We start from the raw sequence: 288,358 nt of genomic DNA on the forward strand, positions 1-288,358 counted from the left end.
CGAAAAGTTTTGTGGATAGTTTATATTTAGCGTACTAGCCATAGGTGTGTATTGACTAGAGCTATTCATGTCAGTGTTTATACTATTGCGTTTACTAGTACTCAAATCAAATCAAATCAAATATTTTATTATTCCAATCAGGGTCCCACAGGGGGCATTTACAATTAACAATTATGATAATATAAGCAACAAACATGAAACATTGTACACTATATAACGTTACAGATATTATAATAGACAAATGAAAATAGCATTAATAAAAATATATCAAAAGTACTCTTGAGTATTTTTTTTCTATGTCCAGCAGTGCACCTCGTGTCCACATCAGCACAAATATCGTTTAAGATTTATAAAATTAAGATATATAGTTTGTTCATCTGCTGGAGACACCAAGGGACTATGCTTATGGGTATACTGTTGTATACAATAGCTGCAACAGCAATCTTCCTCGTGTCAAAAGCAGATGAACAATAAAAAAAAAATAATAATAAAGTTTGAACATACTTAAATTATTATCTATAAAGATGGAAATTTGTTCATCTGCAGGAGACACCAAGGGGACTAATACTTGAATTGTGTTCACTATTATTTAAATGTACCTTGTCTCTTGCTTGTGTACAAAACCTTTTATCACTAAAACTGCGTTGATCCGACGATGAAGAATCACTAAAATACTTCTGAACTCTGTTTGAACGTTTATTTTTTCGCCGTGGCATCACTGAAAACCGTTCTTATAATCCAAAAAAACACAATAAATTTTAGCCTGAAAAGTTCCCAATCAAATGGCAAAATCAAAAGTTCAAACACATCAAACGAATGGATAACAACTGTCACATTCCTGACTTGGTACAGGCATTTTCTTATGTAGAAAATGGTGGATTGAACCTGGTTTTATAGCTAGCTAAACCTCTCACTTGTATGACAGTCGCATCAAATTCCATTATATTGACAACGATGCGTGAACAAAACAAACAGACACAATATGTAAAAATGTCAAAAATAGGGGTACAGCAGTCAACATTGTGTTATCATCTTAATCACTATAAAAACAAACAAATGTAACGAAGAAGCACAAAAAGGCATACATTAAATTTAACATCTTCATTTTGCTTATATTATACGATTTTATTTATCTATGTAAAATCCACCCATAAAGGATGGAAGGTTTTAAGTACTGGCGTAAAATCGCGCGTTTGGAATTCGCACAGGTAGACATAAAATAATTTTGTCGTTCAAAGTATGACGGGATACATAAATACAGAGTCACGTAAAATGGATATCACAAAAAACAAACTATTTAAAAGCAATAGTATTATAGATTTTGGAAAAAAGGCATATATATTAATGATAGTCAAGAGTTTTTGCGTCATTGATGTTACTCTTTGGATGTTAATTAGACTGAGATTTATGATACGTGCTTTTGTTGATGCTTCGATGGCCCTCTTGATTGATAGTTATGACTTTCGACTCTACGTACATGCACTATTTTTCCACACAATCTAATGAACTTGATAGAAGTTTTCATGTTTTATCAAATGGTTCTTTGAAAAATCGGCATGATTGCAACTCGTACATAAAGCCTGTGACTATATATTATCAGTAATATTAGTATAATAGTCCCAGACAAGTTGCTTTCTTTAAAAAAAGAAATGCAATCGTGAACCTAAATGCCTGTTTGGCGGCATGAACGATCAGATAATTGGTACATAAAGAAGCATAATTTTACCCTTTTTAATATAAAATGTAGAAAAACTGATATGGGTTCTTAATGAAGCTGCTTTTCTCTATCTTAACTCGCGCATGTTATAGACCAATTCATTACCTATTACGCAGGTGGCCATAGAAAAGAACAGATGTATTCCGAAAAGACAGTTGGCATTTCCGGTATTCCGAAAGATGATGATGATGATGATGATACAACAAATGGAAGTTTTTAACGACCTTGACTGCCTTTACAGCCCTTGCACGGTCGGGTGATGATGATGATGATGATGATGATGATGATGATGATGATAGATGATGATAGATGATGATGGACGGCTGCTAAGCGTTCAGGACGAGAACATGTTAATATAATATGAATATTAACCCTGCTTTGTACTTGACTGACACGCTGAGCCGGACTTTTTACGTGCTAGTTCACAAGGTAACAATCCGCAGGACGACATATCACCTTACCCGGACACATTATTCTGACTCCGAGCTGACCAGTCTTTGCTCTTGCTCCCGCAGTCGAGGCGAACACTCTACCACGAGACCACTGAGGCGGTTTGTTCTGTGATAAAAGGGTTAATATGCACAGACACTTGTCTCTGAAAAAAATCCCCTATATAAATATATATATTTGCCTTCTGGTTTATATGATCCGTTCATCCTATTTCGACTTTTCAAAATTCAAGAGTCTATCCTAAATTGAGGTAATATATATGGCCTTCCAAATACCGTCTCGACTCCTAACATTACTGAAGAGACATTATTTGTCGAAATCCGGATATGGTGTACAAATTTTTGCACCTCATGTTTGCGGTATACCATCTTTTCTGCAAGTTTATTGTTTTCTGTTAGGTATTAAATTAATAATAAAGATCCATTTTGTTAGCAATCGCCAATGGCAGTCAGCAGGGTTTAAGAACATCCGTTTTTCGACCTGTTAGTCAAATGCGTTTTGTTTAAATATACTTTTTCACTTTTTTTGGTCTATTGGAAAATATTGTTTGTGCTGTATTTAGACCCCTCTACCAAGAAATTTGTTTTGCATGCACACGTATAAAAAATGCGGTTTTTATCCAACGCAATCATAGGTTTGAACGTTGTTTTCAATTTAGACTTATATATACATAATTACTCTAAATATCAGCACAAAAATGTTAAATCTGCAATTTTTTTTCTTCCCTCGCCATCATTCGAACTCATGCTATTGGGATATCGAGACAACACCGCCTGCACTGTGCCCAGCGCTCTAGACCACTCGGCCACCTAGACTGAACTAAAAATTCAGCTTTCGGTTGTCTAGTGTTACCTTTCCTCGTCAGTAGAATCTAGAGTTGTATCACAGTACATGATATATAAGGCATGAAGATGGAATTGATTGCAGATTAGCTCAGTCAATTATCTATCGTAAAGGATCGTAAGATGCAGTCACAGTACGTCTAAACAAGTGACAACTGTACGACAGATCCATCCATTGGATCACCAGTGAACAGAGTGATACACGGCTGAAAACACATATTATATTCATAATTACTCTAAATATCAGCACAACAATGTTAAATCTGCAAATTTTTGTTCTTCAATCGCCGGGATCGCCGGGATTCGAATCCCGGCGAGGGAAGAACAAAAATTTGCTTCCGCAAATTTGCAGATATATATACATATATATATATATATATAAATATATATACAAGTCTAAATTGAAACAACGTTCAAACCTAGGATTGCGTTGGATAAAAACCGCATTTTTATACGTGTGCATGCAAAACAAATATCTTGGTAGAGGGGTCTAAATACAGCACAAAAAACATTTTCCAAAAGACCAAAAAAAGTGAAAAAGTATATTAAAACAAAACGCATTTGACTAGCAGGTCGAACAACGGATGTTCTTAAACCCTGCTGACTGCCATTGGCGATTGCCAAATAAACGGACAACCAGATATAACAAAATGAATCTTTACTATTAAATTAATACCAAACAGAAAACAGTAAACTTGCGGATAGGATGGTATACCGCAAACAAAAGGTGCAAAAATTAGTACACCATATCCGGATTTCGACAATTAGTCTCTCTTTAGTGATGTTAGGAATCGAAACGGCATTTGCATTAATGCAATATAATTTACCTCAATTTAGGATAGGCTCTTGAATTTTGAAGAGTCGAAATAGGATGAACGGGTCATATAAACCCGAAGGCAAATATAACACTATCCCAAACGATATAATATGAACAAGTCTAAATTGAAAACAACGTTCAAACCTATGATTGCGTTGGATAAAAACTGCAATTTTTATACGTGTGCATGCAAAACAATTTTCTTGGTAGAGGAGTCAAAATACAACACAAACAACATTTTCCAAAAGACCAAAAAAGTGAAAAAGGATATTTTAACAAAACGCATTTGATTAACAGGTCGAACAACGGATGTTCTTAAACCCTTCTGACTGCCATGGCGATTGCCAAATAAACGGATTACCAGATGTAACAAAATGGATCTTAATTATTAATTTAACACCAAACAGAAAACAATAAACTTGCGGAAAAGATGGTATACCGCAAACATGAGGTGCAAAAATTTGTACATCATATCCGGATTTCGACAATTAATGTCTCTTCAATGATGTTAGGAATCGAAACGGTATTTCAACGGGAAGGCAATATAATTTACCTCAATTTAGGATAGACTCTTGAATTTTGTAGAGTCGAAATAGGATGAACGGGTCATATAAACCCGAAGGCAAATATAACACAAGCCCAAACGAAATAATATGAACAATTCTAAATTGAAAGCAACGTTCAAACCTATGATTGCGTTGGATAAAAACCGCAATTTTTATACGTGTGCATGCAAAACAAATTTCTTGGTAGAGGAGTCAAAATACAACACAAACAACATTTTCCAAAAGACCAAAAAAGTGAAAAAGGATATTTTAACAAAACGCATTTGAATAACAGGTCGATGTTCTTATAAACCCTGCTGACTGCCATTGGCGATTGCCAAATAAACGGATTACCAGATGTAACAAAATGGATCTTAATTATTAATTTAACACCAAACAGAAAACAATAAACTTGCGGAAAAGATGGTATACCGCAAACATGAGGTGCAAAAATTTGTACACCATATCTGGATTTCGACAATTAATGTCTCTTCAGTGATGTTAGGAATCGAAACGGTATTTGGAAGGTCATATAATTTACCTCAATTTAGGATTGACTCTTGAATTTTGAAGAGTCGAAATAGGATAAGCGGATTATATAAACCCGAAGGCAAATATATTACAAGCCCAAACGAAAACGAAAAAATATAAACAAGTCTAAATTGAAAGCAACGCGGGGTCATCGGACACATTTTTTTTAAAACAAGATACCCAAATGATGATTTTTGCCAAGTTTGGTTAAATTTGCCCAAGTGGTTTCAGAGGAGAAGATTTTTGTAAAAGTTAACGAACAACGACGGCGGACGACGACGGTCGCTAAGTGATGAGAAAAGCTCACGTGGCCTTTCGGCCTGGTGAGCTGAAAATCAACCAACAAAACGACAAAAAGATGAAATTTCCTGTCAGACGTTACTGCAATATGGTCTAGTATGATTTAGTATTTTAAAAATGAGATGCGTTATGATTGTCAATAAGACAACTATCTATCAGAGTCCAAATGAACTGTAGGTCGCACACGCAAAGCATAGAGTACTCATCAATGTCATTATGAGTTTAACTACTATATCAAAGAAGAAGAATTAAAAAGGTCACTGTACGGCCTTTAACAATAAACAAGGCCCGTACCTTATCTTCAGCCGCTATAAAAGGCACCGACATGACAAAAATGTTTAACAATTCAAACATACAAACAAACAACGTCCTCATTTATAACAAAACATTGTTAAACGAAAAACAAATATAACTCATGCAGCAACCAACAAAATATCTAAATTAAATGCTCACGATCATGACTTTGGACAGGCCTATTTTGTTGTACAGAATATTCAATTTCATCCTGTCTTGGGATAAGTTATTTATATTCAGTTGTAGACAAAATATACATTTCCATAATCCTCCTCCGCCAAACTGAAAAAAATAAAGAGAAATTCCAATTATGCCCCCCCCCCTAGTAATAGTATTAGGGACTGGTCATTTGCTTCATTGGGGGTGCTGGGGGGGCATTGGAATTTCTCTTTATTTTTTTCAAGACCCGCCTCGAAGAAAAAAATAGATACAAGGCCCCCCACCCAAAGTCATAAAAATCTCCGCCTAAAAAAATAATTTCCCAATACTTTTGTTCGTAACTAATAGCAAACTGAAATATATGCATACAATCAAATTCTATTTATATTATTGTTATTATTCAATGAAATATTGCATCAGTAGTGGATCCAGAGCTTCAATTGGTTAGTGGTGTGTGACTCTTCAGGGAACCGTTTATTTGGTTTACTGATTTAGTGTATACAGCATCAAAGTAGAGCTTCTATAATTTTTCATGTTTGAAATACACAATTACTCAAATCTTGTTTAAAAAAAATCGATTACCCCCCCCCCCCCCCCCCCCATTTGATTTTATTAAAAAATTGCATACCCCCTTTCCACTCCCAAAATTTTCTTCAAGTCCCCTCTTTAATGCTACAAATGACAAGTCCCGAAGTACTTTCCCATATCAAATAGTCCTCCCCTGATAAAATCAAAATATGAAAACGTTTTGTTTATGTTCGATTGCAGAAACAAAACTTGACCTTAATATTAATTTGTGTAGTTGCCATATTTGGTAAATTATCTTTTTTTTTTTTTTGTTAAAATTATTTTTAGAAGGGGTTTCCCGAAATTAGTGATGCTACGTCATTTTCGTGATGAGGTCACCTCATTCGGAAAAATAGACTCGTTCTGGAATTAGACAATATGGCGGCCACCGAAAAGGGAAGGAAATGATATACAAATCTGATTAATTTGACTATTACATCCCTTATATAATTATCAATAATGTTTCCTGAGTATACAAAGGCATGACATAACAGCACAAATAATGTAGCTTAGCCTTTGTAGTGCCATGAGCGGTGTAGGGGGCTAATATACACCCTTTATTTTGTTCAAATGAAGAATGGGCGCTCAACAAGGAAAAGAAGGAAAAAGTAGTAGCTCAAGTAAACCTAAGAGTAAAACAAAAGATCAGTCTCGACCATCACCCGGAAATCCTTCTATATTTACAGATCCGACTGGTAAGTTTCTGAACCCTTTGTAGGACATGACTCATAATCTCTCCACTCGAGATTTACATGAAGATTTACTTTATCTCGTGAAATAATTTACAAAAAAACTTGAGACAGGCAATCGAACCTCATGTTCATTTTATTATAGAGATAGTGTTCTTAAAATGCTTGGCATTTGTTAAAATTTATGATTGAAAATAAAACCTTTTGAAGGCAGTAAAAATTTGTAACCTGGTCATGCATGAAGGAGTATTGTTATGTTAGGAAATTTGAGGGATTTAGTTGTCATAAATTGGTATAAAGATCAAAACCTAAACACTAACCCAGCTTTTTTTCATGATGCCATATACTTGTCACACCAGCTGAAGAAATATTAAAACAATTGAAAAACCCACCGAAAAACCCTTTAAAAGATGTTAATAGTGTATACATTGTAAATGTATATGGAATTATCGCTATACACCTTATTGCTGTTTGTCCACAATTACTGTTCATCACATACATTCCAATAAGATTTAAGGTTACAAAGAATATGGCTGATGCCACATTTCAAAAGTTGGTTTTTGTACATGTATGACATCAATATTATACACCAATCTCCAGTTGTTTATATATGAATGAGTTACATTGGTCAATCAGCATAAACCACATCATCCAACAATCTATTCTTACTGAGATGTATCATTAGCATTGTGACAAAGGAAATTTATGGGAAAGTGCAATTATTTGAAAGTAGTCTATAGACGGGTTTTGATTGTGAACCGATGCTAAGCAGCAATTAATTATGATTTTTTTAGGGTTAATACTCTGCCCTTGCACCCTCTTTATTTAATATACAGATGTGTTTTGATGTTTGACAGAATGTGATGTTGATTGAAGATTGGGTGGTTCTGACAATATTAAAATTCCAGGTTTAGAGAAGAGTGAGAATGTGAAATCTTTGTCTTATTAATGAGGGTAGTAATGCCCTTTACCGTCAGGTGTCAAACAGTCATTTTCGGCTACAGTTAGCATCAAATTGGTTAAAATTTTACCTTAATTCATCAAAATATCCTCATCGTGATTCGTCAGAGCAATGATTTGTATACTATACAAATCCTTGGTCAGAGGTCTCAAATAATTATCTTTACCGTTATTTTTGGAAAACATTTTATGTGATTCGTCAAAATCAGTCGATTTTTTTACCGTCTAAAAGAAAGTGTACATTTTATCGTCATGCACCAAAAATTACTGTTAGCGTCGTTTGGCAAGATTTTTTGTCATTGTTCTGTCTACGTATATATATTTGTTCTGCCTAACAGAAGTTCCACTGGAAACTTTGTTATAAACAATGTCATACATGTAATATCTGTTCCTGTTGGAACAAATATTCTATACCATTCATTCCGTTAGGATCATATACTGTAATATTTATTCCAGTGGAAATAATATTCCAGAACACTTTTTGCATTTGGAACTTCTATTCCGTGGCAATTCATCATGAAGGTACCCCAATTACGACCCTCATTAATCTACTGGTCAAATAAATTGCAGATGTAAATATGACATGATTTTTTTCTCTTTTCTTGTATAAATTGTTATGGGACCAGCTAGAGAAATAAAAAAGAATAAAAGTAGACATGGTGCTGGGGCAGATTCATTTATAAATGAATATGAATCATACACCATGTCTGCCTACTGGGGAAAGCTTCTCAAGTTTCATCTTTTTGTTCCACATTGTCTGTCCACTTGCCATCATAAACTTAAAAGTATTAACAGCCGTTTATGTTGCGTCCTGAGCACAATTCTGTACAACATTCGTAAGAGCATGTTTTACAACAAAAGCTGGATTGATTTTAGCAGTAAATTTTAACTTATTTTACTATAAAATTGTTAGTCAATTTACCGACAGATACAGTCTGTCCAACCTGAAATGACTCTGACTTTTGGTCCAAAGAGGCACAGGTACAAGACGAGATTTTGTTAATATATGTATATATACTGAATACACTATTCGTTATATATACAAATATTTAAAAAACCTCGCTTATACCTGTTCAAAGAAGTTGAGCAAAGTGCGTCAACTTCGTATTTTTTTCGTCTATAGGTCCATCATGATGTTCTTCAAAAAGATTCATCATATTGTTATTATCCGGAATCAATGTCATTATATTTTGCGTCCATGTGATCACATTTCGCATATTTGACAGTTAATACGCTACACGGTTTTCGAAAAGCCATGCTTGTTTATTTAAAATCTTGGTCCTTGAAACGCTTTACTTATCCAGTGTTCCAGCTTGAATCTCAGGGCAGAAGGGTGCTAGTTGTCTGAAAGGGCACTTTAGCGTTATAACCCAGATTTTAAGGGCACGTTGGACAGTGTATAAATTACCTTGAATATTGCTAGGCTCATGCAGCTGGAGAACATTAGTTGTATTTAAACCATATTCAGAAATTAATGTGTTCTTGATGTTGTTTCCAGTAAGATTTTTTTTTCTATCAAATTATCATACCATGAAGCAAAGCATATCATTTTGATGTTAATCTAAACAAACTTGTACATTTGGTAAGGAAAATAATCATCAGAAATTTCAATGTTTTATAACTTATACCAGTCTATAAAAATAAACAAGTAGTTTTGAAAGATGGAGTTATACATGCAAAATTGAATGTTTAATGTAATTAGATTATCTACATTTAAATAACTTGCTCAAACATATAGTATATATGTTATTGAGAGTTATTTATTATCATTTGAATTGTTACAAAAAAGTATTTTTAAGTGCACACCAAAGTGCTCCTCAGTAAGGAGTTTTATAAATATAACAGGTGAGAATGTAGATGATCATATTATATTAATGCAATAATATATTGCAGAAGGTATAAACAGAACTTTACTTTTTTCTCCATCTTTGTTAAAAATAAATTTGTTGAGTGCTCCTATGTCAGGAGGATTATAAAATACAAGAAGTAAAACAGGAAGTGAACCTTGTTATGTTCCAAAGTACAAATATCTTTTGATTCTTCTTTAAATTTCATACTCATGGTTATGAAACAAAACAATTTTTACCAATTAAGTCAAAACTATGCCTTTGAAATTGTTATGATTTTATTTTTTATGTTATGTTTACTGAAATAAATTTTTTCAGGTGTACATGCTGTACATAAACATTACAAATGGATAACATGTGGACATTTCATTCTGTATTAAATATCTAGTATTTGTTCAATTATCTTAAATCCACTAATTAGCAGGAAACAATCATTAACAAAGGTGATAAAACTGCCAAAGCATTAGGTATTTAACTTAATCCCATTGTCAGTAAATTATGTTACACAATCAGGTAACAATTTTACCACGCCGGTAGGCATGAAATTTGGAAATTTTATTTTTTTGAAAAGGCAGAGGGGTGCATTCCTTTACTTTGGAGGGCAGAAGGGCGGGCCGCCCCTCTATTTAGGGCAGGCGAGGACACTGTTATCCATATTGGTCGTTATTATCAAACGCTTTGAAGATCTATAGTATTCCAAATGTATAATCGGATCCGGATTTTGAATTTTTATTTTTATTTTTGTCAATAAAATGTTTAGGGTCGGCGTCGGAAACGGAGGTAGGGTCGGGAAACCGGAAACACACCATTTATTTATTTTGGCCTCATCCGATGTTCAGTACTTTTATTATTTCTTTTAGCCTTGCTTGATTCATCGTTATACAATCTAGTAAGGATCTCTTTATATCACACTTGTTTGTACTGCATTTTTCAATTTGGTTCGTCAAATAAGAAAATCAACTATTTATCCCTCTGAAATGGCAGCCAAGGGAATTAACTCAAACTCAAATAATGTCCTAACACCTATCTATAAAACAAGTGTTGCAAATTCCAAAATAACCATATTTATAAAAGTCTATTTGCATTGATATTAATTCTGCAAAACTTGACCTGAGAATATGCCACACTTTCACTATTGATGTCATACATTTTGTACAACAATCACTTTTGCTGTGTGGTGTCGGACATTTTCACTTGTGCATCATAGCATTTTTTTGGAATGTCTGTGAAATCCACGACCGCAGATAAATGATAAGGTCCATTTTTAACCAATTATATTTATCACAAACACATGAATTTTCATCATAAAACATTATCCATAAGCATTTGGGCCATTTTCCCCTTAAAGTTTTCTTTACCCTAGCTTATCAGTTTGACTTTTAGCATTATTATACCTTATATAAGAAAACCAGATTTTGATTGGTTGATAGCCAGTGTATTTTTCGCATATTCTAATATTTTTTCCTCATTTCAAACGATTTTGCCTCAAATACCATGGTATCTGCCATTTTGGATATTCCTTTTTTACCCTCTTGAGCATTTTCCCGCCAACATTTTTTGGATATGACGTTACATAAAAAAGCGAGCTAACACGTACTAGTACATGTATAATTCCTGCTGTTCTATGATAATATCCTCTTATTCTCAAAATAATGCATAAACATGTTAATGAATTAGTTTCAATCCAAATCTATTCGGTGTAATTAAACAGATATATCATGTTATGGATGGGTATTTGCGAAATATACCAGTCTTGGGACAGAATTTCCCTCGCCTAGCGGTTTGGGAAATTTTACAGTCCCTTGACAGGTATTTTTCACAAATACCCCTCCATAACATGATATATCTGTTCAAAACAGCATGTTATTTTGAATTTGAACTGACACCAAACCACTGAAACCAGGGATGGATATAACTACTAAAAGAATGAATAATATCCATATTAGACCTGAACATATAAAATCTAAAAGCAAAGAATTAGCTTTAATAGCAAGTTAAAAAATACAGATGTTTAAATCAGTAATACAAACAAGACAATTTGGTGTTAGTTGACAGCAAAGCTTTAGCAACACAAAGGGATCACTTCTATCATCATCCACATTACAAAAAAGTATGCAAATGTATTGGCATTTGCAAGTTTCATTTCCATGGAGATTATATAACCCCACCCCCTAATTATGGTTCATTGACTGAAACTTTTACATAGTTTACAAGTTTATGTTTGTGTTTAGGTTTGTTTTAAGGGAACGACTTATTAAAAATCAATGGTATTTGGTTTGCAGTTGTATTAGCATTGGCATATCTCATTTCCATGGAGAATGTTTAGCCCTGTACCTTCAGACATGGTTCAATGACTTTGAATATTTGCATAACTTACATGTTAAAGTATTGCTATTTTAATTTCAACATTTGCATTATCAAAATAACAAATAGGCGAGACATATCTCTGTGTTAACAATTTATTACCAATATTTTGCATTATTGTCTGATATCTCGAAAACTGTAATAGGTAGATAGAAACTTTTAACAATAAAAATGATCAGCAAGACAAGATCTACAAATAAGATAAATGGCCAAATTCTTCACTGGACTCGTTATTAGAATTATTGCTCTTTTAATAATAAATTTTTACCAACTTTTAGTGTTTTAGCCTATTAAATTGTATCTTGAAAGCTGTAATAGATAGCTATATGCAATGTATACACACTAAAAATAGCAAAAATGATCAGCAAGACAAGATCTACAAATAAGTCATGGTCGAAGATCAACAACAAAGAGAATTTTGTCATGAATTCTATTCAAGTCTACAATGTCAGAAAGTGTTCATTGTTGAAGAGCACATAGACCTAGGTTAGCAACATAGGCTCTTTAGAACCTCTAGTTAGTATTGTGACATAAACACTTTGTGAATGCAAAGTTCTCCTCTTAGACCATTTGATAGAAACCTCACATATTTGGTACTACAATGTTTGCCATCATGTGGTGTTGACCACTTTATATGGTCATATTGATTCAAACATTTTTATGCCCCAGCCGTAGCAGAGGGGGGATTAAGTTTTACCCTTGTCCGTCTGTACATCCTTAGGTATTTTTTATACGCCCGTTTATGGACGCACTATGGTTGATCTTCTGTCTGTCCGTCCGTCCGTCGTCAACATGTCGGACATTAATGCAAAAATGCTTTAACCAATATGCATGAAACTTTGGTGAATTGTTTCTATCTATTGACGTGAGCTCCTTTTCATTTTTTATAAATTTCAGATTTCCCATTTCCGGGTTTTGGGGTTTTATTCATTAAAAAAGGGGGGATTTTCCAGTTTTCAGACAATAACTCAAAAACAATTTCACCAATTTGCATGAAACTTTTGTGAATTGTTTATAGCTATTGATGTGAGCTCCCTTTTGTTTTTTGTAAATTTAGGATTGACCGTTTCCGAGTTTTGGGGTTTTATTCATTAAAAAAGGGGGTATTTTCCAGTTTTTGGACAATAACTCAAAAAAAATTTCACCAATTTGCATGAAACTTTTGTGAATTGTTCATATCTATTGACATGAGCTCCCTTTCTTTTTTATAAATTTCGGATTTACCTTTTCTGAGTTTTGGGGTTTTATTCATTAAAAAAGGGGTGATTTTCCAGTTTTCAGACAATAACTCCAAAAAAAATTTCACCAATTTGCAAGAAACTTTGGTGAATTGTTTATTTCTATCGACATGAGCTCCCTTTTGATTTTTATAAATTTCAGACTATACGTTTCCGATTTATTGGGTTTTATTCATTACAAAAAGGGGGATTTTCCAGTTTTCGGACAATAACTCAAATATGCTTTCAGCATTTTTTATGAAACTTGGGTAAATTGTTTATATCTATTTTTGTAAGCTCCCTTTTGATTTTCATAAATTTTAGATTTTATGTTTCCGAGTTATAAGATTTTATTTGTTTATAATCTGACAACAGATTTACTAAGTATTACGCACCAGCACAGTGTCAGGCACAACAGCAAGAAATCTTTCATATAACCAATTTCAAGTTCATTGACTACATTTATTCAGAAACCTATAATATATCAAATATTAAATTACAATCCAAATTCAGACCTGTATCAAGCTTGAATATTGTGTCCATTTTTGCCCCAACTGTTCAGGGTTGGACCTCTGCTGGCGTATCCAGCTGCGCTCAGCGAAGCAGTTTATTATAGTTGGTTTCTGTTCTCTAACTTTAGTTTGCCTCAACCAAATGTTATGAAACTTATACACAATGCTTATTACCACAAATCACAGATCAAGTTTGAATTTTGGTGGTGTCACTTTTACTGTTCTAGATTTATGCCCCTTTACAAATGGAAAAAAATGCAAAAATTTTCGTTTCTGTTCTCTGACTTATGTTTGCCTCAACCAAATGTTATGAAACTTATACACAATACTTATTACCACAAAACTCAGATCAAGTACAAATTTGGGTAGTGTCACTTTTACCGTTCTTCAGTTATGTCCCTTTATAACTTTATAAGATATACAAGCAGGGGCATCATCTGTGTCCGCTGGACACATTCCCCATTTATCTTTAAAATGTGAGACTGTGTCTCAAAACAACTATTTTGTATATTTATGATAAATTTATAGGAAGGCAAATTCCCTATGTAGACTGTATGTTACATGTAGAAGGTGTGCTTGATTGGGGATTGCACAAGTTTTGGCTGGAATGACAGTTTAAAACGCTGTACAAGTTCAAATACAGAAGACAATTCCAGGCAAAAAAGCTTCTATATATCCTGAAGTCTATCAACAATATTATTTTATTAATTTTATTGATATATAATTTATAGGGGTCTTTAAATTTGTTAAGACTGAATAAATCATCGAAATACTGTGCATTTGTCATGTAGAAAAAAAAATCGATAAGCAATGCAAACATGAAGGTACACTCATTTTTGTCTTTTCGTTGTTTTTTAATGTGGTGCAGATCTGAGTTATACTCAAAACAAGAATTTATAGGGGGTCAGTAAATTCGTTGACTGATGAGAATCCGGACCTTTTACAGCCCCTTAGACATACATATCATCCGAGTTAAAATAGTTTTATAGTTTTTAAATCGTAGAGCAGAAAATACAATAACCCTTTACTCTATGATCTCTCTGTCATGCTTCAATGCAATAACCAGAGATATTTTCAAATAGGTTGGTTACATGGAATTATGTTCTTTTATTGGACATCTCTAATTAGTGGTTCTAGACCTATACGCAGTATACGGTACTTGCAAAGGCGTTTGATCAGTTTTTTAATGATGAAAATTTGGTGACAGTGATTGTACAGACGGGAACAATTTTTACAATTACAATAATGCATGTTTATTTATTGAAATATTAGTAATTGGTATTTGCATTTGACACATTTTGATGTGTGACCAAGTATGATATAACAGGATTGTGTATTGATTTTATTATTATGTTGCAACACAACATGGTAAACCTGCTGAGATTATTAAAAATTCCTGTTAAATTCATACCGTATTGTTGATAGAAAAGTCTTTGATTCGAAAACCATTCATCAAACATCTGAGTCATGTTTCCTCAATTCTTTTTTAAGCAGACAGCTTCCAGGCTTTGTTTCTACAAGCTTAATTAGGCATATATGATAAAACTTTAAAGTTTAAGGCAATTCTGTCTTAAATATTAAGTAATGTATGTTCAGGTGTTGACATATGGTGCAGTTGTATAACATATTTTTTGGTTATAAGTAATTGAATTTTGTCTATTTTCTACTATGCATTTATGGTAATTTGGAAAAAAAGCTCTGCTTTTTGAGGTTTTACCTGTACAAGTTGAGGAATTGTCTTACATTTAATATCGATTGATTAACAATGATTGTTTGAAATTGAAAGTTAGTTTTTTCTTTTGGCTAAGTAAAACAGAATTTTGACAGATAAAATTAACTACCTGTAAGAGCACTACAAATTGATTCGTATATCTTCAGATTGTCTCGCTTCAAAATTTTGGAAAACTGAAAAAATTACTGCCATTCTCAGAAGACTTCAATTCAAATAAAATCAATAATTCTATTTTTGTCCCCCCGCGCAACGCATTGTTGGGGACATAGAAATACTGGGCGTCCTTTCAGTCTTGAGCACTCTCACATGTACAATTCTTGCCAGCTATTTATGAAACTCATGTCATAGGTTTATATCAGCAATGTCTTGGACAAGTTAAAAAAATCAGTGCCGATCAATTATTTTTAAAAGAGTTATGTCCCTTGGATACATTAATTATAGGGCAAATTGCATCGTTAGCACTCTCATTTGTTCAATTCTTGCCAAATTTTTATGAAACTTATATTATATATTATATCATCAATGTCTTTGACCAGTTAAAAAATGTGTGCTGATCAAGTATCTTTAAAAGAGTTATGCCCCTTGGAAATATTGATTATATGGAAAATTGCATTGTTAGCGCTCTCATATGTTCAATTCTTGCCAGATTTTGATGAAACTTATATCATAGGTTTATATCAGCAATGTTCCTTGAAAATAAGTTCTGATCAAAAATTTTTAACAAGTTATGCCCCTTGGAAATATTAATTACATTAATGGAAATCACATTGCATTTGCTCTGAAGCCTTCATTTCTCTAAGATATTGATAAAAAGTTTTAAAGAACAAAAAAAAAGTGCTTTTTTTAGTTATTGCCCTTGTACCTTGGATAGATAAAATATTTGCAATGCGGAGGATATTGGAACTCTGTTCTTTTATTAGAATTGAATTGCTTGCCCCACAGTTCACAAAAAAATAATTTGTTATAATGTTAAAAAATTATTTCCCGTTGCTGATGTTTCGTTGATTTAAATTTAAAATATAACTTCTAACCAAAATTCAGGTTCTCTTGCTAAACAGTAACCACTTCAGGAAAAAAAGAAAAACAAAAATTACCCATACTCCCTCCAATTTTTGTACACAAAAGTCTGAAGAACATGTATTCTATTTGGAATGGCCTAAATTATACTTGTAAGAAATGTTTATTCTGATCATGCATCTGTATACAATAGATACTTGAATTTGATGACTTGCATCGAAATGCAAAGGCACTAGATGACATAACATAGACTGTAAAATACTTAGTAAATTGATACATAATTGTAGCAGGCATTAGATAATTTGCAGGGAATGTAATGACTACATCTGTATGTGTGACTCATAGAGTTACTTAAACTTGTATTTAAGTGTTCTTTAGTGTCATTTTCGGTACTTTTTTATCATCAATAAACAGCTGTAAGTTGTCTCTGTTTGCATTCATTAGAATATATTTCTCCCCTGTCTATTGACAGTTAATAGAGTCTCAGACATAACTTTGTTATCACTAGAAGGTCGCCTCGTAGCAGAGTTTTTAGCTGATAAAATTTTCAACTTTGACTGTAACAAACACAAGGAAATTAGGCACAAACATGTGGGATTACAATGTATTGTCATATCTATTATAGAGGGGCTTGTGAAAATTTTTACTACAGTGCATGTACAAAATGTACATTATTGGGTTGAAATTTCTGTTCAAACTCACTGAGTTTCTCTTTACTTTAAATTTATGAAAGGTGTAGGTTCGATAGGGCCCTTTTTAGCTCACCTGGCCCGAAGGGCCAAGTGAGCTTTTCTCATCACTTGGCGTCCGTCGTCCGTCGTCCGGCGTCGTCCGTCGTCGTCCGTCGTCGGCGTTAACTTTTTACATTTTGAACTTCTTCTAGAGAACCACTGAATGGAATGAAACCAAACATGGCATGAATGTTCCTTATGAGGTGCTGACCAAGTGTTGTTACTTTGTAGCCGATCCATCATCCAAGATGGCCGCCAGCGGGGGACTTAGTTTAACATAGGACCCTATGGGAAATGCATACAAATGACTTCTTTTAGAGAACCACTGAATGGAATGAAACCAAACATGGCATGAATGTTCCTTATGAGGTGCTCACCAAGTGTTGTTACTTTGTAGCCGATCCATCATCCAAGATGGCCGCCAGCGGGGGACTTAGTTTAACATAGGACCCTATGGGAAATACATACAAATGTCTTCTTTTAGAGAACCACTGAATGGAATGGAACCAAACATGGCATGAATGTTCCTTATGAGATGCTGACCAAGTGTTGTTACTTTGCAGTCGGTCCATCATCCAAGATGGCCGCCAGCGGGGGACTTAGTTTAACATAGGACCCTATGGGAAATACATACAAATGTCTTCTTTTAGAGAACCACTGAATGGAATGAAACCAAACATGGCAAGAATGTTCCTTATGAGGTGCTCACCAAGTGTTGTTACTTTGTAGCCGATCCATCATCCAAGATGGCCGCCAGCGGGGGACTTAGTTTAACATAGGACCCTATGGGAAATACATACAAATGTCTTCTTTTAGAGAACCACTGAATGGAATGGAACCAAACATGGCATGAATGTTTCTTATGAGATGCTGACCAAGTGTTGTTACTTTGCAGTCGGTCCATTATCCAAGATGGCTGCCAGCGGGGGACTTAGTCTAACATAGGACCCTATGGGAAATACATACAAATGTCTTCTTTTAGAGAACCACTGAATGGAATGAAACCAAACATGGCATGAATGTTCCTTATGAGGTGCTAACCAAGTGTTGTCACTTTGTAGCCGATCCATCATCCAAGATGGCCACCAGCCGGGGACTTAGTTTAACATAGGACCCTATGGGAAATGCATACAAATGACTTCTTTTAGAGAACCACTGAATGGAATGAAACCAAACATGGCATGAATGTTCCTTATGAGGTGCTGACCAAGTGTTGTCACTTTGTAGCCGATCCATCATCCAAGATGGCCGCCAGCGGGGGACTTAGTTTAACATAGGACCCTATGGGAAATACATAAAAATGTCTTCTTTTAGAGAACCACTGAATGGAATGGAACCAAACTTGGCATGAATGTTCCTTATGAGATGCTGACCAAGTGTTGTTACTTTGCAGTCGGTCCATCATCCAAGATGGCCGCCAGCGGGGGACTTAGTTTAACATAGGACCCTATGGGAAATACATACAAATGTCTTCTTTTAGAGAACCACTGAATGGAATGAAACCAAACATGGCATGAATGTTCCTTATGAGGTGCTCACCAAGTGTTGTTACTTTGTAGCCGATCCATCATCCAAGATGGCCGCCAGCTGGAGACTTAGTTTAACATAGGACCCTATGGGAAATGCATACAAATGACTTCTTTTAGAGAACCACTGAATGGAATGAAACCAAACATGGCATGAATGTTCCTTATGAGGTGCTGACCAAGTGTTGTTACTTTGTAGCCGATCCATCATCCAAGATGGCCGCCAGCGGGGGACTTAGTTTAACATAGGACCCTATGGGAAATACATAAAAATGTCTTCTTTTTGAGAACCACTGAATGGAATGGAACCAAACATGGCATGAATGTTCCTTATGAGATGCTGACCAAGTGTTGTTACTTTGCAGGCGGTCCATCATCCAAGATGGCCGCCAGCGGGGGACTTAGTTTAACATAGGACCCTATGGGAAATACATACAAATGTCTTCTTTTAGAGAACCACTGAATGGAATGAAACCAAACATGGCATGAATGTTCCTTATGAGGTTCTGACCAAGTGTTGTTACTTTGTAGCCGATCCATCATCCAAGATGGCCGCCAGCGGGGGACTTAGTTTAACATAGGACCCTATGGGAAATACATACAAATGTCTTCTTTTAGAGAACCACTGAATGGAATGAAACCAAACATGGCATGAATGTTCCTTATGAGGTGCTGACCAAGTGTTGTTACTTTGCAGTCGGTCCATCATCCAAGATGGCCGACAGCAGGGGACTTAGTTTAACAAAGGACCTATGGGAAATACATACAAATGTCTTCTTTTAGAGAACCACTGAATGGAATGAAACCAAACATGGCATGAATCTTCCTTATGAGATGCTGACCAAGTGTTGTTACTTTGTAGCCGATCCATCATCCAAGATGGCCGCCAACGGGGGGCTTAGTTTAACATAGGACCCTATGGGAAATACATACAAATGTCTTCTTTTAGAGTACCACTGAATGGAATGAAACCAAACATGGCATGAATGTTCCTTATGAAGTGCTGACCAAGTGTTGCTACTTTGTTGCCGATTTACTGTTCAAGATGGCCACCAGGATATTTTATTAAATAACGGGACCAATATTAATCAAAATTTGGCCTCAATCATTATTTGGGTATCTGTTATGATTTTTATCTATCTTTACATGATTTCTAAAACCAAAGTAGAGTCAGGTGAGCGACACAGGCTCTCGAGAGCCTCTAGTTTCTTGTAAAAATTACAAATAAGGATAAATCATTGCTAAAAGATTGATTAGATAGGAAATTAGACTCTTTTCTGGATATTTACAAATAAATGTTCTTTTCGTGACATCACAAATAGCACAACTTTTGAAAACATTGAAAACGGATGAATTTCACTTGGTTTTTAGGACCGAAAATATTCAGCTCATAGGTTGACAAAAAAGTTCTTTTGCGATTATGTTTATTAAATCAAATTACATATCTGACTTGAATATTTAGGGCGTCGAACCCTCCATTATGTTTACTAAACCGGTATGAGGTTGAAATCAAGACGATTTTGTCAACTTTCACCAAAATCTCTATGATTGGCCTATTTGGGTTGTAAATGTCATGATCAATGCTTATAAGAAAAGCTTCACAAAAATAAATATCTTTCAATTTCTTTCATGTCTTTCCATCAACTTGAAACTCTTTTTTTTCTTGAAAGAATGCATTTAATATTGGGGGCCAAATAGGGCACTTACATAACATGCTCCTTTTGACATCTTTTTGTTATTGAATAAAATGTAAAGGGATAACCTTACGTTTTGAATTTTAGGCAATATTTTCTGAAATCATAATAAATGTATATTTTGTCTATTGTTTAACAACCACATTTAAATTTAGTGTATCTTTATATAATCATTTAAAATTGTATCGATATCCCTGCTGTCAGCATCAGTTTTAAAGAGTCAAGCTGTAAGATACATGCTAACAGTACATAAGCAAAATATCCGTTTTAATATTCAATAGTAAGTTACATATGTATTACTTTTAATTCAGAAATTTTTGCAATGTTTTAATCAATTTTAAATGTACACATTAATTTCTAAAGTCCTTCAATTATGGAAATGTTTTTCTGTAAATTTTCTCCCTGGTTTTCTGTAATTTTCTGTAAAATCCACCCTGCATCCTGCTCAGACATAAAAACATCAATTCAAATATCCTTTGGGGTATAATTGCATTCGAATAAGATCAAATAAAAATGACACTGTTATACACATGTGTTTTCCTTTAATTGACGTGTACTAACACAGAAAATATTTGTAAAAAGGCCAAATGGCTTAGAGGTCAGTTTGTTGATTTTTTTAGGTAGATGAAAAAATTGAATCAATTATATCCGAAATTAAGGAATTGAAACAAGAAAAATTCAGACCAGTCATGAACCTACGCCATGTAGTGTGTACTAAACGTCCCTAAGGCAATTTAGCCTTGATTTCAGCAGAAATGTATGTCTCTAATGCCTTATAAAATGTAGTTTACACTCATTCTATCAATTCTACAACCAATTGCATTTTAAATTTTTTTATACCAGGATGCTATTTGAAAGCAAGTATTTATGGAGAAGGTTGACATAGACACTAAGACAGTATTTTTATATACATAAAGGTGTAACCCATTAAAATGTTGTCTGTTAGAGGATGACCAGTCCAGTTAATGATCATGTTGTAATTATCTCAGTCAATTCCTGTTAATGATTGATAAATAATTGTGTACTTCTATAGTTCTAATAAACAAATGGTCATTGACTATTCAGAATTGATTTAATAAACAAATGGTCATTGACTATTCAGAATTGATTCTGAAGAGAGAACTGGACACGTTATTAACCAGACTTGTACTAGTCATAAATTATTGATCTATTTATTGTTTAGATCCAAATGGCCTAATTGTATACATGTACATGTAGTAAAATGCAGTCAAGTATGTAACTAATTTTGACATTTAGATTCCAGTTTAAAATTAAAATGGCATGGAATGAATGCACATGTGCATTTTATTGTATTTTTGAAAAGTGCATTCTTCACATGTTGCACACAAAAATGTATTTTAAATTCCACTGTAAAAAAAAAGGTAAAGGAAAATGCTACTTGTACACGTAAATTTCCACATAAAATAAATTTGTAAAAAATAATTTCATTTTTACAGAAACATGATATATAATGTTTAAAATTTTTTATTTGGCAGATTCCTTGCTGCAGACACGCCCACTACCTGATGCCCCCTTAGGTCTGCTAGATACAAAATGGATGTCTAAAGAAAATCTGTTGGCCAACCAGGGTGAAGATGACCCAAACCTGTTTGTTGCTTTGTATGATTTCCAGCAAGGTGGTGAAAACCAACTAAGTATATTTAAAGGTTCGTACTATCTGAGAATGTGCATAAAAGAATAGAAAACACAGTTCCATAATGATATGTTAGAAGAGGAGATTATCAAATTTACTTATTTCGATATTCCTACAGATTGTAAAAAACAATTTATTTCCCTTATAGACGACAGTAGTTGCCGTTTTTGAGATACAAACTTTAAAAAAGTTGATTTTTAGAACAAAACCTTGCTAGAATTAAAGAAAAAATATAAGGGCAGTATTTTTTAGTCCAAAACTGTAGGTTCCTGTTGCTTTTTGTCGAGCCATCGACTTTTGTCGAAAAAGCGAGACATAGCGATCCTACATTCCATCGGCGGCGGCGGCGTCCACAATTATTCACTCTGTGGTTAAAGTTTTTAAAATTTTAATAGCTTTCTTAAACTATCCTGGATTTCTACAAAACTTGGACAGAAGCTTGTTTATGATCATAAAATAATATTCAAAAGTAAATTTTGTAAAAAAAAAAGTCCATTTTTTCCTTATTTTACTTATAAATGGACTTAGTCTTTGCCAAGAAACATTACATTCACTCTGTGGTTAAAGTTTTTGAAATTTTAATTTCTTTCTTAAACTATCCTGGATTTCTACCAAACTTGGACAGAAGCTTGTTTATGATCATAAGATAGTACCCAGAAGTAAATTTTGTAAAAAAAAAATTCCATTTTTTCCGTATTTTACTTATAAATGGACTTAGTTTTTCTGCCAGTTAACATTACATTCACTCTGTGGTTAAAGTTTTTAAGATATTAACAACTTTTTTAAACTATCCTGGATTTGTACCAAACTTGGACAGAAGCTACTTACAATCAAAAGATAGTATAGAGAGGAATATTTTTATTATTTTTTTTCCTCATTTTTGTTGAGCCTGCAATTAACAGCAAAAGTAGGCGAGACACTGGGTTCCGAAGAACCCTTACGAATTTTCTTAACACAATTTGTACATATCTCCCTTGCCTATCAATTCTGCATTTAAAAATATGTCTCATCACAGCTTAGAAAATACTTCTTAGTTCCCTTAGGGCTAAGAAAAATATATAAACTAGTGCACAAAGTGTCTAGTAATAAAAAATGTTGGTGGCACAGTGCGGCCTTTTACATGGAGCAAAACAACTCTCACCTCAGTGCAAGTTTTAGATTGCCCCTAGAACTGGTTTGAGTGGAATTCTTAAAGGTCTTCTTGCTGCTGTATGAGTTAGACACGGAATTCTTAAAGGTCTTCTTGCTGCTGTATGAGTTAAGACACAGAATTCTTAAAGGTCTTCTTGCTGATGTATGAGTTAGACACGGAATTCTTAAAGGTCTTCTTGCTGCTGTATGAGTTAGACCTTTGTTATATACATGTAATATTTGACACCTTGCTATTGAAATGTAATGATTTAACAATAGAAGTGCAATTCCTGATAACTTGATTTTTGTCGAGCCTGCAACTTTTGTCGCAAAAGCGAGACATAGCGATCCTACATTCCGTTGTCCACAAATACTCACTCTGTGGTTAAAGTTTTTGAAATTTTAATAACTTTCTTAAACTATCCTGGATTTCTACCAAACTTTTGTAAATTTTGTAAAAAAAAAATCCTATGTATCCGTATTTTACTTATAAATTGACTTAAGTTTTTCTGCCAGTTAACATTACATTATCTCTGTGGTTAGAATTTTTAAAATTTTAATAACTTTCTTAAACTATCCTGGATTTCTACCAAACTTGGGCAGAAGCTTGTTTATGATCAGAAGCTAGTATCTAGATGAAATTTTGTAAAAACTAATTTCCTGTTTTTCTGTATATTACTTATAAGTGGACTAAGTGTTTCTTCCAGTTAACATTACATACAGTCTGCAGTTAAAGTTTTTAAAACATTTATTAGATTCATAAACTATCCTGAATTTCTACCAAACTTGGACAGAAGCTTCTTACAATGAAAAGATAGTATCTATAGGAAATTTTTTAATAATTTTTTCCCCATTTTTGTTGAGCCTGTGACTAACAGCAAAATTAGGCGAGACACTGGGTTCCACGGAACACTTATGAATTTTTAGAATGTGATTTTCATACCCCTTTCCTACTTCAGAATAAAGATCCTACTTCAGAATAAAGAATGGCTTTGCCTGGAGTATTTTCAAATATGCTCTTTGGGAGAGGAATGCATATTCTTATGTTAATTTTTTTTTTAAATAATATGATTTCATTCATAAATTTAAAAACAAGAAGGAAGGATTTGGTGACATATTAACTTATTGTTTACTCTTAGGTTGAGTTGTATTTGATAAAGCTTCCTGTGTATTGTTCTGCATTCTTTTAAAGTTATAGTAGTAAGATATAAGATGAACATTCCCTCTCATTTTGTATCATGTTGCTATATGATAAATGTCATTAGACAGTATTTTTGTTTCTTTCAAGGTGAACAAATAACTATCCTTGGTTACAACAAAGGAGGGGAATGGTGTGAGGTCAAAAACAAGGCCAATGACCTTGGCTGGGTGCCTAGTAACTACATTGCTCCTGTCAACAGTCTGGATAAATTCTCCTGGTACCATGGACAGATATCGCGAAATGCATCAGAATACCTTCTTAGTAGTGGAATAAATGGAAGCTTCCTTGTTAGAGAAAGTGAAAGTAGCCCAGGCCAGAGGTCAATTTCTGTCAGATTTGAAGGTCGTGTATACCACTACAGAATAAGTGAAGATTCTGATGGCAAGGTAAGTCAGTTTGTAGAATTTTGGTTTTTCACAGCAGATGTTATTGTTTAAAAAAAGTTTAATTGCTCTAGCAAAGAGTTGATAAGGTTATTGGTCATCTTTGGTCATACTAGATGCTTTGCCCATTTTCCCCTGTATAATCCTTACAATTCTTTTTTTTATTTCCCAGCCTTTTGGACACACATACATGTTAGCCTTCCCCTGTAGATTAATCTTAACTAATTTGTCTTGAAGACAAGATACATGTGCAATGTATGATAGATCTGAATTCAATATTATGGACTTTTTATATGACCGCGTCGTATAATGCTACGATGTCGTCGTCATCGTCGTCCGAAGACACATTTGGTTTCCTGACAATAACTTAAGTTTAAATGAATGGATCTCTGAATTTTTTACCAGAAGGTTCAATACCACAAAAGGAAGGTTGGGATTGATTTTGGGGGTGATGGTACCAACAGTTTAGGAATTAGGGACCACAAAGGGGTCAAAAACAAGCATTTTTGTAGTTTCTGGACAATAATTTGTGTGTAAGTGTATGGATCTCTGAAATTGTACCACAAGGTTCCATATCACAAAGGAAAGGCTGGGATTGAGTTTGGGGTTAATTGCCCCAAATGTTCAGGAATTAGGGGCAAAAAAGGGTAAAAAACAAGCATTTTTCTAGTTTCCAGAAAATAACTTGTATTTAAGGGTATGGATCTCTCAAAAATTGTACTACAAGGTTCCATACCCTAAAGGGAAGGCTGGGATTGAGTTTGGGGTTAATTACTCCAAAAGGGGGGGGGGGGGGGGATAGGCTGTTCAAAAAGTTGGGGGGGATTTTTTTTCCAATTTGGGGGGGTGGGGGTGGGGGTGGGGGTGGGTGGGTGGTGGGTTGGGTTGGTTGGTCAAAAGGGTCCAAAATTAAACTTTGTTTGATTTCATCAAAAACTGAATTATTGCGGCTGTATGATTTGCTGAAGCTTATTGTGGGAATAAAGATTTTTATTTTGGGCCCTGTTTTCAAATTAGTTCATATTTAGGTTTGAAGGGTCCAAAATTAAACTTTGTTTGATTTCAACTAAAATTAAATTATTGGTGTTTTTTTATATGCTGAATCTAACCATGTTGTTAGATTTTGGATATCAGACCATTCTAGGTAAATTAAATGTCCCATTTCGAATTTTTAAGATCTTTGACCACATTTATTTTGTGTCAGAAACCTATATTATGTCAAAAATTTGATCACAATCAAATTCAGACAGTATCAAGCTTGAATATTGTGTCCAAACTTGCCCCAACTGTTCAGGGTTCGACCTCTGCGATCATATCAGGTTGCACTTAGGGAAGCATTTTATTATATCATTAACAAAAATACAAAAATCACAATGATAAGTCAAGACTCAGTTAAAATTTTCTTGAACTTTTCAACAAGAAAAATTTGTTACATTTTAGTGTTATTTCTTAAACAAAATTTTCTTTCCTAGGTGTATGTTACAGCAGAACATCGATTCAACACCTTAGCTGAACTTGTACACCATCACTCAATACATTCAGATGGACTGGTAACCACTTTACTATATCCTGCTCCTAAACGCCAGAAACCAACAGTATTTGGTCTTAGTCCGGAACCAGATAGATGGGAAATAGAAAGAACAGAAATAGCAATGAAACATAGATTAGGTAATAAGATATGGTATATCTATCAGCAGGACCATTTAGACTGTTAGCATGAGTCACAATGTTTGTTATATCTAACAACAGGACCATTTAGACTGTTAGCATGAGTCACAATGTTTGTTATATCTGACAACAGGACCATTTAGACTGTTGGCATGAGTCACAATGTTTGTTATATCTAACAACAGGACCATTTAGACTGTTGGCATGAGTCACAATGTTTTTGACTCATATGCAATACTGGTTATATAATCCACCTTTTTATGATTTATTTTGTAATTCTCCAATCTGAAGTTAAAGCATTTGGACTATCAAAAAAGTCAAAGGTATAAGTAATAGTGCTTGTTTGTTAGTATGTTTTCATACAACCTTCTATGCGATCATACAGTTTTCCAGAGTTCCTTTTTTAACCTTTTTATATTTTTTTTAGTAACTGACAAACCTGTTGGTTGTTGTCTGTCATATTTATTTTTGAGTAACTGACAAACCTATTGGTTGTTGTCTGTCATATTTATTTGTTTTGAGTAACTGACAGACATATTGGTTGTTGTCTGTCATATTTATTTTTGAGTAACTGACAAACCTATTGGTTGTTGTTTGTCATATTTATTTTGTTTTGACAGACATATTGGTTGTTGTCTGTCATATTTATTTGTTTTGACAGACATATTGGTTGTTGTTTGTCATATTTATTTGTTTTGAGTAACTGACAGACATATTGGTTGTTGTCTGTCATATTTATTTGCTTTGAATAACTGACAGACATATTGGTTGTTGTCTGTCATATTTATTTGTTTTGAGTAACTGACAGACATATTGGTTGTTGTTTGTCATATTTATTTGTTTTGAGTAACTGATGGACATATTGGTTGTTGTCTGTCATATTTATTTGCTTTGAGTAACTGACAGACATATTGGTTGTTGTCTGTCATATTTATTTGTTTTGAGTAACTGACAGACATATTGGTTGTTGTCTGTCATATTTATTTGTTTTGAGTAACTGACAGACATATTGGTTGTTGTCTCATATTTATTTGCTTTGAGTAACTGACAGACATATTGGTTGTGTACTGTCATATTTATTTGTTTTGAGTAACTGACAGACATATTGGTTGTTGTCTGTCATATTTATTTGTTTTGAGTAACTGACAGACATATTGGTTGTCTGTCATATTTATTTGTTTTGAGTAACTGACAGACATATTGGTTGTTGTTTGTCATATTTATTTTTGAGTAACTGACAAACATATTGGTTGTTGTTTGTCATATATATTTGTTTTGAGTAACTGACAGACCTATTAGTTGTTGTTTGTCATATATATTTGTTTTGAGTAACTGACAAACATATTGGTTGTTGTTTGTCATATATATTTGTTTTGAGTAACTGACAAACCTATTTGTTGTTGTTTGTCATATTTATTTGTTTTGAGTATCTGACAGACATATTGGGTGTTGTCTGTCATATTTATTTTTCTTATATTGTTATAAGTATAAATCAGGCTGTTGGTTTTCTCGTTGAATTGTGTCATATTTGTTTATTCTGGGCCTTTTATAGCTTACTATACACTATATGTTTTGCTCATTGTTGAAGGTCATACAGTGATCTTTAGTTGCTAACACCCACATTTTTATTTTTTCAAGAGTTTTCTTTTTGCTTTATTTACAGATAAAGTTAACATGTATTGAAATTTTTCTTGTATTATAGGTGGTGGCCAGTATGGAGATGTATATGAAGCTATATGGAAGAGATACAACAAGACTGTAGCAGTCAAAACTCTTAAGGTTTGATAAGTCTGCTTCATTACTTTACTTTGTATCAATTTATCCATTGAATACTGTAAATACAGAAAATTTGGCATAGTACATTATGCTTAGAATATAAAATGAGATGATTGGTAAACATCAATGACAAAGAAACTTCAGAAGACAAATAAAACAACAACATACATCTACAGCTCTACAAACAACAACATACATCTACAGCTCTACTAACAACAACATACATCTACAGCTCTACTAACAACAAAATACATCTACAGCTCTACAAACAACAACATACATCTACAGCTCTACTAACAACAACATACATCTACAGCTCTACTAACAACAACATACATCTACAGTTCTACAAACAACAAAAGACGGGTGACTAAAGCATATTTCAGGCACTAAACCATGTGTCAAGCATTACACCATATTTGAAGGACTAAACCATTTGTCAAGCACTAAACCATATTTGAAGGACTAAACCATATTTCAAGCACAAGCCATATTTCAAGCACTAAACCATACTGTCAAGTTCTAAACCATATGTCAAGCACTAAACCATACATCAAGGACTAAACCATATTTCAAGCACAAGCCATATTTCAAGCACTATACAATACTATCAAGCACTAAACCATATGTCAAGCACTAAACCATATGTCAAGCACTAAACCATATGTCAAGGACTAAACCATATTTCAAGCATTAAACCATAATGTCAAGCACTATACAATACTGTCAAGCACTAAACCATACTGTCAAGCACTAAACCATATGTCAAGTACTTACCCATATATCAAACACTAAGCCATACTGTCAAGTGCTTCACCATTTTCAAGCATTAAACCATATTTCAAGCACTAAATCATATTTATTCTGTGTTAAGTTAAGCATCCTCATCAAAACTGGGTTCTACTCTGAGCATTTAAGTAACATGGTGCTATCTGAATAGTTTTTATAATAACATTAAAACAAAAATGGTACCCAGGGATGGCACTTTGAAAAAAGGGTGACCACCTATAGAAGCAACTTTCAGAATTTTCTTACTCTTTCACTGTACAAACACATCCAACCAGAGATGAATTTAGAAGTCTCTTCTCTGGGTCCTCTATGATTTTAATGGAACAGCCCTTATAAAATGTTAGAAATTTAGTAAAACAGTGCTTTATCAAATCCCATGATGTTATTAAAAAATAATGGGGAGAACACTGAAGCTTCAAAACATGGCCATTCTTTGCCATTAAATTTTGCTTTTAATGCATTAAAGTAATAAGCTTTTCGTAATCCCCATTACTGTAAATTCTAATACTTATATCTGTATGCAGATTTTCCTGAAATTGCAATAATTATAATCTCTCATTTAGTCCATTCTTCAAAAATTGCAATAATAGATGCAATAATTTCTGAATTTACAGTACATAGAGAATATCATATGGCTTTTTCAATATCACATCTGTATCAACCCGAGACACCAATATAATCCCAAGAGCTCTGCTTGAGGGATTATATTGGTTGAGGGTTGATACAGTGTGTGATATATAGATTATAACATGGCATTTTTCATATCAGACCCCTTATCAGCCCTAGGTCATGTTATCAGCCCGAGCGCCGACAGGGCTGATAAGGGGTCTGATATGAAAAACGACATGTTATGTTCTTTTTATCATATACTTCAGCAGAAGACATACAGACAAAACTATTTTTAAAACTTTGAAACAATGCATTTGTTGTAATATTTGTTTTGTATTTTTTAATAATATATTTTCCTGATTATTAATATTTCTTTTTCTCCAACTTTGTTATGTTTTACTAAAAAAAAAACGTACCATTTAGGTACATTTTCCGGAATTTGCCGAATGATGTCGAACTGTCAGGCGATAACGTTACCGAAAAGCATGCGATAATAACCGGAAGCAGTTGATATGAAACGGAAGCAGTTGATATAAACCGCAGTTGATAACAAAAGTCATATCACACGGCTAAGGCAATTCTTCAAATTTAATGAATAAATATATGTACAAATAAGTTTTATCATGGGGTACAATTATACCATTATTTTGAAAAAGCCATATCATATACACATTATTATATACATATACCTCACGTAGATGTTTTTTATGTGACATGATGTCATACAGATAAGGAGGTTTGAAATGACGTCATAAAGATTATAGGTTTGACATGACGTTATACAGATTAGGGGTTTGATAAAGCCTTTTTGCAACAGTGACTGCAATCGATGACGTGACATCATACAGATTTAAGGTGTGATAAAGCCTTTGCAACCGTGCTGATATCGATTTCATCACGAGTGGCTGATACAGCATCCTTGCCAATGATTGTATTACATATACAATTTATCTGTATTTACTACTAAGTATATAATAAATGAAGTTATTTTTATAAATACAGGAAGATACCATGGCATTAAAAGATTTTCTCGAAGAGGCAGCCATTATGAAAGAAATGAAGCATCCTAATCTAGTCCAGTTACTTGGTAAGATTTTAACACAACTATTTAAACACACCGGAAAGCAGATGATATCCAGGTGTTTCATACTGTGGATTCATTATTAATCGTGGATTCATTATTAATCGGGAGAGACCAATTTTCATGGATCTCTTGAGTAAAGGTGAACCAGGAATTTAAATATTCAATAAAGTACACATTTTCTTTAGGGTTGCATATATTTTGGCAAGACCACGAAATCATATCCATGAAAATATATTTTTTCCTAAATCCTCGAAAATTTAAATCATAAAAATAAATGAATCCATAGTGTTTAACCTGCGTTTGATGTGATTTTCTTTATCTATCCATGCTGTTTTCAGCCAACCCATGTACATATGAGTTTTAATGTCCAAATTAATAAAGATATAAATGCAAATGCTTATCTACATGTATCTGTGCATTGGAAAGAGACTGTATGTACTCTCACTACAACTTTTTATTGTCTTGAAAATGCACGTATTATTTGTAGCTGAACAGTAAGGAAATTTACTTGCTTTCTTGAATATTCGTGGAAAATCAAAATGTGTACTATTTGTGACATCATAAAAAGAATCCTAATATGTAAACTTTCCACAAAAAGTTATATTTCCTACCTAGTCAATGTTCTAACTATGATTCATTGTAATATTGGTCAAAAGCTAAAAATGGGGGCCATTTTAGGTCCTTGTAGAATCTACTCATTTCATAATCAATACTGGTGATTGAGGGGGATATTTCAGAGTAGTGCCTGTGTGTTGTCATCCAAGTTTTCCACAATCACAAGTTTCATTGATATTCACTCAACCCAGGCGAAAGTGATTTATAGCTATATGAGTACTGTAAATTCAGAAATTATTGCAAAAAATGCGACAGGGTTGTAATTGAAATAATTTAAACTCACATTTTGGATTTTTTTATACGAATGCAGCAGATTTTCTCAGTATCGGAAAAATAATAAATGCATTTTGGTCTAAAATGACAAAATCACAATAATTTCTGAATTTACAGTATTCAATACAGCATGACAATGTACTGTTTACAAAGTTTCATACTCTTGTCATACATGAACACTTGCTGATTACTATATATTTTATATGTATATTTGTAGGTGTTTGTACCAGGGAACCACCATTTTACATTGTAACAGAGTTCATGCCGAATGGAAACCTCCTTGATTTTATGCGTAGTGCTAACAAGGAAGATATAGGACCCACAATTCTAATGTACATGGCAACACAGATAGCTTCAGGAATGGCCTATCTAGAGGCTAGGTCATTTATACATAGGTAGTAATTGTTATACATACAGCTTCTGATATTACGAAAACATAGCACAGATACTAGTTGCATAAAACATAAAAAAAAAAATTTTACTCAAAAAGATGGAATAGGAGATTTGATTTGTTACTGGATAAATTAAATAAATACTCTTTGATTAGATTTTATAAAAGTGCTTGAATTCTTGAAAAATCTAGTCCCAAAATCAATGAATATTTTTGTCCAATTTACATGTAGGAATCTACTGTCAAAAAAATATCAAGAAATATTTCAAGTTTTTCTTTTAAAACATTTGAAAATTTTAGTTAAATCTCTGTAGTCAAATTTGAGAAATGTTATTGATCAACATAGCATCAAGACTGGCATATCTTGACAGTAAAAAATAACTGTTGTAAATCTGAAATAATTTTTTGCGGTGTAAAAGGACATGAGATTTCAAATTTTTGCTTTCAGACATTAAGCATTACAGATCAATTAAAAACATGCATTTTAGTTGAGTACTAAAATTTGTAGTTTGATTAACCTGAAAATTTATGGAATTAAGTACTCCATAAATTAAGTATTACCTACTTAAGTGATTTTTACTCTTTCTTAGTACCTGCAAAAGCTTAAAAAATTGGTAACCTCGTAAAACAGTGTACCAATCGAAAACATATAATATTGTGACTAACAAAAGCATCAAATTTGTGTTAGGTAAAGATATTGACCACAGAGTTGACTAAACAATATTGTATGTAAGTTGTATTTCCATGAATTACTATTCCTGGATAACAAATTTTTAGTGGAATTTGTGGATATAGGTGGACCACAAATTTAAAAGTTCAACAAAGTACAAATTTTCTATAGTCTTTTATGTGTAATCTTTGTTAAAGCCACAATATCAAAAATTCATGTTTACACATATTTTCCTAGACCCACAAAAATAAAAGAATCCCCAGTGCAGCATTTATACATTTGAGTGTGTTCAAAGAACAAGAATATATTAGAAGGATATACTGTCTAGCTGCTAGATGATATCTCCTGGTTAGTTAAGCAGATATTTAAAAGCATTTTTGATATATTGTAGAGATTTGGCAGCTAGAAACTGTCTGGTAGGTGATAGCCATATACTGAAAGTAGCAGATTTTGGTTTGGCCAGATTAATGAAAGACGATACATACACAGCCCATGCTGGAGCTAAGTTTCCTATCAAATGGACAGCACCTGAAGGGTTGGCATTTAACAGATTCTCAACGAGATCTGACGTCTGGGGTATGTATAGAAAAAGAAGAAGAAGAAGATAATTATAGAATAACTAATTGAGGAATCAAATGTAGAAAAATATTCAAAGAGTGACTGAACATAAATTCATGAATGTGCGCATGAGTTAATTATCAGTGTTGTTTGGTCACAAGTAGAATATTTTTCTATATTTTGATTCTTCGGTTAGTTATTCTTCTTATTACATTGATTGTGAGCTTTTAATGAAAATAAAGTATAAAATACTATATCTTTTTCTACACATTTCCATTTAGTTTTGCAATGTCATTGACAATGTCTTGAGAACACCCATTATTGTATGACATTAATAGACGATTGAAATTACTGGATTTATTTCACATGTGAAATTAAAGGGTTTTTGGGAAAGATGGCTTCAAGCCGTCAATTCCCTATGTGGCTGGCCAGACTTCCAAGCCCCTCACAGAAATCATTTTATTTTTATAGTTGGGGAAAACACCTCAAAATTTCATACTGAATACACCTTATCGCTATTTGTCCGCCATTACTGGACATCACACAAGTTCCCGTCAAATTTTGACGTCATAATAGAAAATATCTGACGCCACAATGGAAAAGTGATTGTTTTATGACGTCAAAAGTTCGAGCTGGACAGATTCTCGGGTCAAGCGGGAATAGCGATAAGGTGTATTGACGAGAAGGAGACACACAAATGAACAGATTGACTTTAAACACTTTTTAACACATTTGACTTCTGTATCTCGTGAAATTATCGTATCTTGAGCTCTCCTTAACATTATTTACGTTTCTTTTACAATCCGGAAAAATCAGTATTACGAAATATTCTAAATATATCCAACCTAGTGACGTCATGGTTGGAGTTCCACACTAGGTAGAAGCAGGGATATCCTTTCCTCATTATTAAAATCATTCACAGAAATCGGTATTTGTTTATTTAAAAACATAATTATGTTTTCTGTAGATGATTCAAACATGCAATGCTTTGATTTGTAGGTCAACTTTCACGGTAAACAATGGGGATACATGGGATTGGGGAGAGAAACGTCAGTTTTCATTCTTTTCTGTAACTGTATTGAGAATCTCTCCTCCAATACAGGAGCACCTCAAATTGATGAGTAATTATCCACCTAAAGAAAAGTTTGTGTGTCTAAACACTTAAAATGTGATATTTATTATATGATAAGTAGTTTTCCATTAAAACAAAATTTTATGTACCTACATAATCATTGTAATGGTAAAAAAAATATATAAAATTTTCAAATGGCTTTTTGTAGTTTAAACATATTTAAATGGAAATTTAAAACTGAATAGACTTTTCAGTCCTCACTTTATCGAGAAAAAAATTAAAATCTTAGAGCCCTGTCACAAAAAATGGAGAAATGCCCTAGCTTGCAGTTCAGTGGTATACAATAAAAAAATATATATATTGTTGTAGTTATTAAAGGATAGAATTCAATTGAATTTTAGATAATTAACTTTCAACTTTAATGAAATGTTTTGAATTAGAAGGTGCCAATCTCTTTATTGGTCCAAATTAATTCTATGATGAATTCTTGGCTAAGGAAATGAAATTACATTATTAACCAACAATTAATTTCAATATTATCAATCTTTCTACATGTTTTTGCTCATTCTTTGTATGAAGACTATCAAAAGATACAAAAAAAAAATAGAAACATTTGCCGTCTTTTCCCTCAGAGCTTTTAAGCTCTTTGATTTAAAATTGGAAATCATGCTATTTCATTGCAAACAATGTACTAATAGATTTTTATTTGGACATTATTTTAATTATATCACATGTGACTGTTGAAGTCGTTAGCTGGATTAATTAGTTTGGATTGAAATTTCTAGTACCATCAAGGTTCATATAAAAAACCTTTTTCAAAATATTTGTTTTAACATAGCAGCCTTTTAAAAATATAGGAGAGAAATTTATGTCTAATTGGATCCACTAAATACTTATTTTGATATGTGATAAATTTCAGTAGAGAAAATTTTTTGCACTTTTACATTTGTTGTTCTTTTTATAAAAGAACATGATATGGGAAAGGTGTTCATGTAGAGCACCTTGAAAAATACAATTGGAAAATTCTTCGTGGTAAAACAAGTAGCATAAAAATGATTCATCTTTCTCAAGTCATTACAAGGCCTTTACTTTAAAGATATGAAAAAAATCTTTTTAGATACTTAACATGAAAACAAACATCAAGAAAAAAGTATACAAATCAGTAGATAAAAATGAACATTCAGCTATATTATGTATAGTTTGATTAAATAGATATAAGAAGATGTGGTATGAGTGCCAATGAGACAACTCTCCATCCAAGTCAAAATTTATAAAAGTAAACCATTATAGGTCAAAGTACAGTCTTCAACACGGAGCCTTGGCTCACACCGAACAGTAAGCTATAAAGGGCCCCAAAAATTACTAGTGTAAAACCATTCAAACTGGAAAACCAACGGTCTAATCTATATAAACAACGAAAACGAGAAACACTTATGAACCACATCAACAAACGACAACTACTGAACATCAGATTCCTGACTTAGGACAGGTGCAAACAAAAGCAGCGGGTTTTAAACCTTTTAATGGTACCAAACCTTCACCCTTTTTCTGAAACAATAGTGTAACATCACAACATAGAAAGACAGCATGTTTATAAACTAAAACCTGAAAATAATGCGCAATAACTTGAACATCTTACACAGTGTTAGATTATTTTCTAGCATTTGGTGTATTACTGTGGGAGTTGGCTACTTTTGGGATGTCTCCCTATCCAGGAGTGGAATTGACCGAGGTGTACCATTTATTAGAGAGGGGTTACAGGATGGACAGACCTGCTGGATGTCCTGCCAGTGTATATGAACTGATGATGAGATGTAAGAGTTTATTTCTTCCTTTAGTACTTACTTTCCTTACATGTGATTACCCATTTATTGTACATTTAAACATATAATAAACATGAGACATATGAAACTAACCAAGCAAATAATGACGGATGTTGTGTTTGTATTTATGCTGTCATCCTGAAGATTTGTACATTGAAAGCTGCAGATTCAAAGGTCTTCCATTTCATCTTTACATAGTTATGTGGAACAGCTGTAAATATTATAAATGAAAAAAAAGACCTTCAGACTGTTGCTTCATTATGTAAAAAAATGTATATATATTCCTTTATGTAAGTACAGATCATATTTTCTTTAAATGGGAAAAGTAGGTTGACCTTGATAAAACCAGTATTTTTGCAAAAACTGATTATATGATAGTTGCAATTTTTTAATTCAGATGACAAAATATGATAATTTATTTTAATATTTTTTTAGATGAAATAGTATCTTAACAATTAAAAAATCTTTTAAGGAAGGGAGAAATAAAAGAGTAATTAAATAATTATTTGGTAATCATTTTCTTTATATCAATAACATGTGTTTTATTTGAAAAATTGTTTCAAATTTTAAACTAAAAATTAATATATAAATAATCTAAATGGAAACTTTTTTTGTAGGTTGGCAGTGGGATCCTAAAGACAGACCTACCTTCAAAGAAATTCACAATGTATTAGAACATATGTTCGAAAAATCCAGTATTAATGAAGGTATTCTTTTAACTCACAAAAAGATGGTTGTGCTTTTGCATAGGTACTGTCAGGTATTGTAACAGTCCGAACATAATTTACTATACACTAGTTTCAGAATGAACAAAAGAAACTATGATTTTACCTAGAATCTTAATTATATAGAATGCACTGTGAAACAATCAATAACGGATTGGTACACTCAAAATTTCAACCAATTGAATACCATACAAAAATATTTTGAAAACTAGAAATTGAGAAATATGATACCTATCATTTCTGTATTCTAAAGAGAAAGATTGAAGTCCAGACTTAATTCTGTAATTAAATATTGGCAACCATATTTGGCATTATTTTTTACATAGAATATCAATTTGAGATACTGTAATTACCTAGTAAGGAAAAAAAAAAGATTTAGTGTTTGCCAACAAGGATTAAAAAAAAAGTACAACAATCAATATTTGTGGAGATTTTGTACACTGCATATTAAAAGCAAATATGGATTTGCATCACCAGGTGTCATATATTCATTCTTGAGATAACTTTTTATACAAAATAAACATAAACTGTATTGTAAATGTATTTACTTCAGCTCACTTATCTGTAGAAATAGATAAAAAAAAAAACTGAAATTTTTAGGCTTTTAAATAAGAATTTATTAACATTTTTGCGTTGTATGATTTCAATGAAAATGCATGTAATGTTAAAGATAAATATTGCGTTTTATTCTTTCAGAGATTGAGAAAGAATTGGACAAAGATCCTAAGAAATTTCAAGGTTTACTTCCACCCAAGAAGAATCGTTCAGGTGCTAACTTAGCAGGACTGGATAGTCCTGATCTTGGGGAGGGCAGGATCAGTGCAGGTATAAAACAAGTTTATCAAAGAGACTGAAGTTAAGGACATTTCAGTTTCAAAAAAGCAGATCTTTAGTCTCATGGATTCTGGTAAAAGCTTTGATTTGTAGAAGTTACAATTTCTTTTTTCAGACACTCAGGGACTTGAGTACAGTTAGTTATAAGTGTTATTCCATATAAGTATAATTTTAGTAGGTTTTTCTATAAAAATTAGATTTTAAATCAAAGCTTTTACCAGAAACTATGTGAAATAAATATCTGCTAAACGTCACATACTTTTACATTATGTTAAAATGTTTGATGTACAATTGGTTTTGATGAATAACTGTCATTTAATACTTTTTTCTTGGAATATATGGGATTAAACAATTACTGTCCTTTAATTCTGTAAATATGTGGTACAATTGAATTGAAAAAAAAAATCACTCACTTCAGCTGCTGGCCTTAGTGAATGTGAGTTTTTCAAGTCAATAAAACTTATTTACCTCATCAAAAGAATTTTGTCAAGGGAGACAACAAATTTACAGAACTGGCAGTTGAAAATCACTACAGTAAATTAAACTTTGTTTTTGGAAGGCCTAGGAGTGTTCTGTTTTTATCGTTACTGTAGATAATTTCTTCAATAAAACTGTTGATTCATTATTATTCGTTGACTACATATTTTTGTGGATTTTGTTGGTATATGTAAACCATGAATTTAAATGTTCAACAAAGTACACATTTTCTATAGGCTTGCATGCAGATTTCGGAGAAACCCCGACATAAAATATCCACAAAAATTGGTACCCATGAAAATAAATGAATCAACAGTGGTTGTTGCTGGAGCGTTGGCATATCAGGTTAACCTTTTAATCCACATTATTTGGTCTGTGGTGGAAATCATACCACATGTTATTTAATACAGTCCATTGGGATTTGCAATATAAGAAATAGACCTGTGATATCAGTTTCATCATTTTGCCAGGTGATCCCTCTTTTTGAAATCCTTATATATATATCTGTTTTACAGTTTTTCTTACCAACCTATGCTGCAGGAAATATTTAAATATTTGGTCATCTCCTGTTACGTTAATTAACTCTCTTTCTAATTGGACATGTCTTGTTTGTCTTTCAGCTGTTTAAAGCATACATTATATGTTATAAACAGCTGATGCAAACTTTTATTTATGCCCCAACTACGACAGTAGAGGGGCATTATGTTTTACGGTCTGTGCGACCATTCATTCGTTCGATTGTTCGTTCTTCCATCCGTCCGTCCGTCTGTCCCGCTTCAGGTTAAAGTTTTTGGTCAAGGTAGTTTTTGATGAAGTTGAAGTCCAATCAAATTGAAACTTAGTACACATGTTCCCTATGATATGATCTTTCTAATTTTAATGTCAAATTAGAGTTTTGACCCCAATTTCACGGTCAACTGAACATAGAAAATGATAGTGCGAGTGGGGCATCCGTGTACTATGGACACATTCTTGTTTAATGAAGTCTTGTGGAATGATGACAAAAAAGCAAAACAATCTTATTGCATTGGACTATTTACATAAGTTGAGATCTGTAAAATCATTTGGGTAAACAACATTTCCCAATCAGCTGCTATTGTCTATTTTATTTTATTTTTTTATCCTTGTAACACGAACATACAGTGGTGGATCTGGGGATTGGGGTTCCGGGGGTTGGAACCCCCCCCCTTTTTTTTTGGCCGATCAATGCATTTGAATGGGAACATATGGTTGGAACCCCCCCTTTAAAAAATGGCTGGAAACGCCCCTGACATAGAAGTTGATATGTAATCAGAGATTTATAAAATTATGGTATTATATGCCTCTGGGTTAATCATTTCAATTTGCATATAAAATAACACATACTTTCAAGGTAGAGATAAATTATAGTTATAATTAAGGAATGATAATTTTTGTGTACAGTCAGAAGGAATTAAAAAGCATGAAACTTCAATTTTTTTTCCTCCCTAAAAATAAAACAAATCTGGTAGACAGATCTTTGAACCAACAAATTATAAAAAAACTAGCCCCAAATCTGTCATTTCAAAGACCTAGTAAATTTTTAATTAGTTCCATTTTATAGCAGCTAAAAAATTTCAGCATGACAACCTGTAAGAATTTAGCTAAAATCTGATTTCTTTATATTGTATTGCATAACGCAATTTAATTACCTCTTTCATTATTCTCTTAAGGTCCTACTCCACCAGCATCTAGACGAGTGCTGCCACAGAAGGAGGATAATGTTGATGTATTGTTACGTCAAGTCTCCAAAGCAGTTGTCGCCAAGGCTGCTGCTAAGAAAAAGGGTGGACCTGCTCCTGCTCCTCCAAGACGAACTACATCATGTAAGGATCCAACAGATAGCCAAAAGGATATGGAAAATGAACTGAAGGCAAAAATGAAACTTCAAAAAGCTAAAATTGAAAGCTCAGTTCTCATAGAAAATTATGATGATGATGAATATCATGAAACTGGAAGTGATGTAGGTTTGACTATTACACTGCAGCCTTCTAAACGACTAGAATTAGGCTCTCCTAAAAGTTATCAACGAGAGGGAAAGGACGTGAAAATGGAGGATAGCGGAATATCACAAAGTAGTACCGAAAGTTTAAAACGTGCTCAAATTGACAAATCTAAATATTTGATCAATACTGATAGTGCTGTGAAATCTTCTGCTTTTGAACATTCTAAAGAGAGGAGTAGTGGGCGGAGTTTTAATTTGCCTTACCAACGACAATATAGTATTGAAAGTGGTGATAGTAGTCACCGTGTTTCTAAAGAGACTAGTACTGAAGAAACAAAAGACATGGTGTCTAATTATAAAGGAAAGTTTTATCCTAAAAAAGCATTACCATTACCACAACAAGCTCTTATAAGGCGACAGTCATCAGGCAGAACTAATAAGACTCGAGATGCAGAAAGTAGTGTTACAATAGGACGTTTAGACGTAAATAATGTTACAAAAGCAATCAGTAGGTATGGAACTATTCCCAAAGGCCGTCGGATAGAGGCCTATTTAGCTTCAATGGAATCGGAAGTAGAAAGAAATCAAATTCCTGACCTGCCTGTAGTGGACGATCAGGATTCAGGCACTGACACTGCTAGTGTTGCATCATGTCCTAATTTAATGCCGGAAGCAGGACAAGATGCAGAAAAACTAGTTTCGCATGGTCAACGAGAAAACAGTGATCCTGGTATAAAGCCAGAACCTAATGTGAAGCCAAGTAGTTTTGTAAAATCTCAGTCACAATATGGTATAGTTGATAATCAAAACCTTCCTAACACTGGGTTACAGAGACAAAAGTCTGACGTGACGCATAGTAATAATGAGTTGGCTAGAAACTTTCCTGATCAAAAACCCAAACCTAGTCCAAGGTTATCACGTATGTTTGAACCTCGTAGTGAGATGGATCATACCCAGCATGTTATTCAACCAATACATAAACCTTTAGTTGGTATTGATCATAGTCCAGCTAGCACAGACTCAACATTAATCGGAAGTCCAGATTCAGTTCTCGATTCACGTAAACATTCGGAGTATAAATCGCCTCGACCCACCTTTTCTCATAAAATGAGATCTGCTTCGACAGGAGACTATCCTTTGCAAGGGGAATCTCCTGCAGCTGAAAATATAAATGTTACAAACTCGTGGAGTGGGAATAATTCAGAATCTATTACTGAGGAACAAACAGAAGCATATTCTGTTTTGTCAAAAGTTGCAATGTTTCAATCACAAAAACCAGGCAGTTCTGATTATGGACCTTTTAAACCTTTTACTAGGAATGAAAATGGTCGAGAATCATTTTCTGAGAGACATGAAGGTGTGCGACCACTATCAGATCTGAATTATAAATCTCATGTTAGTAAAGATGACAATATTTATAAACCTGTTTTGCCGAAAAATATTCAATCTGGACTACAATCATCACTTATGTCCAAGTCCATGATAGATACTTTGGAAACAGTGCCTGAAAAATATTCTGGACCTAATTCTGATTCAGATTCTCCCAACGTGACACAAGAAAGTGTTTTAAAATCTGCTAATGAATTAAATAGTTGTATAGAGTCACTGACAGCTGCTGGGAACAAAACCAGCACAAATTTTATGCTTCTGTCGGAGCAAATTTTAACTTTTCATGAACTTTGTTCCCATTTTATTGATAATTTACAAGTACATGCCAAGTTTCATGCTAAAGAATTATTATCACAATTGCAGGCTCATAGTGAACAGTTAAAGATATACAACAGTTCAAACCCAGCCAGTGGAATCAAGTTGACCAATGATGTTAAAACAACCATGCAAGAAATACTTAGTCTTATACAACGGTGATTTAAGTAAACTGGTCATAGAAAAATTAGGGAGTAGTCATTTTGTCCAACAGATTGCAGGCCAAGCAAATTTTTTTATTTTTTAAAAACTGTCCATATACACATCTATATCAGAATAGTTTGCTTGAAAAACAATTGATGTCTTTGCATGGCCTTACATTGTTATTCATAATCAAGAACTTGGATTTAATGATAATTATATTATGATAGTACATTATACAAGAGAACAAAGAGATCTAAATGTAAAAAGGCACAAATAAATATCATTTTTTTATATAAATAATTCCAAGCTCACATTCATTTGTATATAAAATCACCAGAATAACTGACTTTATGAAGAAAATTTTTGAGACCCGATTCCAATCAACATCAATCTTTTCTTGAAATATTTTACATTATTCATTGTTATTTGTATAGGATTCAACCCCCCTCTTTTCAACAAATATAAGCACAAAAGCATAATACAGTGTATATTTTAGGTTTACCTGCCAAAGACTGGTCAATAATATATAAATTATGTATATATTAACATGAACTTCTTTTACTTACCAGCAAAAAAAAATGAGATATGAATTGTTAATGTGTGTTTTAACAATTACTAAGTAGTACAATGTAGTATAAACATTTGTGTCAAGGCAGAAGGCTTACTTTCAAGGTTGTCACAGATTATTATTTTTATTTGCCTTAATTTAACTCAACTAGTTTGTAATGTTTAAAATTTTTAAAAGAAAAAAAGATCTTAAGGGTTGTCAGTTTATCAGTTTTATTTCCCATTTGAATAGATATCTGGCTATCCAATGAAGCCATGAAGACAAGTATATACTTTATTGCACATGTATTTATTTTCCCCCGGCAGGTCCAATATTGTTATTGTATGTCCAGCAATTACAGATTGTCATCATAACTGTAATACTATCTATGCAGTGAAAGATATAGGTTAAATATTGATAAAACTAATTATTTAAGAATAAATTAATGAAAATTAGAACCCTATTAATAATATTGCAGCAACAGCATTACAATACTGTGTAACAGCATTCGAGTCATTCTTGAGCAACTTGATTCTTTATTTTGTTCAGACTAATTTCTCAGGAACTCTTGATATTATTTAAGTATTACATTGATTTTACAATTCTCTTCTTCTACCACAGGTTGACATGATGTACATTTCATAAGAAATCCTATTACTTACTCCTTATTTCTCGAGGGAGGAAACCCTGAACACATACCTTTTTGTTTGGCCTAAGTTTACTTTAGAAAAAGTTGTAAAAGACATATTGTTTTGGTTTTCTCATTACTGTGACCTCTAATTGCAAACATTTTCGTCATTTAGTCTCTGGTGGAGAGTTGTCTCATTGGCAATCGTATCACATCTTATTTTTATACGCCAGTTTACCAGATGTATTATGGTATACCGTCCGTCCGTCGTCAACATGTCATACAATAACTCAAAAACCCTTTAACCAATTTGCATGAAACTGAATTGTTTATATTTATTGACTCGAGCTCCCTTTCCATTTTTATAAATTTTAGATTTTACGTTTTTGAGTTATGAGGTTTTATTCATTAAAAAAGGGGGATTTTCCAGTTTTCGGACAATAACTCAAAAATGCTTTGAGCAGTTTTCATGAAACTTTGGTGAATTGTTTATATCTATTAAAATAACTTCCCTTTATTTTTTTTTTTAAATTCCTGGTATGACATTGAGGAGTTATGGAACTTTATTCTTTGAAAAAGCGATGGGCGTATCATGCTCTCAGGGCACAGCTTTTTATCATATTTGTAATGAACAAATTGCGACTTGTTGCATATGTCAATTTTATGAATGGAAATAAAATTCCTACATCTTTCACTGCCTAGGATATTGTTGCCGTAGTTACATTATACCCATGTAAAATAGACCTGACGTCTGCATAATTTAAAATGGAAGATTCCAACTAAACAGCTTGAAGTGTGATATCAGACCAAAATGTCATCTTTCAGAAGAAGAAAATGTGATAAATTTTTTTTGCAATGAGATTTTTTGGTGCTACGTGGTTAATAAGATGTTTATAAATGAGGTTATATGTATTAAATACACATAAATGTACATGTGTATTAAATACACGTAAATGTACATGTGAATGGTTAGATATTTGAAGTCTTCTGATCATGATTTTGGACCAAAATTTTTAAATCCATGTTTGTAATTGGACCAGTACTTTTTATATTGATTGTTAATGTATGAATCATAACTATAGAAATATTAAGGCATATTTAAGACATGACATATGAAAATAAATTAAGGGCTGTTCCAAAATTTATCAGGTGGGGGGATGGGAGGCCATCAAATTGATTTAATATAGGTGGTTGCATTTTCTTTAGAATTTTGATAGAATTATAAGTGAAATGAAAACTTTTTTTTATGTGTTGGCGTGGTCTTAAAAAGTGCCTCCTATGCCCCCATGCGTTAAATTCTAGAAAAGCCCTAAGCATTCTTTTGGTTGCTTGAACTTGTCTTTTCTGGTGTAAAAATACCACCAACATGAAGCCATTAACAATTGTTCTTAAAAAGAATTTTTTGCTTTGAATTTTTTTTGTCATTAGGTTATTCCCATCTCATAATTTCAGAAAAAAGTAGTACAAAATTATCTCAAATTTTGGTGCTGTAATTATCATGTTAGAAACATGCAAGTTTATAGTTATCTTTGAAAGAGTAAGTAGTTAATAAGAAAAAGTAATACATTTGACTTGTGCTGACCATATAATTACTATTGTACGTCAATGTGAACTAGTTTTCAGACTTGAGATAATTTGTAACTGGACTAAACCTTATAGTTTCTGAAATAAAGATTTCTGATGTTGGTAAATCAAAGGCAAAGTTTAATACCAATAGATAAAATAGTTCACACAAGAAATTTTGATGAAAAAAACGTTTCAGATATGATCTAAATATAAAAGACCTGTTGTCAGAAAGTTCGTTTTCAGATCAAAGTTTTGTTTATTATAAGTCTGTAAGTAAATTTGATTGAAATTATCAGAAGGTCATTGACATCACAAGTCTGTGAGTTATATAAAATATATTCTTAATGTGTAGATTTTTGGATTGTCAGTAAATTGATTTTTAGAAATTCTATTGGACATGTGCATTAGGCTTAAGGTCAGTTGATTCAAACGGTTGAATGGTGATATCCTTTTTTTGAAGCTGTTATATAAGTACTAGTACTGCAAGGACTTATATTTCTTGAGTACTGGAAAAGTACACATAGTTGTGACAAATGATAGTTTTTATAATATATATATGAAATATTGGATTTTTATGACATTTTACAGCAAGAAATTGAAAAGTCCTGCAAGAAAGTTGTGATTTATAACTTGAGGCAGAGTTGTGATTTTTTTCAGTAGAAAATGATAAAATTTACATGATTCTTATGACTAGATTAAACATGCATAAATTCACATCTGTTTTAATATTTAGATATTTTAAGTTATATAGGGTCTAAAAAAGCCCAATAGGAATTAGGAACTAGTCCTGTAGTGTATAGTTTATCAGAATATTAAGCATTGAATATTCAGGGTTGTCACATGATAAATGTAAGCGCATTTCAAGTATATCCATTTTAGGTTTCCATAATAACCAAATAAATTCATGAAGAACGATAAAATCCAATATCTTATTAAATCTACACCTTTATATCTTGAATTTCTTTAGTCTTGTGATGGGTCAAATTGAAATATATATAAAAAAAATTGTGCTTAAAAATTAAAATACTCTAGTTAGTTATGTAATAAGAAGTCATGACTTTGTGCAAAAAATAAATGTGATGAATATGCAAATGTTTTGTTAAGGAGTTCCTTCCCTTTTACTAAAGTTGGAAGAAAAACAACTTATATTGATTATTTGATGTGCCTTTATTTAGTTTAAATGATATTTCCCTGTTAACTTACTTTTGATGGGAAAAATAATTTATGCTTAAGATTTTTTCTTTCTATCTAATATTTCTTATTTATAAATGAAGCCACCATGGTTTTAGAAATAAGATTGAACTAGTATCTAAAGAATAGAAGTGTTTTTGTAACCATGGTAACACATAGATAATATTCTCTTGTCTGATATGATATGTAATAATAAATTAAAAGTGTACTTGGAAAAGATTATATTTTATTGAAAATGAGTGAAATCTTTGCTTTTTCTTTCTTCTGTCGTTCTTTATAATACTCTATGTAAATAGTACATATTTAATAACTAAATGTAATAAACAAATATCAGCATTTTTGTAATTTATTGAGTTGTATTGGTGAAAACTAATGCATTTGCATAATTTTGAGAGACTTGTAAGATAATTGAATATTTTACTAGAATGTCCGAACATGTCCATGTGGTGTTTGATGATTTGTGTCCATGTTTAGGTTACTTAGTATTCGAAGGGCATTTTTAGAAAAAAATCTTGGGTAAATGTTCAATAGTGCTTTGCATAAAGAAATTTTCAACATAATGACAATCATATTATTTCAATTGTCTAAAATAAAAAATATAAATTTGCTTCAAATATTTTGGATTCCTTCATAGCAAAATATCACTAAGATATTTTAATTTTGGATTAATTTGAGATACTGTAATTTCAGAAATTTATACTTTTGTTTAATGTAGTATTGTCAAATATCCAGTGTCTGGTGAAATTACAAATTTATTTAATGTGACGGCTGGAATGTTTATTAAATATAAATGTTTCTTGTAATTTTGAAGATACTGTTATTTAAATTTGAAACTGAATATGCACGAAATATTTACAACTGGACTTTAAGGAAACAGTCAATAAATAAATATGAAAGTCAAGACTTTTTCCACTTTTCATGTGAAACAATTGTTTGTAATGAAGTTTATTAATACCTGAACATGGACATGACCTGTTTGATAGAATGCTGCTAAGTTATAGCAATCAACTGTTTGTGTTTCCTTTGTAAAATGTCTTTATACTTTCTGCTTAAAAAGCAGTTCACATGCAAGAAAATACAAGCTGCATGGGATCAAAATTGAGCTTTGAATCATATCACTGAAATTGAGTACTGTTAATAAGTATTACTGTGGATTCATGATTTTTCGTTGGATACCAATTTTCGTGGGTTTCATGGGTACAAGTAAACTATGAATTCAAATGTTCAACGAATTACAAATTTTCCGTAGGCTTTGTATGCAGAGATTGGTAAAATCATGAAATCAAATATCCATGAAAATGCAAGTTTTCCTCAATCCACGAAAATATATGAATCCACAGTATGTTAATAAAGCTTTTAAGTTCTCATTTGTGATGTGGGCTTTGTTGCTAGATAATGGCTATTTATACAAGTCACCGCTGCCTTTCATTGGATAAACTGTTGTTTTTTTTCATATCGACCAGCAGTTAAGAGAAGAAAGTGGGAAAACCATTGAGAATACAAATGTCTATTTTAATAAGTACATAGAAACAAAAATAGAAGGTTTTTTGATGAGTTTGTTTATCTTGCTGGTAAAGATTTTAGTAGAGTTTTGGTAATTTACAACAGTTTAAAGAAAAATTTAGTGTTAAAAAATACATTGATTATGATGTACCAGTTGATATAGGTCAATATTTATCCATTGAAGCTTGTGTTTCATCCACACATGAAAATTGTTCATTTATCTCATATTATGCTTTATAAGATCAAGGTGCTTCTTCAAAAATAATTTCTAATTAAGACATCTGAAGAAGTCATTATCTTTTGAATAATAAGAATATGGAAACTGATAACTGTGGATTGTATTATTTTTGTTGGAGAGAATTCTCATGAATTAAGGAAAGAATAAATTTTCATGGATATTTGATTTTCTTGATTTTTGTACTTCTTGTTCATTAAAATCTGTGTATTTCCAATATCTATGAAAACAACAAAAATTGGTACTCCACAAGAATAATGAATCTCAGTATATAAAGTATCCAGATAGCATTTTACATTGGATAACTCATTAACTGTGCATGTAAATATGCTTCTGAGTAAGTGAGTATAAAAATGTGAGGAAGATCCAAGTTAATCATGTGGTCTTGGTATTTTTTTTAAAAGATCATGTGATGGTCATGTGACCAAATTTTAAATAATCATGTGATACTTGTATAAAAGGTGTATTTCTAAGTGCTCTTTATGAAAAAGTTTTATACAACAATTACAACAATTTTAACAATATTTGCTTTGCTTTAATGTCAGAATGTTTTATAAATAATGTATATTTAAACTGAAACTTGTGCTTTAAACTTGAGGAATGTATGAGAGAGTATAATACAGTGTATATCAATGTACATTTCATGTCAATTAAAAAATCAGATCATTTTGTCAATACTTTTCTCATTAGAGCCTATTCTTATCAACAATTGTTGTTTGTCTGAAAGGAAAGACATATGAATTAGAAAAAAGATATTAAATATGTACAAGCAATGTAAGTAATTCTATAAAAGAGGGACGAAAGATACCAGAGGGACAGTCAAACTCATAGATGGAAAACAAACTGACAACGCCATGGCCAAAAATGAAAAGACAAACACAAAGGTGGTGGATCATATTAGACTAAAGCAATCTTGAAAAGAGTTTATTGGCTTGTTTTAAAATCACAGTTGAGGTTGCTGATGAAAACAATATTTAATAAATTTCGCTTCTCTGGATTTACCTTCAGTAGGTATGCTCAAACCCAAAAATATGAGTCATGGATGTAATAAGAAGAGCTATATGACCAAAAGGGAGGTAAATAGAACAGCCAAATTCAATTCTTGGTAAAATTGTCTATTTTTTGTGTTGCCTCAACGAAGGCGAAGACTTAGGCGTGCTCTAATGGCATCGGGGTCAACAATGTATAAGTTTGTGATTAGTTCAATTTATGGGGAATCATGAGTGGTAGGTCAATGACATTTGGTATGCAGTTGTATTAGCATTAGCACATCTCATTTCCATGGAGATTGTTTTGTACCACCCCTCAGTCTTTGCTATATACTTTGAAAATTTTGCTTAGTTTACATGTATTAGTTTGTAATTCATTCAGTTTAAGGGGACCAACTTTAAGTGGCAAGTCAATGATATTTTGTATGCAGATGTTTTAACACAAGCACATCTCATTTCCATCGCATTTTTTTGGCTCCCCCTCAGTCATGGTCTATTGACTGAATGTGAAGCTTAGTTTACAGATTAAAGTTTGTGATTATATCAGTTTAAGATTAACCACTAATTTCAAGTCAATGATATATGGTATGCAGTTGTTTTAGCACTTGCAAGTCTCATTTCCATGGAGATTTTATGGCCCTGCACCCTCTTCATGGTTCATTGACTTTGAAACTTAGCATACTGTAAATTCATAAATTAGTGTGTGCATTTATTATTGGTATTGTGGAAGAAAGGACAAAAATGTGAGATTAATTATTACGATTTTAGGAAAGTCTGCATACAGTTATATGTATCTGGTATCAGAAAGCTAGTTCTTAATATTGCAATAGTTACCTAGTCACATTATTAGCATTAATAAAAACCTTGCCATAATTTCTGAATTTACATTAGTTTTATATGATTGTCAATATTAGGAAATTATATGCGACTGTCATACAAGTGAGAGATTTAGCTAGCTATAAAACCAGGTTTAATCCACCATTTTCTACATAAGGAAATGCCTGTACAAAGTCCAGAATATGACAGTTGTTTTCCATTAGTTTTATGTGTTTTGAATTTTTGATTTTGCCATTTCATAAAGGACTTTCTGTTTTGAATTTTCCTTGGAGTTTTGGTATTTTTGTTATTTTACTTTTTACAAGTTAAAGTTTCTGTTTACGTGGCAGAGTTATACATGTTTGCAGGCTCACAACCTACCCCTAACCGGGTGTAACAGCACAACATAACAAAGTCATTTGAAAAGTGTAACTCATCAGATCAAAACACAGCATAAAAACAACAGGCAAAAACCTTAAAGAGACAAAGTGCAGATCCGAGAGTACTCACAGTAACGGAAAGCTAGTTCAAAGCCAATATCAACTGATAAAAAAATCGTGTATCTAAGACTCAAATATCAATCTGTACACATCCAACATCCAATGGATTTAGTGTAAAGATCTCATTACCTGTCAAATTCATGTCCTGACCTAAATTCTTATTGTGATTTATAACATACTAAAACTTATATTCAAATTACAAAAAGTTCAAAAGAAACAATTAACAATGCATGGACTTGTCATAATGTATCAGCATTTCGTGCATACTTTAGACACAATGCCATCTAATTAATTATCGAGATGACCGACAATCATATAACCCAATATGAACATAAAAGTTAAAACCGATATAAATTGTGGACATCACTTATACCAGTATCAAAATTACATATCTTCTTTTTAAATCTCAATTACAATTTAGAAAAATCGAATTTAAAAGGGTTGCTTTAGCAATTTTTGTAAAACATGTAGCTTTCTTAATAATGTTTTTAAATTAAAAATATCACACAATTCTCTTATCATTGCACTCTTTATCACAATTAAGCCTGTCATACTTAAACAATAAAATTGTCATATTTAGATATAATTTTGTCAACAGTGTTGGAACATCATAAATCACCTTTCATTAGAGCAAATTGTAAATAAGCCTACTAGAGGTGACCGGATACTCGACCTCCTACTCACGAATACACCAAGCATAGTTAACAAGACCGAAACCATGCCCCCTATTGGGAATGCGGACCACGACATTGTCTATTCTGAATGCAATGTATCTTTAAAAAGAAACAAAAAACAACCAATTAAAGTACTCCAATATATCAAAGCTGACTGGAGTAAAATAAGAACAGATTTAGGAACACTCTTATGCAAAATTAAAGAGCAATTTGAAGAATCAACCTCAAATATTCTATGGAATACATTCACAGAAGCTCTAACACAATCAATAGAAGCAAATATCCCAAACAAAATAGTTACCAACAAGAAAAAATTACCATGGGTTAATAACAAGCTTAAAATTGACATCAACAAAGCTAAACGACTTCATAAAAAGAGCAGAAAAAATGAACAACTGAAGAAAAAGTACAAGCATCTCAAAAAATCAATTCAAACAGATATGAGAAGATCTTACTGGAATTACATCGAGAACATGATATTTGATCTCCCAGTAAACGAACCAGATAACAACATAATCAAAAGACAACCTAAAAACTTGTACAGTTACATCAAAAACATGAAAAATGACAGTTCAGGCATTGCAGCATTAAGAAAAGATGGCATACTTACTGATAACACCGAAGAAAAAGCCAATATACTAAACAGCCAATTTCAGAAGTCATTATCAGCAGAAACATCCAGTGAAACAATACCTGACAAGGCAATTTCTATTAACCATCCAAAAATGAACAACATACAAATTTCAGAGAGAGGCATACTGAAACTCTTACAAAAGATTAACCCACACAAGGCCACAGGGCCAGATGGCATATATGGGTGTGTGCTTAAAGAACTTAGTACTGACATCGCACCCATAATAACATTTATAATCTTCGAAAAATCCCTGAACACCGGAAAAATACCTACTGACTGGAAGCATGCCAACGTCTGCCCAGTATTTAAAAAGGGAGATAAACATAATCCTATCCACTACAGGCCTATATCCCTAACATGCATCCTATGTAAAGATCATGGAGCACATATTAGCAAGTAACATCATGGCACATCTAGAAAATAACAACATTCAATACGATCTACAGCATGGGTTTCGCTCCTCAAGATCTTGCGAAACCCAGTTGGTATCATTCATAAAAGAACTGGCAAAATATAGCAATGATAACATTCAAACTGACGTAATTGTGATGGACTTTGCCAAAGCATTTGAGAAGAAGAAGACTTTGCCAAAGAAGACCTAACAGCAGCAGCAAAGTGGGAAGAGACTGGCGCATGTCCTTCCATCCCGACAAGTGTTCAGTCCTCCAAGTAACAACAATGAAAACCCCTCTCCCATATGATTACATCTTACATGGGCACACTTTACAACAAGAAACATCTACTGAATATCTTACAATACAAACTGATTTAAAATTTAACAAACGCATAAGTAACATCGCAGCAAATGCAACTAAACACTTTAATTTTATCAAAAGAAACCTTAAAGTCAGCTCACAGTCAGTTAAATAAAAGGCCTATATCTCACTTGTGAGACCAAAGGTAGAGTACGGTAGCTGCATCTGGGACCCACATACAAAATCCCAAAAATCACAAATAGAAATGGTCCAAAGACGAGCAGCCAGGTATACATGCAATCGATACCATAACACCAGCTCTGTGACAAACATGCTTAACCATCTCAACTGGCCAACGCTTGAACTTAGAAGAATAAGAACAAGGCTTATATTTTTCTTCAAAATTATACACCACCAAGTAGCAATATACCCTACGAACTTGTAAATACCACCAGACAGTCGAACAAGACAATACACTCACAGTCACTCATTCAGGCACATACAGGCAAAAAAAAGACTCATATAAATTCTCATTCTATCCAAGGACAATCATCCTATGGGACCTTTTACCAGTTACTGCTGTCCAGTGCACCACAGTTGAAGCCTTCAGAGAACAGATTCCTACATCTGTTCTCAACCAATACTACACCATGTAATTGTAACACCTTGTAAATAGTTTTATCTTATATGTACAGTGAAAATCAAAAACAAGTTATTATTTCTTTATTTATTTTTTTATGTAAATATATATTTGTAAATTTTACCCACACATGCACGTCACATAGTCATCAATATTATGACAAGTACTAAATCTCATAGAAAGCACAAACCCAGATATCATCTTTGGAACCGAAACATGGGTAGACAATAAGATCACTGACAGTCAAATATTCCCTCCTGGATATAACATCTTCCGGAAAGACAGAAACTGTAGCGGAGGGGGCGTATTAGTAGCTATTAAAGATACATATATAACAACAGCCGTACCTGAACTACAAACTGACTGTGAAATTGTCTGGTGCAAACTTGAACTCATTGGACACAAAGCCATATACTTGAGCTCATACTACAACCCCAAAACATCCAACGAGAATGGGTACTTAGAATTTGAGAAGAGCCTTACCAGAGCGAACAACATAAAAAATGCTTTAATCATCATGGCTGGTGATTTCAACCTACCAGGCTGGGACTGGAAAACCAAATCACTGAAGCCTAATACACAACATACCAACATACACCATAAGTTCACTGACATCCTGGACGATCATGGCTTACAACAAATGGTAGAGGAACCAACAAGAGAATCAAACACACTGGATCTCATAATCACAAACTACCCAAACTGCTTCAACAGAGTCGAAACAATACCTGGCATATCAGACCATGACATTGTCTTTGCAGAGTTAAATACCATACCATCTAAACAAACTCAAAAGCCAAGAAAAATATCCTTATATAAAAAAGCAAAGTGGGAAAACATCAGAGAAGATCTCAACTTGATAAATACTGAAATTACCAAGATGAACCATCATGAATGTAGTACACAAGAAATGTGGGACTATTTTCAAGGCAAACTTGAAAATACTATAAATGCCAACATACCGCAAAAAACAGCTAGAACAAAAGACGGTAACCCTTGGATCACGGCAGACATCAAACGCCTAATAAGGAAAAGAGACAAACATTACAAGAAAAAGAAAAAATCAGCTGATGCTAAGCATAACACCAAATATAAAGAACTGAAAAGACTGGTACAGAGAGAAATAAGACGAGCATATTGGAAATATATTGAGGACATAATAACACCTGATCCCAAAGTAGACAAGCCAAACTGCATGAAACGTTTCTGGACATTCATCAAGCACAAAAGATCAGACGGAAACCAAATACCACCATTAAGGAACAATGGACTACTCCATCCTGACTCAGTTGAAAAGGCTAACATACTAAATAAGCAGTTCCAATCAGCTTTTTCTGAAAAAACCAACTTCACAGAAATAGAATTCAAAAACCGTTGTGACATGACCAACAACAACTACCCTACACTTCAAGACCTGAACATAACAGAAAACTATTATCCAACCTAAACCCATTTAAAGCTGCGGGTCCAGACACCATTACATCAAGGGTGCTGAAGGAATTAGCCATAGACATCGCACCAATCCTAACAACCATCTTCAGGCGATCCTATGAAACAGGTGATTTACCGGACATATGGAAAAAGGCTAACGTAAGCCCAATATTCAAGAAGGGAAAACGGTTTGATGCAGTTAATTACCGCCCAGTCTCGCTTACCTGCATTTGCTGCAAAATCATGGAGCACATCGTAACAAGCCACATAATGACCCATGCTGACAAACACAACATACTGTATCCACTACAACACGGATTCAGGAGAGGCCTGTCCTGCGAAACACAATTAATTGAGTTTATTAATGACATCACCATAAACATGGACGCAGGAAAACAAACTGACTGCCTTATAATGGATTTTTCTAAGGCCTTTGATAAAGTAAGTCATAGCCTACTTACACACAAACTGGATCAATATGGCATAAGAGGGAAAACCAATAGGTGGATCAAAAACTTCCTCGCCGACAGGAAACAAGTTGTAGTTGTAGAAGGGGAAAAATCTGATACAATCAACGTCGATTCAGGCGTCCCACAAGGATCAGTTCTTGGACCGAGTTTGTTCCTTTTCTACATAAATGACATGCCAGAGGGAATCCGATCAAGGGTAAGACTCTTTGCTGATGATACAATCATATATCTCACAATATCATCGGACACAGACAGCGACCACCTTCAGGAAGATCTGAATTAATTGGCAATTTGGGAAAACAAATGGAAAATGGCATTTCACCCAGATAAATGTAATGTTCTTACCATAACAAGAAAACGTAAGCCTATCATAAAAGAATATGTACTGCATGGCCACACCCTTGAATCTCTAAAATCTGCAAAGTACCTTGGCTGTACCATCAGCTCCGACTTAAAATGGAATGAACACATTAAAAACATATGTGTCAAGGCAAACAAGACCATAGGCTTCCTCAAACGTAACTTGAACATCAATAACAACACAATAAAAGAAACTGCATACAAGTCACTTGTAAGACCGACTCTAGAATATGCATGTACAGTCTGGGATCCTTATCAACAAAACAACAAAAACCGACTGGAAATGGTACAGAGGAGAGCAGCCAGATATGTCACTAACAGATATCATAACACATCATCTGTTAGTGACATGCTTAACAAACTAGAATGGAAAACCCTAGAAGACCGTAGGAGAACATCAAGGCTTACAATGATGTATAAACTTGCCAACGGGATGGTGAAAGTTGACACCAGTAATACTCTCATTCCACCAGATAGGCTATCCAGAAACATCAACACAAATGGATATCAAGTACCATCTTGTAGGACCGAAGTGCGGAAGGAATCTTTTTACCCAAGGACGATACGAGACTGGAATGCCCTACCACAAACTGCCACCAATACAGGTAGTCTTGAATGCTTCAAGACTTACCTGCATGAGATGAACTAGACCAAGCCAAGATGTTTTTAAATTCACTGTATATATGATGTATAGCACAAATTCAAATCAATTCAATACTTATTTTTTTTTTGTCTAAATTTTTAAATGCGCATCCAAAAAGTGGCAAAATAATCAACTTATTGATGGTGGACGCGTATTGGTAGAAGTAGAAGTAGAAGGAGTGCGGAAACTGAAAGAAGAAGAAAAGGTGTGGGGGTGGCAAAAACATAGTTTTACCCCCTCCCACCCCGGACTTCCTTCCACAAACTTTTTGAAAGTTAGAATTATTCCCTTGCAACCAATTTCAAACGCAGGACTTCTTGAAAGTTCGGAGAGCCGACAACCTTGCTTCGGAAGTTGTTGGGAAAGTTGTTTGTCTTTTTTTAAATATTGAAAATGATAACATGTTGACAGTTCCTTTCCCCTATCTCTTTTTGTCCCTCTGTTGCTGCGGGTTTTTTTTTTTTTTTTAAACACAGTTTGCAAAGGGTAATTCAAGGAGCTCGAGACCAGGAGGTTTAAATATGTTGACCTCTTAGGTTTAAAGTAGCCACTGACAATATTTTATCAGTCGGTTTGATTCAATTGTGAATTTAGTCAGAACTTCCTAAACATTAAATTGCTCCCGAAAAAATCGGGAAATAGCTGATACAGATATATGTGACATAATGTCTCTAGCTGATATAATCAGAAATTATAGCAAAAGTTTATTGGCAATCCAGTTCGCTAAAATTTATAACGTGAGGTTGAGGTTACCTACCCAAATTGCACCTATATTGACAGCTTTTTCATCTTTGCTTATTTAGAAGAAAAAAGTAAAATAACAGAAATAACAAACTCCAAGGAAAATTTAAAACAGAAAGTCCCTTATCAGATGGGAAAGTCCCTTAACAGATGGCAAAATCAACAGCTCAAACACATCAAGCAGACAGAAGTGTCCTGTATTATTTTTATTAAATTTTTTATTTTATTAGTTTCATAAAAAAAGCATTGAAAATGATTTTTGTAAGGATTTCTGTCAACGATATTTTTAAAAAAGAATTGTTCATTCTTTATTTAAAACCTACATTTTTTAAATCTAAATATATAAATTTAAAGAAAAAGTCTTTAGTCTTTAGAAGTGTCAACTTGACACTATAATCTCTCTGTATTTTCGATCACTCTGGTAATTTTATGTCACTATTGTATAAAACTCATTTATAAGTACATTTGTATTTATGATGTGGCACTGCAGAGAAAAATAAATAAATAAATACATAATTAAATAATTAATTAAAAAAAAAAAAAAAATAATAATAATTAACCCTTATAAAACCTTAACTATCTATTTTGTGAACCTTCCAGTATCTTTAATAAAGACCCCTAACAAATGTTGAATATCTTCTATGTGATGTTTGTAATTTTCATTTTCTGTTGTTGCTAATAATACTTCTGATTCAAGTGTTAGTTTTGATGTTATGAAGTAGAGTGCAGAGCAGAGTTTCTCTCTAGCCTCCTCATAATTTTCACAATACAGTAGATAATGGTCAACTGTTTCTATTTGTCCACAGCTGCATTTGTCGATGTCAGTGCTGGGCATATCATTGATTTGTAAGAGTTTAAATTACAATATCCTGTTCTTAAACTAGTAGTTATCTGATATATTTCAGTTGACGGTTTGTCTTTTGGAATTGTATTTTTTACATTTTGTTGAAAGGAATAATATCTTCTTCCTTTATCACTGGTGTCCCATCGGTTTTGCCATTTTAATAGTACACTGTCTTTTGCTCCTTTTTGTATATCTTGTTTTGTAAATATTGGAATGCTTTGTATTTTTTCTGCCTCCTGTGCTGCTTTTTTAGCTAGTTGGTCTGCTAGTTCATTACCTTGTATATTAGCGTGTCCAGGGGTCCATTCAATGGAAACAATGATTCCTTCAGATTTTAGTGCCAATATACCGATTTTAATATGAATAATTTTGCCGTAATTATCTGATTTCAAATTTAAAGTTAAAATTCCAATTGCTGATTGGCTGTCTGAGAAAATTTTGATGGATTCAGTGTTTTTTCTGTTGTTTGGAATTATAAGAAAATCTATTACCAGCTTGATAGCTACTAATTCCCCTAATAAAATAGATCCTCTATTGGAAACTGGCTGTGCTAACTCCACATGTTCTGTGCTGTTTGATATTAAAATAGCTGCCCCAGCCCCGCATGGACCTGGGTTTCCTTTGCAGGAGCCATCAGTGAAAGCTAATGTTGTATTCTTTTTTAGTTGATGTATTTTTTCGAAAATAATAGTCTTTCCCTGAACTGCTTGTTCCTCTGATCTAGACTTTGAACTTCCGAGATTTTTCCAATACTCTGGTGGTAATTTTGAGGCTGCTAACCCTCATAATTCAAATTGAGACTCTATACAATCAGAATCAATCTCTGTTGACCTCTTCATGTCTTCAGACTGTAATACCATTCTTCCAATTGGTGAGATTATTTTTTCAGGTTCATATGCGCATTTATATTTTTCCAATCTTCAAAGATAGGTTTCGATTGACACAATTTGAGCAAGAGTTACTTCCCTTTTACATTTATCCATGTTGGAGGTCTGTGTGCAAATTCCTTCATAAATTAAACATATTCAACTTGTTTTACCGACCGTGCGTTTGCTGTATAGCCAGTCAAGGTCGTTAAAAACTTCCATCATCGTTATACTGACTGCTAGATTAAGAAAAATGGGTTTTCCTGAACCATTTTCTTTCTTTAAGCCTAGTTCAATTCATCACTTTGATCTAGTAAGGATCTCTCATCAGACTTGTTTGTACCACTTGTTTCGATTTGGTTAGTCAAATAAGAAAATCAACCATTTACCCCTCCAAAATGGGGGCCAAGGGAAATAACTCAAACTCATATTATGTCATGCAAAATCTTTTACCATATTCTTTTAAAAAATCAATGAAATAGGGAATAAACATATGTATTTGTTTTATTTCATTTTTATTGATAATTAACTAGTAAGAATTATGTAATTTTGCTTATTGATTCAATTAAATCAGTGATTATTGTGACACAATTATTGATTTATTATAGATTTATAGCACTGATTTTAAAGTATAATTGACCCCAACTTGTATCCTTTATACAGATTCTATATTTTATCTTTTCATTGAATTTTTGTACATCTCTTTAATCCATAATAATTCATCTTTGAGACATAGTTTACATGTACATAACAGTTTTATGTAGTGTAGAGGCAAAAACAAATATATGCTTGTTTCCTGCCTCCAAGTTGAAAAAAAATAGGGTAGGTAGGTAGGGAATTTATTTTATTTTTATGCCCCCGCTGTAACAGAGTTAGCATTAAGGTTTACACTTGTCCGTCCGTCCATCCCAAATTTGTTTCCGTTTCCCATGGACACATTCTCAATTTATTTATCTTAATTTATTTTACCTGAGATCCAGGTAAATTTTAGAATAGGGGATATTCAAAACCAAAAGCAAATGTGTGTAACTATAGATTTTAGGAGAAAAGAAAGCTACATGTTAACACATCATTTTGATTTGGTAATTGCCTAATTCAGAGTGATTGACATTTAGCCAACATCTCCAAATGTGTTTCAATATTGCTAAGACACCTGCACATGTCAATTTAGGTTGAATAATTATAATATTTATTTTCCATTTTGTACTATATTTCATATAGCTAACTTGTATAAACAGAATGAAAACAAAAATGAACTTTATTCTGGTAGCTGAATAAGAAGAACTGTTGAATATAAACATGTCAGAGTTACCTGGTAAATCAAATTTTTGAGATGTACTTTATTCTTACTTTTTGACGGATTCAGACATCTTTTCGGCAAATTTCTGCAAATGCACAAAAAATATAAGGGTCTAAGGGTCTGAGACAGGGTGGTCAGGAGGCAGGAAACAAGCATATATTTTGTTTGGCCAGATCAAAAGTTAATACAAGCAATAAGTATCTTAGGGACACTGAAAAATCAATTTATTGTTGATAACTACTAGTAGTTTCAAGTCACTTCATGTATTAAGTCCCAGCTCCACACAATCAAAGATACTGTAATGAGGGAGCCTAAATTGACACATGCTTTGTTTTATTACTCTACATTTTAAGAATAATTCACCAATAGTCCATGCTTATTATCCTTTTTCTTAGAAATGGATGCCTGTGACATATTTTAATTGTTTATTTTTAAAAGTCGTTTTTTTGTGGACATCACATTCAGCATTTCCATAAATTGAACTTTTTTCGCAGGAGTCTTCATCTGTTGATATACAATGTACAAATAAGAAGATGTGGTATGATATTGCCAATGAGACAACTCTACACCAGAGTCCTGTTTATCCACACCACATTCTGTATGTGCTTGTCCCAAATCAGGAGCCTGTAATTCAGTGGTTGTCATTTGTTGCTGTATATCATATTTGTTTTTCATTTATTGTTTTGTACATAAATCAGGCCGTTAGTATGCTTGTTTGAATTGTTTTGCATTTGTTATTTCAGGGCCTTTTATAGCTTGCTTTTTGGTATGGAATTTGCTCATTGTTGAAGGCTGTCATTTGCGTCCGAAGACATTTGGTTTTCGCACTATAACTTTAGTATAAGTTAATAGAAATCTATGAAATTTAAACACAAGGTTTATGACCACAAAAGGAAGGTTGGGATTAATTTTGAGAGTTTTGGTCACAACAGTTTAGGAATTAGGGGCCAAAAGGGTCCAAAATTAAACTTTGTATGATTTCATCAAAAATTGAACTATTGGGGTTCTTTGATATGCCGAATCTAACCATGTATTTAGATTCTTGATTTTTGGTCCCGTTTTCAAATTGGTCTACATTAAGGTCCAAAGGGTCCAAAATTAAATTTAGTTTGATTTTAACAAAAATTGAATTCTTGGGGTTATTTGATATGCTGAATCTAATCATGTACTTAGTTTTTTGATTATGGGCCCAGTTTTCAAGTTGGTCCAAATCGGGGTCCAAAATTAAACTTTGTTTGATTTCAACAAAAATTAAATATATGGGGTTCTTCGATATGCTGAATCTAACCATGTATTTAGATTTTTGATATTTGGGCCTGGTTATCAAATTGGTCCACATTGAGGTTTAAAGGGTCCAAAATTGAACTTTATTTGATTTCATCAAAAATTGAATTCTTGGGGTTCTTTGATATGCTGAATCTAACCATATATTTAGATTTTGGATATTGGAATACCACAAAGGGATGGTAAGAATTGTCTTTGGGAGTTATGGCTCAAACCGTTAAGGAATAAGGTGCAAAAAAGGGGGGAAAAGGGTTTCCAGGTTAATGGACAATTACTTAAGTACAAAACATAATTTAAAAGGCAGTGTAAGGTTGGTAATTGAAACTCATTTGAATATCTCACCTAAACTGCTTTTAAATTATGTATATTGGAAATTTGCCAAAAACTTTATTATTAATAAATTCCATTGGAAATTTGCCAATAGCTTTAGTTTAATGAACTTCATTGGAAATTTGCCAATATAAAATGTTGCTGATGAAGCTTTTTTGTTTATCTCACCTAAACTGCTTTTAAAATATTATTATGTATATTGGAAATTTGCCAAAAACTTTATTATTTATAAATTCCTTTGGAAATTTGCCAATAACTTCAGTTTAATAAAATTCATTGGAAATTTGCCAATATAAAATGTTGCTGATGAAGCTTTTTTGTTAATTTTTAGCCATGATTATTATGTCATTTTCTATTTTGATAGGGTCCAAAATTAAAATTAGTTTGATTCTAATACAAAATTGAACTCTTGAGGTTCTTTGATATGCTGAATCTAAACATGTATTTAGATTTTTGATTATGGGCCCAGTATTAAGTTCGTACAAATCAGGGTCCAAAATCACTCTTTGTTTGATTTCAACAAAAATTTAATATATGGGGTTCTTTGATATCCTGAATCTAACTGTGTATTTAGATTTTTGGATTTTGGGCCTTGTTTTTAAATTTATCCACATTGAGGTCCTTAACGTCCAAAATGAAACTTTGTTTGATTTCATTAAAAATTGAATTATGGGGGTTCTTTGATACGCTGAGAGTTATGGTCCTAACAGTTTAGGAATAAGGGGTCAAAAAAGGGCCCAAATAAGAATTTTTCTAGTTTTCAGACAATAAATTGTGGAATGGTGTATGGATCTCTGAAATTATACCACAAAGGGATGGTAAGAATTGTCTTTGGGAGTTATGGCTCAAACTGTTAAGGAATAAGGTGCAAAAAAGGGGGGAAAAGGGTTTCCAGGTTAATGAACAATTACTTAAGTACAAAACATAATTTAAAAGGCAGTGTAAGGTTGGTAATTGAAACTCATTTGAATATCTCACCTAAACTGCTTTTAAATTATGTATATTGGAAATTTGCCAAAAACTTTATTATTAATAAATTCCATTGGAAATTTGCCAATAACTTTAGTTTAATGAACTTCATTGGAAATTTGCCAATATAAAATGTTACTGATGAAGCTTTTTTGTTTATCTCACCTAAACTGCTTTTAAATTATGTATATTGGAAATTTGCCAGCCATGACTATGATGTCCTTTTCGATTTTAATACTTATATTAAGTATTGTGCAATAGCAAGAAATTTTCAATTGCACAGTATTGCGCAATAGCAAGAAATCTTCAATTGCACAGTATTGCGCAATAGCAAGAAATCTTCAATTGCACAGTATTGCGCAATAGCAAGAAATCTTCAATTGCACAGTATTGCGCAATAGCAAGAAATATCCAATAGCAAGAAATCTTCAATTTCACAGTATTGCGCAATAGCAAGAAATATTGAGTTGCACAGTATTGCGCAATTGCAAGAAATCTTCTTTTGCACAGTATTGCGCAATAGCAAGAAATCTTCAATTGAAATTTAATACAAATTTTTTAACCCATTTAACATTTTTAGATAATTCACCACATTTATTTTGTGTCAGAAACCTATATTATGTCAAAAATTTGATCACAATCCAAATTCAGACAGTATCAAGCTTGAATATTGTGTTCAAACTTGCACCAACTGTTCAGGGTTCGACCTCTGTGGTCGTATCAGGCTGCGCTCAGCGAAGCATTTTATTCTTAATAGAATAACAAAGGATATGGGGTATCCATCCATGACAGAAAATCAGTACAGTGCACAGCAAAAAACACACAAAAGCAAAGGAACAGCGCTTTTATTACTGTTCTTCATCTCAAAGTCACAGCGAGGCCTTCAACAAGGAGCAGTAAGAACTCTCACTGCAAGTTTAAGTCTGCCCCTAGCACCGGCTCCAGTGGCTTAGCATCTATGAAGAAGAGCTTCTTGAAATTTGGTATGAAGGTTCATGTGAGTATGTTGTACCATTTGATGGATTATTGCATCCATAGCTTATATATCAACTTCTTGTTTATTTAATAATTATAGCTGGGGTATCATTAGAGAGCAATAGCTCACAGTCTAACTTGTTATATCTCATTTATTTTTATAGTCCATCCACGGATTTTCTGTACTTTGTATTGTACATGCACTTTAAAAATTTGATGCCACCTCTTTGTCATAAAGTAGCATTTCATTTGTAGTTGTGTGTCAAAATTTACTTGTTTATAGTACATTGTAATTTTAAGAAATTGGTCAGCCTCCTTTTACATGTATAGGGTAATGTATATGATATATAAAAATATAGTTCTACAAAAATATGTTCATATATATATGGCTTTTCTTTTGTAGAAAGGGTCGATATGAAACCATTGATTTTAATACAAAGCCTTTATGTCTTGTTATTTTATTTGATATTTATGTAAAGAAAGTTATACAGATTGCTATTCAATGTATTATTATAATCAAGCAAAAGTTCAACAACCTTCACACTTGTTTTGTGACATTTGGCCTCTATGTGAAATTAGCTGAAAAATCTATTTATGTTCAAACTATTTAAAAACTACTCAACAATAAAGTACAGTCAAAGTGTAATTTTATCTAAGTTATCAAGGCAAGAATGCTTCTTCTAAAACTGACAAAAGATATTTTTATGATAAGTAGGATCATAGAATAAAAATTGAGAATGGAAATGGGGAATGTGTCGAAGAGACAACAACCCTACCAAAGAGCAGAAAACAGCCCAAGGCCGCCAATGGGTCTTCAACACAGTGAGAAAATCCTGCACCTGGAGGTGGGCTTCAGTTGGCCCCTAAACAAAAAGACTGGGACATGTAAGAAATAAAGTTTTAAGCATGCCTGCTCAATTGCAAGTCTGACTATTCTTATCAAAAATATCGTCAGTCTAGAACTTTTTTACAAATTTATTCTAAATTGAGAAAAATCAGGTCATGAAGGAATAGATTTGGTTATTTATACTTGACTTCCTCTGTAACACTGTACAATACATTATCTCCCTTTTAAGCTCATCTGGCCTAAAAGGCCATATGAGCTATTTGCCATCACTTGGCATCCTTCTGCTGTTGTAAATTTAAGAAAAAACTCTTCTTCTCTGAAACTATTGGGCTAAATGACATCAAACTTTGCCTGAATGTTCTTTAGGGAATCTAGTTTGAATATTGTATACTGGGATTTGATCCATCAACAATCATAGCCACTGTTACTAAAAATAGAACATAGGGATGAAATGCAGTTTTTGATTTATATTTAAAAAACTAAAGCAGTATAGAGCAAAACTGGCGCAGGTCAAATTGATCAGCAGGTCTATATCCTATGCAATATTCCGAAAATTTGGACAATCCATTTTGGAGTTATTGCCCCTGAATTGTCATTCTTAGAAAATTTACAGTTTTTGGTTATTATCATGAAAACCATTATAGATTTGAAAGTTTGAACCTGACTTTCAAATCCTCAACAAATTATCGAAATTGCTTGACAAAAATCTGGACCTTGGTAGCATAACTAATAGATATGCATGAAGCAATCTAATACACCTTATCGCTATTCCCACTTGACCAGAGAATCTGTCCCGCTTGAACTTTTGACGTCATACAACAATCACTTTTCCATTGTGGCGTCAGATATTTTCTATTATGACGTCAAAATTTTACGGGAACTTTTGTGATGTCAAGTAATGGCGGACAAATAGCGATAAGGTGTATTGTGACCTCACATCTTGTAAGGGTATATGTCATAAAGTCACATTTTGAAGGTATTTTAGGGTGAGCGTTATGAATTTCATAATACTTTCCAAATTTTTCACACAGCAGCTCTGATTCACACAGGAAAACAGAAAATATCAGTGTGTAAATTTGTGAACTTTTGCAATATGATTTATAGTTTTGGTCGAAAAGGTTTTTTCTACAATTGTGTACTTCACCCTTTTTCTATGCTACAGGTTTGACCGATGGCTCATTTTAATAGATAACATCTTGATCCTTAATTTACCCTATAATTGAAAACACAATATCTCAGGAGCATAAGGTTGCTACAGAGTCACTGATTACCATTTCTATTATCTGAATCTTATGCAATGTTAATTTGCATAATAGAAATTCAGGAATTATTGCAATATTTTTATTAATGGGAAAAAATTCAAAAGTATCAGGTTCGCAATACGGTAATAAAAACTTGTATTCATAATTTCAGTATTGATTTTCCCTCATAAAATTTTGCAATGGCAGTTATTAGATTTCGCAGTTTTTCCAGTGGTCAAGCATTAGCAATAATAAATACACACTTTCACTTCTGAATTTGCAGCAATATTTTGTTAGTAATATTGAAGATATTCATATCCTTACAAAAATGATAATCAAATTAGAGTGCACTGGACTTTAAGCAAACAACAATCAATCAATCAACCTATTAGAGTGTTGCATTTCTTTGTATGTTCAGTATATTTGGTAGGATTTCTACATGATCTCATTTGATACCCATTGGGCTTGATAATATTTATGAATTTTGCCTCATTTCAGATACAGGCTATATATTACATTTCCATAATGCATAGTAGTCATGCACTAAAATTCAATGCATTTATCACATTTTGCAGCATCCCAAAGATTACACAAAGCTTAAACATACAGAACGAATGCCTAATCCTCCAGGGCAAGAACTCAGATCAATAATTGGTGATCCCACTGACTCGAGAACAGAGGTTAGTCTGTCATATATATTTGTGGAGACCTTGTTGATAAGAAGATCCCTGAGCCCATCAGCTGGTCTCTATTTTTAAGACAAGATAAGACCAAATTGGTCCCTATATAATCTTGGAATCTTCTGATTTGTGAGTCACAGTATATTTACCTAGAATGACCTTGAAATAAACTTTTATCAATATTGACAATTCAATAAATGGCAACATCTGGCTAAATATGTTTGTAATACATAATAAAAAGGTCCAGTGGAGGGCATTCCTTAAACGATAGAATGTTAAAAAAAATGGCAAAGTTTCAAAGAAAGTTAATAAGTATTCAAAAGATGATAAATTATTTTCTGAGAGAACATTTAAGATTAAGAAGGTCATTATCTACTTCTTATGAACAAATTTTAAGCAATCCTGTTGGTTACCTTAATTTTCTGTAGGAAATGTCCTTGTCTGGCTTTTTAACTTACCCAGTATTTGATTTCAACAAGATCCTTGTTCACATTTCCCCGATGGTGCCTCTATTACATGGATAATATTTCGAATAGGATTTTACTAAGCCTAATGTAAGTTTTGTTTTGCAGACAGTTGCTTTTTATTTGTTTTCTAAACTTTTTTAACTTAAATGTTTGCCTCAATTTGCATATTTGTTTTTTACAATGCATTTATAATGGATAACAATAAACTATGAATGGTTGCCTATAATTGCTTATATACATTTACTTCATTTGAACTTTAGTGGACAGTTGTCTCATTGGCAATCATTTTTATATTATTTTTTAAGTCACCCTGTATAAAAGGCAATTCTCTCCCTCTTTCATGTTATGTGCTTCACACTTAGGTGTTATTTATGCAAGGAAGCATATTTTTTCAATACCAAAAAAACTCCAGCACTTGAAAGGCTTTCAAGTAAAACTCTGCTAGTTTATTCAACAAAATTACCCTGCAGTTTGCACATTATTAGGTAATTCAAAGTATTTTTAGATATTAATTTAAACAAAATAACACGAGAAAAGAGTAGAGAGTTGATTTAAATCTTTATTTCTAACAATAATTGAACAAACATTGCTGAATTTCAAAAGAAAGTTAAAGTTGTTAAGTAAGCCTGAACAAAGTAGAAGACCTCACAGTTGTGTCAATTTATTTAAATGGAACTAGCATTATGCAACTTGAAATGGAGATTGGTAGACATTTATTTTCATATTACAAAGAGTGGTCTGGTCACCTCGTTCCAATTTTAAATTGCATAAACTTTGTATGAATTAAGCCTAAAGAGGGTTGTTATGACACCACATTGTAATGGTGGAATAACAAATTGTTTGGATATATATTTAATAAGGGATATGTGCATATGTCAATGCAACTTACCTGTCATTTCATTGCGAACTAATTTTTATACCTCCGCTGTAGCTGAGGGGGCATTAAGTTTTACCCTTGTCCCTCTGTACGTTTGTCCGTCAGTCCCTCTGTATACCCCGAAATTGGTTTTCGTACTTTAACGTTAGTTTGCCTTAACCAAATGTTATGAAACTTATACAAAATGCTTATTACCACAGATCAATTTAAATTACGGTGGCTCCACTTTTACCTTTCTAAAGTAATGCCCCTTTACAAATGGTAAAATTGCTGAATTTTTTGTTTCCATTCTCTAACTTAAGTTTGCCTCAACCAGATGTTATTAAACTTATACACAATGCTTAATACCACTAAACTCAGATCAAGTACAAATTTGGGTAGCGTCACTTTTACGGTTCTTGAGCTATGTCCCTTTATAATGTTAAATGCAAGAGGGGGCATCATCTGTGTCCCATGGACACATTCCTCGTTTATGTTAAAAGTTTTGGTCTTCTGTGGTTTGCGTTATTCAATTTTCAATCTTTCTTTGTAATGTTTTATTGACTAGTATCTCTTTACTTATTAGTCCCCCCTCCCCCCCCCCCCCCCCCCCCTCCTCCATGTTGTTGTCTGTGTTTCTATGACAGATGATTTATACCTAGTAAAAGTAGGTCACCTATACTGTAGGTGTTACACTCTTCTGCCTTATTATTGCCGCCCTTCAAGGATGCGGGAGCCCTATAGTTTTCACTGTCTGTCTGTCGGTCTGTCCATCAACAATTTTGTAAGTGCAAAAACTTCAAGAGTATAGGTTGGAGGCCAATGTAATTTTGCACTGTTGTTGTGCATAATATGTAGATGTGCATAATATATTTTGGTGAAATTTGGCTCAATAATTTTGAAAAAAGACCCTATGTTTTTTTTTAAAAAGTCACAAATTTTGAGAAATGTCTTTCGTAAACACAAAAACTCCTAAAGTATATAGGTAGGAGGCCAATGAAATTTTAAACAGTTGTTGTCTATGGTATGTAGATGTGCATAATTTTTTAGTGAAATTTTGCTCATTAATTTAAAACAAAAACAAATTTGGAGAAATGTCTTTTGTAAACGCAAAAGCTTCAAAAGTTATAAGTAGGAGGTCAATGAAATTTTGTACAACTGTTGTGCTTAACATGTAGATGTGCACAGTATATTTTGGTGAAATTTGACTCAATAATTGAGGAAAAAACTTTGTTCTTGTCTCACCTGTTTGTCGCAGAATGCGAGACATGGGGATTACAAAACGGTGGTGGCTTTTTGTACACTATTTGTATAAAGCTTTACATTTCAAAAGGTAGAAGACCTGAATGCTTCATGGTTCTTCTGACCGTGACCTCATTTTAATAGAACAATTGATAGTGTTAAGTTTATGTGATACTTGAAGTAAAATCTTCATATTACAGACTTTCAACATGAATTCAATGATAAGTAAGGCAGGCAAGACAATTCAGTGAGTGCACCCTTGTTTTTTTTATATATATATAAACAGTAATAAAATGAGATTATTACAAAGCATTTAACATCAGAAATAGGAATGAATTTACAATAGGGGGGGGGGGGGGGGGGGGGGGTCGGACCTTTATCGGGACTCCGGGATTGGGTGTTTTTAAGCTTGGGATTTCGGGATTGATCCTTTTGGGAACCGGGAATTCTTTTTTCGAATTTCGGGATGTCGGGATTTAAATTTCTTTAAATTCGGGACCTCAGGATTTCATGTTTTTAAGCCTCAGATTTTGGGATCAGGACCCCTCCAACCCCCCCTCACAATAGATTAAGCCTAGAGTACACAAAGCTTTATTTATGATATTTTATAAATTTGTAAAGTTAAATAAGCTTTTGCTTTCTCTTTTGATGCATCAATGATTTATTCTTAAAAGATTGGGTCTGGTGTAAATATATTTTGGTATGTTAATTTTAAAAAAAAATGGATATTCTAAGATAAAGTGAAAGTCGTCTCCAATTTCATTCACAATTTGTCTAAACAAACCAGATTATGATGCTTTAAAGCTTGACAAATGGTATAGATATTTGTCTATTGTTAAAGATACTTAGTATGTTGGAAGCTAAAAGTAATTTTGTTGTGTTGTTAGTTAACTGTCTCATAACCATATACTACTTATCTCTTTTTATTGATATAATTGATAGAGTAATCAAATTGTCTGTAGAAGGCTCTTTTTGAAGCACTCACTTGCTGTAAATGAAAAAATAAAATAAGAAATAAGACGTTTGAAAAGATATAAATAGGTATAAATTCTTTTCTTGCAAGAACAATTTTTCATCAAGAGGAGAGTGAGACATTATTGGAAGAAAGTTATTGTTTTAGCTGCCTTAAAAGTTAAAGTTTCAACAAAATTGGGAAGGACTTTATACATTGATAGCCAAGATCTAGGTAGCATAAGATCAATGAGAGGTTGGGGTACGTCCTGTTAATTCATATGAAACGTAGAAAAGATACCATGCACTAAACAACCTGTTCATGGAACTTCACTTGAAGAAAAGGTACACCACTTGAACAGGTTTGAATCAACTTGATGCAAACTTCCTTAAATATTTTATAAACTACTTTGTCACAAAAAGGGTTTGCAAACTGGGAACAAGCTTGTAATCTTTTAACTCAGTTTTCTATAAATAATCAGTAAAAAATTAATAGATTTCAAGAAGTTTTTAATCAGAAACGTGAGGTACATGACAAACAGACCTTCAAAATCATTTAAACCAACAGATTAGGTCTATCTTCACTACCTGTTCAGGTAAAAACTTTTACTTACGTTTTTTTTATGGATACTTTTATTATTTTAATTGAAACTTGGCTTTCATTAGCATTGATAAGAAGTTACATTCACTTGACAGAGTATCGGTGTAAAATGATATATCTGTTATTAACTTTATGTTAAAAGTGAAATTTTAAAAATATGCTTTCTTTAGTGAATTTTGTTATTCGGCTCAAGGGCAACTAATGGACTTTTATTCAGCCTTTGAAATAATATAGGTGAATTCATTCATGTTCTAACGTTATGAAGAGTAGGTTGTTTAGGATTAAAAGTTTATATGGTTGAAAGTGAGTAAAATATAATTAAATTTTATTTTATTTTAACATTGCAGGTAATTGATTTAATATAAATGTAATAATTTCAAATTTAGATTTTTTTTTTAGTTGTTTTAACCCTGGAGACCTTCTCAAGTTTTGAATTAGAACTAAAAACAAGGAATTATTTGAATCTGGAATAATTTTGAATTCTGGAAAATTGATTAGAAATGTATGATGAAAACTAACCCAACTAAATAGGGTTAGCCATGCGTGCATGGCTAAGGTTAATTTTACTTTCACTTTCAATTCAGTATGAACTAACTAACCCACCTTAGCCATGCACGCATGGCTAACCCTATTTAGTTGGGTTAGTTTTCATCATATATTTCTCATCAATTTTCCAGAATTCAAAATTATTCCAGATTCAAATAATTCCTTGTTTAAAAGAAAAAGTCACTACAACATCAATTTTTGTTGCTAAATTTGATCTTGCTTGCATTACATTTTTTTTCTGCATAAGCAGAAGTCTTTAACAAGCATTAACTTACATTACTTTTGGTTTCGTTGACCACTGTTACACTGAGATGATGTTGTGATATGTCATATTAAACATTTTAGTCTTCTATTTAATTAATCTGATTTCACTTAAATTTTAACATTCTGTAATGCTAAATGAAATACTTTTCCAACCTTCAACCAAAAAAAGGTTTGCATATGTTTGTTATATAGACTGTATCATAATTTTATTGTCTAATAGTTAGAAAATGCTTTGATTTGTGCCTCACTGTTTTTTTTTTGTGTTTTTTTTTTGGCAGCTTTTGTTTATTTTTCATTTTAACAAATGATGACATCACAAAAGCCTTACTGTTGTAAGAGAAACCCAAATATTTTCTCAAAAAAGATGTTATGTATTTATAATATCTCCATTTTGAATTCTTCTCCAAGCTTAACATTTTTAAATTACTTTATAAGTTAGCACAACAAAAGAGCTCCTATAGCCTTTAACTTTAAAACGGATATTTAATTTAATAGATAATACAAGCACAAAATTTATTTAGGAAAACTATATTGTATTTCAAATATTAATGTTAAATACTAGAACTTCTTAAAAAAGTGTCCTGTATCATGCACTGTCTATTCCTTCTTATTTCAATTTTTCTTGAAACAATACATATCTGTACATATATGTATTTATAAAGCATGTTCCCCTGATCAAAAAGTACAAAGCGACAGACCTTTAAATGTCGGGTTCATGGCTAAAATTATACATAAAAACTGTTATACAATAACAGATAATACAACATAATACTGTCATTTACCGGGGCTATTTAAAACATTTATTTTATTTGTACAGTCGGATATATAATTATATATACATATGTTGTGATTTTATCGGTACTTGTCCTCTTTTGGTCTAAAATGTTTATACAAGTTATGTCAAAATTAGGAAAACAGAAAATTATAAGGGGGATCAAGACAATGTTTTGAAGGATGAAGGATGTTGTGTTGGAAGTATAACATAAAAGGGGGGATTTCCATTTAGATATAAATGCATTATTGCATTTTTATTGGATTTTTATAAGAAAACCACATGAAAGGATACTCCTGTCTCTCTTTCTCTCTTTACCTATCTGAACCAGACAATTTGTTGTGTATTTTAGATATATACATAGTTTTTAACGAGCCTGTGACTTTTGTCGCAGAAAGCTCGACATAGGGATAGTGATCCGGCGGCGGCTACGGCGGCGGCGGCGTTATCTAACTTCTTAAAAGCTTAATATTTTAGAAGGTAGAAGATCTGGATGCTTCATACTTTGTATATGGATGCCTCATGTTACGAAGTTTCCATCAGTCACATGTCCAATGTCCTTGACCTCATTTTCATGGTTCAGTGACTACTTGAAAAAAAAGTTAAGATTTTTTGTAATGTTAAATTCTCTCTTATTATAAGTAATAGGATTAACTATATTTGGTATGTGCTTACCTTGCAAGGTCCTCATGCCCATCAGACAGTTTTCACTTGACCTCGACCTCATTTCATGGATCAGTGAACAAGGTTAAGTTTTGGTGGTCAAGTCCATATCTCAGATACTATAAGCAATAGGTCTAGTATATTCGGTGTATGGAAGGACTTTAAGGTGTACATGTCCAACTGGCAGGTGTCATCTGACCTTGACCTCATTTTCATGGTTCAGTGGTTATAGTTAAGTTTTTGTGTTTTGGTCTGTTTTTCTTATACTGTATGCAATAGGTCTACTATATTTGGTGTATGGAATGATTGTAAGGTGTACATGTCCAACTGGCACGTGTCATCTGACCTTGACCTCATATTCATGGTTCAGTGGTTATAGTTAAGTTTTTGTGTTTTGGTCTGTTTTTCTTATACTGTATGCAATAGGTCTACTATATTTGGTGTATGGAATGATTGTAAGGTGTACATGTCTAGCTGGCAGGTGTCATCTGACCTTGACCTCATTTTCATGGTTCAGTGGTCAAAGTTAAGTTTTTGAGTTTTGGTCTGTTTTTCTAATACTATATATGCAATAGTTCAACTATATTTGGTGTATGGAAATATTTTATGATCTATATGTCAGTCACGCAGGTTTTATTTGACCTTGACCTCATTTTCAAGGTTCATTGCTCAGTGTTAAGTTTTTGTGTTTTGGTCTGTTTTTCTTAAACTATAAGCAATAGGTCAACTATATTTGTTGTATGGAAGATTTGTTAGCTGTACATGCCTGCCTTGCATGGTTTATCTGACCTTGACCTCATTTTCATGGTTCATTGGTCAATGTTTAGTTTACTTGGTTAATGTTAAGTTTATGTGGCAGTTGTAATAAAGCTTTCTATTTAGGACTATCAACATAATATCAATGATTAGTAAAGAAGGCGAGACATTTCAGCGTGTGCACTCTTGTTTAATTTTCAATTATTATTTTATTTTTTTTTGTGGGTTGGGGGGTAGAAAATGATGTAGTTCTTAGAAAATTTGTTAATATTGTAATATATATAAGGGTACAACTGTTCATATACCATTGGTATGTATGTGCAGTATAGGAAGTCCTGCTTTTTTAACTTTTTTTATGAAGAAGTATGAATATTAGACTATTGATATTTGTCATGCTGTTTCAAAAGTAACCCTGTATTTTTTTTTTGCCATTGTTTTGCTTTCCTTTAAGTTGTGTTTTTGAAGAGTATTTATAAGTAACAATAAATCAATGTTTGGTACGCTGTTGCATATGTCATTTTAATCAAGAAAGTATTAACAGTTTTATTTTACTTCTTTATTTCCTTATCGTGCTTATTTTTTTATATTTTTTTTTAATTTAAAAGAATTACCATGAAGATTATTACTTTTAACTTTTTGAAGAATATTTATGATGGAAGGTCCTGCATACAATCTTCATTTTGTTCCATTCAGGTGAAATGATGGCCTCCAGAAGCATTTCTGATTTTGACTTGTAAATTTTCAAATTTCTTCTACTATCAAACTTTGTACGAATAGTTAGTGGGAGAACCTTTACAATAAATCATGTTGATAATGTGATATAGGTAGTTGGTACCTAATTTGTGTAATCAATTCCTCCGACAGTTTTCAACCCAGATCCCTGAACTTTCAAAGAAAGATTGCACACATGTTGAGGTTGTGCACTTGCTATTGAGGAATTTTTATACGACCGCAAAAGAAATATTTTTTTGCGGTCGTATATTGGTATGACGTTGGCGTCGTCGTCGTCGTCTGAAGACACATTGGTTTTCACACTCTAACTTTAGTTTAAGTGAATGGATCTCTATGAAATTTTACCATAAGGTTAAATACCACAAAAGGAAGGTGGGGATTGATTTTGGGGGTTATGGTACCAACAGTTAAGGAATTAGGGGCCAAAAAGGGGCCAAAAATAAGCATTTTTGTAACTTCCAGACATAACTTGTGTGTTAGTGTACGGATCTCTCTGACATTGTACCACAAGGTTCCATATCACAAAGGGAATGCTGGGATTGATTTTGGGGGTAATTGCTTCCAAATTTTAAGAATTAGGGGCCAAAAAGGGGCAAAAAACAAGCATTTTTTAGTTTCATGACAATAACTTGTGTGTAAGGGTATGGATCTCTCTGACATTGTACCACAAGGTTCCATATCACAAAGGGAATGCTAGGATTGATTTTGGGGGTAATTGCCACCAAATTTTAGGAATTAGGGGCAAAAAAGGGGCAAAAAACAAGCATTTTTTAGTTTCATGACAATAACTTGTGTTCAAGTGTATGGATCTTTATGAAATTGTACTACAAGGTTCCATATCACAAAGGGAAAGCTGGAATTGAGTTTGGGGGTAATTGCCCTAAACGTTTAGGAATTTGGGGCCAAAAAGCGGCCAAAAAACAAGCATTTTTCTAGTTTCCAGACAATAACTTGTGTTCAAGTGTATGGATCTCTCTGAAATTGTTCTGCAAGGTACCATACCTCAAAGGGAAGGCTGGGATTAAGTTTGGGGGTGATGAATCATAAGGGGGTTCAAAAAATTTTGGGGGGGGGGGATTTTTTTTTCCTTTTTTTTCTTTAAAATTTTCCATTTTAAATTGGTTATTTCTGATTTATATATTATAAAAGCAAATAATAATGATATGGTTTGAATAGGAAAATTAAAAATTTTAAGTTCTTAGACCACATTCATTCTGTGTCAGAAACCTATGCTGTGTCAAATATTTAATTACAATCAAAATTCAGTGCTGTATCAAGCTTGAATGTTGTGTCCATACTTGCCCCTACTGTTCAGGGTTCGTCCTCTGCGGTCGTATCAAGCTGCGCCCCAGCGGAGCATTTTATTTGAAGATATTTTCCCTCCATTTTTCTGAACTTGGGAACTTTATCATTTTTCAGCAAAATGTATGAAAGACTAAACAAATTTTATGCAACCTACTCCTTTTATGTTTTCAATCCAGATCCATGAAACTTTACAGAATGATTTTAAATCCATAGTAGCAGTGACTCAGTATGTCGGTCATAGCAGGGTTAAGATCATGTTCCTGTCCTGAATATGCATTTAATTTGCCACTGGACATTGAGCAGCCATCCATCAATCCATCAATTCATCCATCAAATTGAATATCTGCTGAACTGCAGACCTCTGCTTTTTTAAAGGTTGTCCTTTATTTTGTAGACATCCAAAGTTCAGAACCTTTCACCTCCAAATATTATTTTGAACCCCTGTTAAATCGGTTATTTGGTTCATATTGTAAAAGCACATCTGTGAGAACTGAACATGATGTTAACAGTTAAGTAACTACACTTGTACTTATGTTAGTTTGTTTAGATAAGATTTCTATTATATTTGTACATTAAAGACTTTTCATCTGATTATTTAGAGATGATGGTATCATCTACTTTAAGATATAAATTGAAAAGATGTGCAGTAGATATACATGAGACAAGGTCTTGCTCAAACATAATTAACATTTACAGGTTATATTACTTTAAGATTATAGATGTATGTTTTGAAAGGTTGGGAACAATTTGCATATAAGGTGAAAATATACCTTTTTTATAGTTGTTTTTGTGTGTTTTGTCACAATTTTATTCATTGTTATTTTTATGTAATTATTTATTGCTGTAAACCAACTTAATTTTGTTGACACATTTTTTTCCTTCTTGATGTGTTTGCATTGAGTTATTTTGGCATTTTATTTCTTTTATGTATTGATATAAAAGAAGATCCAAGTTTGACATATTATCAAGGATTTATATTTTCACATCATTTTAATTAGAACTATTTTTCTTCCAGTGAAAATAGTGTAAACAAATTGCCAACAAAAATTAGCTGGTTTACAGTATCAAAGCATTCATGTGCATTGAAAAAAGTATATTGAGTAGACGTTGGTGATAATTCTTGACTAGGAATTTACAGAAATGGCCATATTTAAAAACCATTGCTTTGTAAATGCTCACTGTTATCCCTGGAATTACGGAGAGGCTTCACCAAGTATTAATATAATACGTACACATACTCAATCTGTTTATCCTGTAACAAATTCCAAAAAAAACATTTTCAGAGGTTATCATTGAACATCAAAAGATTCCACATAAGTTGACTCTAGTAAGTGTCTTGAATTTGCCCTGTTTCTTTCATGTAAGATGACTTTAGCGGATGTTTTGTTTTGGCTGTGACCCACTCAGGTGACTATTGATGGCATCTTGATTTTTTCCTTAAATTTTGAGTTGTTTAGCAATGTTAGCATGTGTAAAGATGAAGGAAGAGGAACCATTACTTTTATTGGTTACACTCGTAAGTGAGGTAGTACAAAGTTGTCTATTTATTCAAACATGCTCACACTATTGTCTCTGATTAGCTGTTACCTGTGTTTTAAAAAATGCAGCCTTTTATTTCAGTGGTTGCATAGTCCAGAAATTTTTTCACTCATTTTTTTTTTAAAGTGTTTTGAAATTCAGTTTAATTTTACCATGTCATGATAGTTTTCTGAATAATCTAGATATTTATAAACATTGGTAATTGATTGATAGATAAAAACCTAGAAACTATGCAACTTTGTCAAAGCACCTAAATAAACCAGTTGGTAACAGTTAACCACTGTTTTAATTTTGAACAACCAGGTCTAGATTGCAGTTTAATTAAAAAAAATGTACTTTTTATTACAAGAATATTTTTTTTCGTAAAATGGTTGTGGTTTAAGTACAAATTTTAAGATTTTTAGGCCACTGGCCTTCAACAATTTTGTAAAAAAAAAAAACCATTTTCAAATATTTTGGTCACTATTCTTCTTAGTAAAAGATCATTTCTTATTGTATTGCATTCAATCTAATCTATCTGCTGTTTTAACATTCAGTTTGTGTGTGTAGGAAGTTACTGCACCCTAGACAAATACATAACATAAAATACCAACTTTGCCGCGTACAATGCACATTTCTTTGTTTAACTTCTCGGGTATGCTCAAGTCAAGTTTCATGAAACGACAAAAAAGATGAATTAATTCAAAACAAATATGTCAAATATAACCTTTGAATGTTTATATATTATACAATATTTGAGAAAACATTTCAATTTGAATATATCTTACAAAAATAAGGGGATGTGGTATGATTGTCATAGGAACAACTATCCGTCAGGAGACCGAGGATGTAAGAAACTTTCTTCAGGTGTATTATTGTTGCCAGTAGTGAACATGCAGCAAATATAAATAGTATTTAGAAAATTTAGAAACTATTTTAAAAAACTGAATCACTTTTCTATGTAATTCTAGTATTTTTAGAAATTTGTCTTCTATAAACTTATGTTTGATATTAATCTTCAAACCCATATTTCATTGACTATGATGTAGCTTAACTGATAAAAAAAACCAACAAATAACAGGGAAAGGCTGTTTTTGGTAAATTTACATATCCCTAGTTTAAAATCTGATGATGTGCTGGTTATAAATATAATGATAGTTATACAGATGTATGAAATGAATACTAAAATATGTTTATGCAGTTTATAGATCCAGATAAAATTCTTTGTACCTAATTATATCATTAAAATATAATATTATATGTCTGTTTTTATAAATACTAAAAATAATACAGATATTTTACTATCTATTTCAGGGTTGACAGAATGTAATACCACCATCATGTAGTCAGTGGTAAGATATTTTTACCCAACAAAGTTAATAGCACTCTAACATTTTTAACCCCACTACATTCTTTATGTGCCTGTCCCAACTCAGGAGCCTTTAATTCAGTGGTTGTTGTTAGATGCTGTATATCTTATTCGTTTTTCTTTTATAGTTTTGTACTTAAATCAGACAGTCAGTTTTACATTTGTCATTTCAGGGCCTTTTATAGCTTGCTATGCGGTATGGGTTTTGCTCATTGTTGAAGGCGGTATGGTGACCTATAATTGCTTTCTTCTAGGTCATTTGGTATCTGGTGGAGAGTTGTCTCATTGGCAATCATACCACATCTTATTTATAAACCTGCTAATACAGCTATACATGACATTAATGCACCAACACGCAAATAAGGTGCACTTGATTCCTAGTAAATGTACTAAGCTACTGAAGGTCAAGCCTCCACTCTATGAGTGGGGCTATATTGTCTTCACCCTGTCTGTCCATTCATCTGTTTGTCAGACAAATATTTCTGTTGCACTTTTCACAGGTACTACTAAACAAAATGACTTCATTTTTGGTCAGCAGCTCAGTGGCGGATCCAGGTGGGGGAGGGGGGTTCCACGGGTTGGAACCCCCCCCCTTTTTTTTTGGACAATCAATGCATTTGAATGGGGACATATGGTTGGAACCCCCCTTTATCCTGGGTTGGGAACCCCCCCTTTTAAAAATGGCTGGATCCGCCCCTGTCCTGCAGCTTGACAGTGATGAGTTGTAACATGTGAGCACTTTTTGATCTGTCAGACACCTACTTACTGTTTGCCAATCCTTTGAATTTTCCATGTTATATGAAATTGAAATTTATAGTCACACTTCTCCAGTTCTATGAACAAAAAGATTTCATATTTGGTCAGCAGCTTTACAGTGATGACTTATGTTATGTGGGAGCACTTTTGAGATTTGTCAGACACCCACTTCCAGGGTTTAAGCTAGTATTCTGGGGCTTCAGTCACTTTTGCATTTTATGAAACTGACCTTTTTTTTTGGTAACAGCATAAGTGTAACAGCAGGGCCACTTCCTGTTTGCCAATATTCTTTGAATGAGAGTGTGTGTGTGTATGTGGGAGGGGGGGAAACATGGTAGCATGTCACATTCTTATTATGGTTGACATCTATTGAAGTGAGCTCTGCCAACATTAGGTGACAAAGGCAATTTTAGCTAATGACACAGCTTTGCATCCTAATTTCTCCCTAAATGGTCTGTAGTTATTTGTTGACATTTGTATCTTATATGAAATGAATGAGACAGGCTAAACATATTTGGCAGGAATACCCAGTAATATAAAAAAAATCCTTTTTAATCTTCAATTTATGTTGACAGCATGACAGATGTTATTATAATCGGTAATGCTTGATTCTGCTTAAACTGTAATGTGAAATAAAAAGATTGATGACTCGGAGAGTTTTAGAATGATTCTTTATTTGTTATTTATTGGACTTAGCCAGTGCAGTGGCTACAAAGGCAACTTGGATTTTTTATACATCACATATTACCCCGGTATGGATTATTTAAAGTGTGATGACTATGAGATTCTAAGCTGAAAGTTTAGCAGCTCTGGTTTTCATAAATTATGGCACTTATATTCCTGATGTACCTTATGAAAATAGATTTGATGGCATTGGTAATCATAGAACTTCTCACAGAATGAGCTGCTTGAGCTGGAACATGTAGCTCTTGTGAAAGGCTCTTTATGTGTTTTTGGTTATAATTATTACTTTGACCTTTCTGCTTCTAAAAATAGTTTTAAATGCCAAAAGGAAAAGTTCACAAAATAAGCTGATTGTATCATATGTACTTAACCAATTGGGATTTATGTCCTTTAGTCTAAAAATTAAGAAAACATAGATCAAATATAAGATTAGACCAACAAAATGTCATGTTATCAAGCTTAATCCACCATACCTTACACAGTATACATTAAAGTTGTCATCCCACATATCAGAGAAATCTAGACAAAATTTAATTTGTTGACCAGATTTGATAGAAATCGTTGATGAAAAAGTTACAAGTTAATGGTTTCATAGCTACAGTTGAAAACTTTCATAATAATCAAAGTATCTGTCAACAGGTCTAACGTATTGCTTTTCTAGGTACAACTGTATTAGTTTATATCTAGCTCATGTTTTCTAACAAGATTTCGGTTTTTATCTGCTGTGGACATATTTATATTCGTGTGTACCAATTTCAGTGCATTGAGGAATATATTTTCATGGAAACTTGATTTTGTTTGTTTTAACAAATCCTGCATACAATTAAATGTGTTGTTCAGCTTTTTTTGCAAAATCCTCAACAATAAGTATTCTACTAATAATAATAACTTTACATTAATTTAATATTGTAATTAAGATATTATTCAAATTTTTATTTTTTGTATAAATCTTTTAATAAAATACCAGCAGTACAAATATTTATAAAGCTTATTACACAGTTCTTTTAAAGACCAAACAGCCTATTGTTTATGCGCATTAGCTAACGCAACTTGATTGTGACATGAAAGCTTTATGACGTTGTGTTCAGCTCGGTAAAATACGGCAGATGAGAACGTCACATTTCGCGTATTTCACGGATTCCAATATGATGTACGCGTTAAAATAGTTTTGTCAAGAAAAATGATATATAGCAGCCACAAAATTTTAGCGTCAACATACGTTTTGTCAACAAACAAAAAAATAGCAGCCACAAAAAATTAGTAAAATTCAAACAAAAAAGAATACAAAATTTTAACGCTTAGAATTTTGAACTTTTGTGATTTGCACAATTAAACTACCAACAAAAATAGTTCTACTAGTTTCGATCTTCTGACACCAATTTTGACTTAAAGCGATTCCCGTAAAATGTTGTTCGAGCTTGTAAAGAAGTTCAATTTTATTGATTATGATACTGCATGAAATTAAACTAAAAAAAAATTGATTTCTAAAATAAGTTGATCAAACAATTTAATACGAGACAAAATCAATTATTTTTCATTATATTAATTCTCCATAAAAAAGAAAAACAGCTTTTTTTGTATTTATATATTTTGTTCTTTATTTTATTGTTTTCATATTCGTACATGTTGTATTTACGTTTGTCTGATTTTTCCTCCTTAATTCATATTCAGACGTCGTTGACTTTGTGAATGTCTTAAATCTGTTATTCATAGTTTTGTTAATTTCATTGTTGTTGTTTTTTTTTTTTTTTTGGGGGGGGGGGGGGATAGATTTTTAATAATTAGAAATTACGAATCTACAAATTAGATGGAAATGTTTTTAAATGCCCGACTGAGTTGGAAAGTTGTATCATCGGGTAAACAATAGTCCGGCCGTGCTTCTGTCCGTCCGTCAACACCCTAATGTCTAAAATAATAATACGAAGATGTGGTATAATTGTAAATGAGACAACTATCCACCAGTGACAAAATGACGTAGAATTTTATCGTAGGGCCTTCATCAAGTAGCAAAACGAATACTAATAAAACTAATAATTTAGAAGGTAGTCAGTGTCATATTTCATTTCATTTTTTTTTTAATTTCCAATAATTCTGGCAAAGAGAGAGAGGGGAAAAACAAACTTTCTTTTTTCAAAGCGGAGCAGAAGGAGATTTCGATCAATATTACATTTCACGGGCGGTGTTTCTGAAATCTTATTTCAAAGCTGAGATTCTCGTTTAGTGGGGCAATAGAATGAGATCTGACAAATACTGGTGCTTAAATGTGACCTCTTGTATTATAGATAATAAAGAAGGTGCATATTGTTGCTATTATTGTAAATTCTAATGTGTGTTTCAAACGTCCAATTTGCAATATTTGCCAAAATTACGGGAAACTTGTACTATGACGTCAGGTTCAGTGTTCTATAGAAAGACAACTCTTTTCTTGAAAACAAATGAAAAAAAAAACATGAAAATTACTCATTACTTTTTTGAAAGGTCGGTGACATATAGTTTTTTGGGCTTTATTTGAAAGATAACACAACGTTCTTTCTTTCTTGAAATTTTTAAGAAGAAATCACTGGTAGAATTTTTTTAATACTGGAAACTTTTTTCATTCTTATGTGTTAATATTGGCGGGAACGAAATAAATCATACTTTTTAAAATCAAAACACCAAGAATCTTTAACTCTACAATCTTAAATTAATAGATATAAATATACTGTTTAATGTGAAAAAAAGAATTATGCTCCTAGGTTCGGTATTGTTGGATTATTTGAAATTTTAGATAACAACCGAATAATGTCCATATTTCGGAAACACACAAAACTGAGGTTGCTATAGTGACGAAACGAAGTCGGTGACCCCCAATTTTTTTCATCTTATTTTATTCCTAAAGTCATGAAATACCTTCACTCAAAATTTTAAGAAAAAATCACTGGTAAAAATGAATAGGCTGTTTGGTCTTTAACTTTGTTTCCTTTATGAGAACCTGTTTTGTACTTTGTTTTTATTTGAGCCTTTAGGTTTATAGGTGTTTAAGGGATAAGGGATATTCACTCTTATGATAAAACATAGAACACTCTGTATTGGTGAGGTGGAGGAAAAATCTTTAGATTTCTAGACTATGTTCAGGGGTTAAGCCCGGGTTGAAGAAAAGGGAGGATTCAACTCTGATTGTCCCTAATAGTAAAAAAATATGACTTTAAAAAAAAAAGATACTTTTTTCTAATTAAAAGAGGGTGGGGGTGTAGGCCCTCTATGGTCCCACATGAATCTGCCCCTGATGTTTGTCTTTTTGTCTTTTCATTTGCATTGGCTATGGTGTTTTCTTTTTTTTATTCATCTGACCTTATTGTGTGTGCTTGATCCCTTGGTACTTTCTCACTGTTTTGTACTTATGAATATATATATATGCATTGAATAATTTTCAGGAATATGATTTTTTTTTTATCATTTTCAGTGAATTTGATGAAGAGAATTAAGGAATACACCATGTTTTTAAGGCTTTTTCTAAACAACACTAAGTGAGCTATGAATGAAGCCAAATATGGAATAGATTTCAATAAAACACCAAAATCCTAATAACAGTTTTAGATTGAATATGTGGAAGTCAGGTCTTTTTGTGTAATTTTAGTGAAATAAATACATTTTGTAATGTGAACTAATTGTTACTGCTTACATTATCTAACATTTACCTAAGTCTAATTTATGTAAAATTGAGCATCACCCAGTACACCAAGGATAGATTATTAAATATGAACTTAAAAGCATTAATAAATTTCTGCTCCAAGTCTTACTTAAAATTAATTTTTTGAAGTATATAATTTGATAAATTTATACAATACATCAATAATGAGTGTATATGAATCAGCCGGTAGCTATTGAACCACGGTTGCCGTCACAGATGTTCTCTATTTTAATAACCCTGGTTGAGTCAGGATATTTCTTCGTGATATTTTAAAGAATTTATTTAAAATTTTCTTTAATTTGAGATGCATCATTTATGTACTTTGTGTGAAAAAAACATTGATGACTTAACTGAAGTTTAATTTCCCCTGAAGAAAGAACGAGCTTGAAGGACTCATATGTTTTTGCTTACTTGACAAAATGGAAAAACAGCTGATGTGATTTATAATCGGTCAGTTATATAATACCAGTGTTGAATTTACTCATTTGGAATAATCCAATAGTGGACAGAGAAACAATTGTTTTTGCAAGAGTTTAAATTGTTTTGATACTAATTACAACTAACTTTATGCAGATAAACTTTTTAAGTTTGAATTGGATTGCCTTTACAGTCTGAAGTATTGATCAAATTAAGCTGTTACATAAATTTAACTTATTGCATAATTAATTTATTTTGCCTTTAATTGGATGTGTGTTTGTATGTATATTTTAATTCGGAGGATTTTGGAGATTTAAGTTTTAATGCAAGTTATTTCTTATCGTCAACAGATGTGAAGGACAGTCATTATTGTGAACTATATAGGATGACCTCATCTCCATCAACTTTTTTCATTCCCATCAAATCTCTATACAGTCATCATAAGGATTAGCACAGATGAGTACAGAATGTCTGGTTGGAATAGCCTTTCGGGATACCTCCATTTTCGACCTGGAGGAGGTGGTAAGTTGACATTATGACCTTGACATTGAAAAACATGTAAAGTATCAATTAGTTGAAAATTAAGGGCCACATTCATTGATTTATGTATTATTATTTCCAAGGTAGATTATATTCTGAGGAACATAGTTTAACTACTTTTTACCTCTACGTTGATCAGTGGCAGCATGTTGATTCTAAATTCTAAAAACATTTGCTTTAACTCGTAACATATTGTCAAAGTTCCTTTTGCAGAAGAAAAAGCATAAAATTACTTCATGATTAGAACCAATATTTAGTCAATGAAATTGAAGTACTAGTATATTTTCTTCAGTACTGTAAATTCATTTATTATTGTGATGTTTTTATTAATGCAAAAATTGCGACAATATCTGGTTCGCAAAAATAATGCAATCCGTAATTTCAGTAGTGATTTTACTTGATAAATTTTGCAATAGAATTAAATAGATTTTGCATTTTTGCCAATTGTCAAGGATTCGCAATAATAAATGCATGCATTAATTTATGAATTTACAGTACTTTCTAACTGGATAAAGTAATTTTATTGACAAATAGATAAAATACTAGTGCAGAAAAGTTTTTTTAGTTTTGTTGTAACTATTACCCAATAAACATGTCACAATTGACATATATGACCTAACTAGCAATGATACGTGTAGTTCTTAGGTATGGGTTTTGCCAGGATTATATATATACTGTTCCCAGGTTTTGCTCATATTAAAATGTTGATTTAGTAAATACTTAGTTTTTGGTAAAAAAATTCAAGAAACATCTTTTTATGCCCCCGCCGCTAGGCATGAGTTAATTATCAGTGTTGTTGGGTCACAAGTTGAATATTTTTCGATATTTGAATTCTTCAATTAGTTTTTCTTTCTATTACATTGATTGTAAGCTTTTAATGGAAATAAAGTATAAAATACAAGGAACTTTATCTTTTCCTACGCATTGCCAATTCGTTTTGATGTAACATCATCAATAATGCCTTGACAACACCCATTATTGTATGATGCAGAGGAGTGAAATTATCAGATTTAATTCACATGTGAAATTGTCAGTTTTTATCTAACTGGGAAATCACGGTTTTTCTTTGCAACCAATGTAATTAATAGGTACAAATGTATTATATGCTATTCCTAATTGATAGTCCATGTAAAATATGGAGTAAAAACTTTGTAAAACATCTGTTGTGTAATCTTTTCAATTGAAATTGATGTATGAGTTTGATATGCTTTCCAAATTGATTCCCCATGTTTTAATTGTGATAAAAACTTAATTTTTGTTAAAAAATGACAAATATTGAAAAACACCTTTTTTGTTAGGATTTTAATGAAAATCTATATGTAGGAATAATTTTCTATTCCAAATTGTTTCCCTGTTTCAAAAATTATTGGTTACCTGTTATTTATGAAATGGCTGCCAATAGACACTGTGTTTGGATTTTAACAAAAGCAAGAAGAACCTTAATTGATTCCTGGTCTTCCTAGAAAATTGTTACCTCATGAACTTAAATTGATTTGCTTGCATGAGTACTGTAAATTTAGAAATTATTTGAGGTTTTTATCATTGGGGGATAATGTGACTGGGTGAGTATTGCAATGATACGAACTAGCATTCTGATATCGTATACATATTTCTGGAATGATTTTCCTGAAATCGCAATAATTAATCTCGCTTTTTTCTCCATTCTTCGCAGTAATAAATGCATGCAATAATTTCTGAATTTACAGTATGAATTATTTGCATCTGTGTCTCGCATTTAAATGTGCAAGCAGGGCCCTTGCTGCTTTGTCAGTTTTCTAGTTCATTCTGTTCTATTGGTAAACTAGTTAACAATAAATGCTATCATTTGCCTGGCTCAAATTTGGATGGGCATTACCTGTAATGCAACAAAGTGATTTAATAAAAAATCATGTTCTTAGATTAAAACCTCTTGTGCAGTTTCATGCAAACAAATAAATCCAGACTGTATTCAGTTTTAAAATTATATATGCCATCATTTGCTATGTTGCAAAGCCAGTTGGGTAGAACAATTTCTAATTTCTTTGATTTTTATAGTTTGTTATTATGTTATACCACTGTCCCAGGTTAGGGGAGGGTTTGGCGCCAGCAAACATGTTTAACCCTACCACATTCTGTATGTGCCTGTCCCAAGTCAGGAGCCTGTAATTTAGTGGTTGTCATTTGTTGCTGTGCATCATATTTGTTTTTCATTTATTGATTTGTACATAAATCAAGATGTTAGTTTTCTCGTTTGAATTGTTTTACATTCGTCATTTTGGGGCCTTTTATAGCTTACTATGCGTAATGGGTTTTGCTCATTGTTGAAGGCTGTACAGTGACCTATCTTTGTTAGCTTCTACGTCATTTGGTCTCTGGTGGAGATCATACAACATCTTCTTATTTTAGTATTGTAAACATGAAAAAGAAAAATGAGAAAATGCCTTGTTTACTTCCAGGGAAATTAACTTTTTATATGCAATATGTATTTCTTTATTTGAAACAAAGGTAAATTCTGCACATTATTTTGAAAATGCCAGTCGAACACAAAATTATTGGGGGAAAACAATGCAGTTATTATCCCTAGAGTACAACCTAGAGGACCAAATATATAAAAGTTCCCTTCTATAAATGTGAATTTTTTATGCACATATGTTTTAGATTTTTGACTGAAGAATGTAATATTTTCAATTAATTATTTCAGGTCTGAGTATTTTGAAAACAAAGCGTAAAGTTTGGTGTGTCCTTGATGAAGGTCAATGTAAATTAGTATATTACAAGAACGAAGAAGAATTACGACATAACAAAACACCGATAGGCAGTATTAACATTAAAGGGGCAGGAATATCACTGGATTTAGATACACATAACCAGTTTATTATCTTGTAAGTATTGTATTCAAATATTTGATGAAAAGGTGCAAATCATTAACCAGCTAAATGAAACGACCACTCTAGGAGTGGGGCTGTATTGCAATCACCTTGTCCATCCATTCACCCGTCTGTTCATTGACACGCTTTTCGTAGAAACTACTACATAGAATGACTTTATGTTTGGTCATCAGCTTGACAGTAATGAGTTTGATAGTACTGTATGTATAATGTAAGTGTTATGAAATGTGTGAGCACTTTTTATACGTCCGCAAAAATTTTTGCGGATGTATATTGGTATGACGTTGGCATCGTTGTCGTCGTCCGAAGACACATTGGTTTTTCGTACAATAACTTTAGTATAAGTGAATGGATCTCTATGAAATTTTACCATAAGTTTAAATACCACAAAAGGAAGGTTGGGATTGATTTTGGGGGTTATGGTTTTCAGGTATGCATGGATCGTTTGGCTGCAATTTGCTGTAACTTATTTGCTATACTGCTGAACCCAAATGGGTGACAGTATAGAAGACTACAGGGCAGCCATAGGTTCATTTCATATGACAAGAAAAAAGTCTTTTAGATTTCTCGACTGTCGGTCTAGTTCTTATTACGAAATATTTATAACCAACTTACGGTCTACTTGTTTAATCTTCTCACTTTTTCTTCTACAGTCAGTAAATCCAAACATCGATATAGTTTTTCTGTTTTTTGTACTTCACTCCATCCTAATTATTGGGAATATTGAAACAAATCCTGGTCCTAGTGAAATGAAGGAATCGAATACACCCTTAACGGTCAATGAAAAATCCATTTCAATATGCACTTTAAATATCCGTAGTATAAGGAATAAACTAGAGTTCCTAGACAATTTCAGTGATGAATTTGATATTTTAGCTATCACAGAGACACACTTAGATTCAAATATATGCGACAAAGATCTAGAACTTAATTCATTTTCAAATAAAATCATCAGAAAAGATCGTAACAATTTTGGCGGCGGCCTCCTTATTTATGTTAAAGACGATATTGGTATTCTTCGTAGAAATGATCTTGAAAATCAATCAGATGAATCTCTCTGGGTTGAAATCTGTGCTAAAGGTCAAACATTCTTACTCTGACATACCTATCGACCTCCTGAATTGACAGACGGTCATTATTGGACACGCTTAAATCATGCAATAGGATTGGCTTATCAATTCAATGAAAATATCGTAATTACGGGTGACCTGAACAGTGATTTATTCAAGACGCAGAACAACAAACTAATAGAAATTCTAAATATATTTAATTTACGAAATGTTATTAATAAACCAACTCGAATGACAAACCATAGTAGCACACTACTCGATCCAATTATTTTAAGTGACACTTTGTCGTACTATATGTCAGATGTTATACCAACGCCTGCTAATATAAGTGACCATGATGCACCAATCATTTTTCTCGAGTGTCCGACAACTGTTACACGTTCGTATAAAAGAGAAGTGTGGATTTATGAAAAAGTTAATACGGTTAAATTCTCTGAAAAAATGGACGACGTTGACTGGAATGCACTGCTTCCTGATAATAAAGATGTGGATGAACTATCTGGAATCTTTACTGAAACATTCTTGAATATCGCCAGGGAGTGCATTCCAACTAAATTAGTTACTATACGTAGTTCTGATAAACCATGGTTTAATGGTGAGTTAAAAAGAGAAATTCGAAAACAAGACCGTTTTAGAAAAAATGCCCTGAAATATAAAAGAGAATCGGATATTGCGAAGTACAAGAAACAGAGAAACAAAGTTAACAATTTAAAAAAGATCGCTAAGGAAAGATTTGAAACTAATTTAGATAATATTATAATGAGTAATGCTCCAAATTCAAAAAACTACTGGAAAATAATGAAAATGTTAATTAAGTCGAACAAGAGTTCAAATAATATTCCTCCTCTTCAAAACATAATAAACGATGAGGATTTAAATGACATAGTTTATGAGGATAGTGAGAAGTGCGACCTGTTGAACAAATATTTTGGTTTGGTATCCAAACTCGAGGAAGAAAATGTTCCTGTTCCAGAATTTAAAGTAAAAACTAATACTAATATTCAAGATATATACATAAATCAAACTGAAATAATTGATATTATCAAAACTATTGATCCGAATAAGGCATCGGGACCAGATTTGATTAGTCACAGAATGCTGAAAATTTGCCCTAAGAAAGTGTCGGTTCCTTTACAAATAATATTAAATAAATCTCTTCAACAATGTAAGTATCCTTCTAGCTGGAAGATTGCAAATGTTATTGCTATTTTTAAAAAAGGTGATTCGTCATAACCTTCAAACTATAGGCCAATCTCTTTAATAAGCTGTGTAGGTAAAATCATGGAACGAATTGTTTTTAAACATGTATATAATCATCTATATATGAATAAGCTAATTTATGAATATCAGTCTGGATTTTTGCCAAAATACTCAACTGTACATCAGCTACTAGGAATGTATAATTGTATTCTTAACTCACTAGAAAAGAAGGAAATAAATTGTTTTGTCTTTTGCGATTTTTCTAGAGCTTTTGACAAGGTATGGCATAGAGGGCTCTTACATAAAATGAAAGCTTACGGAATACATGGTAATTTACTTAACTGGTTTGAGAGTTATCTTAGTGATAGGAAACAAAAAGTTGTTATTAATAAATCATCATCCTCATTTTGTAGTCTTTCAGCTGGAGTACCTCAAGGATCAGTCCTTGGTCCCTTATTATTTATAATATATATAAATGACATTGCAGAGAAACTCACATCCCTGACCAGACTCTATGCAGATGACACTTCGTTTAATTACTCAGGGCACGACGAAAAACAGATATAAAATGTTATTGGTCGTGACCTTGAGGAGCTGAACGAATGGTCAAGAAGGTGGCTTATGTCTTTTAATCCAGACAAAACAGAAATAATGATTTTTTCAAATAATGACGCTCCAGATCTAAAATTCTGCTTAAATAACAAAGAAATTCCTATTACAAAATGTATCAAACACCTTGGGGTAACGTTTTGCTCTGATGCTCGGTGGAAAAGCCATATAAACAAGGAATTATTTGAATCTGGAATAATTTTGAATTCTGGAAAATTGATGAGAAATATATGATGAAAACTAACCCAACTAAATAGGGTTAGCCATGCGCGCATGGCTAAGGTGGGTTAGTTAGTTCATACTGAAATGATAGTGAAAGTAAAATTAACCTTAGCCATGCACGCATGGCTAACCCTATTTAGTTGGGTTAGTTTTCATCATACATTTCTAATCATTTTTCCAGAATTCAAAATTATTCCAGATTCAAATAATTCCTTGTTTATAGACAATTTGATTATTAGTGTAACGAAACATTTAAATATACTGAGAAAACTCAAGTATCAACTTTGTAGGAAAAACTTAGAAAAACTCTATATAGTATTTATAAGACCAATTTTTGAATATGCAACTGAGGTTTGGGATAATTGTGGGATAGGATATGCTAATAAACTTGAAAGTCTGCAGCTAGAAGCTGCTAGAATAGTTACTGGTTTGCCTATATTTACAAAATATGAAAATCTGTATGAGGAAGTTGGGTGGGAAACTTTAGCTGACAGGAGGAAAAGACGAAAATTACAAATGTTTTATAACATTCAATACAAACATGCTCCGGATTATCTATGTAATCTAGTTCCACCCAGTGTACAGAGCACAACTGTATATCCCTTGCGAAATGGCAATGATATTATTGTTCCCTTTTGTAGATTATCCCTTACTAGAGAATCTTTTATACCATCAACTATTAGACTATGGAATCATACCGATTTGTCCCTTCGAAAATCAGACTCTATCTCAAAATTTAAAATCCAATTAAAAAGGCTAAATACTATAAATAAAGATGTACCGAAGCACTATTCATATGGACCGAGGAAACTAAATATGATTCTAACACAATTCAGATGCTATTCATCTTTCTTGAACTATGACTTGTTTAGAGTCAATATAATTTCTGACCCATCTTGTTTTTGTAAATACAACATTGAGACTGTACACCATTTCCTTTTCGACTGTTCTTTATATACACACCAGAGAGAAATTTTGATGAACAATCTAAGATGGCTCCCTGATGACCTTATATTAAATGTTAAGTTACTAACATCTGGTAATCCAAACCTTTCGTATGAACAAAACGTCAATATATTTAAACATGTATTCGAGTTTATTAAAAGGTCTGAGAGATTTCTTGTTATATGATACTAATAGTGTATTTGCGGTACATTCACGTCATCATCCTCATCATCATTACCAATTTTTCCGTTATTATTGTTTTATCTTTTTTTTTCAATAGATAGACTCTTATAGTATTGTATATTCTGAATTATTGCATGCTCACATTAATATTGTATTGTAATTTATTGTTATTCGGAGCGGACTTCATAAGTATGGTTTACTTGTGTCCAATCCATTTTACTTTGAGTAAATAAAATATGTTTAAACTAAAAACAAATTTTTGCGGATGTATATTGGTATGACGTTGGCATCGTTGTCGTCGTCCGAAGACACATTGGTTTTTCGTACAATAACTTTAGTATAAGTGAATGGATCTCTATGAAATTTTACCATAAGTTTAAATACCACAAAAGGAAGGTTGGGATTGATTTTGGGGGTTATGGTACCAACAGTTAAGGAATTAGGGGCCAAAAAGGGGCCAAAAATAAGCATTTTTGAAACTTCCAGACAATAACTTGTGTGTTAGTGTATGGATCTCTCTGACATTGTACCACAAGGTTCCATATCACAAAGGGAATGCTGGGATTGATTTTGGGGGTAATTGCCTCAAAATTTAAGGAATTAGGGGCCAAAAAGGGGCAAAAAACAAGCATTTTTCTAGTTACAGGACAATAACTTGAGTGTAAGTGTATGGATCTTTATGAAATTGTACTACAAGGTTCCATAACACAAAGGGAAAGCTGGGTTTGAGTTTGGGGGTAATTGCCCTAAACGTTTTTGAATTTGGGGCCAAAATACAAGCATTTTTCTAGTTTCCAGACAATAATTTGTGTTCAAGTGTATGGATCTCTCTGAAATTGTACTGCAAGGTACCATACCACAAAGGGAAGGCTGGGATTGAGTTTGGGGTGATGAATCATAAGGGGGTTCAAAAAATTTGGGGGGGATTTTTTTCCCCTTTCTTTCCTTTTTTTTTTTTCTTTAAAATTTTCCATTTTAAGTTGGTTATTTCTGATTTATATATAAAAGCAAATAATAATGATATGGTTTGAATAGGTAAATTAAAATTTTTTAAGTTCTTAGACCACATTCATTCTGTGTCAGAAACCTATGCTGTGTCAAATATTTAATCACAATCCAAATTCAGAGCTGTATCAAGCTTGAATGTTGTGTCCATACTTGCCCCAACTGTTCAGGGTTCAACCTCTGCGGTCGTATCAAGCTGCGCCCAGCAGAGCAATTTATTGAATTTCTTGTTTGTTGATACTTAAAATATTTCAATATGTTGAATGAATTTAAATATTTGTCACACATATCTCAAATACTACAGAACAGACTGACTTTATATTTGTTCAGCAGTTCAACAAAGATGAGTTGTAATGTGTGTGCACTTTTTTCAAATTTGTCATACACCTACCTTCTTCCTGTTTTCAGATACTTTAAAGTAGGAGTGGGGTATCCTTAGCAGCACAAGCATGCTTTCAATTTTGCTAGCAATGTATTTACAAAACTCATGTGTTACTTTTGATTTGCCATTCAGAATCTTAATGACAGTGCCTCCCTTACATTGTACATACATTACTATTAAAATAACTCAGCATTTTCTATTAGTGTCACATTTTCAGAATGGCTCAAACTGGTCAGAACATTTTTGTGTTTAAATTTGGAACTATTATTAATAATCAATTAGATAAGGAATTGAAAATAGTGTTTTATCGAACAAGTCTAACTTCTGCAAGAGATCTATAAGACCAACACTAACCAACACTATAAAGATGTGAGCACCTGTGCAGGAACATACATTTTATTCAGATTTTTAGTTTAAGTATGATGGAACTTTTGAAAAAGAAAATTTAATAAATTAAAACCTTTGTAATTAGAAAATGAGTTCTGGAATTGCAAAGTTATACATCTACCTATAATAGGTACAAATGTACTTAAGTTTAATATTTAAATGACCAAATCCTGTACTTTTCCTAACAATTTTTTCTAATACATTGATATACTCCTGTAGGGCCAGAGCCAATGCACGAGAGTATATTAAAGGGAAACTAATTACAGGTGCAGTGTCTTAGTAACCAGAAAAAACCCATTGGCTGATCAAAGTTTACCCTAGTAGTGACTCTAGCAACAGATGTTTACGTTTGTCATTAAATATGGCTAAAAGTATGATTAATTCAACATAATGTGATTATTAGACAATGTGTTGCAAACCTGAGACCTGAAAGGTTTACACTGTGATTGTAAACAATTTCTGTGTCAAGTTCATTGACATAGAAGGTAGGCTTCCTGATAAAATAAAAATTAAGTACATTGTACATATGTATTTTGATAGCATTATTGAATTACCGGTTAATAATGTTATCCATGGTCCAAAATCTCCAAATGATTAACATGATACCGATAAGCCTTATTCCTTAATATTATCCTCTTTTTATATCCCTGCAACTAAAAATTGGGGGTCATATTGTTTTACCCCTGTCCGTCAGTCCGTCTCTCCGTCCTTCCGTCTGTCCGTCCTCAAAATCCGTCCCATTATGGGTATATAGTTATTCCAGATAACTCCACCTACAGTTTGAAAGCTAGGAAGTTTTCACTTTGCTGGCTGTTTGTACATATATTGAAGGTGTGCATGTGGCCAGGGTTTTGATTTTTATTAATATTTGCTCTTTTGGGAGATAGTTGAACTTTGTCATTTTTTGAAGTATTTACTTGCATAAGAGGTGCATAGCGTTTTTGGATAAATGCTCCTACAGTTTGAATGCTAGGAAGTTTTCACTTTGCTGGCTGTTTATACATATATTGAATGTGTGCATGTGGTCAGGGTTTTGATTTTTATTAATATTTGCTCGTTTGGGAGATAGTTGAACTTTGTCATTTTTGGAGTATGTACTTGCATAAGAGTTGCATAGCGTTTCCGTATAACTCCTCCTTCAGTGAATCATAGACCTATGTGCTCCCATGCTCAACTTTGTGTATTTTGAAATGACACTTTGCATCTGCGGGGGCATCATTTGTGTCTCCCAGACACAATAATATCTCAAAGAAAGTCCTACATTGACTTTGTTATAATACAGTTACTTCAGAGTGGAGTGCGGGGGCATCACTTTGTCTAGTTTTTTCTTGTGGTTAATTTTTATATTCATTTGGTTTTGGGTTTTTAAGTTATCTCTATGATGTTTTGATAGTGAATGTTGCAAATGTTGAAGTTAGAATAGCAATACTTTGAAATGTAAAATATGCATAATATTCAAAGTCAATGAATCATAACTGAAGGCACAGGGCCAAATAATTTCCAAGGAAATGAGATATGCCAATGCTAGTACAACTGCATACCAAATATCATTGACTTATCATAAGTGGTTCCTCTTAAACTTTATAATGTAAACTATGCTTAAGTTTTAAGTCAAAAGACCATGACTGAGAGAGCATGACCAAGTAATCTCTATGAAAATTAGTTGTGTCAATGCTTATTCTACTGCATACCAAATATCATTGCATTTGTTCCCCTTAAACCGACATAATTACACTTTGACATGTAAACTATGCTAAAGATTCAAAGTCAATAGACCAAGACCATGAAAATGAGACGTACCAATGATTATACAACTCCATTCGAAATATCATTGGCATATCATCTGTGGTTCACATTTCACATTTAACTGACCTAATCACAAAATTTAAAACTATGCAATTGCTTTAAAGACTTGGAGTCCACAAAATAATGTTGCATTGATGTCATTTTGTTAAGATGTCACAACAGAAAACTAATGTTGTCACAAGATTGTAACAATGTTGAATTGTTTGCAGGGTTGATTTTCGCTTATTTGATTCTGATGAAACTTATTTAGTTGAAAGATAAAGTGAAGATGAAGAAGCTTATTGATTTTGGAATTAATAGGTCAAAGTTTATGGTCACTGTCGCTAAAAATATAAATTTTTGGGAAACTAGTTTACAGTTGGTAATAGCCCAATTTTTTTAGGGTGGATAAAATATCTAAAAATGTACCCGTAACTTATATTTTTTAATAATATTTAGCAATATTATTGGCAATGTGGCCCCAGACTAGACAGGTTTGCCAGGGTCAGATGAACCCCTGTCCAATTTGTTTCAGGTGGATGTGGCCCAAAAAGGGTTTTTCTTGTGGTGAAATGTTGCCTTAGAGTGCAGATGGTCAAAGGTTTCAATTCCTGACCATGTCAAACCATAGACTTGACAATTGGTATTTGTTTCTTCTACGTATATTTTGGACTCGAGCATCATCTGTAAAGGTTACTGACTTAGAGAGAAATCAGGCTTCAAACATGATGCAACATGTGTTATAAGACAAGACCTGACCTCTAGTTGACATTGCTGTATACCTGAAGTAATTAGTTGACAAGAAATGTCATCGTTCTCATAGTTGTCATCTTTAATGGACAAAATGGGCAAATCTAGTATTTGGCCTCATTTGTTTAATAGTTTTTATGAATATTTTCAGTTTGATGTCATGAATAGGTTGATGTTCAAAGTTTATAGTTTCACTGTTGTATGGAACTATAAAGAAAGGAAATATTTTTTATACTTGCTTAATTGTGTTTAAATATGAGTCACCAAGCTTGTTCTTGACCTAAAGGTTAGTAAAGTTCTGACATGTTCTATTAACTTGTAAGGACAATATGAGGAAAAACATGATAGATCGATTTACTTAAATAAGAAAAATATAGCTTTTAATTAAAAACTTCAGAAAAAAGTAACTACCATTTTTAACACTTATCCTTAAAAAAAGGTTTACAGATGAATAATTAAAAAGCTGCCTAACAACACACTTTTCTGTTTTAGTCCAATATAACTGATGTTGTTTGTCATCTGCCTTTTTGGAGTTGTAGTCTACAATATTTAAAACAAATTATAAATTTCCAATTTTGGCCAATGAAATAACTATTCACCAAAGACTACCGCAGAAAAGGATGTGGACATCTACAGGTCATTGTACTGCCTTCTACAATAAACAAAACCATATTGTAGGTTATAAAAGGTCCTGTCATAACAAAATGTGAAACAATTCAAAAGAGAAAACTTACAGTCGATTAAAGCTGATAACATTAAAGAATAATTTATTACAGAAGACAGTGGCCTCGGTGGCTGAGTGGTCTAAATAGTCGAACTGCTGTATTACTAGTCTGTCAACACTGAGGTTGTGAGTTCAATCCTTGATGTGACAGGTGCACTTGACTCCAATCTTAATTGACTAGGATTGTCAATTTTCCTACCGAAGATCAGTGGTTCTCTCCGGGCACTCTGGTTTCCTCCAATAAAAACTCTCCACCACAATAGTGTTGAAAGTGGCATTAAACACTAATCATTCAATTAATAAATCAATGAAGGCAGGAAGAAACTATGGACAGGATCTTGGCTTGGGACAGGCAAACAAAGAATGTTGGGGGGTTAGACATATTTGTGAGTGCACAATCTTCTTCAGCTTGTGACAATGGTGTAACAGAATAACATAAAAACTAACTGTGATCACTAGGTCATTTAACTTCATTTCAATATCTCTGCAAAAATTAGTACTGTAAATTCAGAAATTATTGCGATGTTTTTATTATTGCGAAAAATGCGACAGGGTTATAATCGCAATAATTAAAACTCGCATTTTGAAATTTGTTATATGAATGCAAACAGGATTTTTCTGAATTTCGCAAAAATTAAAATCGCATTTTAGTCTAAAATGACAAAATTGCAAAAATAAATGCACGCAATAATTTCTGAATTTACAGTATATAATGATTACAGTTTTCTTAGCAATACAAATAAGTGTATGTTACCATCCTTATTTTTACATGCCGATGACCATGAGGGCATTCCGATGTATTGCTATCGCCTAGATTTCCATTACGTAACTTCCGTTTTGGGTTTGTAACCGATCTATAAACATGATAAATAAGCAGATATTTACGAGTTCAAAATAACATTCCTTATCGTTTGTTATAAATACATCTCTTCAATGAATAATGATAACAATATTTTTGTTTAGAACATAAATTAATAATATGAAAATGTTTTGTCGTTAGATATATATATATATATATATAAGTAAAAAATCATTGATATGGTAAAGCATGCGGAAGAATATCTCATGAACATTTTGCGACAATCCCAGCAAGGACCGGTTACTCTGCATGGAAGATTGTTTTTGCGGGAAAATATGAATGCCTACTCATATCCAATCTTTCAGAAAAATCGAATTTTTACAGAAGAGTGTCCACCATGCACTTGCACTGCACTCTTATTACAATAGTAGAATAGAATGATATACAAATGGATGAAAATTATATATACATGTAACTGTTATATCAATATGATATATAACAACAAACCAGTGTATACTGATTTGTATGACTACAATATAATAGTTATTACGGTGAGGTTGAATTTCCTGTCATTTATTCATCATCTACGCATGAACTTGTCTCAGAAAAAAAATATCTCTGTACATTAACCTCAGTTTCAGGTATAGAGATGTGATTTTTTTTCTGTGACAAGTGCTTTTGACAATCCACAAGAACTTGCGGTCATCCGATGTTCAGTACTTCAGTTCTTTGATTTTACTTTATCCATGACATTAATACCTACAAATTGATGACTGAAGATTTGTGTATCTTAATCCCATCACATGAACAAACACATTTATATATAAAGAAATATATATTATGTCTATATTGAATTGTATTGTTTAAGATGTAAAAAGGATTAATTCATCCAGCCTGACAAATAATGCTCTGATTGATTTTAGAGCTAAATTTAAATGTATTTGTTCACAATATGTCAATATATAATGAAGGTCAGGGTTACTTGTATTAGTACAAAATGAGGCTGAATCATTGAAGTTCAAGGTTCATAAAGATAAGGAGTGGTTTCCAAGGTCTTAATTTTTTCTCTGATTACTTTAATGAACCAAACAATAGTTTACTTGAATTTTAGATATGTTATTCTGACAGAATTGGTGGCCATTTGGTCCAAAGACTTTGAAAACCAGATATTGTTAAGACTTTCGAGATATGAATTTATATTGATAAGGAGATTTTATCCCATTAACTTATATTTGGAGATTTGTTAGGGCTGTCATCTACAAGACTACAATGTTGACACCAAGGAATTGATTTACAATCATGCTTTAACGATCATGGCTTATACCAAGTCAGGAGCCTGGTATGGGTTTTTATACGACCGCAAAAAATTTTTTGTGGTCGTATATTGTCGTATATTGGTATGACGTTGGCGTCGTCATCGTCGTCGTCTGGCGTCGTCCGGCGTCGTCCGAAGACACATTGGTTTTCGCACTCTAACTTTAGTTTAAGTGAATGGATTTCTATGAAATTTTACCACAAGGTTCAATACCACAAAAGGAAGGTTGGGATTGATTTTGGGGGTTATGGTACCAACAGTAAAGGAATTAGGGGCCAAAAAGGGGCCAAAAATAAGCATTTTTGTAACTTCCAGACATAACTTGTGTGTTAGTGTATGGATCTCTCTGACATTGTACCACAAGGTTCCATATCACAAAAGGAATGCTGGGATTGATTTTGGGGGTAATTGCCTCAAAATTTTAGGAATTAGGGGCCAAAAAAGGGGCAAAAAACAAGCATTTTTCTAGTTTCATGACAATAACTTGTGTGTAAGTGTATGGATCTTTCTGAAATTGTACTACAAGGTTCCATATCACAAAGGGAAAGCTGGGTTTGAGTTTGGGGGTAATTGCCCTAAACGTTTAGGAATTTGGGGCCAAAAAGGGGCCAAAAAACACATTTTTCTAGTTTCCAGACAATAACTTGTGTTCAAGTGTATGGATCTCTCTGAAATTGTACTGCAAGGTACCATACCACAAAGGGAAGGCTGGGATTGAGTTTGGGGGTGATGAATCATAAGGGGGTTCAACAAATTTGGGGGGGGGATTTTTTTTTTTTCATTTTTTCCTTTTTTTCCTTTTTTTTTTCTTTAAAAATTTTCCATTTTAAGTTGGTTATTTCTGATTTATATTTAAAAGCAAATAATAATGATATGGTAGGAGATACACACCAAACAGGATGTGTAAATTATCATATACCGGTAATAGGTATTGTGCAATAGCAAGAAATTTTCAATTGCACAGTATTGCACAATAGCAAGAAATCTTCAATTGCACAGTATTGCGCAATAGCAAGAAATCTTCAATTGCACAGTATTTAGCAATAGCAAGAAATATCCAATAGCACAATATTGCGCAATAGCAAGAAATTGTCAGTTGTACAGTATTGCGCAATAGCAAGAAATATTTAATTGCACAGTATAGTGCAAAAGAAGATACTTCGTATAAATTGCTTATTTCTTGACCAATTTCAATGGGGTTTTATTGTTGAATTCATGGGGTTCTTTAATATGCTGAATCTAACCGTGTATTTAGTTTTTGGATTTTGGGCCCTGTTTTTAAATTGGTCCACATTGAGGTCTAAAGGGTCCAAAATTAAACTTTGTTTGATTTTATCAAAAATTGAATTATTGGGGTTCTTTGATATGCCGAATCTAACCGTGTATTTAGATTCTTAATTTTTGGTTCCGTTTTCAAATTGGTCTACATTAAGGTCCAAAGGGTCCAAAATTAAACTTAGTTTGATTTTAACAAAAATTGAATTCTTGGGGTTGTTTGATATGCTGAATCTAACCATGTATTTAGATTTTTGATTTTTGGGCCCCGTAATCAACTTTGTCCACATTGAGGTCAAAAGGGGTCCCGGTAAAGTGAGAAACAGAACAGAAACGAAACAGAGCGAAACGAAACGAAACAGAGCGAAACGAAACGAAACATGGCGAAACGAAACGAAACACGGCGAAACGAAACGAGACATGTAATTTGAGAAACGAAACACAACGAAACGGAACAAATTCTGTATTTTAAGGAACGACCCATAGAAAATCTTCCTAAGATCAATGCGGGTTTAGAAGGCCCTTTTGATCGAAAACATCTAACTGTTTGCTTAAAGATCGTCAATATGGACAATTACGCCCCTTTTCTTAAAGCCTGGATCTGTCTCTTGATTTGTTTTTTACAGAAGATCTGATTTAATCTCGAAGACACATTACATAATGGGCTTAATTCCACTAATTGCTGAACTACGAAAAGAACGCAATACTTACACTTTATATTTGTCTATTCTTTATAGTCCCACACATTGTTATCGTTAATAATATTATGAACTATTAGTACGTATAACTTTTCATTCGATCACATCTGTTAATATCTTATGCATGTCTTATCTGCTTTGCAACAAAATAAAAGAAGGAGAATGTCATGGCATGGACTGCCATAATAAAAAAATCTCTTCAACTTAAAAAAAAGTATAAACGAAAAAAAAACAACAAGTATATGTATCCGTAGGACAGTATGACTTGCTTAAAATATCAAATTTTCATGCTCATTGAATTCCTAATTTGGCAAATATTTCAAAAAGACCATTTTATAATGAACATGTGTATAATTTCAAGTTGACGTGGACACAACTCCATTGTTATTGAATCTACGATAGCAAACAACATAAACCTAGTATTGGACGGACGGACTGACGGACTGACGGACGGCAGCACATATCAGAAAATATTATGCCCCACTACCGTAGTGGCATCAAAATCCTAATCACTAAGGAAAGAATGGCCAATTTTGTTTCAGGCGTATATTCAGACGATCCACAGTAACGGCCATTCTAATTGCAATGTTTCCTCATTGTTGCACGTGACAAGAAGCCTTAATTTTAGAACAGACTCTAGCATAGCTGACGCACCTAAGTCTCGCATTAAACAAAAAAGTGTATTAATTGCAACTAATGCACGATGATACCCATGTAAATGGTGGGTTATTTTTTCTAAGTTGAATGGAATATTCGGTGTTGGTAACGAAGAAGACCAAGATCCGGCTTTGCAATTGTAGTAGCCTAAAAAAATACCAAAGGACGCACTGAATCTGAACAGAAAACAGATGGAGTTATAATAACTGATGGATGAATAGTATTCCATGTTTGATTTAAACAGCCATTAACAATAAGAAAACGATGAATGACATAAATGTTTATATTCTTAATGCTGAATATCAATATGTATCATTTTTCTTCTTAATGTTGTATGCTGCTGTTTCGTCATTAAAGTAGGAAACGGTTTATAGTCATGTTACTATTCGACTCAGGATGGGTTTGTCTGAGAGCTTGACATAATGAATAAACGCTTGTCTATTGTTGACTATAAACTCTAGATGCCTTTCGAGGGTTTGTGTTGATGTGTTGCTGTCTCATTGTCTTTCACCTAACATTAAAAAAAATAAAGATTGAGTGGGTATATTTTGGTCTGTTTATTTTAGTTTTAGAGAAGGCAATATTCAAACTTGACCGTTTACTGTTGCAGTGTTTTTGTCCAATCAGAAGAATATATTAACATCTATCGGCAGTTCATACATTACTCTTATTCCGTTATATTTTTGAGATGATAGTAATGTTCAATAAAATAAGGAAGTTGAATGGGTATAAAATGATACTACTAAATTGATGAAATAACTATATATTGTAACAATCTTGTGTACTTTCAAAAACCTTGGACTCCCTTCGTCAGGCCAAACTGTTGTGTGCCAAGGCTTTTCCTCTTACACTCACAATCGTCTTCAGCGATAATGTTTACATTTTTGATTCGTCAAACAAGGAAAACAATGTACATTTACACATCTTTTTACTACATGAAGTTTAAAATGAATTTACATCAAATTAATTATCATGGAACCAAACAAAGTATTGCAACAAAATAAAAAAAAATCACACAAACAACTCTTTTGTTCATATTAATAGTCACATAAAAACGGGAAACAGTTTAGAGCTTTACCCCATGTGATGTCAGTTTAACTAATAAAGTGTCCGGTATGATATCTTTGCATTCATTAGCGATGACAATATCTGTAAGCGTGAAGTCTGGAAACTTGTTTGTTACGCATGGTTTCTTGAGGTGAAAATATGCGAACTGCCATTTTTTCTTCATTTCACCTGATACTTTGTATTCGCGCTGACAATACACCCTTATGATCATTCTGTTTTTATCTTCGTCTCGTTCAAACTTTCGTGAACAGCCATAGCAAATGCTTGCTTTTGTTTGAAAAAGATAAAGTATTTCAAACTTTGTTTTTTCAACTTCCTCAAATTTTTCCAAATCATCAACAACTGCCGCTAATGATTTGGTATCTACAACCAAGGGAGCTCGTTGAACAGAAGGTTCCTCTCTGACTGATGTTGCTGGTACTGGGGCTCTTCCGCCGCGTCTTGGCTTAGAAATCTTCTTCTTTCCACCTCTAGTCCCTTCAAAAATTATATCAGATAATGCATTGGCCACTATTTCCTTGCTTCGCCATGCAATATACTTAGCTAAAACGCCCAAAAAAGTCGGCTCCAGCCACGGCATGTGAACAGTTTTTCACGTTGTTGTATACAGGACAGTCATTACAAACGACTCGACCCTTACTAGTAGTAGTAACTAAATGAGGCTTACCAAATGAGTCGAGTGAATGTCTTTGATCTATTATTGTCGGCGGAGATAAAGCCAAAAAAACATCGGATCTCACGCTTCAATATTCTTTGATGGGTTGTAATTAATGTTGGAGAGAAGTAACCTTTTGGAACATCAAAAACATTACATGCATTTTATTTAATTTACAAAATATATGAAAAGGACATCACTCACATTCATAGACGAAAATGAAAAAAAAAAAAAAATCCGTTCCTTAAAATACAGAATTTGTTCTGTTTCGTTGTGTTTCGTTTCTCAAATTACATGTTTCGTTTCGTTTCGCCGTGTTTCGTTTCGTTTCGCCATGTTTCGTTTCGTTTCGCTCTGTTTCGCTCTGTTTCGTTTCGTTTCGCTCTGTTTCGTTTCTGTTCCGTTTCTCACTTTACCGGGACCCGGTCAAAAGGGTCCAAAATTAAACTTTGTTTGATTTCATCAAAAATTGAATTATTGGGGTTCTTTGATATGCCAAATCTAACTGTGTTTTTAGATTTTTAATTTTGGGTCCTATTTTTTAAATTGGTCTACATTAAGGTCCAAAGGGTCCAAAATTAAACTTAGTTTGATTTTAACAAAAATTGAATTCTTGGGGTTATTTGATATGCTGAATCTAAACATGTGTTTAGATTTTTATTATGGGCCCAGTTTTCAAGTTGGTCCAAGTTGGGGTCCAAAATTAAACTTTTTTTGATTTCAACAAAAATTGAATATATGGGGTTCTTTGATATGCTGAATCTAACCGTGTATTTAGTTTTTGGATTTTGGGCCCTGTTTTTAAATTGGTCTACATTGAGGTCCAAAGGGTCCAAAATTAAACTTTGTTTGATTTTATCAAAAATTGAATTATTGGGGTTGTTTGATATGCCGAATCTAACCGTGTATTTAGATTCTTAATTTTTGGTTCCGTTTTCAAATTGGTCTACATTAAGGTCCAAAGGGTCCAAAATTAAACTTAGTTTGATTTTAACAAAAATTGAATTCTTAGGGTTGTTTGATATGCTGAATCTAAACATGTATTTAGATTTTTGATTATGGGCCCAGTTTTCAAGTTGGTCCAAATCGGGGTCCAAACTTAAACTTTGTTTGATTTAAACAAAAATTGAATATATGGGGTTCTTTGATATGCTGAATCTAACCATGTATTTAGATTTTTGATTTTTGGGCCCCGTTATCAACTTTGTCCACATTGAGGTCAAAAGGGTCCAAAATTAAACTTTGTTTGATTTCATCAAAAATTGAATTCTTGGGGTTCTTTGATATGCTGAATCTAACCATGTATTTAGATTTTGGATATTGGACCATAATAGGTGAATGTCCAATTTAAAAATTTTAAGTTACTAGACCACATTCATTCTGTGTCAGAAACCTATGCTGTGTCAAATATTTAATCACAATCCAAATGCAAAGCTGTACCAAGCTTGAATGTTGTGTCCATACTTGCCCCAACTGTTCAGGGTTCGACCTCTGCGGTCGTATCAAGCTGCGCCCTGCGGAGCATTTTATTCTGATTGTTGAAGGTCTTACGGTTGCCTATAATTGCTTACATCCACTTCATTTTAACTTGGGTGGATAGTTGTCTCATTGGCAATCATACCACATCTCCTTATTTTTATATCTTAGTTTTACTGTTGCCTATCATTCCATCATTTAAGAACAACAGAATGTAACGATTTTTACCCTCATTTTATTTGCAGATATTGGGCTTATGAATGTATAAAGATTAAATCATGATCCGGTGTGAACTGGATTTGATAGAATTAAATGAATCAGGGAAATAATTTATTAAAGTAATACTTGCCAGTGTTTATATTGACCTGATTTGAAGTACATGTATTTAGTTTCATAATTGATGATAAAATTGGGTGTTCACTTACTTTTTATAGAACTACAAGGTTGGATAAAAAAAAATGATTTGATGAGTTACAGATCAATTTTTTTTTTCTTGGTTGACTGACTTTTAATGGAATTATAGACCTTGTTCACTTATATGCTGCTGTTACAGGTATTTGTGTCATACAAATACATCTAGTCGTCTCTTTTAGTGGGGAGTTGTAATGGTTATTGTCCCTAGACTGATATTGTGCATGTAATGTGTTATTGTCCCTAGAATGATATTGTGCATGTAATGTGTTATCGTCCCTAGTATGATATTGTGCATGTAATGTGTTATTGCCCCTAGTATGATATTGTGGATCTGTAATTGGTTGTTATTCCTTAGACTGATATTGTGGATTTAATGGATTATTGCCCAGTTATGTGATATTTGGGAGTTGAAATTGGTTGTTGTACCCCAGACTAATATTGGGGCTGTAATTGGTTATTGTCTCTTGGTGCAATATTGGGGAGTTGTAATTGGTTTTTGTCCTTTCGGCTGATAAAGGGGAGTTCTAATGTTAGTTGTCTCCTCTGACTGATATTTTGGATGTGATGGGTTATTGCCCCGTTGTGTGAAATTAAGGGGTGGTAATTGGTTGCTGTTTCCTAGACTGATATTGGGAATGTAATAGGTTATTGCCCCTTTGTGTGATATTGGGGAGTTGTAATTGGTTGTTGTTCCCTATGCTGATATTGTTGATGTTTTGGGTTATTACCCCTACTGTGATACTGAGGAGTTGTAATTGGTTGTTGTTCCCTATGCTGATGTTGTTGATGTTTTGGGTTATTACCCCCTAATGTGATATTGGGGAGTTGTAATTGGTTGTTGTTCCCTATGCTGATATTGTTGATGTTTTGGGTTATTGCCCCTAGTGTGATATTGGGGAGTTGTAATTGGTTGTTGTTCCCTATGCTGATATTGTTGATGTTTTGGGTTATTACCCCCTAATGTGATATTGGGGAGTTGTAATTGGTTGTTGTTCCCTATGCTGATATTGTTGATGTTTTGGGTTATTGCCCCTAGTGTGATATTGGGGAGTTGTAATTGGTTGTTGTTCCCTATGCTGATATTGTTGATGTTTTGGGTTATTGCCCCATCTGTGATATTGAGGAGTTGTAATTGGTTGTTGTTCCCTATGCTGATATTGTTGATGTTTTGGGTTATTACCCCTAGTGTGATATTGGGGAGTTGTAATTGGTTGTTGTTCCTTATGCTGATATTGTTGATGTTTTGGGTTATTACCCCCTAGTGTGATATTGGGGAGTTGTAATTGGTTGTTGTTCCCTATGCTGATATTGTTGATGTTTTGGGTTATTGCCCCCTAATGTTATATTGAGGAGTTGTAATTGGTTGTTGTTCCCTATGATGATATTGATGATGTTTTGGGTTATTGCCCCTAATGTGATATTGTTGAGTTGTAGTTGGTTGTTTTCTTTTAGGCTGATATTTGGGAGTTGTAATGTTAGTTGTCTCCCCTGACTTATATTGTGGATGTAATGGGTTATTGCCCCCTAGTGTGATCTTCGGGAGTTGTAGTTGGTTGTTGTTCCCTATGCTGATATTGTTGATGTTTTGGGTTATTGCCCCCTAGTGTGATCTTGGGGAGTTGTAATTGGTTGTTGTTCCCTATACTGATATTGTTGATGTTTTGGGTTATTGCCCCCTAGTGTGATCTTGGGGAGTTGTAGTTGGTTGTTGTTCCCTATGCTGATATTGTTGATGTTTTGGGTTATTGCCCCCTAGTGTGATCTTGGGGAGTTGTAATTGGTTGTTGTTCCCTATGCTGATATTGTTGATGTTTTGGGTTATTGCCCCCTAGTGTGATCTTGGGGAGTTGTAATTGGTTGTTGTTCCCTATACTGATATTGTTGATGTTTTGGGTTATTGCCCCCTAGTGTGATCTTGGGGAGTTGTAGTTGGTTGTTGTTCCCTATGCTGATATTGTTGATGTTTTGGGTTATTGCCCCCTAGTGTGATCTTGGGGAGTTGTAATTGGTTGTTGTTCCCTATGCTGATAGTGTTGATGTTTTGGGTTATTGCCCCCTAGTGTGATCTTGGGGAGTTGTAATTGGTTGCTGTTTCCTAGACTGATATTGGGAATGTAATAGGTTATTGCCCCTTTGTGTGATATTGGGGAGTTGTAATTGGTTGTTGTTCCCTATGCTGATATTGTTGATGTTTTGGGTTATTACCCCTACTGTGATACTGAGGAGTTGTAATTGGTTGTTGTTCCCTATGCTGATGTTGTTGATGTTTTGGGTTATTACCCCCTAATGTGATATTGGGGAGTTGTAATTGGTTGTTGTTCCCTATGCTGATATTGTTGATGTTTTTGGGTTATTGCCCCTAGTGTGATATTGGGGAGTTGTAATTGGTTGTTGTTCCCTATGCTGATATTGTTGATGTTTTGGGTTATTACCCCCTAATGTGATATTGGGGAGTTGTAATTGGTTGTTGTTCCCTATGCTGATATTGTTGATGTTTTGGGTTATTGCCCCTAGTGTGATATTGGGGAGTTGTAATTGGTTGTTGTTCCCTATGCTGATATTGTTGATGTTTTGGGTTATTGCCCCATCTGTGATATTGAGGAGTTGTAATTGGTTGTTGTTCCCTATGCTGATATTGTTGATGTTTTGGGTTATTACCCCTAGTGTGATATTGGGGAGTTGTAATTGGTTGTTGTTCCTTATGCTGATATTGTTGATGTTTTGGGTTATTACCCCCTAGTGTGATATTGGGGAGTTGTAATTGGTTGTTGTTCCCTATGCTGATATTGTTGATGTTTTGGGTTATTGCCCCCTAATGTTATATTGAGGAGTTGTAATTGGTTGTTGTTCCCTATGATGATATTGATGATGTTTTGGGTTATTGCCCCTAATGTGATATTGTTGAGTTGTAGTTGGTTGTTTTCTTTTAGGCTGATATTTGGGAGTTGTAATGTTAGTTGTCTCCCCTGACTTATATTGTGGATGTAATGGGTTATTGCCCCCTAGTGTGATCTTCGGGAGTTGTAGTTGGTTGTTGTTCCCTATGCTGATATTGTTGATGTTTTGGGTTATTGCCCCCTAGTGTGATCTTGGGGAGTTGTAATTGGTTGTTGTTCCCTATACTGATATTGTTGATGTTTTGGGTTATTGCCCCCTAGTGTGATCTTGGGGAGTTGTAATTGGTTGTTGTTCCCTATGCTGATATTGTTGATGTTTTGGGTTATTGCCCCCTAGTGTGATCTTGGGGAGTTGTAATTGGTTGTTGTTCCCTATGCTGATATTGTTGATGTTTTGGGTTATTGCCCCCTAGTGTGATCTTGGGGAGTTGTAATTGGTTGTTGTTCCCTATGCTGATATTGTTGATGTTTTGGGTTATTGCCCCCTAGTGTGATATTGTTGAGTTGTAGTTGGTTGTTTTCTTTTAGGCTGATATTTGGGAGTTGTAATGTTAGTTGTCTCCCCTGACTTATATTGTGGATGTAATGGGTTATTGCCCCCTAGTGTGATCTTCGGGAGTTGTAGTTGGTTGTTGTCTATTAGGCTGATATTGAGGAGTTATTATGTTAGTTGTCTCCCCTTTCTGATATTGAAGAGTTGCCATGGGTTGATGTTTTCTGTTGTGTTTTTAGAAGTTGTAATGACTTGCTGTCTTAAACACTTTGACTCCTGAAATTAATTTTTTGCAGAATTCCTGGCTGCAATTTTAATAGAAAGAAGACGGTTGGTTGCCTTACTGGAACATGTGCGAAAGAAAAAATGACCTTGTAGTTTTGATCATTGAAATTGGGGAGTTTCACAATTGCCTCATTATATAGATGAAATAATTTAATATTAACTGAATACAGCTTACCTGCCAACCATTTTGAGCTACAAATTGTGAACACCCTCTTCTAGCTCTACTTAGGGGGTTTATTATGCTTGACAACATTTTTTCATTGAAAATTTTGAAATATATTAATATTTCAGCATAAAGGATATAATTTACATGGATCAACATTCTTGATGACCTAGGATGTTTTTTTAAATATGCAAGTAAACATTGTTTTTAAATGTAGCGAAAATCCAACACAAAAAAATACTATCAAAACAACTCATTGATGAAAGGGGTTAAAAAATAGGGGGAATTTTTTTGTCAAAGAGGGAGATTATCAACTCCCTCACAGGTGACAGGTCCAAAGGGGAGTTTTCAAATTTTTAAAAGAAAAGAGGAAGTCTCCCTCATAGAACTTGTGCATTGGCAGATGTGCTACAGCATTTGTGCTAATACTTGCATGGATTGGATCTTACATCTTTTACACCTGAAGATTTTGTATTAGTATAATTTACATTGTGTTGTTGATGTGAGTAATAGGATTTGCATGCAGATACATGAGGGGCCTGATGGAGGGGGTCTCATCACGATTCACGAGTTGATTTTTTTGTCAATCACGATTCACAGAAAATAAATTTCCATGATCACGGATCACGAATATATAAAAAAAAAAATCTGTAGAAAAACGGTTCACGATAGCGAAAATGCGCCGATCACGAAGAACGAAAATAACCCATCAGGCCCCTCATACATGTATTGATTTGTGTGACCTTCCTTTTTAACTTGGCTTACAACATTAATACAGTATGGTGCACAATTATGTAATCTTTATTACAGTATAGGAGCAAAAAAAATAAACTTCAATATACACATCATTTGTCATATTATACAGTAATAATGAGTATAAAAGGAGATAAAGAGTATAGATTAACAGATTGCAACCCAAGGACAAGGAAATGAAATCTATTAGAAATACAAATTATTAGAAAGCCAGTGCTTAGATAAAAATGCCTGTACTTTTACAGTGCTTATCCAAACTGCTCGGCCTCCATTAACTTTTAGAAAAATCTTCAATAAAAATGCTTCGCCAATTAGAACCAAACTAGACTAGAATCATCCTTTGGATATTTAGTTTAAAAGTGTGTCTGATGATCAAGCCTGTTACCCAACTTGGCTGCCAAGGCTAAAAATAGAAGATGGGGGTATAAAATGAAAGTATTGTCTATTGTCTTTTAAACTGTTATAGATATAGAAAATATGACTGCAACAACAATTTTCAGAATGACAAGAACTACTTACTGTCCATTTTGACCAAAAATGTCGTACAACTCCTTCAAGGAGTTATTTCCCTTTAATGACATTTTTTTTGCAATTCTGGCTATTATCTTTAAAACTGTAATTGATAAAGTGATACTATAAAAAGGTGAAATGATCAGCATAACAAAGATCTACAAATAAGGAAAACATAGTAGAAATTGTCAGGTTACTCCTTTAGGTAGTTATTGCCCTTGAAAGACAATTTTCATCCTTTTTTTTTGTCTTTTTTTCCTAAACTATAGTAGATAGAGAGAAACTGTTGAAATAAAAGGTAATCACCTGGACAAGATAAGTCAACATGGCCAAAATCATAAATCCACTTCCTATAGGAGATATTGAAGGACAATTTTTACCCATATTTGTGTTTTCTTGCATAAATTATAGCAATACAGAGAAACTGTACACAACAAAATTTGTCAATGGAACAAAATATACAAATAAGTTAACATGTCAGAAATATGTGTATTGAATGTCAAAATTTTATGTAGGTAGCTCATAATTATATCCACAAAATGTTGAAAATTTGTTGCTAATTGATATGCAATAGAGAATGAAAGTAATATAACCCACTGTGAATTCATTTATTTTTGTGAATACCAATTTTTCATTGATTAAAGAAAACATTCATTTCGTGGATATTTAATTTTGTGGTTTGGCCAAAAATCTGCGTACAAACCTTTAGAAAATTTGTATTTCTTTAAACACTCAAATTCATAGTTTACCTATACCTACAAAATCCCACAAAATTAGTACTGTCAATTCATTTATTTTTCGTGGGTACCAATTTTTGCGGAATAAGAAAAACTTTCATTTTCATGGATATTTTTTTTGGTGGTTTTGCATATAGAAAGTTTGTCCTTTATTGAACATTTTAACATGTTGTTAACCTGTACCCAAGAAATCCACAAAAATTGGTATTTAACGAATAATAATGAATACACAATACCCCCTGAATAACAATGAATCCTCAGATGTGGATATACATATGAATTGTAAGTAGAATGCATAAAGCTTTCTTAAATGTGCAATACAGTAACTTAATACTAGACTGATAACTTCAGGGCTTTATATGATAATACATCTGATTCGAACAAAAACAAAAGTACTCACATCACAAATCAATAGAGATTATGTTTGTTCTGAATGCCCCACATCGAAGGGAGGTAACATTTGGCGTATGAATCATGTCGGCAATATAAATTCAATAATTTATTTATCTTTTGTTCAAAGATACATAAAAGGAATTATAAAAACATTTTAATTCTTATCCTTTTGTTTATGATTTTAATGAAGGATTTCGATTAGCATTAAAGTACACTTGTGGGACAGGGTTTTGCTTCTTGTTGAAGGTTGTACTATGACAAAGAAAAATTGGTACATCATTAACAATATTACTGCCACAGTAATTAAAAACCGGTTAACTGTGGCCTAAGCATTATCATTATGACATACAATCAGAGGAGATAGGCCATTAGTTCATACTATGTAGATACATCTGATTCTAAGGTTAATATAGTTAATGTATGTTTGTTCCATAAGCTCTGATTGAAAACAATGGCAGTCATAAGATAAAAGGTCCTCAATTTATCTTATCCCTATAATTCAAAGTAGTATAGGCCTAGATGATTTCTGTAACATAGCCTATGGTGACATTTTCCTGAAACTTGGTAAGAACTACAAGATAGGACGGTGCTTTGCTTTTGTGCCAATTGGCATTTCATTTGCACCAAAATAATCTTTCATTTGCGCCACAAACCATATTTCATTTGCGCCAAAATAAAGCAATTCATTTGAGCCAATAATACAGGTAAATAGTATGAAAATAGTTGTATTCAAAAAGAAATTTTTAATAATAACTTTAAAACACAGTTTTTGATAGCATAATAAAACATATTCCTCCGAAATCAGTCATCGTAACCCCAATGAAAGCACTATACACTGATACGTTCTTAATAAGAGACTTTTCTTAATAATGTAAAAACAACAGTTCTGTTATAATAAACTAACGAGATCATAAAACCTAAAAGAAAGCACTATACACTGATACATTCTTAATAAGAGACTTTTCTTAATAATGTAAAAACAACAGTTCTGTTATAAATTAACGAGATCATAAAACCTATAAGAAAGCACTATATATATACACTGGAGTAAAACCAACTGTTTGTTTGTTCTGACACAAGACTTGTAAGCAACAGCTCTGATGTTCTCATTTACACAGGATAAAACCTATATGTGTGGTCATAAAAATTACAGACTAATTTCCTCTATAAACAAATAAGGAGATGTGGTTTGATTGCCAATGAGACTACTATCCACCAAAGTTCAAATGAAGTGGATGAAAGCCATTATAGACAACCGTACGGCCTTAAAAAACCCATATCGTGTAGTCGGCTATAAACGGCTCCAACATGAAAAATATGAAACAATCCAATTCTGAGAAAAACTAACGGAACTAACTCAGAATTGACAATGTCCATCTTGACACCTCAAACATGTGAATACTATATAATTTGAAACCTAAGTGACTCTTAGTTTTATATTAAAAAATGAGTATGAACTTACTTACCCGGGGGGAATACTTAAAAAAAAAATCTTACTCACGATGTAGTAATGAATATTTTAAACTTTTCTGTTATATAAGAAGCTGCTCAACCAACACCTTTGTGGTGAAGTGAAGGTAGAGTCACTAAAGAGGATACCCGATGGTATGCAGGGTTGTCAATAAAAATAAATAAATAAAATACCGCTGGATTGACAACAACACTTTAGTGAACTGCAAGTTTTATTGTGTCGACTAGTTTCGCCGATTAGATCGGCTTCTTCAGGACAAATTATATAGAAATTACAATCCCTGAAGTATAAAAAAATGGTATCTAAATTTTAACGTCATAATGTGTTTACTCCATTGTCTTTGTTGTTCCTGGTTACCAATGTATGAATGAAATGAAAAAATTTCAAATGTATGTACATAAAGGAAGTAAATTAAAAAATATGTGTAACATGAATGTAAGTACAATGTCAGTGTACAGTTTGTATAAAGTTTCTTCCTAATTTGGACAACACTTTTAGGGCACACCTCTACCACTTCGACTGGCTTCCCTTTGGCCAGAGGTACTACTTCCAATCGCGGAAATGCTGTAACTAAAAGTGGTTTACCGTCGCAAAATTTTTAGGCAATTTAGGGATGGTATCTCTGTTTTTACATATATTTAAATAATTTTGGTGTTGCTGGCATCTAACTAATTTAACATTTAATTTTCTGAAGGCACATAATGATGGTACATTTATTTCTCGAATCCTTTGCGGCTCTTCTTTGTACGTGGATTCTGCTGTCTGATCTTCGTTTGTTCTTTTCCTTATATTTGTTTGTAGTTCGGCAGAGGTTGATGGTGTCGGTTGATTGCTGGCTTCTTGAAATTCTTCGGTATCGTTCGATTCCATGGTGGCCAAGTGGTCGGCGCTGTGTGGTATAGGCAGATCAGTGGATGCAGGGGTTCAGAAATCGGGATAAAAATAAGAAGCTGCTGAACCAACGCCTTTGTGGTGAAGTGAAGGTAGAGTCACTAAAGAGGATACCCGATGGTATGCAGGGTTGTCAATAAAAATAAATAAATAAAATACCGCTGGATTGTCAAGGTAAGGTGTGAGAGCATTTATACATCAGTGTGCTCTCTATTCATCACTTTTCAATCTCCCCCGAGACTAATTGATTTAATACAGCTAAATGTAGGTGGACTGTCTATGTATGTTATCCTTCAGAATTGTTTCTAAAGAGCTCCCATGTTTACCAAGATGGAAGCTTTTACTAAATAAAAAATAAAAAGCTGATTGTTTGTTAAATTATTACCAATTTCACAAACTAATCCATTACAAGCAATAGGAGTAGTCAGGTGCATTCAACCTCAGGTTTACAATTTTTATACACCAGCATCATTTTTTTAGTAAATGGAAACATCTTTTTTACTCACTTCTCAATTTTTTTCCAGATCTGATGGAAAAGAATATATCTTCACTGCTGAGAACCATGAAAGCCTGATGATATGGTTGATAGGACTACAGGTATGTGATGCTCAAAAGTTGTGCTTTCATTTCAGATTTCCACATCCTGGAGTTAGCTTAGCCTTTTGTACATTAATTAAAGAAAATGTATGGTATAGGTCAATAAAACAGCAACCCAACTACACAGAAAATGAAAGGACACCTTGTATATAAAAGTTACTTGTACATTTACTGTGGATTCGTTATCTTTGTGGGTACCAATTTCCATGGATTAAGGAAATATCATGTTTTCGTGGATATTTGCATGATACATGTATTAATGCATAATAATTTAATTCTATGTACAAAAAGATTTTAAAAAAAATGTTATGGCTATTTGGTATTGGAAACATTTGAATAAAAGATAGATTGGGTAAACATAAACTGAACAACACAATGCAATGCAATGCAACCAAAAAAAAAGAAGATATGTAAGTGGTATAGTGTGTTCAACCAGTGTGTATAAAAAAATCATTTATTTATGACCTATGGTTTTTGATTGTCCACTTGGTATCCCCCCCCTTTTTTATGCCCCCGCTGAAGCGGAGGGGGCATTAAGTTTTACCCTTGTCCGTCTGTACGTACGTACGTCCCAAAATTGGTTTCCATTCTCTAACTTTAGTTTGCCTCAACCAAATGTTATGAAACTTATACACAATTCTTATTACCACAAAACACAGATCAAGTTCGAATTTTGGTGTCGTCACTTTTGCTGTCCTAGAGTTATGCCCCTCTACAAATGGAAAAATTGCTGAATTTTTCGTTTCCATTCTCTTATTTTAGTTTGCCTCAACCAAATGTTATGAAACGTATACACAATGCTTATTACCACAAAACTCAGATCAAGTACAAATTTGGGTAGCGTCACTTTTACAGTTCTTGAGTTATATCCCTTTATAACATTATATGCAAGCGGGGGCATTATCTGTGTCCCATGGACACATTCCCCATTTATTTAAAGATGTTTTTTTAGTAAAAGACATAAAGTCTGTCATGTGTCAATATTCAGAATTAAAGAAAAAAGACACTTCTAAAATTTCAAAATTAAACATGACTAACTTTAAGGTATAACTTTTACAGGTTTAATAAGTATAGAATTAATGAAATAAATATTATATATAAAAATTTCTACAGGCAAAGCGTGAATCCTATATTAAAGATCAAAATAAAGTGGTAACAGCCCCAGAGGGCAAGTCACACTGCAATAAGGTAAGTGTAAAATCATTCCCTTAATTTAACAATGACATATAAAGTTGAACAAGTTAGTACTTATTAGTTTTAACAGATGCTATTAATTTATGAAATTTTAGGTAGCATGTCTTTCAACTAGGGATGTCAACGAGTACTCGAGTACTCGAGTATCGCTCGGTAGTACCGAGTATCGAATACCAAAATGATACTCGACTAATCGATTTCCTGTTAGAATGTTGTTGCCTTCTTAAAGAAATAATATTTTTATTAAGAGCGCCTCTCAGGAAATTAAATATTCCCAAATACTATTGTTTGAGTAATCTTTTTTCTATAGATATTTTTTAATTAATTGACTAAATCATTGCCAGTTTACATAATTAGTACATGTGGTAAATGAGCTATTAATTATGGTATAAAATTCCTTTGACTATTATCTAGTCTTGGGTAATAATGTTGAGGGTTTTACGTCCATAAGACAATGTCCCACAATACATAAAATGGGTATAATTTTGTGTTTCCATTCTGTAGATGTTTTTCCGAGCGAGTACTTGAGTATCGCTCGGTAAATCCAACAAGTACGCGATTCGTAAATCTTCACCAGGTTGACATCCCTACTTTCAACCATTATTAACCTTTAAAACAAAGAAAAACAAAATGTATATCAAATTACATTTACAGTTCTACAGACTTAATTGTATAATGTTGTCATTTGTCATCCATTTTTAGCTCACCTGGCCAAATGGGCCAAGTCAGCTTTACTCCTCAATTGACGACTGTTGTCTGTCGTCGTAAACTTTTACAAAAATCTTCTCCTCTGAAACTACTGGGCCAAATTTAAATGAACTTGGCCACAATCATCACTGGTGTATCTAGTTTAAAAAATAAGTTTGATGACTCTTATTTATTGTTTATTGTTGAAGATGCACACAGACCTAGGTTAACGACACAGGCTCTTTTGAGCCTCTAGTTATTATACTCCCACAAACAAAGTTTGGGGGATATTTAGGAATCACCATGTCCCTCCATCCCTCCCGCTTCCTGTCCGGTGCATAACTTCTGTACTTTAAAACTTAGGTTAACCAAACTTGGTATGCACTTGCATCATGGCCTTGGGATGTGTCACATACAAAGGTCAGATCACTCTGATCAAATATACCAAAGTTGGGTCACTCTGACCTTAACTTTGACTACTATGAAAGTTAAACCTTGTCTGATTTGTGTCCTGTGCATAACTTTTGTACCATAGAACTTAGGCTAACCAAACTTGGTATGCTGACACATCATGGTAATGGAAGGGGGAGGGGGGGAGGGGTCATATATCAAAATCAGGTCAATCTGGTCTTAAATTTGACCTTTAAACCCTATGATCTATGATGGTATAACATTGTCTGATTTGTGTTTGGTGCATAACTTTTGTGCTGCACTTAGATTAACAAAACTTTGTATGCAGAAGCATTATTCTGGCCTTGACCTTAAATTTCTGAATTTACAGTATATAAACCTCAGACTTTATTTCTGGGTCATATAATTCTTTCAGATTAACCTATCAGTAACCATGTGTCAATCTAAGACAGATGCAATGATTATATAACATAAGAAGCTGAAAACCAAAAATCTCAAAACATCACTGCCTCATTACTGAATTTCACAGCAGCAACTAAAATGCATGAAGGATGGCTATTAGTCCCGCTATGGGGACAGCTCTAGTTTTTTTCCCTAGTGTTTTCCATTTTAATCTTTTTCTCAAAAGCCTCTAAATGGATTGTAGTCAATTTCAGCAGATAAATTCATTAGAAGGTCGTTTCCAGATTTTATCTCTTTGGTAATGACTCTTTATTAGATATTGAAACCAAAGATTGTTTTTTTAAGAGACATCAAGAAGTCAAGAAATTTCCCATATAGTTTACATGGTCTGTTAATCAAACTGTACACATTTTCTATAGGCTTGTATTCAGATTTAACAAAACCGTGAAATAACATCCATGAAAATACAATTGGTACTAACGAAAAAATGAATAAATCATAGATATATGACTTTCTGTGGTATGATAGTCGTTTATCTGTATTTTTTTCAGAGAGTTATCGGTATAGATAATTGTGAGTCTAACATACCAATGGGTGTAACAAGAAGAAAGGTGAATTGGCAGACTTATAAAAATCAGAAAGTGGCAGAATCTCTCGACTCTGCTCTCTACAGAACAAAAAGTTAGTATGAACATAATGCGACTTGTTTCAATGATACATCCTTTGTGATCTATCATACTATTTTATGCACATTGAATTTGTTTGTACTTAGTATGTAATACTAGGGTTTTTAGTAAAATCAATGTTTAATATGATAAGCTTTAATTAATTTTTTGAATTTTACAAACAGCTTAAAACTATTGGAAAATCTAGAAAAAAATTCTCTCAAGACTTTTTAAGGGCATACGATACAGTTACAGGGGAGGTAATGACGTTGCTAACGTTAAATGTTATTTTTCACGATGTCAAACTGTGATATATCGGGAAAAGATGCATTTTCAACTGATTTTTATCATTCAGACTGATTTAACTTGAAAACGAGTTGATGGACCCCTCTTTTTAAAATGACATTAGGCTTAATTATGTATGAAGATTATTTGTGCCAATTTATATGAACAAATCACTGATGAAATTTTTTTTAAATTAGATAAATATACAGCAAAAAATGCCGTTCTTTGACTAAAATCATGGAAATGTGATTAAAATTAATAATTTCCAAAGAATAGCTTCACAAATTCAAAGCACACTTATATAGAGAAGATATTCCAGATGCTTTTGCAAAAATCTGCTTGCGTTTATCTTTTTTTTTTTAAATTTAAGGTGTGTCTTTCTAAAGGAAAAAAATGACCAAGAAACCGAAATTTCTAGTAAATGTCTAAAATTTCAACCCCATTTATCTCTAAAAGTAGCACATGAAAGTATATTTTTTATAACATATCTGAATTGACTAGGTGAAAAATAGCTTGTATGCTAACTTTCATCAAAAATTCACCGTGGGATCAAAAATGTATCCTATGCCCTTATTAATCTTATATGCTAAAGCTGCTGCTAGGGGCAGTCTTAAACTAACAGTGAGGTGAGAGTTTTTTTTTTTTTTTGCTCCGTGTTGAAGACCTCACTGTGAGTTTGAGATGAAGAACAGCAATAAAAGTGCTGTTCCTTTGCTTTTTGTGTGTTTTTTGCTGTGTATGTACTGATTTTGTGTCATGGATGGAACCCCGTATCCTATGTTTGTCTATTGATAGTGATATTTAAAAATAGTATATCTAGAATATCTGTCCAAAAGGCCAGTGTGAGCTATAGCCATTAATCATGTTCGCCAACTTTGAACTTTGAAAAGATCTTTGAGGGGTATTTTATCTTAAAGTCATGCCAAACAATAGTAATGCTGTCATTTCTTTGAAAAGAACATGGGGGTAGCTGGGACTCTCTCTCGAATTTTAAAGGGTAAAAGATATAACAAAAATATTAAAGAATGTTTTTTATAGATTTGCTTGGATAAGGACTGAAAAAAATACTAAATGGAAAAATATCAAAAATAGGATAAATTTTTTTCCATTCCATTTCTTCTCTGTATTAAAAGTCAGACAGTAAGATTGTACTTTTTACTAAATCTAAATGTCATTAAAACAAATATCCTTTTTTTTTTCATCTATAGTAAGAAAACAACTTTTAGATATTAATTATTTTTTGCACCTGTATTTTCTTTTGCAAAGATCATAGTTCTTCAGGATTTTGGTGCCACAAAAAAGATCTGATTAAAATAGCAATCTTATGTGCACATTTTGTTTACAAAGATCTGACAATGCTCTGTTCTAGTTTCTGAATGTCAACTTAGGAAATTTCTGTGTTAAAAAAGTCTTCACAACAGAATAAAGTGTCAGGGCATTGTTAGGTCCTTGTAAATGACGTGTGGAACAGATTCTGTGTTTTAATAATTTTGATTAAAAAAATTCAGGTGGTGCTTATTGAAAAAATATTTATACATGAATTACAAAATAAAAGATACTGTCTTCTCGATGCTTACAAATTGGTTTTGAATCTTTTTTTTTTAATAACAATTGCAGATCTATCATGTTTTTATTATGATGAAAAGATATTCACCAAAAAATTAATGTGCACTTAAAATTTCCTAAAAAAATTTGCCTTTTTAAAGCATAAATTTGCATTAGCTGTATGTATATGAGATTTGATTTTTTGCTGATATATCAATTCTATAAATAATGTATTCAATATTTGTTTTTCATGCAACAGCTTTATATGTATCTATTATATGCATCACTTTTATGAACAGCTTAATTGTTATATATTATATTGAATTAATTTAAAAGTAGGTCACCACTAGATTTGTATAAATATCACTTTATTATATTAATTTTTTTGGAAAATTATATGAGTTTTTATATTAAATATTTTTGTGGAAATCTTTTTTGTTCTTTATTAAGTCCAAAGTAATATTATTTTTTAATAACCTATATTGTAAAACTTGGTTTCTTTCTTACTTAAAGTTGGAAAAAATATACAGAAATTTTCAATATATTTATTATTTAAATTTACAAATCTAAACTTGATGAAGAAAAGAAAAAACAGCCTGATTTAAGGCTATTGTAAAAAATTCTCATGTTTTGTGAGAAAATTTATATGTTTCTTTTTGCTATTTATCAAGGATTTGTATAGTGAATTTGTAAATCCTATTTATTTAGAAAAAAACAGTATTAAATTTAGCATTAATTTATCAATGTTTAGACCATCAAGAAGCAAGTAGATCTAGGTCACTGCCACCTGTTTTTGAAGGTAAAATGTGTTTCAGGTTTGGTCTGAACTGACACTGCCTAACATTTTTTATTCACCACTGTAAGGGAGATAATCCAAACTTTATTTCTGACTTTTACATCATCTATAAAAATAACAGTGGTGAATAAAACTATTTTTAGCACAATTGCATTATATCCCACCAAGCTAATCAGCTTCAAAGTTACTTTTCTTACCTTTTCACATCCACTTATAGTTCACTTAATTTACAATTTACACTACTAATTTTCTTTGCTTATCGCTCAATTTGAACCAGCTGTATATATTTTTGACAGTGGCTTTTAACCTAGTATATCATACTCCTTCTTATAGCTCAACCCATCGCTATCCGTGAGTATCTATATGTTGTAGATAAAGTGGTTGTTTTTCTGTTTTAAATGACTTTGTATTGATTCAGTTACTTATACTTGTACTATGTTTTGTCGAAAAGAATAATATTTGAAAGTTTGTTTCTATTAAAGCTCTAGGTTGTAAAAAATTCTCATGTTTTGTGAGAATAATTTTATTTGGAAAAGAGCAATATGGTGGAAAGATTAAAAAGTTGATGATAGATAAAAAGTTGAAGTAGTATTTTAGGAGATAACTTATCGAATTCTTTTAGAAATTTAAAGAAAAATTTTGGATATAGGGGATACTGTTCTTGATTTAATGTATTACAAAATATGGATGTTTGTGCCTTACCATATTTTACATACTAAAAATGTGAATTTTGTAATGGAAAGTTTATTTTTCTCTGAAACAATTCTGTACTGGAAAATTTATTTAGAAAAAGACAAAATGGTTACACCAATTGAAAAACATTAAAGTGTCAGAATTTTTTTCTGATTCACCAATGGTTCTTTTAATATAAATTATGTTGAAGTCATATACAGTCATCTTTTTATAGTTCATGATATAATAGTATGAAAACTGAATCATGGCATGTCATTTAAAATTGTGTTGATTTTTCCCTTCTCTTCCTTTCATTGTTGAAGTTAGCATCAAAGTCAGATCACTGACTTCTTAATAATATCGTAAATTTTTTTTTTCTAAAATGAAATCTTGCTGCAGATATATATAGTCTTTCTAAATTAATTTATTTATGGTAGAAAATTAAATCACATGTAAAATATTTTTTCTAATTCAATATACTTAAAATGGAAAAAACTTATTGAAAATTCAGAAATTATTCGAGGTTTTTATTATTGTGCCCATCGCAATAATAAGAACTCACATTCTGAAATCTGACACATACATTTGTATGCAGCTTTTACTGTTATCGCAATAAATAATCTCACAATTTGGTCAGTGATATCGAAATCGCAATAATAAATGCACGCAATAATTTCTGAATTTACAGAAGATCACATGATAAGTCGTTATGGAAAATAAGATATCTTAATTGTAACAAAGTTGTCCTTTAGTATTGTGTACCCCTGTTCATTTATTTGACAAAAGCTGATAAAGCTGAAATTCCAAGTGTCATGTTTTAAATAAAAACCCTGCACATTATATTTGAATAATAGGTTACTTTGTTTGAACTTGAAACTTTAAAATTTAGCTGTTTTTTTTTGTCTTAAATTTAAATTTCAAGTTTTACAGTTTATCCAGCTATAAGGTTTGTGATTTCTATGAAATATCAGTGAAACTCAAAAGACATACATCATAAGTGTTTCTCGTATCTCATTTTTTATATAGATTAGGCTGTTGGTTTTCCCGTTTGAATGGTTTTACCCTAGTAATTTTTGGGGCCCTTTATAGCTTGTTGTGCGGTGTGAGCCAAGGCTCCATGTTGAAGACCGTACTTTGACCTATAATGGTTTACTTTTATAAATTGTGACTTGAATGGAGAGTTGTCTCATTGGCACTCATACCACATCTTCTTATATCTATATAATCCTTAAACAGTTCAAAGTATTTCCAGAGTGGTTTCATTAATTGGAACCATAGATCATTGTTTATTAAACTGGTTGATGATGCTAAATACGTTGTTTTAATTCATTAATACTTTTCCTAATCAGAATCTCGCCTGAACATGCATGAAATATTTGCCACTATAATAATAATAATAATAAATTCTTTATTTAAAGAGGGTAAACTCAGTTAGTTACAATAAACTAATCTTCCCTGAGGCCCTCACATACAAATTACAATACAATCAAAAAACAGATATTTACACATAGTTAATTTACAGTCAATTAGTTCAATGTAATATTACTAACATGATAAGATATAAGGCTGTTCAAGATGTACATGTAGTCAAAAAATCAAATATAAATAAAAATAAAAGAATATACAAATACATTGTAGAAAACATAATCTTATCAGGACTGTGTTAAGTACTTCTTGATACTTTGTTTAAAAGTATAAGTGTTTTGAGCTTTACGCATTTTGTTTGGTAGTCCATTCCATAACACTGATCCAGAATAAACAAAAGATTTCTTAAATAGCTCAGCTTTTGGCTTAGGAACTATCAGATTACCTTGAGTGACGCCTCTCAGGGAGTAAGGATTATTATCTGATTTCAGTTTAAACTTTTGAACTAGGTACATTGGTGCTTCCATACGCATACATTTATATAGAAGTAAATATTTGTGGTATTTTATTCTATTGTCAACTGTCATCCACCCAAGTTCTTTAAATAAGGGGGCTGAGGGGGATAAAGGAACTGCATCTAGAATTAATCTTGCTGCCCTTTTTTGGAGTTTTAAAATTCTTGTTATCCCTTCATTTTTACATTCACCCCAAATAATACAGCAGTAGTCAATCAGGGGCAGAATATACCCATTGTAATATGTTTTCCTTGCATTTATATCTAAAAATTTCTTTATTTTAGAAAGGAGGTATATTCTGGATGATATATTAGCACAAACTTGGTCAATTTGATTTCTCCAGTTAAGTGTGCTGTCAATTTTAACACCTAATAATTTTTCACTTGAAGAATTTTGTAATACTTTTGAATCTATTATTAAGTTTGGTTGATAAGTCTGAATTGATAGTTTCTGCTTTGTTCCAGTAACCAAACATTTTGTTTTATTTGCATTAATGAACATGTTATTCATTTTGCACCACTCTTCAACCCTGTATAAATCTTCTTGAACATCATCATGTATATTTTCTATGTTTTTCCCTGATTTATGAAGAGTGGTGTCATCAGCATATAGGTCTGTTTCACAATTTTCAATGCATAAGGGAAGGTCGTTTATAAATAGCACAAACAATAGAGGACCAAGTATAGAACCTTGGGGGACACCAAATTTTACATGTTGTTGTTCAGAGTAAACATTACAAATGTTTACCTGCTGTTTTCTGTTATTCAGGTATGACTTGAAAAAACTAACAGTAGCCTCACTAAATCCATAAATTTCAAGCTTTAAACAAAGAATGTCATGATCTACCAAATCAAAAGCTTTTTTAAAATCTAATAAAATTGCTAGGTTTAAATTACCATCATTCATTTCTTGCAACCATTTGTCAATGATATTAATAAGTGCAGTTTGACAAGAATGCTGCGGCCTGAAACCAGATTGTGTAGGGTGTAAAAGTTTAAGTTTAGATAAGTATTTGTACATGTTATTAGAAACATGCCTTTCTATTAATTTTGATAAAGTTGGAAGAACAGATATAGGTCTGTAATTTGTTGCTAAAAGCTTGTCACCATCCTTGAAAACTGGTGTTACCTTAGCATTCTTCAGTAAAGAAGGATATATATACCAGTATCTATCATTCTGTTAAATATGTATGTGAGAGGTGATGCAATAACAGGGGCGCTTAATCTTAGGATTTTTGGTCCTATATTATCCATACCAGATGCTTTGTTTATATCAAGTTTTGTTAACTCATTAAATAGCTCATTCATGATCACTGGTGGTATAGAAAATTTATCATGTTTACCACTGGATGTTAAGCACCCAACACTCAATCAATCTAATCAGTATCATTTAAAAAACGATATTGTTTCACAAATTGCAATGAATGATTTTTTTTTATGTCAGTATATTTTTCAAAAATTATCTTTCAAAGAATTTTTCCTTCTTTCACTCTATTTTATCTTGGCTTTAGTATGAAAAGCGGTTAAAAGAATTTTTTGATTTTATGTGATTTCAACAAAATACAGAAAATAATTAGATTTATTTCAGAATTTAATTCTTCTTTTGATATTTAAATAATTCCAAAATAATTCTTCTATTTAATTTACTACTCATATAAATTGATTGAACTGCCAAATAAAATTGTGAAATAATCATAAGTTTTAAAATATTTTAGCAATGGAAGCACCAAAGTTATCGTCTGCCCATACCACCTTGTGTTTAAGCAGAAGTTATGACGTACCGAGGAAATACACAATAGCAGGACTAGAAAACTTATCTCGTTCTTTCCGAGACCAAGGTCATAAGAGGTTATTACAAAGACGAGAGTCTAGCAGCGGAGATAGCGACGAGGTGTTTGACCTGTCGGAACAATACCAACAAAGTGATGATAGACATTATCTAGCGTACTTACAAAAACTAGATACAATTGATTCAGCCAGTGACAGTTCACCAACGATTGATCCTGTGGAAAGGAAAGAAGTTGGAAGTTGGTGAGTAGTTGTAAGAAATTAACGCAAAAAACCCCAAATCTAAGACAACATTTTTTAACTAATGACTCAGTTGATGTCTTTTAATGAATCAAAAGACCTCCTATAGAACCCCACTCTGTTGACAAAATTAGCTTAGATATACATGAAAGGGAGTTCAATTTTAAGTCTTGCCAGTGGATTAATTTAACCTTGATCATAAAGTAATAGCTTTGTACAGAACTTTTTCCTTTAAGTATCTTTTACACAAGCTAAAATTTGGATAGACTTTACCGAGTGAATGTTCATTTTAAAAGATTGAGATTTTGTTATGCAATGTGAAATGGGAAATAACTCTAGAAGACTAGAAACATCATTCAATGTACTTAATAAAAGTCAAAACATTAGCATGCTTGATGAGTAATAAAAATCAATACAATAATGTAACAGATGCCAAACATGAATCACCATAGCAATTTTTATGTAAACTCATGACAAATTATAAACTTATTATAACTTCATCAATTTCGTATTTTTCGTCAGAGAAACTACATATTTAAAATATTGTTAACTGAAACATGGGTCTAGTGAAAGCCAGTGAAGAGTATTTATGGTAAGATATAGAAAAGAGAATCATCTAAAAAGTGTAGAAAAAAATATCAGTATCTGTTTTGTGGTTGTATCATATTTAAATCACCTCAAACACTGCTGAAGAGGGGACCCAGACTATTGGGGTTAAAAAAAAAAAGAATCTTGTTAACTGCATAGACAGATGGATTGGTGTTTTACGTCAACTGGAATACGTACATGTATATCAGGATGAGAACATGTTGATGTAAAAAGATATGCACCTGCTTTGTACAAGAGTGATGCACTGAGCCAGATTTTTATCATACTAGTTCACAAAATAACACTCCAAAGGAAACCCTTCCCAAACACATTATTTCGATTCCAAGTCTACCATTATTTGCTCTTACTATTTAAATTTTCAATTCTTTGGTTTGACCTGGCTGAGGATCGGCACCCTTGACCTCCTGCACTTGAAGTGATCATGCTACCACAAGATCACTGAGGCGGTCAACTTGCATAGAAGTGCTTAGTAGTGAGTAATTCAGCATCAAGATAAAAGATCATCTCTTATTTACTTTTGTTACTTTACATCAAATATTATACATCAAAACTCATATGGGGTGCACTTCTTGAGTTGGTCAGCAGTTAGTAAAAAATATATCAGATTGACCTACTTTTAATGCTTCACTTACTCACTTACTTCGGATCTGAAGAAAGCAGGATCATTTATAATTTATAAAGAGTTTTGCATCATTAAGTAGGTCATAGTTTAGTTTTATAGAAGACCCTCTCAACCTATTACTGAAAAACTCTTTATCTTATTTTAAGGTTTCATGACTTTTTTGTATTACATGTACCTGTATATCTTATGATCCACCATTTAGAGCATGAATGTATGTTTCATGCTCTGAATGATGAATGATCTTGAAGCATGATTGATAGATGATCAAAGGAATGTCTGTTATTGTGGATTCATTTATTTTCGTGGGTACCAGTTAATGTGGATGGAGGAAATAATGTATTTTTGTGGATATTTGATTTCATGGTTTTGCCAAAGTCTGCATCTAAGCCTAAATAAAATTTGTACTTCGTTGAAGATTTAAATTGTGGCTTCTTGACACTCACAAAATCCATGTAAATTGGTCTACCACGAATAATAATGAATCCACATTTTTTTTAATGGGTAGGATAACTACTATGTGTTCCATGATCTCCAGTTAGTCTTTATCCATTAAAAGGAGAGGGTAAGGTAAATGCCTTATTTGGACAATTATTTTTAACTAAAAATTTATATTTGTAATTGAAGATTTTGATTTATATCCGTATTAAAGTTGAGATAGTACAAACTAAAAACAAAGATGGTTCAGGAACCATGATGTAAAATTATTGCTTTTGACATAGTAGTAGGATAACTTTTAAAAGTTTTTTGTAAAAATACTTGGTTTTTGGTCATTTTCAAATGTTTTAATTCATAAAATAATAATTACATTACATTTATGTTTCACGAGAATCCGTTAGTTTGATTGGCTAACAACAATCGTGCGTCATTCAAAAATTAACCTTCATATGAAAATGAAATGTTACATTCGTGATGACACTTGCTTCCACAAAAAAGTGCACAGGTAAATAAAAGAAAAACATGATAATTTTTTTTTTCTCATGGTCTTAGCATAAAAATGTAATTATAAGAAATGAATGCTTCTTTTAGTACTTTGATAGGGTTGTAAAAGTGTTGATAGTGCACACATTGTAAGAATGAAACAAAATGTACTTCTGTCAACACTTTTACACCCCAACAAAATTACAAAAAGAAGCATTCATTTTTTAAGTAGCACTTGTCCTTTCAAAATATTTGTGTGGTTTTAACATGCACTCAATACTTCCCTTTGCCACTACACATTAAGCAAACAAAAATTAAACAGTCACTATTCCCAATATACTAGTGTATGTAAGAAGAAAAAGCTATAATCATTGAAAAAAAGATATATGATTTTTTATCTTAAAGTTTTGGTAACAATTTATATTATTCAATAGAATAGACAGTTTAGTCTCTTTCCACATACATATTCTTTATTGTAGTTCATTTTTGTCCTGCCCTCCCTCAACTGCTGGCCCGTGCTGGGGCATATTTTCAATGTCTCATTCTCATTTTCAGAAATTGGACTTGTTCTAAGTATTAGAGTTATTCCTAGAACTGTTTAGTTGATTTTTTGTTTTTACTTTATGATGGTAATTTAAGAGTTCAGTATTTTTGTGATTTTACTTTTTATACGCCCGTCAAATTTTTGATGAGACGTATTATGGTATACAAATGTCCGGCGTCCGTCCGTCTGTCTGTCTGTCCGTCTGTCTGTCCATCTGTCCGTCTGTCTGTCCGGCGTAAACATGTCGCACCATAACTTAAGAATGACTTATCCAAATTTCATGAAACTTTACATAGTTGTTTCTTATGATGGTCAAACGATCTGTATACTTTTTGGTGAAAATAAGATTAAAACTTTTTGAGTTACGGGACTTAGTAACTAAAACAGGTGTGTGTTTTTTTTCACATGTAGCGCCGTATCTCAAAAACAATTTATGATTATTGCTTAAAACTTTACACACTTCTTAGTTATATTAATTTTAAGATCTGTATACTTTTTGGTGATGATTCAAAATTTTATTTTAGAGATATTGAGTATTTTGTTAAAAAAGGGGGAGGGGTTTTTCACATGTCGCACCGTATCTCAAAAACAGTTTATGATTATTGCTTAAAACTTTACACACTTCTTAGTTATATTAACCTGAAGATCTGTATACTTTTTGGTGATGATTCAAAGTTTTATTTTTGAGTTATTGAGTATTTTGTAAAAAAAGGGGGAGGGGTTTTTTACATGTAGCGCCGTATTTCAAAAACGATTTATGATTTTTGCTTAAAATTTTACACACTTCTTAGTTATATTAATCTAAAGATCTGTATACTTTTTGATTATGATTCAAAATTTTATTTTTGAGATATTGATTTTTTTTTTTTTTAAAGGGGGGGTTTTCACATGTCGCGCTTTATCTCAAAAACGATTTATGATTATTGCTTAAAATTTTACACACTTCTTAGTTATATTAATCTCAAGATCTGTTTTCATTTTGGTTTTGATTCAAAATTTTATTTTAGAGATATTGAGTTTTTTGTAAAAAAAAAGGGGGGTTTTCGCATGTCACGCCGTATGTCAGAAACTATTTATGCTTATTGCATAAAAATTCACACACAAGACGACGGGCGTATCATGCGCTCATGGCGCAGCTGTTTATTATTATCTTGAATACAAAAATATATTAAAAAGACAGCAAAATTATACATTTTACCAATTTTAAGCCTCATTTTTGTCTCGTCTGCAATGAAAATTGCATTATGCAAGATATAAGGATTACAATCCGGTAGCAGCGTAAACTATTTGTATTCAGCTATATATTTGAGAGGAAGGAGACCTGGAGGCTTCAAAAGTTGTATACAGATGCCTTATGTTACAAAGTTTCTGTCTGTCATATATATGTTGTCCTTGACCTCATTTTTAAAAATGCTTGAAAAAAAGTTAAGTTTTTATGCCCCCGCCCTAGCGGAGGGGGCATTAAGTTTTACCCTTGCCTGTCTGTATGTAAGGACCGATCATACGTCCCAAAACTGTTTTCCGTTCTCTTACTTTAGTTTGCCTCAACCAAATGTTCTAAAACTTATACACAATGCTTATGGTATAGAACCACTAATTCAGGCCCGGCCGGAAAGAACATACAAGAAAGTAGTACATATTTTAAACAAAATAGTTCCTACGCATAGCTGCATCTTTGTCAATAGTGGAAATATTTGGGTAGTTTTAGTATCAAATGAAAGCTTGGGGACTTGGGGTCACTGTAGAATCCTTGTTGAAAGTTTTATTTGAATAATAAAGATGTATAGGAAATTTTAATAGGAGGGCTCATTTGGCCTGTTGTTTAGATCAGAAGTTCCTGTTTTTGTACTATCAAACTTCCGGGAACCAGTACGCTCTAATATGCAATTAAAGGTATGTTGATTTTTTCAGCACAAGTCAGCATAAGGTACAGTTTTGACATGAAATAACTGCCACTTTATTTGAAATTAAGATAAAGTAGCCATTTATGCTTGAAATTGCAGAATTTAACATAGACAGCAATGGGGCTATGAATTAGTGGTTTTATACCTATTACTGACAGGCATGTGAAATTCTATTTTTAGAAATCATACCCTTTACAGTGAAAATTGGTCACATTTGTTGTCAGAAATCATGTTACATTATTTTTTTTTATGTAACAATTATGTTAGTGTCAAATAACAGCCCTCAAATTGCTACAATAAGGTATTTTAGCCTTTTTTGGTCATTTAGCATGCACACAGTTAAGATTTTACCTGAAATTTTAATTTTTGGATTATCTAACACTGAAACCAATGAAACTTGTATATTATGACTAGTTTATAGTATAAATATTGTTTTTGGTCAAATTATCTAGTGAGTGTTCATGTTTTATTGTGTTTCTTGGTGAATTATTTATTTCAAGGAAAATTGGTGTATACTTATATAGGAATTCCAAAATCTCACTTGAGATGCATTTTATAACCATTTAAGCAAGTTGTCTAGCTTGGAGATACATAAATTGCTCTTGTTGATCCATGTTTATACATAAAAGAATGGTTTTTTACCAAATCACTCTCCTTTTCCAACATGTAGAAAAAAGGGGGGACAAAATTATCAATTATATTTTATGTTTGGACCACTGTATTTATATTCAAGGAAGAATCTCTGATAAGAATAAGACATATAGGTAAGAACACTGTTATTTGAGTAGATATTAACAAATCAGAACTGGTAAAAATTGAAAAAGTGTCATATCTGTCACTATTAGTATCCATATGTAGTTTTCTTTGTTTAACGCATATGTTAATACCAGTCCAATTTGAGCTTGAATTCAGTGATATAGTGTTTTGACAAAAGCTTTATGTGTTTTTCTATGCTAGAAATAGATCATAGAAGGAAATTAAGTCAAGCAGAAGTCAATATAACAAGTTTGGTGCTGTTATAGGTATAGAACCACTAATTCAGGCCCGGTCGGAAAGAACATACAAGAAAGTAGTACATATTTTAAACAAAATAGTTCCTACGCATAGCTGCATCTTTGTCAATAGTGGAAATATTTGGGTAGTTTTAGTATCAAATGAAAGCTTGGGGACTTGGGGTCACTGTAGAACCCTTGTTGAAAGTTTTATTTGAATAATAAAGATGTATAGGAAATTTTAATAGGAGGGCTCATTTGGCCTGTTGTTTAGATCAGAAGTTCCTGTTTTTGTACTATCAAACTTCCGGGAACCAGTACGCTCTAATATGCAATTAAAGGTATAATGATTTTTTCAGCACAAGTCAGCATAAGGTACAGTTTTGACATGAAATAACTGCCACTTTATTTGAAATTAAGATAAAGTAGCCATTTATGCTTGAAATTGCAGAATTTAACATAGACAGCAATGGGGCTATGAATTAGTGGTTTTATACCTTATTACCAAAAAACACAGATCAATTTTGAATTTTGGTGGCGTCACTTTTACCGTTCTAGAGTTATGCCCCTTTACAAATGGAAAAATTACTGAATTTTTCATTTCCGTTCTCTAACTTTAGTTTGCCTCAATATTTTACTCGTTATGATTAATAGGATAACTGTATTTGGTATATTGGTTCCTTGCAAAAAAGAAACTAAGGCTTCAACTCCCTCAGGCAAAGTTGGCCTTAGATAGATTTGGCTATTTTTTAGGTCCTTTTTGGTTTAAGCTCTTCAACGTTTTTGTTCCTCATACATCCTTAGCTGTTAAATATTCTGCATTGAGTGTTCCTAATGAAGGTAAATCCAGAAAAGTGCTTTGGACGCATGCAATTTATAACGTGTTGTTTTCAATTTTTTTGCAAGGTCTACATGTCCAACAGACAGGTTTCACCAGACCTTGACATCATTTCATGGATCAGTGATCAAGGTTAAAGTTACATGATTAGGTCTGTTTCTCAATTACTGTCAACTATATTTGGTGTATGGAATGATTTTAAGGTGTACATGTCAGTCTGGCAGGTTTCATTTGACCTTGACCTCATTTTCATAGTTTATTGGTCAATGTTAAGTTTTTGTGTTTTTGTCTGTTTTTCTTATATTATAAGCAATAGCTCAAATATATTTATTGTGTGGAATGATTGTAAGGTGTATATGTCTGTCTGCCTGATTTTATCTGACCTTGACCTCATTTTTATGGGTCATTTGTCAATATTACGTTTTCATGGTTTGGTCTGTTTTTGTATACATTAAGCGATAGGTCAACTATATTTGGTGTGTGAAATGATTGTAAGGTGTACATGTCTGTCTGGCTTGGTAAATCAGATCATGACCTCATTTTTGTGGATCATTGATAATATTAAGTTTATGTGATCCTTGTATTAAAACTTTATCTTTAGGACTATCAAAATAAAAGCAGACAGACATTTCAGTGTGTGCACTCTTGTTCTAGAAAACAAGCATTATACCACAACCCAGTGTTTTATGATTTCTCGTAAGAAACATCTCACCTTAGTCTACAACAGGTCTCAAAATCAAAACCACAAAAAGTCAAAATAATTTGAACTTGTATAAACTTACTTTGATGCAGTTTACTTCCCTAAATGACTATTTTGACTAATGTTTTAGAGAGAGTAAATACACAAAGCAAAATGATCAGTTATAATAGATCCCCAAGAAGTCAAGTGACAGCAATTATCTACTGATTCCTCAATTGGGTAATTGTCTTTTAATAACTTTTCCATTATTTTTTTTAAACATTCTCTGAGTGGACCTGAATTGCTCTAGGCCACAATCTTACTAAGAGAATGAAAGATGGTTGTGAATTATTTTAATATATGTATTGCACATTTTGCCTGGTGAGCTATTCAGGCTCCTTAGAGCCTCTAGTTTCATTTACCAATGGAATAAATGTAACGTTATGGTAAGAACATAGAAGTGATTAAAGGATTTGTTTCTCTTACACTTAATGATGTCTTTCAAATGAGTAGGTTCAAAAAGGGCTAAAGTTGGCCCTAAGATTTTCCTGATTTTTTTAAATTAGGCTGAAAAACTACATATTTCACATATTAATAGTTGTTTTATTACTATTTATACAAAAAAACTTCTTTTTTTTGGCACCTCACATTATAAATTACTAAGTTATGACCCCTAATTATGCATGATTTGTGTTGTAATGTTAGGTTAGGTCCAATTTTTCCATAACTTATGACAGTTTTTAACATAATTAACTTTGGCCGCCATCACCGTTCCAGAATCTTTTTGTGTCTAGTGATTCAATGTTAACCTTTGCTACTTTTGGTTACAGAACATTTTTGATGGAAGGTTGCGGCTGAAATTTTTCCTGAAGGTTGAAGGTCTGACAAATACGCAATTTTGACAAGATCTTAAAAATGTGCTGACTTTGGAGCCTATAATGTACTGTTATGAATAGAGTTGTTTTTTAAAGGAGTAAGGCTTTTGTAGAACAAAATTGTGGACTTTTGATATTTTATGATAAAGTTGAAATTTAAGGCCATATTTTGCCAAAAGTTAACCTTGTCCTTAAACATTTACCATATTGGCTTTCTTAAAGGTATTTCGTATTCAATATTTTGACCTTAGAATTATATGACCTGACTAATATACCATGTATTTTTATGCTGAATCAGGTCATTTTTACATCTATTGAATATAGGATTGAAAGTCTTGGATATATATAAAGCTGTTGACCTGTTGTATAATAAACTAAAACCTGTCATGGCAATGTTTGGGGGTCTGTAAGATGGTTTTAAGTTTGCTTGATTAAATACTGACATAATGTTAAAGAAGTCTGATATCTTCGATAAAATCAATGAGTAGTTAAAAAACCAAATAAATGGATAAATGAAACATTTATGTGCAACCTGTTTAAAACTTTGGGTTGAAGGTATGGTTGGTATTTACATGTGTTACATGCTTTATGTGAATCGAAATTCAACAACTTATTCAATACTTATTTACGTATTTACGAAAATGTCAATTTCCATGGTGGTGTGAAAATGGGACATTTTAAAATATAGATGTACTAAGATAAATTGTTTCCACGTCAAAACAAGTTTTGATAATTTAAGATATTAATCGAAATGACCAAAATGATTAAAATGTTTAAAAAGTTATAAATTTTGTTAAAGTTCATTGATACAATGGATGTGTGGCTTAAAATTTGCTTTCCATATTCACTTAATCTTGTTATTTATACATTTGTGAAAGGATTTGGATAATGCAAAGAACATTTATTTTTCTGCATAAATAAGTAGTAACTAAGTCATTGTGACATAGCTATACAGTTTGTAAGTGACTTTTTCGAGAGAAAAAAAACGTGTTTTGATGGGCCTCTCCAAATGAATATTTTTCTGGATTACTTCAAACTACATGAACAGATTGATGAAGTCAAAATGTTAATGTAAGTGTAACTTTGATATAAGATCATTTTACTTTCAAAACTATTGAAATAAATCAAACAAAATATTTCTATTTGAGGAATTTTAAACATTATCACAAGTACTTACTTTTATGTACTAAACATTATCTATTGGAATAAAAACTGCCGTAGCGGAGGGGGCATTAAGTTTTACCCTTGTTCGTCTGTACTTACGTCCGTCCGTCCGAACGTACGTCCCAAAGTTGGTTTCCATTCTCAAACTAAAGTTTGCCTCAACCAAATGTTACAAAACTTATACACAATGCTTATTACCACAAAATACAGGTCAAGTTTGAATTTGGGTGGTGTCACTTTTAAGGTTCTAGAGTTATGCCCGTTTACAAATGGAAAAATTGCTGAATTTTTCATTTCCGTTCCCTAACTTAAGTTAGCCTAAAAAAAATGTTATGAGACTTATACACAATACTTATTACCACAAAAACTCAGATTAAGTACAAATTTTGGTAGCGTCACTTTTACCGTTCTTCAGTTATGTCCCTTTATTACTTTATATGATATGCAAGCGGGGGCATCATCTGTATCCCATGGACACATTCCCCATTTATTTTTTAACACTTTTAAAAATCATTTCATACTTTTTAATGCAAAGGATATATAGTGATGACTGTGTCTGTCTGTTCCTTCATTCATCCCACTTTTTTATACATGTAACTGCTCCTAAACCAGAACCTTACAAAAATGAATTCCTTTTGCATTTCCTATCTCATTTCTTCATCTGTATGATTTTTAGTGTTTACATTGACATTACATGGACTTGTCATATCTGCACACTACAGTACAAATTTAAACCCACATCTCCTTCTAAATCCCTAATCAGAATTTAATGAAATCTTTTTGAATCTTCATCATGTAATGCCATTGTGCAATGAGCACAGTCTATTTTTCTTTTTTTCATCCAAATAATCATTGGGGTTTCCCTAAATTAATCATGCACTTTGTATTGGACATTTTGTTTCAGACTACATCTGGACTAGTTTGAATACACCTTATCGCTATTCCCGCTTGACCCGAGAATCTGTCCCGCTTGAACTTTTGACGTCATACAACAATCACTTTTCCATTGTGGCGTCAGGAATTTTCTATTATGACGTCAAAATTTTACGGGAACTTTTGTGATGTCCAGTAATGGCGGACAAATAGCAATAAGGTGTATTGTGGAAGTTGGCAATTTTGAAATTTGGATGGATATATTTGCAAAGGACAAGTTACTCCTGATGTTATTTAAATTCAAATAAAGTTATTTTTTTCAAGTTGGAATTTATGAATTATTTGTAAAAGTGTATATGACAGAATAGGAGCATACATGTTTTTGTAATAGTGTATATGACAGAATAGGAGCATACATGTTTTTGTTATAGTGTATATGACTGAGTAGGAGCATACAGAATAGGAGCATACATGTTTTTGTAATAGTGTATATGACAGAGTAGGAGCATACATGTTTTTGTAATAGTGTATATGACAGAATAGGAGCATACATGTTTTTGTAATAGTGTATATGACAAAATAGGAGCATACATGTTTTTGTAAAAGTGTATATGACAGAATAGGAGCATACATGTTTTTGTAATAGTGTATATGACAGAATAGGAGCATACATGTTTTTGTTATAGTGTATATGACTGAGTAGGAGCATACAGAATAGGAGCATACATGTTTTTGTAATAGTGTATATGACAGAGTAGGAGCATACATGTTTTTGTAATAGTGTATATGACAGAATAGGAGCATACATGTTTTTGTAATAGTGTATATGACAAAATAGGAGCATACATGTTATTGTAATAGTGTATATGACAGAGTAGGAGCATACATGTTTTTCTAATAGTGTTTCTGACAGAATAGGAGCATACATGTTTTTGTAATAGTGTATATGACAGAGAAGGAGCATACATGTTTTTGTAATAGTGTATATGACAGAGAAGGAGCATACATGTTTTTGTAATAGTGTATATGACAGAATAGGAGCATACATGTTTTTGTAATAGTGTATATGACAGAGTACAAGCATACATGTTTTTTTGTAATAGTGTATATGACAGAATAGGAGCATACATGTTTTTGTAATAGTGTATATGACAGAGTAGGAGCATACATGTTTTTGTAATAGTGTATATGACAGAGTAGGAGCATACATGTTTTTGTAATAGTGTATATGACAGAGTAGGAGCATACATGTTTTTGTAATAGTGTATATGACAGAGTAGGAGCATACATGTTTTTGTAATAGTGTATATGACAGAGTAGGAGCATACATGTTTTTATTATTTTCAGCAGTTCATTGTCCAGTGATTCAGCAATAGACAGAGGTGATGCAAGCTCAGCAGAATTGGCTGGACGTTTACAGGACCTGGAGAAAGAACTCATGTAAGTTACCTATGAAAGTTTAAACATGTGGTCACACTTGTCACACCTGGTCTTACAAGCTACTGTGTATTCTGAACTTACATGTAAATGTCTTTACAAAAGGTCATCAAGTCTTAATTCATACTACATGTATGACCCTAAATAGAACTGTCTAATTAAGGTTTTTGATTTGTTTATGTTTAGTTTGTAACACAGATTTGTTTTCTCTCAATCGATTTATTAAAAACTACTTATGATAGATCACTGATATTTTGTCTGAAGTTGCATTACTATCAGTACATATCAATTTGACAACTATTTTGAGGCCCTGTCCCCAGGTCATGGTCTAGTTACTTTGAATTAATTAACAATTTTCAATGTTGAGTTTTCTGTTTAAGTTAGTTTGATAGGAAGTACTTGTGATAGATCAATGATATTTTGTCTGAAGTTGCATTGCTATCAGTACATATCAGTTGTGACGACTATTTTGAGGCCCTGCCCCCAGGTCATGGTCCAGTTACTTTGAATTAATTAGCAATTTTCAAATGTTAAGTTTTCTGCTTAAGTTAGTTTGATAGAAACTACATTCAATAGACTATGATATTTTCTATAAAGTTACATTACTGTCTTTACATCTCAATTTGTTAACCATTTCAAGGACTTGCCCAGCGACTTTGAATTAATTAGCAATGTTGTTGTGCATTCGATTGTCTTTTTCTGAATTTTATGCAGACAGACAAGACATATCTCTGTGTTTAAAGTTTATATTGTTCAAGTCCATATTTTATCTTTATGACTCTGTTATATCATTACAAAGGAAATCAATAAGAGCAGTACCTACATATAGGCGCTGATTGACTTGTCACGTTTTCAATTAAGGTCAAGTTACAGTAAGAAAATGGGTCATGTCACAGATTTATATTTTTTTGCATACAACTGCAGTACATTAAACTTAAATTAAATTTTTTTTAAAATAATGCATTGATCTTTTATTTTCTGAAATATGATAGAGTGAATTGTTTCAAATTAGATGAACATTTGTATAAAAAGCATGCAAAATCATGCAAAATTTTAACAAAATTAATGACATAACGTCCAACTCTGCAATCAAGAATATCTTTGTATACTTATACCATTTAAACTGGAAATGTGTATAACAGTAAGAATATAGTTGATTTAGGAAGAGAGAAATGCACAAGACTCCATCTACATTTATATGGATTTTATGTAGAGCACTTCTTTAAAGTTTGGAAACTTCCCTTAACAATTTTTTTAGTGGAGAAACTTCAAAATTAATCTCTGAAATATGAATGTTATATGACTGCCATGTTTTTTTCACCTGTCTGACTAAAATGTTGTCTTTCAAATAACTTTATCAGGCTTTCTGAATCATTTATATTGTTATATGTCCTTAATATGGAACTTTTAAATTAGTAGTAGTCTCTTGGCTTCCTTAGGGGTCTTGGTGGCAGAGTGGTCTAAGTAGTCGAACTACTGTATCACTAGTCTGTCAACACCGAAGTTGTGAGATCTAATCCCGCATGTGGCAGGTGCGCTAGACTCCAATCTTGATTGACTAGGATTGTCAGTTTTCCTACTGAAGGTCGGTGGATTCCTCCACCAATAAAAACTGACTGCATAATAGTGTTGAAAGTGGAGTTAATCACCAATCAATCAAATCAAATCAAATTGGCTACTTGCAGTGTATTTGCTTATGACTTCAAAACCACAAATGCTGATTATTTCTGAAAACAAAAGATATAAGAAAAACAGTTTAGACCAAAGGTGTTCTTGGACAACTGCTGCTTTATTTAACCCTTTGACTTTTGATGGGGTAACAGCTTGGTCTATAGGGCAAGGAAACAGTTGTTGTCCTTGTCCCCTGTTGATTAATGTATACTGACTCCTGATTCAATTACAGTGTACGTTTTATTGTTTAACTGGGAAAAATTTACATTGATTTCATGGTTCTCTCCAGCCACAAAATTTAGTACCCTACAAAATACATATTTTCGATTGATTCTGAACTTGTAAATCTTTAAACCATGAATTTGATAACCCGGGAACCAATAATACTTTGACTAACCATGAAAATTTATACCCACAAAGAATAGTACTTCAGTTTATGTAGAACAGTCTTAACAATAAACTTTTGCCGCTAAGAGCTTGACACTCATGTTTTTATATTTTTAATTTTGTATAGAATCTATTGGCCCTGTAGTAGAAATTGTTGCAGGCCATATAGACATTTTACAAATATGGGATTGAGGTCCTGAGTCGTCAACATGTCAGACAATAACTTAAAAACTCTTTAACCAACTGAATTTGTATGAAATTTTGGTGAATTGTTTATATCTATTGACGTGAGCTCCCTTTCGATTTTTATAAATTTTAGATTTTAGGTTGCCGAGTTATGGGGTTTTAATCATTAAAAAAGGGGGATTTTCTAGTTTTTGGACAATAACTCAAAAATGCTTTTAGCAGTTTTCATGAAACTTCGGTAAATTGTTTATATATATTGACATAAGGTCCCTTTCCATTTTTATAAATTTTAGATTTTACTTTTCCGAGTTATGGGATTTTCTTCATATAAGAGGGGGAATTTTCCAGTTTTCCGACAATAACTCAAAAGTGCTATGAGCAGTTTTCATGAAACTTTGGTGACTGGTTTATATCTATTAAAATAACCTCCCTTTAGTTTTTTTTATAAAGGAGTAGGTCCGGTAAGGGCCGATTTTGGCCTCAAAATTCAAGTTCATCTGATGAAAGATTTTGGACACTTTTTAAACACTTAAGTGTCTACTTCAGTCGATTCAATCAGTTTATGTGAAAGATTTGAACTAATTTAGTCATTAAAGACGCTCAAATTCCAGCTTAAATATGGAAAATCTATCAAATATGCCATAATATGTCACTTTTCAGATGGTTTTTGTCAAAAATGAAAGTGGCCGCATCCGTGTTCATTCTCAACCTTTATATATGTTATGTATTATTATCAAATACAACTTACATTTAAATATTAAGAATGAACACAAATGCCGCCACTTCCATTTCAGACGAAAACCGTCTAAAAATTAACCAAAATGCTAAAATTTCGAAGATTTCAGTAATTTAGCATGACTTAATGATGCTAGTACCCTATACATGTGCATTGTATTGTCAAAAACAGCCCATATTTATGTAACAGAATTATTCTTCTTTCCAATAAATAGCTAAAAATTTACATTTTAACAATTTTGTAAAACTGCTATATTTTGGGGCCAAAAAGGGGTCTTACTGGGCCTACTCCTTTCTGATATGACATTGAGGAGTTATGGAACTTTATTCTTTGAAAAGTGGCGGGAGTATCATGCGCTCATGGCGCAGCTCTTTATTTATAGAAGGAAAAGGACAACCTTTACTGTGATTTTATTTTAGAACAACGCAAGATAAGTGAAAATAACCACCAAATGAAAAATTTCCACGTTTACAATACTGTGAATTCATTTATTTTCGTGGGTCCCAATTTTCGTGGATTGAGGAAAACTTTCATATTCGTGGATATTTGAATTCGTGGTTTTGGAGAAGTCTGCATGCATTCCTTTAGAAAACTTGTATTTAGTTGAACATTTAAATTCGTGGTTCCACTGTTCCCACGAAATCCACGAAAATTAGTATTGGACGAATATTAATGAATCCACAGTATACAGTTTCTGTTTCAGACACTTTCATTTTTGTGTCGGGCCAGCTTGTCTTTAAAGTGCATTAAATTATGATCTAATATTTGTGATTCATTCTATCCTTTTGGCCTCCCATTGAATATGCTGTAGTTTTATAAAAATAGGTGCCTGAAGTGAAGTATCAAAAACATGACATTGGCCTTCAAAAAATTAGTCAGTATTCTATGGTAAACCATTTTATTGATTTTTGTAACCATGTTATATTTATTACATGAAGTTATGTGTAACATTTGGGGATGTATATAATGAAAACATAAGAATTCCAGATTATTTCATAAAAATGTTGGCTACATTTGTTGATTCGATAAGGTAGGAAAACTATTTTCAAATAAAAAATGATGAAAGTTCTTTTATATAATTTAATTAATGTTTTTTGATAACCATAGAGCACCATATGGTTCTGTTCATATAAGGTTTATAAACAGGAAAAGGAAGACAAATTAGACAGACTATATTAGTGGGAATCTATCTGTATAATCATAATTTGCAGAAAGTTATGAAATGAGAAAAGTTAAAAAAAAAAAAGATATCACATCTAATCCATTAGATGAGCATCTTTCATACAAATTAGTAACTTTCAATAAAACTAAATACTAGTTCAATATACCATACTGTGTATTAAACATGTCAGTGCTTATCCTAAACTCAGGATTATTTAATTAGCGGAAAATTGGATATTGAATAATCTTAAAACAATTGTGTAAGTACTGTGAATTCGTATTTTATCTTTGTGGATTTGATAGCACCAAAAATAAGAGCTATGGGGTAAAGGCCAATACAGCAATGCAATATAAGAGTAGAATCTCAGGAGAGAAATAAGATAAGCTAATAGTCTTCAACAATAGACAAGTAGTACCAGTCCATAAAAGTTTCATGCAAAATGTGATTTATTGATGGAAAGCCTACCAATAATTTTTTTTTATATCTCATTTAGGATATAAAATTTGGTTAAAATTTATTTACAATTTTTGATATGGAGCCTTACCAGGTTAGATATACATTCTATAGAATGCACTATAAAACTCATGTTAAGGGAGATAACTATAGATAGAATCCATTGTAAAATGTATGCCAATTATCTGTACTGGTAAGGCAGTAAATGTAAATTTTTCATAACATTGGGAGGTAAATATTAAAATTACTTACTTTAAATTCAGAAATTATTGCGAGGTTTTTATTATTGCAAATAATGCGACTGGGTGAGAATTGCAATAATTACAACTCGCATTCTTATATCTGACAGATTATTATTATGCAGCTCCTAAAATTATGCAAGCTTCCATATCATTTGATAGGCATGAGGAAAATATTTTATTTTTATGAACTGTATATTCCAATACTTATAATGGTTTTTTTTTTATATTTATAAACGTTTAAAATGACTCATAGTTCGAAAGGGCCAGGGATTTGATATATGTAATTACAACTGCTTATTGATACACTTGTCTCTATATAAACAATTTGGTATTAGTATATTATAATCATTAATGATATGTTTTTTATCGCTATTTTGTGATAATTTACATGCTACTCACTTGAGATAGAAAATTATTGCTAGTATCTAAAGGCCCTTGGCAACAGCGTATTTTTTCTCGGTCAAAATCTCACGGCTGTTGCCCTTTGATGTAGCTAAGAAACACCCTCTCGTTTAAAAAAACCATTGATAATCTATGATTCTTAAGAGTTTCAGCAGATTGTTATCTCATATATGTCCACTCCAATATTCTTGTTTCTAATTCACAAACCTAAACAATTATTCTTCATTTAATGGCCATGTAATTGGATTATGATCTGCCAGTCAAGTTCATCAGGTCTGTAACAATGAAAATAAATTGAAGTATACATGATTATCAACTGTAATTTTTTTTTATTTTCAAAATTTAATATTACTAAAACTATGAAATCTTCTATTTTTTAACCAAAATTTTAACTGTAATGGGTATAGTGAACCAACGACCTGAAGTAGTTGACGTGTGATATCGGCAAAATCTTAACTGGTCAGAGGTATAAAAGGCATTGTAAATATGGTGAACTTCTGATTTAGAAATTCATTTAAAATTTAGATCAACAAAATGTGAGCTTGCCAAGGTTATGAACAGACAATCCAGTTACCAAGAGTTACTGGTTCAGAGAGAAGATGCTATTAGATTCTTAGAGGGAAGATTAGATACTTCGTCAGTCAGTGAACTTGCAAAGACAGGGTCTGGGTAAGATATTATTTGTTAGAACAGATATTGATTTTTTTTTATGAATAATTAATAAATTTTGATAATTTCTTTCATGAGAAATCCTAAAGTATTGAAGTTTCAGTAAGATTATTCTTTAAGATAGAGCAACCATTGTGTACAACATGTGCTGTTTTTTTTTTCATTGACTAGATTTATGAGGGTCATAAAGGGGAAGGGATATGTGCATGGATGAAATGGCCATTTCACAATGAAAATAAAAAATCAAAAATAGCTTGCATGTTGCTTTTTCACCAATTTGCAAGAAACATGGTGCTACAAGCACTCTAATAACCCTTTTCCACCCTCTTTTATTTATCCAATATTTTTCATTTACAGCAAGTCATCATCGAAGAACGACAAAGATTTACAAGAAAGATTGAGAGTGCTGCAGAATCAGAATAAATTCCTAAATGAAGAAGTGAAAAAATTGGCAAAATTACGAGAGACAGATCGTAACAGTTTTTATCAACAAGAGGAGTAAGTATGTGTAAGAGAGATGAGTTTGAACTTTCCTTAATTAGAAAAGATTGCCAGCGGAATGAATGAGATAAAATTAGCTCAAGTTACATACAGTAAAGTACCTTATTTTGCAGTTACTATATTTCTCATTTACCCCTTTTCTAGTTGACTTCATTGCAATTTACTTTCGTAATTTAAAAAAAAAATTAAAGTATTTTTATGAGGGAAGATCCAAGTTTTACATAGTTATCACTCCCAAAAATCAGTTGGTTTGCAGTAAATTATTCCCAAATAACATGAAATTCAAAAGAATTGTGATGAAGTTCCATTACCTTGTGAGAAAAATTAACCAAGATTACCAATAATGATTGAAATGGCCATATGGTCCGGGTACACAGTTATCGTCCTTTGATTTTCGTTGTCCACGAATATAGTCCCTAGTGTGGACAGTGTGTTACTTGTTGATTTTTTTTATACCCCTTCCAAATTTATTTCTCCATGTTTTATGACTCAAATAGTAAGTAGGGGGGTGAAATGACACTGTAAAAAAATTTGGGTCATGAATTTTAAAGTTAAGTAGTGATTTGGTCTAGCTGAAAAATGTTAAAAATTAGCACTTCGGAAGCTGTCAAAAGATTTGAAGACCCCCTTAACATGAAATTGTCCATACTTTGAGTTAGAGCCGAGCCGATGAAGTTTTCTATAATTTTGATATAATTTGTCCCAAAAGTAGTACAACACACTGTAAAAATATGGTCAAAATAAGCATTTCATAGCTTTTTCAATTTTGATGCATAAGTGGCATTCTGACTTTCTATCTGACAGGTTTTTATGTGTCAATATTTGTGTTTCTATGCTTCAATCCAGTTGTATTACTCATTTGTGAACTCTGAATCTACAGAAAAGAAGATTATCTCAGACAATATGTGCAAAATGTGTTGTATATATGATCCTCGTCTAACGCCCTGTTTGGATCAAGTTAAATGTGAGGAGCTTGTAACATAAAAGTTGAAGTCCATTATAAAGACCTCACTAAATTTGTATAAAAAGCACTTAACAATGTCTTTTGTACCTGTTTTATGTCACATAATATCTTTCTTTTCTTCTGTAGGATAGCAAGTGGTTCAAATATAAGCCTGTTGAGACTAAAATTGCATGCATGTTTTTCACTAAAAAGTGAAAAATCTTTGTATCAGACCATACTGTCTGCAAAAAAAGTTGAATGCAAGAGTCTTTTTGTGCTCAGATTTATTGTATCATGTCACCTGAGTATAGAAATGATAGAAAAGACACAAAATTTTATTTCCTATAGCTTCAATATGCATTTTTAAATGTAAATATGTGATACGGCCTAAATTGACCCTAAATTATTTTCAGTCTTACTTGGCCTAAGACCCTTTTAAACTAATGTGATATGTTATTTGTAAGTTTTCTTTCCATTTAAAGTACATTAAATACATATGTAAGGATTATTTATAACCAAAAAGCTTTACAAATTTAAAATTGCTGGAAAATATTACATCTTTATGTAAGGCCCTCCTTCATTGGAAAACCTCCATTTTTAGCCACAGGCTCATATACATTTGACTTTTTAATAATCATGATAAGTCTGATAAATCAAATGAGTACTCTATTGCTTTTAATACATAATATATTATATATTAAGGCATTTCAAAAGTATTTTTTTGCAATATTTTAATTTTTTAAGCCCCAAATGTTGATAGTTGAAAATTTTCAATTTTAACGTCTAAATTTAACACGCAAAGTTGAATATAGAATTAGTCATATTGTCTATAATATACATCCTATTGCCATGAATCTTTGTAAGCAGTCTTGTAATTTAATAAGCTTTGGTCATACCAAGTTTCATTAAGATTGGTCAACTTTTTCTACCCTATTAGGTCCGGGTACACAGTTATCGTCCTTTGATTTTCGTTGTCCACGAATATAGTCCCTAGTGTGGACAGTGTGTTACTTGTTGATTTTTTTTATACCCCTTCCAAATTTATTTCTCCATGTTTTATGACTCAAATAGTAAGTAGGGGGGTGAAATGACACTGTAAAAAAATTTGGGTCATGAATTTTAAAGTTAAGTAGTGATTTGGTCTAGCTGAAAAATGTTAAAAATTAGCACTTCGGAAGCTGTCAAAAGATTTGAAGACCCCCTTAACATGAAATTGTCCATACTTTGAGTTAGAGCCGATGAAGTTTTCTATAATTTTGATATAATTTGTCCCAAAAGTAGTACAACACACTGTAAAAATATTATTGAGAAAGCGCAGGTGAGATTTTTTTAATTTTCATTTATTGCCTAAAAGAAATGCACTACGAAATAACTGTGTACTCGGACCATATGTCAAATACAGAGTTAAGAACATAATATTGCTGTTTGTTATTATTCAGGTTGCTCGTAAATAGGTTTTAGAGAAGCTTAACTTGGCACACTATGACATTTTCATGCAATGTTATTTTCACTATTTGCTGCTCAGACCTGTACTCACACTGTGTAGTTTTTTTCATACTATGTCATTTATTTATTCATTCTGTGTCATTTATTTATTCACACTGTGTCATTTTATTCATACTGTGTCATTTATTTATTCACACTGTGTCATTTTATTCATACTGTGTCATTTTATTCACACAGTGTTATTTTATGTTTTTCGTTTGTTAAAAAAAAAACTTTAAATGTTTTTGGTTAGCAACAAAATTAGATATCACAATGAAAAAATAAAAAATTAAATGCCCCTGTTACAAAAATTTTTCAAATATTAATATTTTGACATTAAATACAATGGTGAAGTAGATGTTTGCGTGATGACAATGATTTTAATTCGTCTTTAATTTTTTACAGAAAAATAAGAACATTAGAGGCAGAAATAGAAAAATGGAAACTGGATTATGTCCTACTTATACAGTCAAGTATTAGGTTCCCTACAGGTGATAGCGTGGAGGATGCAGAACTCATTCTGTTTGGAGGAGATAGGGTATATAAATTAAGGCAACAACAGTTTAGCCGTATTTGGCACAACTTTTGGCATTTTCAGTTTTCAATGCTCTTTTAACTTGGTATTTTATTTGACAATTCATCTGTTCTGATTTAAGGGCCACTGGTGAGTCTTATGTAGATGAAAACATGAGTTTGACAAACCAAAGTATAAGCCTGGAATCTTTAATGAGTTATTCTTGATGTTATATCTTGTATAACCTTTTTTGTAACTTTACAATACCTATAACTGTAAAATAAACCTAAGAAGGTTGCATATTAAGTTATTCTGAATATCTTATAACCAAATTACTGCTACAATAAATGTACTTGAGCTATGAAATGATATACACGAAAAAAAAAAGCTAATATCCTGCATTTTACAAAAGGTGGCCTGATTTAGAACCAATGGTAATTTGTATGTCTCAAAACTTGCCACTGTTTATAAGTAATACAACCTTTTGTGAAACACAGGCCTGCTACTTTATTGCTGTTTATCATCTTGCACACTGAATAAGCATGAGAAATATATAGCAAGATGGTAAGCAACCATCAATCAATTAATCAATTATTTGAAAGTCACTTCAAGGTCAATACAGAATTAAAAAAACATTCTGATTAATAGCTGTGACATTGACTTTTTATATCATATGATGTTTTCTTCTTTAAATGTATTCTATTTATTTTATTTACTAAGATGTCAAGGGCATAATTATAGGTAACTATTGCATCTGAAAAGCACTTGTGACTTGCATATAGGTTTTGATGAAACTGCAAAGTGTCAATGAAATAAAAATTTTCTACACATATTTTTTTTCAGCATAAAATTAGGATTAAAAGGTTGCTTGAAGAAGCAAGAAGGATTAATCCAGGACTGCCAACTTATGAAAGGTACAAAAAGCTTAGGAGAGAAACTTTTTCAAAGTATTCAACCATTTAACAAGGAGGAAAACTACTGTCTAATTCAGTACAGTCGAACCTCGTTGTGTCGAACTCGGTTGTTTCGAAAACTCGGATGAGTTGAAGTAATTTCTCGGTCCCGGTAAAATTCCCGTTTGATCAATGTATAGTTACCTCTGATGAGTCGAACTCGGTTGATTCTAATACTCGGTTAAGTCGAGTAAATTTTATAGTCCCGTCGGTGTAAAATTCATGTAAATTGACCCCGATGACTCGAAGTTCGAAAGTAAGAATTTCCACAAGATCCAGACCTAATGATAAAAATTCAAATCGGATGTATTTCTTATGTAACCTAGTCATTATCCAAGAGATTAAAGCTGAGTAAACATACTTGTTTGTATAACAGTTAAAATGACATGTTTATGGTGACTGGTAATTAACACCTTTGGTTGATCGTTCAAGCGGAATGTTAGTGTGTTGAACATTTTTCACATCAGATAAAAACAAAAAGAATTTAAATGACCCAAGCCGAGATTAAATGAATCGTTAGATTTAAAACTCATTAATTACAATAAATAAAAGGATTAGGACAATTATGATAAATTCATGATAATTTAATGTAAAGCAGACGACCTCTGGCTCATCTGAGACCGTTCATAACTTAATTCGTTCCACGAGTGATTTCATAATTTATAGTGACTGACCTTTGTAAATATTTTTGTAGACTATTGTTTTTATTTGTGCATGATTTGTATCTGTACTTGTGTGTTTAGTTATTATGAAGGACCAAAAATGGAGAATGAATACACAATTATAAAGTGTCACATCGAAAAAAAAAGGCACACTGTTCATTGTATCTAGCTATATATATATAGTTTACACAAATCATACCGTATTTCATGCTTTCCAAATTTATGACGACACACTCGACCTCGGATGAGACGAACTTCGGATGTGTCGAATACTTTGGTCCGGTCCCTTCGACTTCGACACAAGGAGGTTCGACTGTATTAATGTTATTTAATCCATCCAGACCTAGAAAAAAATGGGGTTTTCCCAAAAAATGAAAATATAATTTAGATTTTGCCTTTTTTAACTTTTATAATTTGCATTTATGTACAATTTTCAATTGTCTTGCATCGACAGAGTCAAAAAGCGAGACATAGGTATGCTGTTTCCGGGGGCGCGGTCAACAATGTATTAGTTTCTGATTAGGTCAGTTTATGGTGAACCACTAGTGGTAGGTCAATGATATTTGGTATGCAGTTGTATAAGCATTGGCACATCTCATTTCCATGGAGATTATTTGGCCCCGCCCCCTCAGTCATGGTCTGTTGACATTAAATCTTTTGCTTTGTTTACATGTATAAGTTTGTTATTAGGTCAGTTTATGGGGAACCACTAGTGTTAGGTCAATGGTATTTAGTATGCAGTTGTGTAAGCATTAGCACATCTCATATCTATGCAGATTGTTAAGCCCCACCCCTTCAGTCATGGTCTATTGACTTTGAATGTTGTGCATAGTTTTACATATTAAAGTTTGTGATTAGATCAGTTTAAGATGAACCTATAATGTAAAATCAGTGATATATGGTATGCAAGTCTCATTTCCATGGAGATTATAAGGTCCCATCCCTCATCATGGTTCATTGAATTTGAAACTTTTACATAGTTTACAAGTTAATGTTTTGTGTAGGTTTGTTTAAAGGGAACGACGTATGATAAGTCAATGGTATTTGGTATGCAGTTGTATTACCATTGGGACATCTCATTTCTATGGAGATTGTTTGGTCTTGTACCTTCAGTCATGGTTCATTGACTTTGAATATTTTGCACAACACAACATTTACATTATCAAAATAACAAAAGGCGAGACATATCTCTGTGTTAACAGTTTATTGATTATTTAAATAGTTTTTGATTAGCCCTGGTATATAAAAGGCTGAAATACATTTAAAAAAATTAAAACAACACGTTATTAATTTAAAGGGTGTCATTCTGTACGACCATTCATTTGTTTAAGGTAGTTACATCTGAAGCAGACGTGATACCATAATGTATCTAATAATGGTTAATTCTAATATGACTCACTTTAAATGCTTTGAGTCCACATTTCTGTTAAAAAACAAATATATTGTGTGTAAGCTGATCGGCAACGTCATGATTTGTTAGGGCTGTTCCAATCATACTCCCACGTTGTAAGCTTTTTATGAAGGATTTATATGAGGTAATTCGATGTAAATTACATCATTGAACAATCAACTCTAAATGTGACGTAATATAAGTATTGTACTGGAATATACACATATGGGAAAGTCATCAAAACATGGAAGTGATACACATTCCAACCTCCTTCATTGGACAATCCCATTTTGATGTAACATCTTTTCTGACAGAATCACACAATAATTACATTTTCATAATCTTTTAACTTCATCCTAAGCTGTCTAAGTCTGTGATTATAAATCATTTAAGGGCATACGATACAGTAGAGATCCCTCGTTGATTTTTTCTTGAAATTTTGGTAGAAGGTCAATTTCGATGTGTACTTTTGAAATATGCAAAGAAAAATATACCTTCATGACTTACTTTTTGAGATAATTTGGTTCGAAATTTGCATATTTGAAGGAAAAACCCTGAAATTTCAAAAATCAGGACTTTTAAGGAAAGTACCAATACTTTTGAACGAACAGTCATAATTTAACCGGGTTTTTTGTAAAATGTTCCCTTGATCCATGGCATCAGCATGCTGTAACAAGTAAACGGTTGAAATAAATAATTATATCCTAAATTCTTTTAATACAAGTGAAATAAAGAAGATGAAAATATTTTTGCGTCTACACAGAAGTGCAGAAAAAATTCTATCGTTGATTTTTTCTTAAAATTTTGGCGGAGCGTTCTTGAAACAGAACTTGATTGATTGCAAAAGAAAAAACTGGGGGTCCATGTGCTTGTTTTTTCAATAAAAGCAATAAACCTTAATTTTTACACAAATCATACCGTATTTTGCCAATAAGGCGCCAAACTACGTTGGAATAAGTTTTATTCGCAACAACGTCGTGAAATCTTTCCCGCCGTTCACTACTACGTTGTCAATTTCAGTGGTAGAGCCAAGGTGTTTTTTTTTAAACCAATGATATTAATCATGAAAATTAATAAAGCTGGCTCCTCGTAAATAGCATCATATTTGCCAAACCTTTATGAATTGTTACGAAACATGGATAGAAAAAGTATTCTAGTAAATTACTTTTAGAAAAGACATGTTCGGAAACAAAACAGATATATATAATAAAAAAATTAATTTGCATCTCTGCATGTCCGACTTTAGTCATACAATTCATGTAGACAACACAGCTTGAACATAGTTTTAATTGTTCAAAAGGCCCCGACATTACAAAATGTGCAACAATTATAAAGTAAGGGGGATGATATAAAAATAAGGACATTTGGTATGATTGCAAAAGAGACAACTATCAACCATAGTTCAAATGACGAAGATAAACGCTATTAAAGGTCACCCTACGGCCTTCAACACAAAAAAAAAAAGAAAAAAAAGCCACACCGTATAGTCAGCTTTAAAAAGCCCCGACATGAAAATGTGAAATAATTCAAACAAGAAAACTAACGACCAATCTATAGGCATTACATGAACACAAAATCATACCCACATTAAATCGGGTCAGCTTAGTCCATTACAGTGTAGTACTAGTATAACATTTCATACAGCAGTCGATATAAGAGCATGAAATTTAATGATTCTGTATCAATAGATAAGTTACCTAAGCTTGTCTTCAGGGTATTTTTTTTTATTACGGTACATATAATCATTGAATTACTTGTGTGTATTATACCTTCAATCTAGGAGTGAGTGCAACCACATTGTTTGTCCGGTCCAACAAATATTTTGTTTCTTATCTGAGAAACTTCTTTACAAAAAGACTTCGTATTGTTCAGTAACTTAACATCAATGAGTTGCAACTCTGGTCTGTCAAATACCTAACTCCTGTGTGCCGACTTTTCTCTCTCAATATGTACATAGAGGATATGCTTAGCACATCAACGGGTGCGTTTTTGTTTTTGGGCTATAATACGGGGCTTATAACTGTGTCATTTTAACTGACAGTTCTTCTTCATACACATATATATTCCACGGGTTAAATTCTAAAAATGTCGTTAAACTCTTTATTGTACCTTTTCAAAGTCAGGAACAGTAAGATGCGTTGTCATTATTTATTACGTTTTTTTGTGAGCCAAATGGTGAAGTTACTATATAAATTACTTATTGTTTTGGGTTTTTTTTTGTGTAGTTGGGTTTTTCTCTCATCGACGTCTTATGTTTTTCTTATTTCTTATTCATTTCCTATATGAAATAACAGACATACAAAGTTTAGAATGTGGATTTGATTTTTTTCCCATTCGAAGTTAATATTGTTGACTTCCTTATTAATGAATAAATATAACAATTCTCGTGATTTGGCCGATTTTCATTGCAGGTACTTTTTTCAATTTCGCGCAATCGGGATTATGACGTCAGTGGATTTTCCGCATATGTGACTACATCTAAAGCGACGTCGCGAAATGTAATCGTTCTTATTAGAAACATCGCGAAATTACAACGTTCTGATTAACAACGTCGCGAAAACAACACGAAAAGTTTTGAAAACGTTATTATCTGCCCCTGCTACTGTATCGTATGCCCTTAAGCATGTCACTGATTCAGTTTTCTATGTCTTTTACCTCAATATCAAAAGTGTGTACGGGAACAGCAAACATTTGACTTGACCAGTAGAGCGTATCAATCCAAAAGAATTACTGTCTTTGTACTGTTAGAATAGAAATAATTCATAGGGCTTGAATTATTTCTTAACTTTTGTTTTTGTTTCAGTTTTAAATTAGTTAGATGTCATATAATGTGATTTTACACTATAACTTCATCACAGAATTCAGCTCAAGTATCAAATTTCCCATCACTGAGAAATGTATTATTAGAGATGGTCGAATGATCATGATTCTTATTCTAATGTAATGTTAGTGGCGGTGCGCAGAGTCATTACTGACACAATAATACTTGTTATATGCATCCTAATATGTGATTTTGTAATTATTTTTTTTTCCAGTTTGAGTAATCAGGAAGTTCATGTAGATAGTTATGGATTCCGACATAAGTTTGAGGACCAGAGCCTACTACTGCATTACCTGTGCCAGGAACTGGCCCAGCATTATCTGTCGCAGGCTGGAACATATGAGGAACATCAGAAACGATGGACTCATTTCATGAGACAACATGGCAAATCTATTGCTAGTCATGTAAGAAATATATGGTCAAATCTATTGCTAGCCATGTAAGAAGTATATTGTCAAATCTATTGCTAGTCATGTAAAAAATATGTGGTCAAATCTATTGCTTGTCATGTAAGAAATATATGGTCAAACCTATAGCTAGTCATGTAAAAAATATATGGTCAAATCTATTGCTAGTCATGTAAGAAATATATGGTCAAATCTATAGCTAGTCATGTAAAAAATATGTGGTCAAATCTATAGCTAGTCATGTAAGAAATATATGGTCAAATCTATAGCTAGTCATGTAAGAAATGTATGGTCAAATCTATAGCTAGTCATGTAAGAAATATATGGTCAAATCTATAGCAAGTCATGTAAGAAATGTATGGTCAAATCTATTGCTAGTCATGTAAAAAATATATTGTCATGTTTATCAAACACCAAAGAAAAAACAATACTTATTGCCAACCCAATGAAAGTTTTCCACAGTGCCATCTCTATCTAGTCAAGGTATTTAAACTTTTGTAAGTTCACCTGTCCTATTGAATAAATACAATAGCTATTGTTCTCTGTGTAGTTTATTCACTGGGACCTTTAAATTTCACAGAATAAGCTACACAGAGAACAATAGCTATTGTATTTATTCAACAGGACAGGTGAACTTATAAATGTTTAAATACCTTGACCAGATAGAGATGGCACTGTGGAAAACTTTCATTGGGTTTGCAATAATACTGTTGATTCCTTTATTTTAGTGAGTACCAACTTTCAGTGATTGAAGAAAAACTCATTGATATTTGATTTCATGGTTTGGCAAAAGTTTGTATACATTTCTATTGAACGTTTGTTATTTGTTGAACATTTAAATTGGTGGTTCCTCTGTACACATGAAATCCACGAAAGTTGGTACAAAACACAAAATAATAAATCTACTGTACTGTATCTAGATAAATGCAAAATTTCAAGTATTTTTAGCCAATTGAGTACGTCCTTCCTTAGAATTTCAGTGAATTATTTTACTTTTGTATCAAGATAATGGTAGTATGGTTTTCAACATGTGCCAAATATATATATATATATATGAAATTTAATAAGTTATGAATCAGTTAAAATTGAACAGTATGATGTCTATATAATCACAAATCGATCAGAAGTAAAACATTTGGTAACAGTACATTTGTACCAGAACTGACAAGTCTATTTCTAATTCATAATTCAGCCTGTGAAATACATGTATAAATGTTATTTTACAGTATATATTTATGGGGTCTTTTGGTTTTTATTATACCCCCACTCCATTCGTCTATTTGTTTAACATATATTTTTGCCACACTATTCTTGGAAAGTACCAAACAGAATGACTTCATATGTGGTCAGCAGCTTGACAGTGATGAGTTGTAATGTATGAGGACTTTTTAAATCTATCAGATGACAACTTCCTGTTTGCTGTTATCTTTGAAGTTTTCAATATGTTCAATGAATTTAAAAATATTTTGTCACATGTTTCTCAAACAAAGTAACTTCATATTTGGTCAGCATCTCATCAGTGATAAGTTGAAATGTGTGTGCGCTATATTAAAGATCTGTCAAACACCTACTTTCTGTTTTCTGATACATTGACTTGCATGTTTGGGTAAACTTATCAAGACAATGTGTGGGGCCTCGGATGGCCTAGTGGTCTAAGTAGTTACTACTGTAATCACTAGCCAGTCAATACTGAGGTTGTGAGTTCGAACCCCGCTCGTGCAGGTGCACTCGACTCCAATCTTGATTGACTAGGATTGTCAGTTTTCCTATCGAAGGTCGGTGGTTTTCTCCAGGCACTCCGGCTTCCTCCACCAATAAAAACTGGCCGCCACGAAATAGCCCAAAAGCGGTGCTTAAAAGTGGCATTAAAACACCAAAATTCAAATTAAATCAGATCAAGACAATGTGTGCATTCTTGTTGTTATTGGGTTTATCTCATATTGACTTCACATCTCCTTGTAATAATGTAAAGGCTAAATCTATATTTTATGTATTTCTGACTCTTCTAAACTACTTTTGTGGAATGTTACATCATCAGTAATAAGTATTATTTAATAGTCTAACTACATCAGCTTGTATTGATCAGTCAATAACGAAAAGTGAGTCAAAAAGTCATCATCCTATGAAAGATCTTAGTCACTATATAAGATATTTTAATGTTTTTATTTATGAAAGTAGCATTCAGTATGCATTGATCCATTATGCAATGACAAAGAATTACGTTAAGAAGTTATAAACCCATAAAGTCAAGATATGAATGAAACATCAAACACATCTTGTTGGACAATGATAATAGGAAGGGCTCAACAGTTATTTGTGTAATAATTGATAAACATCCAAAACCTCCCATGTAAATATGAATCTAAGTACCTGTGTATTTGATATCATTTAGACATCAACCCAACAACATAGTTATATATTAACCAAAACAGTCGACCAAAGATTACCGTATTAACAAATGGCCACAGTCAATGGAGAAAACAGCTGATTCATGGTATACCGCCATCTTGGATTGTACAATCGCAGTACACAATCGGTCTAGATCTTTGCCCAAATCTGCAAATTTGGAGACAGATAGGCAATTTATAGGTTAGACTGTTCATTTAATGAGAGAAAACTTGGTGATTTATTGCATTATTCAAAATGTTTAAATAAATACCAAATAATTGTGTTTTTAGAATCATTTTTTCAGCTTGGCCATTTAAGGGGAGATAACTCTTTTAGTAAAAATATTATACTGGACTGATAGGGAAATTCAAATTTTTTACTTGTAGCAAGAAAACAAGTTCGGTGACACCATTTTTTCTTTTTATTTTCTTAAAGCATATTATAAAACCTATCTTCTCATATTATATTTCAAAATTCTATCTCATAGATTTCATTTTAAGCACAAAAATGTGTTTTTTCATGAACAATCTAAGCAAATTTGTGCAATTTCATACGACCCGTAGCTTGAAAAATGGCACGGTGACCCATACTTTTTATTATATTTTTGGAAAAAGCATAGAAAAATCTTTATTTTGGCAAAGTATAAAAAAAATCTATCTGAGGAAATATATACCTATGATCTACCTTAAGGATGTTCGCTCCTCTTGTTTTTGAATTTTCTTATAAAATCCTTGTTATTTTTTCATTGTTTTTGAAAGAAAAAGGGTGCCTATTTTAAATTATGAAAAATCTAGAGTGACTTATTTCCTGCCAAATTTTCAATGGATTATATCTTGAAAACAAGCACTTGGACCCTTCATTTTTTTCTGCTTTTTTAGCTTCTTTTATTCATATATAATTAATTTATAACAGTCTTGTAAAAAGCTAGTTATTTTGAAACAGAGTAGCAAACATCCTTAAAGTAAAGTTTCTTTGGTTTATTGACTATTTCCATGTATTTGATGAGATTTTGGGGTCATATGTTTTCTCTGATATCCTGTCTATACTAATGGTTTAGGGCCTCTTAGTTCATCTACAGTGATTATTAGCCTATTAACCCCCAGATTGTGAGTTAGAACTTCACCTCAGGAGTGTTCAACTCTGATATTGTTCCTGACAAAAGTTGCTAGTTTTCTCCTAGTACTCCCCCATTTAAAAATGGCCACCATGATATAGTCAAGGTCGATATAAGTGGTGTTAAACACCAATAAAGAAACAATAGAAAATGGCCGCCATGATATAATCAAGGTCGATATAAGTGGTGTTAAACACCAATAAAGAAACAATAGAAAATGGCTGCCATGATATAGTCAAGGTCGATATAAGTGGTGTTAAACACCAATAAAGAAACAATAGAAAATGGTCGCCATGATATAGTCAAGGTCGATATAAGTGGTGTTAAACACCAATAAAGAAACAAAACAAACATATACAACAATGTTCCAACAATAAGTGGATGTTAGAGTTAAAAGTGAGAAAAGATCTGACATTGTTTGACTTCATCAACATAAGATGCATGTCAAAGGCTCATTTAAATTTTTTGACTTTTGAAACAATAAAAATTTTAAGCCTGGTATCAATGATTAGTTTATTGATATTACTTTAACAAATATTGTGAATTTTTCTGACCCCTTTTTTAGTTGGAAATGGATTTTTTTCTTTTTCAGCCAAAGGAGCTAAAACCATTGTGTAGAGGAGGAATCCCAGACAGGTTTAGAAAACAAGTATGGAGACAGCTTGTTCATTTCAAATGTAAAGATATCATGGAAGAGAAAGGACCACATTACTTCAGGAATTTATGTAGTCACTTGCCTGATTCTCCAGTAAGCTATTACATGAACTTGTGTAGTCACTTGCCTGATTCTCCTTTAAGTTGCCTAAGGTATTTGTGTAGTGACTTGCCTGATTCTCGTGTAAGTTTCCTCAGGAATTTGTGTAGTCACTTACCTTATTCTCCTGTAACTTTCCTCAGGAATTTTTGTAGTGACTTTTCTGATTCTCCTGTATGTTACTTTAGAAATTTATTTAGTCACTTGCCTTATTCTCCTGTAAGTTTCTTCAGGAATTTGTGTAGTCACTAGACTGATTCTCCTGTAAATTTCTTTAGGAATATTGTGTAGTCACTTGCCTGATTCTCCTGTAAGTTTCTTTAGGAATTTGTGTAGTCACTAGACTGATTCTCCTATAAGTTTCTTCAGGAATTTGTGTAGTCACTAGACTGATTCTCCTGTAAGTTTCTTCAGGAATTTGTGTAGTCACTAGACTGATTCTCCTGTAAGTTTCTTCAGGAATTTGTGTAGTCACTAGACTGATTCTCCTGTAAGTTTCTTCAGGAATTTGTGTAGTCACTAGACTGATTCTCCTGTAAGTTTCTTCAGGAATTTGTGTAGTCACTAGACTGATTCTCCTGTAAGTTTCTTCAGGAATTTGTGTAGTCACTAGACTGATTCTCCTGTAAGTTTCTTCAGGAATTTGTGTAGTCACTAGACTGATTCTCCTGTAAGTTTCTTCAGGAATTTGTGTAGTCACTAGACTGATTCTCCTGTAAGTTTCTTCAGGAATTTGTGTAGTCACTAGACTGATTCTCCTGTAAGTTTCTTCAGGAATTTGTGTAGTCACTAGACTGATTCTCCTGTAAGTTTCTTCAGGAATTTGTGTAGTCACTAGACTGATTCTCCTGTAAGTTTCTTCAGGAATTTGTGTAGTCACTAGACTGATTCTCCTGTAAGTTACTTAATGATTGGTTGATTTCATGAATTTAACAGTTTTTGAAATATTCTTATTTATCCTTTTTCAAGGGGATGAATGTAATGGTGTGGTAAATACAGAATTTTCCTGTCATTTTTTGAAAATGTTGTAGTTGCCTAACAGAAATCTTTATTTGGCATGTTTCCAATTTATCAGGAAATGATATATTTTAATAAATTTGAAAACATGTCGATTAGCTAATTCCAAAAGTAAACGTATTTTTAGGTAATTGAATTTTTTAAAAATGTTATTGTATTTTTTGTTGTTGAGAAAATTATGATGTTTTTATTTAATGGGATCCTTGTTGAGCATTCTACCAAGTTATTATGAATGAATCTTGATGACATTATGTCTAACGCCCCACAATTATAAAATGTCTATGCTGGGTTAAAAATAATTGTTTTATGTCTTTGTATAGCCACTTGCTTTATTCTTTTTAACATAAGTTGTCTGATATCCTAATTAATGTCCTTTTCCTGCAATAAATGTATATTTGTAGAATGATTCTAATTCCTAGTACTTAATTTCTGTTTTAGTTAGAATTTCAAAAATTTAGCACAAAGGTTTATACTAGGGCACTTAGTATGAAAGTCATCCTGTTCACCTTTTTGTGAGCTTTGGAAAATTCATGTGACTAGATGTAATAATTGTTATGTTGGTGTAGATGTAATTATGAATAACAATAGAATTCAAGTTAAAATTGAAAGTATACCTTTTTGAGGATAAGAATCTTCAAACTTTATTTGATGTAGGCTTACTTAAGTTGATATGTTTATGGCATAAACAATGAAATTTTCCATTTCCAGTTGGCCTCTCAGTACAGGAAACAGATATCCTTAGATCTGATGAGAACGATGCCAAGTAACATCAAATTTTCATCTCCAGGCTCAAAAGGAGTAAGTATCATGTTTGACCATTCAACTTAAATGAGTCTTGACTATTCCTGGAAAACTTATCAATGTGGAATTCATTTTCTAGTCTTTTGACTTATTCATAAATATGTCAATATAAATTTGTGAGTTCCCACCCCTAAAATCGGTACATTGGGTAACTCAGCCTTAAGTTTGACATCTTTTACTTTAAGGTGGTACCTAACACTACAAGGAGATAACTCTGTAAAAGTCAGCTAGACGTTTTAATCACGTTGTATTGTTAAGGAAATATTAAGCTTCTCAATGATCAAAATTAGTGTTTGTCAAACTGCTATATAACCAATGAAATTTTTCTGATAAAGTTGATGGTTGAAATTTTTTGAAATTTTTATATTTTTGTCAAAGAGTCAAAGTAAACATTTTGTCAAAATTTTATGAAAATTAAACGAGCCAAAATAATATTAGTCAAGGTGTTGGGTACCACCTTAAGCCCCTCCTGGTACCTTCACTGGAGAATATGAGTATCAAGAAAAGACTCAAGGGTACAAAGGAGAAAAAAAAACATATTGAAAATAAGAAGTTTTCATACAGAAAAGGAAAAATGAATGACCATGTTATCTTATTGTATAAGTACTAATCAGTAACTTTAGATTTTTCTTAAATTCAATTCTACAAGCTTATAAATTAAACAGGAACTCTCAAAGATATACCATTAATGTTGAGTTCTCCAGGGAACAAAAGACCTGTAGATACGACATAAAACAACCACTGACAAGGTTCCTGATGTGGGACAGTCACAAGAATATATGGAGGAGTTAAGATAATTTAATGAAATCTCAATCAATTAACTTTTTCCAGCTTTACCTTGATATAAATTTTAAACTAACAAAAAAAAAGTAGTAAGAAAAAAACTGAACTCAAAGGTAAATTCAAAAAGGGTGAAGTCCATAAAAACTGACAAAATCAAATGTTAGATTATATCAACCAAATAGAACGAGTGGAAAACAAGTAAATTGTTGGATAAACCTGGCTTTTTAGCTAGCTTAACCATTTTTAAGCATCAATAAAATGAAATATAAAATGTTGAGGTTTGCATTTTTTGTAGCCAAAAAGTATTGTTTAAGGATAGCGTTGTGGAAATCAGTTGACAGGAATTCTCTTGTGCGACATGTCAATAGACAAGAGATAAAAAAAAATAGCTACAGTCAAACGTGTATATAAAGGTCAACCTTAAGACCAGAGAAAACTGACCTTACAAAAGAGGTAACCATTGAATTAAGGTTCAAAATATAATACAGTAGGAAAAGACGATGGTGACCAGACAAAACAGAAACTCGTTTCACAAAAAAATCTTACAAGATAAAATGCTTGTAAGTCATGAACATTTCAGTATAACTTACAATCAATTTTACTATTAGTCGTAAATAAAATTTTGAAAAAAAACCCCAGGTTTTAGTTCAATAGCGGACCTTTATAGCAGGTTTGACTGTAGTTTTTATTAGACTTTACATTGATAGGAATCTTTGAAGAATTTAAGAATGTTTAATGACATCAGTGATTAGCATGATTTGATTTCAGATAATGGACCTACAAGATGTACTGCTAGCTTACTGCTGCCACAATCCAACCATTGGCTATTGTCAAGGAATGAATTTTATAGTTGGTATGGCATTGTTGTTTATGGATGCACAAGATGCCTTCTGGTGAGTAATTCGTTCATTTATTATAAAAAAAATACAATATACCGTGGAGAAAAATTCTAGTTTCATGCCTAAATGTGTGGTAGTTGAAATGAAATGTTTGATCATGAGTTAGTCGGGACTGCAAATATAACCAAATATGAAAATTGAAATCATATGTACTTAGGCATTCATAGTGTAAGTAGTGAAACTTTGAGGTGAGATTACTTAGGCATTCATAGTGTAAGTAATGAAACTTTTAGGTCAGATTACTTAGGCATTCATAGTGTAAGTAGTGAAACTTTGAGGCGAGATTACTTAGGCATTCATAGTGTAAGTAGTGAAACTTTTAGGTCAGGTTACTTAGGCATTCATAGTGTAAGTAGTGAAACTTTGAGGTGAGATTACTTAGGCATTCATAGTGGAAGTAGTGAAACTTTTAGGTGAGATTACTGAGGCATTCATAGTGTAAGTAGTGAAACTTTTAGGTGAGATTACTTAGGCATTCATAGTGTTAGTACTGAAACTTTTAGGTGAGATTACTTAGGCATTCATAGTGTAAGTAGTGAAACTTTTAGGTGAGATTACTTAGGCATTCATAGTGTAAGTAATGAAACTTTTAGGTGAGATTACTTAGGCATTCATAGTGTAAGAAGTGAAACTTTTAGGTGAGATTACTTAGGCATTCATAGTGTAAGTAGTGAAACTTTTAGGTGAGACTACTTAGGCATTCATAGTGTAAGTAGTGAAACTTTTAGGTGAGATTACTTAGGCATTCATAGTGTAAGTAGTGAAACTTTTAGGTCAGATTACTTAGGCATTCATAGTGTAAGTAGTGAAACTTTGAGGTCAGATTACTTAGGCATTCATAGTGTAAGAAGTGAAACTTTTAGGTCAGATTACTTAGGCATTCATAGTGTAAGTAGTGAAACTTTTAGGTCAGATTACTTAGGCATTCATAGTGTAAGTAATGAAACTTTTAGGTGAGATTACTTAGGCATTCATAGTGTAAGTAGTGAAACTTTTAGGTGAGATTTACTTCTCCTTTCCCAATAGGCATGGAAAAAGTGTTAGTGAATTCAACAAAACAGAACTCTCTTTCGGCAAAAGCTTTTGGTCATTCAGCATACAAATGTGTTCGATTTCTTATTCCCTCAGTAAAGTCAGTTGGAGTTATTTCCCTTTTGGCAGAAATTTTCTAAACTTCTATGGCAAATTTTGACATTTTATTTTTATGTTTTGAAATATTCCTCAAACCATAACTCTGTGGACACTTGCTATGTTTCTTTATTTTGATACTTACCAATTTTAGATTCTTTCAGCTTTGCTTGAAAATGATTAAACTTCCTAAATTGGCATGTAAACAAGACACAGTACTTTAAACTCAAGATATGAAAGATAATTTTCTAACTATGGAATATGATAAGGAGTATACATGTACATCTAAAACTATTGGCATTTGTTTTCAATTGTTGTAGTTGATATTTTAAGTAATGGAAACAAAAATAAGGCCACTTATTATGGTATAACCTCTGCAAGAATGACTTATTTTCAAGTTAATTGCAGAACAATTCTAAATAAACCATACAAAATGATGGCACTTTTAAAATGGAGTAATTATCTATTGAGGCAATTTTTATATGGCTGCAAAAATTTTGCGGTCGTATTTTGGTATCACATCGTCATCGTCGTCGTCCGAAGACACATTGGTTTCCGGACAATAACTTTTGTTTAAGTGTATGGATTTCTATGAAATTTTACCATAAGGTTTATAACCACAAAAGGAAAGTTGGGATTGATTTTGGGGGTTATGGTCTTAACAGTTCAGGAATTAGGGGCCAAAATTGGGCACAAATAAGTATTTTTCTAGTTTCCAGACAATAACTTGTGAAATGGTGTATGGATCTCTCTGAAATTATACCACAAGTTACCATATCCCAAAGGGATGGTAAGAATTTGCTTTGGGGGGTTATGGCTCAAACTGTTTAGGAATTAGGGGCAAAAAAGGGGGAAAAACAAGGGTTTCCAGGTTAATGGACAATTACTTAAGTACAAAACATAATTTTAAAGCAGTGTAAGGGAGGTAATACAAACACATATTGTCAAATTACCTCCCTTACACTACTTGTAAATTATTTATAAAGAAATGTATTGTCTTTAGGTGATTAGCTGTCAATTTATTTTTAGAAGTTACTATTTTAAAAATGTTTAATAAAGGAATTTTATTTTTAGTATTACTACTTAATGTTGCTGATGGAGGCTTTTTGATTTTAGGCATGATTATGATGTCATTTTCTATTTTAAAAATTATTTAATTTTAGCCATGATTATGTATGTGAAGGAATTTTATTTTTAGATATTACTATTTAATGTTGCAGATGAAAGTGTTTCAATTTTAGGCATGATGATGATGTCATTTTCTATTTTACTACTTTTATGATGTATTTAAATTGGTTTTTATGGTTGCAAAGTCCTAGCTGTCAATTTATTTTTTGAGGTTACTTTTAAATGCTGATGAAGGAATTTTATTTTTAGATATTACTATTAAAAGTTGCTGATGAAGGTTTTTTAATTTTAGCCATGACTATGATGTCATTTTCTATTGTAATACTTTTATGATGTATTTAAATGGGCTTTCATGGTTAAAAAAAAACATTTTTCTAGTTTCCAGACAGTAACTTGTGATTAAGTGTATGGATCTCTCTAAAATTGTACTACAAGGTTCCATACTACAAAGGAAAGACTGCAATTGAGTTTGATGGTTAATGCTAAAAGGGGGATTCAAAAAGTTTAGGGGGAAGGCGGGGTTTCCAATTTTTTTTTAAAAGGGTTCATATTTTTTTTTCAAAATTTTCAAAATTTCAAATTTTTGAAAAGTTTCAAGAAGAAATCTTCAATTGCACATTATTGCGCATTAGATTTGTAAGATCTTTGACCACATTTATTTTGTGTCAGAAACCTATATTATGTCAAAAATTTGATCACAATCCAAATTCAGATAGTATCAAGCTTGAATATTGTGTCCAAATTTGCCCCAACTGTTCAGGGTTCGACCACTGCGGTTGTATCAGGCTGCACTCAGCAAAGCATTTTATATGATTTATCTTACAATTTCACTGTACAAAAACAACCATCCATATTTGAGATCTGAAGTGCCTATCTTTCCTGGGTTCCATGTATGTTTTTATAGAACAGCTATAATCATTGACAAGATAAACAAAAACAAAATGATAGTTTGAATTTGTTTACTTACCCGTAAAATGCTCTATAAAAAGAAAACTGACATGGTGGTTAATTCCACAGAAAATTTACAATTCAGTTACAGCTATATTGCATTCAATAATCATTTGTAATTAATAAGTATTTAAAATTTCAGGACTTTAGTGGCTGTTGCTGAGAAGTTCTTTTCCAATCATTATTTTGACCAGAATCTCATTGGTGCTCAGGCAGACCAACATGTGCTCAAAGATCTACTGGCTCACAGACTACCACAACTTTATAGACATCTAGAGGCAATTGATATAGAACTGTCAACTGTCACACTAAACTGGTTCCTTGCCATATTCTTTGATGCTGTTCCTTTTATGGTAAGAAATTGATTTTATGGTTACAGAAACATATGAACAGTGAGTTCATTGAGCATGGGCATTACTTAGAGATGTAGAATGTTGCATTTCTGGCTTGAAACTTATAGTTTAGTGTCAGTAATCAGGACGGAAAGGATGAGGGGTAGTAATTACACTAGAATGAATACAGACATTATATGGAAATGTTATTGTATTTGACCTTTACAAATATATCTATAAGACAGCAGCATAGATTTAAGGCTTAATTCTACGTACAATTTACAGGTTCAATAACTATTTTGTAGACAGTCTTTGAAGGAAAATCCCTGTTTTATTTACCCTCATATATATCATTCTTGATAAATGTCCCTGATATTTTTTCAACTCTCCCCGTCCACCCCCTAATCACCCCCCCAAAAAATAGAAAGAGAAAAAACTTGTTATCAGTGTTCCCCTATTTATCAAACAATAGTCATTTATTTAGTTGAATGAAAATAATTCAGTAATATTTCATACTATTGTTTAATTAGAAAGTTTCATATTATGTCATTATAAATATATTTCCTAAAAATAAAAAAAGATATCCTTTCAAATCACAAATCATGGTTTAAATTAAATAGATCATTAACTTCTATTATTCATTAGGAATAATTTAAATACTGGTTCTTCAACTAATGGAATTACTTTTTGGAGATCCTTCAGTGTTTACAGAAAAATCATTTTAATGAAAAGTGCTCATGTACTTTCCTTTTAAACTGGAATACAATTTCGGATTCAGAATCCAATGCATTCTGTGTAATATTGTCAAAAACCTAAGCCAAAACATCAGTAATGGTTAATAACATGGAGAAATAAACAATGTATATCCAACTTAATGGGCGGCCTCAGTGGCCAAGTGGTCTAAGTAGTCCTACTACTGTAATCACTAGCCAGTCAACACTGAGGTTATGAGTTCGAACCCCGCCCGTGCGGGTGCACTCGACTCCAATCTTAATTGACTAGGATTGTCAGTTTTCCTATCGAAGGTCAGTGGTTTTCTCTGGGCACTCCGGCTTCCTCCAGCAATAAAAACTGGCCGCCACGAAATAGCTTAAATGTGGCGCTTAAAAGTGGCGTTAAAACACCAACAATCAATCAATCAATCCAACTTAATGCATAATTTTGTGTTTATTAAAGATGAAATTACCATTAATCAATTTTTTAAAGCAGATAGATATACACTCATAAAAAATTTCAGCATACAGGTGTAATACCACCAAATCATAGTACGTCACATCCGGTTGCATACGAAAATAGGTCGAAAAAAAATATTCCCTTGAATTTGACAGTTGTAGGTAATTGATCCTACATTTCATTGCAGTAAAACATTTCTGAGTCATAAACATATACCTTGGGTATTTCAAAGCACCATCATTTCTTTATTTGGAGTTTCTATAGAATATTTTGGAAACTTGAGGTTACATGGTTACTAAAGCTTGTACACAGGTTAAAAAAGGGGGAAAATTTGATTGGTTAACTTCCAGTGATGGTTATTTTCTTATATGCAATGAAATGTTATGTGAAATTTTTTCTATAGTACTGGACAGGATAAATCTTTACTCATGCCAAGTATTTCTTTATTTGAAACAAAGATAAATTCTGCACAATTTTTTGAAAAGTGCAAATTTAACAAAGACTAATAGGGGAAAATCAATGGTGGTATTGCACCTACAGCTTTCATTTGTCTTGTGGCAATGTCTTCATGTTTGCCAACATTATTTTGTTACCATCAAAAACAAAATATACTTTTTTTGATGAAAAATCATATTTGTAAACTATTTCTGACAGTTTAAGTCTTATATTGTCAAAGTGGGAAAACCAACCAAGATGGCCGCCATGGCTAATAGAACATAGGGGTAAAATGTAGATTTTGGCTTATATCTCTGAAACCAAAGCATTTAGAGTAAATCTGACAGGGTAAAACTGATTATCAGGTCAAGATCTATCTGCCCTGAAATTTTCAGACAAATCTGACATCCTGTTATTGGGTTGCTACCCCTGAATTGATAATTTTAAGGAAATTTTGCAGTTTTTGGTTATTATCTTGAATATTATTATAGATAGAGATAAACTGTAAACAGCAATAATGTTCAGCAAAGTAAGATCTACAAATAAGTTGGCCATGGCTAATAGAACATAGGGGTAAAATGTAGATTTTGGCTTATATCTCTGAAACTTAAGCATTTAGAGCAAATCTGACAGGTGGCAAAAATGTTCATCAGATTTAGATTTATCTGCCCTGAAATTTTCAGACGAATCCAACAACCCGTTGTTGGGTTGCTGCCCCTGAGTTAGTAATTTTACAAAATTTTTTGCAGTTTTTTGTTATTATCTTAGATATCATTATAATATCTAATATCTAATACTATTAATTATGATTTTAACCTTATTTTACATGATTTCCAAAGCATCAGTAAATACAGGTGAGCGACACAGGCTCTTGAGAGCCTCTAGTTTCATTGTTAAACCAGCAATTTTCAGCCAAGTTCAATAGTAGCAGAATATGATATACCCCTATTAGAAAAGGTCAATGTGTCAGTAAATTTAATTAGGATATATATGGCATGTTATTAGGGAAAAATGTTAATCAATTTGAAATAAGAAAAGTCTTATATTTAGAGGACATTGTAATTACTTTTGACGATAACCTAATTTGCTATTAACTTTCTATATTGAGTCTGAGATAAAATTATTTATGTCTAATTACTTTGATAATATTTGTAACATTGACCGAAGAAATTTGTACACATTACATTGTTTCTGGAAAAGTCATTCATCCAAATGGAAAAGTTGTATTGAAAAATGTGGAAGTAGGATAGATGTGATAGATGAATAGGTCTCATATCCAAACTTATAATGGGATAAGAATACTAAAATAAAAGTTATCCACTCTTTATTCATTATTCAACTTGTAAGATATTTCTATTGAGACATATATGTCCTCTTTTATAGGAAAAAAGAGCTGTGAAAGTTACTGGGGTAATGGTCATGTGATGTTTTCTTCAACACAGGGCATCTGTTTTTGAACACTCAAATTGCTGAACTATACAGATTATTTTGGGATTATCTTTCTTAGGAATTTGTAAGATTTTGTCACCTTTGTTGGTTGGCTTGCATAAAGAAAATGGTTGCAGCAGGAAAAAAAACATTCTGGTTGGCCTCAATTTCTAAGATCTTTTTTTTAGAAGTGCTCAAACATCTGATGTGGTTTAATGTGGAAGTCTGCTGGAAATTTTTGGAAACATCTTCTGGAGATATACACAGATAGTTTGCCACATGTGGAGCAGGATCTGCTTATCTCTCTGAAGCACCTGAGATCACCCCCGGTTTTTGGTGGGATTTGTGCTGCTTAGTCTTTAGTTTTCTTTGTTGTGTTGTGTGTACTGGTGTTTGTCTTTTGGTCATTTTTCGTTTTTTGTCATGGCGTTGGTAGTTTGTTTTCAACTTATGTGTTTGAATGTCCCTTTGGTATCTTTTGCCTCTCTTTAGATCAAACAACCACCATAGCGACAAAGATAAAATTTCGTTTGCTTTGCATTCTATGAGATAGATGTAGGAAAATATTCTTTTGAAGGATCCTTGAACCATTTAGGACCAAACTTGACACCATGGTTATCAGGGAAAGTATCACAGGTTACCATAGTTATCAGTGAAAGTATCACACATTCCATGATGAACTTTTGTGCAACTTATCATTTTTGCTTGATTGATTGGTATGTGTATGTGTATAGTTAATTCAATGTGGTTTCCCTGACAAATAAAATCTTCTGTCATGAAACCATCAACAAAAAATCCAGGTATTAAATGGAGCCCTATTCTGATAATTTGGTTTGAATGAAACTCTATTTTTTTTTTATAAAAATACATTTAATACAAATTAACCAAGGCCACCTCAGGGTATACAGAAGCAACGTTAAATCACATTTTTCATTGCATTTTGAAAACTAGACAAAGGTTGCTCTGAAGTCTGACAGGTTCATTTTTTGGTTCATTGGAAAAGTCCTAAAAAGACCATCAGACAACAGACTCACCTATGTCTGATTTTTAAAAAGCAACTTTTAAAAAACTACAATCAAATTACATCAAAGGTTCGGTTTGATTTTCATGGAAGTATATTTTAACTGAATCCATTTATCTTCATTAAAATCATACCAAACCATTCCTAGACGAAATCGGCCATTTAGGTTGCTATAGTGACAGTGTTTATACCACCACCCAGCTGTATAAAACATTGCACAATGAGTACTGCTGCCATCATTGTCACGGTCATATGTACTAAAACCCATTTCATTGGAATAACTCAGACTGTCTGTATTGTTTCCATGGAAACCACTTATTGAAATTTTATAGTTTTCCTGTTCAGGAGCAATAGAAAATTGATCATAAAGAACAGTCCACTGTACATTGTTTTTATCGATCATTTCTATTTTTAACGTTGAATTTGAGGTAGTTAGCATATGAATGAGATCATTTCCCAGCCAAAATTCACTATCAGCGGTACCAAACCCAAACTTGTAATCCTGCCATCGTCTATTGAAGTCGACTGTCCCATCCATTCTCCTTTGTATTAATGTCCAGCCAGTATCCCCATCTTCAAGGTCGCAGTAAACTTGAATAGATAAGTTTGTATTGACTGGATTAATTATATAGACACCAGAATCTTTATATCCTCTTCTGTGGTAACCATAGCAATCTATAAAACAAAGACTATTATAGAATAATTGTATTTGAGTAGAACATAGATATAACACATTGCTTGCTGGTTTTTCTTAGTTCAATCTTACAGTGGTTTAAATCACAAACATTGGCTCTGTTTCAAAGCTTTCTCTGAAAAATGTATTTACCTTTCATTAAGCATATGAAGTGTTATTTCTTCCAATCGTTGTGAAAAAATTATTTATATTATTCTGAAAGGGAAATAATGTAGCAGTATTATAATATGAAAGTTTTGGTAATGAAACAATTTTGTCAATGACCGCAAAATTGATTTCCATCGAAAATAAGCAGTTTTAGGAAAACAAAGATATGGGCTGGCATCTTTGTTAGTGTCATGTCAGGAAGTTTAAAGAAAGCCTCCCTTCAAAATGAAATATTTGAATAATGATCTGAGAAACTTATAATTTCCTTTGCATTACCTAAGTATGGAACAAGTTTTATGAAAATAATTGCAATAAAATATGTTCTATGCCTTTCGTTGACATAAAAATGTTTCCTATATATATTATTCATAATATGTATTACATATGGGTCTAAGTAGTTCAACAACAGTGATCAATAGCCTGTTGCCACTGAGGTTGTGAGTTTGAATCCAGCTCATTGCAAGGTGACGTCTTGAACTGTATTGTTAAGTTGTATAATATGAATTCGTAACAAACTGAATTGTTAGTTATTTTTTAACCAATATAGGATTCATCAGTCAACATTGAGTAAAATGAATTGGGAAAGCAGGCAATTCTTATCTCAAACTTTTTTTTATGAAAGTGTTTAGTAAAGACTACCTTCTGGAAGCATGAACTGGAAGAAGTTTATCTGATGTTGTATGCTGGCAATCTGTGGGAAGATTTGATCAATTTTGTTGATATCTCTTATGATAACATTAATGACATCACTCTGATTCTTGTTGATAGCATATTCTTCGTACAAGTCTCGTTGGACCTGATTTAGTATTTCTTTCACCATATGAGAAGCTTCTGACATTTTTACCACAGAATTTTCTATTTGCATCATTCTGGCATCCTGATATAAATCGGTGTTCACCTTTTTACACTCTAACAAACTTTCATTTAAAATTTTGAGTTCCATTTTGGCGATTCTGTTTTCATTGTACACTACTTGTAAGGCAATGTCTTCAATCCTTGACAGAAGTGTTCCCGTATTTTGATGGTCGTTTTGTATTGTATGAACATAAACAGGTGGAGGGATATGTTGGGTATTTTTATTACGTCCTTTACGATTCCATTCTTCTTTCATGTCTTGAACTGTATTGTTAAGTTGTATAATATGAATTCGTAACAAACTGAATTGTTGGTAACTTAGAGACTGAGCATGAGAAATTTTCATGTCTAATTCCCTGAGAAAGTTTGTATTGTTAAATATCATACTTGTAAGACCAGCTATATGCTGCTGGTTTGCTTGTGTAGAGTTTATAAGTTGACCACTAGCCATTCTCCATTGGTCCATAGTCAAAACATTCTGGGTGAAATTTATAAATGATTCTTGCAATCTTTCCATGAAATTTCCAAGTCTTATTTCCTGAATTCTCCCTTCCATTACTGAAAGCCCTTGTTTCAAGTTTTCATACATATCAAGTAATGTTGTGACTTCAACGTCACGTTCTTGGAGTTCTAATAAAAGATCATTTTTTTGTACATAATTACTATGTGAATGAGCTGTAAGGACCGGAATTGTTGCCCCGCTCCCTTCTTCTCCACTCCCTACCTCGTTCCATAGTTTATTTTCCACGGAATGTGAAATTTGAAACTCTGATTCAATTCCATTAGTATTTTCAGAGCTTTGAAAAACTTTGCTTCTGTCAGGAACAGGTCTGCTTATATTGTATATTTTGTAGAGTTTATCAAATCTTTTACCTAATGTTTCTTTTTTAAGAGGTGTGTATAATGCAGTTTGGTTGGTAATAAATTCTCTAAGCTCTTCAGTATTATTTTGAATAAATATTTTAAATTTTGCCGCATCTTTTGTAGACTTCTTAAAATATTCAGAACAGTTTTCCTTTGTTTTCAGTAAGTCTTGTGACACAGCTTCTGTTTTTTTATCCAGGGTTTCTATTTTTGCTTTTAAGCGTTTTTCTAATCTTCTTTGGGATCTTCTTGTGTTGTCTTTTAGTTGCAGCCAGCTTCCAATATCTTTTTGCAGTTGCTTTTGTATGAAACTAAACTGTTCTGATTGTAGCTGAAGATCTCCAACAGTTTCATCGAGTGTTGTTATTTTGTTTTCTATTTCTGTCTGTGTCTGTAAAAGTTGCATGACATCGCTGTGGAGTGTAACAGTTTCTGCATTGGTCAGGATCAGCCTATTTTCCAACTCTCCATAGTGGGTCCTGTAAGTGAAAAAAAAACATGTTATAAATAAAAGAGATGCTTCCAAAGAAATTTTCTGTATTTACCTTCATCAGGAACGCACAAACCCAAGTATTTCAAGGCAAAGGTTGTCAAAATACCTTTAAACAAGCATTCTGAGAGTATTGCATGGCAATACATAGTCCCCTACCGGTTAAAAAATTAATTGTACTGGAACAATATGCTAATCTTGATCTATAACTTGTCATGGTGCAGGTGTAAACTATATAACAAATATCAAGTCAATATCTTCAAGCATGATCACAAAAAGTGTGGAAAACTGATTATTTAAGTGAATTTTCTAAGTCCAAGGACCATAACTTTGCACAAAATCATCAAACCGGAACAAAATTCGAACTTGGTCTGTAACTTGTCATGATAAAACTATATACCAATTATCAAATCAATGTCTTCAAGCATGATGAAAAAAAAGTGTGGAAAACTGATTATTTTAGTGAATTTTCTAAGTCCAAGGACCATAACTCTGCACAAAATCATCAGACCGGAATAAAATTCGAACTTGATCTGTAACTTGTCATGATAAAACAATGTACCAATTATTAAATCAATATCTTCAAGCATGACAAAAAAAAAGTTTGGAAAACTGAATATTTGAGTGAATTTTCTAAGTCCAAGGACCATAACTCTGCACAAAATTCGTACTTGATCTGTAACTTGTCAATGACATGATAAAACAATATACCAAATATCATTTCAATATCTTCAAGCACGAAGAAAAAAAGTGTGGAAAACTGATTTGCCGGACTGATGAATGGACAGACAAACAGACAGACAGACAGAGTGCAAACCTAAAGTCCCCTTCGACTTCATCGGTAGGGGACTAAAAAATGAAATGATCATCAGACTAGATGGTCAAGATATTTTCCATCTTAAATATGCATATTATATGTTTTTATTATAGAGAATCATACATGCTGGTCTGCAAGATATATATAAGTTCATCTTCAGGGTTTCTGATTCCAAAGTATTTATATATAAAAATTCAAAATTCATAGTCACTAATTTTTATTGTAATTTTGTAATTTCTTAAAATTCCACTGATTGAAATAAAAAAGGGGGAGGATTGAGAACTTAAAAAAAAAAGTTAAACACGGCCACATATTTATGTGCATCGATCCTCCTTCCCTTCGCCTATATCACCCTAATCAGTCACTCCGTAATTCTTGTATCATGGCTTTGAGAAGTGAGTAGGCATTATCAGCGAATTCACAATGTCTGAGGAGAAGTTATCAGCGACATCACAATGTGTGATGAGACGTTATAAAGCTTGCTTTCGTCAAGCGTATACGATATCAATGTGTAGAAAACCTGATAATCTACATGTATCATGTCAGGAACCTTGTAAGTTGTTATCTCCAGTAGTGTGGATTATTTATTTTCGTGGTAACATATTCGGGGATTGAAAAATTGTATTTTCGTGGATATTCGATTTTTTGGTATGATAAACATCTAAATTTTTTGTTTACCTATACCCACAAAATCAACAAAAATTGGTATCTCACGAATATGAACAAATGCACAGTCCTATCTGTAGTGACATTTAGTATAAACAAATACATCCGCTATTAGTTCTAAACTGTTATACTGACAATTGATAATGTGGTTTCCAATTTGTGCCTAGTATTTGATGTCCTTTAGATAAAAATATTTGTTGAATTTATTCATAATTTGTTTGAAATAAGAGTGATTTTAGCTTAATATGGTACAGACACTACTGAAGACCAAATTTAAGCCTATTTTGACCTCTAGATATATTCTTGGTTTTGTATATTTTGTATGTTGTTGGGTGGCTGTCTTATAGATCTTTACAGTACATCATCTCTTTGTATTAAGATGAAGTATATTAAATTAAGTAGTCAATTTCTGGGTTTTTTTAAAAATTTGTATGCATTTATAACTTGATGAGCTGCTGAAAAAAAATGTATGCAGCATTTTTACTTTAAAATCTTCAATAACTTAAATATTTGTGAAACAGAAATGTCAAGATATCTGTGAGAAATGCTTTTTTTACACTTTTTAAATTTCCACAGACTTTTGTTTAAAAATAAAATCTTTTACCTGTTTTATGCCCCCGCCGTAGCGGAGGGGGCATTAAGTTTTACCCTTGTCCGTCTGTACGTACGTAGGTCCGTACGTCCATCCATACATACGTCCCAAAGTTGGTTTCCGTTCTCTAACTTTAGTTTGCCTCAACCAAATGTTATGAAACTTAAACACAATGCTTATTGCCACTAAATACAGATCAAGTTTGAATTTTGGTGGCGTCACTTTACCGTTCTAGAGTTATGCCCCTTTACAAATGGAAAAATTGCTAAATTTTTGGTTTCCGTTCTCTAACTTAAGTTTGCCTCAACCAAATGTTATGAAACTTATACACAATGCTTATTACCACAATATACAGATCGAGTTTGAATTTTGGTGCCATAACTTTTACTGTTCTAGAGTTATGTCCTTTACAAATGGAAAAATTGCTAAATTTTTCATTTTTTTTTCTAAATATTAAGTAATTTTTAAAATTGGAGTTTTCTTCATTTGTACATGATTATAGTTGAATCAACTACAATCAATGCTTTATACAATGCAATTTTGCCTTTCACTGATAAATTAAAGCAATTTTTACCCTTCATTCCTAAAAATATTCCAAAGTCTTCTTTGAAAATTGGAGTTATCTTTCTTTGTGCATAATGGTAGTTGAATCAACTACAACCAATGCTTTATACAATGCAATATTCAATTTTACTTCCTACTGATAAATTAAAGCAATCTTAACCATTCAGTGCTTACAAGCTGTTTGATTACTGTTCTAGGGTTATGCCCCTTTACAAATGAAAAAATTGCTGAATTATTCGTTTCCGTTCTCTAACTTGAGTTTGTCTTACAACTAAATGTAATTTTTAAAAATATCAATGTCATTATTCAAGTAATTTTTAGATTTGGAGTTATCTTCCTTTGTCCATGATTATAGTTGAATCAACTACAATCAATGCTTTATACAATGCAATTTTGCCTTCCACTGATAAAACACAGATCAAGTTGAATTTGGGTAGTGTCACTTTAACCATTATTGAGTTATGCCCCTTTATAAATCGAAAGATTGCAAAATTTTTAGTTTCCATTCTGTAACTTAAGTTTGCCCCAACCGAACATTATGAAACCTATTCACAATATTCATTACCATAAAAAACTTAAGATAAGTACAATTTTTTTGTTTCCGTTCTCTAACTTAAGTTTGCCTCAACCAAATGTTATGAAACTTATATACAATGCTTATTGCCACTAAATACAGATCAAGTTTGAATTTTGGTGGCGTCACTTTACCGTTCTAGAGTTATGCCCCTTTACAAATGGAAAAATTGCTGAATTTTTGGTTTCCGTTCTCTAACTTAAGTTTGCCTCAACCAAATGTTATGAAACTTATACACAATGCTTATTACCACAATATACAGATCGAGTTTGAATTTTGGTGCCATAACTTTTACTGTTCTAGAGTTATGTCCTTTACAAATGGAAAAATTGCTAAATTTTTCATTTTTTTTTCTAAATATTAAGTAATTTTTAAAATTGGAGTTTTCTTCATTTGTACATGATTATAGTTGAATCAACTACAATCAATGCTTTATACAATGCAATTTTGCCTTTCACTGATAAATTAAAGCAATTTTTACCCTTCATTCCTAAAAATATTCCAAAGTCTTCTTTGAAAATTGGAGTTATCTTTCTTTGTGCATAATGGTAGTTGAATCAACTACAACCAATGCTTTATACAATGCAATATTCAATTTTACTTCCTACTGATAAATTAAAGCAATCTTAACCATTCAGTGCTTACAAGCTGTTTGATTACTGTTCTAGGGTTATGCCCCTTTACAAATGAAAAAATTGCTGAATTATTCGTTTCCATTCTCTAACTTGAGTTTGTCTTACAACTAAATGTAATTTTTAAAAATATCAATGTCATTATTCAAGTAATTTTTAGATTTGGAGTTATCTTCCTTTGTCCATGATTATAGTTGAATCAACTACAATCAATGCTTTATACAATGCAATTTTGCCTTCCACTGATAAAACACAGATCAAGTTGAATTTGGGTAGTGTCACTTTAACCATTATTGAGTTATGCCCCTTTATAAATCGAAAGATTGCAAAATTTTTAGTTTCCATTCTGTAACTTAAGTTTGCCCCAACCGAACATTATGAAACCTATTCACAATATTCATTACCATAAAAAACTTAAGATAAGTACAATTATTTTGTTTCCGTTCTCTAACTTAAGTTTGCCTCAACCAAATGTTATGAAACTTATATACAATGCTTATTACTACATAATACAGATTAAGAACGAAATTTGGTGGCATCACTTTTACTATTCTTGAGTTATGTCTCTTTATAAACATAAAAATTGCTGGATTTTTTGTTTCCTTTCTCTAATTTTAGTTTGTCTCAACCAAATGTTATAAAAGATATACACAACCGTTCTAGAATTATGCGTGTTTACAAATAGAAAAATTGCTGAATTTTTAGTTTCTGTTCTGTACTTAAGTTAGCCTCAACCAAATGTTATGAGACTTACACACAATGCTTATTACCACAAAACTCAGATCAAGTTCAAATTTGGGTAGCGTCACTTTTACCGTTCTTCAGTTATGTCCCTTTATAACTATATGATATGCAAGCGGGGGCATCATCTGTGTCCACATGTGGACACAATCCACATTTATTTCTTTCTGTTTTTATGATATGAATATATATGGGGTTAAATGCATTTTTGTCGAGCCTAGCTCGACATAGGGATAGTGATCCGGCGTTAGCTAACTTATGTTACAAAGTTTCCATCTGTCACATGTCCATTGTCCTTGACCTCATTTTCATGGTTCAGTGACTACTTGAAAAAAAAGTTAACAATGTAACAAGCATATTTGGTGAATAAATATATAATGTCGTTAAAAAAAAAAAAAAAAAAAAAAGATTTTTTGTAATGTTAATTTCTCTCTTATTATGAGTACATGTAATAGGATAACTATATTTGCAAGGTCCTCATGCCCGTCAGACAGTTTTCACTTGACCTCAACCTCATGTTTCAGTGGTTATAGTTAAGTTTTTGTGTTTTGGTCTGTTTTTCTTATACTGTATGCAATAGGTCTACTTTATTTGGTGTATGGAATGATTGTAAGGTGTACATGTCTAACTGGCATGTGTCTTCTGACCTTGACCTCATTTTCATGGTTCAGTGTGCATCAGTGGTCAAAGTTAAGTTTTTGAGTTTTGGTCTTTTTTTCTAATACTAAATGCAATAGGTCATCTATGTTTGGTGTATGGAAATATTTTTTATGATGTACATGTCAGTCTTGCAGGTTTTATTTGACCTTGACCTCATTTGCACGGTTCATTTCTCAGTGTTAAGTTTTTGTGTTTTGGTCTGTTTTTCTAATACTATAAGCAATAGGTCAACTACATTTGTTGTATGTAAGGATTGCAAGCTGTACATGTCTGCCTGGCATGGTTCATCTGACCTTGACCTCATTTTCATGGTTCATTGGTCAATGTTTAGTTTTCTTGGTTAAGTCTGTATCTTAGAAACTATAAGCAATAGGTCAACTATATTTAGTGTATTGAACGATTGTAAGGTGTACATGTATTTCTTGTTTGGTTTATATGACCTTGACCTCATTTTCTTGGATCATGTCAAGTGTAGTAAAGCTTTATATTTAGGACTATCAACATAATATCAATGATTAGTAAAGAAGGCCAGACATTTCAGCGTGTGCACTCTTGTTTCAGTTTAGATTGCCATTTTTTAAAAACCTGTCCACAGAATTTGGTTTAAAAATAATAAATATTTTACTATGAACATTTCCATTTTATTGATACAATATTTCCATGGGATCACTGGATTCATTTATTTTTTTCTTCAGTAGAAAATAAGTATAACCTTGTATAAGCCTCATACTACAAAATCATAGTTTTTTATGATTTTTTTGGTTTGCATTTTAGACAGCTAAACTGAATCTGCTGGCCTCTATTAATATTATATTATTATAATTAACATATAATTTTTGAACAAGATTATGTGGATTGTACCTTGAGAAATCATGATTTACAGTAAAAAAAAGGATCTTTTCACCTGACGGTTGAGTGACCATGATTAATAACATAGAGTATACCAGATAATAATTTGAAGTTATCCCTCTACACTAAAATAAAGCTTTTTTTGAAATACAATTTTGTATTGTAAAGGGTAAATCAGAGACATATATACACATATAATGTTTCTTGTAATATCAATTGATCATTACCAGATTTTACTTTTTAAATTAAAAGAAATGCAGAAAAAAAGAAAAAAATATTTTCTCAATAAATACATTAAAAAAAATACAACTATTTCAAGTAGTTTTTTAGAAAAAGAAATTATTTGATTTGAAATAAGTTTTCCTATTACTTTTCTTGATTAGCTGTCGAGGTTATTCATCCCTGACTTGTTTACATGTTGTAGAATAAATATCGACGAGAATCTCATTCTGGGCCGCGTTTTTTAACGGGATTTCACAGAGTTGTCAATCTCTGTGTATATATGTCTCTGGGTAAATTAATCAAATTAATTTATAAGTATTCATCAAAATTATGAAAATTTAAAGTAAACATATTAAATTAAGAGCACAATTATTTGATGTCACATTTTAAAATTATATACAAACCCCAATCCCTATACAAAGTTCGCTTAATATAAACAAGAGTTATCTCCCTTTGAAGAAATCAAGTATTCTTCCAATATTTATACCGAGTGAACTAGCTATATCAGGGAGGAGGTATTGGCATACTTATATGACAGTTTTATTTTGGTAACAAGTCATTCCTATTGATATGACATTTCTGGCAAAAATTCTGGTTGTGTAATATAAACAAAATAGTAGCAGAAGTCATCAAGTAACATTTGTTTTTACAGAATAAAAAGAATTATTATTCATTTTAACCTATCTTACAAATAAATGTATATGAGGGATTTTTGCACTGCTTGGCTTGTCAAAAGTTTCACTTTTAACAATGAAAAAAATGATTTCTGAGAGAACAGGTATCTGCAATAACAATGATTGATTTATTTAAAAAGAATTGTAAACTAAGTTGTACAAACTGGTATAAAAAATCTCATCCATTTTTACCTGTCGATTCAATTTTATTGTGACAAAAACACATCTTTCTTTTTTAGGTAGACAGGTGTGTAATTTGCTCCCATGCAGCTGTTCTGAGTTGATAATTAGATTTTAATCTGTATTTACATACATTTGCACTATTATATGATTATATCAAAAGATCTGTTTTGTTTTATGATGTGTTATATCAAAGTTGAAAGAAGCAGATAGTTTTTAATGAGATAATCTGTACAACAGATGGAGGTGAAAAAAAAGAAAAATTAGACTTGAGAAAAATATATCATACATATATGAGTTGACTCAGGTTTGATATACAAAAAATATGAATTTAACTGAAAGAAAATAGGCTTAATCTATTCAGTTTGCTTGATGAAAAAAAAAGAAGAAGAATTTTTACTGAAAAATAATTTCTGATTTATAAGTTCACGAAAGATTGCTTTATAATAAATTAGCTTGATTACCCATCTACTATGCTTGGCACCAGATGTTTACTCCGAGTAAAATATTTTTTATATAATTGAAAAAAGAATGAAAAGATATACTTACTTGTCAGTTTTCCTTTGAGTTTTTAGTTCTTCAATGTTGGATTGTAAAGTTTTGACCATAGCCTCCAAGGCTGTCACCTTGTCCTCAGTTGTCACATCAGTCTTCTGATGTTCTGTCACATGACCGAATGTCGTCTGCTCTTCAGTCACCTGACCACTGATGAAACAAAAAAATTGCAGCAGGCATAAAGTTGCAGGCTTTGTATACATTTTGATAGTTTTTTTTCAAGCTTGTAAAATCATAGTATTGTAACTTCATTGATCCCCAAATAATTATTTGATAGATAACCCTCCATAGCTTGGGTAACACTGTCACTATTCAATGCTAGTAATTTGACATGTGAGTAATGTTTTGATTGGAGGCTAGGATCCATTGTAATTATTAGAGGCTACACTTGGGGAAAATTATTACTGAACATTTGATTGTTACATATTTGAAATAAATATGATAATATTTTAGTAGAGAGAAATATTTAAAAAATTTAAGTAAATACAAGGTTTTGATTGTTTTGATGTGAATTTTAAAAGATTTATGTCCTTTGATCCTGAACATTACTAATTTTATTTGAAATTTTTCTCAAATACTCATCAATCTGCTCATAAAGGTAATAAAAAGGCAAAATTTTGAGAACTGACTTAAACATTAATAATATTTGTACATAAGTCAACGATTTCTATCAGATTGATTAGAAAATATCGCTTCTATCCCAGCTTGAGAATTATAAACAGTCAACTTTTAACAAAGATAATTCTCCATGTGAGCCCTCAGCCATTATAATTGATAGGCCTTTAAGCTTACCTATTCTACTCTTATAAGTACTTTATTATTGAACCTGACTTCTTTTGGACAATAAATTGACACGATTGTATGCATCATGTCCCTGGTTTCCAGGTAATCCTTCAGATACCTCATGAATTTTGACCCTTGATTTGACTTTTGACCTGTATAATTTCTTATCATCAGTATAACTCTGTGTTTGGTGATACCATAATGGACCAATTTCTATATAATTAACCTTAAAATACATTTTTCAGGTTGTCAGTTTTGGACAAATTGGATTTCATTTTAATAATTTTATTTTATATAAAGAAAGAAATGGATATCTTAAAGTGTGACTTTTATCCATATTTTTGAAGGGTCTGATTTGTTTATTAAATTTAATGGACATTCAAAATTTCCAAAAAAAAGATATAAGTTAAGTTTTTCCATATGAATGGCCAGTTTACATGCTTTGTAAGAGATATACACTAAATTTTTCAGTTGCACATATCATTAAAAAAATTATTATTTTTCTAAAAGAATTAAAAAAATAAATGGAACAGCTTCAGTAGTAATGTTTGCTAGGCCTAATTGAGGTTTAAATGAAATATGAATATATAATTTGAATAGAAAAGTGATCTTCTTGTGAAGTAATAATCAAGTTATAGGATAATTGTTTAGGATAACAACAGTTTTGGGTGGTCTAGTCAAAAGTTCACTTAACCTTAAGGCTAATTCACAACTTCTATTATCTTGATGGTGTAGCATTGTTTTCTCTTTTTCTTAAAATGGATAAATTGATAAAAATTAACAAACAATCAAAGGTGAGGTAAGATGAAATGTAAAAATAAAATAGAAGATATGAAACTATAAGATAAAAGATGAAAACAATGTAAATTATATGAAATGATTAGAATGGAAAATGAAAGTATCAAAGATTATCATTCTTAAATCAAGTATCCTATTGGTGGCCTTGGGCTGCTTTCTGCCCTTTGATGGGGTTGTTCTCTTTGACACATTCCTTATTCTATTACAATATCAAAACTTAGTGTAAGGATGCATTTAAGGGAGTATAAATTTTTAATCAAAAGCAGGTTACTGTGACCCATGTTTCATGTTTCATTGAAATAATGCAGTTTTATGTCCAATGTCAGCTTTTAGATAATGAATGACTTATAAAAATATATTACCAAATCATACTTCAGTAACCTATTACTCTTTCTCAAAAGTAGGTCACTCTGATCTACATTTTATGCTTCATTAACTCTAATTAAATATTTACCTCAAAGTTCTGTTGACAGATACTTTTACATAGAATCATTCAGGCTTATGCATCTTGAGGAATACAACAGCAGGTCACTCTGACATTATTGACATATATTGATCTTGATTAAGTTGGGTTTAAGCTTTGAGTTTGAGTTTAGTTGTCATATAACTTATTGACATACAATCATAAAACTTGTAGGTTAAGAGCTTTAAAAGCATTACTGCCTGTCATACAAATTCAGGCGCGTAGCAACCCGTAAACAAAAACGCAGTTGCGTACACATCGAAAATTTGACAAAAATCAAAATATGGTTAATCTAGTAAGAATAAAAGTAAGGTAATAAATTTATTTTAAAAGTATTATACAAACATGTTAATAATCACTTTGTTGCCATATTCCTTTCCGGAAACTACTCTTTTCATTTACGGAACCAGCATCGTTCATCGTGAAATTGTTATTCCTTCTTTGTAATTCTGAGTTGGTTAGCAAAATGGACTGGAGATTTTGATGGCATTCCTAACAACTTACAGGAAATATCAAATGTTATAAACAAGGATTTTTACCCGGGATTCTTTAATATACTTAACGTATTTGCATGTGTGCTGGTCTCAACGGAAACGGCAGAACGGTCTTTCAGTACCATGAGAAGAGTGAAGACATACTTGACTGAAATACAATGCAAACCAATCGTTTATCTGGGATTTTTCTATTGAACACATACCGTGAAATATATATATAGTGGGTTGAGTCTGATTATGTAACAATTAAAATATATGGTGGTGGCTCCATATATTTTAATTGTACTTAATACCTACTCTTTCTCAACCCACTAGTCTACACTTTAGAAAAACCAAATTTCTAAGCCAACCGTACGTGTTTGTTTTTCTCTAGTTAATTTTTTTTCAAATTTATCTTCAAAAGTTGTCTTGTTACTCCTGAAAATAAAATTTTCGTGAGGTCATTTTATGTCCCAGGAAATTGTGAGAATGCAGGATTTTGCACCATTTACCCCAGAGCTTCAGGGGGCCTCAAACTGCCCCAGACCCCCTGCCGTAGGACTTCCTTCTCCGGCATTGCAGTACACATCATTTTGGCCTAGCTACGCCCCTGAAATTAAATCATGCTTCATATACTGACCTTTGTCCAATTTTATAACTGAGCTAATTTCTCTTGTACCATTTAACCTATTATGATGATATTAGATTTTGTTTACATGCTTTAGTGCTGAAAACATTATTCTGTGTGTTTTGGAAAAAAGCAAAATGCACTGTTAAGGTCTAAATGTTGTTTATTCAAATTTTCCCCTATACTATCTTCTTAAAAACAACAAGATTTTCAAATTATTAATTACCTTTTCAGACATTACTGAGAGTTTGGGATTGCTTTTTGATGGAGGGACCAAAAGTGCTGTTTCGATTTTCGATGGCAATTTTGAAGATTCATGAAAAGGACATAATCCAGCGATCAGATACTATCAGTGTTATGAGACACGTGAAGGCCAGTGCCAAACTTTCCTTTGATGTAGAAGGTTTGGTTAAGGTAAATAATGGTCAAAATACTAAAAACGGTAAAGGAGATTTTATTCAGAAGTAAATGCAATATGGAGTATAATAAAGTGAGAAGAAAATCAAAATCCATAAGTCTGATAATAACAAGACAACATCATAGCAAAAGAAACAATGACAGGCAGTAATAGTAAAACTTTACACAGAAAACTTAAGATTTAGCAACATGAGCCCCAACAAGACCCTCCAGAAGTGTAAGTAGTTTCTACTCCACAGATGTACATGAGTCAACTTGTTAGATATTATGGAAAATAATTACACATTAAACAAACAGCATGATTTTACAGTTCTTCATCTTTAAGAGTTGGTCTTCTGCAAAGAGTTATTGAAATCACTACTTCACTTCCAGATCAAACTTTAGTAATCATTGTTTATTGATATTCACCAATAAAGGCCACAAATCTTAATATAGAAATTGATTTCTCCAATGCTAAAAAGTTGTTTTTTTATGCATATACAATATACAATGTTGCGCTTATCGATGTTTTCAGGTTTTGAAAACTGCACTTCGAATGATGTATATACCAGAATAATATAATGATAAGTTTATGTCAGTAAACAGAAATTATGACTAAAGTATTCTTGGTAATAATATGCAATCCATTTGTATGTAAAGGATGAAGTTTCACTGCTCTTAAAATGAATTTACCCTATTGTTATTTTTGTTTCAGGTGGCTTTTGAAGGGCAGTTTACAAAGAGAAATATAATATGTACAAAACAAGCCTGTTATTTAAATACACTTAAGGAGAAATATAAAAAGAAAGAGCTACAGAGGCTTGCCTTTACTGAGCGAGAACATCTGGTAAATATTTCATAATATATTAAAACCGAAACCAGTAGTTTTCTTTCAACTGGTCATTTCAATTTAATTTTATTATAGAGATATGTATAATAATGTGAATATTGATTCCAATATTACAAAGATTATTCACCTTGCTTCAGGTGGTTTCAACTTATATTTTCCTAAGTAATACCTCAGCAATTTTGCCTTCAACACATTTTTAACTCTAAAAACTAAAAATCAAACAAATTATTTGGCTTATATGAATTATGTAAGTTTGTTTACTGTGGCCATTGTGTCCAGATTAGGTAAAAAAATTAATTTTTTAAAAACATTTCAAAGGTTTGCCAGCTTTTTCTTTAATGAATGGTTTATCTGATTGATTGTAACAGCTATACCTGTTTATTTTCAGTATATGCAAATGGAGGCAGAATCTGGCAATTTTATGGCAATAGGTACAGCAGTTGTCTTTGATGAAGGTAGGTATTTTTATGCCCTTGTCGTCACTGGAGGGGGCATTAAGTGTTACCCTTGTGTGTCCATACGTCCGTCCCAAAATTGGTTTCCATACTCTAACTTTAGTTTGCCTCAACCAAATACTATGAAATTTATACACAATGCTTATTACCACGAAATACAGATCAAGTTCCAATTTGGGTGGTGTAAATTTTACCGTTCTCGAGTTATGCGCCTTTATAACGTTATATGCAAGTGGGGGCATCATCTGTGTCTCATGGACACATTCTCCATTAATTACATATGAAAATATTTCCTTTTTGTTTTGTTCCATATGTGTATTTTACTTTTCAAGCATTTCTATACTTCTGTCCATTTACCATTATTAGAGAGGTCTAAGTAGTTTATGTGCAGTGATCATTAGCCTATCAAATCTGAGGGTTCGAGTTCAAACCCCACCAGGGCACCTGTGGTGAGGCTCTATATTAATTGACGAGGATTGCCTGCCTTAAGATAGAGGTTCTCTTCAGGAAATCTGGCTTCCTCCATCTGACAAAAACTGCCCCCCAATGATAAGGCTCTGAAAGTGGTGTTAAACAACAATAAACAGACCATTATTAGAATCACAAATTTTCTTCGTGAAGTGTTGGGGTTTTTATAAGATCCTTCTTTTTTTACCTTTATACATTTTGTTCTCATTATTTGTAGGTAAGGTTTGGTATTGCTATGGTGACCAGCATATTGGAAAAGTATGTAAAGTCACATGTGAGGAAGGTCTGATGTTTGATATGCCTGTGCAGGTAATATATTTCTATAACAAATATCTTTTGGGGGTTAACTAAATGTATTTCCTTCTAAATAAATATATTTTTCAGTACCGGTAATTGTTTTTATCAATGACTGCGAGTATAATACTATCAGGGGGATCCAAAGTTCAAGCAAAGTGTGACATAATTGTCTGTCATGATTTCAAAATGCCTAATGTAGTGATGCAAATTTTTTTTTCGGTTTATCCCCCCCCCCCCAAAAAAAAAATCGGACGAAAGAAGGGGCTATGATTGTACTTCTTATAAGAACATCTATGGGGATTTTATGAAGCCAGAATAATTGTTTGGAAACAAACGACTTAAAATTTAATACATATAGCTTGCTTTTATTGATTATAATATACCACTAATGATAGAATTGGTTTCAGAGGCAAATAAATGTTTAAGACTTGAATTCTTTTTGTTTATATTTAAAAAATAACCAGTGTTCTCCCCGGGGCCTTTTTATCATCATGGTAAAGTGATGCTATCTGAAATTAGTTTCTTATAGATTGTGTTATGGATGTGACGCTATAGTTTCTAAAAACAAGATGGTATTTCATAATTTCCTGTTTACCAGGATGATATAAAAAAATTATGAGGAGAACACTGAATAACTATACTTAAATCATTCTTTCGAATTTAACTTTTTATTTGTATGATTTTCAGTTTGACACCAGAATAATGTGTATGTGCAGAGTAAATGCTAACGTTGTCTTGGTTGGTACACTGTCATGGGTTATCTATGCTTACAGTGCAGTCACAAGGTAATTATCTCCCTTTGGGACACTGTCATGGGTTGTCTATACTTACAGTGCCATCACAAGGTAATTATCTCCCTTTGGGACACTGTCATGGGTTGTCTATACTTACAGTGCCATCACAAGGTAATTATCTCTCTTTGGGACACATGTCATGGGTTATCTATGCCTACAGTACAGATTAAAGGTATAGCTAACTCCTTTGTAAAGCACATTGTCATCATGTTATCTCCCTTGAAATTCAAGTTATGGGTTATGAAGATTTATAAGATTATTTTGGTAAAGCATAAGTATACAGCTTGTGACAAACAAAATACAAATTACTAAAAACATTTATATAAAAATGTCTGAATTCATTAATTTCAGAGAATGTTTATGGATGTTTTGTCAATGATTTCAGAGAATGTTTATGGAGTTTACGTCTGAATGATGCCATCTTGTCACTGTGTGTTTACTGTGATGAAGATTCACCAAATATCAGAATTTTTGCAGGGTTAGCAGATGGAACATGTGCTGTTTTAGAGGTAATTACTATGGTATTTTATAGAATGTATATCAATTGTTTTTTTTTAAAGATATCCAATAATCAAAACACATAAAAATCAGCACGGTATTTGATCTAACAAATGTTGAAAGGTTTTTGCACATGTGGCACATAAAATTGATATCAGTATCTGGTAATTTTGTCTTTTCCTTTTTATGCCATCTTTCATTTAAGTCTAGATTTAATTGTATGAAAAATTCAAGTTGGTATACATTTCAAGAAATTTGATCTGTAAGTAAAATGTAAATTCAAAACCTAAAAATATTTTCATACCATTTTTTTCACATTTCTATATTAGCAACAAAGTATCGAGAAGCCAGCTCCAGGGAATGATGTTATGTACATTTCCATTGGTCAAGCACCTGTGGCTTGTCTTCTGCTATTGGATGAAATGCTATGGTGTGCTAGTGGTAACACAGTTTATATTATACATGCAAGGTAAGCGGAATGTAAAAAATCCTCAGTAATGTTAGCCCTAGAGTTCCAAGACAAAATAGATTTTACTTTTCTTTATTCTGTTTGTTTGATGCAGTTTAACATCCTTCCTTTCGTCATTTCTACATTGTCATAGCATTTGTTTTAATTGGTAGATGCAATTAAGTATTACCACTGTCACATATCAGTATTAAAGTGTAGTGTTTCTTTCCATTTTTCCATGACCTATATGAGTGTTACACTCGTAATGCATTGTTTATTGGTTGAAGAAACTGGCACAGGTAGATAGTGACTGACTCCTTAGCACTTTCTTCCATCAAGACTCTTTAAGTTGAATATATGTGCGGTCATAAAAATTTTGAGTATCATTAAAGTACTCAGACTATGACTTCATCCAATCAAAATACTGGATTTGGTGTTTCAAGCACAAATTTTGTACTCGGTGAGTACTGAGTAAAGTTTTATGATCGAGAGCCCAGATATATAGTTTGATCATACTACTGGAAATCATTTATTAGGCCAAAGTCCTTAGATTTCAATGATATACCTTAAATACTGTGAAATTTGGACCAATTTACAAATACAAAGTTGATCCTTGTGAATTATTTTGAACACTATTGGCAGCCTTGTAATTGACATCTGGGGAAATAAGAACATCCTGAACAGTGATGTCCCCTACTGCAATGACTAATGTTTTGTTTTCATGTGTAGAATAGTTATTAATATATTTGCATCATTTAAAAATTTTCATACTGTGGATTCATTTATTTTCTTGGGCACCATTTCATGATTTAGAAAAAAAATGTATCTTCGTGGATATTTGATTTCGTGGTTTGCCAAAGCCTGCCGTCAAGTCCATAGAAAATTTGTGCTTTGTCAAATATTTGAATTTGTGTTTCACCTTAACAAAAATTGGTCTCCCATGAATGATAATGAATCTACAGTATTAAAGGGTAAAAAATGGTTCTGATGTGTCATACCTTCTTTGAGACATCAGAAACACTCTTACACTCTCTAATCCTTGGATGTTTGCTATTAGTTTTCTCTCTGACTGTCATACCAAATTTCTTTATTTTGTGTATTTGAAGACTTACCTCCCCTTTATACAGACATTCAATAATTCACTTTTAATGTATTTATCAATTTTAGTCTTTCGGAAAACATGTAAGACTGTTTTTTTCCTGACAAATATTTGATTGTTCTATGATTTTATGTAGTTGTCTTACTTTAAAAAAAAGTATATTTTTACATATATATTTAGAATAGTACAAATGACTTGAGTATATTCCTATCTGATCTTGTACTTTATTGCATGTCTGGTTCTGCATCCACTAGTTCAAGCATAGAACCTTCTGGATATGATTATTATATATTCTTTTAAATTTTTGCATAGATATTAGTATTTGTGATTTTTGACTTCTAATAGCTCTGGATGTAATCCTTTTTAATTGTGTTGTGCGTCTATATGTTCTGGTTGGATGATAATTCAATATGCATTTCATATTTACAAATACTTGATTGTGATTGGTTTGTTTGAATTTCCTTCCATGGTTTATACACTATGGTAGACCATGTTAGTGACCTGACCTATTTTTATGGCTTATGTAAACACTATATTCATTGGCAATGCACATGAATGGAACCATTGGGTTCAACAAAACAAAATTACGGGAAAAAATTTTAAAAATGCATGTGTTGAGTCATAAAGGTTAAGCACATGTTTTCCCGAGTTTATCAAATTTTGATACATATGAAATCTGTATAGCTAGTATTTTTCCTTACCAAAAGCTCTACATGGAGAAAAATCACACAGTATTTATAAGTAATTTAGAATAATCATACACTTTACTAATACATCATGGAGAATAATCACAAATGACCAATAAATCATGGAAAATTGATTAAAATTGTTCAAAAAGTAAGATCTGCATGAAATATCATAACTAAACATTATTAATATTATTTGTTGGATACCAATTTTCGTGGATTTCATGAGTATACAGGAATCACGAATTTAAATATTCAACGAATTAAAAATTGTCTTTAGATATATAAGCACACTTTAGCAAAACTATGAAATTAAATATCCACGAAAAGATAAGTTTTCCTCAATCCACTAAAATTGGTATCCACGAAAATAAATGAATCCACAGTATTTATTATTGCTATTGTTGAACAAGAGACACAATGCAAAATGAATTTGCAATTTCGGGAAATGCCTCATACCAATAGTGATATCAAAATTTATAATTGGACTTTTTATTTTTGCAAAGCTTATTCAGTTAAACGCCAAAACGAAAACAATAGATCACTTGGCTTTGTTTTATTAACATTTGAAAAAATATAAAACACAATATTTGATCATAATTTTGGAACTTCCATTGTGTATTTTAATGTCTTTTTTACAGAACACTCGATGGAATGGACAATTTTAATGTATCTGTTAATCCATATGATCATATCCTAGCCATGGTGTCAAGTGAATATGGAATCTGGATCACATTGAGAGGGTCATCTATTCTGGAACTGTGGGATCCACGATCACTCCACTGTAAAATGTTGTATGATACCAGAACAGATCGATATCCACAGCTCAGAAAGGTTTGCTTGCTTATTTTTACTTTATTAATATTAAAATTTTGAAAAATGCTGTGAAATCATTAGTATGTGTTTGGTATTAATTATAACAAAATTTGTCAAAACCATGAAATGGAGTATCCACAAAATAGACAAGTTGTTATGCCCCTGCCACAGCGGAGGGGGCATTAAATGTTACCCTTGTCCTTCTATAAGTCCGTCCATAGGTACATCCCGAAATTGGTTTCTGTTCTCTTAGTTTGCCTCAGCCAAATGTTATAATACTAATACACTATGCTTATTACCACAAAACAGATATTAAGTTTGAATTTGGGTGGCGTCACTTTTACTGTTCTACAGTTATGTCCCTTAACAAATAGAAAAAATGTTGAATTTTTAATTTCCGTTCTCTAACTTAAGTTTACCTCAACCATATATTATGGAACTTATACACAATGCTTATTACCACAAAACTCAGATCAAGTTGGAATTTGGGTGGCGTCACTTTTACCGTTCTTGAGTTATGTCCCTTTATAACGTTACATGCAAGCAGAGGCATTATCCGTGTCCCATGGACACATTCTCCATTAATCTTTAGTCTATGACAATTGGTTCCCACTTAAAAAAAATAATCTACATTACACATAATCCAAATATAGAGGAAACATCAACAGTCAGATAAGTTAAACTTTTTTTTGTTATGCAATTACCTCCTAAATTTTATGGTTTTTGCTATAAACCACAGAGATCATAAGACAAACAAATTGATTACAGAAAATTTACTCTAGAAGGAAAAAAAAGAACTAGATATTATGACAGAATCAGTCTTGCATTTGAAACAATTAAAAAGTTTTGAAACTATAATCTACTAACAATATTTCCTTTTAAAAAACTTAAACCAAGGTTGCCAAGTTCTATAGCAGTTAATATGCATATCTTGTCAGGAGCCTGTTATTCAGTGCTTGTCTTTTGTTGCTGTGTAACATATTTGTTTTTCATTCATTATTTTGTACATAAATTAGGTCATTAGTTTTCTCGTTTCAATTGTTTTACATTTGTCATTTTGAGGCCTTTTATAGATTATGTGGTATGGGCTCTGCTCATTGTTGATAAATCTTATTATGGCACCCTCAACGGAGTTGGGGTGACATTTTGTTATTCTACGTTTCTTTTTTTCTTATTATTTTCTTCCACTTTTTTTGTCCAGCTTATATCTTGGAATTCTATGAACCATTTGTTATGGAACTATACCATAATGTTAAGCAGCATGTGCAGATTTGCAATCGGGGTATGGCATTTTCAAGATGGCCGCCGTTACCATGGAAACAGCAAAAATGTCAAAAAAACCAATATGCTCTAAAGTGATTGAAACTTCACACAAATATTGACTGGCATATGCAGATGTCCCATTTGACTTTGGAATTTCCAGAATGGCCGCCGCCACCATGGAAACAGCAAAAATGTCAAACATTTCAAAATGCTCCAAACTCAATGAAACTTTACAATAATGTTAATTGGCATGTGCAGATGCCCTCTTTGACTTTGGAATTTTCAAAATGGCTGCCGTTACCCTGGCAATGGGGGAACGAGGGTGCCATCCATTATTGCTAGCAATTACAAATCTAGTTTCTTTTATCTTTTTGAATTGTCTTAATTTTGACAAAAATGTTTATTTTGGTCTAAGAGTTCATCTGTATTAAATTATTAAATTTAGGTGTTTTTTTTTTTAATTTGATGTTTGTGTTTCAGGAGGATGACACATACTTTAACAGATCAAGGATCACTGCTGTGATGGATATGGGACATTCCGTTTGGATCGGCACAGGGGAGGGAAATATGATGGTATATGAGGTAGCAGAACACATAAACTTTAAAACTCCAACAACAGACATGTCACCATCAATAGACACTCCATCAAGTCTGTCGGGGAAATTGTTTCTATCTCCAAGTCCTAGAAATGGTAGTTCTTTAAGTTCAAGGGGCAGGAGGCGTAAAGATAGAGAAAGAAGCAGAAGTAAAAGTCCACGTGAAAGTATAGCAAAACCTTCTTTCTCAGTAGGAGTGGAGGAAAATACAGGAAAATGTATAGATAAAGTAGATAAAAAGCCACTCAAAAGAAGCCTGTCTAGTGAAATTTCTATTTCTCAATTACAAGTTAAGTCTTTGGAAGTTTCTAACCTTGCTTCTGATACCAATTCAACTGGATCTGTGACCCCTAAAAATGTTTCTCCTCGTTTAAAGCATCTGGAAAAGAAACCAGCTATTGAAAGAAATATCTTAGAAGAACGAGACAGTTCGACTGAAAGTTATGAGAAAGAAAGACGAGATAGTCATGGTAGTGTGATAGAAGTTCGTAAAAATGTAGAAAATGATGAAAAAGAGGCTGATCAACCTGTAAACGAAAATGAAGAGAAAGGAAAAATAGTTAAGGAAATATCTCTTGATTCTGAAGAAGGGGATTCAAAGATGGCGGGAAATGGAGAAGAAAATCAACCCCAAGAAATAAGTCATGATGGGAATCTACAAAATCGACCTACTGACCTGAAGTTAAAGGTCAATAATAGAAGGAATTGGTTGTCATCAAACAAAGGCAAAGGTCAAAACTTCATAGATGAACTAGATATTGCACTTACACAGTTAAATGGTGTAATAGACAAGGCAAAATCAAGAAATGGATGTGTATCCTCGGGTCAAAAGGTCATTGGAAAAGATGAGCTTTTGCAGACAGACAGAAAGGAAGAAACGGAGGAAAAGAAAAGTACACAGAAAAGAAGTGAAGAAAACACACACAAATTTGTTAATGAAAACGGCTATCTTGAATGCAATGGTGAATCCAATTTGGAAGAAAATGTAGCTTTGGAGCAGAAAACTTTGTGCAACTTTGAAGAAATATCTCGACATCACAAGGTCAACACATGGCTCAGTTCGCTTGAAGAGACAGAAAAGTTGGGAGAGTCTGAACAGGGGGCGGAGCAAGATAATAACAGTTTGAATGAAAGTGGTTTTTCTGATTCAAGTATAGCGCAAGATTCAGACAATATGCAATCTCAGAGTTCTAATGATAAATCAGATAAAAAGAATGAACATGATACAGTGAAAACTTCCCCTGAAAAAACAAAGGATTCTGTTGAAAAATTGATACTAACAAAGCAAAACAGCGTTCAGTCAGATAATAGTAGTGGTAAAAATAGTAAAAATAGTGACAGTTCTTCCCCTCGGAGAAAATCAGTTAACTCTGATGAAAGTTCTAATAACAAAGGTTCTAGATTACGTACAAAGAGACTCTCTGAGAGAATGATTGCATACAATAATCGACAAAAGACTATGGAGAGGATAGAATCTGTCGACAGTGAAATGGCAGCAGCTGCTGCCAAAATTGGGTCACATGACCCTGAAGTTCAGTATAGACTTGACTTTTCTGGAATGTACATAGAAACTGATTCTGAAATGGATGGGGCTAGACAATCTAGATCAGATTCAATTAGTGATCTAAGTCTGTTAGAATCTCGTAGACAAAGTGCAATGGAAGAGCCATTTACGCCTGCAATGGATAAAGTATTTATGATGGAATTGAACAAACTAGATAATTGGACAATTGCTAGTGCTAGTGCTAGTGCGAGTGCTAGCAACTCAGCTGTCACCACTCCGGCAGATACAAAAATGTTAGAACTGATGCAAACACCAAGTCTGATGAGCAGACACATATCGGTAAATAAAGTAGCTCGTGAAAGGCTGGACTGGAATGATATAAGTAGCAATAAACTATCAATTACAAGTGCTCGTAGCTCCATGGATTTCAATAAGGTACAAGATTTTCTTCGTACTCCAAGCATCAGCAGTAAAGCTAGCTCTGTTTGGTCAAGTTACGATGAGATATCAACTCCCTCTGTTAAGGATGACGAAGTAGATGCAGATGGTTTCGGAAGACGAATACAGACTTTAAGTGGATTGATTTCTCATACAACAAGTAATTCCTCTCTATGTAGCATGGTGGATTCACTGTATACTGTGGATGTGACATTACAGGCAAAAGTTAAAATATCAGATAAACCTGTGCGAAGCTTTGTCAAAACAAGGTGAGCTAGTGTACAGTATCCAAATTAACTATAGATTTTATTGACATAATTTGAGTTGGAGTAATTTCCCATCGCTACCACGTTGAAGTAATTTCCCATCGCTACCACGTTGAAGACAAACTGGTTGATTTTGTCATTTAAATGACCAAAATTAAAACATCTGGTAAACAATCCTTAATAGATCTTAGTGATGAATTATGCAAGACTTTAACAAATTCAGATTGTTCAAAAAACAACTTTTTCTGAAAGCTAGGCTTCAGTATATCAAGTTAAGTTGGTTTATCATTAAATGAGGATATTGTCCTCCAACATTGGAAGAAAGGGAAATAACTCTTAATTTATGTCAATGGAATACAAATATTTATAAGATAAATTTGACATATCAAATGCAATGTCAATCTTTCAGAGTCGGTGATCCCCCTTTTGAGAAAAAGGCTGGAGGGAGAAATGCTTTAGAACCTATTTCACCTCTGTTTTATTTATAGTATTGTATCTTATGTTTTGAAGTTGTTTCTATAAACATTTTTTTTTAATCAATCAATATTCAAATTAATCAAATTATTAGTTAATTGATTAGCTAAAGCAACATATCAGGTTGTTGAGACATTTTGCATTGTATAAACAAACAATGTTTTGAAAAAATGTGGTATTTTAACAAAACAGACAACTTTATATAATGAAATTATGGTGAAGATAGTCTTGAAATGGAAAGTTTAACTTCCCTCTTAGAAGACAGATCTTTAGATGGAAATTTCTAAAATTTGAAATAATACTTGAGGGCTTCCACTGATACAGGGAGAATTGGCATTATGAGATAAACTTGTATGACTCTTTTATTTTAAGTACATTGTATGACTACAAAAAAAACAATTAACTTTTAATATCAGATATATTGTTGTATGTTTTGTCAAAACAAGGTAGGCTAAAATTGTATCATACAAAAAATGAATATACTAGGAACCAGCAAAATTTTGTTATGATAACAAACTGCACCAATCACCAACTCACTGAAAACAGAAAAAAGACTAAAGGGAACAATGAATTGTCAAGACAGCCTGATTTGGATCAAGGGATAAATTGAATGAGGTTTCCCAAGTACCTAGTTCACCCTTTTCTTTTTTACCATGTTTAATAGAAGTGAAGCATTGATCATTATTTGTTTACTTTCGGTTGGAACCTCATCTTTTAAAATTGTTTGCCTCTTTTTGAATTTGGTTTTATGACAGGTCTTTGATAGTCTTTGCTCAATCTATTCAGGGGCCCAGGTGGCCGAATGGTCTAAGTAGTTCATCTACAATATCACTAGCCTGTCAACTCTGAGTGTGTGTTTGAACCCTGCACATGGCCTCCTGAATAGAGCCAAGTGTGCTCAGAGTGGCATTAAACACTAACAATCAATCAATCAATCAATTTATTATTTCTACATTCAGGGCAATTAACAGTTTGACATAAAGTTTAAAATGATTATCACATGTTTTTTTAGAGCTTGGTTATATTGAACCAGTGGTACAAAATGAATTTGAATTGCAATATTTGTTTGCTTTGGGTTGTTTTTTTTGAAGAAATTGTAAAAAGAAAGTGGACATTGCTTCTAGATAATAGAATGTTTATAATTTGATTTGTTATTTTTTTGTATTATAACAAGTCATATTTTCAGACATTTACCGGTAAGTCTCATCAGCAGTATTAACTAAAATATTAAGGGGTTCCCTTAGTAAAACATTTTCTTTCCTTTATCTATACAAAACATGGATTGGGGAATAAACATACTAGTTTTTCTGGTTTGTGTGATCCACACATGTTTTTATACTGTAGTGTCTACAATGTTATATGATTATGTTTTCAGAAGTTGTGGTGAGCCATGTGTTATAAGCTTTTCTGGTTGCTATGGAGATGATGAATCTGTTTTAAAATGGAGGAAAGAACCAAATGAGGTAATTCCCCTTTTTGTCATTTTATTCTGTATTAGCAGCATTTTCCATACATACTTTGTCTTGTTGCCTAATTGCTTTGTGTGTCATATGAGTAATTTTATTTGTGCAGCATCTTATTCAAACCATTATATATAGTGTTTTGTAGAATTCTTGAAATCTTTTTTTCCTGGTTGTCCTTGAGGAAAATCTGCATGTCCTCACTATATTGCTATTGCAAAATTTTGGTAGTCAAATCCTTTTGTCTACCACTTTTCAAGAACTCTGGTTTTGCTATCATAATACTAGCAAAACATCTTATCACATTTTTGCCCATAGCTGAAAAAATAGCTTCCCTGCTTCTAGGATAATGGGATTGGATCAGATTAAGGCATAGTGGTTTGCTGAATTCCATGCACATTTCCAGACTTACTTCATCATGATTGCTCAGAGTTAAAGATTCAGAGAGCCGAAGATGTATAAATAAATTAAGTATGGGAGCTTCAGCACCTTTGGGGTCTTGAAAAAAATAGCAAAATCATCCAAGGTGAACTTTTTCTAAGGAAGTTAGAGCCTTTTTTCATAAAATGAACAATGTTTATAAAGTTCAGATAATAAATCATGTCTAACAAGAACTACATTTGCTTGAGAATGACCCAGGGGCCAAATTATTTTTTATTTCCCAGCTGTCACCGGAGGGGGCATTAATTGTTACCCTTGTCAGTCCGTCCGTCCATAAGTACGTCCCAAAATTTCCATTCTCTAACTTTAGTTTGCCTCCACCAAATGTTATGAAACTTATACACAATGCTTATTACCACAAAACACAGATCAAGATCTAATTTGGGTGGTGTCACTTTTACCGTTTTCGAGTTATGCCTCTTTATAATGTTATATGCAAGTGGGGGCATCATCTGTGTCTCATGGACACATTCTTCATTTATTTATATTGTTTTTAATATTGTTAATTACTTTTTGTGTGTGTGTTGAACCCCATTTTGTATACATTTATGCAATATTATGAGCACCAGTAATATGGTATCATTTACCTTTGATATGTCACAGACCAGTTAATCAAGTGCACCTTGATAAATGACTGACCTTGATTCCCTAAGTATAGTGGTGTTGGAGAAAGTGTTCATTGATCACAACCAAGTGTACAGCAATATGACAAGGTTGACTGACCTTGATCCCCTAACTATAGCAGTGATGGAGAATGTGTTTATAGATCACAACCATGTGTACAGCAATATGACAAGGTTGACTGACCTTGATCCCATAACTATAGTGGTGATGGAGAAAGTGTTCATGTGTACAGCAATATGACACGGTTGACTGACCTTGATCCCATAACTATAGTGGTGATGGAGAAAGTGTTTATAGATCACAACCAAGTGTACAGCAATATGACAAGGTTGACTGACCTTGATCCCCTAACTATAGCGGTGATGGAGAAAGTGTTCATGTGTACAGCAATATGACAAGGTTGACTGACCTTGATCCCCTAACTATAGTGGTGATTGAGAAAGGGTTCATGTGTACAGCAATATGACAAGGTTGACTGACCTTGATCCCCTAACTATAGTGGTGATGGAGAAAGGGTTCATGTGTACAGCAATATGACAAGGTTGACTGACCTTGATCCCCTAACTATAGTGGTGGTGGAGAAAGTGTTCACGTGTACAGCAATATGACAAGGTTGACTGACCTTGATCCCCTAACTATAGTGGTGATGGAGAAAGTGTTCACGTGTACAGCAATATGACAAGGTTGACTGACCGTGATCCCCTAACTATAGTGGTGATGGAGAAAGGGTTCATGTGTACAGCAATATGACAAGGTTGACTGACCTTGATCCCCTAACTATAGTGGTGATGGAGAAAGTGTTCATGTGTACAGTAATATGACAAGGTTGACTGACCTTGATCCCCTAACTATAGTGGTGATGGAGAAAGTGTTCAAGTGTACAGCAATATGACAAGGTTGACTGACCTTGATCCCCTAACTATAGTGGTGATGGAGAAAGTGTTCAAGTGTACAGTAATATGACAAGGTTGACTGACCTTGATCCCCTAACTATAGTGGTGATGGAGAAAGTGTTCAAGTGTACAGCAATATGACAAGGTTGACTGACCTTGATCCCTTAACTATAGTGGTGATGGAGAAAGTTTTTATGTGTACAGCAATATGACAAGGTTGACTGACCTTGATCCCCTAACTATAGTGGTGATGGAGAAAGTGTTCATGTGTACAGCAATATGACAAGGTTGACTGACCTTGATCCCCTAGCTATAGCGGTGATGGAGAAAGTGTTTATAGATAACGACCAAGTGTACAGCAATATGACAAGGTTGACTGACCTTGATCCCCTAACTATAGCGGTGATGGAGAAAGTGTTTATAGATAACGACCAAGTGTACAGCAATATGACAAGGTTGACTGACCTTGATCCCCTAACTATAGCGGTGATGGAGAAAGTGTTTATAGATAACGACCAAGTGTACAGCAATATGACAAGGTTGACTGTAACAGAATACCTGTGTTACAGATATCTAGGGATTATGTTCTTTTTGTTGTACGCATGATTCCATTCTCATTTTCACCTTCATGAGTTAACAATTAACAATCCTTACAATTTTTATAGTCATAGAAAACATGACTGCTGCCATTAGTGAACAGGAACTACAGACTCTTCTTGAGCACCTAAGTTTACCAAAGTTTTTTGTCGGTTTATGCTCTTCAATCTTTAATTTCCTATGCAATATATTTATGGCATTTGTATTTTTTTCATCAGTTTTTTTTTATCATGGTATTCAAGTGTCTGTCTTAACTTTCATTGCATCATTAGTATATTCCAAAAAAATCCAAGTCAATCTAGGGGTAATGTGAATCTAGTTGTAAAGATGTGATCTTTTAGAATTGTTAGATCTTCAATAACTGCCAGATGAAGAACAGGAATTATAAATACTAATTCTGTTATGTATTGGTAATATAATATGGTATTGTTTGATGGGATTTTGTTCTCACACCGTTTCTTTTTTTTCCCAATAAGAATCATTGGTTTATATATTTATAAATAAGATAGTTCATTGTTGGATTGTTCGCCCACTTATAGGGAATATAGTAATGTTAGCTGGGTTTAGTCTGTCGTAAGACACTATTCCAATTAGACTTAAATTTGTGTTAGCAGTTGCTAAATGTAACTATTTTTGGTATAATGATATTGCAGGAGCCAGCTCATTCAATAGATATTTTCTTCACACATTTTCCATTACTACTGAAGAGAATGACTTCATATTTAGTCAGCAGCTCAACAGTGATAAGTTGGAAAATGTATGTGATTTTGCAATCTGTCAGACACCAACTACCTATTTTTCAATATTTTGAATTAAAAGTTTTGGCACTTTACACGTCAACATGAGCATTCTTTTTAGATTTTAATTTTGTAAAAATTTAACCAAATATAATATTGTCTTTTTTAGCGCTTGTGGACCAATGAACCAGTTTTAGTGATGTGTCCAAAGACCAAACAGACAATTTTACCATCATACATGAGAGGGAGACTGTCCAGTATTTCAAGTGGATCAAGTACTCAGAGTGGCTTTAGCTTTCATAGTGCAAATTCACAAAATAGGATGCATTAGTTATGTAGAAATTCCATAAATAAAACTACAATTGATTCATATAAAGTGCTGATATTAGATTCAACTTGAAGACATTGAATTTAAGTTGATGACATTGAATTTGACTTGATAACATTGAATTTAACTTAATGACAATGATTTAACTTGATGACATTGAATTTAATTTGATGACATTGAATTTAACTTGATGACACTGAGTTTAACTTAATGACATTGAATTAAATTTGATGACATTGAATTTAGCTAGATGTAAATGTGCTGAAACCATATTCCATAATAGTTCATTTGAAAATAATCATATTTGAATATACATGATCTAAGTACATGTATTGGTATGTGTACAATTGAACATTTCATTCCTAACGGATTTAGGTTACTGATTTATTATGGTGCACCTCAGTATCATCATGTGAAATTTGTAGCTGTTCATAATTCTTGGGCATTCTGAAATATGTTTCAAACACATGTTTTATGACATTGCAATAAAAGAAATGTATAGAATTATAAAACGTATTTGTGTGTATTGAGGGTTATATGCATGATTACTGGTAAAAGAAAATTTTGACACTAATGTTTTTTAAGTAAGGTTGTAACTGTGCAATTATATTTTATATACCAATATATTGTATCATATTCTTTACATTCCAATATATTAGATATTTTAACTTTTGTTAAAGAGTCTTCCATATATATTATTATATACCATTGATGTCTTCCAGTTCAGTATACTTGTGCATTTAAAGTAATTATTTTATTGAATAATTAATTTTTTGTTCTGTAAATTTTGATTGATCAGTGCAATTTTTTATAATGTCTGATGAAAATTATTTTATGCATTATATTGGTCATAATTTTGTAAAATTATTATATTTTACACTAAAACGTCTCAAATTATTTTTTTTAACTGGAGTACTAGGTATGATATTTATTATTATCTTATTCTTATTGAATTGAAATAGGCCTATAAAAATTTGAAGTATAATAGCATTTATGACGAGTTTTGCATCAACATTTATTTTATAATTTTGTCTTGCTGAAATTTTCATGTATATTGACATACAAATTATTCTATTGCAAAATTTTTGCATTAATAATGTGAATTTTGTATTATGGCCTCATATGCCTCATATATGAAAAATTGTCAGAAGATGTATGAAAAAGATTGTTGTACATGCATGTATATGTAATTATTGTAAAAAAAAATGGTGAGGGGTCGTTTAAACTTGCCGGAACAATTTGCAATAATTTATGTACAAAGAGGTGTGTATTTTTGTGATGTCTTGTGAAAATATAGAGTCTTTTAAAAAATCTTCTTTTCTTTCAAAATTGCGTTTAAATTTTTGATCTAAACAATTTTTAATGTGTTTGTTTTAGGCCAAAGCTGATATAAAAAAAAATAACTAGATTGAAATAGTTTGTATTTTTAAAGTACGGCTGATAGAATGAACTGTTTAATATTTGACTAAAAATCTTTAAAAAAAATGTGACAGTTAATTTTCTTCTATATTACAGAAACAAATAATTAAAGACTTTGAATACCAATTCATTTGAAGACTAAGGGGGATAAAATCTCAATAAACTGTGCCTTCAAATGTGTATGTATATATAAATATTATGTAAAGAGTTTGATACTAATTTTAGATATGTTGCAATATTTCTAGTCATTCTCATCTTTTTGTAAATAAAAAACAATTGTTGGAAAGATCAAGTTGTTTGATTGTATGTTATTTCTTGTATGTAAGAATGGGAAATAAGCAAAAGTCAAATAAATTGTTTTGTTTTTTTAGCACCAGTGTTATAAAAAAGACTATTTTGGAAGAGACTCAAGTTTTTATACTGTTCCATGACAGATTGCATTTTAACAATTTCATATTTTTTTTTTAAATTTCACTTCAAAATTGCTTGAGATATAGTGAGGAGCTTTTCAGATAAAAAAAATGGAGCCTTCAAATGTTTAGACTAGTGTCTGGGGAAATCAAATTATCCATCTTTGCAGAGGTCAAATATTCAATGTCAAATAAAAACCTCATGAAATTTTCTCTCATCCATCACCCTCTTTTGACTATAGGTACTTTTTTATTAAATTTATGTTAAAACACTGTACCTTTAGGTTGGAAGTCATATCATTTGGAAATTTAAAAGGTTAATGCCTACAGTATTTTTTTTAACTATGTTTTTTTCTAATTTTTTATCAAAGTTTCAAAAAAAAATTTTCAAAAAAAAAGGTGAGCTTTTAAGTACACATTCCAAAAAAATTAAAAAAATTTCTTCACATTTGCTTCCAGTTCTTACATATTTAGATGTAACAAAATGTTGAATGTAAAAGGATAATACTGTGATTGCCATAGATGTGATATTGTTAAAATTGAGATAATCAAGGATCAAAGATGAGGGAAATACAACTAGAAAAATACCTTAAGTAGATTGTTTTTGATTGTTTGTTATTGTTAATTTTTCATGTCCATTGTTATCAGTTAGCAATAAATCTTATTGAATAAAGAACTGTTATTTTTTACATGAAAGGGCCTTAGATTTTATTGTAAGTCTCTGAAATGATAAAAAATAAACGTGAAGGAATAAAATTCAATTTGACAGTCAAAGAGAGGTAAAGGATACCAAAGAGAGAATCAAACTCACATTGCCATGGCAATAAAAAAAAAACGAAAGACAAAAACAATATACAAAACACGACATAGAAAACTAAAGACTGAGCAACACGAACACCATCGAACAAATTGGGCTTGATCTCAGGTGCTCTGGAAGGGTAAGCAGATCAAACTTTGAATTTAAAATAGAGCTCTAGATAGGATTAGAAAATGAACACCCAGCTATGTCACTGTGTCTTCCAAGAATACACCCAACTATGTCACCATGTCTTCAAAGGAAACACCCAACTATGGTACCATGTCTTTCAATAATACACCCAGCTATGTCAACATGTCTTCATATGTCACTGTGTCTTTAATGAATACACCCAGCTATATCACCCTGTCTTCCAAGAATACACCCAGCTATGTCACCGTGTCTTCCAATAATACACCCAGCTTTGTCACCGTGTCTTCCTAGAATACACCCAGCTATGTCACTGTGTTTTCCAAGAATACACCCAGCTGTCACCGTGTCTTCCAAGAATACACCCAGCTATGTCACCATGTATTCCAAGAATAAACCCAGCTATGGTACCGTGTCTTCAGAGAATACACCCAGCTATGTCACCTTGTCTTCCAAGAATACACCTAGCTATGTCACCCTGTCTTCCAAGAATACACCTAGCTATGTCATCGTGCCTTCCTAGAATACACCCAGCTGTCATTGTGTCGTCAAAGAAAATACCTAGCTAGTTCACCATTGTCTTCAAAGAATACACCATCTATGTCAACATGTATTCATTTGTCACTGTGTCTTCCAAGAATACACCCAGCTTATGTCACTGTGTCTTCTAAGAATACACTCAGCTATGTCACCGTGTCTTCTAAAAATACACCCATCTATGTTACCTTGTCTTCCAAGAATACACCCAGCTATGTCCGCGTGTCTTCCAATGTCTCTGTGTCTTCCAATGTCTCTGCGTCTTCCAAGAATACACCCAGCTATATCACCCTGTCTTCCAAAAATACACCGAGCTATGTAACCGTGTCTTCTAATGTCACCATGTCTTCCAAGAATACACCTAGCTATGTCACTGTGTCTTCCAAGAATAAACCTATCTATGTCACTGTGTCTCCCAAGAATACGCACAGCTATGCCACCATGTCTTCCAAGAATACAGCTAACTATGTCACCCTGTCTTCCAAGAATACACCCAGCTTTAAACATAACTCTTACTTAACCTAAACGTTACCCCTAAGCCTAACTTAACACCAACCTTACCCTAACTCTTATCTTTATTCTTATTCTTACCCAAATTTTTAACTACAACCATAAACCTTAGTTGAATAGAATATCGTTGCAGGATTTGGCAACTAAAGTAGAAACATTTCAGTTATTCCACTAGAGCACACATTACTCGCTATCTTATAAGTTTAAATGTTCATCGAAGCGTAATGCATCATTTATCATAGTTTGTCTACGGTCTACATACAAAGGACATCTTCAGTTGATATTAAATTCATCTATAACAGAATTGCACTTAAAACATGTCCTATCATGAACTTCTTTTATTACCGAATAAGACTTATCATCGAAATTGTACTTAATAAACAATACAATTGGTGCCACAAGTGGAGCAGGATGTGTGTACCCTTCCGGAGCACCTGAGATCACCCTCGGTTTTTGGTGATGGGTTCGTATTGCTCATTTTTTAAGTTTTCTATGTTGTGTTTGGTAGACTGCTGTTTGTCTTTTCGTCATTGTGTTTTTCTGCCATAGTGTTATAAGCCTTTGTCTTCGACTTATGAGTTTGAATAATCCCTTTTGAATCTTCGCCTTTCTTCTAGTTTCTATTTTGAACCTGGATCCGCCACTGTGTTGGTTCTTTAAAATTTTATTTTTTGACATACTTTACAGTATGATACACAACTATCGACTAAAAATCAACATTATTCTTCAATAACTCAATACGTAATATTTATTGAACTTTGAAAATATCCTTTGTCATACATCACCTGAAATCATAAAGGATACTTAAAATTAACATGATTTACATTCTCGAAGGACACTTATTATACAATGAGTCCGTTGAAGTAGTTTTGTCAACTTTTTTTTGGGGGGGGGGGGGGGGGGGAAAGGGGGGGGGGGTACTTTTCATTTGATTATAAAACCGATCTTTCCAAATAGTAACATTTTCACATCTTGGTCTATGTTGTGTTGTTTGTTTGCTGTCTTACATCAATAATTGCCTATCTTGATAATAGACGATAAGTTTTATTTTAATAGCATCTTCATTTGAATCGACAATCGACACTATCTACCGTCACTTGCAAGTCCGAAGTATCGAGAGTTGCGATAATGGCACGCACCAAATAATTTACTTCTTGGACAAAGTACAAAAAGTAATTGATAAATACTTTATCTTCGACCGGGTATGTGCCTCATTCTCGAACAAATATCCTGTATTTTGAAGTATATTGCTTAACGCAACTGAAATAGCTTATTTAGACAACGGAAGTAAATCTTGTCGAAGACTATGCTTATAGTGTTGATGGTATGGAATGAATATATCCTCAGTCAAAGCATGGAAGTAATATTTAAAAGGAATAACAACGACTAATTAGCATGTATTAACAGCCTGCAGAGCTCTGTACTAAAGTCATATGATTTATCCAATTATAGTCTCAGCGGCAATACCCCTTTGGTTACTATCTGTGATACCGCGGTTGTAAAATGGCATCTGGAATTTCTTATCAGTCACGTGATTTTATCGAGTCCGGTAATTATAAAGCACCTGTGTGAAATCCGAGGTTTATTAATAAGAAGGTGGCACTGTATCATATAAAACCTCTACCTTCAGAAAGAAGTCGTATGATGTAAAAAACTTGAAAAACGGACGAGAATTGTTCAACCTACAACAGTTTAGCATGGAAAATTGTATTTAATTTAGCATATTTTTGCTTTTTACCGCTTGTTTTAAACTGTTCTAAAAGTATTTTCCGGTTAAAAGCGGATCCCGAGTAAAACAGTTAAATACCGATGAATCGATCAGGTTTCACATGATGTTGAACAAAATAATGTAGACAGATGTAGACATAGAATATTTTACTGTTGAAATGTGCCAAGTTTATCGAGATTTATAAAAATATTTACTTTCAAGTAATTGATTACGTTATTGAAACTGGACAATTAAAATCGGGATCATAAGTTCGTAAACATGTTAAATTTATATCTATTTTAAAAAAGTGTTTACAATTGAATACTAATATTAATGTAGCACGTTACAGCAAAAAGAAAATCAACCATACAAAACGAGCTTGACGCTATCTGTCTAACCGCAAATTTATTTTATATGAATTTGTTTATGTACAAATTAAAGAATAAAAACGTTTAAAATTGTGAATATTTGATTTGCCTGGTATACACGGAAGACTTGGATTATTCGTATTTAATAAAAGGGGGTCGACACATATTTTTTTGTACAATCATCTTCTTAACTTTCAGAAATGGCTTCTTAATTAACTGGTTTTAAGTATTAAAATTGAAAATGATCCACCCTTTTTCTTAAATTCAATATTTGATAACTGTCGGCCTAAACTATTAAGATCGAAAAAGACATAAATAGGAAAAATAGACTAAAATCAACATTGAATGACTGACTCTATTCGGTAGCGTACAGCAGCGGAATGTAACGAGTGAACTATTCGGGTTACTTCGTACGTACATACGACAACAACTGGTCTATTCGTAATTTTCCGGGAACACGAAAATGACCGAAAAGTGTCAGTGATTTGATCTATCACATGCCGAGAGTCAATTACCATGCCATATATTAAACCAATTAACGAGTTATCGGAAGATGGGCGGTAACGTAGATGAAACCTTTGAAGTGACGACGTTGTTATTCCTTTCAATATTACTTCCATGGTCAAAGTGATAACATGGTAAAAACATAATAATGATTCTTATTCCTTTTTCTTGTAAAACTGCTTTAATGTATAATTTGTTAACAAAATCCGTAAGGGGTTCCGCGGAACCCTGTGTCTCGCCTGCGATTGCTGCTGTAGTGTAAACGTGTAATGTTGACTTGAAAGTTCATTTATCAGTAAAATACAGAAGTGTTTGATGACTAAAAAAACTTTAACCACAGACTGAACCTAAATGTTGACGCCGCCGACGCCGGAATCGAGGATCGCTATGTCTCGCTTTCGCGACTTAAATGTCGCAGGCTCGACGAAAATCACTAAGCTCTTAGATAATATTAACTTATAATTTACTTACACTCTTCTCACACATTTTGTCCCACAACAACTATAATGGCATTGATAATGTGTACCATGGTGGCGACACTGAGTGTCACTGTGACAATGAAGGTGAAATGTACATCTACATCCATGTCCAAACATATCATCACCCCACTTAGACCCAGGCTGGATGTGCTGGATGTGCTGGTTGTGTTCCTTTTCTCTCTTTAAAAATATATTCATACTTCTACTCTGTATCTTTTTTGACAGCACTGAGGAAAATAATCATCATAATGTAATAAGTACTCAAAATTGACGTGGAGTCCAAGTCAGTTACACAGCAAGCCAACTATTCAAAGTAAACAAAAGTGACCCCGGGGTCAACATATGCATATGTGTGTGCTATTTGAAACCTACCTATTGAACTAGTGAGAAGGAGAATCACAAACATAACAAAGATTTTATACGACATTTCTATTTGTCTTTCTGTTTATTGAGAAATATACTAGATAAGAATGATATCAAAGTATACTTTGACCTTTTGTATAATCTCATTCATCGCAGTGACCATGCGAACTAAAATTATAGGTGGGCCGGAACTTCAACTAAACTGCCTACTGTTTGCAAGGGTCGAAAATGATTTGACACAAATTCCCTAGTTTTCTTTTTTTATATCTCATTGATAAATGAAAACAATTTTTTTTTCAATTTTTTTTTTTTATTATCTATTTTTAACATTTTGGTTTTCATGTTCAAAAATGAAAAGCCTTTAGCTTAAAACAGGTCTACATTTAAAGTTATATTTTTTAGTGTCTGTATGGTTTTTTTTTTCTTCTCACTGTGAACTAATGATTAAAGATATCGACAGGACTTTACGCTGCTCTTTTCATTAACTAAATGATAAGTTTAAGATATTTTCACAACTATTTTTTGGTTTATGATATTTTCACAACTTTTTTTTGGTTTATAACTATTTCGGAGTTCATGTAACAGTGAGGGACAAAGTGAAAAAGTTTGCCTCTAAGCTTTCTTAAGGTCTGAAGTCAACTAGACACGACCCTACTACAATAAGACTTGTATATAGTACAGTTCTAATTCATGCAACCAATTATAAGCCACCGGACAGTTTCACACCTTTGATTTTGTTTACCTGTATGTTGGTTCGGCAATTTCGCGTTTTTGCCTGACGAAATATCAAATGCGAAGAGGCGAAATGGTGAGTTTTATGTCCAGATTATGAAGTTTTCGGATTTTAGTGCTATTTCCGTATGAAAAAGATTATTTCTGTCATTAAGCGATTATTTTGACTAGCAAATTTTGATTGTTCTATACAACTATGGTACTACATATCAGATATCACGAACTCTTCGCCAGACTTTTTTTTTTAAAATGACAGATCAATTCTAGTAGAACATTTATGAAATATAGTAAGGTCTTTCAGTTGGTAACTTGGGTCTGTACCACGCGAACATTAAGCTACTTTGTGTGGCATCTTAAATACGATAATTGTCAATAACTTCAAAGGATTCGTTCAACGTGTGTCGCCAACGACCCCGGGTGCATTGTCTACAACTGTTGCGCTGGCTTTGTTGTCATGACAGCACGTCGTTTGTGGGTTAGAGCTTAAACTGTTGGACGTCAGAGAAATGGCAAACGTTTTCACGAAACGGACAGGGAAACCTAGATCCACGACGCTGGGAGATTTCTGTGGACCAGAGAAAACAGCTCCACGTTTAATTCCACGACCACATTCTCCAACGAGACTGGCAAACCCACATCCCGTGGGCCTGTTTTACCAACCCATTAGTAAGAATAAAAAGGTAACCACCCATGATACTCTTTATGGAGCCAAAGGCTAAACTATACAGGGTAAATTATTTTCGCGCGAGTTTTAATTATGCTTGCGATTTTGATTAAGTTTTGCTTAGTCTTTAGTTTTCTTCGTAATGTTTTATTGACTTGTATTTGTCTTTTCGTTGTTTTTCTTTTTGGTCATGGTGTTTTCTGTAATTTTTCGACTTACGATTCTTGGTCGCCCGCTTGGTATCCTTTGCCTCTTGTTTTATTGATATCAGAGTTGTGTTTATTTGTTAAGATTTAAAAGCATCTCTGAAGATTAGATCTATTGTTGCAAGGTTCAAGTCTTCTTGCTGACAACTTTTAACTGATATTTTAAAAACAAATTTACAGGTTTAGTCCAACATTTTCTACATAAGTAAATGCCTGTAACAAGTCAGGAATATGACAGTTGTTTTCCGTTCGTTTAATTTGTTTGAGCTTTTGATTTTGCCATTTGATAAAGGACATTCCGTTTTGAATTTTCCCTGGAGTTCGGTATTTTTGCTATTTTACTTTTAACGGGAAGAGTACCGTATTCTATATTATACAGCCAGAATCTTCCTTCTTGATATGGCAGTGTCTGGCATCATATTCTGATCATCTAAAACTGATCGAAAAAGTGTCATATGTATGAAGTATAGGACAAAGATGTTACAGTCTAGGAATGTATCAAATATAATATCTATATGAGGGTATGGTTGGGGTTTACAGAATAGATAATAATGAGTAAAATGTCCAGAATAAATGTCATAGAAAATAAAGGCTAGAGAATCATGGGATGCTGAAATATAGAGAATAGAGAATAATCGGAAAAATAAATAAAGAATCTGACAGAAAAGTGGTATAAAAATAAAGAATAAAGAAATGAAGGACCCCCATCCAGACCCTCCTATATTCATTGTTATTCGCAGCCGGTAGTGCTTCTAATATTTCAATTTGTATAGAGAAACCCTGACCCATGACAGACCCACGACCTTCTCCCTTCAAACGAAATCAGAAAGAGAGCAAATTTTATGTCTTTTTTGTAGAGTTACGGCATTTGGCATCCCAATTTCCAGAAGATAGCCGTAAGAATTCCTGCGATGAAACGTCATACAAGTAAGATATAATTAATGACCACACAATTATCAATATCTTTAACCAAATCGCAATATACTCACGCGGCCTCATTGACGTACACCCCGTATCTCATATATGAGCAACGACAAAACATTATCCAAATATATATATAATTTATATACAGCACAAACAACATTTCCCAAAAGACCATAAAAGTGAAAAGGTATATTTTAACAAAACGACTAGTCAAATGCGTTTTGTTAAAATATACTGTTTCACTTTTATGTTGTTTGTGCTGTTTTTAGACCCATCTATCAAGAAATTTGTTTTGCATGCACACGTATAAAAATTGCGGTTTTTATCCAACGCAATCATAGGTTTGAACGTTGTTTTCAATTTAGACTTGTTTATAATTTATATATATATATACATAAGAAGGCGACTTTGTATGATTGTCAATGAGAAAACTCTCCAACAAAGAGGCGGCAACCAACGACAGCCACACGACTACATGATGCTTTTTTTATTATGATTTAGTCTTCGAACCTAATTGTGCAATTTGTGAACTGATGGATATTTTGCATAATAAAGGGAGATGTGAATATATACTCATCATAATCTCAGGCAACTATAAAGACAAATGACGGGAGGCTAGATATCTTAGGGTCATTGACAATAAGTAGCGGTCCATCTCGTCATAAAAAATTTAAGGGCAAATTAATCAATCACATAATTTCACTCTATTGAACATAATCAGAGAGCGTGGTTCTTTTAAACCAACCGAAAATTTGTGTTTCGGAAGGGGGGGAGGATACATAGAAAACATCTGTCGTACAGCTATTGCATCAATGTCTTTATTTTAATATTTGCCGCTTCCAGGCTTTGATTTGAACATTCATAACAATAGTATATCAAGAAAAGAATATCGAACGAAATAAATTTTGCGATTTTTTTTTTGGCGTAAGAAATGATAAAACCTAGCTTCTAATTAATGTCAGAGCGGTAATAAGAATTATTTAGATTTATAATTGTAGACTGGGGGCTTTCCAGGATTGTTTTGCTCTGAATAGAAAATTTGATACAATTATGTTTCTTTAAATTAATGTCGTCTAATATGTAATTGTTAAATGTATTAATTTATTACAGAATGGGTTAATTTTTGTAATGGACGATACAGCTCACCATACTCAGAAAAAGGTACTGTGGAATTGAATTTTGAATTTTGATTCATTGTTATACTAAACAGTTTCTTGTTCGACTCGAGAGAAGTTTCCCTGCCTGGAAAACACAAGTATATTACAGTGCAAAACTGAAATTACGGTATCCTATTTAGGACCTCCCAAAAATATAATTTGAATTCCATATCACGAATTGTTGATTCGTTATCACAGATTAAATTCGTTATCACAGATTAAATTCGTTATCACATTTTTTTTTTGTAATTCGTGATAATGGTTTAAAATCGTTACACCAAATTGTATAAATCTTGACAATCATCACGATTTATAAAATTCGTTATTACGATTTGAATCCTTTATCACGAATTACAAAACAAAATGTGATAACGAATTTAATATGTAATTTCGAATTACAAAAACTGTTATAACTTGATAATTCCAGAAATTCGTGATCACGATTTGTAAAGTTCGCTATTACGATTTTTATCCATTATCACGAATTACAAAAAAATGTGATAACGGATTTAATTCGTAATAACGAATTACAAAAAAATTGTTATAACTAATCACGGAAATTCGTTATCACGAATTTAATCTGTTATGACGAATTCTTCAATTCGTGTTTATGATTTAAATTCGTGATTTCGAATTCAAATATATATTTTTGGGAGGTCCTAAATGGGCTTCTGTAGTAATAAAAAGCGAGAACTTCTTTTTACAGTAGTAGTCTTTTCACTTTTAGTAATGTTTTATTTTTTGCTTTTCAAATACGGTAAACAATTTTACGTAATACGAAGAACTTGATAATTTCTGATTTTCTATACACTAGTATATCAATCAGCGTATTGAAAATGTAATTTTCGAGTCTATATTTAACCAGGAAAGGCACCAGAAATCATCTACACAGAAGATACCACGTCGAGAGTTAGTTATTGTCCACCGTCGAGGTTTCCCGAACTTAATAAAAACCAGAAAACAACGAGATATAGTCATTCACCTAACAGGGGATCTGGACCAGTTATAGGAATCAGTAAGTAGTCGCCACGAATTTTCTTCCAGTACGCCTGTGTTCTCGTAAATTACTATCATGCTATGTGTATCTATTTACCTTTTGGCTTTTACTGAGGATTCTAGTTTGTGAAATCTTATATTTAAATTTCTCATTAGTTTAAGAAATGGGCTCCCAAGGAAGTTAAACTAATCAAAATTACACTACAAGTTTAAAAATTATATACTAAACCCTACGGTGGCCTATGATTGCTTACTACCACTCATTTTAACTCTGGCAGATAGTTCACACCAAATCTCCTTGTTTTTATATAAACAATGGTCTTGTGGAACCGTGCTTTGACATTTCAACCATAGCGCTTGAAGTTGTCGATTTGATCACCATTGTGACAAAATCAAAGACTTAAACTGACATATTTCCCATTTCTCTGATAAGTAAGGATAATTTTAGGAATAAGAGCGAAGACTGGTTACTGCAGAGTAGGAGCAGTGGTCAATTTGATAAAAAATCATATCTGTCATGAATTGCTTACTTATGATAAAGTATAAGCATAGCGAAAACACAGAATTTATTATAGATTGGAACAAAGGAGTTAGTTATAGGGCGAAATGTCTTCTTGTGAACGGCTATATAAGGTCTCGGTCTGATATATAGCAGAAAATTCTTCTCAGACTAAGACCGCATTTACACATCCTATATGTGAAACATGATTTGTGTACACAAGTTTCATTGTTCATATCTTTGAAATTAAAATAATCAATTGTTTGACATGCACCCAATTTTATATTCAAGTAAATTTTATAACAGCTTGAAATGTTCCAAATTTAACGCATTGGTAATTTAAAATTAATGTTCAAAAATTCAATTAAACTTATTTAAAACTTGTTTAATCATCAGTGTGAACGCAGCCTAATATGATCTATCCCCGAATATACTCGACATTTAAAGATCTTGTTTTCCATTTTCTCATTTCAGTACCAAACCTGAAGCCGATAAAGTATAAACCAGTGAAAGATGACTTTTAAAAGATTATTTCCAAAACGAAGATGTTCAGAATTTATTAGACTGAATAAAAAGAATACATATGTGTGTTCTTACAACTTTTTATTACCCCTTGCAAAAGGTTTGAGGAGGGTCTTGGCCTGTTCCTTTTCTTCTGAATACTCTGTGTTGACGGAGGTCTAGACACCGATAGTCGCATAGAAACTTGAATACTGGAAATAATACTATTCCGTCAGTGGATGCCTCTTGGAATGGCAGTTGATCAATTAACAATTGAATCACTCTGACATACAATTTATCGAGCGGCTCTGCCAACATATTGTGTTAAGGACAAAGGTGCGAATTTAACACCATACATGTAGCCGTCAACAAGAAGTAAATCCATGCAACTATGAACATTCCATTGTACTCTTTAAACTTTTTTTTCAGATAAAGCAATGCTCGACTTCTACCATCCATAATCTCCCTGGGCGAGTCACCCGTACTGGCGTACACACTCCTTCTAAACGACATACACCATATTTTCCATTGTTACTTCCAAGACTATCAATTTCCTATCCTCTTCGCTCTTGGCGGAGCATATGGTCGCCACACGATTTCGCCATCTAACTCTGTCTTTAGCCTTTGTTTCGGCTTCTCCCCAGGTCATGTCAAGCTCCTTCAGTTCTGCTTCAATCGTTCGACGCCAGGTGGTTTTGGGTCTTCCTCTTGGTCTCTTCCCCTGGGGCGTCCATCTAAGAGCTATCCTGGTGATATTGGAAACAGGCATCCTGAGAACATGCCCCAGCCATCTGAAGCGCCTCTGTCGAATTTCTTTCAGAATTCAGAATACATGAGGACTTAGTCATTTCAAGGACATGTTTATTTGAAATACGGTTTGGCCATGAAATACAAATACTTATTTTTGCTACAACGTTAATGTTGGTGTGTCAAAACATCCAATTAACATATGTATGAATGACCATCGTAGTGAGTATGATGGTAAACCAGACCTTCCTCTCAGTTAACATTTGAGATATTCTGATCACTCTCTTGTAGATGAGGCAAAAGATACCAAAAGGATATTCAAACTCATAAGTCAATCTGATAATGTCATTGCAAGATTCAAGATTAAAAAAATCGACAAAAAGACAAAATAGTATACAAAACACAACATAAAAAAACGGAAGAATGAGGAACAGCAATCCCGCCCAAACCCGGGGTGATCTCAGGTGCTCATGAAAGGGTAAGCAGATCCTGCTCTTCATGTGTCACCCGTCGTGTTGAAGACTTTGATTAGAAATTCAAAAACATTGGAACCAGATGGAGTGAACAAAAAGAGAACTGGATGTATTATTACATCAGGGATGTATAAAAACAAACTACATTTGGGATATTTAGATACATTCGCGGTGGATGTACTATTTTGGATAGAAAAATTACTGGAATCCAAGGTTAATTAAAAAAGGGAGAGTCCATAAAAACTGGAAAAAAAACAGTCGCTCGAATATTTCAACCAATGTAACTTATAAATAAGTTTAAACGTCATTTATTCTCTCATATGTTCAAATTGTGAGGAATTCTATATTGGAGAGACAAAAAATGAACTGCGTACTAGAATGACTGTTCATAGGCAGCAAACCAACCATGAAGATTTAACAATCATCAGGTCTAACGACCATTTCCATCGTTGTTCAAATGGACGATTTAAGATATTTCCATTGTATATGGTGAATCGTCAAAATGATTTTCTCCGGAAGAAGAAAGAAGAATTATTAATAAACATTCTCAACACGGGATTAAATGGTAAATAATATTTAATTTTTTACTTAAATAACACTTTAAAGACTTTACTCATTTTTTTAAATGACATTAGTAGTCTCCCTTGTATTTGTTAACGTCATACTATTGTTAACGTCAATCAATTGTTTTGTATAACACTTATGTATACAAGTCACATTACCTGAAGATCTATAAAAGCAGTGAAAGCGCTAGTAAACAGTTGGAAAGCAGGTCACGGTTTGACCCCAAGTCTATCAGCAACAATAGAGTCACGTGACCGTGAAAATTCAGTAAAACTACGGATGAGACAAACCTTACGTTTACTCACTAAAATACCACTGTCATAGTAAAAACTTATTGATCAAAATAATCTTGAATAAACATAGTTTTAACTCGTCAAAACTTACACATCAACTCAAAGTCCTTTATTCTTTATTTTATCTTCAAACTTGAAGTTTGTGTGAAAATTGTCAAGGCTCCTGATCGAAAAATCTAAATATTTTTGAGGAAACTAAAAATGATGGGCTCAATTTAAATTTAATAAAGCATCTCATTAAGACAAACACTCGATATGAATATCTAGGCAATACAGTTTTGGATACGCAAACGTCAAGTTATGTTCAACACGAAGCGGTGGTTTTTTTGACGATTTGTGCAAGTGGTTATCTCCCCTTGATATCACCAGTCAAAAATAAAAACCCACCAAAATGAATAAAAAAGGAGTTTATTTTACAAAAATCAAGAAGAAAATAAAAGAAAGTCGATTAACAACTATGTTATTATAATATTAAGAAGAGATACTTCTCTACTTTTCAGAGAAGGATTACAGGTAAAAATTAAAAGACAAAAAATTGTTAAAAATTAGATCTAGAAACCTAGCTGAATTGATATAAATTAGCCCTGGCTGATGAAATTTACTTTCAGTTTGTAATTTTTATAATGGGATATGGGGTCACTTCTAATGTAACTACATCTAACAATGTTTAATTCAATAAAACATACTGTATACAAAATAATCTTTCTGAAAAAAAATAGTACTGACCATTTATATTTTATATTTTAATAAAGTGGGACCAAGAGTCACAATTTAGTTTCTTCAAAGTAAAAAAGCCTTTTAACTCAAGCCTATGTTTCTTAGTTGAACAGTACAGTACTGCCTAGAAAATATCATACAGAAAAAGGATAAGTTTACCAAAAAAATGACAAAAAATCTGTAAAAAAATAATGCTTAAAATTTTAAGTGAAAGTGACATAATTTTGAATTTTAAAATCATTATTATGTAAAATTCAACTATTAGATTAGCTAGCACAGTAGCCCATGTCCAATTTCTCAGGGTATTTTATAGTCCAAATAATTATGACGTCTTGGAAGGCTATTTTAAACTTTTGCATTTTATAGATTATGAAAGTAAACATTTTGAAAAACAATTGGGGCTTCACCTCTTCAGGTTTCTGTATCTGCTGCTTTACATATTTATAAACAAAGTATTGTATATTTTACCTGAATAATTGGATATTAATTTCAGAAATGAAAGTTGGTATGACAAATCTTGTGCATTTTACTTTAATAATGATCAATGATGATTAAATTTGACAAGATTTTGCCATTTGAATAAATTCAATTTTGTAAGCACACATCTCTAAGAATTAATTTCTTGTTTGACTTGAAAAGCTAGTGTTTGCTCTTATTAATGTAGCTTACTTAGTAAAGAGATAATTGATAAGCAAGGTTTTTAACTTATAAAATATAAATATAATTAACTGACCTTCATTTCTTTTTTTCATATGTTTTTTCCTCCAGAAATTTTCTTTGCAATGCATTTTCTATTGCTATTTTTGTGCTTTTGTTTATCCATAGGCCATCATTAATTTGTCATATTTGCTTCCAGTATAAATGAAATTTTCTTAGACCTATAGTTTCAAACGCCATAAAGAAGAACTCTGTTTGTTGTTTCACTTGTCCAATGTGTAAATTTTCACTATGCACATGACCCTGACACATATTTTGTAAACGTTATATGACGTATGTTGAAAAAGAAAACAATGTCACCGTCAATTTGTGTAGGGGATCAAAAAGGGGGTTAATTACTTTAAAATGGAGAGATCGTATGGAATTGTGAAAAACAACACTTTTTAATCACAATTTCATTCATATCTATAATAAAATCAGTATTTTAGAGTACTTTGGAAACAGGTACAATGAAAAGAAGTTGAACTTTACTGTTTTGAAGTAAAAACGCAGCCAAAACCAGGTACAAATTGACATGACTGGTGGTCACCAAAATTGATGTATAATAGTAAAAAATGATGGCTTCATAATTGTGTAGAAATTTGAAATAGGTAACCCGGTTTCATTTAAGAATTTTAACGTTCTATTCCGTATTTGGATACGCAAACGTCAAGTTATATAAATTCGATGTTTTTGGCGAACAAAAAAGATGGCTGATCATTTTTAGAACGGACAGGATAAAGTAATAGCAAATAAAAGTTATTTTCGACAATGTTTCAATGTCGTATTGAAACTATATTGTTCACAAAATCTACAAACTTTAAAAATCAATTATAATAAAAGCATGACAAGTTGAAAAAAATAGTTTAAACGTCGATTTTTTAGCCGATTTATTTCGCGAACTTTTTGACGTCACCGACGACTGTAGCGCCACCTAATTAATTCCCCCTGCTATTGTTGCTGATAGAGCTTGACGACAACGGACGTTTCCAAGGACTTGCTTTCCAACTGTAAAAGGGATGAATTGAAACCGTTATTATCTTTTATTAAATTTCTTATATATATATATATATATATATATATATATATATAAGTGCCTATAAATAGCAGCACATGACATACAAATCTATGGGAGTGTGGATTAATCAGTACAGAGATTAATTCAATTACACAAATAAAATTATAGATTGCCTAACAATGTAATTTTAACACACTATTTAGTATGTAAATATAAGAATGTTTAAAATATTTACAAAATGATGAAAATAAACGCAATATTTCGCTAGACTAACTAGCTTTATCAAGCGTGCATCTATCCAGGTGAAATCGGATGTAGATGATAAGAAACTTTTGCAGCTCAATGTATATGTTGCACTTGAATTTAGCTGCCTTGAAAATAATACATAATTTGGATGAAGTTCACGATTTTTACAAAATTGGTAGTTGAAGTTAGCAACGTCCATTGGCCAATATTACAGGATAAAAAGGACGATGCTGTGTACTAAATTATTCTTTATCTTTCCTGTATCTTTTCTCATCTTTTTCGTTAAGACCATCAGGTTCTAAAGTGTGGAGTTGGTGGATCCAAAAATTTTCTCTTCTCCTTCTCGCCGTGGTGTCCCACTCGGTGTTGACTTCTATGATTTGGAAGGTAACATTATCAAAAGAATGTTTCGTTGAACGAAGATGTCTTGTGAGAGGACAGTTTTTGTTGGTTTTGTACCATGAACGATGGTTATTGAGCCGAATATTAAATTTGTCCATTGTTTCTCCCACATACTGAATGCCACATGTGTCACATGTTAATATATAAATTGAGTTCTCCGTTTTACAGTTGGAATTTGAGTAGATGGTATAATTTTGTTTAGTAACGGAGCTGATGAAAGAACTGCTTGTATTGGCAGCTTTACAACACAAGCAGTTCCTTCGACCACATTGTTTGTAGCAACCGGGAGATGGAGTAGGCTGCTTTGCTAATACAGATGTCACTAATTTGTCACGGATGTTTTTAGGTCTTCTGAAGGCCATGACTGGTGGTGAGGAAAATACTTTTTTAAGATTTGAATCATTTTCTATAATTTTCCAATGCTTCTGAACAATGGAAGACACATTTTTAAAATCAGGATGGTAAGTGAGTACAAGGGGTGTTCTGTTAGCTGCTTTATTCTTATCTTTATACTCTAGAAGTTCTTGGCGACTAGTTTTGTTTGCTCTTTCGAAAGCGCTATCAATTATGTTGTTATTGTATCCTCGAACAACTAGATGTTTACGTAGTTGTCCTAGTCTAGCATTTTGCGTATTTTCAGTAGAGCATATTCTCTTGATTCGCAATGCCTGGCTGAATGGGATGCCACGGGAGCAGTGTTTAGGATGGCAACTTTTAGGAGAAAGGAATTGATGTTTGTCCGTTTGTTTGGTATGAAGGTCCGTTATAATGGTTCCGTTCTTGATGTAACTCGTAGTGTCGAGGAAGTTTATTTTCTCCATAGATGATTCATATGTAAATTTTATTGAATGGTGGAAAGAGTTACAGTGTCCTAGAAATTCATTAAGATGTCCCTGTGAATCTGTCCATTTGAAATCAATATCGTCAATGAATCGGAACCATGATAAGGGCTGGTATGGAGCACTAGCCAAGAGGCGTTTTTCAAGTTGGCCCATAAATATGTTGGCATATGACGGGGCCATTTTTGTGCCCATACTAGTACCGTCTATCTGGAGATAATGTTTTTCATTGAAAGAGAAGTTGTTGTTCTCTAGCACTAGTTTCAGAAGTGTAACAAGGCACTCAGTTGGAGGATTTTTTTCACTACGAGTGTTCCATACCTCTTCACACGTGTCTTCCATTGTTCAGAAGCATTGGAAAATTATAGAAATGATTCAAATCTTAAAAAAGTATTTTCCTCACCACCAGTCATGGCCTTCAGAAGACCTAAAAACATCCGTGACAAATTAGTGACATCTGTATTAGCAAAGCAGCCTACTCCATCTCCCGGTTGCTACAAACAATGTGGTCGAAGGAACTGCTTGTGTTGTAAAGCTGCCAATACAAGCAGTTCTTTCATCAGCTCCGTTACTAAACAAAATTATACCATCTACTCAAATTCCAACTGTAAAACGGAGAACTCAATTTATATATTAACATGTGACACATGTGGCATTCAGTATGTGGGAGAAACAATGGACAAATTTAATATTCGGCTCAATAACCATCGTTCATGGTACAAAACCAACAAAAACTGTCCTCTCACAAGACATCTTCGTTCAACGAAACATTCTTTTGATAATGTTACCTTCCAAATCATAGAAGTCAACACCGAGTGGGACACCACGGCGAGAAGGAGAAGAGAAAATTTTTGGATCCACCAACTCCACACTTTAGAACCTGATGGTCTTAACGAAAAAGATGAGAAAAGATACAGGAAAGATAAAGAATAATTTAGTACACAGCATCGTCCTTTTTATCCTGTAATATTGGCCAATGGACGTTGCTAACTTCAACTACCAATTTTGTAAAAATCGTGAACTTCATCCAAATTATGTATTATTTTCAAGGCAGCTAAATTCAAGTGCAACATATACATTGAGCTGCAAAAGTTTCTTATCATCTACATCCGATTTCACCTGGATAGATGCACGCTTGATAAAGCTAGTTAGTCTAGCGAAATATTGCGTTTATTTTCATCATTTTGTAAATATTTTAAACATTCTTATATTTACATACTAAATAGTGTGTTAAAATTACATTGTTAGGCAATCTATATATATATATATATATATATATTTTCAGTGAGGCTGTTTATAATGCTTACAAGTTTAAGAATTTCCTTTTAATCTATGAAGGTTACAATATCTCGAGATTACTATCCCTTTGACAGCAATATGACCAAAGAAGTGTTACTTTGCAGAAAATGACATTTGACAATATTAATATTGACACTGACTCTCCCTTTTTACGCATTGCTGATGGGGCTGGACCTTAACTATGACTGTTCCCCGGGGGTCAGGCAATACAATAAATGAATGTCTTGAACATCCTCGTTTCACATATTGACATCCTCGAATTCGATTAATCACCAAATGTTTACCTCTCATGATTTAGACATGGGTGCACCTAGTGGAGCATATACTATGGCAAGCCGTTTTACTATTTATTCGAACTTCAATATATCTCATATAATATATAAGATATCTCATATAATCTAGTTTTAAAAGATTTCTTATAAACTTTATAAGATATCTCATATACTTTATAAGATATCTTATAAATATTTTTAATATAAGATATCTTATATACTTTATCTTATATACTTTATAAGATATCTGATATAGTTTTTAAGATATCTCATATAGTTTATAAGATATCTCATATGATTTATAAGATATCTTATAAAGAAAATAATATAAGATATCTTATAGATTATATGAGATATCTTATAGATTATATGAGATATCTTATAAACTTTATTAGATATCTTATAAACTATATCAGATATCTTATAAACTATATCAGATATCTTATAAAGTTTACTAGATATCTTGAAGTTAGAATAAATAGTAAAACTGATTGCCATACTATACGTCTTACCCTGGATTCAAATTAGTTCACCGCCGATTTTTTGTGAGGTTCGTATTACTGAATATTTAGTCTTCTGTCCATTATTTTTCGTCGTTTTACTTTTTGTCAACGGTATTATCTGTTATTATTGGCTGTCCCTTTTAATCTTGCCAATGTTTGCACATTCTCGCGTACAGAAATTATTTAAAGCAGAATTTTAAATTAAATACCTTTCTCTTTTCCAAATGTCAAGCCTACCAAGTGTTTCCTCTTAGTTGTCAGTAATTTATGATAAGGAACACAGGAAAGCCCACCAAGTGTTCCCTCTAAGTTGCCAGCATTTTTTATAAGTTACACAGGAAAACCAACCAAGTGTTTCCTCTAAGTTGTCAGTAATTTAAGGAACACATAAAAAGCCACAAAGTGTTCCCTTTAAGGTGTCAATAATTTAGGATAAATAACACAGGAAACCCTGTTAAGTGCTCCCGCTCAGTTGTCAGTAATTTAGCAAGTGTTCCCTACATATTGTCAGTAATTTAGGATAAATTACATAGGAATTCCCACTAATTGTTCCCTTTTACAAGTTGTCAATAATTTAAATATAGGGTCATCTCTGGACTTCTTGAGTTCGCCAAAATAAAAACGCGAGGATTTGGGTGTTGATAAATACACAGCCACGCCGTTTGGTCAAACGTTAAAGCTGGTGCCTTGTGTAGTGTAAGTACCACACTTTCTGTTCGTTAAAGAACCGTTGTAACAATTCCGTAAGTCCGTAGGAGTTGGCATGATGCAAAAGATCAATCAATCATGACTTCAAAAGTTACTAAAGGATTCAGATTGAATTTAAAAAAAAACTGCATGTTAACACAGAGATATGTCTCGCCTTTTTGTTATTTCGATAGTAAATGCGAATGATGAAATTAAAATAGCAATACTATAACATGTTAGTTATGCAAAATATTCAAAGTCAATAGACCATGACTGAGAGGCAAGGCCAAATAATCTCGATGGAAATGAGATGTGCCAATGTTAATACAACTGCATACCAAATATCATTGACCTACCACTAGGGGCTCCCAATAAGCTGACCTTATCACAAACTAATGCATGTAAACTAAGCAAAAGTTTCAAAGTCAATAGACCATGACTGAGGGGGTGGGGCCAAACAATATCCATGGAAATGATATATGTCAATGCTAATAAAACTGCATACCAAATATTAATTATCTACCACTAACCACTAATGGTTCCCCATAAACCGTGACCTAATCACAAACTAATACATGTAAACTAAACTAAAGTTTTAAAGTCAATTGCCCATGACCCTTTGGGGCGGGGCCAAATAATCTCCATGGAAATGAGATGTGTCAATGTTAATACAACTGCATACCAAATCTCATTGACCTACCACTAGTGGTTTCCCATAAAACTGACCTACACACAAACTAATACATGAAAACTAAGCAAAGTTTCAAAGTCAATAAACCATGACTAAGGGGGCAGGGCCAAATAATCGCCATGGTAATGAGATGTGCCAATGCTAATTCAACTGCATACCAAATATCATTGACCTACCACTAGTGGTTCACCATAAAATAGACCTTATCCAAACTAATACATTATTGACGCCGCCGCCGGAAACAGCATACCTATGTCGCGCTTTTTGATTCCGTCAAGGCGAGACAAAAATCTCACTTTCATGACCCTGAACATAATGAATTGACCACGTATTTAATAATTCGAAAATTATTGCTGTCAAAAGCCAAACATTATTCGAAAGTCAAACAGCTTATATACATGAGTGATTTCGCAAATCGAGTACACCTGTTTATAGGTAATATGCATGCTGGATGATTGATTTAAATGTAAGTTCAGTTTACAATTATAGACATTGTAACTATTTTGTACGTGGACAACTTATTTACAAATTGTCCATTTGGTAAGATTTATCGAAATGATAATTATTATAAATACCGTTTAATCTAACTACTTACGACTTTCCCTGTATAGTTTGATGTATCGTGGAGAGAGAGGGGGAGAGTGCCATGCCCTCCGTCATAAACAGGTCAGAAATACACATTTATTGGTGGATTATACTTCAATTCACGTATAACGCACTATTTGTCGTGTTTGAGATAGCCCATTTGAGGTATATAAAATGTTCATCACTTTAAACTCTTTAAATGAAGTTGTGTTATCTATACTATTAAACGAGAAGACCTCATTTTGTGTGTCGCTTCTCTTCCTTCCCCAATAAATTAATCATCATGCCTCTGTGTCCTATAGGTACCATGCATAGTCGCATTTGTCATCCATTCTTATGATTATTCAGTTTGGGTTATTTTGGGAGAATAACGAAGAAAACGGCGTCCGGATATTGTTTCCGTCATCAGACCGACTTTTAAGTCATACCCAAAACTTCCGATTTTAAACTTTAAAAGAGGGGGTAAAGGGTTCTTTTCGTGCAAAGTGTTTTGCCACTTTTTATTTCATGTGCAGCCGTGAAAAAGGTTCGTTATTCACCGTCTTTCTTGAAATCGATAAAAAGATCAACGTGCAAGAAATTTTTAATTGTTCGCTCATCGTGAAATGGCAATGTTATTTCGCGTTCTTCCGTGCGGATACCCCCCCCTATTTACTCCCCTCTTTAAACATAATTTTCATAATTACTCGGGGATAGGACAATAATTTTCGCGTTATTCTGCATGTATACTATGATTATAATCCTATAATATATAGAGACTCTCTATATAATAAAGCAGTGATCGCCGTGCAGAAGTAACTTGGAATTGATAGTTAATAGCAAATACATTTTATTTATATTATAAATGTTCATAGTATACAGAAACGCGAAAATCATGGAATTTAACAGAGAGCAAAAAAAAAACGGACTTTGGAAAAAGGGAGAGGGCTTAAAGTAATTGTCCTGTCTCCAAGTGCCTATGACTCAGTTTGATACCTTTTCTGAAATTCTCAAAGACATAAAATCTTTTACAAAAAATCATCTTACAACAGTTTACATACTTTCAACCAAGCTCTAAATACCCGCGATTTCGCGGGTGTGTTCTAGTTGCATATATAATCTGACTTCTGAGCAGCTTTGTAAAAAGGTGGATTATACCATGATTGAGGAATAATCTACTAATTGATGGAAATTCGTGACTGTTTGCTTATAGCTGCATCAGTACCAATTTCAAGTTTTGTTTGTCGATTTGTAAGTGAGAAAAGGAGGGTCGAGTTAGTTCTTTTTTTTGTTTTTTTGTTTCTCTAACAAAATGCAGCTTGATGTTTCAGAATCAATTACTAGTACATGAGTAGCCACGACGTCACGATTATATTTGCCTTTTCGGCGCTTTTTCCACGCTGTACAGAAAATTCATCTATCCATACTCAAAAAATGACTTCGATGACCCCCTATAAATTTAATATCAATAAAACGGAAATTTCAGTGCCAATAATATATCATCTTTAAAGAAAATTCGTAGTACAGGATTTCGAGAAATTGTAATTTTAAGTCAAAATTGCTGTAGTTTTAACGATAATTTCGTGTATTCTATACATTTGTACAACTTTTTTTCCGGATATTTTATTTGCTATATCTCAGAAAGTATTAAAGTTATATATATATTTTTCGATATTCATGTGCAGTTGTATGCACTATTTCATAAAAGTCCGTGAAATCTCACATTTACGTTACTGTTACCTTAATTAGAGGTCGGTCATTTAAAAACGTATCAACCGTATCATATACGTTGACGTATACGCATCTGCAGATATACCAAAAAGTATTATGTGATCCCGAGCTTAAGACTATTATAAGTTTTCCCTCTCTCCCTCTGGTATCTTTCGCCCCTCTTTCCAACAATTAAGTCAGCTACACAATTAAAAACTAGCATCAGAAATTAGTTAGTTGCCCGTCTGCATTATTAAAAGTATACACAATTAAAGCTCGGGATAACATAATGTTTATTGGTAAATCTGCAGATGCGTATACGTCAACGTATATGATACGGTTGATACGTCTTTAAATGACCGACCTCTATTAAGCTACTTTTAAATGATAATACTGTTTTCGGAAATAAAAAAAAATGTATCATAAATACCTCTCTACTTTTATTTTGTTGTTTAGGAGAAATGTTAGTCATGATGAAAATTTAACGTTACAAACCTTGGATTTGGAAAATTTCTATATACATTTGTACATTTCGGCATCCCTTTTCGTTTCGTGATTATTATAAACTACAAACTGTTCTGTTCTAGAATTGGTATTGATATTTTTTAAAAGACAACAAGAAGCAAAACAAAGAAATAAAAAGGAGGCGAAAGATACCAATGGGACATTCAAACTCATAAGTCGAAAATAAACTGACAATGACATGGCTAAAAAAAGACCAAAAGACAAACAACAGTACACAAAACACAACATAGAAAACCAAAGACTGCCCACCAAAACAGGTGCTCCGGAAGGGAAAGCAGACCCTGTTCCACATGTGGCACCCGTCGTGTTGCTCATGTAAGTACAAACCCGATGAAAAGTTTAATTCGATAAATTTATCAGTAGTTGCAAAAGATCATTCAAACAAGACTTTTAGATTATAGTCATACAAGCTGGATACCGTTTTATTTATTATTTCTTCTTCACAATAATAAAAGCATTATACTTATATTCATATTATGGGGGAAATTCAAATCCTTTTTTTTCCCTGAACTTTACATTATCATTCCTTTTAGGCGGCGTTAAGAATATTTCACAGCATTATTATAGGCTTGTACTAGTGTTTTTATATTTTATACCTATTGTATATAGAGTTAAGTGTTTTCCTTTATTCCTGTAGTTTTTCTATCATTCAATCTGTTTTGTATATTTATTTATTGCGTGAACCCTGTGAACCCCTGAGGGTTCACGCATATTTATTAGTTAGAAATATAGTCTATGGAGGAATATTCGGAAGCTAAATTATTGTTCATTCGGAACACTTATTCATCTTATCTGTATTAGCTTCCTGCAATTAAGAGCACCTCCATACGGTGTATCTAAGATATTTAAAACATGGCAATTAAGAATTTTCACAGATCGCTAATTCGCTTATCTGATATGTGATAATAAACAATCTATAGATCCTTTTCAAACATGTATATTTATTGTAAAGCTACATTTTATGCATTGCAATTAGGGTTTACTGACTTGAGCAAAGTTGACAGTTGTACCCTTTGATAAACAAGTGAAAGTTAAATGGTCAAGATTTAATTATAACGACCTATGGTATCAAACATCTGTGTATAGATATTCACAGAGAGATATTTTAAAATAGTGCTGTGGTTTCTACATAATGAGTTATAGTGGGCTTTGGGATTTGATTTGTAACAATAAAATCATTATGCACACTTGTCATTTTGACAAATCAGATAAAAAAAATATGTTTCAAATGAAAATAAAACAAGTAAAATAAAGACTGTTCGTTAATATACATTTTAAAAACTTTTACTGTTTCCTTTTTACAGTATTCTCTATCAATTAAGTTATCTTGTAAGTTAATTAAATGTTTATTTAATTCATTGATGTCACTATTATTTCAGTGACCGCTGCAGAAAGTCTTGACTCGTTCAAGAGACTACTGCATGCACATTAAATTTCAAGTCCCATGTTTTTATTTGCACCATGTATAACTGTTATGTACAGCACAAAGTATTTCCTTTCTGTTAAAATTATTTTTGGACTTGTTAAGTATGCAAGCGCACACCAAACAGTGACAGGATAGTCAACCAAATGACGGTGGTCACTTAGAGGTAGAAGCAGAAATTTCTTATATCATTCACACACTGTAATGCTCTTAAATTTACGTGTGTTTTGGATGTGCACTAGTGATTGGTAAATATTGATACGTTTATGTGTTTTTAATATATGTGACTTAACATCAAGAATTCCATTATTATGGAATCGTTCACTTTTGTACACTTCGGTATCTAAATAGAGGGTGGTAAAAGGGAGGGTCTGAACACGGAAACACGTGAAATAACAAATCGCAAAAACGTTGAACGGAAAAAAAAAAACACTCTGAAAAAACGAAGCCAAGGAATAAAATCGTAAATATTAAGGAAAAAAGTACCAAAAGTTATTACTCAGCCGTTCTTGGAGATCATGCAGTCATTATAAATGGACATGGCGACCCTGCATGTGGTCACGTTTTAGCGTCCGTTAGTTGCATCCGATTTATCATAGTAATACAATAGGCTATTAATCAATATCTTGGGACCAGTTAATTAGTTTATAATTTAAAACAATATTTGGGCCGACTTTGAATTAGTCCGGTTTACTTTTTAATCAAATGCGGGACAAGCACGAGAAAATAAGAGTACCGACACGAAACACGGAAAATAATTAAGGGAAAACACGAAGCACGCACATCGAACCAAACACGAGAAAACGAGAAATAAAACGTCGAAACACGTGAAATAAAAAGGCCGAAAACGTTGCACGAAAATAACACTTTACCACCCTCTAAATAGGCCATACCAGATGTCGACACCTCATATTAGAACTTAAGTAGATGGTCAATTTCGTCTGCAAGTTAAAGAAATCCTCAACTTGTTCTTATTTGCCTGTGAAGACCATAAAACCGTCATCCCTATTGACAGTGTAATTTGATGTTTTCTCTCCATTGGTACTTATCTAAGATTTTAATGAATAGGACAGACAGATGCAGATCTGTGTATGTTGGTGACTGTCACAATGGGCGCTCCTATTATGTGTTTGTATAACAGTCCATTAAACTCAAATTCATTGTTTCTAAGAATTAATTTAACATATGCAGTTAAATCTATTTTGTTGAGAATCTTTAAATTATATTCTCCTGTGTGTCAATAAATTCTAATGCATTGATAACATTTTTTTCTAAATTATCAATCATCATATTTGTGTACATTGACGTACATCATAGGCAATAAGAATGCATACTTTTTTACCTCGTGTGACTCTATTTTATTAATGAAATTTTTTGTATCTTGAATGTAAAAGTTATGCCTCTTCAATAATTGGATGTTGGATGTGCACTAATTGATAATTAAGTCTTAGATGCATGATTTTTTTAATTAGTTGTTAGTGGCTTTGAACTAGCTGTCAGTAACTGCGAGTGCTCTCAGATCTGTACTTAGTGTCTGTTTGTTGTTGGGATGTACAAGTACCCGGCCACGTCCACTCTGTGTAGTATTTCTGTTTGTATCCATCTGATGAGTTAAGCCTTTTTCAACTGATTTTTATAGTTCGTTCTTATGTTGTACTGTTACACCACTGTCCCAGGTTAGGGGGAGGGTTGGGATCCCGCTAACATGTTTAACCTCGCCACATTCTGTGCCTGTCCCTAGTCAGGAGCCTGTAATTCAGTGGTTGTCGTTTGTTGATGTGTTACAAATTTGTTTTTCGTTCATTTTTTGTACATAAATTAGGCCGTTAATATTCTCGTTTGAATTGTTTTACATTTGTCATTTCGGGGCCTTTTATAGCTGACTATGCGGTATGGGCTTTGCTCATTGTTGAAGGCCATACGGTGACCTATAGTTCTTAATTTCTGTGTCATTTGGTCTCTTGTGGAGAGTTGTCTCATTGGCAATCATACCACATCTTCTTTTTTATATTTATAATTAGATCAAGTAAGTATCTCTCGCGGGAGAGTTACACTTATTGATGATTGGTCGGTAACGAACATTAATGTGTCCTGCTACCTGACCAGTTCGCAATGCCTCATTACTTATTTCTAGATTAATTTTATGATTTTTTGGAAGAAGGTACATGTGTCCTCCATGTTTTGAATTATTATTATTCTTTAAGAAATTATACGTCTGGGAATCTTTTTTTTTCTCTCCTTGCTTTATATTTAACACTTCTCTCAACATGCCAAATTGTAATGATTTACAATAAAAAGAAAATATTGTCCTCCACACACATGGCCAAGATAACACTGATATATAATTTCTCATTTAGTTGAATTAATAATTAGAATAAAAAAAGTTCTAAGGTTCACGTATTGTCTTTTTTTTTTTAAAAGCAACTTGTTTTACTATTGGAGATAAACAAAGAAGATGACCCGGTTTGAGGTAACCCTAAGGAAGCTAGTTGAACTCAATCATAGGTTCATGTTCCAAGTGAGAAACATCTCAGGTATAGTTATTGCGAACTGTTGAATTTCTTAACGGATAAATTTAAAGACTCGCTGCAATTTAGAGCTAGACATGACGGTAGTGTGTACACGTTCGTGTATTGTTTAAGACCATATGTTGACCTCTTGATGTTCTTTTATTGCTTTGGTTAGTTGTCTGATGTTTCATTGACAAACCCCTAAAACCTCCTTTTATTCACATTTTAATCTTTTTGTCGAGTTTCACATATATTCATAAAATCAAACTGCTATTAGGTTGAATGATAATAGTTGATGAAAACTACAATGATTTTGACATTTTTCATAATTTGTTATCTAGCAACAATGATTGAATTTATATCTGAAAGACGGGAAATGTTACCTATACTTCCCCCATAACTTTGGTCTTGGTTTTTTGTGTCCTTTTTATTCATCTCTCAAATTTCAAACATCTACGAAAATTACAGCTTTAAAGCATTTATACTCTGCTTAGTAAATATTCGGAAATACCACATAATGCTATAGAAACCTCAAAGTATAGCTGTAATGATTTCTGTACATTTAGGAAAAGGCCTTCAGTGTGTAATAACTTTATGGAAAACTCCTTTTTGTTTTGTACTATCATATTGGCATACTTTCTCCTCGCTCCTCGTAATAACTAGTATTTCATGTTTTTGGGGTAAAAGTTTCGGTTAAAATCAGAATGCTTCCCTTATAGCGTAATTTTGTTAGTAAATAACACAATCTAATTAAAATATAGATCTCGGATTTCGTTATACTACGTTATACTACATACGAAGATCTAACAACTACCCGTATAAGGTTTCACTTCTGAAGGATTTTGCATGTGACTTTTTCAACCAATCAGAATTCTAGTTATCCAATCTGAACAGCGCACGCGGAACATATTTACTTGAATGAGGTTCATTGAAAGGTCCCGAGGGTATCCAAAAATAAAAACAATGGGACTTAAAATTTATCGCTTCGATTGTTAATCGTTTGGAAATAGTTTTTAAATCTCTTTCGTCGTCATATTGTAACTATAGCCATGAATATTTGAAATATGTGACGTTTGTCAAAGTTTTCAGATGTGCCTCATATGCTTTATGACTTGAGGTCGGATCGTAATCGTGGAAATTAAAGAGTACAGTAAACACTGTTAAACTGTACACTATAGCACTGCTAGTGGCGGGTCCAGGGGGGGGCTTCCGGGGGTTGGAACCCCCTTTTTTTGACGATCAATGCATTTGAATGGGGACATATAGTTGGAACCCCCCCTCTTTATCCTGGGTTAGGAACCCCTCCCCCCGTTTGTAAATGACTGGATCCGCCCCTGACTGCTTCCCTCTGCCAGACGTGGATCAAGGATTTTGATAAGGGGGTGCAAACTATGCATAGTTTGAATGGGACATGTAAAAAGTCTAAGCATTGATAAACCATACATATATATGTTTAGGGCTGCAGAAGTCATATGCAGAATATAGTGGCCCTATTGCTTCAAAGTGTCTGCAAAATAGACCAAAATCACAAATAATAAATCATGAAAAAGGTCAAGGTCAGAAAAAAATGCCTGTGTTGGACATGTTCACCTTAAAATCATTCCATACACCAAATGTAGAGGCCTTATTGCTAGTTTGAGAAATAGACTTAACCACAACAACTAAAGAATGAACCATGAAAAAGAGGTCAAGGTTCGATAAAAACTGCTAGTCCAAAATGCACATGTACATCTAACAATTATTCTATAACCAAATATAGTTGACCTATTGCTTATAGAATCTGAGATAATACATTTGTAAAGTGAAAATTTCAAATGAGAAAAAAAAACATAATTTTTAATCAAGCAGTCACTGAACCATAAAAATTAGGTCAAGGACAATGGACATTTGTTGGACAGAAACTTAGTGACTACACATATAAGGTACACAAAAATGTATCTGTGTACAAGGTATAAAACATCCAGGTCATCTATCTTCTGAAATATCAAACTTTATTCAAATAGTTTATGCTGCTGCACAATTATGCTGATTGTAATCCCTAAGTGTCACATTTTGCTACAATGGTCTCAGGTGACACAAAAACTATTTCATTAAATTCAATCACATTTCATGTGCCTGTACCAAGTATAAACCCTGTTGTATACTTGTAGTACATGTTGCATGGCCTATAGTTTTTATTTTTTTATTTTCAGAATTGTGTATTAAATGCATATGACAGATCTATATAAAATAGATGTGGTACATTTTTGTACATGCAGTGATGTGATGTACATGTACATGAATGATTATCACAGACACAATGAACAAGATATTTCTGCTGAATTTATTCACTTCTTTTATAGACACATTAAAGAGTAGAGCTTGACATATTGCATAGACAATTGCCTTTCCTTCTATTGAAGCCTTATATATACATATAGGTTTCATTCTAGATGTCATTTAGTTATTTTTTGCTATTTTAGTTGCTGTCGGTCTATAACAAAGCAGGGTTATTATTCACATCACATAAACATATTCTTGTCCTGAATATGCATATTAATTTGCCACTGAACTGTAAGCAGCTATCCATCATCATTAACATATATATAAACGTTTCATGTATAGTATCTCTTCTTGTTCATATGTAAACTTTGACCTACTGCTTTATATACATTGTGTAGAATCTGAGAAATGGAATTAACCACAATATATATTAATTTGCACAAAAAAAATAACCTAAATCACTGATGGGTAAAATGAGGTTGGGGTCACATGAACACCTTCTTTTGTTTGATTTTATTTTTACCTAATGTATATACCTTAATTTTTTATTTAGATATCTGTAGACTTATAAGTTGAAACAAGAGTGCACACGCTGAAATGTCTCGCCTACTATACTGACCATTGATTTTATGTTGATAGTCCTACTTATAAAGTTTTACTACAAGTATCACATTAACATTTATGATCCAAGAAAACGAGGTCAAGGTCAGATAAACCAAGGCGGAAATACATGTACACCTTTAATACAATCATTCCATACACAGAATATAGATGACCTATTGCTTGTAGTATAAAACAAACAGACCAAACCATGGAAATTCCATATGGACCAATGAACCATGAAAATGAAGTCAAGGTCAGATGATACCTACCAGACATACATACATGCATACACCTTACAATCATTCCTTACACCAAATATAGTTGACATATTGCTTAAAGTTTAAGAGAAACAGACCAAAACACAAAAGCTTAACATTGAGCAATGAACCGTGAAAATTAGGTCAAGGTCAAATAATACCTGCCAGACTGATTGCCAGACTGATATGTACATTGTAAAATATTTCCATACACCAAATATAGTTGACCTACTGCATACAGTATTAGAAAAACAGACCAAAACACAACAAGAGTGCATACGCTGAAATGTCTCGCCTTCTTTACTAATCACTGATATGTTGATAGTTCTAAACATAAAGCTTTATTACAACTGTCACATAAACTTAACATTAACCAAGAAAACTGAACATTGACCAATGAACCATGAAAATGAGGTCAAGGTCAGATGAACCATGCCAGGCAGGCATTTACAGCTAACAATTCTTCCATACAACAAATATAGTTGACCTACTGCTTATAGTTTAAGAAAAACAGACCAAAACACAAAAACTTAACACTGAGCAATGAACTGTGAAAATGAGGTCAAGGTCAAATAAAACCTGCGCGACTGACATATAGATCATAAAATATTTCCATACACCAAATATAGTTGACCTATTGCATATAGTATTAGAAAAAAAGACCAAAACTCAAAATCTTAACTTTGACCACTGAACCATGAAAATGAGGTCAAGGTCGAATGACACCTGCCAGCTAGACATGTACACCTTACAATCATTCCATACACCAAATATAGTAGACCTATTGCATACAGTATAAGAAAAACAGACCAAAACACAAAAACTTAACTATAACCACTGAACCATGAAAATGAGGTCAAGGTCAGATGACACCTGCCAGTTGGACATGTACACCTTACAGTCCTTCCATACACCGAATATACTTGACCTATTGCTTATAGTATCTGAGATATGGACTTGACCACCAAAACTTAACCTTGTTCACTGATCCATGAAATGAGGTCGAGGTCATGTGAAAACTGTCTGACGGGCATGAGGACCTTGCAAGGTACGCACATACCAAATATAGTTATCCTACTACTTATAATAAGAGAGAATTTAACATTACAAAAAATGTTAACTTTTTTTTCAAGTAGTCACTGAACCATGAAAATGAGGTCAAGGACATTGGACATGTGACTGACGGAAACTTTGTAACATGAGGCATCCATATACAAAGTATGAAGCATCCAGGTCTTCCACCTAAAATATAAAGCTTTTAAGAAGTTAGCTAACGCCGCCGGATCACTATCCCTATGTCGAGCTTTCTGCGACAAAAGTCTCAGGCTCGACAAAAACTAAACTAGTACCACTGAACCATGAAAATGAGGTCAAGGTCAGATGACACCTGCCAGATGGACATGTACACCTTACAATCATTACATACATGTACGCCAAATATAGTAGACCTATTGCTTATAGTATCTGAGATATGGACTTGACCATGAAAACTTAACCTTATTCACTGATCCATGAAAAGAGGTCGAGGTCAAATGAAAACTGTCTGACAGGCATTAGGACCTTGCAAGGTACGCACATACCAAATATAGTTATCCAATTACTCATAATAAGAGAGAAATTAACATTACAAAAATTCTGAACTTTTTTTTCAAGTAGTCACTGAACCATGAAAATGAGGTCAATGACAATAGACATATGACAGACGGAAACTTCATATCATAAGGCATCTATATACAAAGTATGAAGCATCCAGATCTTCTACCTTCTGCAATATTAAGCTTTTAAGAAATGAGTTAACGCCGCCGCATCACTATCCCTAATTACACAAAATTTAGATTATTTTTTAACTTTTGTGATAAAATGGTGATATACATGTATGTGCTCAGTTGATACAACATTTTACAATTTTCATGCATCTTGGGACTCGCAAGTTTTGAAAATGATGAGTCCAGACTGATTATGATGAGTCCAGGACTCGCCTTAATGAGAACCCGGGGATCGACAAAAAATTGAGAGACAAGTTGAACCCTGTCTGACAACACATGTAAACCTTTGATCCCATACATGTATACCAAATATCGTATTACTTATAATATGCCACAAATTCACTTGATAAAATCACTACACATGTAGTTTTTTAAGAAGCACTGAACAATGAAAATGGAATAAGGACAATGGACATATGTCTTGACAGAAACTTCTAAACATAAGGATTACTTATACATTATCATGATTATGATTTTAAGTATGACAAATCCATGATTTCTACCCTCTGAAATATAAAACTTCATATAAATAGTAAATGTTGTTGTCCGATTAGCATTTCATGTCTTGCATGTCTTGTATTCTGAAACTTTTGTCACAGACAGGACATAACTGGAGACCTTGGAGGAATTAAGCCTACTTATACATGTTATAAGCCTCATGGTGATAGTCAGTAATTTATCTGGAGGAAAAATGAACAAGGAAGATACAAAAAGTGAAGGTAGTCTTCAGTTCCAGAACAGACATAGTTGTCAGAAATTTTTTTTTTAATTACCTGGTTTATCCGTTCAAATAAAGACAGAAGAAATCTATCTATTACTAAAATATAACTGTTCTGAACTGCATTTTATTTAATAGACGTATAGCACTGTCAACATGTACAATGTACCTGACAACAACCAAGCAACAATCTTTTAGTTCACAAGTACAACAGCTTGATCCATATGTGATCCAAAATGTGCAGAATGCTATTATGGTGGGAGGTTCAAATTCACTTTATACTTCTCTACTTTGAATATTATATCCTATATCACCTTCATTGCTGGTGATCATCATGTCATGTACATGTAGAACTTATTTTTAAACTTCTATAAATGGAAACCAGATTGGTCAAATATGTCTTCATAACGAGTTGAAAATATGGAATGTCTTGGACTAGGTACTGTGGCTTCCAAAGATTTAAAGATTGTCTGATGGTCTTAAATCTGTATTGTATATGACTGTTACATGTATAAATGAAAAAGGCTTTTATATCTTTGCTTTTGTACAGACATCATTGACATTTATATTAGCAAACAATTTGCATTTCCTGGCATATCTATTTGTTTGGCGGCTGAACATTTCCAAATGCATGTTTCATGTTTTTCACATCCTTTTTAGTTTTCTGATGAAAATACTGTTGCTTCCAGTTGATACAGATTCTATAGCTGAGCCTGTGTCTGGCCATTTCTTTATGTCTAGCATGTGTGTGAATTATTCACAGTGACTCTCAATTTCATTTCCCAAAACTTTCTGTGTCTGATTCCTTTCAATGAAGCTATATAGACCAGGGAAGAATGTCTGCTCCTGAAACATGTGAAATATCAATTTAGATATATTTATGGAATATTCTGATTTCAAAACAATGCTGACTCCATTATAAAGCTTATTTAAGATTATTTAACATCCGTTTCAGAGGAACTCATTTAATTTTTTTCTTTAATAATTATTACTAGCTTTTCCAGACTAATAGATGAAGAAAAAATGTACATGCATGTTTGTTTAGGTTTTCCCTACCTACATGTACATACCCTGTTACTTAATACTAGTGTTTATTCAAACACATTTTAATTGATATGTTCCTCTGGTTAATGACAGAATGTTTTATTAAATAAATGTTACTTACAGATATATATACATGTAGGTTATCTAAAAGTAAATTTATAAATTGACACTGTGAATCCATTTCTAGGATCCACATCTTCTTATCTTTGAACATTTTTTGGGGAAATAAAAACACTGGCCCTTGAGTAATCCTTTTTGGGATTAGTCCTTGAGGTGTGGATTCCCTAATCAAATTTGTACGTACATGTATTTATCATCAGAATCTGTACACAAATCTTTAAACTTGTATTTCATTTCATTTCACATTTTTTACTTTTTGTTTAGCATCATCATTTCCAGACATTAATCTTATAAGATACCTATTGATTTTGTTTGATGGTTGGTTGTTTTCTGAACAATTTAACATACATGTATGTACTATGATAGAGATAGCCTCGTCTGTCTTGTTCTATATATTGATCAAGTATATATATGTATTAGACATGTTGAATTTAAAGATAGAGTATTCTATCAGTCAAGAGCATAATTACTTAATCAAGTCTTCAAAATTATTTATACTAGTAATGTTACAAATGAAAACAAAGCAGTGGTGGACCCAGAAATTTTCTTCATAATGGGGGCCTGTACAGCCATGCTTCAGTGATTACCTATATAAACAACCAAATTTTTCCAAAAAAGGGGGCCTGAGCCCCCCTCTAAATCCGCCTCTGCAAAGTTACTCAATCATGTAGTTAAAGCTAAATATTTGAGTATAAAAGACTACAATAAATGGGGAATGTGTCCATAGGACACTGATGATGCCCACTCTTGCAGATCATATAAAGTTATAAAACGACATAACTGAAGAACGGTAAAAGTGATGCTACCCAAATTTGTGCTTGATCTGAGTTTTTTTGGTAATAAGTATTGTGTAAGTTTCATAACATTTGGTTGAGGCAAACTAAAGTTAGAGAATGGAAACGAAAAATTCAGCAATTATACCATTTGTTCTGGAACGGTTAAAGTAACACTTTTTGCCTCTTTCAACTGATTTTTATAGTTCGTTCTTATATTGTACTGTTACACCACTGTCCCAGGTTAGGGGAGGGTTGGGATCCCGCTAACATGTTTAACCCTGCCACATTCTGTATGTATGTGCCTGTCCCAAGTCAGGAGCCTGTAATTCAGTGGTTGTCGTTTGTTTATGTGTTACATACTTGTTATTCGTTCGTTTTTTTTGTACATAAATTAGGCCGTTAGTTTTTCTCGTTTGATTGTTTTACATTGTCATTTCGGGGCCTTTTATAGCGGACTGTGAGATATGGGCTTTGCTCATTGTTGAAGGCTGTGCGGTGACCTATAGTTGTTAATTTCTGTGTCATTTGGTCTCTTGTGGAGAGTTGTCTCATTGGCAATAACACCACATCTTCTTTTTTATATGCACATAAACAGGATGAAGTTATTTTTCTCACAAAGCATTAAACTAATATTTAATGAACACTGAAACACTAATTGCCATTCTGACCCACTGTAGCCGAGTCCAAGAATAGTGAACAATTAATTTCTTTCTTGGCAGAAAATTTCCCCTAACAATTATCTGGAGCACCTCATGATATCAACATGTATCAGTGTGTGACAGAGGTAAAAAAAGTATGCTGATATTAAAACTTCTTCTGCATGTGCTGGCATAAGTATGCATGTATATCTTTGCAAGTACACAGTAGAATATCATTAATAAGATGACATTATGATTTATATACTATTACCAATGAATTTAGATTTATCTGATCCCATATCTTCATTGACTTTGTAAATTAATAATTATAATTTTTTGGTAGGAGAATTAGGAGAATGAAGACTTGCAATGTATTTTCAGGGATATTGTCATGTTTTTTTAAAGTACACTGTGAATCCTCCACAAAGATTTTTTTTAATAAACACTCGAGAAGTTGCCCAATGATAGAAAAATGTCGACCTTTAATACTCTATTTTCGAGAAATTACCTTTGAATGCAGACTTGATTATCGGGTAGCAGATATCTGGTATGTAAACTCTTTCCATAGCCCGTTTGAAGCATGTTGGAAGCCTGACCATGCAATCTTTGATTTCCAAAATTCGCTCTTCTCAAATTTCAATTCTTTCACTTTGTACTAAGGCAAAATTTCAGTTTATGCATTTTCTATGTTGTTTTTCCATTTCTACGTCGCCATCTTCAACATGTTCCTAGGTCGCGTTTATAAGGAGCATTCTGATTGGTCGATATAAATACTTTCTGGGGTCAAATATTACGTTATATAAGGTCACAAAAGTGAAACCTTGTAGGGTACTTGTTAGATCTTCGTATGTAGTATAACGTAGTATAACGAAATCCGAGATCTATATTTTAATTAGATTGTAAATAACATAATATTTTTTAGAGTTATATCGTCGTTGTTTATGGCGGCGAGAACAGTTACTTCTTTTAAAATGTTGATGTTTTTCTACAAGGGATTACAATAATTTAAACTTGATTTTGTGCGATCTGACCTTTCGATATCAGATTTTAAAGATCATTGAAACAAATTGTTTGTAATATGCTTGTAACTAGAAATCGTTGTACAACTATTTTTATGTGTGCTGTCAGATCGACGGGTTGTCAGAAAATCGGATCCAAATCAAAATTCGATAAGGGATGAATGATAATGAAATCGATAATTGGCATGCATTATGTTAACACCAAAAGGGGTCCGTCGTCTTGAGATTGCTCACTGTACGATATTTTATTGACTTCATTTTGAAGACCTTTCAGAATTTTCAAGATAAGACACAGCAAAAACAGTAATATGTGTTTAATTTCTTATGATTTCATTAAAATTGTGTCCCGTGTAAATATATCTAAAATGCGAGAATCAAATGCACTTATCTTATGGCGTAGAAGTTGACGTGTGTGAGAAACATAAATTGCATCATCGTTTATACTAAATATCGTTCAAGCGGGTTTTTTTTAATTACTAAACATTAAACGCATAACGTCCCACCGAAAATGACGTTTTGGGGAATTCGAACGCCTAACGTCGTGCCAAGAGTTAACTCCCTTGAAACTGTATTAAACCAAAAATTTAACCTACCTCAAACCAAAAATTTAACCGACCTTAAACCAAAACTTTAACATTCCTTAAACCAAAATGTAACCTATCTTAAACCAAAACTTTAACATACCTCATACCAAAACTTTAACCTACCTCAAACCAAAACTTTAACCTTTCTTAAATCAAAACTTTAGCCTACATTAAACTAAAACTTTAATATCCTTCAAAAACTTAACATACATTAAACCAAAACTTTAATCTTCCTTAAACTCAAACTTTGACTTATCCCAAACTGAATCTTTAACCTACCTCAAATCAAAACTTTAACCGACCTTAAATCAAAACTTTAACCTACCTCAAACCAAAACTTTAACCTTTCTTAAATCAAAACTTTAATCTACCGTAAACTAAAACTTTAACCTACATTAAACCATAACTTTAATCTTCTTCAAAAAAACATTAACCTTCGTTAAACCAAAACTTTAATCTTCCTTAAACCCAAACTTTGATCTACCTCAAACTGAATCTTTAACCTACCTCAAACCAACTTTAACCGACCTCAAACCAAAACTGTAACCTGATATGGGACGGACGGACGGATGGAAGGAAGCAAGGAATACATAATGCCTTTCGGGGACACACAAAGGATTATGACGACCTCTTGATGGAAGACTAAGTTACTTTGGGGAGGGGTGAGTGGATTTAGAAAATATTTTCGTTTTATCCTGGTTTTTGCTTGAGTGAATATGTGAACATGGCAATGAATAAAAATGTATTGCCTTGATTTCACTTGATAAGTTGAATATTTGTAAATGAAAAATTTATTCTGGGGAAAAGTTCTACATGACGATAAAGGTGAAAATGTATATAAAGATATGACATTTCTCTGCCTGGTGAGCGATTCAGGCTTTTGTGAGCTTCACGATTTAACTCTCTGTGAACCTGATCCAGCAGATGTCGCTTTCGTTGCTGTTATCTTTTTTTTTTTTTAGGTGGTACCATGAAAACACTTGAATTTTATACAATACAACTATGGCAATGAGATTTGGACGAAAGAAAAGATCGGTTTTCTGTGTTGTGATGCTTACTTTTATAATATTTATTATGACAAGAAGATCTCCTGAATATAATTTATATACTGCCAAACTGTTCCAAAGAAGCTTAGGACTCCGTAGTGTTCAAAATATTTTTGAAATTGTCCCTGCCGTCCACTTTGTTCCGAAAATCAGACCAAGAAGAGTAAAAAGTCCGGAGGCGGCATTGTTTAAAAAAGTAAGGCATTACTTTAGTAATAAGTCTATAATATTAATGAAAAATGTAGTAGTTGACCCTTCGAAACAAAACAGCGTTGCTAAAGGTGGTGAGGATATTCACTTAGTAATTGGGCAAACCGAGAAAGACGAAGAGATTACGGTTCAAAATGGATTTTTTAGCATTACTTCTAAGGAGCTTCCGAATGTGAAATTTCCAAAACGTTCCCACTTTAACAACTAGTTCGCAGGAATTTCAAAACGAGACCATGGCTATCATGAAAACTTTGATGAGTTTCCGTTTACCGTGTTAATACGGCGAGGAGACTATGCTAATTTATATTGGACTTTAATGGAGCTTTATAACACATATTTGACTGTTCGTTTATTCAATGAAAATCCTAAAGCCACTAATGTGATAGTGATGGATGCGCATCCTTCTGGAAAATTAGACAATTTATGGAGTTTACTATTCGGAAACATTTATAGGATAGGACATATGTCGGAAAAAAGCTTCCACAAAAAATTAGCTTGAGTAATTCCTGTTTCCGATGGTCCAATGTTAAAATCTATCCAAAAGATTCCCTTTGTACAAGATTTCAAATTTGCCTTGTATCATGGAGTCCAAAATTCAACAACTCTATATCATAATTGTACTGATATTAAAAAAGTAACTTTTATCTTACGAAAAGACTACCTTGCGCATCCTAGAAACCAAAGGGGAGAAGTACAACGGAAATTGTCTAATGAAAACGATGTAATGGACTATTTAACTCGAAAATTGACAAAAACTGAAATAAAGCCAATACAAATAGACCTATTACCCATAGAAGAACAAATAAAAATAATTTATGAAACTTCGATATTGATCGGAATTCACGGTGCTGGTCTGGCTCATACTTTATTGCTACGTTCGGGATCGACTCTAATCGAGCTTTTTCCATCTTCTTACAAACGATTCCCTAACAAACATTTTCAGCAATTTGCATATTGGGCAGATGTACACTATCACCGTTGGTGCAGCCCGTCGCCACCACAAAATAACGATAGTTGGGTGTATGTAGAACCAGATGTCCCTTATAAATTAATAAAGCATGCTGTAGAAAGATTTTGTAAAATTAATATCTAATAAATTTCTATGATAAAATTGTTTTGTTTACTAAAATATTTTTTTGCGTTTAAGGCACGTGTGTTATTTCACTGTTTGAGAATACATATTGTATAGCAATTATATGTATCATTTTTTTCCCGAATACTGCATGCATTTACGATGATTTAAGAGAGTTAACATTAGTTTTTAACTGAGGGCTGATATTTAGTTTAGAAATAAGAAAAAGGATATTAGTTGTCTTGTAGTAGCCAAAATTATTAAAGCAACGAAAATTTCAAATGCTGCTTCAGATCTTACCCAAATCAGAGACACATTGCACCAAAATGTACTATACGTCTCTGCTTAAATGCACTATTTATGATTACAAAATACTGGAATTTATGACTGCTTTCTTGTATTTTCAAAACCTATTTTAGATTCAAACTTTTGACAGTTTTGAGACATTACATAAACGTGTGTTTGTATGCATGGTATGGTAAATGTTTTAATATATTTGGAAGAATTCCTTCACAGAATTTTTGTATGTGTCATTTATTAGCAGTAATTATAACAGGCACTTGTCTCTGAGTAATTTTTTTATATCAATGACAAGTACTTGTGCATTAATTTTATCTTAATTTCCGTCACTATTGACTATTAAGAGTCATTGCAACAGCTCTTTGAGGGGTTCGTAGCTGGCCTGCTGCAAGGCAAAAATTCTGTCCATTTTCAGTGGCAGTCTAAACTAACTTCCAGACCTTCATTCCGAACGTCCTCTGTTACAGGACCTACCTATTGGATTTATTAGGCCAGTCTTTCCACTTTTCCGTGGAAAGACCTATTGGTTTTGTTCTGATTATTTTTTTTTTCTTCCGCCAAGTTTTTTTCATGCGCTGTATTTTTGTTTCAAAAGATGTCGCTTAGTTTTTTGGTATATAATATCATACAGTCTATACGCTTTTGAAACTGACCCTGTTTAACCGAACACTTTTCTGTGTAAGAGTTATCTCCCCGAACACTGTTTTTCTTGTTATGAGATCTCCTTTGCAACCGTAAAAGAAAGCGACACATTTATTTTTCCAAAATGCTCATTATATCCTCAGGATGTTACGTTTTATTTTGACCGAAGCTATATAGGCTCCATAAGAGAGTTATTTCCCCTTATGTATTTAAAACAAGCATTCTGTGAGTATTGTATGGCAAAATCGTGAAAATTGAACTTGACCTGTAACTTGTCATGATAAATCAATAAACCAAATATCAAATCAATATCTTCAAGCACGAAGAAAAAAAGTCTGGAAAACTGATTTGCCGGACTGACAGATGGACAGACAGACAGACAGACAGACAGACAGACAGACAGACGCAGTGCAAACCTAAAGTCCCCTTCGACTTCGTCGGTAGGGGACTAATAAGTGAAATATAATTTTTAAGTTTATGTCGCTTCGTCCCAGAAAGAGTTATAGGTATCGACGAAACATCTTAACGAGAATGTTTGTCGCGACATGTCGTTACTGGAATTTTTTGTCAAAATGGTATGCTTCATTTTATTGCAGGGCCAATACCCCTGAAATGGTCAAATCAACAAATTACTCATTAAAACTTAAAACTCTGCAGCTATCATGTTGTAAATGTATCTTATCTCAATTATCAACCAAAGTCTACCACTACTACACCCCCCCTTTTTTTCCAACTGATTTCTTTTATTTAGTTCTATGAAAAGAAAATCGCTTTCAGTCCTGTACATTTTACTGCACAAATCCTAATCCTTCTTAGGTACAAACTTCTTTCTGAAATAGAAATCCATCCCTGTAAAGTACTATAACAACAGCATTATTATTGTGTGCATGCAATGAATGAAGACTCGTGATCAGCGATTAGACAATAGTTTACCTGTAAAATGAATCAAGAAAATATATTCCCGTTAGCACTATAAATACACGTGCGGTCCGCCTGATTTCGAAATTAAAATCAATGACGTAGAAATCTCAAGTTCGTAAATATTAGTGAAATCCTACAATCAAATTACTAAACATGCATTACCTGTGTATAATATGACGCAGGTTTTTTCAAAAGTGATGATTTTCTAAATATTGTTTAACATTTCACAGTGGTATCATACTTTAACTTTGTTTAAACCTGTTTATTTACTTTTGACCTTAATTATTTATCCCTTATAATTTTTATTAACTATATATTTGCATTCAGGTATCACAGATCAAATTTATTCGTTCATACATGTGTTAATTTACGTTTTTTGATTGAGTTAAGCCTTCCAATTGCTATTTTATAGTGTGTCTTTCTATGTTGTGATGTTATACTATTGTTTCAGAAAAGGGAGAAGGTTTGGTACCATTAAAACGTTTAATCCCGCTGCAAATGTTTGCACCTGTCCTAAGTCAGGAATCTGATGTACAGTAGTTGTCGTCTGTTTATGTAGTTCATACGTGTTTCTCGTTTATCGTTTTTTATATAGATTAGACCGTTGGTTTTCCCGTTTGAATGGTTTTACACTAGTAATTTTTGGGGTCCTTTATAGCTTGCTGTTCGGTGTGAGCCAATGCTCCGTGTTGAAGGCCGTACCTTGACCCATAATGGTTTACTTTTATAAATTGTTACTTGGATGGAGAGTTGTCTCATTGGCACTCATACCACATCTTCCTATATCTATTAAAATACAAATCTGTGCTCCCGTAAATATGTGTACTAAAAATGCATGCATGATCCGACATCTTTGACCTGTAAAAATAAAATCGATAGTTATCGTGTTACTCTTATCAATACACATGTGCTCTGTTCAACGGTCTCCCTTGAAAAGATATTAATATTTGAGTGTCATGTGACTTCACAAACACCGCCGTGCGCGCGGACCTAAATTTAGAATAAAACATTCCATATCCAAATATAGAAAGTGAAACTTCCGAGACAAAATTTTACTCAGTTTTTCCTACAAGACTTGAAGTTCAAACAAAATGCACACACAACAAATAAAAAAAAACATGAAGTCCGAGTGCCCGTAGAAAATAGAGAAAATTTATAAAAAGAATATGTAAGGATTTTTATTCATTAGGAAATCCAGGCCGTTCGTTTGGCTTTCCGGGATGTATAAGGACGCAGTCACGTTCGGTCATAATATGGACTTTCAGTCTGATGCCTCGCATAGAGAGAGTGCCATGCAAACTTTCAATCAATCAATCAATCAATCAATCAATCAATCAATCAACAAATCAATCAATCAATCAATCTGTTTAATACAGGGTCCAAGATCTCATTTGTTTCTTTTTCGCTTGTTTCAAGAGACCCTATCCCATGTGTTTAATTAGTCAACCAACCAACCAACCAACCAATCAATCAATCAATCAAGGCATGCGTGCATGCATACATACATGCGTGTGTCGGTCCCATGTGTTTAATACAGGGTCCAATATCTTATTTGTTTCTTTTTCACTTGTTTCAAGAGACCCTATCCCATGTGTTTAATCAATCAATCAATCAATCGATCAAATCAATCAATCAATCAATCAATCAATCAACCAACCAACCAACTTATTAATCAATCAAGTTTCAGAGAGGAAAGACCGTTAACAATTGTTTTTAAAACAATTGATTTATATTTGTTAATTTGTTCTCGTCCAGAACATGCATGAAATATTTGCCACTGGATGTTAAGCAACCATCAATTAATCATTTAAAACTGTACGTTTATAAATTAAAAAAGCATAAAGAAACTAAGGTTTCAATTCCATCTGGCAAAGTTGACCTTAGATCATATGTATATGGCCATTTTTTAGTTCCTTATGGTCAGATAGCTCTTTAAATGTTTCGGTTCTTATACATCCTTGGTTTTCAAAATATTCGTCTTTGAGAGTTCCGGATGAAGGTAAATCCAGAAAAACGTTTCGCACGCATGAACATTATAAATGATTGTTTTCATTTTTTATTAGATAGTATTCCATTCAATTCAAATGTTATTGTATTTATTCATTTTATTGGGGCGGAGGGAAGGGGGGGGGGGTCTTGTAGTAGAATATTTGGGTTTTTATTGAATGTTTATGATTTTTTACTGCTTTTCCTTAGTTTTCTTGCTCCTATTTTTTTTTCGTCACTGTAATCACTGTAATATATATCAATCATAGAATAGTATTGACTGTAAAAACAAAGGTAGCATAAAAGGAAATTGAAAAGATTATGAGTCCCTGTACTCAGTTCTAAAGATGGTTTTAAAAAGGACCCATTGATTTCTTATATATCGTAATCCTGCAAGATTATGGTAAAATGTTTTTAGAACAGAAAGTTATCATTAAATTGAAAAGGATTAAATTTGATCAACATAGTAATATGTTTTTGTGACTTATTAAGAATATATAATATTGTCCTCTGCTAAAAGAGGGACGAAAGATGCCCGAGGGACAGTCAAACTCATAGATCGAAAACAAACTGACAACACCATGGCCAAAAATAAAAAGACAAACAGACACATAATAGTAAATTACAGTTCCAAACTGGAAAAAGACAGTTTTTAAGCCCAAGAATGTCTTCTTTCTTATATACAATTTCTTCAAAAAACCCGGACCATTTGTTGACGCTTTAAATGTTGCTCTTGAAAAAACACGGACAATATAAAACATTGAATTGTAAGTGAACTACAAGGAAAGTGTGCGTCGTTTGTGCTCAAAACATGTTTAGCATTCAGAATAAGATGAACAGTCACGAAAAAAAATTATTATACTCGCGAAATAGCAGTAAATCTCTCTGATCGCATGTAATATCACTCGAAAAAACCTCATCTACACTCGAAAAAAGTGGACCGATTCACTCGAAAAAACACGATCTCAGCTGGATACTATACCTACCGTGCTTTAGAAGATAGATGTGTCATTGGCAATCATACAATAGCTTGTTATTTCAAGAAAATGCTAAAAAAAAAAGAAAAAACTAAGCATCTACTATACGCTTGAATGTACGACAGATGCCTGTATTTTTCCCTTTACACATTTATATGGAAAATTAAAATAGAAGGCTGTATGTTTTAACTACGCTCCTGACTATATTTTCTGTTGTGGAAAGTGACCTACGTTTTGCATCGCTTGTTAACCGGAAAAGAGTGTTCTTGACACCACCGGGTTTTAATGTGTTAAAATTATTTTGACAGGATCCTTCGAGGCGATCGTTTCTAAGATGGAGAACACACGCACTCGTCGTTGGAAACAAGCACTCGTCGTTGGAAACGAGCACTCGTTGTTGGAAACAACCACTCGTCGTTCGAAATACGCATTGTTTTAAAGAGACACATTAACTAGTGTAGGAACAAGTAATAAACACAAGTAATCGATTAAATCAATAATGGCCATTGCCTAGCTTTTGAAAGAACCTCAAGAAAAACCAAACATTTGAGTAAAAAAATGTAAAATACCTAATAGAGAAACTAAATATTATCATTTCACAATAACAAATTGTTATATGAATTACATGAATTCTTCTTTTATTTACTAATTTTCAAATATTTGTAAGAAAAAGGCTTAAACTTCCATGGAAAAATGTGCAAACGAAATATCGAGCTAAAATTAAAATAATTAGTAAGTTTCTGATGAAAGTATATCAAGAAAAGTGCCTCGACCGCAAAAGTGTTATTTTCATTTTTTAACAAATCTAAGGATTAACACGAAAATTTCAGGCCATTTTTCAAGTTGAAAATTGTACACTGCAACACCCTTATATTGTTAACTTGTAATACGCTAAACATATATGAGGGTCTGGATGGGGGTCCTTCATTTCTGTATTCTTAGGCCATTTTTCTCTATTCTTTATACTTTTAACCCATTATTCTCTGTTATTTATATTTTTGCACCTCATTATTCTCTATTCTTTATTTTTTTGGTCCATTTTTCTCTATTCTTTATATCTTTTGCCCATTATTTTCTATTCTGTAAACCCCCATCCACACCCTCATATACGATTTAAATTGTTTGACTACGTAGATTAGCTCCCTTTTATCAAAAGTTGAAAACGAAAGTAAGGTAAGTTACACAAATAGTCATTTCAGATATTGGCAGTATATTTTATCTAGCCGTGGTCCGTTCAAAGTAAATGTAAATGTCAATAGTGGAATAATATTACAAGTTCACAGCGGTTCCTCTCAAAGGGATGAAAGGAATCAAGTGAACTAATTAAAACAGACTATTAACTGTTTCTCAGATATCTATCAACCGGTTTACTCCTGGTTTGCCCACTTTTAATTATATCAATTATCTATTAGTAAAGAAAACAAAAAAGAAAAAAGGTTTAATGTGTATATAGTCTGTTCCAACTTAGGTATATAGTTTATCAGTGTTTCTTTCTATATTCAGGTATTTTTTTGCTAAAAAATAATAAATAAATCAAATATTTTTTCTCTCATTAATCCAGATACACTTGTATTGGTCCCACCCACCTCCTCATGGGTTTCTGAGAGAATTACATGTAATGTATGTGTGTATGTGATATGCATCCAGCAGGCAAAGGCTATACTCTGGTCCATGCCCATAACACAATTGGATGTCAGACCAGACCCTGAAGAGCTCATGTTTACTGAAGCCAAACAGAATCTCGTACCTTAACCGTTTTGCACAGGCTGGACCAGATAAACAAATATAAGTTGAAATGAGACAAAATACTGGTTTGGGCAAACTAACCACAGTTTTATTAATTTCTTTCATTATATAATAAACAATGCCAATGAACAATGAAAGAATCATAAAAAGTCAATTGTTTCGCAAATATCAATTCACTGATAAGTCTGTGGTACTCCAAACACTTGCCCAAACCATATACAATGTAGGAATAATGTAGTGATATGTTAAATAGAAAGTTTAAGTGCATTAGCAAAAGTTTTCATGACATGCAATCTGTAGGAAGGAGAGGGGTCCAAATAACCCTTATATGCATCACTTTTCCAGTCTCCCTGAGACTGAATTAGTTCCCCTGGAACACCACACTGAAAGGCAAACGTGGCACCTCCTCTACGAAAACTATGTCCAGAATAAAGCGAGGCGTCAAAACCAATAACTGATAGGACAGTTTTAAGCCTAGCCAAAAACACTGCATAGGTTAAGGGGATAGTGTCTTCCCCATGTCGATATAAAAAGGCCGGTGTAGGGGTTTTGACAGCTGGTACCATTTTAAAATTTAATAATAAAGCCTGTGAGGGGCATAAAGGAGAATTTTTTATAGCAGGAAGTGGAATATCTAAACAACGTTCTGCAAACTGGATGGTCTTAGATTTGGAAATGCGCAATAGGACACCATCTTTCTGAAAAAATACATTATGTCTGCTTAAATGGAGATCAGGGTCAAAATCATTCACAGATGGTGTCAACAAATTAGACTTCCTGAAAAAGGAAAAGAAAGCAACAAGGCAAGCTGCCCAAAACGCCACATCTTTAGTATCGTTAAAGGATATAACGGCAAAAATTTAAACAAAATCTTGGGGGTAATTGGCAACTTAGCTGTGTTGACATCCCCCAACACTCTACGTGCACCTTTCAACACATTAGAAACTAAATGAGTGTCAATTGGGGAGCTATACCCTGCCTCAAGATGCAAAATTCTGATTATGGATAAATAATTGCACAAGGAATTATACTTCAGTCGACGAGACAGGTGGGCAATATATCTTGCTAAATTCTCTTGACTTAAGGGAACCACTGGAATACCAACTAAATTACAAAATGCCACAAAGGACTTTAAATAAGTCATGTAAGTCTTTTTAGTTGACTCTGCATAGGCATGGCATCTGAAGTCCAGAACAATATCATCCAATGCCGTCATCTCGTTGGAGCCCTGTGAGCCTATTCAAAAGAAAAAGGAGGGAGTGACTAGACATGTGGGATTCAATGTGGTGCACAAACAGAGGATTAGGTAAATAAAAGCGCATGAACCGTATACTCATAGAAGTATCATGCAAACGCGAAATCATGTCAGCCATGACATTTGATTTGCCTGCAATGTGCACAGCTTTTATGTGAAAGTTGTAAGTAGCTGACAACCAAAACAGCTCTCTTAAATAAGACATTAAGGTAGCATTCCTTGAAGAACACTTGTTTAAACAACTAACCGTTGTCGCATTGTCACAAAAAATCAAAACACGCTTATTCTGCCATGCTTTCGCCCAACGCCTAGCAGCAAACACAACAGAAAGCGCTTCCAGTTCATTAATGTGCAAATTTTTTGCAAAAGGGAAGTCACATTGCCAATTTACATAAAACCAATCATTATAAAAAAAACCACCAGCCCCAGAACGACATGCATCTGTAGCTACTGATGTGACTGGATATAAATCTAAAATCAGTGATTTCCCATTGAAGGATGAAATAAAGTTATCCCACCAGAGAATATCTTGCGCAATATCGCCCTTAAGACGCGCTTTATGCCAATCCCGCTTAATACGCATAATGCAGTTAATAATTCGTCGAAGAAAAACTCTCCCGCCACGAATTACCGCTGACGCCCAGTTTAATTTCCCCGCTAGGGATTGCAGTTGCTTTTTAGAAGCATGGGAACGCTTTGTGAATGCATGCAGCTCTGCTTTTAAAACCGCCAATTTATCGCTTGGAAGTCTGACTTCCATAGTAGTAGAATCAATTTCTACGCCAAGAAAAGTGATTTGCTGACACGGATCAACCACTTTAGACCAGTTTATCGCAAAACCTAAATAACGCAGCAAAGTGATAAGCACATTCAAAGCTTCTTTGCATCTAGATTTAGTCCGCTCGCATATGAAAAAATCATCTAAGTAAGCTACAATGGTAAAGCCCTTACGTGACATCATCCTTCTTACAGCCTGGGACAAACGATGAAAAATACCAGGTGCCAATTTTGAACCAAAAGGGAGTTTGCGATCAAATAGGGTAAAATCTTTTCCATCAGGGAAAGTCCATCTAAAACCTGTCACCTGCTGGCTTGTTTTACTTATTTGAACGGACCTATAAGCCGATTTCAAATCCACTTTTGCCATATAGCAGTTGGCTGTTACAAGTTTTGTTGCATCATCTAAAGTTTGAAAAATTTGTTTAGATGGGTCACCCGCAAAGTCATTGACGGCAGAACCTTCAGGTCTACTACAATCATGTATGAGCCGTATACCGCCCCCTGGCTTAGGTATAACACCCATGGGACTAATAATTTTGGGTGTTTCATCTGCAAAAATATAGTTACCATTCTCAATTTCAATCAAAACTTGTGTATGCGCTTTACTATAAAGAGGGCCAGACGGACTGGCAGAGGGGTGATTTTTTGCTTGAACATTTAAAGGGATATCAGTAGCATCAATAATGTCAAAGCCAAATTCAATTCCTTGAAGAAGAAATTTTTTATCAAAATCATTTTGTAATTCATTGGACCAGGCAGACAGGATTAGGTCACGTGTAGGCTTTACCATTATACCCCGTTTTTTGGATTGCCATGCATAGAGTTAGAGTGAGAATGAGCAGGATGCTTATTAGCACAGCCTGGTACCGCGCAAACATGCTCAAACCTACAATTTGACATAAAACATCCCTTCCTGCTGTTAAACCTTTTGCATATTTCCCGCCCACCTGATGTATGGGAAGCATATGTAATCTCATGTTTAACCCCAGGTCTTGAGCCAGTGGTCTGAAATTTGGAGCCTCCTGTCTGAGGCTTTACAAAACCCTTTGGACGTATATATATGGAATGTAAATGTGGAACATCTGTACCCCAACGAAACTTGTGCTGTTTCTGCAGCTGCCTATATTCTCTGTCAAAAAAAAAGACAGAAACCATGTCACAAGTTGCAACAAGATTGTAAATTCTTGCAGTATATGATAGGTAATCAAGTAATTGAGTCTGTGACAAATCGCCACAGGACAACAGTTTGTACATAATAGATAAATTCGCACTAGACCATTGACACAAACTCAGGGACTCAAGTTTTGGCTTAACTGGACCAGATTTGAAAATAAGCTGACCCCCAGAAGCATCTGAAATAAGTTTTTCCTCTGAAAAACCAGTACCTGACATATGTACATTTACGAAATCAGTTATGTCATAAAAATTTATAGTTACATCATTAAAGGAAGATTTTAAAAATATTTGTGGGTCTTTCCACGAAATAATGTTAGAAACACAGTCAAATTCTTGAATACCTTCAGGATGCACTGTTGATTGTCCTTGGTTTGTTTTGCTGATGTTCAGATTATCTCCTAATGGTAACGATTGTTGCTGTTGAAGCTGTTTCGTTATAGCTTGCACATATAAATCTCCATTTCCGGTTTGAACTGCCCCGCCATCTGTCGTCAATGTTGCGCATGCGTTCAGTTGAGCTGCAGGTGAAGATGCCGGAAGTTGTTCCTCCGCCGCCATGTTAGATTCGCTCCCGCACTCCGCTGGAAACGTAGATCTTACTGCACGCAGCAGTAGCCGTTGTTGCCCGATGGGGATCTTAGACTTTGTCAAATCTTCAGGCAGGAGACAAGAAAGGGCCTCATATCCTAGCCTGATTAACTCCGCCGCCGAATGTTCATTTACTTTTTTGCTGGCCGCCCACTTTTTTACCCGGTCAATGTCCGATAGCTCTATCATCGGGTTTCCGATCTCCTCATTTTCTGATTCAAACATTGCTACAGTTTATTAACGATGAAAGTGTTCAAAGTGTAAATCCAAAGGCAATAAAATCCTTTACGCCGCTCACGCCTGTCTGGAATATTTGTTGTGAATTTCGCACAATTTGAAAATTTCACCACAAAATAGGCACCCGTTGCATTGCGCTGCACAATCCATTCGTAATGTCCAATAGAAGCTTGTTAAATTTCCTCTACAATTCTTATGTTCTCTGGCCACATAGCGAATTTCAGCATTTGAGAAAATATACCATTCCGGAATATTAAGAATGTTTCTTATTTGTTGTTCCGCACGAACATATGCACGTTCAGACGTCATATTTTAAACAAACATGTTTAAAAACGTTTAGCTTTTAAAGTTTAAATAATTCCAGTGATAAATAAAATTGAATTGTAACTGGAATATGAAAAGCAGCCTGCATACGCTTTGCAAATTCAAAAGTCGCGATTTAAACTCAAACGCGCATAGGATTTCGAGATCAGCGTTGATAAGTCGCTTATGTGAAACTGATATCAAATTATTGAGAGAAAAAATATTTGATTTATTTATTATTTTTTAGCAAAAAAATACCTGAATATAGAAAGAAACACTGATAAACTATATACCTAAGTTGGAACAGACTATATACACATTAAACCTTTTGTCTTTTTTGTTTTCTTTACTAATAGATAATTGATATAATTAAAAGTGGGCAAACCAGGAGTAAACCGGTTGATAGATATCTGAGAAACAGTTAATAGTCTGTTTTAATTAGTTCACTTGATTCCTTTCATCCCTTTGAGAGGAACCGCTGTGAACTTGTAATATTATTCCACTATTGACATTTACATTTACTTTGAACGGACCACGGCTAGATAAAATATACTGCCAATATCTGAAATGACTATTTGTGTAACTTACCTTACTTTCGTTTTCAACTTTTGATAAAAGGGAGCTAATCTACGTAGTCAAACAATTTAAATCGTATATGAGGGTGTGGATGGGGGTTTACAGAATAGAAAATAATGGGCAAAAGATATAAAGAATAGAGAAAAATGGACCAAAAAAATAAAGAATAGAGAATAATGAGGTGCAAAAATATAAATAACAGAGAATAATGGGTTAAAAGTATAAAGAATAGAGAAAAATGGCCTAAGAATACAGAAATGAAGGACCCCCATCCAGACCCTCATATATGTTTAGCGTATTACAAGTTAACAATATAAGGGTGTTGCAGTGTACAATTTTCAACTTGAAAAATGGCCTGAAATTTTCGTGTTAATCCTTAGATTTGTTAAAAAATGAAAATAACACTTTTGCGGTCGAGGCACTTTTCTTGATATACTTTCATCAGAAACTTTCTAAGATGGAGAACACACGCACTCGTCGTTGGAAACAAGCACTCGTCGTTGGAAACGAGCACTCGTTGTTGGAAACAACCACTCGTCGTTCGAAATACGCATTGTTTTAAAGAGACACATTAACTAGTGTAGGAACAAGTAATAAACACAAGTAATCGATTAAATCAATAATGGCCATTGCCTAGCTTTTGAAAGAACCTCAAGAAAAACCAAACATTTGAGTAAAAAAATGTAAAATACCTAATCGAGAAACTAAATATTATCATTTCACAATAACAAATTGTTATATGAATTACATGAATTCTTCTTTTATTTACTAATTTTCAAATATTTGTAAGAAAAAGGCTTAAACTTCCATGGAAAAATGTGCAAACGAAATATCGAGCTAAAATTAAAATAATTAGTAAGTTTCTGATGAAAGTATATCAAGAAAAGTGCCTCGACCGCAAAAGTGTTATTTTCATTTTTTAACAAATCTAAGGATTAACACGAAAATTTCAGGCCATTTTTCAAGTTGAAAATTGTACACTGCAACACCCTTATATTGTTAACTTGTAATACGCTAAACATATATGAGGGTCTGGATGGGGGTCCTTCATTTCTGTATTCGTAGGCCATTTTTCTCTATTCTTTATACTTTTAACCCATTATTCTCTGTTATTTATATTTTTGCACCTCATTATTCTCTATTCTTTATTTTTTTGGTCCATTTTTCTCTATTCTTTATATCTTTTGCCCATTATTTTCTATTCTGTAAACCCCCATCCACACCCTCATATACGATTTAAATTGTTTGACTACGTAGATTAGCTCCCTTTTATCAAAAGTTGAAAACGAAAGTAAGGTAAGTTACACAAATAGTCATTTCAGATATTGGCAGTATATTTTATCTAGCCGTGGTCCGTTCAAAGTAAATGTAAATGTCAATAGTGGAATAATATTACAAGTTCACAGCGGTTCCTCTCAAAGGGATGAAAGGAATCAAGTGAACTAATTAAAACAGACTATTAACTGTTTCTCAGATATCTATCAACCGGTTTACTCCTGGTTTGCCCACTTTTAATTATATCAATTATCTATTAGTAAAGAAAACAAAAAAGACAAAAGGTTTAATGTGTATATAGTCTGTTCCAACTTAGGTATATAGTTTATCAGTGTTTCTTTCTATATTCAGGTATTTTTTTGCTAAAAAATAATAAATAAATCAAATATTTTTTCTCTCAATAATTTGATATCAGTTTCACATAAGCGACTTATCAACGCTGATCTCGAAATCCTATGCGCGTTTGAGTTTAAATCCCGCGATAATTAACGATATCATACGTGACAGGGGGCTACATCAAATTGACTCTGATATTTAGCAACACAATAATAAATCAACTAATAATACACATCTCTCTCTCATGGTGTATGCTAGAGATTATTTAAGTTTAACATATCAATAATCGTTTATTTGATTAACAAATTTAAAATAAAAAGATGTATGATTGCAAACGAGACAACTATCCACCAGACCAATGACAGATGAAAGCAACTATATATCACCATACAGCCCTCGACAATGAAAAAATCCATACCGAATAGTAAGCTCTAAAAGGTCCCGACACAAAACAATTCAAACCTGAAAATAAGTCATCTTGTTGCTAACAGTTGTGTTTTAATATTAATTTAGTAAAATGGTTTTTAAAAAAGTATTAATCTTGTAATTGCTTTCTTTTGCCTACTGCGCTATGTACATTGCAGTATATCAGTTTGATTTTTCTTGAAAAGAGAAAAGTATTTGATAAAAAGAAAATACATTTAATTTCAGTTATGTTCCAGTATCAATTCGCAGTTTTTCTGAAATATTTTTTTTGCATCTTCGGCTTGTGACATGCATGTAAAGGGGTTACGGCCTACATATAGGTTTAGTATCATAGACTCGAACTTTTATTAATTTTCTTTTAAAAAAAACCAGGTTACTATTATGGTGACTTTTACGTGAAATTTTATGGGTACAAGGACAAGTTACCGGCATTACTAAATAATCGAAATTTCCACTAATAGTAGTATGGAAGTGTAAACCAAAATTGATAGAATTTGTCCTTATATCCTTTGTCAAAGATGTAGTATACATTATGATATGTTAAAAATATGAATAACACAATGATAGGTCACCGAGTTTTGTTTTTAAGCTACAGGCTGTATAAATATGAAACATTTTGTATGGACTATACAGAGAAAAATTTTAATGTATCATTATATGAATATTTGAAGGTAAAATGAATGATAGAAGTTCAACATCAAAATAAAATGTGCTTTCAGAATACCAACAGAAAAATTGACATGTAGTAGACAGGGCCTCGGCTCCGTGTTGAAGACCGTACTGTGACCTCTAATTGTTAACTTCTTATACATTGTGATTTGGATTGAGAGTTGTCTCATTGGCACTCATACCACATCCTCTTATTTGAATGTACATTTGTTTCAAATATTTCTGCGTCAGTGATATTTTAAACGGCCATGACAATGAAGAGAGATATAAAAGCAGTTTAAAAATACGTATCAGAAATACAGGTTTATCTTTAATTTTAAACATCAGACTATAATACAATGCATTCAATACCATTTTAATTTCTAAGCTATGTTGATGATCGACTTCGTCTATGCAGTGGCGGATCCAGAAATTTTCATAAGAGGGGGCCCACTGACTGCCTAAGAGAGGGCTTCAGTGATTCCCTATATAATAAACAAAATTTTTCCGACAAAAGGGGGGCCCGGGCCCCCTGCCCACCCACCCCCCCCCCCCCTAAATCCGCTTCTGCTATGCAGAGGTTCAGTCCCAGCAACCAGAGTAATTTTCTACATACATGTATTTTCAACTTTATCATTTTTCATGCCATTAAAATTAATTGAATATCCTATATTTACCACGCTTTGCCATAAAAAAAGATCAAATTGCTGAATGACCCCCCTCCTAAATTATTGAAATATTCCTTGTGGCAATAAGGTCCGTACTGGCCATGATAAATAAGTATAAATTAGGTACTAGGGTTAACATTTTAAATATCTGTATAAGGGGATGACCATTTGATTTTTAGGGGGGGGGGGGGTGTTTAGAAAATTATTATTCTAGTAGGAGTTAAAAATAAATAAGTATGACCAGGCAGGATGGAAAAGAATAATCTGCAGGATGCAGGAAATAATTGTGTACAAAAGTTGAATAAATCAATCAAATAGTCGCCCTTTATCAGTAACTGTATGTATAGATAAGGGTACGTTTTTATCAATTGTCACCTGGTGAGATTGTACAAGGTAATACGAGGATTCCACATGGCTCTGGTGTTAATTGACTTCTTAATTTATGACCTTATACTATGTAGATGAAGTGAGCCCCGCTTATTTATCTAATTTATTCTTCCCGTTAAGTGAACGACCTCAGCGTGAATTTGTGACAATTAAAGGTACAATTAAAGCCAGGCGGCATATCAGATCGTATATTACCGCAACCAACAACACAGCAGTAGTCCGTTTTCAAATCTTTAAACGTGTCATTGTTAATAAAGTTGTCTCGTCAATATAATTTTTATATTTTGATTCAAATGATGCTCATGTAAACGCAAACAATTAATCAGATGATTTTTTTTCCAAGTCTGCATGGTCACTGCTTATCAACCGTTAGCCCCCAGTTGATGAACCGTTCTCGGAAATTATCGCGTGATTTCATAGTTTGGCTAATTAGATCAGACATGCGCAGTTAAATGTGAAACTGGTGTATTCAATCTATTCCTTTAACATACATGTAAGACTAAAGACGAAACAATGACATTCGGTTATTAAAGTGTCTTTTAACAATTCATTAGTTTCTGAATGATTTTCATGAAATAAATACTCCAATACAAGTTCTCTTTTATTGCAAACATAATTTATATAATAAACTTATATAAATTAAGTTTATTAATTCATTGCGCAAGGAAATAAATAAAGCACTACGGTAAAATAAGTAATATGGGGCACTGTATAGGAAATAGAACATTATATATATATATATTTCAAAAGTCACAAAACATTTTATTTACGAAGTCACAAATTGCAGTATTTCACTAAAATGTTCAATTGAAATGGAGACAATGGGATGCTATGTCAGAGTAGTCTATCACGCTGATGAGCCCATGTCAGGATCTGTCTTTCAATAGTTGGAGTCTGGTGACTATGTACCTTCGTCTTTTTGGTGGACAGGCTCATCCTGTTGCATACTGGATAATATAACATTCAGTTAATGTCTTGTAAAGTTTTAAGCACTCCTCAACAAGTAGCCGGGATGGACCAAGAGGCAACACTGTTGCTCGTCTTTTTAATCGAGTGATGTCTTTATTTTCTTTATAAAAAGACTGTTGTCCACATTTCTGTGCCTTTCGCCCAATACATTGGGTAAAGTGGAAGAGGCAGCCTTTCACGCTTACCCCTGGGAACACTTGTCTGTGCTGCGTTGTTGGTTGCGGTCTCGTAATCAACAAATACTGTTTCTGGGTGAAGTTGTTACTGAAGTTGTTGAGCGATGTATCATTATTTAACTTTTTTCAGAATGTAACAACAATTAAAACTATTCATTGATAAGTTGTAAAAATAATATACATTTTTGTACACATTTTTGTCTTTTTTTTTCTAGTTGTCAAATTCAATACATTTTCCTACATAAATTATATCAAATAAAAAATATCTTTGCACATATTTCATTGATTTAATAGCAGAATGTAGTATCTTCATAAAAAAAATTACAGGTTTGTCAAATTCAATACATATTCCTGCCAAAAACTATATCAAATATGAAACTAGGAAAAAATGTAAGCTGTCAACTTTTGTATCTTTCATTGACTTTAGGAAAGCGCATGATTCTATTGATAGAGTTCTGTTATTTAATAAATAAGAAAAACTTGGTGTTAGTACAAAACTTATGTATGCTTTAAAGGCTATTTATTCGAATGTAGAATGTAGTGTCAGATTAAATGGTAACATGACTGAATGGTTCAGTGTTAATACTGGTTTGAAACAAGGTTGTGTATTGTCAACAGTAATGTTTAATATCTTTATTAATGATTTAATTGATGATATTAAGTTGCTAGACATTGGTATTAATATTGATGGCGAAAATTTATCTATCTTGCTGTATGACGATGACATAGTTTTATTAGCAAAAAATACTGAGGATTTACAAAAAATATTAGATGTTTTAAATGTATGGTGTAATCATAATAGTTTAAAAGTAAATTTAAGAAAATCAAATGTTATACATTTTAGAAATCCCTCTGTAGCCAGATCAGATTTTCAGTTCAGTTTAAATGATGAAAATATTGAGTATGTTTCAAGTTACCAATACTTAGGTTTATTGTTAACAGAATTTTTAGACTACCAATTAATGGCAAAAGCTGTAGCCAGGTCAGCAAGTAGGGCATTAGGTTTACTTATTGTTAAATGTAAAGCACATGGTGGTTTTCAGCACAATATCTACACAAAGCTATTTGATACGTTGGTTTGGTCAGTCATAAATTATGGCTCATCTTTCTGGGGCACGAGAGATTACTCGTGCATCACGGCAGTACAGAATCGCGCCATGCATTTCTACATGGGTGTGGGTAGATATACCCCGAACGATGCTGTGTCAGGTGATATGGGCTGGAAGCCACCATGTGTTAAACAATGGACAAATATTTTTAGACACAGGTCCAGATGTACAAAAATGGACAATAATAGAATTAATTATAAAGTTTTTAAATGGTCAGTGATGAAAGGCAGTTGTAAATTGAAAAATTGGTGTTACAAAGTTATGGAGATATTAAAATCTTTAGATTTTGAAAGATATTGTAAAATAAATGAAAATTTTCTTGATAGTTATAGTATATCTCATTTAGAAGAGAAAATGTTTGATAAATATAAAAAAAGACTGGTGTACAAGAATTTTTTCTTATAGTACTGGTTGTAAATTGAGAACATATAAACTCTTTAAACATACTTATAACACTGAACAATATTTGCTACAGAAAATGCCACTGCGTCATCGTAGTGCTTTTTCAAAATTTAGATGTGGTGTAGCACCATTAAAAATTGAAACTGGTCGATATGAAAAGAAAAATCTAGATGAAAGAGTCTGTTTGAACTGCAATATTTTAGAGGATGAAAAACATGTACTTTTGAATTGTCCATTGTATGAAGATCTAAGACATGCTCTGTTTATTGATATATTGTGTCATAATGATATGTTTTTAAACTTGTCTGATGAAGAAAAAATTATATATATGTTTTAAAATAGCAATACGTGTAATACTGTTGCCAAAACCTGCAATAACATTTTAACAAGGAGAAACAGTATTTTATATCATTAACTATTAACGATTTAATAGCAGAATATTGTATCATTTTTAAAATTTTACAGGTAAAATATAGGTGAAAAATATGACTATAATTCAGAAATAAACTATAATTGTTAAAACAACAATCACCCCTATGTTTACATATGCATGTAATTAAAAGTGGGCAAACCAGGATGACACCCTATCAACAAAATAAACGTTCTAATTGTCTCGCATTTGTGTTAAATCACATGTCCTTCTTCTTCTTCTTTAAGTTTTCCAGCTTTCCATCTGAATAAAGATGATTAATAACTGGTGCATACGTGGCCTATTTATTTAAACAAGTTAATATTTTAGTTATATGAGTCATTTTTAAAAAATGTCGAATTTTGAAATTGCAAAATTGATTTAAAGTAACTTATTCAAACAACCCTCGTCATAAGCAATTCAAAACAAACAGTACTTATAGAACAACATATAAAAAGATGCAATCTTGATAATGTCATACAAGAATAGATTGAAACATTTTTTGATAGGTGGTGCAATATTTTGTCTCTCCTGTTACCATGTTCAAAAGAAATTTCGGGTTATTTAGAAAAGGTTTCGATAAAATTTTAAGCTTGTTTTTCGTAGCCAATAAGATGGTTTTCAAGAGTAAAAACTTCTATATATATTCATTCTGTGAAATAATAGATTATTTGCCAATTTTCCATGTTGTACTGAAAAATGCCTCTAAAAATTGGTTTTCAAAGGTTATAAAAATAACCACCAGTAATGCAAATCTAAGATAGCAATTCATAATGTTCAGCATTTGTTCTCTCTTTCAAATAAACCCAACATCAAGTAAATCCCTCGCACGTTGGTTTACTTTTGTCTTTATTTTATTGGTAACAGGAACGTAGTACGTTAATGATATATCACTATATTAAGTTCTATTCTGTTACCTTTTTGTCTATCTGTTACCGATAACAGTATTGCACCTGCAAATGCTAAATTGCGAAGATTAAGACGTTATAACCTTTAGATGAGTTCAAACAACGAAACATTTCATTATGTGTGCAACTATACGTTATTATAAACTTTTTAAAGACGTTTCTGTCTACTATTGTCTATCCTGTTACTGTAACCATAGCAACCATAGTAACAGGATAGACATAACAGGATAGACAAATTTCTTCATTTTTGAATGCTGTTGTGAAATAACTACTCCCTTTGATGAAGTGATAATGTTTTTCTGTTGTGATTTTGGTTTCCAACACGTTATTGCACTTTTTGCAAGTATAATATTGGTGTAATTAATCAATGTGTTGGTAACAGCATAGACATGACAAAAAAGTACCCACTATTTTCTTTCACTAAATGTCTTGAAATTTTTTTTCTCTACACTGTTATACAAGAAACGTGCTGTGTTAAATGTTTAGGTTACTTTGCACTTTTGAAATCAACACTGACTAGTTCAATATTCATAGGGAGAAAAAATTAACGGCTGATTTAGGTAGCGGTAACAGGATGTACATGAACTTCATGTACGCTGATTGAATTTAGTTTGTAGAAAAAATGTTACATATAATAATAAAGAAGCTACGATTTTTCGTAAGTTTTATTATTTACGTTCTAAAAAAAAGTCCCTTTTGCAGATATCAAGGCGATCAGAAAATAGGTAAAAAATCATTTGAAATGTGTAACTCGGACACTGTACGCACATAAATTACGCAAAAATCGGACTTAAATATATTTAATCTTATCAAAATAGATCTAAATCGTGTTTATTATTAATGTTCTGACTCATAAATTCTACAAACTTTCATTTAAACACTTACAACTGCATTTCCCATTAGAAATAAAAATTTAGCATGGGTGTACTGAAAATTCGACATTTTATGAAAATGAAACATATACAAAAACTGTGCAGAGAACAGACGTAGTGATTAAAACTATGTACAGGAGATGAAGATATTTAAATGAGAGTGGAGAGAACAGCATATGTAAGCTGCTCTCTGAAAGAGTCGACTGTCTGTGAATTAACAACTGTAGTTGGTAATAGATTCCATTGCGTTATTGTGTATGGAAAAAATGAAAATCTGTACGAGTCTTTGGATGTATAAATATGTCTGAAGGTGTGAGAATGATGTTTTCTGGTTCTTGAGTCTGATGGGATGAGAATTGTGCTAGATGGTATAGCAACAAGATGATGTGTGATCTTGTACATCATAACCAGGCGTGCATGTATTCTGCGTTGTGTTAATTGTGGCCAGTTGAGTGTATTTAGCATGTTTGATACACTGCTAGTGTTATGATACCTGTTGCAGGCATACCGAGCACTTCTCCTTTGGACAATCTCTATCTTCGAGATAGATTCTGAAGTGTGGGGGTCCCAAACCGAGCAAGAGTACTCGAGTTTGGGACGGACAAGTCCTGTTTATAACTGTTTCCATACACCCTGCCACTTACATGTATGAATATATTGCATACGTATTCCAGTTCCGAAAAGAAAGTACAAAGTACTGCATGCTTTATGCCAAGACAAGCCTTTCTAAAGGTTCAAATATGTAAAGGTGTAACTGTATTTCAAATAAACTCGCGATCTGAACTGTCTCCAGTAACATTTTTTTTTACAACGAGCTTAAACAATTACATAAAAAGAGACTAAGTATACAATGAATCACCGGTGTAACAACTTGACTTGTTCAAATGTTCATGGTGAACAATACAGCCAATCATGTTTTGAAAACATAAAACCCGTTTCGGTGTTCGAACAAAACGACTGTGTAGCAATATGACTGACAAAAACTGTCCCATAGGTACATGATCAGTTTGAAATTAGCCGTTGTCGCTTATTTATAGCAATTTTACCATCTATTGAAACAAGTACTAGTAATAGTTATTATTTCCGTAACTACAACACCAAACGAGTAGACCAAATACTGGCTATATTGTTATCTAATGAATATATCATTTTCATATCCCATAATATTCGAACACCGCTAAAAACGAACAAGTACAATGACCATCGTGGCGGGGCTAACCTAAATGTTGACATGGACCACACCTTTATCATATGTGCATATCTCGAGTACCTTTGCTATACTGCATCATCCCTGATGTGGTAAATATACAATGAAACAATCATCTACCAGAGTGCCAATTTTGTTTTCGTCGCTGTATTTTTTTTAATTTTTTTAAAAAATTTTTTTGCCCTTTTTTGTTTTTGTATTTTTTTTATGTATTTTGCATAATGACCACTCAATCATCAATGCTTGTGCATTCGATCCAAATAGCGATCATGCTCTACTAATGACCTCCAATCGAGTGACGATGAAACTAAGAGTGAGCGTGCTATCTTATACATTCGATGTACCGAAGAGGGAACTTGGAATAGTGGAATATTACAAGTTCACAACGGTTCCTCTCATATATTAGATATTGGATTCAACAAACCAACGATATATAAACGGGCCTCAGTGAAATGATACTACATTACCGACTGACTAAATACAAACCCTTATGTAATGTTCCAACTTCATTATTATAAAGCTATACCCATGATAAAGCATATCCAATACTTATAAAAAGAAGTATGTTCCATGTCAGAACATTGCTATATTACCCTAATTGTATTCAACACAAACATAATTAATTGAAACTGAAACTTTTCAATTTGCTCAAACCAGTATATTGATTTGCAAATTTATCAAAAGAATAACCTCCCTTATCCAAATTTTCCGCAGCCTGCGACAAAATTGAAGCCGGCCCTTTAGGACTTAACAATTTCCCTACATTGGCATAATGATCAACCATATTTTTTGTGCCCCACCCTACGTGTTGATTAATTCCTTCATCATTAACCCCTAGCATACGTAATGTAATTGCACATCCTCTTCTACTGCAGTGGGAGGTTTCCCCTTCGCATAATTTCAACACATTTAAATGCAATTTAAGTCTCTCTGTCATGCAAGATGAAGTAACTGAATACATGAACACTTGTTATATATAAGCGTATTTCATAAGTATTGAACAGAAGTGTCTTGCATGCAATCTTATTTCAATAGCTATACATTTATAAAGAAAAAGATCAATTGGAAGTATATTAATGTCTTTGAGAAATTATGATTAAACTACAAGGACTAGTTTAACCTATAGGTACATTTGGTTTAACAACACCGTGATAGTTCAGTGCTTCAGTGGCACTTTAAAAATAAGGAGATGTGGTATGATGTTCCAATGAGACAACTATCCACCAAAGTTCAAATGAAGTGGATGTTAGCTATTATAGGCAACCGTTGGAAGTTTTAAATTGCTCAGATGTTATAGCCACAACTACTTGGAGACAGGATAAGTTTTTTGCTCTCCCCCTTTCTTTCCAAAATTCATTATTTTTGTTTTCTGATAATTTCATTCATTTTTGTGTTTTTCTGTGTTAAGACTTACATAAATTTACTAAAAATAACAATTGTTTACTGTTTACTATCCACAGCGGTTCACTAATACTATATAGATATATTGAACAGTGACTGCTGTGTATTTTTTGCAGATGATCTACTTCTGATATCAGAGAGTAAAGAAGGTTTACAGAACAGTATAAATAAATTTTGTAGTTTCTGTAAAAATTGGCAACTTACTCTAAATATAAATAAAAGAAAGACCATGATTTAACAGCCACATAGTGCCACAAAAGTGTAGTTTCATTTCTTAACTACAATGGTAATCTGATAAAAAATGTATTAGAATATAAATTCCAAGGAACTCTTATAAAGAGCAATGGTAACCTTATTTCAAGTTTAGAAGACCTATCGAAAAAAGCAAGAGAAGTCATGTTTTGGTTAAAGCCAAGATAGATTCATTGGGAAATCTCCCAATAAAACTTTTCTAGTAATCTTTTTGATAAATAAGTTCAATCAGTTTTAACTTAGAACTCGGATATATCCTCTATGGATAGCTATTTAACACGATACAGAGCTAAGATAAGAACTGATAGAATTAAATAAAAAAACCTTTGATCAAATTTCATTTATTGATAAAATATTTAAAAAGGTTAACATTATACAATTATGGCCTTCATGAAGAGTTAAAGCCCTTGATTAAAAATGAATTTAAAGAAAACTATAAAAATATTTTTGAAAATAGAATAAATAGTTATGATGAAAATAGTATAAACTGCATGTTTCTGTATAAAAATTTAAAACTTATCTTGGATAGAGAATTTAATTCAACTTCCAATGACTTTTCTAAAAGAAAATGCTTCACTAAGTTGGGAATTAGTAACGATAATTTAGAAATAGAAAAAGGTCGCTATTATAAAGTTCCTAGAAAGGATAGAATATGTTAACTGTGCCACTTGCTGGAGTATGAAAAACACTTCCTTCTTGAATGTAAAATTAACAAAAACTTAAGGAATAATCTATTTGAAAATTGTTTACATTTTCCTAATTTTATGTCTCTTACCCAAGTACAAAAAGTAAAAGAAATGATAAACCCCTCTATAATGGAATATGCTAAAAATATTGGCTCTTTTATAAAACAGTCATTATAACTGAGGGCAGAAATCTTATAATTTTTTTCCATGTTTTCATTTCTTATAGAATTGTTATTTCTTTGCTATATTATGTTTGTTTTTGTTTTTTGTCACAAACTAATTATTATTATGATACAAGAAACTCGTTACCGTTTCATATGACTTTAAGAAATAAAGTTTAGCAATTATTTGAGATCCGAAAAAAAACGCCGCTATATTCATACATACAGTATGTTTTTCAGATTACAAAAATGGCAGACAGCAAATTTTGTACGGGTTGTCAACGAAGTAACGAAGACATAAAAGCAGTATCCTGGTGCAGTAATTGTAGTGAACGTGTATGTAAGGCATGTGCCAGAGTTCATGAAAGGATGTCTCCACCTCACAAGGTAGTCCCAATGAATGAGTTACAGCAACCCAGTGATTCGCTTCTTAACCTGTCCATTAAGAACTGCGAGAATCACCTCGATCAGAAGGTCGTACGGTACTGCTGCCAACATGACAAAATGATCTGCGATTCATGTGTACCTATATCACATCAGAATTGCCAGCCTATCATTTCAATTGAAAAAGCTGCGAGGGGCGTGAAAGATGGCACCGCCATTTTTGACCTAGAGAGAAGGATGGATAACTTAAGTCAAGTTATAGAGAAAATACTGAGTCGAGCCGAGACAACACTTGAAGATTTAAAGAATAGCCGGAACAAAATCAAGAAAAGGGTGTCGGAAATCAAACAGAAAGTTGTTGCTCATTTAGATAAGTTAGAAGCATCTGAGATTCATGTATTCAAGGCTGTTAAATTGTTAGATACAAGAGCTCACAAGAAAGAATTGGAAATCAGAGAAATTCAAAAAGATACTGTTCCAACACTAACATATCATCCATCAGAATCAGAGCTAAACATAAAGAAGATACTCTCAGATTTAGGTACAATTAATATAGAAAATGTCCACGTTCCAGTGCCTGCACTATATATTTACCAACAAGGCCAGTTTCTTGTCAGACGCCAGAGTAAACTCTCGTTGGCACATTCATTCGAGACTACTAATTTAATAGATGGATTGCAAGCATCTAGCGGCTGCCTTATTCCCGGAAATAGGTTACTCCTTAGTCACAACAATACTAGCAAACTTTTTGTATGCAACATAGATGGATCCAACCTCAATGCTATAGATTTGGATTATACACCACGGCGTATTACTTTGTATGACCACAGTCATGTTGTAGTATCAACAGGGTATGACGGTATCCAGATCATCGAACTGACATCATTAAATCCTGGTACCAAAATTAAAATTAACGGAAAATGTAAAGGAATCACAAGTGCAAAGGATAAGATATGGATACATAATCAAAGCAACACTCTTACCATAGTGGATATTCGTGGTATAGTTATGAGAACGGTAAAATCAACGTTTAATCCTTGGGTTATCTGTGCCAACCAAGATGGTGATGTCTACTGTACTGACTCTGATAGTGATAAAGTCTACGTCATAACATCGGATGGAATAGAACGTGAGATATACAGCAATGCTGAACTGGAAGGTGCTGGAGGTATTGCCGTAGACGACCGCGGTGATGTGTTTATAGCCGGGTATAAATCAAACAACATACATAAAATATCTAAAGATGGAAAGAAACATAGTATTGTCCTGGCAGCAGACGATGGTATCAGTCAACCTGACAGTTTGTCTTTTAACTATGAAACGAGAGATCTGTTAGTCGTATACAATTCTTATAAATCTATCAACATTTATAAAACATAATGGACAATTACAAATGTTAAGTCATTGTGCAGAGCAAGGTAGAAAAGCTATGTTCAGTATGAGGAGAACTACTTCATCATTATGTTTAAATGTATTTACAATGCTTAGTCTATTTGAAACTTATGTTAGTAGTATATTAATGTATGGGTGTGAGATATGGGGAGTACACAAATCTCCTATGATAGAAAAGGTCCATTTGGACTACTGCAAAATGTTATTAAGTGTCAAAAGAACGACCTCAAATGTGATGGTCTACTTTGAATTAGGTAGATTTCCACTGCAGTATGAGCGTAATTTTAGGATACTTAAATTTTGGTTCAAAATTTTAGTTAGTGACAATTGTATATTAAGGTCTTGTTATAAAGAGCTTGTGTCAAATTGTTCAAAATGTATGAATTGGGCAACATATGTAAAAAGATTGATATATAGTCTTGGTATGAATAATTTGTGGGATAATCAGTGGTTGTAGACAGCTCATATTTACCTTTGATAAGACAGCGTTTGTTTGATCAAGCTAACCAAGAGTTACATTTTGTATTAGATTCTTCTGCAAAAGTGTAGATTATATAGGTATGTGGTAACAAATGTAGTTTTGCAATTTTATTTACAGAAATGCATTCCTGTACTTTTTCGTAAATGTATAACAAGAATTCGTTTGTCTTCACATAACCTTTGTATTGAAACTGACGTTATGTTGGTACTAATAGAAATGAAAGAAATTGTATTTTTTGTGATTTAGGAGTAATAGGGGATGAATTTCATTTCATCCTTTAATGTAGTAGATATACTGATTTGCGAAAAAAATATATAAAAATATATTACTGGTCTAGGCCATCAGCTTTTAAGTTAATAGAACTATTGTCCGGTGAAAACACAAAACTGCTTTGTAACTTAAGAAAATATATATATTTCTCTTTTAAGTTAAGAAACAGTTTATTGTAATAAAAGATATTTTGTATTGATGAAACTTCTGACGTCACCTATTGTTAATTATGCATTTTGTTAATATTGTTTGTTATATGCCGTATGTATACACTGTACATGTATTTGATTATACTGATGAGCCGTAAGGCTCAACGATAATAAAGAAAAAAGTCAGACAATTAAGCATTGGCGATTAACATAATAGTAAAACAAGGTATTTTGTAATTTGATGGGAAAATTTGCTTTTAGAATAGTTACACAATATGTGAAAACATTTTCTGTTTAACTTTACATTTACAATTTGAAAGACGCAGAAAATAAACTCATCATAGACACCAGAATTTAATGACCTTACGTTTTAGATATAAATAAAAACTAGGTAAGCGAATTTAGTTTTTTTCTAAAATACAGTCCAGTTCCTAAGTTTCCCCACCCGCTTCTCCTCCATTAAGGGCATCCGATACAGTTTCAAGGGAGTTAACTCTTTGCGCGACGTTAAGCGTTCGAATTCCCGCAAAACGTCACTTTCTGCGGGACGTTATGCGTGTAATTTTCCCTAATTAGAACGATATATTGTACAATCGATGCACCAATTTATGTTTCTCATGCATGATAACTTCTACACCATTAAGATTAGTGCATTTGATTCTAACAGGATAAAAGTTTAATAAAATTATTAGAAATTAAACACATTACTGTTTCTGTTGTTCCTCATTTTGAAGTTTCTGTGAGATCTTCAACAAAATATCGTATAGACGTCGCGTACGGTGTTAGTCATAGATTTGGTAACGTTAATTTGACGTTATTTTTCATGCATTGTACAAATAACGGATCATAGCGTCGTAAAAATTTCATTTCGTGCAGCTCACCATATAATTTGTATGAGCTGTTTGCTTGACTTGCTACGTATAGAACCGAAAAGCAAAAGCAGCACATATTTCTTAAAGTGCAGATAAATTATATTTATTAATACAGTATCACCTTGGAGCAAAGATATTTTCTCTTTCTTTTGATTGTAACAGGATATTTTTATTTTTTTTAAACCACTGTCTTTACTGCTGCTTTCTTGTATCCGCTTTTGATAGTTTCCGGATAAAACTGTTATTAGTTGAAGCGTTTATTTCATTACCTGTATTAAAGGTTGAGTATGACTATTGTTGAAAGCAAATTCAAAATTTACAACAACAAACATAATTTAATCTGATTTCTTGCCCAGCGCGGGACGTTTGCGCTTTTTCATATCACATTTGCGCTTTTTTTAATGGACATTTGGCCTTCAATTCATATAGGACATTTGCGCTTTTTAAATGTGGACATTTGCGCTTTTACAAAAGTTTTTTTATGGTTAAAAGTTAAATAGTCTTTCCATATCACATTCGTGTTTGAACAATTTTGCTTTTGTAAGTTGTCCTGACTGGTATTTCGCCCTCCTTTCAAATATATATTCTTGTCTCTATTTCTCAATTCTTGACTGAGACGCCTGTTCATTAATATATCGAATTTTAATGTTATAAACTGTTGTACAATGATAAGAAACCATTGTGACATAGACATTTTTTACCGTACCTGTCTCTATAATCTTATACTTTTATGTTTAAGACTGTGTCAATGTTAACTAGCTAACGACAAATACAAGTTGAATTTATTTACGTATCTCATTAAAATGTAGACGATTAAGTCCCAGGTTAGGGGGAGGGTTTGGATCCCGCTAACAAGTTTAACCCCGCCACATTCTGTTGGAATGTGCCTGTCCCAAGTCAGGAGCGTGTAATTCAGTGGTTGTCGTTTGTTTATGTGTTACATATTTGTTTTTTGTACATAAATTAGGCCGTTAGTTTTCTCGTTTGAATTGTTTTACATTGTCATTTCGTGGCCTTTTATAGCTGACTATGCGGTATGGGCTTTGTTCATTGTTGAAGGCCGTACGGTGACCTATAGTTGTTAATTTCTGTGTCATTTGGTCTCTTGTGAAGAGTTGTCTCATTGGCAATCATACCACGTCTTCTTTTTCATATTAAAGTTAAAAAGCGTAAATGTCCGGTCAATTTACTACAGGTGTATCAAAATTTAAAGCGTAAATGTCAATCGTGTTTGAAGCGCAAATTCCTATCGTGTTACGTGTGAAAAAGCGCAAACATCCTGTGCCCAATTTGCCAACTGCATATACAAAAGGAAATCTAATCTCAACTATGAACAAGTAAACCGATACAGTATATATATAAAAAATTATAAAAAAAGTTATGGTTTTGCATGAGATATTTTCGACGTAGGGCACTACATGTCAAGTTATACAGAACGTAACGTCAAAACGAGTAAAAAAGCATGATGTGACATTATGACTTGACAAAAGTAGTCGCTGACTGTGACGTTAATACTTTCGACATGTAGTCGAAAATGGGTTCAAATAAATTTCTGAAATATATATTTAAATGTTAATATATAGTATTTTTTGTGCTATTGTAATTTCAAAAATTCCCCCGCCAAAACTGTATTATATGACTTATCATATTTGTAACAAAATTGTAAAAAACGGCGTTTTGTGACATTTTGACTAGACACAAATAAAAAGCTCGCGTTTATTTTCTTTTTTAATATTTTCCCTTGAAACTTCGACTTATTTTTTTTTTCTTTCACTTGAAAAACATCTTTTCACGTTTAAATAAATTTTCAGATCGTAGAAAAGACCGCAAATGCCTATTGTTTTTCATTAGACACTTAACAAATACGCCGAAACGTCAAAAAACGGCAAGTGTGACATTTCAACGGATTTGATAAAATTAACAATTTAGGACATAATTTAAACAATATCTAATTTTAGAAGACATAGAAAGTTTTATAGGTATTGTATAATTTTGACACTGAAAGGGTGGATATGTAAATTGTGATTTGAGTCTGCAGCATTCGTTCGAATTTTGAAGAGCTCTTTATGAAATGAGAGATTTGGGTTTTGTGACAGAAATAAAAATTTCCAATTACCATAAATTCTGCCACGATACTTTGAAATATTGTAGCAAAACTTTTTCTTTTTTTTTTCCTTGTCATATACGGAATAAAATGATATATTAATTTCGGAATAATCTATTTGAATTATTTTTTAATATCACTCTTAACTTCTCTCCTATTCATATTTTTTTTTACAATTTTCGGCTTGGCCACAAAACAAAGTGAACTATTCGTTCTGGTCAGACGCGTCCAGTTAACGATTACGTCATAAATAAAACATACGCCATTAACACAAAAGACTGCTCTTTCTAGGGATATAGCAATCTCAAGACGACTGACCCTTTCGGTGTTACTAATATAATGCATGTCAATTATCATTTTTATTATCATTCATCATACATGATCAAATTTTGATTTGAATCCGATTTTCTGACATTTTATTACAGCGCAGAAAACCAATGATTTTTTTAAAAACTAATACCGAAAGTTTAGGTACATGAAGAAGTAACGGAACAATTTATTCCATTTATTATGTTAAATAAATAATGGTATGCCGCTAATATTTACAATGATACAACTTTTATAAAAGAACAAAGTTCCAATTTCCTCCGCGTTGCACGTATTTTATCCAACAAAATGCAATAACCAATTTTTTTTTTTTCTTCAAAACTTTTTACAAATATGTTAGAAAAATGGCGGATTGACAGCAAATACAATGCAATTTCCAATATAATTAATATTTCCAAATGGCATAACTCTTTTAAAAAATAGTTGATAGGCACTGATTTTCGAACGTGTCCATACGATATAAGTTTTATAAAAATCTGGCAAGAATTGTACACTTGAAAAATTCAATAACCCCACCCCCCACCCCCCCAAAAAAAGCATTAAATACTGAGGAGAAAGTATATAATAGTACAAGATTATGAATGTTTTAAGAAGTGACTTGCTTTAAAATCGTAATTTGGGAGTTGGTAGAAGAATAAAAAGAAACAAAAACAAACCCAAAGTTATGGAGGATGTATAGGTAACATGTTCAGTCTTCCAGATATTAATTCAACCGTTTTTGCCAAATCAAAAATTCTGAAAAATTCTGAAAAATTTCATGATTATGATACAATTTCTCTGTCTGGTAGAAGCCCCCTTTAGCAAATTGAAGATTCTGCTTTATAAGATTTTTTTTTTTCTGACAAGTTCCGTTTGCAGGAAAAGACCTCATGTAAGCAATGGTAAGTAACCTTTGTGCTGTGATCTAGTGAAAATAAGTATGTACAAGTGAACTTTATAACTGGTTAAAAACAGTAGCTAGGAGCCTCCAAATTTTATTCAACTGTAATCATTGACCCGAATAAAAGTTTGATTTTATTAATACATTTAAATTCTTAAAAGTGTTTAAAACGTGAATAAAGGATTTTAAGGGGTATGATAATGAAACAGCAGCCCACCAAACAAAACAAACAAAAACATCTAGAGGTCAACATATGGTATAAAACAATACACGAATGTGTACAGTACATGTACCTGCATGTCAAGTTCTAAATTGCCGCGAGTCTTTAAATTTTAAAAGCCGTAAAAAATATCAAGTCCGTAATAACTTGAGATGTTTCTAACTTGGACCACAAACAGAGAGAGGTATGTATGATTCACATGATTTTATTTCCGAAAACAATATTACCAATTTATAGGTAGCTCTTTATAAGCAATATTTATGCATCTGAAAAATGTCGCCGATAACTTGCAGAGATAATTTGCAGGAGACGTCGAAATTGTCTGCCAGCGACGTCGTGCATTTTCGCGCTAAATGTTGAGGTTATCAAGGGGAGACGCAATTTTTAGGATAAATTGCGTTTATCTTCGAATCCAGCACGGTGACATATATTTTTTATTTGAGATTTGGAGAAAGCATGACAAAATGCAGTTAATGTAGAAAAATGTGAAAAATGACATTTTCAGAACTACCCTATTTCCATATTTTTAGGTTAAAAAATATGCCACTTTGAGCATCTTGTCCGCAATGTCAAGCAAGGCTTGGATAATTATATAGTCATTCTTGTAGGGATTTATTTTTTTCCTTATTGTCATTTATCACAGCTTCAGATTGAAACCAATCTTATTAATTTACGACGAAGAATATCTACTCCAAAAAATTTATAACATTGCCTAACTTTTTTACAAAATTGCACAAATCCCCAATTTTCAGCCTCAATTTTCTCGAAAACAAGCACGGTGACCTATGTTTTATTTTGTGTTTTTTGTTATAACTCGCCAAGGCCTACAACATATTTCAAAATTATGAAAATGACATTATATCGAGAAACTGTATCGGATGCCCTTGATTTCTGAGTTTTGCGTTTCCTTAGTAATGTAGTATATGAATTAAGCCTCATTTATTGTTACTTTAGTCCCTTAGCCTTGCTATTGATTACTTAGCCTGATTATTGATTAATACTGTAGAAATACATGATTTTTTTTAAGTTTCTTTATGTTTGATAACTTTTATGCAGTATTTTTGTTTGTGAATTTTTTTTCTATAGACTGTAAAAACGTTTGCACCTAATACTCACACAGGTCATGTAGTGTTTGAATTTAGCGTCATTTGTTGTCCCCCGCGCAACGCGTTGCGGGGGGGAAATAGAAATACCGGGCGTCCGTCCTTCCGGTCTTGTTAGCGCTCTCACATGTACAATTCTTGACAGATTTTTATAAAACTTATATCATAGGTTTATTTCAGCAATGTCTCGGACGAGTTCGAAAATCAGTGCCGATGAAATAATTTTAAAAGAGTTATGCCCGTTGGAAACATTAATTATATGCAAAATTGCATCGTTAGCGCTCTCGTTTGTACAATTCTTGCCTGATTTTTATGAAACTTATATTGTAGGTTTATATCAGCAATATCTTGGACGAGTTCGAAAATCATTGCTGATCAATTACTTTTAAAAGGGTTATGCCACTTGGAAACATTAATTATATGAAAAATTGCATCGTTAGCGCTCTCATGTGTACAATACTTACCAGATTTTTATGAAACGTATATCGTAGGTTTATATCAGCAATGTCTTGGACGAGTTCAAAAATCTGTGTCGATCAATTGTTTTTAAAAGAGTTATGCTCCTTGGAACCATTAATCATATGAAAAATTGCATCGTTAGCGCTCTCATTTGTATATTTCTTGCCAGATTTTTATGAAACTTATAATGTAGGTTTATATCAGTAATGTCTCGGACGAGTTCGAAAATCTGTTCCGATCAATTATTTTTAAAAGAGTTCTGCCCTTCGGAAACATTAATTATATGCAAAATTGCATCATTAGCGCTCTCATGTGTACAATTCTTGCCAGATTTTTATGAAACTTATATTGTAGGTTTATATCAGCGATGTCTTGGACGAGTTCGAAAATCTGTGCCAATCAATTATTTTTAAAAGAGTTATGCCCTTGGAAATGTTAATTATATGGAAAATTGCATCAGTAGTGCTCTCATGTTTACAATTCTTGCCAGAATTTAATGAAACTTATATCATAGGTTTATATCAGCAATGACTTTGACACTTTCGAAAATAAGTGCTGATCAAGTATTTTTTAAAGAGTTATGCCACTTGGAGACACTAATTATATCGGAAATCACATTGCATTTGCTCTGAAGCATTCATTTCTCCAAGATATTTTTGCACAATTTTAAAGAACAAAAAAAAAACAGTGCATTTTTTAGTAATCGCCTTTGTACCTTGGATAGATAAAATATGTGCAACGCGGGGGACATTGGAACTCTGTTCTTTTATTGTTTTTTAAATACAATATGTTACTCTACTGTATACGTATTTACCCCCAAGATGTCGTTAAATGAAATTGGATACCCTGCATTTATCATGCTTTGCAATAACATATGTCAAATCGCTGAAAGACCCCCCTCCTAAATTATTGAAAACTATCATTCTGCATTGACAAAACTGTCTTGGTGTAAATTAGATACATCCATTCGGGCTAACGCCCCCAAGGTATATTTAATACTTACATAGAAGTCTAATAGTTACAAATGTATGGTTAATTACTTATCGTTTGTTGAGTTTATTGCATAGCTTATTTGCAACGTACTGTACAAATTACTTTTGATTGCAACACACTGAGATAAGACCATTTTATTTACCCTGTGATAAATAATTAGCAGTCGGACACTTAGCAGCTGAACACATGGTATCAAAAGATTATTGTTTGGAAAGTCCCTCCTATATGCCCTTATACTAAGAGTTATTATCATGTGCTTTTATTTACATAATTTAAATAATAATGTTACTCCCTGTCGTGACATGATAATAACTGGGGTTCTTACAAAGATCTACAAATGTTCAGATTATACGTACTTTAAAATAATGTAATGTAAACTTAGTAGCAATATACCAACTTCACCTGCATATGGAATATACATTTCCCAACTCTTTCGGTATTCAAGAGCTTAATTGCAACTGCTACTCAGACTTTGTAAAACGTCACCAGTGCCTGAGCAGGGTTATGTCAAAGAATAGCTCGTCCTTTTTCTGAAAAAGTTCATCGGAAGATACCAAGACCTTGTTGATAAATATTCTGTATCAACTTCACAAATACTAGTAATACATGATGGTCTTGATGAATAGATTCTAGGTACTGACGTTGTTTATCATCTTAATTACGTTTTATAGTGTTCTTTTATTTGTCTTTGTAAATTATTAACGTTTACTGTTTGTCCATTTTTGGTAATATCCTTTAGGCGTGTCTAGGTACTTGTACATCCCGCCATTGTGTTGTTGTGCTGTGGTAATTTTTTGTATTCTTGTGTTTCGGTTTTGCGTGTGTGCTTTGTCTATATGCCATTTTGTTTTTCTTTGTTGACATATTTGTTTGTTTTTATAGTGATTGAGATTATAACACAATGTTAACTGCTGTACCCCTATTTTTGACATTTTTATACCTCACTTAAGAGCATTATGTTTTTCGATCTGTGCGTCCGTCCGTTCGTCCGTCTGTCCCGCTTCAGGTTAAAGTTTTTGGTCAAGGTAGTTTTTGATGAAGTTGTAGTCCAATCAACTTGAAACTTAGTACACATGTTCCCTATGATATGATCTTTCTAATTTTAATGCCAAATTAGAGTTTTGAACCCTATTTCACGGTCCACTGAACATTGAAAATGATAGTGCGAGTGGGGCATCCGTGTACTATGGACAAATTCTTGTTACCTATTATGTTCTTTTGTTTTGTTCACACATTGTTGTCAATATAATGGAATTTAGTGCGACTGTCATACAAGTGAGAGGTTTAGCTAGCTTTAAAACCAGGTTTAATCCACCATTTTCCACACAAGTTAATGCATGTACCAAGTTAGGAATATGACAGTTGTTTTCCATTCGTTTCATGTGTTTGAGCTTTTGATTTTACCAATTGTTAAGGGACTTTCCGTTTTGAATTTTCTTTGGAGTTCGGTATTTTTGTTGTTTTACTTTTTTTGTAATAAAATTTGTTTCACTAAAAATCATTATATGACTAGTGTTACCTTTAATATGGAGAGGTATGGGATTATTTTCAAGGAAACAAGACATTTTTCACCATATTACAGAATATTGGTCGGTATTTTACTATATTTGATTGAAGTAGGGGATAAACTTTTACGATTTGATCAGTGGATAGCAGAACTGTGAATGTGGTTTTTTTTTAAATATAATTTGTTATCGTGAGGAGGAAGTTTACATGAACGGGAAACTATTGCACAAAAATATTTGGTTATATTTTAAGTTAATTATGGATTAAAACTTGCAATGCAACATAAAAACGTTGGGTTGAGCGCTCACAAACATGCTTAATTATAGGCAACAGTAGATTACTGATGTTCAAATGTCATAAATCGATTCGCCAAATACAAATCAAGGTAACACACACACCGAGAGAATCGCATGAACTACAAAAGGAGCAAGACCGGACGTATTGGCTGGGTACATAAATTACAATGCACCTTTCCCAACTAAAGGGCCTGTAATTCAGTTTCTATCTATCTAGACGACGGTTCAATATATCAGATTACGGATAAAAATGTATGCTTGCAAAGGAGACCATTTGTTGACACTAGATTTCTCTGATCTATATTTATCAACTCAACTCGATCGATCGATAATCACATTGCAGTCTAACTTGTCTAAATATATATATCACTTCAGAATTGCATGAAAAACATGCTCACTGAGGCGATGACTTATTTTTGTATTCAGTAATATATATCGGAACACTTTATCAGTTAGAACTGCCTTTTCAATGATTTTCACATCAAAGAAATATAGAAAATGTAAAACATTCCTTGGTGGTGATTTCAATCTCGGAGATATTGACTTGGATGGTGGTTGTGCACTAACAGGAGCTAGAGACAAGGCACACTGAAAAACTAATATTAAATCGTCATAGCCTTGAACAAGTTATCACCATACCAACACGGCAAGATAGGATGATAGCCTTTTTTATAACATCTCACCCTAGTCTTTTAAAAAAAAGTGCTTCACTTGTCCCACTAAAGGAATGACATGTTAGCTATAAGAACACCTGTCAGGCCATCTAGACCAACCAAAACCACAAGAACTGTCTACAACTGTAGGAAAGAAAACTGAAAAAAAGCAAATGAACAAATGTTTGTGATCTGCAATTCCCTTTTCTTAGAAGATGGAAGATCATCATATAGCATATGTGGACATCTAAGAAGTTCTGTTAAAATGGATCCCCATGAAATCTTTAAAGAAAAAAACAAGATATACCGTTGATGTCTAACGAAATTAAAAGTACGATCCGTATAAAAGAACGACTGTATATACAAGGAGAAAGGAACGCAAAAAAAAAAAAAAAAAAAAAAAGCAAAGAAGCCTAAGATTTCTGACAACTCATGAAGACTCTCCGTAACAAACTTCATTTATAATTGTTGAAGGCCTGACGGTGACCTATAATTGCTTACTTATACGTCACTTTAACGCGGATGGATAGTTGTCTCATTGGCAATCATAACACATCTTCTTATTTTTATATTCATATATCTTATCATAAATACTTAAATAACCTGGCTGAAACACTTAAAGAGAAGGCGGACATATTAATGATCAATTTGAATCGGTGTTTACCAACGAGAATAATGAACAGATCCCAGATAAGGATCCATCTCCATACAAATCCATCAACAACATCAGAATTACAGACAATGCCGTGAAAAAGTGCATAGATCTAAACGAGAAGAAAGCCGTGATCCAGATAAAATACCGATCATATTCCCAAAGAAACAGCAGAGGCCACAATACCAATACTGCTGGGTTTTTTTATGTTCTAACAGTCATTGAATAATGAAGATATACCCATATATACATTTTCTCCATTTTCAATGAATGATGGATTTCTCCTAGAAGAAATTTAAAGTTCCCAGTGAATAAACTACACAGAGAAAAATAGCTATTGTATTTATTTGATGGGTCAAGTGAACAGACAAAAGTTTAAATACCTTGTCCAAGAGGAGATGACTCTGTGGAAAACTTCAATTTGGTTCGCAATAAGTACTTTGTGGTAACGAAATCCTTGAATAAAGAATTTACCAGCGGTACACATATTACGTTAATTGCAACATATAACATCACTACAAACACGGGCAAAACGAACGATTTGGGATATATGAACACCGTAAGATTGGGCCAATGGAACATCACCGTCTGAAAAAGGAAAATCAAACAATAATACCTTTTGTTCGTAAATTTTAGTAACGAGTTTCCCGTGTGAAACGGCAGTTATTAGGTCTTTCCAGTTTTCTGTGGAAAGACATATTGTATTTGTTCTGATTATTATTTTTTTCTTCCGCCAAATTTTGTTATCGCGTAAAATTTTTGTTTCGCAATATGTCGCTAAGATATTTCTTATATAGTATCATACAGTTTATGCGCTTTTTATTTTCATCCATTCTAAGCCGAACAATTTTCTTTGTAAGAGTTATCTCCCTATTCACTGTTTATCAAGTGTGTGCATCTCCTTCGTAACAAAAAAAGATATCGACAAAATTCTTTTTCTAAATTGTTCGTTACATACTCAGAAATTTTTGGCTAATTTGGATCGAAACGATTGGATGAAATTTTAAAGGAGTTATCTACCTTTACCAAATAAATTTGTTGGTATGTTTTTTTTAACTCACAAACCGTTAAACGTATAACCCTGAAATCTTTTTATTTGAGGTGCCTAGGTCCTAACTTAGAAAATGAGGTCAAATGTCAAGGTCAAGTTCTCAATTTTGACTTTTCCTTGTTTTTGCATTTTCTCAAACACTTTTAAAGATATATATGAAACAACAAGTGCAAAATGTTTGCTTTATTGTAATGAAGATATGTTACATTTGGTCTGAAACAATCTAATGGCATCTTACAGGAGTAAGTGCCCCTGAAATGTCCAATTATAAGGTTAATTGATTATTACTTCAACTTGGTTCATTATAAAGCCATATGACCTTTTGCAAAAGGTTGGATGACATATGACCTTGAAGAATGACAACCGGAAGTGACCTTGAGAAAACCGGAAATAGCAATTTTTTCACTTTCTTCATGGAAAAGTACTCGGAATCCATACATTTTGTAATTTTAATACATTAACTTATCACTGAAGACTAGAAATGACTCTCGATAAACCGGAAGTGGCCAATTATCTTCTGGTTTACAAGCAAAAGTATATAGAAACTATTATTTGAGACCGGAATTGACATTTACTTCACAGGAAGTAGCTAATTATCTCCCTTATTTCACTCAGAAGTATATAGAAACCACTTATTTATCGCATCAGTATGAAGAAACTGATGATAAGATACCAATTTTAACTTTGAGTAAACACGAACTAGCTTCTTTTCAATAAATTTAAAAATTACTGTGGAAAGACATTCAATTGTTCTCTGAACAATTGGTTTTTAATTGTTGTTTACATTGGATTTATTTAAGATAAGTTCCTTTGATTCAATTTCAGAAGTATCTTTAGATAATTCTCGACAAAGTATATTTAAAAAAAGATATCAAGGTAACGATAAGTGTAGTTGAATCCATCAATTAAGTGGAATTTCGACGTATCTTTACTGAGTTTGGCCATGAACTGTGATGATCATAATACAGGCTATTAAAGGGGCACACTTGGTGCCCATAGGAATGCTTACAAACTCGATAAACTTCGAGATTAAAAACTTTCTGAAAAAGAACCAAAATATTGTCCTCTATCTAAAATAGAAGGGAAACAGTGTCGTCATGTCATCAAAGACGCTCCTTAATCCTTATACTTGTAGTAAAAAATGGTGTAAACGGGATAAATCTGATAAGAAATATCTTGATTCTTATTCAAATAAATGTATGAATATTGTGGATATTCGAATGTCACATTTTGAAAAAAATTTAGAAATAAATAAAAGGGTACATAATACGCCTATTTTTAGAATCAGGAACAAATTTCAAGTCCTCGCAAAGCGGGTTGTGTTCGTACTGGCCGACAAAACCGCCAATAATGTGGTGGTGGTATGACACGGAAGTTCTTAAGAATGAAATTATTAATTCTTCTACATTCAGGTCCGTGCGCTCCACCGAGTCATATAGTAAACAATCATCTCATTACCACATTAGGCCTCCTCTGATCTTTGAATGTCCCTATGTATTGATTACCTTAACTACATAAAAAAAACTGTATCATCTAGCTGCCTCTAACATGTGTTCTACGAATATTTTAGTACATTTAACTAGTTCCTGGAAGTCATATGAAACCCACAAATTTAAAAAAAAAAGTTGAATATGTTTTATATACTTGAATGGCTAAGTTTTATTATAAAAACCAGTTTACGTGAACTTTCTTGTAAAAGAAAATCCTTCATAAATGAACTACTAGTTCGCCGATATTTTCCCGTATACAGTGACCTTAATAACGAATTCGCTCGTTAGAACTTCGGCCACAGCACAGCGTAAATGCGAGGGGAAAACCGTGATGAAAGAATGTAAACAAACGTGCTCGGGAAGTTAAATGGTAATTACCGATTCTTAATAAACACATTAAATACACCAAATACATGTGTCATGGCTCTATCAATTCACTTATTTTTCACGTGCGCACGTACTCTCTGTTGATTGTTTATCAATGTCATGATCCGGAAAACTCGAAAGTTAATGAGCTTTCGATCAACAATCACTGAATGAAATATTATTTGTCGATAATACGTTAGATTCGTAATAAATGTTAAAAAAACGTTCATACAGGACTTAATTTAGTATATATGCATGCATATTGGTTCATAAATTTCGACCACATTATAACTACAAGAAACTGTTTCATATGACGTTAACTATTACCAAAGAGCTTATCAAGTTTTGTAATAAAGTATATGAAAATAGTGGAATTAATTATTTTGGAGTGAGAAAAAATCTTTGCATGATTTAAAAAAATTACGTGCTTTTGATCGTCCTGTATATATATAGTATAATAGTCCCAGATATACTACCGAATTTTACACAAAGGAACTTACTTTAGATAAATCAAATATAATTAGCAATAAATGTCCTTTCCTAAATTTAGAATTTCAGTTTTACAAGGAAACTCTACACAAAAATTTACGACAAACGGGACTGTTTTTTGTTGCCTTTTGTTATTTCCCCTTTATTTTACGTTGATGTTCCTTTGGTCACATCTTACGGTACGTGTTTATATATCCCAACTCGTTCGCTATGCCCGTGTCTAAAGTGACGTTTCCGATTTCAATGAACGGAATCTATGTATTACTGGTAAATTATCAAGTCAAGGATTTTGTTTCCACAAATTACTTAAAATCTTTCAACCGCTCCTGGCAAAGTTGTCCTTAGATGGATTTGGCTATTATTTGTAGGTCCTTTTATGTCATATAGCCCTTCATTTGTTTCGATTCTTATACATCCTTGGCTTTCAAATATTCGGCTTTGAGCGTTCCTGATGAAGGTAAATTCAGAAAAGCGCTTTGAATGCATGAAATTTAAAGTGCTGTTTTCATTTTTTACAATTAATCTAATGGATAAGTGATGTGTTCTGATTGATATTTTATTCTTAGAAACATGTATCTTTATTAATTCAGGATCTACAACGTACGTCACGAGTCACGTGATATTTGTAAGTTTCCAGCCGCCATTTTTGGAATTTCGAAGCGAACAAAGGTAAGAAATCTATGATTAATTTGCCATGAAAGCATGTATCGGTAAAAATATATAGACAAGCACATAACAGAGGTCGATACTGACATGGTTAAGCATTACTGTTTCATGTTAAACGTCTTAACTTAACAAACACTCTCAAAAACCGTGAGCGGATCATGTATCGTCTGCACAGTGTAAACACAACATTGACATTTGTAGAACATTCTTTCTTTTCTTCCGTTATAGAAAGATAAAAGATAACATAGACTAACACGAGGCAAGAAAATATACACCAACTTCCAGAATTATCGTTTAAGATAAGACGTCATGGCATTTAATATTAACTTGTTGAAAAGCGAACGTGAAAAATCGCCGGCCTCCGGTTCCTCTCTATCTATATCTGTATTTGTATGTGTAGAATCAGTTTTTAAAATTAAACCGATTTAAACAAATATAATATTTTGTAAGACAAGAGGTTTCAATCATAAATGCTGCAAGTAAACACATTTTAAACCGATCGAAATATTTGTTTACGGTACATGGTCATGGGTATGTACAACTATGTTGTTTCAACATGCATCTGATATTTGGATTTTTTTGTAAATATAAATGTACAAAAGGCTACCATAGAGTCTCATATATGAAAACAATTTGATTTAGACAGGTAACCAAATACACATTTAACTGAAATGGCGATTAGACAACTATTTTTTTTATTGATTTATTTGCTAACGGTCACACCTATGAATGAAATATGCTAACGGTCACATTGATGTAAGTTATATCAGCAACATTTAAATATATGATGATTCTGAAGCAATTTAAAGATAAAACCCGGCCAATATATTCAATCATAATTTACATTATCTATTTTTTCAGATGTGGAAAGGATGAGCAGAAAAAAATCCCGATTGGAGAAACAAAGGTCAACAAGACGACGACGAAAATTGACAGACAAAAAGAAAGGCCTCGAAAAAACCCATATAAGTGTGGAAAGTACCCACACAGTGGAAAAAGAAAGAGAAATCGGCTCTACGCCAAAAATCAAAACGTTACATCCATCATCCCGATCAACTCCAACCAGGTCACCATTTTGTAAAAAATTAAAATTTTCTACACCATCCCCAAAAATTCTATTAGATGATGAATTCTGGGCAAATGATTGTGATACATCCCATAATGCATTAAGGAGCTATCTTACAGAAGACTTAGGTGTAAACGAAATCACTGAAAATGATACAATTGAACTGAAAACTAACAGTTTACATGAAAGCAAAGACGACCATATAGTAAGATCATTAATTGATCTTACTCCAAAAGTTGTTGAAGAACTTCGTAAAGGAGGATTTGATGATACTTTGCTGCAGTTCTTTCAATCAATCAGCAATAAAAAATTTCCACTTGACAACATTGCCTTTTTGCTGTGGACTGAAGTTATAAGATGGTTTAATTTAGAAAACACATCTGGGATGAGATACCTAAAGCAGACAAAACAGTTTTGGAAGCTTGGCATGCGCCTATTTGGAAGGAAATTTATTCGCTTTATGAGTGGGTACAAGAACACTACAGACGTGTTATACGGTGAATCACCACCAGGATATTTTGATCCATCCAACTCTGACATCAATTTTGCCATTCCAGCCATTGATGTTCTACGTGAATATACACATTACAACGATTGCTCAGGGAAAAGACTACCTGGCATCTTTATCGATGTAATGCAGAAAGTATCCCAATCAATGAAAGACCAGAGTTTGTGCATTTCGTTTGACGGGAAAAAATTTAAACAAGGCTTGACCACTGATTCAGGAGATGTTGACTTACTCGGTTTTGAGGATGGATTTACATTGCAACAGCGAAAAGACGACTTGTGTCAATTAGTAAGTGCTCTTGAAACTAACATCAACATCCTAAAGAGATTTGAAGATGAAGCATCGATGAAGTGCATACCAGCGGATACAAAGAGTGCTGTCATTAAGGAACTTCGAGTTTTTTTAGAAGTTTTATCTACAACTGCTGATATAATCAGGAAAATCAAAGTAAAAAAAGAGTATGCAAAGTCAAAATTCATTGATCGTGGTGGATCGGAATGGCGCAGTGGTAAATTCGTTTACGTAATAAGCCCCATTAATGCTTATTTGTATGACATAGATCGTTATTTGAATGTACATTTTGAGTTGATGAACGATATCTGCTGTCATTTAGCGCATCTGAATACCACTGAGAATCTTTTTATTTTCGGAAGAAACATAGCCATAGACCAACAAATGAATTGCAACTTGCTACCTGACAACAAAGACAGAAGTGATGATACTAGAAAGATAAAACAGAGAAGTGAAGAATGGTTCAGTATAAGAAAACAGGCAAAAGTAACAGGAAATACTTTGTATAAAGCCATAGGTCTAGAGAATTTGAGCAGCATGAGGGATCATTTTGACAATGTGATATGCAATTTGAAAGAAGCACCGAAAAATCAATTTACAATTGCGGCAATGCAGCATGGCACAGATAATGAAATAAATGCAATGTCAACACTTGTAGGTAAAATCCTGCCGTCCCTATTTCCGGATATGGAATTCTATGAAGAGGGTTGCGTGAAACTTTTTGATGGGTTTATGGTTGTCTCTCCAGATGGAACAATTGGAAAATCACCTGATTTAAAAGGAAGGATAGGAATAGAGTTTAAATGTCCTGTCAGAGATGTCCACCGTTGTATACCAGAAAGATACTACCTTCAATGCCTTGCGACAATGTATGCAGTCGATGCTGAAACATTACTCTTCGTAAGCTGGACTCAGAATGTCACAACGGTCTTTGAAGTAAACCGCAATGACATCGTGTTTTTCAAAGCTTTAGCTGTAGCTGAGAAGTTATATGGTACCATAAAGCCAAAGAGACCAACCAGACTACCAGAAGAACTACCAAATTTAAGGACAGATATAAAGGAAGGAGTAGCAGGATGTTCATTTCTAGGCGAATTTCAGTCAACAGTAGTTATTGATCAAAATAACCGTACGCAAAGTATTCAATGTGACACCAACTCAACAGTTACGGAAACAAATCCAAAATCACTTAATATCCTGCACAAAAGAATCCTTGATATAGTGAAAGAATCATACGAGTTGAGGCGAGAAAAAGCATCCGAGGCTGTTGTTTTCTTGTTATTTGATCTAAATAGGAACTGGTCTAAGAATCAATTGAAGTGGGCGCCTATATGCTGGTTTCCAAAAGGATACAGTCTTACATCAAAGGTTATGAGAAGCATAGCAGAGAGGGTCTTGGACGAATGTAAAGAGCAGGGACTGCATGTTCCATCAATTGCTTTTGATGGCCAGTGGCACACCATTGCCTTCAGAAGTGTGGCAGATGAGCCCTTGACACGACTACAACTTCACAGAGACGTATGGAAATCTTCGGAGAAAACTCCTAAAGCAGATATAGTCAAAGAATTTAGCGGACTAAATAAATCTCCTACTTGGAGGAAAGAAAATGTGATAGTGGCAACAAATAGGAAAGAGGCTACCATCTACGTCTTCAGGATTTGAGATTGAAAAACTCGTAGTTAGGAAAATTAGTAAGCCTAATGGAGTTGAAGGATCAGCAGAGACAGTATCGCTGGAAGAAGTAATACCAGATAGTGTTCTTTCTACTGATCCATTTAACGAATCATCTGACGAGGAGGATAGTAGACCTGGAAAGATGAATGATGTTTTGAAACATATTACTCTGGATGACGAAGCAGTTGCAGAAATTGCAACCTGTCCTATTGACAATGAGGCATGGACTAATGAATTACTGTGTATATCAGACGAAACGTTAGGACAATCAGAGAATCAGAGAATATTGGCCCTGTTACTGATGAAATAGGTTTAGGCAATCCAGTCGAACTTGACCAAACAGTTGCGCTTGTTGATCCAGCACATATAGAATTATATACTCTTCTGAAAATGTTACAGGCAGATTCTCATACCAATGTGAAGGGTCTTTGGGACGACAGAGACATTAGCTTTTTGAAAGACCATTTGTCCTCAAGTAGAAAAATCAAACTCTTGCGGGATGTAGATCTTAAAGTGTTGATCCGATTTCTAAATAGACATATTAAATCTAAAGCTATCGTAGTAAATTTGAAGCTCAAGGAATCAGATAAAAAACAGGCAAAATTCGAGAAATTATGCACAATATTTGGGTATGATACAAAAACTGTTCAATGGAAAACTACTGGCAGAGGAAACCAGACAAAGATTGTCCAGAAACTTGCAGAAATCTGTATAAAGGTTTTGCAGACAAAAGTCCCTAAAAGAGTTTTGAATATTGCTCACTCTGAATACCACTGGATTGATGAACTTGCAAAATGGGAAAAAACATCCACGATTCAAAATAATGTAAAATGTCATGAAATTGAACCCGACTACTGGTTTTACCATCCAGATTATAGCAATTCTCGACAACAGATTGAAGTAAAATGCATAGATTCAACTCGTCTATTGACAAGAGCTAGACGTAAATGCTGCAAAGGGGGTCTTGACAATATTTCAAACGGTCCTTGGCTTAAAGTAGCAAAAGGTCGAAAAACACTTTTATCAACAGTAATGATAGAAGATATAATTGATCCAATGTCCGTCAGTATGGCGACTACTAACTTCAGTGAAGCTGTTGAAAACACTATGCTAGAAAATGGAGATGTCGACGCGGCATTACTTTGCCATGACATACGAACGTGGTGGAATGCAGAGGACGACCCTGGAATATCTGCTCTTGACAGGATGAAAATGAGAACACCATTAAGGACACGTCTTCTTCGTTATATAAACTGGAACACATTTCCAACACCGACAATGCATATAAAAGGCTGGCCTATTCAACTGTGGGAGGCTATTGTTGCTAATATAGACGCAAAGGCACTATTGTATGCAATTTGCAAAGGCGGTACCTACAACGTCAGATCGTTTAGTAGCATGATGGGAGAAACCTTCTTTTCTGAACTATCAAACCTAGATAAAAGGGGCCAAGAAACAGTTACCACAACAGAATTCTCACAATTCATCGAGAGCAGCATAGATCAAATGCAAACAAGATTAGATCCTGAGCGGTAAGTGCGGCCTACTAATTTCTTCTGTGTTAATCAGAAACCGTGTAGATATCCAAGTTGGAATGTTAATTTTTACATGGAATATTTGTCCCAGTCCACCTTTGTGATAGCTTGTCAGATTTTGTCTAGATGATGTATTGTACGTAATTCCAAGATAGGAAAAAAGCTCTTTTATTCTCTTAACTAAAATGTTCATGATTGTTTTCAATAATGACGTTGACTAAATAGTTGCTATCTAGTTTATATCAGATATTTTTTACTTAAACCAAAATCATATGGTTAATCAAGGGCCCAGTTGCAATAAACATTGTTTTCGTGCTTTATTCTGGTAATCTGATCTTCACATACAAATACAAAAACAGTAAACGACAAAATCGTATAGAATTGTGTCTTATTGTTGGAATAATGTCAACTTAGTGTTGATAATAAATTACAGTATTTTGTACTACTAATCCGTGTCAAACATGATTTTACTATATTCCTTTTTTTGCTTATAGAACATCGGTCTCCACTGTGTACAAACCTGTCGAGAAATGGTCAAGTAACTCAATTCCAGAAATGGTTTACTGTGGAGATAGCAATTCTTCTGACCTTATGATAACCTCAATTATTCCAAAGTAAGTTTTCTTGAGATTATAGATAAAATCGCAGAAATACAACCGCTCTTGGTGATTTAAAAAAAAATAGAAATGGATACTTTGCGGTATTCATACAGCCCTCAGTATTACCGGTATCCAGAGACCCTATAGATATAAATCGTCGATATGTATAAGGCTTCCGATTTCAATACAAGGTTGTTCGTAACAGGCTGTCTTATCCACTTCCGGTCAGGACTGTGAGGTGTTATTAGTCCAGATAATACTGATATGATTCACACGTTAATACTTGGTCATATCTAATATAAAAATTTTGAATTTCATAATATTTTTGAGACATTAATGTAATTATTATTTGCTTTGAACTAGCTTTAAGTAACTGGGAGTTATCTCAGACCTGTACTTTGTGTCTTTAGTGCTTTAGTTAGTTCATTTTGTGCTTTGTATCGATCTCATGAGTTAAGCCCTTTTCAACTGATTTTTACAGTTTAATTGTTCTTATATTGTTTTGTTATAGTGGAGCGGCGAATGTTGAAAAAGACTCTTAGTTAACGAGTTTAAATTACCTAAATACCTCATGGAATATTAATGTCTTAAAATGCCTATCGATTGATCAACTTCAAAAAAATATTTGTCGTAAATATCAAATATGGTGTTTCGATAGACTAATCTCATAATTAACCCTTTTCTTAACATGATTTGTGAACTAAATTGGTAAATAGGGTTACTCTTGAACTTCATACATTATAAGGGGATTTTTCATAAGTGCTATATTTAAAGCACAGAGCACATGATCTGAAAATTGTGGAAAAAAACACACAAAATATTACTGTTTTTCAACTAACATTATTTGCGCGTTGTGTATTTCAAAGGTACGACCGTAAAGCCGTCGTATAATACTTCAATCGAAGAAACTTATTAATAAGCAATATGATTTGTTAAACATCTGCATTTTATGAGAATTTCAATACCGGATATTTGTCACATATGAACCGACGCTGTTTTCTAGTTATCAGCCTACATTAGGCAATTTTACGGTAGTCATTTGTAGTTATCACGCGTATTTCTTGTTTACTTTAGAATTTCTGAAGCTTTACGATTTATTGATGTTATTAGGTATTGTTGTTTTGTCGTGTTTGTTGAATTTAACCGTGAAAGTGACAATTATTTTAGGGTGCGTTTGGTTATCAGGTGTGTTCGATCTGTTGGATATTCAAGTAAAAGGACAATTACACTAGTTCGTTAAAACTGTCTCTGTCCGATGCCAAGAAAATGTGCTCTGAAGTCGGAGTTGACAAATACATTACCTGCAATTTTGTATTTGTTGAAATTTTAAGAATATCAACAGAATCTAGAAAAAAGTTTGCTAAATGCTGCAGCACTGAGACGTGATGATTTATTTATTTATGTCAATGAACTATGTAATGCTACGTGAACTGTCATTTATCATGATAGTAAACATGAAGAAAAGTTCGAAGAATTATACATAATTTAACAATAACATCTGACTGATGAATAATTAACCGGCAGTACAATCGGAAATATAAAAAAAATATTTACAATATGCATTGCCCAGCGTAGCCCTTTTATTAAGGGCACTGGCTACGGTTACATGGAAATGTAACAATAATAGAATAATTAGTGTTACATTGGAGACTAATTGCCGGAATGCAGTGTTGGGTAAGGAACCGATTAATTACGAGTGTAACAATAATAATTGAGTCTACTGTTACATTGCGTTATTGTTACATTAATGCAAATTAAAGCTTGATAACTTTTATTTGAATTTTGCAATATTGCATACAATTTTTAATTTTTTTATTTACAATGTCAATTCTACAAATCCCGTATGTTGTTTATGGAAGCATGATTTAGTCCCACGCATTTTAGTGAAACCACTAATAAGCAGCCATCACAAACAAGTGATGCAGCAATGTCCACGTCTGTATTGCATACTGTACAATTACATTTTGCACTATCCCTTTTTGAAGTTTAAAGAAACTTTCAATGTCGTCATGATTCATATGAAAAAATATTATTTTAATCTTGCGATGTTTATGTTATATTGTGAAGGCAATTCAGTAATGTTAACATTTGCCGACATGTTGAAACTGGTGGAATCAGTGCTTTCATTTTCTGAGTCCAGATATTATGTGATCGTAACTTCGTTCTTATTGGCGAAAACAATTCAGCATCAAAACTAGCTATAAGGTTTAAGTTTAATAAATCTAGCTTACATTGAAGTGCATAATTAATATGTAACGATAACGCAATGTAACCGTAGACTCAAATATTATTGTTACATAATTAATCGGATCCTTACCCAACCTTGTATTCCGGCAATTAGCCTCCAATGTAACAATAATTTTATTATTATTGTTACATTTCCATGTAACCGTAGCCAGTGCCTTTATTAAGCAGTACATCCTGTTTAGTATTTTCATATCTATTCCTTTCCGATTGAGGATAATTGATATATATATACGTCAATTGATAGTACATATTGACGATCCTTCATTAAAAAAATATGCACGTAAACACTGAGACTACTATAAAATAATACTATCCTTTGGACTACGCATCGACCATTCATCTTTTGATTCTTAAACCTTCACCCTCCCCCGGCCACACAAACACATACACACACACAGTCGATGCCTCATGCAGAAGTTCTGTTCTGTTCATACTATCTAACAAATTTCAAGAAATTCATATTTTCTGATATCCTGTACTGTAAAATCCCTACCTGCTTAGGAATTTGAATAATTATGGTCATTACACGTAGATCTGAGAGTACTCCAAGTTACCAAGGAATTGTATATTTAAAGATTATTTTAGATATACAATTCCTTGAAGTTACTGAAAGCTAGTTGATTGATTGGTTGATTGCTAAACGTCCAATGGCAAATAGTTCATGCATGTTCAGGACAAAAACAAATTTACAATAAATACAACAGGTATCTAGGTCCTATAATAGGGGTCGTCCAGGATGAAGGTCTGGAAAATGAGGGTTTGTTGGATAGGAACAGAAATTTTGACCGTCTTCAGACCACCTACAAACCCCTCAAAGAGTTGTTGCAAGTGTTCTTAATGTGCATAGAGTGTGGCATTCTCTCTACACTTGACCAGACGTGACTGCGTATTTAATATACATCCCGCATAGCCAAACAGATGCCCAACTTTGGCAAGGGTTTTATTGTAGGTCGGATGAAGACCAAGTGGAAAGCTAGTTGAAAGCCTACAACAGCTAATTCAAAAATCATGTATCTAAGAATAAAATGACAGGGTTTTGAGCATGTTGAGGTTCATTCAAGTATTTGTTGATAGAAGTGAAATGTTCAGGACCAAAGTTCTAGTTTTTAGTTTCTATCTATAATGACATACATTTCTATCCAATACTCCATTCACTAAGGATGAAAGACTAGTGTACAAATGACATTTGATAATTAAAGAGTTTTGACGACTTCACATGCATCTACACACAATGTTGTTTATTATTTTTATAAAAAAAAATATTTGAGAAAAAATTATGTGTAGGCACGTGCTTAAACTGCCTAACGGCAGCTACACCCCTGCCTATTTTGGTAAGGAACCTTGTGCTAAAATTTAATAGAGATCAATACACTTATACTCAAGTTATAACTTGCAAACCACAAAAATAGTTGTTTTTGGCCCCTTATTATTAAACAGTTTGGACCATGACCCCAAAAAAATAAATCCCAACTTTCCTTTTGATGTATGGAACCTTGTGGTAAAATGTCATAGAAATCTATACAATTATACACAAATTATTGTCCTGAAACATGAAAAATGCTTTTTTTTGCACCTTTTTGACCCCTAATTACTAAACAGCTACAACAATAACCCCAAAAATAAATCCCAACCTTCCTCTTTTGGTATGGAACCTTGTGCTAAAATTTAATAGAGATCCATACACTTATACTCAAGTTATTGTCTGTGAACCAGACAAATAATTGTTTTTGTTAGCCCCTTTTTGGCCCTTAATTCCTTAACAGCTACTATAATAACCCCCAAAATAAACCCCAACCTTCCTATTGTGGAATGGAACCTTGTGCTAAAATTTAATAGAGATCCATTTACTTATACTCAAGTTATTGCCTGCAAACCACTAAAATAGTTGTTTTTGGTCCC

General features: G+C 32.9%; 4 protein-coding genes and 2 long non-coding RNA genes across 12 annotated transcripts; 3 read left to right on the forward strand and 3 right to left on the reverse strand.

Moving 5' to 3' along the window:
• The first annotated feature begins 6,594 nt into the window (after positions 1-6,594).
• LOC127729028 (tyrosine-protein kinase Abl-like) lies at positions 6,595-48,400 on the forward strand. Its single transcript, XM_052236630.1, has 12 exons — positions 6,595-6,917; positions 22,008-22,178; positions 24,585-24,883; positions 26,353-26,548; positions 28,251-28,327; positions 30,725-30,809; positions 31,912-32,089; positions 33,147-33,331; positions 36,047-36,199; positions 36,826-36,915; positions 37,630-37,758; positions 39,936-48,400. The coding sequence occupies exons 1-12, from the start codon at positions 6,800-6,802 to the stop codon at positions 42,071-42,073; spliced, it is 3,819 nt and encodes a 1,272-aa protein (XP_052092590.1). The 5' UTR covers positions 6,595-6,799; the 3' UTR covers positions 42,074-48,400.
• Positions 48,401-66,128: 17,728 nt separating this feature from the next.
• On the forward strand, positions 66,129-199,245 carry LOC127729029 (uncharacterized). Of its 7 annotated transcripts, none has more exons than XM_052236631.1 (31): positions 66,129-66,208; positions 77,642-77,679; positions 83,574-83,745; positions 86,444-86,624; positions 113,367-113,439; positions 114,553-114,627; positions 116,685-116,814; positions 119,380-119,427; positions 123,691-124,006; positions 135,369-135,461; positions 141,223-141,366; positions 141,724-141,864; positions 144,701-144,833; positions 145,653-145,723; positions 150,850-151,039; positions 155,137-155,292; positions 157,024-157,113; positions 158,668-158,792; positions 162,145-162,355; positions 180,547-180,726; positions 181,424-181,555; positions 181,947-182,013; positions 182,699-182,790; positions 183,466-183,563; positions 183,958-184,081; positions 184,400-184,539; positions 185,686-185,700; positions 186,945-187,137; positions 188,863-191,189; positions 193,036-193,123; positions 196,582-199,245. In XM_052236631.1, the coding sequence occupies exons 3-31, from the start codon at positions 83,691-83,693 to the stop codon at positions 196,741-196,743; spliced, it is 5,850 nt and encodes a 1,949-aa protein (XP_052092591.1). In that variant the 5' UTR covers positions 66,129-66,208; positions 77,642-77,679; positions 83,574-83,690; the 3' UTR covers positions 196,744-199,245. The 7 variants fall into 7 exon arrangements, with proteins under 7 accessions (XP_052092591.1, XP_052092594.1, XP_052092597.1 ...); XM_052236634.1 differs by having other exon boundaries at positions 135,372-135,461; XM_052236637.1 differs by lacking the exon at positions 119,380-119,427 and adding an exon at positions 119,758-119,775.
• Positions 199,246-201,256: 2,011 nt separating this feature from the next.
• Positions 201,257-204,059, reverse strand: LOC127728750 (uncharacterized). The gene is made up of 3 exons (XR_007994357.1): positions 203,994-204,059; positions 203,614-203,848; positions 201,257-201,347 (listed from the first exon to the last, which is right to left on the reverse strand). It is a non-coding gene; the product is annotated as an uncharacterized LOC127728750 (long non-coding RNA).
• Positions 204,060-205,185: 1,126 nt separating this feature from the next.
• LOC127728751 (uncharacterized) lies at positions 205,186-209,707 on the forward strand. Its single transcript, XM_052236381.1, has 5 exons — positions 205,186-205,396; positions 206,444-206,513; positions 207,621-207,671; positions 208,533-208,682; positions 209,637-209,707. Exons 1-5 carry the CDS (start codon positions 205,223-205,225, stop codon positions 209,684-209,686), a joined length of 495 nt encoding a protein of 164 aa, XP_052092341.1. The 5' UTR covers positions 205,186-205,222; the 3' UTR covers positions 209,687-209,707.
• A 21,848-nt stretch (positions 209,708-231,555) lies between these two features.
• On the reverse strand, positions 231,556-234,920 carry LOC127729036 (uncharacterized). Its single transcript, XR_007994429.1, has 2 exons — positions 234,535-234,920; positions 231,556-232,294 (listed from the first exon to the last, which is right to left on the reverse strand). It is a non-coding gene; the product is annotated as an uncharacterized LOC127729036 (long non-coding RNA).
• Positions 234,921-247,337: 12,417 nt separating this feature from the next.
• On the reverse strand, positions 247,338-248,553 carry LOC127727844 (uncharacterized). The gene has a single exon (XM_052234958.1). The coding sequence runs from the start codon at positions 248,551-248,553 to the stop codon at positions 247,354-247,356; it is 1,200 nt and encodes a 399-aa protein (XP_052090918.1). The 3' UTR covers positions 247,338-247,353.
• Between the last annotated feature and the right edge of the window lie 39,805 nt (positions 248,554-288,358).

The sequence above is a fragment of the Mytilus californianus genome, unplaced genomic scaffold, assembly GCF_021869535.1.
Source record: "Mytilus californianus isolate M0D057914Y unplaced genomic scaffold, xbMytCali1.0.p SCAF_2, whole genome shotgun sequence".
Taxonomy (NCBI): domain Eukaryota; kingdom Metazoa; phylum Mollusca; class Bivalvia; order Mytilida; family Mytilidae; genus Mytilus; species Mytilus californianus.

Coding starts and splice junctions, on each gene's coding strand:
- LOC127728751 (XM_052236381.1), top strand. CDS start 205,223: ATGGCAAACGTTTTCACGAAACGGACAGGGAAACCTAGATCCACGACG. Junction 205,397..206,443: donor CCATTAGTAAGAATAAAAAG/GTAACCACCCAT, acceptor TCTTTTTTGTAG/AGTTACGGCATTTGGCATCC. Junction 206,514..207,620: donor TGCGATGAAACGTCATACAA/GTAAGATATAAT, acceptor AATTTATTACAG/AATGGGTTAATTTTTGTAAT.
- LOC127729029 (XM_052236631.1), top strand. CDS start 83,691: ATGTCTGGTTGGAATAGCCTTTCGGGATACCTCCATTTTCGACCTGGA. Junction 158,793..162,144: donor GATGCACAAGATGCCTTCTG/GTGAGTAATTCG, acceptor TTAAAATTTCAG/GACTTTAGTGGCTGTTGCTG. Junction 162,356..180,546: donor TTGATGCTGTTCCTTTTATG/GTAAGAAATTGA, acceptor TTACCTTTTCAG/ACATTACTGAGAGTTTGGGA.
- LOC127727844 (XM_052234958.1), bottom strand. CDS start 248,553: ATGTTTGAATCAGAAAATGAGGAGATCGGAAACCCGATGATAGAGCTA.
- LOC127729028 (XM_052236630.1), top strand. CDS start 6,800: ATGGGCGCTCAACAAGGAAAAGAAGGAAAAAGTAGTAGCTCAAGTAAA. Junction 36,916..37,629: donor AAAATCCAGTATTAATGAAG/GTATTCTTTTAA, acceptor TTATTCTTTCAG/AGATTGAGAAAGAATTGGAC. Junction 37,759..39,935: donor GGAGGGCAGGATCAGTGCAG/GTATAAAACAAG, acceptor TATTCTCTTAAG/GTCCTACTCCACCAGCATCT.